The sequence below is a fragment of the Sturnus vulgaris genome, chromosome 5 (assembly GCF_052056855.1).
Source record: "Sturnus vulgaris isolate bStuVul1 chromosome 5, bStuVul1.hap1, whole genome shotgun sequence".
Lineage (NCBI taxonomy): Eukaryota > Metazoa > Chordata > Aves > Passeriformes > Sturnidae > Sturnus > Sturnus vulgaris.
Window position 1 is genome coordinate 46,503,547 of NC_142247.1, and position 253,825 is coordinate 46,757,371.

Sequence of the window (253,825 nt, forward strand, 5' to 3'; positions counted from 1 at the left end):
TCCAGGAAGACTGCAGCCACCATTTATACAGACTGCTACCAACACCCTTACTGACAGGGTGTCAGGTTGTATTCTGACTCTCTCAGTGGTTTTTCAGTCAGTAGGTAACCTCTGCAATATTATATGTTCATTGTGTGTCACTGTAGAAAAAAAACACCTTTGCAAGTAGTATATTTTTTAAGGGGAGACAAGCAGTTCATTACAAAGTTATCGTATTAAAGAGTTCAACTTTTTTTCTTATTCTTTCTCTCTCCAGAAATATGTTCTAGTTCAATGCATTTAAGTGGAGTTTGATTTTTTCTCTCCCAAATCTCTTTTTAAAATCTCAAATGCCAATATAACCCCACAATTTCTTCTCTTACCAGAAGTCCCCTTTGTGTAGGACATGGGGAATCTTTCTCAGGGCTAGCACAACAAACAGCTAGCCTTCTGCATCTCAGTTTCTTATTTTATTTCTGGATCATCTGCTCAGTGGCAGCATTTCAGCTGTTCGTGGAGTTTTCCAGCATCCCACAGCCTCCATTGGGTGTGCTGAGGCTTTTATTTCATGGTTGGTTTCCCTGCTATGCTGCCAATGACTGACAGCACACATATGCCCCCTTGAGAGCACGATGGACGATGGACAGTGTACAGTGCATGTGGCCTCTCCACACCACAAGTCACAGTCCTGACTGGGCTGTGGCAACCTACCTCACTGCAACTCTCCTCTCAGCACTGCACTCACATCCTTTTGCAGACAAATGTATCACTCTTGCTTATGGTGTACATGCTTCGCATCTACACCCACACTGTCCTCGCTCACATCCTTCACACGCATCTCACAAATTTACGAACACACCTTGCACATCTGTTCCCAGTCTTCTTCTTGGTGTGGTACCAGGCCTTTCTTTAACACCTCCACAAGAAAAAGTGAAAATGAAATGTCTCCTTCTAGTGTCTTTAGCATATTAGTGCAGTGGGACAGAGAAAATTAGTTTTTTTCTAATCATTCAACCTCTGGTAATGCATGACCCTAAGATAAAATTTTATTTAATCACAGCTAATTTTACTGTTGCTGTACCAGTTACAACAAAACAAATCAGGAAACTAGGTGTGATTGTTGGACGGTTTCACCATCTCCATTCACCAGTGGGTGGAGAAACTTGTCCAGTCCAGGGCAGCATCACCTTCACCAATAGATGAAGCAGGGCAGGGCACTATCTGGTACCATTTCTATGAAATGCCATGCTTTTCTGATCCTAAATGTCTGTGTGCAGCAGGGACGAGAGGCTGCCTACACAGGCAGGCATCTCCAGGCAGAGGAACGAAGCTACTTCCCTATTGTCCAGGGAAGTAATTGAGTCACCATCTCTGGAGGTATCAAAATATCTGTAGATGTGTCATTTAGGGACATGGTTTAGTGAGAACTTAGCAGTGCTAGGCTAAGAGTTGGCCTGAATGATCTCAGTGATCTCTTCCAATCTACATGATTATGTGATTATACTTCTGAAGGAGTCCAGATCCTCAAGTCCCAGTTGCTGAAGATGTTTTGGTTGCATTTTAATGGACACTGGCTCCAGTGCAGTTAAGCAGGCAACTATCTGAATGAATTTTATTCATCCCATCCTCACAAAATATCCTCCCATTTTTCCAGCAGTTCATGCTAGGGTTGCAGTACTGTGGGGCAGGCACTTCTGCCTGTGTCCCCGGGCTCTTTTCTACAGCCCAGAGGAAAGAGGGTGTATCACTGTTACAAACATACTGCTTTCAAAACAGCTAGCTGCTCATTGACACCTATAGATAGCCACCAGCTCTTCAGTGTCAATTTCATGTATTTCTGATGGTTTAATTCAAATTATTAGTAAGTCAGAATTAATATGAGAAGATATCTCCCACCTACTTAGTGGTGTGCTAAGGAGAGAAAGCTCCCCCATTTCAGTGATTCTGAAACCCTCTAACTCTCTTTCTAGCTTCTGTTTGAGTTTTGCTACCTGGACAAAAAAGGGGTGCATCTGAGATTTTGACTGATGTTAATACCCTATTTTGTGAGAAAAAGCATTATTTACCAGGACACCATAAATCTGGTACAACTTATTTGCTGGAATTCAAACTGACAGGTTCAGTAGCTAGCTGGAACTTCCCAGCTAGGCACATCCTGGATCAGAGGAAAACCCACAGATTGTGGAAAAGTGGTTGAAGTTATGATAATTGTCATAGTTCTGTATTTTCTACCAACAATGAAATCAGCTTATAACTCCTGAATGGAAATAATTATTCTGTATCACTCTCCATTGTTCTGCATCATTACCCAGAAACAGGGCTATTACATAAGATTAGGTTAACCCTAGATGAGAAGAGATACATTTTGTTTTTAAAATATATTAAAGAAAGAAGAAAGTAAATCCTTTCTGACCTGGAAAATTGCTATTGTGCACATGCATTAAAAAAGAAGACTTTTAAAAGAACATTACAGGCATAGCAAACAAAGTAAAATCCAAGTTAAGGCATGTGCTGTGTGCTCAGCTAAACCAGGGATAGCACATGAAATCTTTTCAAGAACACCAGAGGTGAACAGCTCTGCTCAGAATTAGCCACACCCATCAAGGGCTGATAGTCACCACTATCATCAGGAAAATTAATTCACAAACACCAGAGGTTTATGTCCAAAAAGGGGACAGAGGAGTCCTTTTTGCTTTATTCGAATAAAGGGAAAGGCCATGGGACATTCCCCTGGGATCTCTCAAATTTTGGGAGGATGCAGCCTTCTCCTTTTTATCCTATTTTCCCGGCCGCATTTCCCTCTCTCTTTCCCCATTCGCTGAGGTACTTGAGAGGCACAGACTTCCTGGAACGCCTGATACCTGAAATTCCCCTCTAATGTATAACCCTCTCTTTTAATTTTTAATTCTTATAGAATTAATAGTTTTCCCCCCGTTGCTTCTTTCATCTTTCGATATCCAATTTCATTTATCAGCAGCCTTACAGTTTGTTTATAAAGGCAAATAACTTTTTCCATTCATCAATCAGTGGAATCCATCCCATTGTTTCTTTTATCTCTCAGTGCTAGTCTTATCTACAAGCAGATCCACGGCCAAGGATAAAACCAGCCATGGCTACCCTGCCACTATGGGTTTCCCCATGCTAGACTGTCTGTTCCAGATTTGGTGGCAGTGCTCAACCTGCAGCAGTTTTGTGCCAGGTCAGCACCTGCACCAAAACACCTCAATAATACAGGAGTCAAAGTTCCGTTTTGCAGGACCACACCACTAGAATTTGGGGAGTTTGATTAATCTTTAAGTTTTTAGATAAGTTACCAGTAAATACCAGTAAAAACATACCATAGATTTTGCTGTGACACACAGTCATCTTAATACAGTCTTTAATATATTATAAAAAATGGACAAATCAGTCAAGGTGTCAGCTATTACGTATGCTTTGTTCCATAGAAGTGAAAGGATAACACAACAAATAGATAATTTTCCGCATCATTACCTCCCCATGTGACATACTTGCTGGGGTAGGGGCAGACATGGAGCTGTTTCTAGGCTATTCCATGTAATGCTTTTTTGATCTGCTCCAGTCATTGTTTTCAACTGTTTTATTTGTTGTTTACCTGAAAGGAAGCAGATTTTCCTTCTCCTGCTACAAAGTCATTCTGCTTCTTCTGCCAAACCTTTTTCATTGACTGGAGAGAAACCATGTAGCAAGAAGAAAAGGTTATTCCCCACCAGATAACGAGAAATATACTTCTCTTTCATAAAGTAGGAAAGCAGGAAGAAGTATGGCAGGTTCAGGGGCTGCCCACCCTGCCTGCATTGTGAGTATTGCAGATGGACTTTAGAGATGATGTCCTTTGGAGGTGAATCGCCCTATCCTGGCGTTATAATTTGATTGTTAAAATTATGAGATTACTCTGCTTGAATTAAGATGTAAACCGTATGCCAAAGTCAATAGCATGGATTTTATTTAAAAGTAAATGGATGGTGGAGAGAGAAGTAAGGGAAAGGCAAAGAGAGAAAAAGAGACAGAGAAACAAAGTAGAAAAATGATATCACCACCTCGTAGATTCTGACGGCATCCTATTGGTCTTCTCAATGGTTGCAGACTGTACACATTAAGTGGTGGGCGGAAGAATCCACAGAAGTCTCCTTTTTAGTGGGATTTATATTGTTCAAGGATTAGGTGGAAAGGCCCTTGGTACCTCCCCTGGATGATGTAATTCTGGATCAGGAACATTTCATGAGTCTTTGATACCTTCTAAGATTCTGCAGCTGTCTCTTAACACTAGTGGAATCAGTCATGGCCCCTTATGGTCCATCACCCTAGATAGCTCAGGCTACTTGTGAATGTCCTTGGTGCTCCCAGAAGGGTTTTCACAGCTGAGTCATTATGTAAGGGAGGACACTGGAATGATAAGAAGGACTATCCCACCTAGCAGGATCTGCCTCTTATCAGACTCTTCCCTTATCTGGAAACCCAGTTTGTAGCCTCAGGTGTGCCCGCCCTTCTACATCTGGGAGACCACTCTGTGCATCAGGAGCAAAGCACCCAGCTGATTGTTTGAGCCATGAGCACCCATCTCTTGCAGCACCTGTGCGGTTACTACAGGGGCTCAAATGTTAGCAATTCAATCTCTTACACTTCTGGATATATTCTCCTTTGACCTGGATAGCTGGACAATATTACCACCTTATCTTATCTCAAGGTCCTTTTGCAGTCCAAATCAGTAGGCATATTCAGGGAGGTAGATGAGCCACTGTTTCTTTGAAGTTTGCTACAGTGGCAGAAATCTTTTGGTGATCTTAGCAATGTTTAAGCTGTTAACCATTTCAGTCTCTGGCACCTGGGAGTCCCGCTGCTCTTCAGCCAGGCAGTATGGGCTCTCCCATAGTAGCATGGAGCATCCTGTGTGTGGCTAGGCCCCAGGACACATAGCAGGAATAGAGGGTTTGTCTGGTCAGTGAAGTACCCAAAGAGTGGGTCCCACACCTGGCAAGAGAACACATGCAGCCAAATTTGCACATGTTGCACTCAGCAAAGATGCTCTTCTAACACCTCCTTTCCTCCACTCCTTTGCCACCTCCACTGCCTGTGACTTTGTATAGTTACTTGGATGTTGAATTAGAAACATTTAAATATACTCTTTGATCCTCCACTGGAAATGGTAGCCTAACACATTTGGCAGATTGTGGGGACTGTACGCACAGGTCTGTAGAGCAAAATATATTTGCTTTTGTATAGAAACCCAGCTGTGCTCCACACGTGCCATGGCACATGCTGCATTGAAGTGTGATGACAATAAAAACTGGAAACACAAGACGCTTTCAAGGTCTGAAATTGAAGCAAAAGAAAAAAAGGCTGGGCTTAGAGCCTCTAGTGATCAGTACCGGGCCATGCTCTTAGCAGAATGCTGCCTTGTAACTGACAGCATTTGACAGACTTTGTAATTGCCTTCCAAGCCTGGTGGCTGCTGCTTTTGAAGAATTGGAAAACATAGCCATGTGGGAAAAACCGAGGGGGTGAAGTCTGTGCTCTCTGAGTTCACCTGCAGGCAACAGAATGGCAGCAGAGGTGATCTCTGAGGGAAGTGAAGCAGGGAAAAGAAGGCTGGGAACAGACAGCCAAAATCTGCAATCTACAGCTCCTTGGGAAGGTGCCCTGTTACATCAGTGCCCTACATCTCAATCAAGGGAAGGGTGTTTCTTGCTGGAGAAATGACTTCATTATGTGCCAGTGCCTTTTGGGTGAATGACTTTTAATGGAAGTCTGAGGGCTGGTTCTTCTGCTGAAGTTGTCTTCAAGCCCCTGGGAGCCTCGGCTGAGATGCAATTGCTGTGCCATCAACCATCATAAGCATGAGTAACTGGGCTTTGGTATTTCCTATCTTGCCTTATTTGGCATTCCACAGGTGTGTTTACTATTACCTCTCCCTCCTACTCTCTCTACATACATGCCTGTACATACCCTACAAGTATATGTAGAACAAAACATACTCATTTATGTACTGTACTTGGGATATTGTTGGTTTATTTCCCCAGATTAAAGGATTATGTGCTAAAGATGTCCATATATGCTTCAGTATTCATGCAATCCTTTAGCAATTATTTACTGTCAGTCTGACCAGTGTGGAATGGGTTTGATTTTCTGCTGTGAAAATTCAGTGTCACCAGCTTAAACTTGCTGTCCAGAGATCGAAGAACTAAATCGCTCATGTCAAGCAGCAGGAAGAACTAGCCTCTCTACTTACCAGGGCTTAAAGAAATGAGCTTTACTAGAAGAACTGAAACAAAGGAGGGAAAACCAATAAAGTATCAGCTTGGAAAATTTGGTGAATCTTCCCAGGCTCAGAGAAAACTAGGGAGAAAGTTGCTGTCCTGCACCTGAAATGTATGTGGATTCAGGGAAGATTACAGCATATTCCGAGAAAAGTAACCACTTTTATGGCTTGTCAGAAAGGCCTAAGATATCTATGCTGTTCTTCTTATTAGATTCAGCCTCACACTATCTTGCCAGATACTTGTTACTGTCAGTCTTTTTTTCACCACTTCTTCTTTACCACCACCTCACTGCCCAGAATATCCCCAAAGTATTCCCGTATTCTAGCTTTTTTAAGTAAGGAGAAGACACATGACAGTGCCTCTTAGATCACTCTCCCCCTTTCCTCATGCTCTCTTACTCAAATCTTACTTAGCCCAAATCTTATTCTTCTTCCTATGTCTGCTTGCCCCTGGGGCTTTTGGGACACAAGAACTCCATTTTTCGCAACTTTTAAATGAAATTTTTTGGTAACAAATAAAATTCCCTTGCTTAATTATAAGTGACAAAGAAATCCCAGCTGGTGCAGTCTGCTTCTTATGCTTCTCTGCTGCTGGCAGGGCTCTGTCTTGAGCTCTCATAGCTCAGCTATCCTTCTCCTTAATCCTGTCAACAGAAACAAGTTGAGTTTTTCCCCTTTTAAATCTCCCACTCCCCATTTTGAGGATATGCATATAAATATATATCTACAAACACATGTATGTGTGCAGGGAACCATTTGAGAAGGGAAGGCAAGAGAATCCTCCCACTGCCTTCCACTCTGTGGGTACACTGAATTCAGGGAAGAAGTTCACCATGTGAAGGACTCTAATAACAATTTTAAACAACTAAATGAGGAACAGTACAGAGAGCCTGTGTGACTGTTTAATGTTTTGATTGCATTATAAACTATATGCTCCCATTTCTTGGGGTGTCTTTGGGCAATCTCCACATTGGGAGGAGTCTCATTTTGAGGGCATGACCAAGCTGTCCTGTCTTTGAGGTTCGAGACCTGTCCAGAGAAATTCTGTCTGTCTCCAGGTTTGAAGACAACTCTGGCACCTGGAGAATTTCTAAGCTGTGTCCTTGTTAGTTGGCCTGTAGCAGAAATCACAAGGCTATGACAATTCTGATTCTTCAGAATAACACACAACCGATTTTTTTCCTTATATGTTTTCAGAATAGCTCGAGGTTATGTGCCCAGTTTCATTGTTTCCCTTACTTCTATAAAACAATATCAGTCTTAACTTGTCTGCATGTTGATAGAGGTGTTTTTTTGGGTTTTTTTTTATAATTAACAAGAACATTAAATCAAGACAGCACTTGCTTAATGTTTCAACACATTTTTTTCTGAAGTGATTGACTCAGCTTGTTTTCCTGGAAAAGGTGTTTTCTGGCCCTGTAATCCCCTAGGTATGTGTTTCACCTTCCAATACTGAACTGGTATGGACATATGGAAAGACAGTCTTATCTTCTCGAATAATACCTAATACTATTTCCAGAAAAAAAATTATTTAGCAAATCTCAAGCTATTAACGTTTTATGAGTAACTAACCCCTCAATATGCTGTTTTCATCCTTTTTCTCAGTACAGGAACAAAACGTCCCAGGCACTCCAATGCATTTGCCAAGTTTCTCAAGCACTGCATCATCATGGCTTCCATAGATGCTCATTATAATAACAAAAATCATGGTGTAGTGTTTGATATTTATGTGGATATTTAATGTATTTTTATAAACTTTCTTGCTCGTTCCCTCCCTTTTGGATTTTTACTTCAATGACAGGTATGAGCTGTATGCATAATACAGGGAATGTATTTAATACACAACAGTTGTTATCTCACATGCAAGTGGTTTCTATAAAGAAACCATCCATCACTGCTATATAATAAGCCACATCTTTTCCTGAATGGTCTGTCCTTGTGAACTGACATATGTGGGGATAAATAATATCTACTATTAAACAGCGAATGTGCTGTTGGAAGAGTTATTAATTTGAGATAAAACCATTAAAAGTGCCCAGATAACTTATGAGTCCAAAACCTATTTTCAAAAGGAGGTTAGATCTAAACCAGTGAAAAGATGTAGATGACTAACCAACATAAATAACCTAAACCCTAGTGTGGCTGCTCCAGATTATTTTAGCTCTTCAGTCCTTCTCCTATTGCAGACGAGTTGCACACTCATACTTCCATCACTGACATTCCCTGGCTTGTATATATCCATAGGGTCATCTCAGGATTTTTGAATCTAATTCCTACTTCCTGCACAGGTTAATCTCTGTGACATAACCTAGCTTTCCCACTGGAATAAGAGCCACTAGGATTGTCCAAGACCCATAATGTGCTTCACTACCCATCAAACCTACATGGCTCCTAATCAATCAGGAACTGGTGATTGATTCATGGCCATATGTCAAAGCCAAAATGTTTCATGAAAATACTTTAAATTCTGGAAACTTTTGCCATACCCAGGCTGGAGCTTTCTTGTCAGTCTCGCAGGCTGTGTTCTCCAGCAGCAGATGATGCCCAGCTCCAGATCAGGAGTTGCAGCTCCCAGGCCCTCCCTGCAGTGCAACAGGGTTGATGGCTGGTCTGGAGGCCCAAGAAAGAATGGGACTGAGGAGTTTCTATGCTCCACACATTGCAGCAACTGCCCAGGAAATGCTGAGAAGTCATGCCTGACACCATTGCACTTCAGATGTGGCAGCTACTTGAGAAGACCACTCTTCTCCTCCCCATGAGCACATCTGCTGCATTTGATTTTAGACAGGGAAAAAAAAATGTTTTGATCTTCCTAGAATAAAATATTTTCAGAATTTCATTTCCACAGGAAAGGTAAAACTTTTTTAGACTTTGTTCCAATCCAGAATGGAACAACAAACTGTCTGGAAATGTCAGCATTTCCACAGAAACAAAATGCCAAGTTTTGACTTGCACTTCCTTTTAAAAATCTCTTTTTAATCTGAGTCCCAGAACATGAATTGCTAAATATTGTGTGGAAACTGTGGTTTCAAAGCCCTTGTTTTTTATGAGGATATTTCAAATTTCAGTACCCACGTCCTTCGTCCTTCACTTGGAAGTCACTTCATCCATGTGTCTCCCCTCCATGATTGTGCATTACACTATTGTGTTGTGGGGTATTTGTATCCAAATGTGGTACTGTGACAAAAAATGCAATGCCAGACTCTCTGTTTAAACTAGAATTAAATTATAAGATACAAAGTGAACAATGTGTGATAAACACATAATAATATGCAAAGAGAAAGGATCTGTGTTTCTCTGAACATGACAGGGAATTGGCTACACTTTTCCTCCTAATATTGAATGATGATGGATGGTCATGTCCTTTTATATGCATGGGATTCTTAATTTCCCCTATTATGAAGTGTGGCTCCCTAGGTGTTGTGGCTACCTGATTCTCTCCTGCTTTTTCAGGGACTCTCACTTGCTCCTCATGATGCCACTTGGGCTGCATGGGACATTTTCTATCCACTTGCTACCTCTATGCACAAGTGAACCAATTAGCCTCCTCAGAGAAGGGTGGTGATGGGAAGTGAGAGTGACAGAAATCTGGAATTATTAATTGTTAATGCCATGAAAAAATACCAGTTTTCAAAAGCGTAGAAGGCTAGAAATAAACTAAGCATTACATCAAGCAACATCCTTCCCATTTCAGATATTTTGCATGCAATTTTCCACATCGTCCTTCAGGTGGCAAAAAGCCCTGACTTCTCTAGCCTTCACTCCCCATCACATGAAAAATGTCCTGCCCAGCCTTGCAGAGACTCCTCTGAGTAGTCACAGTGAGCTGCCTTCCCTGCTGGTAAGTGTGGACTCTAAACATCTCTTTTCCACCTCAGCTGTTCTCTTTACACTCCTGAATTCTTGTGTTGTGGTATGCAAGACAGGAACCTGGAGATATAACTGTAGAAAAATTTTATCCCATCTGAATCTACAAAATTTTTCTTCCTCCCTAATTTAGGAAACAGGGTATTCCAGTGGAGTATGTCTCACCTATTTATCATTTTTGTATTGATATAATCACATGCATTCATTAAAGAAGACACAAATTCTTTTGTAGACCTTCCTAACAGGCCTTAACTCACAACTTCCTGATACCTGCAAGTGAACAATCCTGCTAGCAATAAGAAATAATCTCCCAGGAGGACCTCTGATCCTAAAGCAAATGCTGTTTAATTCACCATTCATTAGGAGTGTATCTGGATTGATTTATTGAGCACTTCTGACCCCAAATCTTTTGAACAGCATTCCTTCACGATTAAATAGGGAATGGATTCAGGCAACACTTCTGGCAGCCAGAGTGCAAGAACGCAAGTGATTCCTGAAAACATTAATATCATGTAACTTAATGAAAATATATACATGTTGGCATGCACTTGGCCCAGACCAGGAGGGATATGTTTTCCACCCAAGGCTACGGTAACTTCTGTAGTAAATACAGCTAGAACAATGCACTAATTATACATTTGTGGTTGTTCCACCTTTGTGTATTTTAGAAATATGCAGTCATATCCAATATATAATAATAAAGATTAAAAAAAAAAAAAAAAGGCAGTATCTTTGGGTCCAAAGAAAATCAGTATGTTTGGTAAGTACCCAACAGTCTGCAGCAGCAGATAGTATTATACTCTCTAAGGAATCAGCTTCTCCTTTTTACTTAATATTCAAAGAGCAGAGAAATGGATAAAACTGTACCAAAAGTCTTTTATATGTGACTGGCTAGAGACAATTACTTTCTAGTTGACAAAACCAAACTTTCTTGCCAGTTGTACCCAAGTAATTACAAGCATGAAGAGAATCAGCTTCTGTTCTCTGAGCATATAAACAAAACACTTAGAACCTTGTAATAAGAGTCAAGACAGCAAAATACAACCTCCTGCTATTTGCCTCGCCATTCTCATTTGGCTACAAAACCAGGAAGAAGCATGGAATAGGCTGCTAGCTGTATGACTTGTTTGGCCAACAGAGGTATATGCAGCAAATATGGTATGTGCACTTCCCTCTCTCTTGGCTTCTCGTTAACAAGAGAGTGCAGAACCTGGCTTGTCTCCCCCACAGAGATTCCAGAGAATTTGTCAGAATATTTGCATCTACATAAATCACTAAGAATAACTGTTGCTTTAGGTTCCACTTGAATAGCAAGCAATGTCATCAGCTCTCATGAATTCATCAGAAGATTCCTAAGAAAGTGAGCTGTAATCTTCAATCAGATCTCCTGTTCACAGAAGAGTAAGTGGCTTTAGGGAAAAAGCCTAAGGAGAAATTTTTGAAATGTTTATCTCAACTGATTTTGGCACCTAAGTCTCCAAATCAGATTCTATTTCTGTTGGGTGTTCTTATCAGAGAGCAAGGGCTTCTTCAGAGAGTGAACTAGATGACAGAAGAGCTAACAGGGAGTGATTAAGGTCCTGAAGTTAGATGGTTGTTAGTTAGTTGTTGCATAAAGTTAGTAAGAATTGTGCAGAAAATACCTATGATGTTGAACATTGTCAATCACAATTTGTCATCAGTAAGGGTCTGACAACAGGATTTTCTGTGTGATGCAGAGAGGTTTCTGTGATCCTGCTTCATCTGAGATGTGCAGAACCACAAAAGGGGCACTGCTGGGTTAGCTCCTACAGCTGCTGCATAGGGTATCAGAAGGGTTGGAGAGCAGAACTCCTTGCTTCATGAGCACCCACAGGACTGGGAAGGGTGAGTTGGCAGGGAAGGTGTGCACATCTCACCAGGCTTCCCTACACAGAGGCTCCTGAAATGGGATTCTGCTGTCCTCATCAAAACAGCTCTTCCCAGGAACAGCTGACCTTTCTGCAGGTGGCTTCCCAGAGCAACCCTGGTATGGTGAAATTTGGCATAGTCCCAGCTGCTTGCTGAGTGCCATGAGGGTGCCATGAGGGCAGCCTCATCTAGTATGCTTGGCAGGCTCCCTCCTGAGATGTCAGCAGGAGCCTCAGCAGAGAGGAATGGAATCTACCCATCTCCAGGCACTGCCTAACAGGACTTTGCAGTGTAGGTGGGGGAGGGATCCTTCCCTCAGCAGCATCATCACACCCCAGAGCAACACAAGGCCGTTAATTACCTTGCACTGGTAACAAGTGACAGAAAAAGCTTTGTGTCTTATACTTGCTTACTGAAAACGCATGGAAAATTTGTTCACTCTTCTGAACATTTCCAAGGGGCCACACAAGTGGCGAGCCAAATAAAGCCAGACACAGCCAGATCTGCCTTTTGCCTGGGCCTTCTGGATAAAAAAGTTTGTGGTACATGAAAGAGCTCTTTGAAGTGACTGATGTGATGCTTGCAATGCTTTTGGGTGAGCGCAGAGAATACCAGGGCTGATGGTGTTAGGAGTCAGGGGGACTCTTCCTCTTTGCGCATGGAGAAGCTGAGGATATCTGAGAGCTCTTTCAAATACAGTACATGTCTGTATTCAAAGGACTGCATAAATTCAGATTCTGCTGAGAAAGCAGAAGGGTTCATTACACAGGCTGAGGGTAGAACAGCATTTGCTGCAGCTCTGTGTCCTGCCTTGCAGTGTGGTTGCGTCGCCAAGCCTACCTTTCCCTGGGTGGCTGCTACAAATTATTCTGATGGCAGGGTACTTTTCTGACTTTGGAACACGTTCCCCACAGATGGCAGTGAGTAGATTCATTTTTAACAAAAACAAAATTCGTGACCTAGAGTCTCCCAAATAAAACATACAACAACCTACCAATTAGGTGGGCTTTTTACAACAGTTCAAAGGGCTGCCAAATTACCTTTCTTCTTTTGATGCTGAAACAAATCAGTGTTTTTGATACAGAGTTTTCCATGTAGATTCACTCTAAGGTAATTAGAACCAGAGGGGAAAATAGCAAAATGAAAAACCAATAAAGAGAAAAAAAATCAGCTTCGTGTCACGTCCAGAGCAAAATTCACACCATAGGCTGAGGGTTTGTGAGTTGGTGGAACTTTCCCTGTGTTGAAGTATATTTAAGCACTAATTAGAAACCAAATGTTTAATGTCTTGGGGCAAAGGTGTAACAAAGAACAAAATGCAGTCTGGCTGCTCCCATTAGACCAAGAGGCATCCACATCAAAACCCTGCCCCAACTTAACCCCTCTAGATGCTGCTCTGTTCCCTCTAGGATAAGCCGGTAGAGAAGACCAGTGGCACTTTCTTCTGGGAAAGCAAATGGTGCAGAGGATTTCAGCTGGGTTGGCCTGTCAAGGTTCTGGCAAGGAAGTAGAATGGTGCTTGTGTAGGAAGATGGAGCAAAAAAAGACAAACAGTGAAGGTGCTACATGAGGTCATTTTTTCAGCCCCTTACCACTGTCATCTTCCTATTTTAAAAACAGAAAACTCTAGGGCATAAAGCAACCCAAAGACAAGTCCATTCTGTTCAGCTTGAAGTTCCTCCCTATTGAGAGGAATGTTGAATTTGTCTTTACAAATGAGTTGTGGATCAGCCTGTAGATAAGGCTAGCACTGAGAGATAAAAGAAACAATGGGATGGATTCCACTGATTGATGAATGGAAAGAGATATTTGCCTTTACAAACTGTAGGGCTGCTGATAAATGAAATTGGATATCGAAAGATGAAAGAAGCAACGGGGGGAAAACTATTAATTCTATAAGAATTAAAAATTAAAAGGGAGGGTTATACATTAGAGGGGAATTTCAGGTATCAGGCGTTCCGGGAAGTCTGTGCCTCTCAAGTACCTCAGCGAATGGGGAAAGAGAGAGGGAAATGCGGCCGGGAAAATAGGATAAAAAGGAGGCTACGTCCTCCAAAAATTTGAGAGATCCCAGGGGAATGTCCCATGGCCTCTCCCTTTATTCGAATAACTCAAAAAGGACTCCTCTGTCTCCTTTTTGGACATAAACCTCTGGTGTTTCTGGATTAATTTTCCTGACACTATTCATAAACTCATGAATAGTTCTCAAATATTCCAGTGTGATTAAAAAGAGGAAATTTAAATACTTTATAAGCTTTGGGTTATAGGATTAGGCCTGCAATAGTTTTACTTGGCTTTATAAGCCTGATCCTGTCCCAGTGAACATGATGGGAGGTGAGTTATCAAGCCACAGGGGGCAAGATAAAGCTCTATATGAGTTGCTATTTTTTCCTCTTAAAGTTAGTCTTATTGGGCCCAGCCCAACTTCAGCTGAAGTTAATGAAAAGACTCCTGCTGACTTTAATGGGAGTTGGATTGGCCCTATTGTCCTTTGTTGAGTGAAGTAATTTTAAAAGGTCAGAAGGTGAATTAAAAGAAAAAGAAACAGCTACATCGATTAAGCTTTATTCAAAGTGCTCACCTTATAGAGAAAAAGTGTTGTCTTAGCTGGTGAGAGTAGTTCAAACTACTCCTTGTAGACTCTGCAAGGATAACAAAGTATGGTTTTACTCAAAAAAACAACTGGAAATGAAAATTTCTGACTTCTAATCCCAGTGGCTTCTATCTGCTCAATTTGCAAATAAAACAGACACCAAAATTAGACCCTAACCTCAATGAAAGCAACCTTGTGCCAGTGCAGTTCCTCTGACTTTAATGGATTTCTTCTTGATTGACATGGGTGGGAGAGCTAAAATAAGATGTTCAGTTTCTAATTGCTACGGCCACACTTTGACTTGGTCTATGCACTCTTCTTTCAGGACAGTCACTCCTCCATCTACACCTGAAGCAACTTGGTAGTCAAAGTGACAGGGAAGAGAAGGAGGATTAGTTAATTAATCTGCTGACTGTGTAAAAAGGAGCACAGATGCAGTTGATTCTCCAAATGTTCCCTTGCCTCTGAAGGACAAAGAAGACAAAAAGGAAAGAAAAACTTAGTTATGCTTTTTGAACCTTCTGGGTTTTGACTTGCACTCTGTGTCTTCTCCAGCTCTTAAAAAAAAAAAAAAGCAGAGCACAGGTTCTATCCCCATAGTCAGCAGATAAAACTATCAAATGAAAAGTTATTATTTTTACACAATACTTTTTCATTATAAATTATAGACCAGTCTTCCCCAGAACAACTCTCATACACTAGTTGTAAGAAGATGCTGTTGGCAATCAGCTTCACAAAATTTTTCTTTTCCTGCTTACCCTTTTTATATGATGGATTTTAGGATCCAAGGGGCATAAAACATGTTACATTTCTTGGGAAATGCCTGAAGGAGTTTGGTTTTGATTTCTTTGCATTGTCTTTGCTAAATATTTCATGCTGTGAAATTCAGATAGCCTTCTCTGATACAGGAAGTAGCAACAGGAAAAATTAAAGTGTACACACCCTCCACACCCCACACCCCAATTTACTGCCATTTTATATATACAAAAATAATCTCTACAAACTGAGATGAAACAGAACCATCTTTCCAGCAGATGGTTAAAACTAAAGGGAGAGAAGGATGCCTTCATTGGGCTAATCCAAGAAAGGGAAAAGCCCTCTAAGCAGTTCCCTTTCCAGGCAGTTTAACTGTCCTGCTCTCAGCAAGTTCTGACCATCAATGAACTAACCCTTTACTCCAACTCACCTCCCACTGGGCAGGAATTCAATGCATGAGCAAAGGTCAGTGTTAATGTCATCCTGCTAAAGGCATCCAGCTTTCATTCACAAAACAAACCACTTTACTGGCGTCAGAGAGAAAAGGAAATAACCCAGGAGAAAAAATGAACAAAGATTTTCTATTAAGCGAGAAGCAGTTTACAATATAATACCAATTGCAAAAGGGTTGAATCAAACATTGATATATCTTTAAAGCAGCTTCTTAAGTGAGAATCAATGAAAGATTATTTTGCCCATGTCTAAGCTTAATGGCACAGTTACACAAATAAGATGAGAAACTACAGCTGCAGTGAACACTTGTGCTGCCTGCTGCAGTTTATAGAAGAAACATTTGGGATCTATCTGGCTAATCATGATACATTTTTCACGTGATCATCTGTTTATGCTTCTTTGGTTTATATGTCTTGGGACTGGGCTGTGTGCCAAGGGGCTGGGGTCTGCAGTCAGCAAACATCCCCTGGTCCCACGAGACCCTTGCAGGATCCTCAGTTGCAGCTGCTCCAGGTCCCCCTCACTCCTCCTGCCCGTTTTTGGGCATGCAGTGTGTTTGAAGCTTCACGGCTTAACCCCTCCCGTTCTTCCCACAGCCCCTCTTGCACCAGAGCCACAGACTGGGCAAGTATATGTAAGGACAATGTTATATTCTGTTTAGTGCACATTTTAACCAATAAGCTGTATGGTGCCCAGGGATAGCTCTATTGGGCCAGTGGTGGAGACACTTATTTCTGTACTTGTTTCCAAAAAAATTTTTTCTTATATGGTTTGTGTCACTTGGCCAGTGGCAACATGAGGAACTTGCCATGGCTAGCTGGGTGCCCTGGGCTGGCCACTGTCACTGTGTCCTCAAAGGCTCTGTACTGTTGTTCCTGCACCAGACCACCCCCTATTTCCATATGTGATTCCCACAGCTGTTTCACCAGGCAGAAACGTTCATCTTTCAGCCATGTGCATCCACAGAGGCTGTGCTTTCCACCCCAGCTTCTTGCATTGTGCCTTCCCATCTACAGCCCCACAGCCAGGTTGCACCCCAGGGTACAGTGCTAATTTCTACCCTCCCAGATCATAGCCAGTTGGACCAGGTTGTACCAGCCAGAGGCCAGCCCATGTCAAGTCACCGGTGGTGCTGCTCATGCCCATTGCAGCCCCCATAACCTCCCTACACTCGACTCGGGGGGTACTCCTCTCCAAAGCACAGGTGTGCCACAACACACTGCTACTCGACAGTCACATCATCAAAGCTGAAGGAAAAAAATCAGGGTGAAATCTGGGCTGAACAGCTCTTAAGATGCTGGGAAGAGGCTGTCTGCATGCGAGATCTGCTTCTCTCCCATGGATGAAACACAGCTAGTTCAGAAAATACTGAAGCAGACACACACCTCTGTAGCCATTGCAAAAGGAAAAAGTTGAAGGAACTGTAAAATAAGCCAGTGATGGCCTATGCCTCCAGCTCCAGGCTATAATAAATTTTAGGAGTGTTGATGCTGCTAGTGGGGCCTCCAGTTGTGATGAAGCAAAAATAGGGCTCTCTCAACATCACAGCACTACCCAGGCACTGGCAGCAGGCAGGAGGGCTCAGAGCAGCACTTGAAGACGGTTCTAGTTTTGGCAAAGAAGTAAGTTGCTTTAAGTCCCCACCCAGAGTGGCTGTACAGTAACAAGAAGGAAATGAAGAATGAACCTGGGTAAAGCCACAGACATACAGTTCCATAACAGTGACCCATGCTGTAGCTGGCTATTCTGCTGATGGTCACTGAAGTTACCCACATTCCTGATTAACAGGCAAATAAATTTTATCACTGTTCTCCATCAGTTATCATGCATCTGCTCTATAGAGGAGCACAGACCCCCTGGACAAGCAGTGTGAGGGCTGTGTGGGGTTGTGCCATGCATCCCTCCGAGGTGCTTGCCCCATCTCAGCCAGGCTGGGGGCTCATAGGGTTGCTGCCTCTCCCAAAGGAAACTTCAGCTTGATTTTGCCCTTCATCACAACAGAGGCTAGAGACTCTGTGGATCCTTACGCACGCACACATACTGTGACTTTGGGAGTCTGGCAAATAACAGCAGGGTCTGTTATGCCCTACCTGCTTTCACAGTACGTTAGGATTTTGTGGAATGGCCATTGCCTCTGTACTCAGAAGCCAAAGTAGTCTTATCTACTGGTGGGATCTGAGCCATAGCATGTGGAAAACTGCTCCTCCAAAAATCCCACCACTGGGGAAAAGACAGTTGAAGTCCCAGTACAAGCAGTCTGCTCATCTGGAAAGTGCCTGTACTTTTCAAATGCCTCACAGCTGAAAGCAGGTCCCACATGGCCTGGCATGATAAAAGACGAGCGTGTGGGACCCTGACTCACAGGGCTCTGCAATCTCCTTGGCTGCTGGAAGGGCAACCCTGCACACAGACTGTCATGCAAAGCTGAAGCATGTTAAACCCGTGGCTAAAAAGGGTGAGTGAGTGTTTCTTTGTGCAGTCTTTACCTCCCTGAAGATGTTTACTTTGCTCCTTGTGCTTCCCCTCTATTTCCTTCCTCTCTACTTTACATCACTAATATGTTAAGCACAGAGTAACAATGAAACAGAAGAAATGAAAATGCAGTCTCAGCAGCAATAGCTCTCAAGCTGCCCTGGAAGGAAAAGATCAAAGTAAGATGGGTGCCTGAGGGAAGGGAGCAATGCACTTGTCTGGCTGATGGGTCCTCACAGGGAAGCCCAAGTGCAATGTTCTCTTCCTTATTTACATCCCAGTGGCATAGCCCTTCAGTTAGTAGGAGTACCTTGAAGATAGAGGATTGCCATGCAATTGACCCTTCACAATCAAGTGCCAGCAATATTACTGGAATGTGTCCTTGCTACTGTGCAGTGTGGCCAAGGAATAAGAAAAGGAGGTAGAGAGAGTGGCAAAGGAAAGAAGTGAGGAAGGAGGTCCCTCTCTCAGTCTGGGATGTCCCAGTTCATATACTTCTGAAAAGAAATTATTTTTCATCATACCTAAAGTGGGTTACACAGTGTAAATTCTCCTCCTCATTGTTCATTAGCATCACTGAGTCTTTTAGACAGAGCCTGGAGGCCTTTTGCCTATGTTGATCATGTTATGTCCTGTGAAGGTCCTGGGGATGGCTGAATGAGAAGAGTTGGCTGCCAGAGAGGCTGGTACTTGCTGCACTGGCAATTTTTCTTTTCATCAGTCATTTTTAGGCAAGCCACGATGTTTCTTTCTCACAAAACTTGATCTAAAAGTACAGGCTTCTGATTGCTGAATATTCTGGGTGCTGAGGGAATTTCAAATTCCTTTAGTGGGACATATACTCTTTGTAGTATTTGAGACCCTCTGTAATACTTGAGTGGGTTCAAGTTTTTTTTTCATCTTTTTACAACAGCAATATAAGAAAGCACAAAGCTCACATATCTGATGATTGCACAAGTGGGATTTTTTGTGGGGAGGGAAATAATTTCAGTCTGATCTTTCTCCATTATTTTTATTCAACTCTATATTCCTCAGTTCAGCTCTACTTAAACACAAAGCAGAAATAATGAAGTCACCCTTGTGTGAGGAGCAGTGCTTGGAAGAGACAGTCTCTGGGAGACCACAGGTGCTGGTGGCCTTGTTTTAGAGGACAGCAACTGATATCCACCAGTGTCTGGAAACACCAGGCCCATTCACAAGAAATATAAATCTCATGTGAAATACGGGCTTCCATGGATCATCTAGTAAAGGTGAACTTTTTTATATCATATTTCACACTAGGAATAAAAACCAAACTGCACTGACAGGATGCATTGACAGTGCCTTTTCTACAGCAGATTTTTATGTGTTTTCCAGATTTTTATGTGTTTTTAATTCTCTTACTTCAGAGTCCCTCTCACTGTGGATTTATGACGTTTCCTGCCTCTCTTCTCCTCATCTGCTCTCCTACATCTCTTACTTGAACTACTTTAAAGTGACACATTGACACATATCCATGTGATGAAAGTGAGCACATAGCGCACATATACTCTGTAGCGTGGTTACCCTGGATCAGCCAACACCCCCAGCCAATGTCTGAGCACAAATGCAGTGGACAGGCAGAGGGACGTATACCTGGCAGGAAAAAGGCCAAAAACAGGGAGGCAGAAGGTCTTGGGCCTCCATGGAGTAGTCAAGCTATTGCTCCATTACAACCCTTTGGATGAGTCCCTAGGGCTATTGGGTGAGAAGTAAAACTCTTACTGCTGTCACAGGCCATGATGGCAGCATTTTGATGGTCCCCTCTGGAATACTTACCCTCTGGTAACTTCTGATACCTGACATAGATGTATTTATCTTCAAAACCCAAAGCCACCCCACCACCCACCATCTTTCACCTGTGACACTCACCCTCCACCCGCAATCTTCTTCCTCTTTCTTCTTCTAAGCCCAGGTAGCATCTGCTTGCTCAGCTTCAAGTATGTATTGGTTTGAAAGCAAAACCAGTGAGAGACTCCAAATCAGTAATACAATTTAATAGGAAAAAAGAGAAAAAGTAAAATACATGCAATAATACAAAAGAAAAACCACCGACAGAGTCAGAATACAACCTGACACCCTGTCAGTCAGGGTGTTGCTAGCAGTCCGTATAAATGGTGGCTGCAGTCTTCCTGGATGACAGATGTGGTTTAATTGAAGCAGTGCTCCTGTAGGAGGTGCAGTTTTCCTCTGAAGGTCCACTATGATGTGGAAAAGGTCCAACTTTCCTCTGGGACCCAGTGGAAAGGGCTGCCTTCGCATTCCAAACCGCAGTTTTTATCTAGGTAGGAAAGGCTTGGCTCCTCCCCCTAGCTGGAGCATCTCCCAATGGGATGATGTAATCTTATCAATCACACAATAGGACTTAATGGCCCATTAACAGAATATATCTTCTGGAGGAAGGATGGGTTGTGAAAAGATAACGATGATCATCCCCCTGATTTTGTTAAATGGCACATCAGCAGAGGATATCTCCCACAGAGATAAGGATCACCACCCCTCCCACATTTCAACAGATGGTGATAGAATACACATTTTTGCATTGTACCCCAGGACAAAGTAGCAGGCGTGCAAGGACAGCATCCAGAGCAAGGAGCCAAGAGTCTCCTGTGTGGCCATGCTTGTCTGAGGACTAAAGCAAGGATGGTGGGTTAAAGGTTCTCCTCTCTCTGACTGACCTCAGATCACTCATAACTGTTTTTGTGGCTTAGTTTCCTCCTACATAAATTAAACGAGTCTATCTGTTCCCTGTTGAGTTTTTTTTTTCTCCTTTCTATCTGTTTTCTTCCCCCATTCTTACAGATTCTGTTCAATGCCCAAGAGCATCTGTATTTGCTAATGTTTTCAATGAAATAATTTAGAACATGTTTTGAAGTTCTTCTGCTTCTCAATGCACTGCAACACATGGAAGTGTGAAATCCTAGAACGAGGTTCAGACCTGAAAGGAATAATGGCAAGGAGACCAGCTCCCGTTTAATGCCTTTATTGAGAAATCAGCTCTGGGTGGGAGCCCAACAGGTCACACACACCATTGCTGCTCCCAATGGACAATGCAGAGGAGGAGGAATTCAGCTTTGCTGTTCAGCAGAGCTGGGCCTTCTGTTCTCACAGGAGTCCCGCAGAAGACACTGGTTGGCTCATAGTCCAGGGGTGTCACGTCGATCAGGTGCTGTTCAAGTCCTGGTGGCAAGGCAGGAGGGTCCTGGTTGGCGATTTCATCTTCTTCACTGTTTTTCTTACTTGGGAGTACCATTTTTGGTTTTCGATGTTATATTGGCTCTTTGTTTTTAGGGATTTTTTTTTATTAGTTGTGTCCCATAAGTATTTGCGGTCTTCTCATTTGCTAGGCATAATTTTGGGAGCAGCAAAGGCGTTACTGATGGGGAGGGAAAGGGCACAATGGCAAGACAATTCCAGGCAGTGGGGATCAGAACAGAACAACTGCAACAATTAACATAAAAACAGGGTGTTTTCCACAGTTAACAGAACATTAACAGAACAATCAGGAGCTTGTTCATAACAAGACCCACGAATTAAGCCTATCAAATGCTACAAGAGATCACTGTCTCTCCCCACTGATGGTCATCCTTGTTCTCTGTCTAGACCAAGGAATCTCCTTCCTTTGGTCCTCACAAAGAAATACTTACCTATGGGGCAGCCTCCCAGCTCTCTGCAAAAAGTGAAATGATGAACACCCTGGTAAAAATACTGATCCTCAGCACCCTTTCCTGGGATATCTGTTCCAGGACAGCCTTTCCAATGGATGCTGTGAGCAGCAGGGATTACTTATCCTGCAGAAGCAGCAGCACATGGCAACTTGCTGCTTTTGCCTTCTGTTGGGCAGAGGTTTCTGGGGGATGTGCACGTTTAAGGGATGTATTAATTCAGCTTTAAAATGATCTGGCTGCTTTCTGCAGCTTTAGAGGCTGCGCATGGTCTGGCTGCATCATCATAGGGAGATTGCTTGTTCCTGGTCAGTGCAACCATAAGTTAGATCTCAGCTGTTCTCTGTATAAATGTGGACATCAATGCTATGTAATGTTATAGCTACTAAGACCCTTTTCTCTATCATTAGAGTAAAAAAGAGTATTTTCACTTGTAAAATAATTATGTGAAAATATATAGATCTGCCTTTTGATGTGCTTGCAAAAGCTCCTACAAGGAGGTGTTTTCAAGGATATTAAAATTTTTACGGTTAGCATGGATCTTAGAGCTTGCTGTCTATTGAGATTAGCAAGGGGGCAGTTTTTAAAGAGGCCTATGGAAAATCATTACAAACATTCACACCTGTGAGGCCATGCTCTTCCATAATTTTGCCAAACACCATGCATTTGGATTAGTTCAGCTATCTATCACCTGTAATAAAAAGATTAATTGAAAAAAAAGACAGTTCAAAGCAAGGCTTGCACAGAGTTTACCAGCATCTCATAGCATTCTGCGGTACTGAATCCGACAGAGTTACTCAGTGTTGCACAGAAAGGTTCTGTCTGTTAATTCCACTAAAACCTCCTGCCTGGAAATTTCACTGGATCCCTCTAGTTCTTCTGCTACAAGAAACAAAGTTCTCTATCCATCTTCTCAACATAATCTTACAGTATTCTGGTCATCTGCCAGGAAACTTTAGACACAGAAAAAGAAGCAAGGTATGAGACAGAAATAGGTAAAATCTTACTCTGACAGCTGCATAAGCGGGAAGCAGCCTGTTCATCCGAAAGTGTGAGAATGAAGCCTGCTGTATACGAGAAGTGGGCATTTGTGTTACTTCTTAGTTTAGACATGATCCCTCACAGGGTCACTGTTTGCCACCATTCCAACAGGTCTAAAGGGCTTCTGCAGCTGAGCTTCAGTCTTTGTCTTCTCTCATCATTTTCTATAGCATACTTAATGCTATAGAAAAAGCATTAATATAGCTGCCAAAAGACTAACGATAAACCTATTTTCAAAGGGACCTCAAAATCTGAGAGACTGACAGTTTGCATGAAATCTCTTAAGTGCATCGAGGTGGTTGTCAAAAAGGCCTCTTTGGGCAAAGGCCTTTTCCATAATTCCTAGCCAATTAAAGCTGGATACACACCCACTAAGTCTGAGGGACACACTTCTGAAGAATTTGCTGAAGTCAATAGCAGAATTTTTCCCAAGACAGCAGGAAGAGCAAAGTGTAGGGTCACACAGCATAAAGCACTATGAAGGGGTTTGCAGGATATGGCCCTCAGGCATGAGAAGTGATCTTTATGCCACGTGCAGCTGAAGAGTCTCAAACAAATGTGCTCATACAAATGGCATTGGGCTGCAGAAGCATGGAGGAACCATTTCTGCAATACATTGTCAGCTAGCAAGAAATTTTGCAGGAAAGAAAGCACACAGCAGCTCCTAGCTGCTGTAGACTGCAGGCATCAAACCTACAGGCAGCCTTGCTGACACTACATAATTGTCCACTGGTAGGGTAGCCTGAATGGCACTCTTTGAATCACAGTTTCAGGTCTCTGGCAAATGGAAAAGCAGACATCAATAGATGATGAATATAGTGGGAATTGTATTCTAATTGGAAATAAGATAGATATTACCTTGTACTGGATCAAATAACGGGAAGGATTAAAATGGCTGTGCTGAATAATTGAGATCCCAGTTGTATAATTTTTCCTATCATTTTAAAGTTATGCCAAGGAAACAGAAATATTCCACTAATAAAAAAGGTTGCTCATAAAAAGGAAAAATATCAAAGAGCCATCAGTGAGTAGGAACATTAGAGAGAGAAGAATTTTCCCACTCCTCACCCCCCTTTTGTATATCCAAGTGCTACTTTATAAGCTTTGATTCTTTTATAAAATTATAAACACAGAGAAATTCCTGAGAAGCAGCTAGTGTACTCACGTCAGACATATGGCGATGCTGAACATTTCCCTTACTTTTCCACCTATGCATTTGAGGTGCTGTGCAATTAGAAAGAATTGGCAATACTTCATCACAGTAACAGCTGCATCTAGGTGTAAACTGGCGATTCAAAGCAGGAATATTCATGGCGTTTAAGACAACTCCATCAGAAGGATCACTTTCTAAACCTAGGCATGAAAAAACAAATTTTACTTTCTACTGGGACTGTTTGTCCCCAGTGCCACACAAAGCAAGGAGCTGTAACCACAGGCACATTCAAAGTCTCTGTGTCATATTACTAGTAGCTTGAAATTCAGACTACAGCCTCTTTGAAAAGATAGTATTTTTCCAGAAATGTTTATTTTACATTTAGAGCTGTTATTGTTATTTCTTCTCAGTGGTGTAGAAGTCCAGTTGGAAGAGTTTTCTTTCCTCTGCATTGAAGCTGAAAATTCCTGGAAAGCCATGACAATATTCAGCATTCATGATTACACAGACAGACATATTTCATGAAAATTGCATAGGCTTTTAATACAGGATTATGAATGAGGTCTAATGTTAAAATTATATTAGATTGGATTTCAGAACGTATTTAACATATTTCCATACAGAAACCTTGGGATGTCTTTTCAATAACAGTGATTATTACAGGCAGGCTGTTTTTTAAGAAAACATTAGTTCAAGGTGGACAGGGCTTCCTGAAAAATGTTCTACATCTTTATGGCTGATGTTTTAGTTGTTTTGAATTAACTTTTTTCACAGCCAGAATGAAACGTTTCACCATATAATTCTTCATGCATGTCTTCAAACAAACCTGGAGCCTTTGCTGTGAATTTTCGAAGCTGTAATACAATCAGGCATGAAAACTCTTCGTGAGCTGAAGGTGAGCATTTTGCCCCAGGTTATCTGGTTTCTCTCAAAATATAAATATTCTTAGCTAATGTCTGTCTTTTAAAAATAGTGGCTGCCCAAGGTGATTCAAAGGCATCTCTAAGTACCGACCTGAGAACAATCCCAGGCTTACTCTTTAACAGACCTCCAACAGCTTACTGCCCAGCCCACAGATCTTGATACGGACAAGCAGCTTGATTGAGTGGAATGGAGCTCGGATTTATCTGTATATAAGGACAAACACATTGAAATTATGCATTGCCCAGGAGGCATTTGGAAATCAGAAGCCAGTGACTCATTGGGATCTGCCTGTGTGAGCAATTTCTCGACCTGCCCTCATAGCACTGGTCCCCTGGACCAGTGGCTCAGCTCTGCCATGTTGCCCACTTTTCCTTCCTTATAGAGTTCATACTCCTCCTATCTGGAACAGCAGTGGTTTTAAATGTCGTTAATTTGAATATATCTACTAGATTAGGCTCAAGGTAACTGGGTATGTCTTTGGTGGTTCATGTAGTTGCCTCTTGGGGTTGTAGTGCTTGCCTCTCCATATTCACTTGCTGCCATAAAGAGCACATGGACTACTGTGGTACACTACCTGCTATTTGTCTCTCTTTCACACTGGTGTCAATCAGACCTAAAGCTACAGAAAACACTTAGATTTTACCAGTGTGAGGCACTGAAAGGTTTTCCTTCAGTCATTAGCAAGTTTGATAGCTCTCATTAGTTTACTTTAGTCACTGGAGAAAAGAGATGTATGTTTCCTATACTGGTGGCATAAACACTCCCCTCACTTTTATACTGCTGGAAGAAATGTGTATTTTCAGGGCTAAAACAGTAATCCATTCACAGTGCATTTCGGAAACCAACCCTATTCTATTCAGCTTACTTAAATGGTCAAAACTGTGAAACTGGATGCCCCAGGTTCTACTGCTACACCTAACAGAGATTCTTTGAAGGGATGATTTGAAGACATTTGAAACAGGAAGCCGAGTGCCCTATTCTCACTGCTATTGTGAAACTTTAGGTGAGTCCACACAGATGTGGATTCTTATTGCAGTTTAACATTTCTAAATACCATGCTGCTTAAGAATAGGCTGAATCCTCTAAAATTGACTTATTTTTGCCCTCTAACTTGACCCGCGAAATGTATCTACTAATTAAGTATCACCAGGAAACAAATGTCTTCACAGAGGTAAAGTAGTTATCTATGACAATTGTGGTTTGTGGTGTAGAAGCTACAATGAAAAAACATCCACATCCAGAAAGACACATACATTTTTAAACAGTATATATGTACTCATGCATGGCCACTCAGTGAGGGATGGAAATGGCTGGAGACAGATGCTTTCTCCAGAGTGGATTTGGTAAGGTCTAGGAGACTGTGCCTTTTCAGCCAAGCTGTCCATAGATATGACAATTCCTGTACTCTTAGACAGAGCAGACTTTGCTGGTTAGCAAGGAGAAGCAAAGCTGTGCATCCCACTTGGTCAGCTCAGCCCTGCAATGCCATCCACAAGGGATTCAAAACTGTATCTAGAAGTGCCTCAATTTGTACTAATAGTAGGAACCTATCACAAATTCTTTTTCTTGCCACCCTGTCACAGAATGACACAGAGAGAGAGACACTCACACTCACTGGCTCCAAGGAATCAAGCAGGAAAAGAGGCACTTTATTTACATTTCATGTCTATTTATAGAATTCCAACAATGACCATGGATTGGCCAGTGAGGATAATACCTCCTGACCCCAGAGGTCCCATCAACAGTCTATCAATTCTCTCTTCCTCCAAAGAGGAAAGCAAAACATTCATTATTTCCAAGAAAGAATGTGAGAAACTGTAAAAAGAATCTGTCAACAATCAGAAGGGTGAAACAAGAGCAACATCTCACCCTTTTACCTCTTAAAAAAGAAAAAAAGAAAAATGTACAATGTAGAAAGGGAAAATGAACAATGATCAGTCTGCTCACCGTCTCATCAGAGTGATGACTCACGTCGTCTGCATCTGAATCCTCACTCGATGAGTCTTTGACTTGATGGCTTTCAGTTTGGTCACGACTTCCATCCTGCCTGTCAACAGCCAGATTCTGTCTCTGTGGTTGCAGGTCAGGACAGACACACCTCAAAGGTACCCAGCGCACCCCAGTATCTGTGGACACACATGGATACTCACGTCCTGAAGTGAGAAGGTCACAAGAACCTTCCCACTGTTTGGTGACTAGATTTCACACCCGAACTTTGGCTCGAGGCAGATGCGTCTCGTCCGAAGTCTGTAACGAGAAGTGGTAATTCAAAACAACATGATTATTTGAGTTCTGTAAGGTAATCGATGGTGTACAAAGCTTTTGCCAACCAACTGTGCAGGGTTTCACCCTGCATTCCCCGTTTTTGGTTTTCAAGAACCCACCTCAGAGTGCCATGAGCATGTTCTACAATGGCTTGACCAGTCGGGCAATGAGGGATACCAAACTTGTGTGACACACCCCACGACTGTAGGAACTTCCGCACCCGTTCCGATGTGTAAGCAGGACCACTGTTGGTTTTCATAGCAGAGGGTATGCCTAGAGAAGCTAAGGCCTGCCTCCAGTGGGCAATGACATCGCGTCTTTTCTCCACTGTGAGCAGAAGCCCACATCGCAGAGGAGAACGTGTCCACCATTACATGCACATACTTGAGCCGGCCAAACTCAGCAATCTGGGTGACATTGGTCTGCCAAAGCTCCAAGGCCCTATGGCCTCTGGGGTTTACCCTTGCCAGCAAAGGTGGAGCCAGCACAACAGTCGTCGCATGCCTCGACAATGTCACGAGCCTCAGTTTGCGACAGCTGATACTGCTTCTGCAATGTATGTGCGTTCTGATGGAAAAACCCATGCAATGCCTTGGCCTGCGTGAGTGTATCAGGTTGAGGTGCCACCCATGCTGGGTTGGCCAACTTGTCAGCCCTCGCATTACCTTCCACTATAAATCCTGGCAAATTAGCGTGACTCCTTACATGCAGAACATAGTACGGATGAACCCTGGCCTGAGTGGCACACCACAAAGTCTTCGGTAAATGAAACAAGGCAGGATTACTGACCTCCTTCAAAACTGAATGACCCAACTGCTGTGCAATGTCAACTACATAGGTGGAATTCGTGACCAAATTGAAAGGTTCCTGAGAAAATCTCTCAAACGCCATGACAGCAGCCCTCAATTCAGCCAACTGGGCTGAGCCAGCCTCATGACCTTCCAGAACCTACCACTCGGATCCATCCTGCCAAGTAACAATGGCCTTTCCTGGTCCTCCCAAGCCATCAGGGAAGACAGTGGGTCCTTGCACCGGCTTATGACTATGTCTGGGCCACAGCAAAAAGACCCACTCCGAAACGTGCAAGGGATCAGACCATTTGTCATCCCACTGGCCAGTGATACTGTACATTGTTGATCTAGAGTGATAATGAAAACAGTGACATCAATGGAAGGATCAACGAGATAAACTTGGCAAGCAGAAATCGCTTGCTGAACTTCCTCCAGTGCTTGTCGTGCCTCCGGAGTCAACGTGCGGGGTGGCTTCAAATCAGAGTCCCCCTTCAACAGATCAATTGAGATAATTGTGTCGTGGTCAGTCCCAAATATGGACATAACCAACTGATGACACCCATCAATTTTTGCACATCATTCAGTAACCTGATCGAACACTCGAATTGCACTTCTTGGTGCTCAATTGTTTTCTCCATGATTTTGACTCCTAAATATTTCCAAGAAGGTTGCTCTTCAACTTTGTCTGGAGTCACCTACAGCCCATGTGAATGCAAAGCATCGAACAGTTGAGGTTTTATTCTCAGCAGCTCATCCTGAGCGGACACTGCCACCAGGACATCACCCATGTAATGATAAATTTGGGCATCAGGGAACTGCTTGTGAACTCCAGATAAGGCATGGGCCACATACCGCTGGCAAATGGCTGGAGAGTTTTGCATGCCCTGGGGAAGAACCCTCCATTGGTATCTCTGTGTAGGTTCATCAGTGTTGAGAGCTGGCACTGTGAAAGTAAATTTTGGCCTATCATCAGGATGCAAAGGAATCAAAAAGAAACAATCTTTCAAGTCAACTATGAAAATTGGCCAGTCTGCGGGAAGCATGGTGGGTGACAGCATGCCAGGTTGCAGCGCCCCCATCTGTTCCATCACTGCATTGACCTTTCAGAGGTCTTGTAACAACCTCCATTTCCCAGATTTTTTCTTGATGCAGAAGACAGGAGTATTCCAGGAGCTCTCAGAGAGCTCCAAATGACCCTGGTCCAACTGTTCCTGCAACAGACCTTGAAGGGTGACTAATCTGTCATGAGGGAGGGGCCACTGGTTTTCCCAGATGGGGTCGTCCACCAGCCACCGTAAAGGAGGCATAGGACACTCCACGTGCTTCACCGCAGCGGCCCCCATTAAAAATCCATCCCAATGCACACCCCCATAAGGACAAAACATTCCTCCCCCAGAGGTTAACAGAAGTTGAAACAACGTGAGGCCGAATCGTGGCCGTTTGGCCCTCCTGGTTCATGATCGTCACAGACTGCTGGCTCATGTAGCATTGCTTCGTTCCACCCAGTCCCGAACAGGCGTCCCCACCGGATCCAAGGGCCATTCTGGGGGCCGGGCAACTAGAGAAAGAATTGTGATGTTCGCACCAGTGTCAAGAAGCCCGCGGAGATGGATCTCTGACGGTGTCCTACCAGGGAGGGACACGGTACACAGCATCTTGGGACGTTCTTCAGTCCGGACCACTGGCCAGTGAACTTCAGGTGGCCCAGTGGACCCAAAGCCACCATCTCCAGCAACCCTGCCAACATAAGACTTAAAAAGGACAAGTTGAGCAATCCATGTTCCTTCCAGAATCCCTGGTCTCCCGTTTGCTTTTGTGGGAGGCAGCGGCAGCGCAGCCAACCGGGCCGCCGCTGGGATCGCCCCAGCCCCGGCGGAGCCCGTGTGCGTCGGCACGGCACATGAAGCCGGCACGAGTTGGCATGGGCCCACCTCACATTCACCCCCCGCTGCGGCATGGCGGGGACAGAGCGCAGAGACAGCCGGCTCTTGGGGAGACGCATCCCCGCCCCACGTCTCGGCCACAGGGGCGGGCTCGGCCGACACCAATGGGGGGGGCATCCCAGAAAATGGAGGCAGCTGTGGGGGGCCACACCCACCCTGGCCAAGGGAAGGGTAGGGTACAGGAAGACTGACATCTGGGGAGCTGCGCCTCCGCCCCGCACCCTGGCCATGGGCTGCGCAGACGGTGGAGACTGCCCAGGTGGCGGAAGCACTCTGGGTAATGGAGGGGGGGGGCTGCGCAGGGCCAGTCGGGGCCGCGGCCACCCCCTCGTCACTCACGACAGCCCCCACCATTTCAGGCGGAGGCGGCACAGAGACGGGGAATCCAGGAATGCCCCAAGGAGGGCACTCCCCGCACCAAGCTGGCTCAAGGGAGGCACCACCCTCCCCGAGCGGGGTGGGGCCACCCGCCTCTCCACTTGGGCGGGATCTGACCCAAGATCCACCAACGCCCTGGCTCTGGCGGCTTCACGCGTCTGCGCATGCCCAGCAGCCTGCGTCACAGCAGGGCCGGCCGCTCAAAACCTGCCTGCGGCTAGAGCCGGCGCGGCTCGCGGCTGTCGTCCCATCGTGTCCAAGGGGTAACGGATGGATACTCCGCAGTTCAGACGCAGTCTCATGACCGACACTGAGTTCAGCAAAGGTGGTGGCTAGACCGGAGGCCCTTCGCATCCCCCAAGTGCCGGGAACGCACAGAGGGAGGGCGGTTGCCCCCCCCAACCGTCCCTGCCGCTTGGGGAGGGGCGGGACTGGCATCGCCGATTCCGCCGGGGCCTCGGGGCCCCACGGGGCTCTGCCCATCCCCCGGCCGCTGGAAAGCAGCTGGCCAAGGGCGGTCCCCCGGCCCCCAGCCTGGAGAGAGCAGGAAAGCTCCAGCTGGGGCAAAAACTCAAAACTCTCGTCAGACTCGCTGTCCGTCTCCAAAGCAGGAGACGGGATCTCGCCCTGAAGATCTTCTATGGACCCTCGGGGACGAAAAACATTGTCCAGAAGGCTATCAATCCTTTTTCAGGGCAGCAAAAACTGTACCCCATCTGCCCCATAGGCAGAGAGAATACTCCACAAATGGTCACCGAAGAGAGACCACGCCTCTCTAGAGAACGCATCCCCGGGCTTGGGAAGAAAACGTTGGCTCCGAGCCCACAAAAAGAGCGACTCAGGCTCCACCAGGGAGATGGAAGCCCGTCTGTTCAGGAGGTGCTCCCAGAGGCTAAGGACCAACGCGTCCTCCGGAGAAACCAAAGGAGCCTCCATGACTAAAAACCACTGAATCAGAGAAAAGGGAGAGAGAAAAAGATCTCACCCATGGTCTTTTCTTCACTTGAGGTCACCAGCTGTCACAGAATGACACAGAGAGAGAGACACTCACACTCACTGACTCCAAGGAATCAAGCAGGAAAAGAGGCACTTTATTTATATTTCATGTCTATTTATAGAATACCAACAATGACCATGGATTGGCCAGTGAGGATAATACCTCCTGACCCCAGAGGTCCCATCAACAGTCTATCAATTCTCTCTTCCTCCAAAGAGGAAAGCAAAACATTAATTATTTCCAAGAAAGAGTGTGAGAAACTGTAAAAAGAATCTGTCAGCAATCAGAAGGCTGAAACACAAGAGCAACACCACCCAATATCAACTTCTAAAGAATAATTCCTTCTCTTTTTCTACTGATGACTGAGAAGAAAATCTGACTTTTAGAAATCCCCATAGCCCGAATAGTTGAATCAACTGAAAGATGAAATAAAATACCCAAAGGAAAGTGGAAAACCGACCATCTCACTTTGCATCTGGTTGTAGGAAAAATACTGTTCCACTATGACCAAAACACTTTTAGATAAAACCTCCTACTGGGGATTGTCTTAGCCTTTCTGGAAATCACTTTCCACTGTAAACACTGACTGCATTCAACACAAAATATTTATTCCTCTCATCTGAGGATCTTCCACATACTTTGAGTTACTTCAGTTCACAAGCAAGAATACCAAATATCCATGTTGTATGTGCATCAGTCAGCTCTTGGATGTTCTCCCTTGATATCATGCTGTCAGTAAGGACGAGTGAAGCTGCCCTTTGCCCAGGCTTCTGTTTGGTTTAAAACACCAGCTTTGGTTGTTGCTAAAAGCACCTCCTACCGTGGATGTCCTTGTTTTCCAAAGTAAACAGTCCCTGGCGTCTTGTGACCTGAACAGCCCCAAGTGTCTGACCTTGAAAAACAAAAAAATATTTTATTTTAAAAGAAAAATCTGCAGCCTAAATTATTTGAGGCACTGCTTTCCTTCCTCAGCAGGATGCTGGGGTGTCCAGGCTGTGGTAGGGGCTGCTTATATGTGAAAGACATACATAGGAACGTATTTGCCTTCTAATGATATATTAGGCAATTGTTTTGAGTTGGCAGGCTACTAGCCAAACAAAGATAAAATTGTAATTTATCAACAGACAATGCTGAATTCATGGTCATTGGTGACTGCTGGGACTGGTGGTAACCCACAAAGCTGAAGTTGACAACATAAACACAACAAATTCCAGATACTGTTTGGAATTTTCTCAGCTTTGGGGGGGAAAAAAAAACTGTTTGGATTTTCTTCCCTAGAAATTGTTCAAACTAGGAAAAAGATAAAATGATCACCTTTCTCAAGATCCAGTATGACAGGGCTCAAGCAGTAAAAGTGTGTGAAAATACTGTGATTGCAACTGCCTTCTGCAGCATGTAAAGGAAGGCATGAAAACAGCCATGGGAGTGCATGCAGAGAGGCAGCCAGGGCACTGGCTTACTGAAGTGTCAGCAGTGCTGGGCTTTGGTGGTACAGACCTCTCTTTGGAAAATATGGTCCATGGCTTTTAGGACTTATATGTACTAGTTACTTCAGGGAATAGGATTGTCCAAAGGCCTTGTCTTCCTGTCAAAGATTTTAAGGATTCTTGAAAATATTTTATCTCAAGTATGTTGAGAAACCTTTCCGAGCAGTTCTTTCTATCACTTCAGACTTATAGAAGGTTTGTTTCACTAAAGTCAGTGATGTTAGACACATACCAGAATGACATTAAGAATTAGGACCTATTTTTACAGTGTTTCACAAGTCTGTGTTATTTTAATTGTCCTGAGTTAAATGTGATCTTAACAGAGCCATGAGGGAAATCCATGCAGATTAAGGTAAATCAGAGGTGCAAACAGCATGGGGCAAAATGCAAGTTCCTCTTTCCATTTTCCCATCCTCCATGTACCTTCCATCTCCTGCCTGACCTCTAGATGGAAACCAACTGTTCTGACAGCAAGGAATTCAATCTCCTCTCCAGTTGTAGCATCGTTGCCACAGTGTTTTCTGTAAACTAGTCCCAACACCAACTAATTTCACCAAGAAAAAAACCAGTGAGCAGCTAAGAAATCACCAGCGATTCTGGCTGTTGCAGACCTACAGCAAATGTGGAGTTCTGGTGGTGAAAGTATCTCCACACCATTATGGACCTTTGAAATTTCCCAGTCCCAGAGGTGTACTTTCATGGGAAGAAGAAGCTGTTTCATATCACACCAGATATTTTCTGCACTGCCCTGCAGTTATACCTGAGGATGTTCTCCAGATGTTTGTGTTTCTATGAAACACACAATAATAAAGTAAGCTAGACGAGACAATACTGGAAATGTAAGGACAAGGGCTTTAGGGCAGCCTGGAAAAACATGAACATTAACTAGCCCACACACGAAATCAACTTGTCCTCTTTAAGAGGCCAACAAAGATGTATTTTATTTGCTTTTCCAAAGAACTGCTACTTTTCCCAGCAGGTGGGCACATACAACTTGTCATGGTTCTTACACTGCCAACAAGACAATTGTTTGTATTTTGGGGAACAGATACTCCTTTCACTTGGGCATACAAAAAGTGAGAAGTATAAGGTCTAAGACAAGGTGCAGCCACAGTTTAGACAGTTTTTATTCCACCGTGAAAAGAAAAGAATAATGTGCCATTGTCTGGAACACTACAGAGAGCAAGGACTGAGAGTGCACTGGCTAAGACATCTGCAGAGTGAAATGTCTTAACTGTTTGCAAGCTGTCTAACAGGAGTAAAACAGGACTTTGAAAATGGAAGCCTGTTGTCTTTTCTTTTCTGGAACCGTTTCTCTTTCCTGCTGGCTATATTGGCTAAGCAAAATGTCTGAGAAGACTGGCTACAAGTCCTAGGAGATCTTTGGGGAAAGTTTCTGTATTTTTCCTGCTTAATTTGGGCTGCTCAAGTGAGTCTCAATCCCAAAAATACGTGGACATAATGGAGACCTTTTCGTTTAGTGCACTGGTAGCCTGTATACAGAGATTTCAGAGTGTCACTTGCTGACACTGCTTGGGGTTTGTCTATTCCAGCGATTTCACTGAAGCATGTTTGCAAGTATTATCTCACCTTTGTTTTTGGTTTTTTTTAAGTGAGTGTAAAAGGAAGACAGCTGTTGGCTGCTGTCATGACTTTAATCTGAAAAGCCTAGCCAGGCCTTGTGGTGTATGACTTCTCTTTACAACAAAGTGGGAGCAAGCCAGACTGGAATTCAGATCTTCACACATGCAGGATTAGATATTTTTGCAGGTTTATTGTGGGACCTGTAGGTGGCCTCATTTTAATAGTCAATAAAACAAGAAGTATTAGTCCACTTTCCCTATGTGCTAAGCAACATTTTGTCGTACTGAAGTTCAAAGCTGACAAATTTGCTTCTGGTGCCATTGAATACTCTGCCATTCATTCTATAAACAAGTGGATATAGAACACATTCATTGTAATGCAGAAAGTGCAAACATCTGTTTTGTTTTCATCCCTAAATTCCTTCAGGAATAGGAGAAGAGAGAGAATGATTTTGAAATGCTGAGTAAGGGTCAGAAAATAGCCTATGTTGTGTATTTCCCATTCTCTCCCAGACCCTGGGTAAAGGACAAAATGACTGCTGGCTATGCAGTGGCATTAACCACAGACATTTGGTAACAGGATGAACAATAAGAAAAAATGAATACGTATCACAAATTCTGTTAGAGAAGGTCTAACAGAAATTCGATTGGGTAAATGGACTGCAAAACGTGGTTAACTGAAATAAGATTGAGACCATTCAGTACAATTGAGTACCAACATTCGCATCCATTCCTCGGCATCATGTTTGGGACAATGCATTCTTTGCTGCCACCCCAACAGAAACCCTGACATATGATGTCTTATTTACAAGCTGTAGTCACTGTGGTAAGGCCTCGGTTTTAAGTACTTCATATCCACACATTGGGGTTTTGTTTTAGTGTATGAGACCTGATAGAACTTGTGAAAAAGGCTTATGATTCAAGTGCCTTTTCTATATGGAAGGAATAAAGCTACAACAATAGGAGAACCTCAAAGCAGATGGTTAACTGGCCTCATGCGGCTGATCCTGCCACCACTGCTTCTCCCACCCTGTGGCTGGGGCACCCTGGGAAACACCAGGAGCAGCTGGGAGAGTGTCTCTTACTAGAAATTTCTCTGGTTTTGAAGTGGTGAGGTACACGTGTGTTAAGAAAAATTGCATGCCATGCACTGCAAGACACAGCCTGCCTTGAGCTAGACTGGAGCCTAGAGCCATCCCCCATGTCTGCTGCCAGAGCAGCACCAGCAAAAGGACTGAATGCCTATGAAGATCTGCCTTAGCACAGCACCTCTGGGTGCTGACAGACTGGTGGGGTTGTGCTGGGAGCACAGGGCAAAGCCACCACGGGGCATCCAGCTCTGCATCTCTTTTTAGTGGGTACAAGTTAGTACCTCATTTAAGAAGTATCAAACTACTACAGATTTGAGGGGGAATTACAGTGGATAGGTGGGACACAGAGTCCCAAGGGATTAATTTTTGGACTAACAGGGATCATACTAAACTTGTAAACAAGTGTGCAGTGTATCATCTAAACACTTGGAAATGTTTGAGAACGATTAGCAAGGGATTTAATTTTGATGTAACTCTCTGGTTCCCACAAACATAAGCATCGAAGCCAGTTTAAAAACAGCCTGCAATTCCTACCCCTCCCTTAAACGTATTTTTTAAAACCCCCTGCAGGGCTGATTTAGCAAGCGCCAATAACCTGATGCCTGTGCAGTACTCTAAACCTGCATCCTTGGAGATGAAACTTTGGCAGAAACCAACTGGCCAGCTACATTTCTCCATTGCAGATGGAGCCTGGGCACTGCAGGGCTGCTATGACATGCTCGCCTGCAACTTACCACATCCCACACTGAATCTTTCGGAAGAGGCTAAAACTTCTGCTAAGTTAGAGCTGAGCCTTTCTCTAAATATTTCTTTGCTTTGCTGAGGACTGGCTGTGATAGTCTCTTGACAGCTGGTAGATGCAACAACACTTGGTACCCTGCAGTGCTGTGTTCCTGCCAGAAACCTGCTGGAGATAAGGCACTATAATATTCACAGTAAGTTAGGGGAAAGCAAAATAAAAGCAGTTCCCTAAGACATCTTGCAGCAAAGGATGCAGAAATGTAACATAAAAACAGATTAACAAGGAAGCAGAACAAAAGTATTTATAAAGAAATTTATTTTATATTTGTGTACAGCAAATATATGAAAACAAATTTGACTTGAAAAATGTATATTTGATTTTTTAAAAGTATTGAACCCTCTAATGGAAAGATTTTAGTTATTAAAAAGGTACAGAAGGCTAAAATTATATTCAAATAATATATGTGTGTGTACATATATATATAAAAACCGTGCAATTTTATATATATATATATAGTATATATAAATAATGTGTGACTTACATGATTTTTAAAGTATCTTATTTAAACATCTGAGTAAAATAGAGATACTAGAAAATATAGTTTGCCATTTCTACACAGTTTGCATTCAGTTTTTACAAGCATCTAGACAGTGCAAAATTTAAACATACAGGAGTATTCTATTATTCTATACATTGTGCTCAGCTCCAAAGTTTCCTCTCTCATGACCACCACCAGACTCAACCAAATTTGGAGGGTTCAATACTAGCCCTTACTAGCATCTTCTAAGAGCAATAAAAGGAAATCTGTCTTACCTTGCTCGCCGCTGTGGCATAGCTTGCATGAGAACAATGCATTTCCTATATTAAATGATCTAACTCCCAGAGATCACATACACATCACCATATTGATTCATTTCATTGCATTCCATATCCTGCAAAAATAAATCTCCTGTACGACAGCATACATTACTGTGTTCTGAAGCTTAAGTAATATATTTCTTTAACCTAAAGCAGGAATATACTGAAATTTGATAATACTTAAATCGAACAGCAATCTGGAATTAAACCACATATATGTACCACATTTTTATAGATGTTGCCTTTTTAATGTTTTTTCATGTCTTTCTAATGTTGCGTAAAAAAAGGCAATTATGACCATTCCATATGCTTTCACAGTAGCTGTATTTTAACTGGAGGATGTTTAAACTTTAGATAATATGTTTATTATCACTGACATAAAAACTCAGTCCTGCTTCCATAAAAATCAGTGGTTGCTTTGTTCCTACTAAAAATAAAATTGGATCCAAACATGTTAATCACCAAGTTTGCTAGTAGAAGTAAATATTGTATTCATTAAGTCTCTCAGTGTTTAAAGGCAAAGTGGTGTTAGCAAATACTGCACAGTATAGCTTAAAGAACCGTATTATGCACAATTCTAAGTGTTATTCAACAAAATCAAAAAGCAGCTGTGAAAAACATCGTATGGGACAGTGAATTTTGCTGCATGAAAATTTCTGGAACCGTCACAGGCTTTTTTTCAAATTGATTTCTAATACCAACACTGTCACTCACGTCCTACAATAATTTGCACAAGTTCTTGGATCTTGTATGCAGTATGCATCCAGACCAGCTAATCTCCCTCTTTCTACTGCATTCATTCCTAAACTTCTCTCTGTTTCTGAATGTTTCTCATGTTTCTGAATCTTTGTAGCAACCGACGAGATAAAGAGCCTAGTGTCATCCTTCATCTACTTCACTTTGCAAGTTTATCTCTGCACTTGCCCATATAATTACCCCCTGCAGATTTCAACTTTAATTCAGATTTGCATTACACTTGTTAAACAGGCCTCGCACTTGTTGGTAAACAGACAAAGCTTCATTAGCAGCCTGCAAAAGTGAGCCTTACTAGTTAAAACCTTGATTTAAATACCAAACAAAGGGGAAACACAGATGCTGAGACAATGTTTGCATCCTCTCAACCACACCCTTGAAATTTTGGCAGTAAATTAGCCAAAGATGGTTTCAACATCTCATCCATCTCTTTCAGTTGGGAAGGAACAGCCATAACTACAAGTTTTTGCAAGGTGCGGCTGATGCTGGGAGGTGGTTGAACACATATATCAACCAAAAAGGCTGCATGCCTCACAAGTCAGAACAAAGCAGAGATTGCTAGGAATTCAGGATTTTCTTATGCCCAGAAGTTTCCTACAGACTGGAGATAAACACAAGTCCCATTTCCCACGCAAAAACGAAGTGTGTAAACCTAGAGTAATACAGTATTAAGAAAAAACTAATAACAAATAATGTCAAAGCCTCTCTATTTAAAGATTCCCCAATACAATCTCAAAGAAAAGAAGAAAAAAGAAAACCTGTGGACTCAGTCAATAAATTTTGCAATCCAATTATACAGTAAATGCACTGGTAGGCAAGGCCTCAGTTCTGAAAAGGTGAGGAGGAAGAAGAATGGTGCAAAATGCTTTCATACATTTGAACATTCTTAGGATATAAGAGAGCAGACAACTTGAAAACTAGAAAACATTCCTTGTAAGCTGTGTGGGATCAATGCAGTTTTCTGCAGGCTTTGCTTCATCCTACAGCTCAGCTTTGCCTGTTTGGGCAGGACTGGCATTACCGCTGCCTTCTCCAGCATTGTTCTTGTCTGCTGGCTTGAAAGACAATGAAGCAGAGTTTGTGCAGTACCGTTTGCCAGTTGGGCGAGGTCCATCATCAAAAATATGCCCCAGGTGAGCACCACACTGAAACAAAACACAATAGAGTATCACTGTGTCTCTGTGCTGCTCATGGCATCACTGCAGTGTTAAGCAATGACTAGCAGCTGCTTCCAAGGAAGCACATTGGTGCCTACATTGCCCTTTCAAGTGGGATTTACAATCTACATTTATTTGCAGGAGTGATCCAGGAAGATGATCTTCTGAAATACCACAGGTGTAAGACTCCAAGCCCAAATTTCCTGGGTGTTTCCTGTCATACCACTGTGTTTGCTTGGTTGGACCACCATCTCTGAGGAGCTGCATATTTCTGTAATGATTTCATGGCGGGAGCACAGCTAAAAACATGGTGGTGAGGATAGCACTGCCCACGTTTCACTTACTGCTGTAGGGATATCTGTGTAAGAAAAGGACAGCCTCAGCTTTGGGCTCTCCTCAGTCTGCAACCATTTGCTACACCCTTTGGCAAAAAACCATTAAACCCTTTGGTGATCCTGGCAAGGACCTAAAGCACTAAAGATATTCTTTGGAGTGTGCTCTCACACTTCTTTTTTCTTTTTTTTTCTCTTTTCTTATAGCCTGACACTCTTCTGAGCATCAAGGTCCTTCTGGGTGAACTTCTTGTCCCTGGAGGGGATGGAGCTCAGCCTACTCACCTCATAATTATTTCTATAGTATATACAAGATAGGTACAGAAAAAGACCTGCAGTGCAGATATGTAAAATATTTCTTAATTCATAATCTTTGCCTGGCAGTAATAATAAATTATGTTGAATTTTGCTTTTTGTAAGAAATATGAAAGTACAAACAGTCTGTTGTCACTTTTGCTCTGTATGAATCAAATTCAAATACTTGCAGTGCTATTCAGGGTGAACATGACTGATCCTTGGCTGTAAGAAAGGTTCTTTGCTTTACAAGGACTGCTTTACAAGTACAGTATTTTGAAGAAGCTAACCCTGATGATCCTTATTCAAAAATTAAGATTACTATCACTGCACATTATGGCTGATGATTCATCTGGATAATAAGAACTTCTTGTAATTAGTCAATTGAATTCTGCAAGTTCATTTTTACAGCCTGCCATGAGAAGCAGAAAAATAAAACCTTGCACTGGAGAAATATTTATCTTGAACAGGAATGTCATGCTGCTTTACCAAAGAGCCTTGGCTTTTCAAGTCAATAGCAGATCTCAGTAAGAGGTGGAATGATGTAATTGAGATCACAGACCTGCTCGTGGGCTCACAGTCAGACAGCAAAAATTAAAGACTGCAAATTATTCTTAACATTTAATTAATTCATAGTATTCCAAACACATAGAGGTAATAGTGATTATTCCAAACTCTGAATGAATTAGTGATGGCAAATGTCTACCCTGCAGTTAATGTGTTGCTAATGTTCTCCTGCTATTATGGCCTTTAATTCACCAAAGCAGCAGGAAAAAGTCTGTAGAAGCAGGTATAGTCTCACCTCCAGGTTAAACTTTCTCAATAGACTAGGGGAGACTCTTACACCAGCTAGATGGGACAGAAACTCAGCTCATTTAATGATAGCTGAAACAATAATCTTCACTGCCTTCAGGAGCAGGGCAAGTAGACATACAAATCTTCAGTGCTCCCACCTCTTGGTTGCACCAACATGCAGACACATTCCACATTCCACATCCCACAGTAGGCTCCCTGCTCCTGAAGAAGTGTCACTGAGACAGCCATGGCAGTCCTGCAAGGATCACAATAACGACTGAGGGCTTCTAGCCCATGGTATCAGCAGAATGAGCTCCTACAGGCAATGGAAAATGGGATGCATGACTGGGTTAAGCAGCAGTTGCTCAGCCTTGTAAGGAAGGAAGATAAAATATGGGAAATAAGTAAAAGGAAGTTGAATGGGACATAGAGAAAACTAAGCTTTAAGTGTTCCTGAAAGACTGCTGTCTTGCCATCCTTTCCTCCATTATCCACTGCTTATTCTTTTTATCATTTTCCTTTATATTAGAGGCCTTTTTTAGGTTAGTGTGTGCAAAAAACCTGAGCTGCTTCTGAAAGTGAGGTATCTAACAATGAAGCATTTCACCTGACTATAACCATAACTTTGGGGGGGGGGGGGGGGGGAAGTAAGTGTCCAGAAAAAGTAATTTTCTAAATGCTCAGCACCCTAATTAAATCATCTCATCTTAATTAAGAGTGCTTCAAAACCTCCTGGCTGGAAGTGTTAAACAGATCTTTTCCAGACTAACATTTAACAAAAGATAAATAATTCCATCTCTACTGGACAGAAATAGAACAAGAGAAACTGCAGAGAGAAATGGTCTGTAGAAGTAATATATTCACACACAGACTACAAAGACTATCTATCAAAAAGGTTTTCCTCACAAAACCTGAGAAGCTGTGTGAGAGTCCAAGGTAGTCTCATTACACTTTTTTGTGATGGCAGAATCACTCCAGAATTGCAAAATTTGTTAACTTTTGAGATTACCCCTCACCAAAAATTTATGTGGCGATTGTCTGTACAGAGGACTCTATAACTCATCTGCCCTAAACAGAAATGTATTTCAGTCCTTTGTATCACAATATAAGAAACTTGCACTCAGCTGAGAGTAAAAAGGATGAATTGACTTTACTGTCCTCCCCACACATAACAGGTGCTGACCATTTTTCTAGAACATATATACATGCCTGCAGAGCTTCTGAAAAAGAAACAATTATCTGTTGCAGCCTTGCACATAAATATATTTGGCAGAATTAAATGGGACAGTGAAATGGTTAAAGCACTCCAAGTATGTGCTTGGGAGCAGGAAAGAGGGGGGTCACTGCTAACTGCCAGTATGCTTGGATCTCCCAAGCCTCCTGTTTCTAATATGCTGCTGGAAGGCATGGAAAGCAGCTTGCAGACAGTTGCTGCAATTGAGAGTGCAAGCTATTGGTGGGCAAACACTATTCTTGTGACTACGGAACTTTACTGATTTGTACAGGTAAATCTAGTAGGTAGGGAAACCACAGGGAAAAGGACTCTTGAACAGGACAGAGAAAAAAAAAAGAGATGCAACCAGTTTTACAGTATTCCTCAACTGCATTTGTATTAACTTCTACCTGTCACTAATGACTGACATTTTAAATACACCCAGGGTGTGTTCTAAAAACTGTGAAAATTATTTCTAGGATAACCCCATTGATGTATTTGATTAATAATACAGTGATTTTTCCTTTGTGTTTGCTTTCTATAATGAAGAACATTTAAAAAAGATTTCTCTTATTCTCTCAGACAGGTGGGAAGGATTTTTAAAGAAAAATCAACTACTTCATCTGCAAAGGATTAATAAGGTTTTGGGTGGGGGAAATGGTATTTCCCTTTGGTTCTATCAAGGTCTGTCATATCAATCCCACTGCTTTGCAAGTTGCAGTAAAACTGCATTTTTTTGCAGCTGCATGTGTGATTCACACTCCAGGGATAGATACACAATGGAAAAGTATTAGCTGTGCTGAGCACTGGCTGCAAAGATGCTCACCACTCCTCAAGCTATTTTCTTGTGTGACTTGATCATCTGTGGAGTTATTGCTCCAGGAAGTTGGAAGAGCTGGTAAGAAGTTGCTATTGGATTATACAGCAACCGTGGTCATATTTTTTCCTTCAAATTCAGATTTTAGTTTTGCTTTGATTTTATGGTGTCTGCATGTGACTGCTGCTAATATTGCTGGTCTCGGATCTGCTAACATTATTTTGTTTGGTAACAGGTAAATGACATTCCCAGATTCCTTGGCCTGACCACAGGCTTCCTTGGACTTTTCCAGGAGCTCTGGCCATCTCCTGAAGTGTGTCAGCAGATACAGGCTCAGCAGGTTGGCAGCAAGCAGATTTTAGCACTATTCAGGCCTACTAAGCAGAGCTAAAGAGACTGGACTGCATTTTTGATTATGCCAGTAACCACTGGTGAAGCATGATCTTCCCAATCTGCAGTCTCATTGCTACCTTGCTAATGAATTTAGGGAAATGAATATTCCCACAAAGTGTTGAATGGATCTTCTGCAGCATATCATCCATGTAAAAACTTCAGAATTATGTAGTACACATGACAAACTAGCAGACACGCTAATTTAGTCATTAACGTATTGGGCCAAATGCTCTACACAGGCTGAAGTTAATGGATACTCTTGAGAAGTTTCTCAACTCACTCTGAGCCTTATATAATGAGAACTAGTAAGGGTGTATATTGTCAGGGATAAAATCAGTTATCTCCCCAACAATGCCGGAAGAACAGCAAATTAGCACTGCCCAAACAAAGCTGCTGCTTCTCTTAGGAGGAGTTTGAGAATGTGGAGTTAGAGGACTGCAAGCTGCTGGCTACAGCTGCTGAACACCAATGCAGCAGCTTCTCCCTTTGCTAAGTAATAATTACGCCATTCCCTTCACAGAAAGGAGGGCAGCACAAAGGATGAGAGAAAGTAGAACAAGACAGATAACGGAAAATTTGAGCATGTTTTGAATGAGTACTGGCTTCATTATTATGGCAGATGGGAATATTTGAGGCAGCCATTAGGACTGTGCTGGAAATTAGTGTTAAGAATGAGTTAGCATGGATGCATAATAATGTAGAGTGATGGAATCAGCACACACACAGTTGCTCCACTGCTTTCGACTTCTCTCAATTGCTCACATGTGGAATCAGTCAGACAGGCTCAGACTCAAGAGCTCCTTTGAAGGGACCTTCTTCAGGAAGACTATTTTTTGTAAACTCAGCACTAAGTCCAACCATTTACATCTGCTCTGTTAAATCTCACGAGACAACAACGTGCATTCCAACAATCCCTTTGTGCCTTCAGCTCATTCCACCCAGCTTTTATACCTACAACCCACTGTGCTCTCTCACAATTATTACTATTTAATAGAACTGAAAGGTTTGCAAAACTCAAGGAAAGTACAGCACACTGTAATGGTTTTTGCAGCCTTTGCCATCGGAACAGTCTGTCTGTGCTATAAACTAACCTGACTGCAGGATATTTCAATCCGATGCATCCCATAGGAAAAATCATCGTTGAAGTTAATTGCATCAGGACTGATCACATCATAAAAGGAAGGCCAACCTGGAAAAGAGGAACAAGATAGGTAGAAAAAGAGGGTGTCTTTGTGGCAGATAGCATTGCAAAAAGCAGGACAGAATCACACTTTGAAAAATGTTTATCTCACTCCAGAGCATGGAAATAATGAAATGGAGATTTTTATATCCTAAATCACTTAGGTACTTTGGAAAACTTTCCCCCTCCAGGTACCGTTGTTTACTGGAAATGAGTAAGCTGCCACTAGCCGTGAAACGTCCATCTCTACAGGGATTCCTGCATTCTCCTACAAGCAGTGATAGCAGTTTAGCTCGGCGACAAAGGTTCCAGATAAGCCAATTCAGCTTTAACCACCAGTTAAAAAAACCCCACAAATTCCATCCTGAATATAAACAGCTAGGCTTTCTGGGACACAAATGCTTTTGCAATATAAAGGTACTTAAAAAATGAATTGGGAAATTGCAGTTTAGAGCCCCAAAACATGCCTTAAGTTTTGCCTTCACCAAGGAAAACCCAAAAGGATGTGTTCAGACACTGAACCATCACACATTAGAGGCAGTGAGATGATTATTATTGTGTCTCATGTCAAAACAGTAATGAGTGCTTCAGATCAGACATGGACAGGTGGAACCATAACTATGCCTATGTGGATGATCTGCATGTAGTCTGCATCCAGGATAAAACAACTGCACTCAGTACTGTACATGTTTGAAGCAGCTGATAGCTGAGCACTGAGCTGCATGACCTGACATCATTGTCAGGCATGTGTACATGATATGTGTACATGACCTTCCAGTAATGGCCACTTACCAAAATAATGACCTTCCACTCTATTCCACACTAAGTCTTCCCCTCTCCACAACACAGGTAAACAACAAGGCAGGTCTATGTGGTGATCCAGAAGATATCCATTACAAAATAAATTTCCAGCCACTCCTCAAAAGCCATCATAATGCTATATTTCCTGAAGCAGAGTTCCCACATTAAGCACCTGACAGGCCTTAAGGTCATGCCAGCATCTACCCGTGCTCATCTGAAATCTCACCAGCCATCTGTCCTTCTCATTCAGTCTCTTGCCAAATATAACGCAGAGGCAGCTCTTGATCTCTGCCTGTATTACACATATGCCCAAGAATAGAGAATTTCCTAGTTTCTTCTCCTAATATTTGTTGAGCATTTGCTACTGATGATTTCGTAAAATGACTTACAATATGCTATTAAGAAACACAGCAGCATCTGTGAATCACTGCATGCAGATGAATAAAGGATGTATACAGCTCTCCATACGAAAAGCAAGTAAAATTTTCTATACAGTAAAAAGTGATGTGGGAACTATCAACTTTTCTGAATGCAGGTAGAGAAAATGTATAAACTGGAAAAAGATCCATATCTCTTCAGTTGTATCCTAGATTATTAAATATGGAAGAAGATTTATTAGGATATAAGCATAACAGACATATTTTTTTAAGAAAAAGAAACGCTCAGAAATGTGTTTCTCTTCCTTTCCGGAACACAAATATAGTAGCATTTCTAAGCTACCTGAAGACACTGCAAGTCACAAGTCCTATGCTCCCAAGGTGCCTACTACCACCATAATTGCTTCCATTCCAGAACTTACTGCGGAAACAAGAAGAGTCATCCCCCTCTCCCCAATTATTACAAATTGAAGAGTTACAGATAGCAGGCAGGCCGAGGAGCAAACAGCAAACCCCCTGAACAGGAGCTCAAAACAATGCAGCAATGTTAACTGTAAAAAAACAATTTATAAATCCTTCCCCTCATGCAAAATGTTGCTGTCAAACAACTACCTTCACAAACAGAAAAGGAGTAAACATATGACAAGTTTCGTAAAAGGGGTTATCCTGTTGACAGAAAAATTAATGTTTACTTATTGGTGGCTTCTTTCCAACACCATTTGTCATCTTCTTAGCTGGGCCTCTGTGTAATGAAAATTGAGGCCTCACATAGAGCTAGTCAGAATATTTTAATGAAGCCTTTTTTGTTTTGTTTTTTTTTTAATCTAATAATTTTGCAAAGCAGACATACCAGTTTACCCTTGTGTGATGGCAGAGGAGTTTCAGAGAGGTCTTTGTAACAACCAACTATCTGATCATGTGAAAGCCTTTAGATAAGGCAAATTTCAGGGCTGCAGAAATTCTCAAAGAAAACCATCCCTCCTTCACTATAACAATGAGAGGGAAGCTTCAAAGACTGAAACACAGAGGTTGAAGCAATCTGTGTCTTGCTGAGAAAATTATCTGGTGAGAAGAGTTTGGAGGAGATGTGTTTATTTCAGCTTTGACATTAAGACAGACCATCCATACTTCTCTCTCCGGACTTCTCCTCTTGGTCTCCCCATTCACCAGAGAAAAATTATTTGCTTTGGATGCATTCCATGCACTTCTAAAAAAGAAGTTATCTGAAACCTATATAAGCAGGCAAGATTCTCCTAAAGTAGTCTTTGTACCCAACTGGAGTGACTTCAGATTAGACCGTCAGTTCATGCTACATGTGACACGTGTTCCAAAGGCTCCACCACTTCCACATATAGTCCCCATGAGACAGACTAGGAAACAGATCTCCAGAGTGTGTACTTTTACTCCCTGCCAAGGCATCTCTTCTCGAGTAACATGGCAGGCCAGGCACCAGCATTCCCAGGACAAACAACTAACTCTTTGAGGGTTAACTAAAAACTGAGCAAACCTTGGAACAGAAAAGATCCTGAAGGGCACAGTGAGACACACTGTCATTCTGGTGACCTTGAGAGGAAGATGAGAGAATTGCTCATTGAGTTGATGAGCCAGACTGACCAGAAAATCAATTCCCTTTTGGGGTCTCATTTCCTCTCCTGAGGTAGAGTGGAAAACCCATCTGATAGTTTGCTAAGCTTTCTCACACCATTTTGTGTACTTCAAAAACTGCCAGGAACAAGCTGTAGCAACAGTAGTCTGCTGCTTGCCTGCATATCAGGCACCTCCCAGTGGTGTAGAAAGGAAGCCTGAAACTCTCTTTCTATATAAGTGGTAAATGGCCCAGCAGTGGCCTCCACTTTGCAGGCCCCAGGCCACTTCACTTGTCTCCCTGGCTGCAGCCCCTCCACTCCTGCCTCCTTCGTGCTGTAAGGCTGAAAAATGCTTGGTTACCTTTACATTTTAGGCTAATCTAAGCTGTGCATTAAATCTTCAGCCCACTTTTGAAGGCTATCTGGCTACTTGTTAAGGGCATGCTCCTGTAGGGATAGGGGTGAAGATGACCATTTTGGATCTCTTGTGCTTCTGCTAAGCTGAGAAAAACAGAAACCCTTATCACTGCAGAGGCTGAGCACTCATGGAGACCCTTTGCAAACCCTGGTTCTGACACTCAACCCTCCTTGGGTGATAGCCTTCTGCCAAGTCTAGCCCATATCTGATGGGCAGCAGGAGCTGGGCCATCTTTTGAAGGATGGTAAAATATACCAGTCAGGAAGAAATAGCCTCTGGAAGAAAAGGCCAAAGGGTAATTGCAAGAGGGAAGATGAGGGTGGGAGGAGTTTCCCAGATGACTGAACAACTTCAAATGACATTCACACATTGTGTGTGAACAGTAGCTAAGATTTGTGAATACATTTATCTTTGAATGTAAAGTTTAGTTTGAGGGGCAGCATGACACAGTAATCACCAGCAGTTTTTATTGTGTTATGGACATTTTAAATGGGTTCATTCTTAGATTCACAGCCACTTTGCATCACAGTGGCAATATAAACAGGATTTAAAATAGGAGTCTGTGATGTTTGTGTTCACTTCAACAACCCTTTGCATGGAAGTCAGGCCACTGTGTCCTAAGGGCCAGTTTCTGGTAAGTTAATAAGCAAGACACAGAGATGACTAGTTTTTCAAATATACAGCAATTATCATTTCTTGGATCTAAAATACACTAAATAAAGCAATGAAACTTAATTCTGTCAAGTATTTAAGTGAAAAGCATGTGTAAACTGAACATTCTGACAAATCTTTTCCACTCCATCCTGCATGAGTAACAGAGAGGATTTGATGCTGCTGGGAGTCACACACAGAGTCATATCCTATTCTTTCTTTTTCTAGGACATCCCCCCAAATATTCTGTAAAAGCTGTGCAGCATTTCTAAAATTCACTTTACATGCCCTCACCAAAACGGAATTTTTTGTTTTTTATAATGGTTCCTATTCTGGAAAAGAGACAGTGCTTTATGTCTCTTTGTCAAATAATGCTTTCTTGCCTGGTACTGCCCTGGGCAGCAACACAGGAGGACAGGGAGGAAGAGAAATATTCCGTCTGGTAACCAATGCTGGATGCTACTTTTGCCACTCCAGGCAGAGGGTTTCAAATCATACAGAAGAGGCTTCTTCTTTCTCACCTTCAGACTTCCTTTTCCAGGTACCTGATTGAATCTGTATTTCTAATAAGCCACCCACAGCAGGCATCTATATAGGCAGCTGGCACAAGGTGGGTAGCAGGACAACACAGTTGCAAGCACACAGCAGTCCTAGACAGCTGACAAACTGAACAGTCAAACTGAGATGCCAAAGTAGTTATAATGCCAGAGGAAGGCAGCAAGTCCAAACAGTGTGCCCATAGTCTAGCCCCTGTTTTGCATTCTTAATATATATATGAAACCCCAACAGGAGTAGATTGTTTCTTTCACATTAATCTAGGAAGCTCTAAAGACCCTTATCTTGTGAGCTACTACAGGATTCTTTCCTGGGGCAACATTGACCACATGCAAAAAAAAGAAAGACATTTTGTTCTCATAAGCTTTTGGAAAGTAGTCCAGCTGCTGATCGATTGATCAATTTTAGAAGCATTTCAAACCTCCTTCTAGTTTTGCAAGTTTGCACGCATTTTATTGTAGTTAGATCTCCAATTTCCTAGTAGATGGATACAACCACTTAGACATGTTACCATTAGAATGTGCGTCTATAATTATTTGCAGAAGTGAAACGGCAGGTTGCTTTTGAAAATCAACCCTGCTAGACTATTTCCCCCCCTATCCTTAACTAATATGCCCTTTGACATTTTTTTGAACAGTACAACTGCAATCCCAAAGCATGTAATACTCTGACATAATTCCCATTTCATACACCTGCCTACTGGAGAGTTCCAGTTTTTCAATAACTGTGATGTCCATACTTGTTTTTCATTTTAGATCCCTAGGAGATTAAATTCAACCTGCATTTTATCATTCTTTGCTGTAATTATTCCAAGTATTTACTTCAGTGAGTTATTTACAGATGGAGAAGTAGGAGGAGATGGAAGATGTTAGAACTACCAAATGGCACCAGCTGGAAAAGAGGACCTTGACCTGAAAAATACCTTGTTTCTCTGATGTGCTGTATTTTTAGAATTCTGATTCCCTTTTAATCTAATGTGGATTAATGAAAGCCCAAAGGCTTTTTAAGGTAGAGTCTCATTATTTATCTTCACTAAGAAGCCATGTCTGTGTAAAAACATAAAGTGTATTAAAATGAAAAAAAAAGGTAATAAAGCTTCTGCTTTGAAACTGCTGTAAAGCTGAAGGGCTTTCACTTTTTTCTTTCTCAAAGGTTTATTGAAACAGAATCTGAAAGACATAGGCATCCACAGCTGTAACTTCTCACATAAAAGTTTAATGTAGAACTACAAAGTGACATGTTGATATTATGTAGGATGCCTGTACAGATATACGGGTTTTTTTTGGCCAGCACAGAACATACTGGGTTATTTTTCTTAATATTTCCATAATGATGAATGAATAACAAATATTCTTACTTACAATTATTTTACCATCAAGTAGCACTCCTTTCTGTGGAGGTTCATGTAATTTACCCAAATGTAGCTAGAAACAGAATCAGGCACTGAAACACTCTTGTTCACCAGCAAACAGCTTTACATTAGATATGTATTCCAACGGGAAAAAAATTCCTTTCCAGCACCATCCAGATATAAGAAGGACAACACAGTACTGTTTTTCAGCAGACTGTGCCAAAAGGCAAGGGTTGAAGAGAACAACACAAATACAAAATGAAACTTAATTTTGGAAGAAAAAGTAAAGAGAAGGCTTCTCTTTAATACTATCTGTCTCTAACAGCAAAGTTGGGCTATTGCAGCAGGCAAATACCATACTGGCAGAACAGTGTGGAAAGGGAATTTTTCAAAACAACTGAACTTCTAATAGCAGCTTTTATGAGACAATCGCCATCTCTTTTTTCCTTTATGTTTCTCACTTGGGAAATAAAAACAAGTGAAAGCCATGAATAAAGGTGGTATTTGTTTTTTCCTTTACAGCACTCTGAACATTCAAACAACTGACCATGAAACAGCATATATAATCCAGATTTATCTCCTTGTTAGTGGGAGGAGGTTATATTTGTTTAAAATTATTGCTAAGGGAGATCTGAAACTTAGTGTCTACAATTTGCTTTGACATCTGAATTTTCCAGAAGAGTGCCCCCGATGTCTCTTGAGCAATAAAAGCATGGGGCCTACTCTCTTGAGCAATTAATAACTCTATCACAATACTGCTCTTGCCCTAGCTGCTTCCTTTGTGTTCACTGTGGTCTAAAATACTGATAAATACAAGCTGGTTCATTTAGAGTTTTCATCTGTAATATTCTACATCTCGAATGTACAAGTTGTTGCTAAAATCTACAGGTAGGCAGGAGCTGGGATCTTCCTCATATCTTCTGACAAATGTTGAGTTACTAATGGTTTCTTTCTTGGTTCACGTTCAAGAAAACTACTGAACCTAACACACTTCCTCCCAAAGGAGGGGTTTCTCTCCCCATCTGAATAGTGTCTCTTGTTACTTTAAATCACAGCTAATATTTTTAAAAATATATCTTACACATAAGTCAGCTGTAGATCTTCAGCATCAAAGGAGCCAAACAGAACTGTGTGAAGCAGTGTAACCTTAAGCTATAATTTTAAAATGCCATCATGAAATCTCTGAAATAGTTTCTAAAATTTACTGTTGACCTAAAAACCTCAGTGCAAAGTATTCAACATCAAATAGTTGTTTTTGTTTTCCCTCCAAAAGTAGTATTGATAAAACAAATGTATATATTGCAAAATACCTTGAAATTTGTATACCAATGAGTTATGTGTGCAACTCACTAAAACAGCTAGAGATTTCATAGAGGATGAGTAAATCAGGATAGCAATAGAGCTAGCAGGCCTTAGATGGAAGTGATTTGATAAAATTGGAATTATAATGCAGTATGTTCACAGAGAAAGTTTAAAAAACCCAGCAAATGCAACCCTGTAATAATCAACATCTGGCACTGAAATGAACAGCAGTCACAGATGAAATACATATTTGAAAAATTTGTCATGGTGTCTTTCAAGTAATGAACATCCACAAATTGTTTGTTGAAATATTTTCCTTTTAGTATTGTTATACATGTCTGAGAAATAAAGTTTGTAAAGAACAGCCAGAAGCTAGCTACATGTTTAAAACCGGAACTACAGAGATTACTGAACTAATTTTAATTCCAAAAAAGCCTGTATCGTCTTCCTTTTGCAGCTATATTCCTTTTATGAACCTCCTTCACTAGTGCCTCCAGTATTGAGTGCACTAGGACCTTCCTCATTTCAGCTGGACAAATAGGTTCTCATCTCAACTGTAAAGTTATGAAAAAGGGAAAGAGTTACTACACTAATTAAATCAAACAAAACCCCCCAAAACACCAATTAAAAAAAGACAAAGACTCCCTTTCTTCTGTTTACTTTATTAAAGGAGATGTCTAGGAACATCTAGGAGGGAACTTGGTCACAAACTAAAACCAGACATAATTTTTCTTGGCCATGAAGGAAAGCTCTTGTCAGGATGGGGGCAAAAATCTGGAGCAGTTAGCTGATGGCAATGTCTGCCAAAGGTTTACGAAATAGAGCATTGAAAGCAGAGTGAAGACAGAGCTTCAAACCACCAGGTCTCTAAGGGCCATTTGGCCACAGGACAAGACTCTGCAGGAGAATATGGAAAGGGGGAGTATGGCTCCTTCTCATGCCACCATGGAGAGCAAAACCCTCCTCTTTGCCTAATATTACAGCTTATCCACAAAGCTAGTCCTTAAGATTGTTAACATTTCTAGACCAGGATTTTTATCACACTGCAGGAACATCTCACCATGAACTACATGCTCATCAAGCCCTGCAAGGAACCTAGCCTTGTAGCCCTGCCTCTCATGGGGAGTTCAAGATCTACTCACTACAGTTTTATGCAGACTTTTGAGGTACTTCTGCCACCCTAGGCCTCAGGGTAACTTTACATTATCCTCTGCCTAAGACTGCAACATAAAGCTGAACACTATAGCTACAGGCACTACATAAAATCCTAAAAGAATAAAAAAAATGAATGATTTTCAGGGTTAGATTGTTTGGAGTTGATGTTGATTTGGGGGGAGGTTTAAATCTTTTTAACAACCTCTAATGCAAACAAAAAAAGGTAGCTAATGATGTGTACTAGAAAATAAAGGCGTTTCTTCATAGAAAGCTCTGACAAAAACAATATACATGTGCAAACACACTCACATATGCTCCTTTTAAGTTTTCTGTAGAAAACTTCGTACTTTGAAAAAAAAAATAACCTGTAAGTATTGAAATGGAAAAGGTAATATTTCTGATTGTAATGTTCACCTTTTGTTTTCTGTTACAGTTTCTAGAGCAAAGCACACCCTTTCTCCTAAACACTACATTTTCTTTCAAGGTTTTAAAAGGAAACCATTTCACAGCCATACAATGTCGTCAGTAACATAGTCCATGGAAAGAAACAGCAAAGCAGTTAAGACCAATCTCATGAGGAGCTGTTCTCCTTTAATGCTTTGCTGAGGGAAGCCCAGCTTGCCTCCAGAATATCCCAAAGACTGAGCAAACATTAGCATGAATATGGCTTCTACACAGGTCAGCTCAGCACAGGTCTCTTATTCTCCTCTGTGCCTGTGCTATTCCTTTAATGACTGCATCTTTTATGTCTTCTTTTCCTTCTCCATTAGCCTTCTATTATATTTTTTACTCAAATAAGTAACTTAAACAAAACTAAAGTACCATACACAAACTGTTAAAGACAATGAAAGCAACTTCCAAGGTAAGCTATGAACGTTTGTAATTAGGCACAGTGCAAATGTTGACAGTGGAAGTTAATCATACTCACTACATGTTTTCACAGACAAATAATATTGGTTTATAAACATCCAACTCACTTGTTTTCTTTTATGATACTCTGGGTAAAGAAATATGTACAAAGGAGTAATTTGCTTGGAAAAGAAACATGTTGCAATAAACAAGAAGAGAAATAAAATGTTTAGAGAGAATCAGCAAAAGGAGATGGGACCCGATATAGAAGAAAACTGGAGAGGCAAGATGCTAACGAGTGGAGATGCAAATAGTGCCGCGCATTGAGGCATTCGCGTAACTCAGGGAAAACTCTCCGTACTCATGCGGATTTGCACCCCCCCCTCCATGGCGCTTCCCGCAACGCCAGACGAACTAGTAGCTTGCCATTCACAACATTAGTTACGGATGCTCTTTGGATACTCTTTTCTCTAACGCTGATGGCTGCTTAGCTTTTTCCTGGGCTTCCTGTTCTGGACCATCCTGATGTGCTAGTGTCAACAGGGGTAGAGCGCCCCACCGCCACTGCAGTGCACGGGCCATCGCCCAAGCCGTGTCCCCCTGCTCGCCGGTAGCCCTGCGCGCTGCTTTTCCCGCTGCCGCCGGGAGACCACCGGTGCTGCGACAGCACGGCTGGGGACAACCTCCAACCGCACGGAAGGGAAGACCCGGCCCAGTTCCGGCAGGGGCTGCGGGAGGCGGCCGCCCCCGGCCCGCCCGGCCGCTCCTCAGCGGCGGCTGCCGCTTCCAGGTGGGGGGAGCCCCGGAGGCTCGGTACAGGGCATGGGCTTGTTTTTGTTTCCACCTGCCACCCCGTAGGCGAATGTACTCGAGGGGAAGCAACCTCACGGCTAGACAGACAGACAGACAGACACGGGTCGGTGGTCGTACAGCCGTGTTTCAGTCAGTCACCGTGACCGGGGAGAGGAGACAGGACACGGACACCCCAAGGGGTGATCAGGTTTTTTTCTACTTTTCCCCTCAGACTTTGGAAGACAGGCAGGGTGCCATTCCGCCGTCTGTTTCCTCCTCGTCAGAGCCATTCACAGGTACTGCCAAGCCCTCTGACCCGGGGCACGGCAGGGCCGTCGTACCGTGCCGAGAAGGCAGCCAAAGCAGGCGAAGACCCTGTGCGAGCAGCCGAGTTGGCACTGCAAGCACTCGGTGGATTTCTGGAGCTCACATGTCACAAAGCAACCTTCAGTTCGCTGAACCCTTCAAAAGAAGCACACACCAGGGCTCCAGCCTAACCTAGCTCTCACCCTTCTCGGAAAGGACTAAAAAAAAGACAGGGAAGGGATCTAGAAAGGCATTTCTCATCAGCTGCTAAATGGCTCGATATACCTGTAACCTCAGCTTCTCTGCTTTATAGCAAGAGAGTGATCAAAACCTGATGGGACTGCTTGCAGGCTGCACTTCGAGCCACTGGGGTGCAGTTTTGGAATTGGACAAATACTCTGAAGTGGACACCTGGGAAGGGCATGGGCAGCAAGGGGAAATAGTGTCAGGAAAGGAAGAGTTTAAAAATACTAAGAAAAATTTCTGACTACAGTTTTAAGAGGTGAAGTGCTGGCACGGATCAGTTTTTCTTAAAAAGCAGGAATCGAACTCAGAGCTGGCTTCTGATCTGCTGTTTGAAGACCTCAAAATCAGAGCAATTTAGACAGCAATTTAGCAGCTTCTTCAAGGAGTCCAGCTAAAACTACAAGGACATAAAATTCCAGTCAGATACAGGAAATTCTTGGGGCAATTCAAGAATTTTATGAGTCAGAGGATAAAAATCCCTCTGAATACCTAACTAAACTAATCTAATGAAGTAGTCACCAGGAAAGAAGTGTGATGAATCTGCATGTCAGGAAGCACAAATTTAAACAAACAGGAAATTGAATAACCTGAAGCTGTTTTCATTTTTACTCCCTGTGCCCTGCTTCTATTATTTTTTAAAGGTGCAAACCGAGTTGATGGCTGCAGAAGCTGAGGGGACTTTTTCATTTTAGAGGAAGTCTTAATTTAAAATAAATAATTACCTGGCTTCCTTTTGAAAAGTTGTAAGTTGTTGATTTGTGATTCATTATTTGCACTATTGTAGACCCTTCAGGGCCAAATACCAGTTGCCACTGACCATTGCAAGGGAATGAAGGGAAAATCATTGATGTAAAGTCCATAACCTACCATTTAGCTTTTTCCCTGGCAAGCAGAAGTGAAGTTAAATGCTTCCTATTAGATATTTTACCCTTGCTAGTAACTAGAAGGTTCATTCCTAAATGATAGCTACAGCTGGTCCAGGTTCATATTGAGCTGCATGCTTAGATTTTGACATAGAAAAGCTGACAGAGAGGTTTCCAGAGACATCCTCATGCCTACAAAGGCCTAAACTTTAGGTAAATGAATTTTAAGACCATCTGTGTGAAGCAATACTGTAGAGAGTGTTACCTCCCCTGTGCTATGGAGCTACACATTGTCTTTATTGAAGAAAGAAGAGGTTTACAGTTGAATAGTATTGCATCCCAAATGCCTTTTGTCAGGAGGAGCTTTTTCAGTTTATAACATTTTCATTAAAAATTCTCTCATATAGGAAATGAAATAAATTTTAGCAAATTGCTTTTTGCAACAATCATGTTAGAATTCCTAAAATTACAAAGATTGACATTATTCTCATCATGTTGCCTGTATACTAAATTTGAGTTTGCATCTAAGCCCTTTTGTTCTCTCACATTTGCCTCAGCTTCACAGAAGTAAACCTACAGAGAAGCTGGATTTTTTTTACTTTACTAAAGAGGTCTGTGATTTCAAACCTCTTCATTCCAGAAAAGACAAAAAGGAAAATTTTGTCTAAACAAGCTTTCCTCTGAAATAAATCTTGGGTTGATTAAAATGTTCCATTATACAAAGAGTTCATTATATGAAAACAAAAATTCTATATTTTAATTTTAATTTTCCCCTTTCATTGTATATTTCATAATAAAATTGCAAATAAAAAGTTGTGCTAAATAATTTTGAGATGAAAAATGAAACCTTCTTCCTCAAAAGACAAGCCACTGGTCTCTCAGCTTCCACAGTCTGATGTGCTGCAGTAAACATGTTAGGCATAGGTTGAATTGACTGCAAACTGCTTTTATATACATTTGGAACACTTCTTAGTTTTCTATCTGAACTGCCTGTCTGGATCCTCCTATTTGGGGTTGATTCTGTACTTAGAATACTAATTGTTTACATTAAACAGACAAGAGAATGTGTGATGTATTTTAACTGTCAAGTGTTGTAAACAGCAGCAGCTGGAAGAGGAATGTTTAATTCACTCCATTACCCCAGGCCTTTTAGAATCTTGTATCAGCAGCTATATCTTAGTCTTGCAGGCAAAGAGAACAGGGAAGGGGTGGTAGCACTGCAAAGCTTATTCTACAGGGGAAAAAACCCAAAGGGCATTCAAAAGTCATAACATTGTCGTTAATATGTCAAAATAGAGTATCACTAAATCTACAACAGTATTGACTCTTCTGTGAAAGCTGTGCATGTTTTTGTGTGGAACAGTTCACATATTATGGCTTGTTTCTTGTGCTGGTTTACTCGCACTTAGCTGATGCCAGAGACATGATGCAGGTAGTGATGGGAGATACCACTCAAACTATTCACTGTGTGATAATCCTAAAAAAGTACTCTTAAATCTTTTGGACATGGGATCAGCGGCTTGTGAGAAGCTGTGAGTAAGAATAAGTTTCCACCCCTGCACAATTAATTCTGACAGGGCACCTCAGACGCGTGCTTGGGACAGTTCACCCACCATGACTGTTGCAGCATAAGCTTTTGCTAGGACCAGTGGATCCTGAAACAAGCGTAAGAGTTGTTACTTCAGAGAGATTAATAACAGCTTCGCTAAGTATCAAGATCAAGTTATTTTCAACATTTATGAAAACTTCAAATTTTCAAAAGCAGAAAAGCATCCAACCGCATTTATACTATTTTGTGTATTTCCTTGGGAAAACTTTCTAAGTAAAACAGCAAATTAGCTGCACATGGAAAAGTGATCCTTCTAGTGTCTGAAAACATTAGGTAAAGGGATGCAGGAGCTTGTGCAAACTGCTGTAGTGCAGGTTTTCTTGGTTTTTCAGGCCTGACTTCTGCCATGTGGTTTAGGGTACTTTTTTTTTTTTAATGTCACGTTTACAGAATGAATTTGGCATGCTCGGGAAAGGAACACTGCCTTTGTTCATCCATCAGTCTTTCACTTGTCCAATTGCCACTGCTGTATTAGTAGGAAAAACAGACCTAACGAGGTGTAAAATAATGCTCTACATTCAAAACCATTGCTGTAGCTCCTTTCACTTTAATATTTACTCCAAAAGTAAACTGCTGAAACCTTGCATAAATAGAGCCAAAAGAGGTTGCAAGGTATTCTAAACTTACCGAAGTGAAGTCGATTAACACCTCATACACACAGTTGTTTATTTGGTTCCCTACTACTGAAACTTCTGCCAGGAGAACTCTGCTATGAAGCAAGAGAGGAGATGCATGTAGGGCAGGCTTGACTGAAATAATTCTTAAGAAAACAGCAGTTAGGCAGCAGAAACATCATCCATACCAAGACAATAGGCAAAAATAGCTAAGTTGAAAAAGTGGCTGGAGGTAGACATTTTAATTTAATGCTTTTTACACCCTATGTGTACCACTTCTCCTTGTCAGCCCTTCTTCTTTGTTTCTTCTATTAATTACATTTTTCTTTCCTTCTTTCACTTAAAAAGGCAGCAAACTGGGTGTTTGAGCTTCCTCTCAGGTAATGTGTGCTTGCGAACAAGAAGTCAAGGAACTTGATTATCCTTTTGAAGGGGCTGTACAGAAACTTTGTTCAGGTTTGAGAGATGAGTTTGTGGTTCCTTCTTAAAGGGAAGTTTTATAAACACTCTCACCAGAGAAGGCAAAGTACAAAATCTTGACAAGGGATCAGTAGGAAATCTTCCATTTTAAAATGCTGATTTTTAAACAAAAGGAATACGAAACACTTACTTGCTGGAAGCAGATTTTTTCATATAGATGTCTTTCACCAAAGATGCACTCAACACAGAACAGTCAGTAACCTGCTACTCAGGAGGTCCCATGCAGTTGCATGGGAGTCTTCTGTTCTTAACAAGTTCAAATAGTCTGCATCCAAAGTGGGGAAGCTTTACAAGACAGAGTTAGATGTCATAGAGTGGCTGAATGATCTATCAGCTTCTTTCCCTTCTGTTTCCCCTGTCCTCAGTTGTCTTAGTGCTGCTGCTTTCTCACTGTTCACCAGCTCAGGTGCTTATCCATTTGAGAGGAGAAAGTTTAATTCACTAAACCAGAAGAAAATTATTAAACTTTTTTTCTGGGCTAACAAGATCAATCAGTTAACTAAGAGGTTAAACAAGCATTGGAGGCAACATGACGTGGAAGGTGAGAAAACAGGGCAAGGAGTGCAAGGATGACTTACTGTCATATCCCTGACTGATAAAAGCCCTACTGTTAGAATAAACTAAACCTCTGAACTCAGCTTTGACACTGCATCTGTGCACTAGTATCACAGAAACATGATTATAAGCTGACCACACAAGCAACAGATTTGACTAGAAGGCTGCTTGAGGTCAGTGCCTTTATAATTCAAATAAGCCTGTAATCCTTCAGTTCCAAAGATGTCCTCTGTCTCAGCATTACAGAAGGCAAACTATGTGAATTTAGAATTCAAATTACCTGGGCTATATCTTTTCACAGCAGGTGAGCAGGTAGCAGAGGATGCACTTTTCTGGAAAGGGACTGAAATACACTGTACTTTTCATTCTAACCTTTGACACCAAGCTACTCCAGTACTGATCCAACCTATTCAACAAGCACAGACTTTTTTTTTTTGGTAATAATTCATAACTCCCCACTAGTACAATCTCTGTTTGCTTAAGTTCTGAGTGGTCAAAGAAGATTTAGCAGCATTGCAACAATGGAAGTTGCAGGGACAGGGAAGGACTGAAATGCCAGAGGTTCCTGGGTCTTCCCTCTGTACCTTTCACATCTTCATGAGATTGCAACCAAAACAACATGCCTTCTGGCTGCAGGGCACTCTTAGCCTTAGAAAAAAATATCTGCTTTGAGTCACCTAGAAGGGACTGTTCTAAGCCTAAACGTCCACTGAAATGTAAAAGTTATCTAGTACCCTGATTGATTTGCAGTCACAAAAAAAATTTTTATGCGCTCTGTGACCTCTTCCTAGCTCCCCAGGAAATTGAGGCATATCCATGATTTTAAGTACTCATGCTGTAATTGTATCACTTCAGGTGTTCTCAATAGGATTCTTTCCTGTAAAGAAACTAAAGAGGTAAAATACTGTCCACATCGCTGCAGGAAAATAACGGAGCCAACAGCACTGTCAGTGGCTGACAAAAGACTTGGTTCCCATGCCGCAGGCAACAGCCCCCCACAAGCAACAGCCCATAAAGCAGCTCACTGAAAACCCAAATAAGCCTTGCAGCTTCTGGCTTTAGAGCCAGAACTAGAGGACCTGAGGACCTCTGACCTACATTCCAAAACGGACTTTATAAACGTACTTCCCTCCTTGCAGGCAGCTTAATGACCTGTACAGGCCATATCTGACATCAGCGTAAAAGCCTCACCTTCGCCCTGATTAAAACTTCTTGGCATGAAACAAGATGGTGCTTTAGTTGCACGAGGCAGCATCCCATTGGTGTATTTTTGAGGGAGGAGGTGGAATGAAGAGGAGGAACAAACCTCTAAAATACTTGCAAAACTTTGAATTGTTTTCTAGAAAGGCCTGAAACAAAGTGATCACCCTTTGGAGAGTTGTTTGTGCAATGACTGATCATCTCTATTGTTGGCATTCCCAGGGGTCACAGAGGGGTTCAATTGCATTGTACCAGGGGAGAACAGAAAAGAAAGGCTGTCACAGCTGGATGATTGCGCAATCTAGGAAACCAACCTGTGGGTGCCAGTTATTAAGCATCCAATTAAATGGGCCTGAGTTGATGGCAGGTTTGGGAATTTGGTTTTAGTTTCTTTCTACATAATGATAGTGTCTTAAACCAGAGTCTCTAAGTGTCTTGAAAACGTTCTGAAAAATTCTTAAATTTTGTAAAAAATTTTGACTGGAAAAGTTAGAGAATTTGGATAAAAATCAAACAGCTCAACTGTTTTTCACTCTTCATTTTGGAAGCATATAGTGCAAGTCTTTGTTTGAAATGTTTCCTATATCAACATATGTTAAAAAATCTGAATGGTATATACCCTGCCACAGTTCAATACATAGAAAAAAAACCAAAATATTTTCCTTCAGCTTGCCAACTTATAACAAACTTGCTTGGATACACAAGTCCCCAGACTTGTTTGCTTATACAAGTTTAGTCCCCAAATAAAAAATCTCACAGTTCTAGCTCTGGCTACCCCCCGCCGGGACTAACCTTAGCATCCTCTGTTTGAACATTTTACCTCTTTCTACAGAAAGAACATACAGCAAAGACTTTGCATCCATCTGAATATGTAAACTGGGTGAGCAGGACAAGCAATAATTTTATATGTAGCTTTATATAGCATATCTTTCTACTCTCCCTGTAGAAACAGTAGTAACAATCTTCTTTTCTGTGCTCATTCCATTGAACTATTTTTCTTTTTTTTTTTCTTCACTGATCTTTATTAGATTATTTAAATATTTGCATAAGCTTCAGTAAGTATCAGTTTGTTTCCTGAGAGGGTAACATTCTTCACTCTTGCTTTGAATATTTTTAAATACCTGCTATCACTGCTGTAACTCTAATTCCCCATCATTCATTAGTTCTAAAACAAACCTGCAAAAATAAACCATATCATTGAACTAACGAGATATGGGTAGTAAGTTTCTGTAAATACACCTGAATTAGAGGTAGAACGTCTGCATAACTTAGATAATCTTATTGCACCGAAGATGACACTGCATGCCTTTCATCCATTAATCTTCATGAATTCAATGAACACTCTGCCTTATTCTTTCAGCTTCTTTAACAGAGCACCTTTATGTTATTAAATTTGAAGTAACACAGTCCCATCCAAATGTTAAAGCAGAACTACAGGCTGTAACACATTTAATTACTTAGGCATTTTAGTATTACTGTCCATCTCCATCTGTGTGAGGTTTAACCCTGGCACTGGACCAGACAGTTTATGAAAACTAAAAAAAGAAAATGTAGGCAGAGGAGCGAAATAAATATACTGTTAGTGCCTGCAAAAATTATGAGAAACTCATTAAATCTCAATCATTTTGTGGATAAGTAGAAACATTCTCAGAGGCAAAGTGCCAGAAAAATCTCATGAGTTTGAGCTTCTGAAATTTCCCAATACCCCTTTTTGCTCTGTATGGTCCATCCCTGTCTTGATGATCTTAAGGCCATGGGCATTTGGATGAAGGTCCATGTCCTCACTCCCACCCAAATACAGTCAACCTGCCTTGCCACTCTGGGTGCCATACCAACAGGCACCCAAGTAAGTGACAACATAGGTCCCAAACTCAGACTTGTGTTTAGTCTTCACAGGAGGTTGGGAGGTGATCAGGTATCCTCTCCCTTCTCCCAGAAACAGGAGCCCAGGAAGGGGCATGTCCCACCAGGCAGTCTAACTGGTGTGTTACACACCCTGGCCAGGAGTCCATCCTTTGTGAAGAGACCTTCCTGGTGTGAGAAAGCAAAGGGAGCACACAAAATTATGTTAATGTATCATTAAATAAATTACTTTTACAGATACTAGAGCAAGGGAGTTAAGATTACAGTTCTGCTATGTATATTTCTTTGCTTTTTTAGGAGTGAGGCTTCCTTTTTGTATGGTCTGTACTGTGATGCCTAGAACCGAAGGAGTGAAAGCAGCTGCTGCCATAGATTTTAGCATTGTGCTGAGCTTCAATAGCAAAGTGCTGCCTTGTTAAATCATACTGCCACAACAATACAGATACAGATACAGATACAGATACAGATACAGATACAGATACAGATACAGATACGCCTGAGATATGTTGTCATTGTGGGGCCAGAGAAAAGTCACACATGCAGATAGTAAAGAAAATATAATGATTTTAGAAGAGAGCTCCTGCAGTTCTCTTCTCCACCAGTTAACAGGGGAAGTGATGACCAACGTAAATTCAGTTTGCCACAGTCTTAATGCTATCATAACCTAAAGTACAGTTCTGACAGCACTCTTTCAATCAGGTGTTTCTTACTATACCTGAAAGCAGGGAGTGCTTTCATTCCAGTGAAACACTGGAATGAATCTTCCTCTCTTGCATTTTAAAGTTGTTTCAAGAACCCTAATGCTCTCAACACAGTACTTTATGCAGCAGCAGATTTTTTTATTCACAAGCACATCTTTTGCCACTCTTCAACCTAAATATGTCTTAATTGGTTTCCAGATATTCTGTTGGTGCTGAGCATTGACATTTCAAATCCCACTCCTCTTTGATTCAGTATTCCTGGAACTCCATTTAAATCCCTTCAAGTGTGTGTAACAGGGAAAAAAATCACTGACTGAAGGGGAGATAATAGTATGGAAGTGAGTATATTAGTAATTTCAAAATCCATAAATCTTAAGGTAAACACTTTTAAAATGAGAATATAAACACAGGAATTATGTTCTTATTACCACCTCCTTGAAAAATAAGAGGCAAAACCAGAACGCTTCTAGTTTTAAATGTTAATTTTTCAAAAATACACTCTTCAGTTTTCATATCTGCCTTTATTGTGTCAGCTTTTCTTAGCTTGGTTAGAGCAGTTAACAGAATAAAATACTTTGACTTTCTAAAAGTTTCTCAAAAGTTTCTCAAGAGTGACTTAAAATCAGCAAAATCTCTTCCTACTGAGCTTTTTAAAAAATTTCACATGCTTTCTGAAACACGCCAAAGACCAGTTTAATATTTGGGCCCTGACTGAAGCTAGATTGAATATGATACATTTTTTATTCATTCTTATCATCCTTAAGCCATATCTCTTTGAGTTACATATTTCTCTTCCTGCCTGTGAACAGATAAAGAGTGGTGAATGATCAATGTGCAAAACATATTTTATCAGCTTTTTCACATGTGACAATTCTTACTCATAATTCAAGAAAAAGTGATAAAAATGGAGCTGTTCTCTGGGGTAACCATTACTGGAGACACATAAGCAGATTTGGGTCTGTTTAGGAAAGGTAAGATTAAAAAAAAGAAATGAAACTGCATACTAAGAGAAACGGAACTGAAATAAGCACAGCTAAACACATCTTCCTCATGAGTATACTCCACAAAAGCTTTGTGTACAAGAGGTTTACTGACACCCAGCAGAAGAACTTGGGAGGAGTTGTGTAGTTCTTCTCTTAAATCTGTGATTTTTATCCTACTGAGCCTCCACAGCATCAACCATAGAAAAGGACTTGGGGATCCCATCCACTCATCCTCAACTCTTGGTACATCCATTCCAGTGATAATCTATTATGACTTTAACCATCAAAGTTACCTGCCTAACTCTAAAATTGATGGGCACTCAAAAGGGTGATCCAGTGTACCCTGAAACAGACTTGTCCAGCAGAAGGGATGAACTCATCTGAGGACATTAATCTCTTCCAACTGACTCGAAATGAAGCTCATAGGGCTATGTTAAGGTAGATAGTCACAGTTAAGATGATCCCACTCCCCTGACATGGTAATAGCTTGCGTAAAATATCCCTCCAAATGAAACGCTACCATTTCACCACGGACGCACAGGGGTTGTGTGAAAGCCAGACACAGCCATAACCCAAAAGGGATATTATGCAGATAATGAAAACACCTCCATTGCTACAACTAGTAAAGAAGAGAACAGACTAGTGCTCAATTAGGCACTTCAGTTCTATTCACAACAATCAAATACTGTGAATATTGATTCTGTGATCTTGATAGGCACAGTGTTTGGATTGGAGTATACAGTATAAGATTGTTGAGAAACCTAGATCATGGCTGATTAAAAGATTGTGACCATTTTGTAAAGAGCTGCAAGCAGGCAAGACAACCATATACAAAACAATAAATGGTAATTCACCCTCAGTGGAAGGCAAGGTTGCTAAGACTCCTGATCCAATCACATAGGGCTATAATTCTTTCCTTTCAGAAATGCTTTCAGGCCTTGTAACCAAATTCACTGTTGTCTGGCATTAGACCTGATTATGATCCCCTTACTCACATAAAACTCAGTGCAAATTGTGTCTAACTTAAACCGGTAGCATTAGACCTCATTGGTGTTTTGACTTAGGACTTAATTCTAAGCAGATGGCCGCTCACATGTACAGTGGCAGTTGCACTGGTATGACACAAACTTGCCTACCATTACATCTTAAAGGCTGTAGTTGCCACTAAATTAAGTCAACAAAAGACAAGTTAATCTTCTTTGCTTCATACTCAGATCAACATTAAAGACTGTGATGGTGATCACTGAACATTCCAGTTTGATTAAAAGCAGCTTGCATTTTTCCCTTTACTTTTAGTACTACAAAACCTGAAATCAGTTTTGATAAGAGACTAAAATGTGAAATAGCAAAAGCTGACAGATCTTCCATATGGTTTCTTAATGGTCATAAATTTACAGCACTACATCAATGAAAGGAAAACATTAAATATTTTAATCTTTATCGAATCTTCTGTCATTAATAATTATCACATAGCTGGTTTGTACAGTCTCATTTTTTTCAAATAACAGATTTATTCCAGTTTCAAATAATACTGTATGATATCACTCTCATAATCTTGTACAAACAAGATGTTAATTTTTTTTTTCCTGTAACAAATCCAGAGGGAAGAAATAAAAATACCTTGCATCTCATTCAAATTCATAACCCCATAAACCATGCTAATCAAAACAGAAGATGTGCTATTTTGGACAACATTCATGCAGCCACAAAAGATCCTGTGCTTAATGAAACATTGCATAAAACTGAGACAGGAAAATGCATTGTATAGTAGTGAGAAAATAATGAGAACAAGAGATAACACATTGACCATAATGATCCTGTCCTGTTAAATTCATCAAGGTACACAGGCAAAAACCACCCCCATAGTCCTCTGCGTGGTGTGTGGCTGCAGCCTATCCCATAGATAAGCTGTTGAAGTCCAAAGAGCCATCTGACACATAGTGTATGGAGGCTCAAGCAGGACACCCACTGAACACCATGGTCTCACTCCCTCCTCTTTTCCAGAGGCTCATCAGGCTGGCAGTGTGGTGCTTGTCCCAATGGCTTTACACAGCTCTAGATTTCCTTTGTGCTCAGTTCTGGTCACAGCAGTGCCAAACACCTCCAGATTGACACAACTGAAATGATGCCAAGCTTCATAAGTGATACAAGAATAGGTAATAATCAGTTGCCACACATCAGCACATAGCTCCCTGGGATATACCAGTGAGATATGCCAGCCATCTAATACTCCAAGTCACATCACAGCATGGCCCTGAAACATTCATCAGATGGTTCAGTTTGCATCTGACTAAATGCTCATCTTGCTGCTGAACAAATATAACACACCATGGTCCCCAGCCATTGCATCCCCAACAATCTGCGTGAAGAGCTGTTAATGCCAAGAACAAAATAGCATTGACAAGTAACAAGATAATCTGAGCTGCTATTCTTTTTTTGCAGCAACTGTCTCCCACCATCTCTCTGTGCCAGCTCATGCACCTGTTCAAGCATCCAAGCTGGTGGTGGCCAGAGAGAAGGAAATAATTCCTCTTAGTTGAAAGAGAGCCTGAAGAGGTCATTTACCTCATCCAAAAAGCTCTGGAGCATCCCTGTTCTTCAGTATCTCAGTTTATTATGCCACTTTTCCCTGTTACAGATTCTGCAAGAGATTTTTTAATACTTTGAAATCAAATACTCTGATTGTAGAGTGACTGTTGAACTTGCCAATGTTATTTTTTTAAGAACACCAAATATCAATTTTCTTCCCTGTTTCTGAAACTACTTAGCCTTCCTAAGAAGAAATTAAGAACTGCTCTAACACAACTGGGGTGGAGAAGCTGACATCAATAAAATTTAGGAACTTATTTCTTCATCTGTATTTAAATCTTTGATGAGTTTGATCAATGGATGTTTTTACTAACTACCTTGCCTGCTTTGTCAACCTAAGGTTTCAGGCAAGTTATATTTCTTTTGTGCTTCCCTGCTAGTAAAGGTCGGTAGAAGTTACTCACTTTCAGAGGGCTCCTTATGCTCTTAATAGTTGTACTGATGACTTTTATACAATGGGACTGATGACAGGCTAGGGGAAATCAGGGCTGATATAGAGAGCTGATATGGAAAGCCCATTGCAGAACATCTGGAAATGTAGCCAGGAGGAATTTGTGAGAGGAAAAGATCCGATCACCCCCAACCTTATAATTTTGTTTACCTGTTCTCTAGCACCTGTGCTGAGTCATGTAGGCTTGCAAGTTAGTACATTGTAGTGGCCACATTAAAGGAAAGATACCAGTAAACATAAGAGGTGAGAAAGGAAAGGACGGGAACCTTGATGGGGATATAGGGGTGGCAACATTGTGCAATGCTGAAGATGTGGGGATACACTCATTCTGGTGGAAAATGCAATGTGCAGAGAGGAGAAATGACCTTCAGAGTCACTAGCTGACACTGTGAGTCCAGACAAGGCAGGCAAAAGAAATTCCACGAACTTTTGGGGGCTCCTTGACTTGCTTCGTATTTGACTGCTGGGACAGCATGAATCCAACAAAAGCTCATGTGTAGCTGTCCCTCAGGACAGCCTCTAGGTGCATGGGCATGGGTAATTGGAATGTTTCCAAAGTAGTGACACAAACAATGACATAAAATCACATACATTATCTTTACATTTCATTTGATATGTAGAAGCAGGGAGACAGAAGAACAGGTTTTGGAGATACGTCTCTTTTTTTGAGAGAAGTGTGAAGCTGGCATAGCGATGACGGACACAGCTGAAGGCACTGTGTGTCCTTGGGCACTCTTTTTCTTCAGTGCACAGATATGTTTCTACAGCATAGCGTTACCCTGACTGTCCCTTTTGCACCCTGTGCTCTCTGACTTTCTACATTCCATGGTCTGAGTGACAGATATACAAAAAAGACTCCACTGGAGTCCTTGCATATTGTCCATGAATTTTTAGTTTCTTTTTAACACAGAATAAAATGGACTTTTTTTGGTCCATGATTTCACTGCGAACACTCTAACTTGAATATCACGTCTCACCTCCACAGTGACATGCAAGATGCAGCAAATATTACAGGAGATGCCCCAAGAAAACTCCAGTCCTCCAGCAGGAAATTCACCATTACCATTCCCTGGTGATTAGGGGGCAAGCTGAGACAGTTGTTTGCATTTTCTTCGCTTATTTTTGTTATTCCTAAGGTGGGATTTAAACTGTTCAGCAACAGCTTTTGAGACCTACAGTTTCTTCCTGTTATGGAACAGCACCCTGAAGACCTATTTTACTCTAAATTTTTAACAGTGCAAAAATCTCTTTATCATTCATCAAATCAATTCCATTAATTATTCCAGTATAATTATTATATTCTTAAATTCTGATATCTTCTAACCAAGCACATAGCACAAAAAGCATTTTAGACTCTGACAAAATACTGATAATAAGAACAAAATTGCTTCACCTATGGTTTTTTGTGGTTTACTTTATTCTCTAATAAATTGTGAGGAAAAAAAATTTCCTACAACCATTTTTCCTTTTAGGTACTTTGTTAGAAAAAGAATCTATTTTAAGTACCAGTAGAATTCATCATATTATCACAGGAAAGAAAAGTTGTTTCATTTATAAGATCTTCTAACAGCATGAAGCTAACCCCATGGTCTCTGCGACAGAAATTTTGCCAGCTATAGACTTATAAGGAGTAGAGAAAAATAAGTTTCTCAGATCGAACTGTTAGTCATGATAAGAAGAATGTGTGTCCCCTACAGATGTTATAGTTATTTGTATGATAAAACCTGATCATCACAGTAAGAATTTTGCAGCCTTCTTTTAAGTTAATGCTCAAGTTCCAATTAATCTTCTTTTGACAGTGTTTGTCTAATATTTCAGTGTTGAACAACATTTCCAGGGTTAGGTTTGCAGTGAGCCTACTGGGTACTTTAAAAGATGTATTTTGTACTTGCTTCAAAAAGACTTCTTTTAATTCTTCAATGCTTCACAAATATTTATAGGAAAGACAAGTATAATAAGCACTGATAAATGTTTAAGAGCACATCTAGACTTGCAAGTTAACTGGAATTAACACTGGGGTTAATCTAGAGCAAGCAATAGTTGTGGAACAACTCCCTGGGGAAAAAATGTATTTTATAATAAAATTACCTCATTCTCACATTCAACACTTGGACTGTTTTGAGTAACATAAGATAAATGAGAACAAAGCATGTTTGTTCCAGTTGGTGGGATCATTACTTTACTTAGGAATGACAGTCTAAGGAATTCAAAATTAAATGAGGGGTGTGAAAATACCTTAAGGTGTCTCCAAGAAACTTGAGGTTGCATAAATACAGACTCAAATACCAGCAGCCATTTTAAACCAACACTACATTGACACTTTGAAAAGGCCTGTGTAATGCAGAACATGGTGCTTCATAGGGCACTGCACACCCCCATATAAAAGAAGGGCTTTTTTTGAGAGTGCCATTGCCAACACATCCTGAGTGAACACATCCTGTTTACTCAGAGGAAGCAGGACATCTGAGATTATTGTCTGGTTTGCAAAAGTTATAGCAAATTATTTGGTGGGGAAATAAAACCAGTGATATTTTATTTGGGTGGTAGATGTTGAGTTGATATTGCCAGTATCATCTCTTCTCTGTTCTTACATATTGGGAACAAAAGAGAAACTCGGAGTCCTTGTGCCATCTGACTGTCATGAAGAGCTTCTTGGTGGAAGAAATGAGTGCTCTCCCTATAAAGAGAAGGCAGCTGTACCTCTCACAAAGATAAGAGGATTTTCAGCCTTGGTGCTGCCTGGTTTTAATATCTACCCTTGGTTGTCAGCCAAAACCTGTGCCAAAACACACAGCACTGATGAGACCAAGGCATTAAACCTTAGTAATTCTAAGTTCCAAGTACAGTGTTTGGGGCAAAGATTAAAATGGGACCAGGAACCCAGGGCAGAAAGGCCTGGTGATGTACTAAGTGGGCCCACACCACAGCTGCAATAGTGCCAAACCTTTGCTGCTACCCTAGGAAAAGCCCTGCTTTTGCTGCCACGGGAGTGGCAGGCACAATAGTGAACCTAACAGGAGAACTGCTTCAAAAGAGAGTCAGAAAATTACTTGTAGCTTAAGATACCACGCAAATTGAAGCTCTGCAAGAGAGCATTTTCTCTTCAATAGAAAAACAAATGTGACATTCTGCCCCGCACCTTAGTTTTGGTGACTGCACAAAAATAAAGGGGGTAATGGCAGAAAATGTGTGAAGCTATCCCCCATGCAATCTCTCCACGTTTTGTCAAGATCCATAAATCAATCTTAGCATAGAGTTTAGTCAAGAAATATTTAAAGCAAGTAACCTCAAACTCACAGACTGAAATCATAACAGAAGCAAGATGATGAAAGAATACAAGATGTAGGCATTGGCTATTTAAATGCTTCCTGCTGTAGACTTCACTCCCATATAGTTCCAAGGATAAAAGCCAATGTGGAAAGAAAAAGTAACATAATGCCTCACATTTCAAACCCAAGTCATGCTGTAACTGGAATAAAAGGAAATGTACTATTCCATAAACACCCTTATTAATATATATTATAAAATTCATAACATTATAAGCAATTATATTCACTGCATTAAGCAAACTATATAGAAAATAACATTGGCCTAAAACCAGAATTGCCATAATAATATCCAGTTTCCTATTTGAAACAGACTTTTTCATCTTAACAAAAAATGTATTTTGAACTACCTTTTAAGGTGATGGACATTTCATCTAGCTTCAGGGCAATAGTCTATTCTTAATTTATTATTGTTTAACTTTAAGGAACAGCTAGGAATAGTTAACTGAATAAGTAACAGACTGGTATTAGGATATCTGTTTTTTCCTCCAGCTGCTCCCATGTTTGCTGTCTTGTGGTTTTTTGTCGTGTTAGATACACATTAACCTGGTAGACTGACCTTCACTTCTCTCCCAGTCTCTACAACACATTACAATTCTTTAAAAAGACATCTTGGGAGAGACTACCTTTTGGTAATTCTCCTCAACTGAGCTCTACAGACTGGTCTGGCCTGCATTGTACCTGCATCTGTCACGAAAATTTGATGACAAATCATCTGTTTCCTGATAGATAGGCTGCACTGACTTCAAATTCCCATGAAATGTTTTTGTCCGCCAGGAAGAAAAACATTCTCCTCTCTTGCAGTGATCATTTTCAATCTTCAATCCTCCATTTGACTGTATTGTCATTTATTTGTATTATAATTTTTCTGGATCAATTACCTGTTGCAAAATACATCTTCCTGATGATCTTTTGGGAAAATGTAAAGAGACCAGAACTAAAGAAAGGAATGAAAGCAAATGTTTCACAGTTAACAACAGTGTTTTCAGAGGGTGAGAAATGAAGATCCTTTTTAAGGCTGACCTACCCCAGTTTGTTTAAATCTAAACTGAACTTGAACTGATAAACTACTCTTTTGAGATTAACCTGAATAGTGTACATTCAGTAAAACACTGTAAATGTAAACATACCTGAATTGGAGTCAAACTTTGTTTCTGACCTGAAAAAAAAAAAAAATTCGTAAGTTACAAGAACTGCTTTATGCCATAAAAGCCATTTGTCAGACTGATCCCTCCAGCAAATACCATCTTTAACCAGACTGTCTAACTCTGTACATTAACATTTAGTTCATTCAAAGGCATTTGAACCCAAACAATAACTACTATCTTTACTGTTACCTTTCCAGTATTTTATTGTTTTCCATGCGGTAGAGTTACAAAAAAATATTTTAAAAGATAAATCACAAAATGAAGAAAATAAAACATAAATTTAAACCAGGATTAAATTATATACTGTGAATCATAGCATGCAGCTGTTTGTATGAATTAAATAGTTTTCATTAATTTTCATTTTTGAAAAGTCATTAAAAGAATTTAATTCATTCATGAATGTTTCCAATCTATTTTTGAATGCCATTAATGTCATTTGTATTGTATCCAATGATCTGTACTTAATTGTGTAACATCCTAGGAGGTTTTTGTTTGTGTGTGTCTTCAATTACTCATTCTGCACATAGGAGTAAGTGGTTTGATTTTCTTAAAAGTGGAAAGTGGGGGATGGGAGAGAGGAAGGGAGACAGACCTAAATTTTAACTTGTTTTAAAGTCTTTGCAAAAAGACAATAATGTGTGCATTATGCACCATTAGCTTTGGTCGTGCACTGAAGATTTTTCTCTCCCTAACAAGTAGTGTTTTCTTCTAAGGGCTTAGCACTTAGCAAATGAACCCTATAACCTGTATATTTAATAAAAGGAAGAAAAAAAATAGCCGTTGTGGGAACATCATGTTTCAGATATCGGTTAATAATACTTGTAAATGTAGAAGCCTTTGAAGGTCCCAATTCAACTGTGGGAAAACTTAAGTTGGGTAATTACTCAAGATGCTGCTGATGTGCTGTCACGCAGAATTAACCCTATGACTAGGGCTATCTACACAATCTGCTACACGACAGCATTGTCTATATTGAGGTCTCAAACCAATTAACAGGCATGTTCCAATCAGATTTATATCGCCCTCTAACAATCATTTGTACGCATGGTCATGGCTGTCACAGCAGGACACAAGGTCTGACCAGCAGAAGACCTGTTAAAGCATGTTATGTTGGCAGCAAAATGCATTTCCCCAGAAATTCTAAGGAGGAAGTACAATGTTGGATCCTTTTACATTGCATCAAGGAAGCGATATATTTTGGGAAGTTACAGTCCTTCTTTTTTCAGAAACAAATGGCTGAAGCTCAAAAACTCAGATCGCAGATTTATTTTCAACTTTTATTTTATAAGCTTGTACATGCCATTACATCTCTTTTACATGCACTCTATATTTTTATATAACATACATTGTAATTGTATACCAAATATCTATGCTACAGCAAATAAATATAAAATCAATCATAACTTTAAAAATTAACAGGTTCACAATATTAGTCATCAGAAAGGAAACAACTCTCTTCTCCCATCCTGCTCATTCTGCACCTTCTTCCAGTGCTCATAATATTTTGTCTTAAATATAACTCTCAGGAGATGGAAAGGTGACATGGAAAAGACATATCTTCATAATTAATATTTTTAAAGTACCACCAAAAGCACTGAACAAAGAAAGCATGTTGCTGACATACCTTCACAATTAGCAGCACCAGTAACTACCCAGGGCACCAGCCCATGCTTAGTTTGTCAGTATAATTCAATTGGTATTTCCATGGAGTTGCAATTAAAGCCACTTAGTGTTTTATTTACAATATTCTCCTCAAGCTGCTGTATACCTGTCAACACTATTCTCTCTTGCTCATCACTCTATCAGCGACATCTCACTACCTACATAGTCAGACACAATGTATGAATCTTACCCTCAACATCTGTTTATCTGCATGATCAACTTCTCGTTGCCTAAATTATAGATACTCCCTATGAGTTGGTCAAGCAGAGCTCTTGCTTCTCAGTCTGAATGGCTTGTTATGGACACATGCACTGCAACTTGTGGCTTCAACAAACTGGGCGAGAGGCCAAGGTGGCAGAGTGTGCATGGAGAGTAGGGTCACAAGGGTCACTTGCCACTGTAATGAGTACCAAAGCTCCAAACAGTCATGAATTACTGGACAACACATCAGAAAATTGATATGGTGGTCATAAATGAATCGAACTTTTTCTGGCAACAGCAGAACAGCTATGAAAGAAAACACAACATGGGAGGTAGTACTAGGAGCCATCAAGAGCAGGAGGGTCACCTGTGTTATATTGACCATTTCCCCTTGAGAAAACAATGTAAAATTTAGGACACGGTATTACAGAAACTGTTAGAGACTCTTAGTAAGGCACAAAAAAAGTGGAAGAAAATAATGAAGCATCTTTAGCACTGTAAATAAGCAACAAGTGGCAGATGTGAGAAAAGCAGATTTCTGCAAGAACACAGTCACCTTGGCTACTTGAAGAATGACAAAGCTTACAACAATTTTAATGGAAGTAGCATTTTTCCCTTCTTCCAGGATTAATATCTGCTTCTCAACAGCACATTAGACAAAAGTGTCAGAAACTAATTGCACATAGGCATTAAAAATGCTCAACTAAAATATGGTCATTAAATAGGATAACATTAAATGTACTGAAAGTACATTCCAAAAGGATGTTCTGCTACACACAAAAATATTCACACTGACTCCTTCATACTTTTAAAACTATATTAACTAGAAGGAAAAAACTCCTCAGTACATTGTTTGTTATCATAGTACATACTCTGATATTCGACCTAAGCACCCTACTAGACAAGATGCACTTTACAGAACCAGGTCCTGACTGTACAAATTGTCTTTTGCCATTTAGCACAACAAAAGGGGAACACCCCAACACCACGCCCCACCCTCCCACCCCCACCCCCAAAGGAACAGATAATAGTTTTCTGCATATTTTCTCTACTTCTATCTCCTATATATGAGTATTCTGAAAGCCAGGTAATCATTCATAAATATCTTTGGAAAGGAGTCTATATGAATAAAGGGAACAAGAGGGTATTTATAAAGTGCTTTTCATTTCCAACTTCAATATGGCTCAAATACACACAACACATGGTAATACAAATGTCAATTAGGCTCAGATACCAACACACCATATGAAAGGAAATAGTGAGCCACTGGAAAGATTTAGCTAAGCACAACTGTTGCAATACTTGTAAAGATCCCAGGAATAACTAAGTCAAACACAAACAATAGAATATATGATGTTCATTTTATCTGTACTGAAAAGAGGTGTAGGGTTTCAATCTGTTTCTTTTAAAAGACATCATATACCAGATCTTCAGACTACCAAGTACTAAGAAAAAAAGAGAAATGGAGTAATGATAATCATCATGTGTTCCTACAGTCTGAATTTTAAACTACTGCCTTCCTAAGTATGACTAAACTGCAGTTGTTCAGTGCTACATTTTACAGTGTCAACAGACACACTACAGCTGAAGTTAATGCAAATCTGCAATTTGCCAGGGAAGCAGGCCTTTGCCAAAGAGAGAGGAAAGAGGACTTACTGCAGAACCTCTGCTGTTGTGTTACAACTGCCTTTCCTTTTACCTTTCATAATGAAGTATTTAACAGGTTTGTATAGGTTTTGTTGAGGGAACATAGAGAACAGCCTTTGGAAGCTGAACAACTCTCTCAGAAAGTACTAAGTAAAAGAAAGTATTTGCATTTTAACATGGAGGAAGTAATTTATTCCTCTTGGTTTTTTTAGGCCTTTGTGAGTTTAGCAGTTTATACCAGGCTGTTCCTTTGCAAGGCTGTGCTTCAAGGGTGCTAAATGGAACATTGGTAGGGGCAGACATTTAATATACTACTACTCTCTGAAAAGGACTTTGATAAAGATCTGTTACAGTCTTAAAGACGATGCATCTTTGGTATATCTTCATTTTCAAATAATTTTATTGCATATTGGCATGGGCAGTTTGCTGAAGAGATGATGGTCTAGCAGGCTCCTGATGCAATCCAAGCCAACCCATGTCCTGGTCCAGGTGACTGGGCAGAATACAATCTCTCTCTTTCATATTTGCTTCCCAGTGGTACAGAAAATACCTAGCTACAGTATCAGTGCTCCTGCTACAGCACTGCTAGCAAGCTAAAGAAGGCCAGGACGGTAATGCTCAGTTGTGAACATATCCCTAGACACAGCACTGGCCCTTATCATGCTGATGAGAACTCTAGACAGGATCTAGGCAAGCTGCAGGGGAGGCTCAGGCCAGAGGCCATTCTCCAAAAGCAGAATGAACGCTGTTTCAGAGTAGAGGAATTCATGCTAAAACCACAAGCCATGTCTTGTCACTTGCCTTTAGGGCCAGAGAAGAGACTTCTGTCCATTTTATTTTTAAGTATAGACATAACCCTTCTTACAATGCAAGCCTTTACCTGGAAAGCAGTAACTGATCATAATCATGAGATGAAACTCCAAATAAGTCAAGCTTTCAGAAAGAAAAATGCAGCAGAATTCCAATGTAAAAATTAATACCTGATATAAGTACTTAGGCATTTATAAGACCCGCACCATCAGAGAATATGAGAAGTCCCCAAGTTTTAAGAACGAAGCAGAAAGAGCAAAGCTGGGCTTGCTGCTGCATTGTAGCCAGGGGGGAGATCCTGTGGTGTCTCAGGCAGCAAAACTACTCACAGATATTTCCCAGAGCTGGACATCCCTAATGCCTGTCTCTCTTCAACCCTAATGCTGATTCTTTGTTATAATATGTATTATTTGCAATAATATTATCTGCTATAATCTAGTAATACAGTTGAACTCTTGTTCAGGTCTCTCCTCAAAGAGAGATTGAATATATTATCTTTCCTGATTTTCTTATTGCTTTAAGGACTTAATATCTTTGAGGTTTAATAACTATTTCCCTGAAAAATTTGGGTGAAATTGGCAAATAGATTAAATTATACAGTTTTATTGTCACAAAAGGATTAACAGGGAGTCAGCATGTCAATAATAAATTATGCTGTATTAGTTCCTTAATAAGCCTGGTTAAAGAAAAAAAACCTCACTATTGATGTGATAATTTATGTTCTGCATATAGATGAAAAGCCAAATTCAAAATGAGCATTTTAACATCAAAGAATTATTTAGGTTGTACAATACCTTTAAGATCGTTGAGTCCTACCATTAATCAAGTGCTGCCAAGTCCACCACTAAACTGTGTTTCTAAGTGCCACATCTACATGTGTTTTATATACCTCCAGTGATGGATGAGTTCTGCCCAGAGAGACAGAATGTCTTTAAAGTGAGAGCTGTAAACAGATAAATATAGAAATATATACCTTCTGCAGTCATAATCCATAACAATCCACCCTACCTGATTTTTACTTGAGATACATATATACACATAGTAAAGCATAAAGTAGGTTAAAACCAGCTGAAAATTACTTTTTTCCAAGCAGAGTGAATGATGAACAGTCAATACAAAGTAGTGTAAATTTCAAAAAAGGGAAAAATATATCAGACTTAAAAGTTTACAAAGAATACATCGTATTTTTACACTGAAAACAGCAATGAAATTCATATTAGAATCAGTATCATACAAGGATGGTAGAATCAGAATCTACACAAGGATAATCTCCTGTACTCAGCACTGGGGAGGCTGCATCTCCTGTTCAGTTTTGGGCCCCTCACAAAGACATTAAAGTGCTGGAGTGTGCCCAGAGAAGGATAAGGATGCTGGTGGAGGATCTGGAGCACAAAAAGGATGCTCAGGGAAGACTCTACCACTCTACAACTACCTGAAAGGGCATAGCCAGGTGGGTGTTGAGCTCTTCTCCCAAGTAGCAAGCGATAGAATGAGAGGAAATGGCTTCAAGTTACACCAGAGGAGGTTTAGATTGGACATTAGTGAAATTTCTTCATGGAAAGCATTGTCAAGCACTGGAACAGACTGCCCAGGGAAGTGTTTGGGTCACCATGCCAGAAAGTATTTAAAAGATGTGTAGATGTGGCACTTGGAAACTTGGTTTAGTGGTAGGCTTGGCAGTGCTGGGTTGTAGGGATGCATATTGAGAAAGCAAGAAAATTACAGCCTGAAAAATATTCCAGGTCGGAGCTTCTCAGCTCTGTTCCCAGCCGATAAGCGGTCCAGCTCAAAGCTAGGGAGAATTTCTCCCAGGGTGATATCTTGGTCAAAATAAAAGGGAATTAATAACAAAAATAGAACACCTGTTGTGGTGTGTGACCAGGCCCTGGGAATGGGGTGTCTTCTCTCTGAACCAATCATCTTTTTTCTACTCTTGAAATTGCTAGTCATGCTATAAAACCAAGTGTGTTTCTGATCTTTCCTATCATGAAAGACGACCATGTAGCTGTGCATCTTATTTCCGCCGCACTTAAAGGGTTAAAATTCCTTTCCACGGCTACACTGGGTTAACAGTTGGACCCAATGATCGTAAAAGTATTTTCCAACCTAGACTATTTGTTGATTCCTACACTGGTGAGAACTAACTTACTTCAAACAAATGCTATTAAGTAGAAGCTGCTGGGTTTGGTCTTTTATGGAAACTAAGAGACAGTGAAGGCAGATGAAGCTGCTTAAGTAGTTCTCTTGGATCTTACTAGACAAACCATCTCATTGATGTCATATTGGCTCTCCTAGACAGATAACCAGTGCTGATTTTTCATATGTCTTCCTCAAAGAATATAAAGATCAGTAAGAAAGCTTAAAGACCATTCATTAAGCATGCAGCACTAGTGCGAGGAAATTCGTGGTAGAGATCTAGCCCGATGACTGAAATCTGTCCTTGTCTTTTGAACGCAAGAGTGGTACTATGTTAATGGTACAATAACATTGCCCAGCCACTCTATCATTTTCTTGATTGGATGAGAAAATCTCATCTCTTGAGAGATGTTGAGAAGACCTGACACAGCTCAACAAAGCTAAAATGAAAATACAACATGGACAAGGCTGTTGCTATGTCAGTTAGTACATGTTCAGAAGAGCCAATACTATTATCAAAAATTCCTTCCAGGAAGCAATAAAGGCAGCACTGGGTTTTCATGAAGACTTGGTAACTTAGTCTTTGGCCCTAAAATTTGGAAACTGACAAAACAATCTTATTTCTTGTCTTAAATGAAATAATTCTCCCAGGCTTCCCAGTTCCCATTTATACCACATCTTTCTCACAGTCCTGCATATGGTTAAGGATATGACCATGGTTTATCAAATATGGAGTAGATTCTCTCCTATGGCAGTAGCACGAGTCGTGGATTTCACTCAGGTCCATTTTAACCTCCTGTTTCCATGGCTGTGGAATGGTATTTTTGCATAATGTATAAGAAAATGTCTTGAAAAATTAAAGTAGACACAACCTTGCAAATGCAGTTGGCCCCTAGAAAACACTGAGGATTTGGGTGGCATAGGTGACTCTTTGTGAACTGATATAGAAAAACACAACTTTGCTGTGGAGACTGTCCAGCCATGATAAATGTGGCTGATAAGAAATTAACACAAGCAGGGATGGTTGATAAGTATAAGGACTTTTTCTTTGGCTTATTAGTTTTTTATCAGATCCAAGTTCTGCACTGAGACATGATCCAGCCACACCAGATGAGGTGTGAGAAAGCCATGAAAAAAACATCCTAGAGAAAGGTGGAGGCAGCAGGGCTCCTTCTTTTAGCATAAGTCTACAGCTAGATTGGAGTAAGTGTAACACAAAATTACTTAAGGACTGGCTTGCAGAAAAGGAGGTTCTTGAGATTAGTTTATTGGCTCTCTCATTTATTGCTTTCTTTAGGCAGCTGTACTGGGATATAGGAGACTGCTTGGCATGAAAGTTCAGAGATGGAATAATAAGATTCAATAGCATGATTATGCATTTTATGTGTGAGGCACCTTTGATTGTGGAAAAAGTTAAGGCATGTCCGCCATAAAGCTTGGGAGGTTTCTCATAACACTAGCATAAGTAGGTAGATGAAGAGATGTGACATTCCTAATTGTTTATCTTCCTTGTGATAGAGACAAAGTTCTATTTTAAAGACTTACCAAAAACAGGTCTTTCATCTGGAGTGTAAAATTCATGTGTTCCCTGGCCTCGTGTGTCACATGGTAATGAAACAACATAAATCAGAAATGTTAAAAGCTGAAGTTTGTTAATATTACTGCTGAAGCTCCAGTCTCTTTCCTAGTTAAACTGACAGGTCCATAGTCCAAATATATATATTTACCGATTACAACAACATAAAGACAAAAAAATGAATGGACATCAATGAGAAACAAATGTAAATGCAAGTTTCAGATGACTATTTGGAAATTACAAAAAAAAACCAAACCAACAAAAAAGATCACATGCTACCACAAAAATTACTTGCATTTTAAATGGGGCAATAGACATTCTTTGTATTGCACTCCCATCTACTCTTACTCCTAAGTAAATACTTCAGTGATTTACATTCTGTGAGGAAAACGTAATAAAAAGCATATATTTTGCATTCTCTTATGCATGTTTCCTTGTCACTTTTTTTAGTTGTCTTGGCTGAATCAGAAACCAAGATTCAGAAATCTATCTTCCCTGGCTGAGGAAGACATCATAAACTCATATTTTGAGGTCAATAAACAAAAGAAAATGGACTCCTACTGGCTTCTGCATTTTTCCCCACTGTTGGCAGTCACTTCAGAACAACTAGCTGAATTAGATGTAGTCAGAGGTAGCAAGAGCTCACTAAGCAACACAAAGACTTTGGGGAGACTGAGTTAAGGCCAGTGTAATCTCAGGACACAATAGGTCAGGTGTTTTCTGCAGGTGCCCACTGGCATGGGAATTATTAAAATTAAAAAATAGTTTCCCTCTTTCCCTCTCTCCTCCCATAAAAACCACAGGAGTCTCAAAGAGAATTTGAAAACAGAGACATTTCCATATAGCTCATTTTACAAAGAGAAATCCAACTCATTAACTCAAGACTATGCCAGAGCATACTATGCACTTGAGATAATCACACGAAGTCTCATATTGCAGTTTTTTCCTATAATAAAACTATTTTGAAGGTAACTGGAAACTAGTTCACATTCATTTATGTACACTACTGCTGTCCAAAACTCACCCTGCAAAGAAACCCTACTCTTTCTCCATCAGATGGTAGAAAGGAAGCTAGTCTTGAAGGTAGAAGGTGAAATCCTGACTCCATTGTACTCATTTGCTAAATATGAATTTGCTTCAACAGAGCCAGAATCTCCCCCCAAAAGATTTAACTCTAGTAAGCAGTGGAATGTCTAAGCTACAGAGTAGGAAAACAGGTTACGGAGACTTTGGATCCCTGCTTTGCACCCTCAAGCCAAAGACCATAGTAACACATGATATGAGACTATTGTCTTGGCTGTGTCTGCAACCATCAGATTTTTAACCCAAAAGATTCACATTATTACCAGTTTCTGCAGGTAATCCTTCTAACAGAGGAATCAAATATTACACAGATGAGATGCTTCTTTCATTTTAAAGTCTCTTGAGGACAATTATCACTACCATGTCTGGTGATTCTAGAGCTACATCAATTGTATTTTCCTTTAACCTATTACTGGCACAATGTTCTGTACTATTAACGCTATTCTGACCATCCTGCCTCGTGCTCTTGTATAGGTACCTCTTCAAGTGAGAGGAACTGAGTTAGGGTGAACTGAGGGGGAAAAAAAAGAAGAAAATTAAATTCTTCATCAGAATGAACACATGCAGCCAGAAATAAGGAAAAGCACATAAACAACAACTGAATCTGTGCAGAGCAATGAAATTCAGTCAGCACTGTTTCTAGCATCAAATTCATAATTCCTGCAATACTTCTAAAGAGTGTTTTTAAACCAGCTCTCCATGTGTGCCAATTGGAAATTCAGTAAGTAGTACAATTCTCCTCAGTTTTGTTTTCTAAACTGCTTGAATTTTAAAATAAAAAAGCATCTACTTTTTTCTTCATCAACAGCTAAAATGCTGTATGTAAAATCAGTGTCACCACCTGGTATCTCTTAAAGCTACCTGTAAGTAATTCTAACAGTCAAACCTCAGTATCTGTTGACACAGTGAAAGACTGTTAAAATTACTTGGCATAGCTGCATATAGAAAAAAAATTATATTACTAATTTTTTTTCCTGTCATATTTCCTCTTTTACCTGAATGTTGTCTTCCTATCTTATTTATCTTAATTTTTTTATATTTTCTATAAGATTAATTTTACTACAGCATTATTTACATTACTTCTCTTGTATTCCTTAAAAGATTGAATGACTTCACCGTTCTGTGATTCTATGAAATGACCATATACAGTTATGTATGAAATATATACAAGATTACACATGACCTTAGAGATAGAAATCTCAAAACTATATTTGGCATACTCACTTGAATAAAGGAGTTCCACAAACAACACATTTGTATATTCCTTGAGCTTTATGGTGTGTGTACTCCCCCTCAAAGGCACTGGGAAAACAACAACACCACATTTTAAAATTAAATAAAGGAATTTGGGGTTTTTAAAATTATTAAAGTAGCTGAGTCTTTAGAAAAATGTTATAGAAGAACCCCACAATTTCTAAGTTGGTATCTGTTTTTTATTAAAGGTAGCAAGTAAAGCAGGCACAGGAAAAGGGGAATGGCCTCGGATGTTACACATCATGCAAAAGGAAGCAAACTGTCGGACAGTTTAAAGGCTGGAACAACAACAACAACAAAAAAGGGTAAAACAGGAGTCTTCCCCTATCTGGCAAGTGAAATGTTAAGTTTTTGTTAACAGAGACTGTTTGGCATCTAGCTCAACCTGCCGCACCTTGCTGTGTCCACGTCTGGGCCGTGGGCAGGGCTGGCGGCTGCAGTGGAGCGAGGTGTGAGGCCACCTGGTCACTACAGAGCCGTGGCACTGGGTCAGGCCAACACCAGCTGTCCAGGCGGCAGAGACATTGTAGCTGAAAATGAAATAATTGGTCCAGGATTTCAAGCTGTGCAAGCCTTATATTTTCAGCTGAAAAGCAATATTCCAGCTTTAAGGGAATATTTTTCTAAGTTAACAATCTAAAAGGCTAGGAGGTCATTCACCTAATACAAATCAGCTGTGCTAGCCCAACAAAAAGCCTATGTGCTCAGCAGCTTGTTTTTATTATCCTTTCACCCTTTTTATGAGGTCCAATTTTTTTTATAAACAGGATTTTAAAGAATGACCTAATCTCCCATTGTTTGTGTGCATTAAATCATGTTGTTGGTCCTGTACACAAGAGCATGGAGGGCTGGGGGGAAGGTAAGACAGGCCTCCCAGCAAAGGCCACCGTCCCGTGCCCCACCAGGGCTGTGGCAGGATGGAGAGGGCTGGGGTGGAGAGGGGGACTGTTCCCACCAGCTTCTCTGGCTCATTTAGCCACCAAACCCAGTGCTGTCAGGAAGAAGTTTGCCTATTAACCAGGACCCCACGTGCAGCAGGGAGCCCTTTCAGCTCATGAATGAAAACAACCAGTTACATCATTAGTACGTTTAGAGCAGAGGTAAAGTCAGGGCCTTATGCCAAGCTCAGTGGAATAAATTAGACAACAAAAATGGCTGGGCCTTGGTGAGTTACCTTTGGCTGGAATCAGCTGAGAGACTTCATTCACTAAAAACAATCTTGGAAGCCAGGTTTTTTTTTTTTCCTCCAGGACTTAAGGCTGGGTTCCAGTGACTAAAGCCATGTGAGGGCAGTTATTGAAAATTTTTGACATTCCAACCACAAATGAACCAATAAATACCTTTTCCACATGTGCTTCAAAAAGAAATTGGAGTGGGGTGGAAAAGAACTAAATTATGCTACCTTCTTTCTGCAGCCAAAATGTCTGTACTTACAATGACCACCTTCAAAACTCCAGCCTCCTGGCACAGGGCCATTTCCCTCGTGGTTCTGCTTACTGCAACGTCTTCCAAAAAAAGTATACCTAAACCACTATTACTTCCACACTTTTTGTAGTAAACTAAAAACAGACTCTAAATATGAGCCTGGTGACTTTATAAGATGTGCAGTGTTCATTAAAAGAAAAAGTCACACAAGATCCTTGGCCCTGGCCCCCTGTTGCAGATACTTGTCTTTGCAGTAGTGTTAATTTGTAGGTGTTAGTAAACAAGTGTAGAAATCCTGGAAGAAAAAACATAACCAAAAAAACTTGGTAGGGAAGGTGAGGAAACAGCAGTAAGAGGAGGGGTGGAAAAGTTTCCTTCATCCTGCCTTACCTTTCGGTCCCCTTCTCCTGAGTGACATGGTACTGCAGGGGTGTCAGCCGCTTCCTCAGCTCCTCCTGGGAAAAGACCACCTTACAGTCCTTTTTATCCCTACATGACCCTGAAAAAGGAGAGGATATGGGAGAAGGAGCCTTTTTAGCTTAAATCCTGAATAATTGCTTTGGCAGACAGCCATAGTATAGCTTCTGCATTCACTTGTCAATGACCCAACTGGTCCCTAATGCACAAAGGCTCAGCTGAACTGCAGCTGATTATTTCTTCAAATGTAAGTATAGAAAATAATTTTTATAGGGAGCCAGGTGATTCCACTGGAGCAGTGACAATGTGCTACAGCCAAAGCCCTTTGGTGTGTTATACACTAAGTTGTTGCACACACAATCATTCACAAGAAAGTACTATTTTTTGAACATTAAAAAAAACCCTGCAAAAATCCCAACTGCAGCTGAAACATTCTTTACAAGACATCTATATTGGAGACTTACGGTAATGGGCATATGATGTTTAGCCACAACATCTGGCAATTTCTGTACCCTTAAAAGTAGCTGAAAAACAGTTCTAACCTTCAGTATTACAGTAAAGTTGATTTAACTTCTAGTTGCATCCTCATCCTTTATAACAATAGCCTTTTTTTTTCACTGTTGAAGCACTAGAATAGGAGTCCTAAGGAGTAAATAATTTCTTTATACACAAAACTGTACAAGGTTCAACAATAAACTTGTAAAATTTGTTGCAAAGGAGGGTTGCTGATGAAATTACCCTCCTCTGAAAATCTACTCCTAACACTTTGCTTAGTTCACACAGAAGATCCAAGGAGTATATAAGGATTACTGTAAAAAAATCGGCATTTGTATAGTGCAAAAAATTCACATTGGGAAAGCAAAAAACAAGAATAAGGTTACTTTTGGGAATGAAAATTCCCAAAGTAGTAATATAAATTGCAAAATATTCAGGTAACTTTGATAATCATTGGCAAAAATTAGCTTACAAAATGGAGTAGGGAAAAAGCACTCTAATTATAACAGTAATTAAAATATGGTACATTAAGAAATAAACACTCCCGACAAAAGTATTTTTTGCTAGTAATGTATATATACACTTATAAAAAGACCAATTGTGTTCTCAAAGTAGAGGCAACAGAGCTACCCATCTGTATGTCATTTAGTACAGGAGAGGCAATGGCAGGTTTAAATTACATGGTATTGGATTGCAATTTCCTAACATTGGATGCTTTTCTGCTTTTTTTCTTGAGTCATTACTAAGGAGCATTCATAAAAAGTAGCTTAGAGCACAGATGCTTGCAAATCATTTAAGAAAAGATGTTTCTTTCTTCGTCTCCCTCTTCTCAATTTTTTAACATGTGGGGGTGGGTGAATAGGGGAGAGAGAAAAAAAATAATGCTGTTGGTCACTACCGACTAACCCTAGGAAGTATTTTCAGGAAGAAAAAAGTAAAATTGAAAACATCTGATTGAAGTAAATAGTGCAAACGTAAAAACCTTCACTAGTGAAAGAAAAGTATTGAAAAAGCGACTTTATTTCATAGATTAGAAATTACTTTTGATCTAAACATTCTTAAAAACAGATTGTTTTCCACTCTGACCCATCTCATTAGCTGTGCTGCAGAGCCTTCGTTTTAATGGCAAGCTTTGAAAGAGCGCTGCTGTATGCCTTTGTTAGCTTCAATCTTATTTAGGAGAGGGATAAAGATTTCATTCCAGGTCTCTTTGTTTGTCTTTCAAGAACCACTAAAGCAGTATTCACACAAATTTTGCAGGAATGTGCCCTGTGCCATAGCTTACAAATTATTTGGTTTTGGTGCACTTAAAGGTCACCTTCCAAATTAACAAAATTTTCCTACATCCTGGCTTTTCAACCTTAAATGTAAATATTGTTTCCTAACTGTAAGTGAGGTTTGTTCTTTATAACATTTGGTTGCTTATTTAAGGATGTCAAACTTTGGAGGTTTTTATTCTCCAAACGTGCAGATCTCTAGGACTAATAAGTCTTTCAAAGTATAGCTAACAGGGAAAGGAAGCATATGCATTATATAAATAGCTATTGTTGTCTTGCATTACACAGCTCAGAAAGAAACTGTTTGAGAGACAGTCTTTTCTCTGTAATTTCAGTTTTAAAAAGTAGTCTAGAGAGCAACAAAGAATCTTACAAACCAACATCTCTTCACTTTTAAAAATATCTACCTATAATTAAAAAAGAAATTTGCTACTTAACTGCTGCTGCTGCAAAAAAGGAAAACTAAGCATAACTTCATTTTGAAAAAAGTGAAAATACCAAGTGTTTCTAAAAATGATCAGTATGCCCCCTTTACTTAAATAATTTTTCATCTCTTTTACAAATTTAATGTTCTCCAATCTATGGTTTCACTATATGCATAAGAAAATTTCTAGTTGCCACATGATCCACAACAATGATCAGATGTAGGAAGCATGTTAAAAAAAGATCTTTTGCAGGCCTTGTTTTAATAATTAACCATATGTTTTATAATACAAACTATTACCTGTGGTTACTGCGCTGCAAAGAGAGAGAAAGGATAGTAACACACATGGACCTCTTTTGGGGAAAAAAGACCAACTTTATTGTACGGACATCCCGTATTTAAAGTGTGTTACATGCAGCTAGGACAGGACAGTAGTTCACTGGACAATTGGGAAAAACATCCTTGGCACAGTACCTCAGGATGTATCCCATGGGAAAGACACCAGGTGTTAATCTTTATTATGAATTCCACTCTGTTTTTCACCATATTATCACCTTGGGAGACTTCCTCCCTAACTGAAGCTGTAGTCAGCTTGTCAGCCTGGGAATGGACCTGAGAGTCAGGAGAAATCCAGGCCTGAAAAGAATTTCCAAGCTGTAATTCCCTAGCTCTCTAAATGTGTGTGTCCACAATTATCCTATATGTCTGCAGGGGAATTTTGCAAAACTGCACTGGGGTAAAACGCAACTGACCTCAAAAAAGGATTCTTCAAGTTTGTAATTTGAGTATTGATCAACAAAAAGTTGCACTACAAATTATAAAGGAAATCTCTTGGTCCAGCCCTCAGCATTCCAGAATGGCCCTATTCAATTAATTGTACTCATTATTTAACTGCTGGCTACATAGCTCAGTAAATGGATCACTATTTCCCTACTGCCATAGAGGCAAGGAGGTAAAGCAAGACTCATCCCTGACTACAGAGGATACATGTCATCTGAAATGAGGATAGCCTACAAGCTTCTATAAAAATGCACTGAATACTAGAAATTACTGGATGAGATTCTAGGAATACATTCCTTCAGTTAGGAAAAAAAATCAGCTGCAAGAGGGACAGAAGTGCACAATTTTCAGTAAAAGAGTGTCTGCTTCTGGTTTTGCAGCTGTTCCCTTATGACATGAGATGAGTATCACATTCAAGCCAACTGTTTGTGTCTTGGGAGGGGACAACATAAAGCTACACAAAGATATGCCCAATATGAGAAAAACTGCCGCTAGTAACGAAGCTGTTATCAAGCTCATTATTAAACCAGAGAACAAATGGGCAGGCTGACCATCTTCCTCAGTCTGGTTCTCCATAGATAGGATGAGGTTTGGGCTGTGGAAAGGGTATATACAGGCAAAAAAATGCTTCAGCAGCTCAGCCATAAAGGCACGCTCACAGTTCACTGGCAAATCATACAGTTTGAGGCAAACGAGAGAAAAGGTCATCAGTTCTACAAACAGCATTGTATCAGTGTGGTTACTGATTAAAGGTGAGGCTAAATTAAATGCAGTATAAGAATAAGAGAGACTGGATTCATAGGATTTATATTAGCACTTTTGTTCTTTGGAGGTGGTGTTCTCAGCAATGACTTTTAGAAAAGCCCAGGACAGCTATGTTCTGAACTCCAGTCTTCACCCCTTTGGCAACAGCTACAACAGTGCTAAAGCCACTTACTATCCTGGAGCAGGATGGAAAGTTTTGTGAGGAAAAGACCAGCCTCACAAATTAATTTAAAAAAAAAAAAAAGAGCTGAGGAGGGTGCAACAAATATCAACAGAAACCCTTCTTGGAGCCTTCACAGTATTCTCATGTTTAGAAACAGTTTTTTTCTGAAAACCAAATGCATGCTGCCATTTTACTATTCACCTGCAGACTATGGGCATTTCAGAGTTCAGCTCTGAAGTCTGCTGTACAAATTAAGTGAACAGAAAGTATTTTCTGGTTAATGACCTGATAATGAAGACATTAAGGATCTCACCTCACACATAAGTTCCAACTGACCTTTTCAAACCTGTGGTTCATAACATTCCTTCCCTATAAGCAATCACAAGAAAACTAGCAACAACCAGAGATATGTTCAGACAGACAGACACAAGTTAGCAGACCATTACTCCTCACCACTCAGCCCCTCATCTGTTCCAGCGTATCAGAGGGTGGTGATTAGTGTCTGATATGCCCTGAAACACAGTGGCATGTTGCCTGATAGCTTTTCTATATCAAACAGTCATTTGAACAATTCTAACATTTTTTCTCTTAGGTTTTGTTGCTTCCTATCACTGAAATTAACTCCATATTTCAACTGCATGGAAGACACAACACACATTTTCCCTCTTCTACCTATGCTTATATTCCACAAGCATTAATGGACATTACAGTTATGCACTGAGCACATACCACTTAGACTTCCTGAACTAAATACAGCAAGACCAAATGTTCCAGCAGAGCACAGCCATATAATAAATCAGGCTCCTAGTCTTCAGTACTATTTCTTTTAATATAACTAAGCAGTTTTTTGGGGGCCTCCCAGTACATATTATTTTTCATCTCCCACCCCAGCCCCAATGCTGCAGTGTGACCTGGGTAGGCAGGCTGTTGAGAATATGCATAGCTACTTAAGGGTCTACAAATGTACATCAGATTACAGGATCTTGCTCTAAAGTATACATCTCTCTGCTTCGCAAAGTCTGTCCCTTTATGAGTGGGTCAGACCTTGGTAGATTGATGGTAAATTACCTCAAACTGATATTAAGAGGAATTCCACAAAGTTAAAAAAATATTTGCATACATTTCTTTTAATAAATATCCTTACATATGCTATTGCTAACAGTATTATTAGAAGTGGAATCTGTCATTTATTATTACTTCAGATTTCATTTACACAGTTTATGCCTCTTGTTGCCAGTTTTGCCTCACTGTCTGATTAAGAAAAGGCAAACTCACAACTCTCTGTCACGTATTTTAATTTCTATTTAATTTGTTCTCTGCAGCCTCTAGTCTTCAGTCTTGGGAGAATGCTGCAGTGTTCTCTCACCGCAAAGAAGCCAGGAACTGCTATGTAGTTTAAAAAATAATAACTTTTGAAAATGGTTTCATTGCAAACAGTTCTATTGGCTTGTGCTTGGAAAACATAGTTTTATAAAACCTGTATTTGACATGATAGTTCTTTTTATAATCCACTCATGAGCCATTTCAAATTACCTTAGCCTGCTGGTGACTAGGATAGATGTTCCAAAAGAAACTGAAACTTCAGTTTCAGAACTCCCTCTGAAATACTGGGAGGTCAGGTTTAAGTAAAATTCAAACTTCATAATTAAAAAAACCCTGTAAATGTTTTACACATTGAAAAACAGATCTGCGGCCTCTTTTCTTTCTTGCTGTAGGTAGCTAATTCTCACTTGCTGTTGGAATACCATTTGCAGTTTCATGCAAGCATTAGAAGTAATGGAGCAAAGACCATTTCCACTCTATTGTGTGTTGAACATCCAAACGCATGGTACCAGGACAGCAGTTTGAATTTTGGGTCAAATTCCAGGTTCTATCTTAAAAGAACATCACCCAAAAACTAACTGTCTTAAAAAAAAAATATTTACTTAACACCCAGGAGGGTCAGATGGCCACATGGGAAGGGCAAGCCCCTTCTCTGCAAATTTGCAAACTTTCCATATAATCAAGTAACAGCGCTGTCACGTTTATTTTTTCACCTGGCCATCAGCACAGCTCTTGTTTAATTAAAAAAAAAAAAAATCACCCCCAAACTGCCAGCTAATGCATCTCTATGCACTTGTTTTGTCTCCACAGAAAGTGGTACTGGGACCCCACCAGGCCCATATAGGCAGCATCTGTTGTTTCCACAGATCTGCAAACCTGCTTGCAGCAAGTTACATGGCTAAGGCAGGCATGCAAGCCAGAGACATTCCCTGGAAAAGAAATCTGAAGCTGCCTCTCCTCCCTGTGAATGTAAAAAACATTTAACAAAAGACTGAAGTATTTTGCATAGTGGGAAAGAGGGAAAGAAAATCAGCTCCTTTTGTCCTCTCCAGGCATGTCTACTTTACTTCCATATCTGACATCAATGAAATAAATGTCATTATCAGACACAATCTTGGTCTCACAACCTTTCCAAATTACAACAACTGAGAGGAGTCCACCACCACCCTGCACTAGCTGGTGGAGATGAAGGCAGCTTCCTCTGGAGCATTCTGAGCTGTTATCTTCACTAGCATTGCTGCAACAACAGCATGTGGCTGCTCAGCAGAGGCTGGTGAATAGAAGAACCTTCAATTAAGTGGAGCAAAAGCTCATTATGTTACAAACCGTCACATTTGTTATCGTTTCTGCTGAGATGGCCAAAGAGAGTGCACAGGGAAGCTGACCTATTTGCCTTATTCTTGGATGCAAATCAGGCAAGACAAGATCAAGATCTATTGGTACAGCAGTGGAGGGGGAAATATTTATAATGATGAATTTCTCTTCCTCTCGCCCCTAACAGAAAATGAGACTTTTGTTTTGCTGATATTATCCTAGCACCTTTCACAGACACTACATTTTTTTAAATTAAAACCAAGAAAGACAGAGACACTGAGCACTCTTTATCTGGTCAGTAGATTTCAGACAGAATCAATTAAAGGGTGCCCAACACATGGAAAGGCATTTTATTAAGAGTGGGATTAAGATTAATTTAGTAAGAGTGCTTTATGCTATCTTTTACATTTAAAATATTTCAGCAAGTCATCAAAATAAGTTTATTCACATAGCTTTAGTAAAAGTCTAACTCTGCAGCAGAAACAATTAAAAAGTCAGCAGCATTTTCCAGCAGTGGTGTATAGCTTATTTTGGCATTCAGGCTGTTGCTAAATGCTCCTGCTGCTTCCTCCACAATAGTGATGTGTGGCCTGTGAAATGAGCACTGAATTTCAAGACTCAAGGTGCCACAATCTGTACTTGGGATGGGGGTGGAGGAAAGGAGAGGGCTGGGGGAAGGTCTTTCCTCTCCTCCAATTCTCTGTAAAAGCCCAGATCTAAACCCCTGCAAAACTTATCTGTCCCCAACTGTGGAGGGTAAGGAATACTTTTGCAAAAGCACTGCCTGCTCTGTGGCCTTTCTTCCCACTTCTCCAAACATGAGGGACATACCCAGCATGAAGAGAAGAACTGCTGGGACACTGCTCCAGTTCATGCTCTGCTTTGACAACCACAGAAAACACTGTAGCCCTCTCCCCTCTCAATGTGCTTCAGGCGTAAATGTAGAGGAAGAGTCAAAAAGGTTTGTAACTGCCAACTTCATTCCCTAATGGGCCTTCTGGAATTCCTTATGTTTCATTAAAATTCAGCCATGCCTTATGGGTCAAGAAGATAGAGTCAAGCCCTGTAAACGGGCTTTAAGAGGATTCGGTCAAGCTTTTCCCTGCTCTGCTCTCCTTGGGACTCCCTGACCTGGGCCAGAGAGTTGATGAGGGGGTTCTTACCCACAGTGGACAAAGCTGCCAGCACCAGACCTGGGCTGCCAGCACCTCCCATCCCACAAGAACCTCTTCTCCAGACAGAGCAGAGGTCACCTTTGTACCCTAGCCATGCATCCCTTCCCAACACAGCTTCTTTTGAAGGAAATCACAAACTGAAATACATATTAAGCTTGTAACTAAGAAAATTTTCCTCTTCCCAGCATTCTCTGGGACACAACTCATCTCTACTAATTTACCCCCAGATCATGATCTGTGCTATAGCAACCTCTGGTTAACCTGGCAACTAAATTATGGTAATGTTTGAGCTTCTAGTGCCTGACTCCTAGTCCGTATTCTAGACACTTTCAAGGTTCCATCAAATTCCAAGCTCATACATTCCCTAAGTGATCATCTCCTCCATTGTTTCCCAACACACTCTTACTCACTTTAGGGCTCATATTCACTTCTTGCACATTTTCTTGCTTGTCCTCCCTCAGCTTAAGCAATATAGAAAATCTCCTTCCTTTCTGTGTGATGTCATCTCTCCTTTACATCAAATTCTCTGAAACCTTCATCATGTACTCCACAGTGAAAAGACAAAGCCAGGAGTTGCTTTTAGTTGAAGGAAAAATAGTGAAGACAGTCCTTAAAGAACTTCTTAGTCCTCCTGTTAGACACTCCAATAACTAAAATAAGTAACATTTCATGAGAAACGCAGAAACCCAGAAACACTGCTGAAAAATCATCTTTTCCATACCCAACTGAGCAGAAAACACACTAAGCCTGAGCTGCAGAAGGCTCAGGAATGGAACACAGGAAATTTATGAACTCCCAGGATTAAAACATTCCTGCAAGAACGGTGGAAATGGTTTGTGGTGGATCCTTTATGGGGGCAGGAAGGGAATGAAAACAACCTTAAAAGATCCATCAGGGAACACATTAAAGGACTGTCTTTGTGCATGATCTGGGACCACAAGAAATGTCTCATCATCCCAGTGTTTCTCAGTGCAAGAATCACTGAGGACCCTCCACCCAGGTGGAGCAGGGACGAGCACCGTCTGTCTCCTGAGTAGATTAGAGAGAGTACAAAACTCCACCAGAACAAAAACTTTAAAAGAGCAAAAAAACAGAGTACAAACTCTAGGGAACATTACAGAAGGCTTCTACTCTTCTTTATGATCCCAAGTCTGGCAAATATCAGGCACTCTTAAGAGTATTACACCCAAAGAATTATCGACTAATAAATTTAATCTTAAAATGAATTAAGTAAGGCATTCTAGATGGAATACTATTGTGCAAAAAGAAACATTTGTAAATACAGTACAACATCAAATATACTTCCATTAAGACAGCTATATGTAATTTTAAAACTCATTTAAAAGCCATTCCAAAAATAAGAAAACGTTATGCTCTATTATGATAACAGTGTCCTACTATCATATGACAAAAAGGCAAACATATACACGGACATTTATATAATGACACATGAATGGTTTCACATGCTATTTATTATTGTGACCACATAGTGCATATTTTCCACTTTTTTCAAGAGTCTTCCTAATAACTGCTGGGAGGCAGTAAACTAGGTACTTGTAAGACTGTGTTTTAAATATAAAAATCTGTTTCATCCAAATTGATATTTACATTTTTAAAAATTTATCTGGACACAAATACGTTTTAATTTTCACCCCCCCAGCCAGTTCTGAGGAACAAGTACATTCATCCGAGACCTTGTATGGCATACTTAAATCCAGAACAAAGTTTTATGTTCAAGATATAAACCCCAGAAAATAAGAATTTATAATGAAAACATTGACAGGCATTTAACCATATCAGTATGGATGGTTTATGCTATACAATATCAGTCTTACTTTTATTTTCTTTTAGACCATGTGAACAGACATCTGTAGTAGTACATCTCTAGTGATACACATTACGGAAAACTATGGGGAAGTTATAAAATATGTTATAGAAATTACATCTCTGAACATAGAAACAGACAATATGAAATGTTTAGTCATACTCAAGTCACACAATGTTTGACAGCAACTACCATATTTTGAAGCTACAAGACTAAGGTCTTTACTAGACTTTCGGTTGTTAAATCCATATCTGGCAAACAACATGCACACAGACATTTCATTAACATGAGCAGTTTGAGAGTTCAGAGGAACAAATGTATACAAATAGTTAATGTATGCAAATGTTTTCAAGATCTGTTCCTAGAAGTAGTTCTTTATGTTAACAGATTACTGCTAAAAATCCGATTTTGAGACCCAGTAATTTTCTGTTCACTATTCATTTCAATTTTATGAAAAGATATTATATTAAAATTTAGAATTGACAAAGATTTAATAAAATAATGAGAAACCATACTATAGATATTTACTTAATAAAGACTTACACCATATGCCCAACACCATGTTCATACGGATGTATTGTACTTTAAACTAATGCTAGAAAAGTACGGTTTCCTACTAGTAGTTATTTTAGTAATTAAACACTACACAACAATTTAATATTACCTAGGACTTTATTATATGGAAAAAAGCCCCAACCCTAAGTCTACCCCTGTAACTTCTTCATCATTACTTTTGCTTAATTTTACAAGCACCATAATTTTCTTTGATCTACAGGCGAGGAAAAGCCAAATTATCACATGCAAAAAATGTGATATAAGTAGCACAACACTCAAAGCGTTAAAGAAATAAAAGGTCTTTTTAAGAAATGAGAACCTATAATAATTAAAACACACAGCAAAGCAATATAAGCTATCTTTTTACATTATAGCTTGGTGGTCTGCTTCAGAAAACATGTACATGGAATCTTCATAATCATGACTTGTATCAGTTGCTTCTTAGTATGCATAAAGCAGATTAAGTAGTTTTTACACTAAAAGTTTGGTGGGTATTGTTGTGATTTTGAAGTAGGTTTTTTTAAAAGATTTAATTTCTGTGAATTAAATCCTGGCATGTCCTGAGTGCATCCTACATTTCCAAAGAAATTCAAAACATTCAACTCTAATAATGTAGGCTCAAGAAGTGACACTTCAGTGTCACACAACAAACACAATAGAGCTGTAGTCATCACTGACAATGAAGAAACCTTCAACCAGTGTGATGGTAGTTTGCCTACGGGCAAAGATTTTTCTTTTTTCCCAGTATTCTCGCTTTTCTTAAAGTACTTGTAAATGTTCCTAAGGTGGCAGGGTGTACTTTCTGTATGAATGAATTCTAGACGGGAAGCTTTTCATATAGCCCTGGGTGTGCAGAACAGCAAATGCCTAGTGCCATCTACTGGGAGCGTCTGCTCCTGCTCAGACTTGCCATCTTGTCTACAAAAAATGTCATGGACAAACGGTGCACTAGGTGTGCACAAATTGAAACGTTTATGCCAAACTTCAGACAAAAAAATATTTTAAAAATACAATTTGGAAGAACAGATCCGAACTCCAGGTGCTAATATACAAACAGAAAAAGAACAAGTAAAAACATTTCACCAGCACAAGTGAAACTCACAAGTAGTTACAAAATAGTAGTTCAAAGAAGGGACAGGTCATCTCTATTCTAAGATACCTCCCAATAGTATTTAATTAATTTAATGGAGGGGTGGGAGGAGAAAAAAAAATCCCTTGTTTCTGATCTACAGCTATAGATTAAATATAAATTACATATTGTATTGTGTTATTTTGTTCCTTACAGGAAGGACAGAGGTACCATTTCAAGCATAGAAATTGAAGCAATTCTTTCATTCTTTTCCTGCAAATATTTAACTGCATAGTATTTAAAACATTGTTTGAAAGCCCAGTTTACTACTCTGACAGCACTTTGCTTCCTTACTCTAAGTACGGATTTCAGACAGTTAAAAAGTCTCATTCAGTGTTGAATTTGCCATTGAATTAGAAGGTGGTCAAGCTCCACAGTGTCCCAGACTTGGTGGACACATGGCACAGTGATATGGTTACAGGACTGCAATTCACACAGAACTGGATGGTGGGAAAGTACTAGCTCAAAGTGTTATGTTATAAAAAATTCATGAGAACTTGGTGTTTGGGTGTTTTCTGTATATTCAGAAGCCAAAGTCACAAGGCATTGTGGCATTTAAGCAAATGTTGGCTCTACATTTCCTTCCCATGTTTTATTTGATACATGCTATGCCGTTTACTTGCAACTCCTTAAATAAACCACACACAAAAAAACAAACCAAAGGCAAAGCAAGTCTATGTTAATTTTTAAGCATCTGAGGAATTTAGATTACTCTTAAAATATGAGAGATATATGATCGTATATTATTGCACTGTTAGCAGATGAATTTGGGCTTATTATATAAAAATATCTCTATATATCTCTATAAAGTAGTCAGTCAGTGGAATTCAATCTATTAATGGTCCCACAGTTAGGGATCTAGGGGGTGGGAATAAACAGTAGTGTTAATTTTTTATTCCAAAATATGATTACTGGATTATGACAGAAAAACAGCTTGATGAAACAGCTAATGCAGTGCATTGGAAACAGGTACAGAACAACAAAACATCCCATGGGCTGTGTGTGTTCCTAGCTGATCAGCTTGCAGATCTCATTTTCAGAGTAGGAACAAAATGGCCAGAAGACTGAGTGCCCCTATGTTAAGGTAGACACCAGCAATATGAGCACACATCAAAAGGTGCATAATGAGGGCTAAGGAAATTTGCTTACCCTATATTTTTAGGATTTTAAATCTGGCTCAGCAGAAAATATAACAGGAAACCGAGGTCAAGCTGACACAATGTGGGTTATTCTCTCTCTTCCTCAATATGTGTTTGCAGTTCCTATCAAGGTTAACGGGAGTTTTGTGCACATGAGGGAGAAATGGAACGTAAATGCTGCAAAAATTGGACTGATTTAGTTCAGATAAACTCTAATAAGCTTTAGGACAATCCATCAGCTTGAAAACTGATGTCTTATCACTGAAAAAGAAATATTTAAAACACCACCTCCATGTGCTTGCTAAGTCCAGGTCTGGGAGAAACTGCTTGTAACATTCTGCACTCTTATGAACCAGTTGTGAATGTAGCACAAACACCCAAGCTGGCCCATTTTAGAGGCTTCAAACACAGATCAGCCAGGACTGTATCTTTTTTATTTGAGGATCCAGAAAATTTTTAGTAATGTTCAAAATTAACTCAGTACAGTGTATACTTTCTGTACACTGACATTGTTACATTGACATTACAGACTGTTGCCGTTTAAGTGAAACACAAAATACTTAGGAGGTTCAAGGTTTTCGTTATATAATCAATTCATAGAGATAGAGTCTTATGGCACCCTTCCCAGATCTAATGGACAAATCTGGACCTTACATGAAAAGTGCAGCTGCATGTGGGCATCAAATTGTGTGTTTCCACTTAGTTATGTAGAGAAGCGTCACGTAACTAAGGAATATGCTGTCAGAGGAATGAAAGAAGTTTTAAATTCTGCATACTTTTTCACACATAATTTTCAGTACAACATACTTGATTATAATAAAAATGTGAAAAAAACCACATGGAGTATAACTATAGTATACTGCTAAATATTTTGGAAAATATTTTTAACTATGCAATGATTTGATAGCAATCGACATATGAAATTCTTTTAGATATTATCTTTTAAAATTAGGAATGACATTTAATAAAATATTTTCAGTTTAATTATACAGTTTTTGCCAAGAATGAGGAAAAAATATAAAATTTAAGAGACAGTATTTTGGACAAGGAAGCATTCCAAGCTTCTTAAAATCTCAGATATGAAATCACTCACTCAACTCAGTGACTTTTACAAAAAAAAAAAGCGCAAATAAGCTTCTGCTTCAAAGGAAAATTTAAACATAACAACCCATAGCACATTGTTTCCTGCAGCAGAGACACCCATTTCTATAAGGGCCTTTATTATGCATGACACAACAAGCAGCACCCATTCAACCTGAGGGAAGCCCACAGGCTCCAAGGGCCACTGGCTGGCTCTTTGTCACCAAATGCAGCAGGTTGAATGCAGACATCACTGTGATATCCTCACCAACAAAACCAGAGGCAAAGAACAGGGGCAAGAGCTGAGTAGGGAAGAAAAAAAAAGAAAAAAAAAAGGATGAGAACAAATTAAAACATCAAAAATGTTAAGATACATTCATAGAAAAAAACAATACTTAAAATTTTATAAGACTACCACATGGGACTACAATTCTAAATGCACTTCTCTTAGCGCATTTAAGCCATTTTTGCTATCCCCACCCCCCAATATTTTGATACATATTACACAGTATTCAGTGAAACCATTTTATATGCTACAAAGTGAGAGGGACTGGACATTTTTATAGGGGACATTCACAACAGCTGCTTTAGATACCCAACTGAGAGCAACTTGGCCGAGTCACAAGTGCAGGGGTACTAAGGAAAAAAAAACTTAAAACCTTAGCTAGATAGTAGGAATTCTGTTTGGAACACCTGGAATGCTGGGCAAATCAAACATGCAGGCATTTTCAGTTTCTTTTATTTAAACCAAGATCACATTCCACAACATTTCTGAATGGTGAATGCTGGAAACCAGTAAAAAATTGTTCTTTTGACGACTTGTTTGAGGAATGTGACATTTCATTGCAATAAACTTGCCAGATATCTTAAAACCATGGCTTTTCAAGGGCAGGAAATAATTCATGTTGCAAACTGTCCACAAGATATATTTAAACAATCTTCCAGCCAGTTCAAATATAGCAGACAGAAAGATGGCAGTCATGAGATTTTATTTCAGAAGAGTTTAATGTACAAATACTAATTGTTCTGGTCACCCTGCAATGGGAAAGAGGAAACGCAGCTGCCTTACAGCCCAGCCGTGCACAGCCACAGCTCACTTCAGATGATTATGCGATGCGGGACTGGAGCCTATCCCCATCCCATCCCAACATCCCCAAAGTTGGGACAGAAACTCTCTGGGACTCTCGTGGAAGCAGGATCAGGCCCCAAGAAGCTGTGGAGCAGCAGGGCAGGTGGCTCAGCCTCCTCTCAGTCTCATTATTTGTCCATGGCAGCCCAGGAGCCGCCGGGGGCAGAGTCCTGCCATGGCCCACAGCAGAAGCTGTGCCAGCGCGGGACAAACTGACCACCGTCTCGGCCTGAAGAACAAGGCTCTGAGAGGAAGGACACTTACGGAACACCCCAAACAGGTGCAGACGCCCCATCCCTGACAGCATGCAATGTCAGGCTGGACGGGACTCTGAGCAACCAGATGTAGTTGAAGTTGTCCCTGCCCATTGCTGGGGATTGGATTAGGTGGCCTTTAAAGGTCTCTGCCGAGCCAAACTGTTCTGTGATAATTCTATGACTATAACAAGGACCCAGCCCCTAGCCGTACCCATTACCAAACCGGAGCGCATCGACAGAAACCTGCTCGCATGCACACGCCTTAACTCGGCCGTACCCAAACCAAATTCTCTGCGAGACCCCCGATACTTACGCGCTACCCGACGGCGGCGGGGTAGGGGGCCGGGCGGGCACTGCGGGGCAGGCAGCCCGTGAGCGTCATCACACACACAAAGTGCCTGTCAGAGCGGCAGCACATCCGCGTGAAAACCAGCGCGAACCCCTCCGGAGCAGACCGCCAGCAGACCAGAGGGCTGCGCGCAGCCCCGCCGCAACTCCGCCCTTGCCCCCCAGCCGGCACTGTCCCGCAGCCGGCACTGTCCCGCTGCCGGCACTGTCCCACAGCCGCCACTGTACCGCAGCCGCCACTGTCCCGCAGCCCCGCAGCCGGCACTGTCCCACAGCCAGCACTGTCCCGCTGCCCCGCGCTGAGGCGCTGCGCCGCGCTGAGGCCGGTGCCGCGCTGCGGCAGCAGCGGCATCGAGCTCCCCCTGCCGGCGGGCAGCCCGCCCCGGCCTTCTCGGATGGCGCCGCCTGGCGGCCGCTGCCCAGCACACTGCTACGAGGCGCTGCACAGACAGCCCAGACAGAAGCCTCCTCCCTGCCCTCCTCCTCCCTCACTCTCTTCTTCAACTGTAAAAAGCTTAAAAGAAATTATTTAAAATTCCAAAGAAGCATAAAATAGATCCTGGCCTCTTGAAAATGTCAAGTATTTCAGTGTTCACCAAAATGTCATTATTTACTCTCATTTATTCATAAAGACTTGGAGGATATGCAAGCCCTGAGAGGCCAATGAAATATCGCTGGGCATCCATGAAAGTACTTTATTGAAGTTAATCTAATTTATTCTTTTATTGCTGATGCTTTGATTGCTATTTCTATTTACTCCATACATTATAGCAATGCCCAGTAGTTCCAATGGGAGGAGATCTCCTGATGCCAGGTACTGTACGCACACAAACTCTGTTGCAGGAAGTTTACAGGCCCCCATAAAAATGGCTTCTGAAGAATCAGTAAAGAGAAGTGCAAAATGAAGCTCATTGCAATTAACGCGTTTGGTTTGAAGGTGCTTCACTCCACCTGCCAATTCCATGGGTATAAAGAGCAGATTTAGGGAGAATGACAGTAACATTGCGACAGGTTCATATCTGCCCTCTGCTCTTTCTGTGGTGCATGCAAGCTTGGCAACAGCCTTTAGTGGGCTCAGGTGCCTTGTTTCTGTCTCTGATTTACTTAAGAGCATGACAAGAAACATAGGAAGAAGTCCAGAGAAGAGCAATGTTATTAGTGAAGTGTCTAGAGCACAGGTCTGATGAGGAGTGGCTGAGGAAGCTGAGGTTGGTTAGCCTGGAGAAGAGGAGGCTCAGGAGTGATGTTATCAATCTGTTCATCTACCTGAAAGGTAGCCAGGTGGGGGTCAGTCTCTTCTCCCAGGCAACTAACAGTAGGATGAGAGGACATAGACTTAAGTCTTAGTCTTAATAATCAAGGGAGATTTAGGTTGGGCATTAAGAAGAATTTCTTCACAGAAGAGGTGATTAGACATTGCAATGGGCTGCCCAAGGAGGTGCCATGGTCCAGTTGACAAGGTGGTGCTCGGTCAAAGGTTGGATTCGATGATCTCAGAGGTCTTTTCCAACCTAAATCATTCTGTGAAAACACCATCCTGGGCTGGTTTAAATTCCCATGCTGTACACACCTAGCCCTCTATAGGTTAAGGAAAGCCCCCATGCTGGTGGTACCTTTCTGAGCCCCAAGGGAGCTCAGCTGTACTGGCACAGCACCCCACCTTGCCAGTGCTAGGGCCAGGTGGTCTGGGGACAGCAATCCTAACACAACTGTCACACACCTGACCTAGAGTGAGTACTGCAGCGCTGCACTTCCACCACACAGACTTACCACCCCCATATCTTTATTGCAGTACTGCAATATGCCACTTTCCTGTAAGGACAGATGCTACATGAAGAGGTCCGAGCAGAACAATTCAGGGAAGGGAATGATGCTTTTACACATCACTGTTTGGGTTTGTTTTGGTGGATTGCCCTTTTTAAAAAAACGTGCCGTTTGCTGTGCTGCCTTCAACAGCCTGGACACTATTGGCTCCTTCACAATTGTCCCTGGATGTTGTCAGACCTCTTGGAGCTCCTTCACTGCACTTCATTGTTTAACAGATTACAACATGGATCTTCCATCTGTCTGGCTCTCATAAGATGGACACTATGCTCAGCAATAACTTGTAAATCTTGTAAGTACAGATAATACAAATACAGCAGTAACTATGTGATTAGCTGGGTTTCAGAAGCAGTTTTCTAGGATACACATTTTAACTCCATTTAAACTTCCTTTTAGAAGCCTAATGTTGGCAAATATTAAGAAACTACCAGCTTTCAAGAGTTTCTATATTGTCCATTGTGGACAATCAGAAAACATAAGTTTGGCCCCAAAATTATTAGCTATAAAGTAACATAGATGGGCTGTTGAATTTGTCCTTTGGAAATTAAGAACTTTGTATGTACTCAGGTTATGTTTTTTCAACCTCTGTCTGCGACTAGAAAAATTTCTTTGGGTGAACAACAATTTGAGAGGTTAAATTCTGATATTACCACATCTTGTTTTTAAGAGCAGTAGGGGAAACATCAAGAGTCTCCGGAGCTCTTAACACTACTTGTTTAAATTTTTCCATATTCAGTGTTATTCCTGACAACTCAGGTCTAGAATTCCTAAGCTTACATGAGAATCCTAGCTCTCACAAGAAAAAATATGAAGTTTTAGTTCTTTACATGTAAATTAAAAAAACATACGCAAATTCTTAAGGGAAGGATCAGGGTTTTTTTCTTGTCCCAATAATAAGACCTTAGTAGTGTGAGGTTTCTACTTTTTTCCAATTTACCTTCCCCCAGTCCAAAGTCTCTGGCCTCACTTGGAGGGCAGGAAATAATTCAGAGATGGGCACACACTAGTCAGAGAGCCAGGCTCCCAGGCTCTTGTGAGGAATTCCTATGTCACTGGAAAAAGCAAAGAGCAAAAAAATTGCCACACTAAAGAAAGCCAAACAACTAGAAGTTAGAAAGAAGTAAAGGCCTGGGAGTCTACTGTACTCAAGTGTCAAATTAACAGTTTAATTTTCATCAGTATTTGTTTTTCAAAGTTTTTTTCAGTCCAGCAATGAGTTTGAAAACTTGCTTTGCAAAGGGTTTACTTATTTGACACAAAGCAAACTATAACCAAATGTTTCCCTGACAAAACTTAATGGAGTAATTTGTATATATATTTAGTTCAGTTTTAACATTTGGATATTTATATTTTTTTATTTGGCTGCTGTGAGCCAGAGTCAGCAGACAGGACACATCAACCCTCGGGAACTGCAGAAGCAAAAGGTGCGGCCTAAAGAGAGAACCATATGAGCAAGTGTTTAATTAGATCATGTCTTTCTGTGTCTAAACAATTATTTACTCCCTTGTCGTTTTCCCTCAACACATTCTGTGCTAACACCAAAGACCTTTGGTCTTTCGTGCTCTCCACACTGCACTTGGTGGCTTTAACAGACTTTACTCTTTGCAGGTAACGTCTCAGGTTTGTCATGGTGTACGCTACAGTGCGGACAAAGGCAATGTTGGATAGCTTGTAAGAGATGTTTAATAAACCATCATGAAGCTGTCAGCTGTAGCAGGAGACTGGAGTACAGGAAAACTTTTCAGCAGGGGCATGATGACTGCTGGTTATTTATCAGTGAAAGAAGGAGGGAAGAGTTCCAGTTCCTACTCCAATCCAAGATCTCTAATCATGAAACTAGCACCCTTTGCAGTGCACAAAGCATTCTCACTCTTACATACCACATTACCTGGGCTGTCCTAGCCTTCCAACAGCCTGAGAGAACCATGAGGAGGCAGCCTTCAGCCCTCAAAAAAACACACATCCTGTGAATATGCATTTGTGCTTTATAATTATATTTTTAGACAACTGCATGTTTCAGTGCACCATACTGTATTTGAAGTGATCAGCACTAAGTAGTAAAGGTAATTGAAAAAGACCTGGGAAAGGATAATTTAGATTAGATATTAGGAAGAAATTCTTCACAGTGAAAGTAGTGAGACACTGAAGCAGTTGCCCAGAGAAGTGGTGAATGTCCCATCCCTGTAAGTATTCGAGGTCAGGTTGAATGGGGCTCTGAACAACCTGAACTTAGTGGAAGGTGTCCCTGCCCACAACAGAGATTTTGGAACTAGATAATCTTTAAAGTCTCTTCCAATCCAAACCATTCCATGATTCTATGAAATTTACATTTAAAGAGAGATTTTAGGCTGTGGATTTGCATATGCTTGTACATCTATTGATAATGCAAACTAGGGGTCTTCAAAAGTTTGTGATTTGCTATTTGCTATTAAAATACCTTGCAAAAGCTCACTGTCTCATGAGAATAAAGTACTTTAGTCATTAACGGCTAGGATAACAATAAAGACAATTATAAATTTAAACTTCATAAAGACTTACTGAAGAGGAATAGATGTACTGTAGCATATAACTTGCATCCTCTCAGCATATGTTCCCCCCATACAATATTAGCTTCTCAATTACAGGCACAGAAATCTGAAGTATTAGACTTGAATTCCCACTTCACTTTTAAGACTCCCAGTTAAAGTATGTTCCCCTTAGCTGCTTGTGCTGGAATGTGCAAACCAAATGGCAATCCTATCTACTTTGAGGAAGTTTACGTTGTGCCCTGATAAAAAAGGTAATTACTGCCATACCTTGTAATATTTGAATGGAACACCATGAAACGTCAAGGTTAAACTTGAAGTTAGTACTGCCATTAGAAAGGAGCCTAAACAGTGAAGTTCAAAACCTTTTTGTTTTCTTAAGTTTTACATATTCCCTTATAATGGATTTTGTTCTTAAACCCTTCCCAGAGCAACTGAAACTTCCACTTAAAAAACCTTCCTGCAAAAAGCACAAAAGACATTTTCAAATACTAGTTTGGCTCACATATGCTTTAGGACACTATCAGATCCAGGTGTTTTAATGGCCCTTACTTAAAGGAATGATCATTTGCAAAGCAACTAGAGAAGTCACTAGTTGGGGAGTCTATTCAGTGTTCCATAACATGAACTGTAGCAGTTGTCCCTGCACCTGCAGAGCCAGCAGGGCTAGAGTTGGCAGACACCTGCCTGGGCACAATAAGCATGACACACACCACAGCTGCTCAAGCTCGAGGAGTGAACAAGGCCTTCCCCAGTCCCACGGCTTCTTTAGCTTCCTCACAATGCCCACAAGCCAATCCTCCTTTTCCTGCAAAATGAGGTTATACAGTCCAGTCTATTGATGTTCCTGAGGTATCCTTTTCATATTCTAGCTGGGAAGCTTCAGCAGCAATGCCTTCTGTAATCCTCCTGTTAATGGCGGGAGTAGGGAAGGAGGAAGAAAAAGCCAAAGGTTGAGATCAGACAAAAAACAGAGGAAAGCAGGAAAAGAGAATGAGCAGAAATGCTCATCTGCTCACACTGAGTCCTACTCTGTAATACACAATTGACAAGCACTGCCTGACAGACTAATACCCTTCATACTTTATACTTAGGCTGCATAAAGGTTTCTACTGAGGTGAACCAGAAATATTTTTAGGAGTTCAGCCTTTAGTCTGCCCAGACTTTGGTCCTCCATCTAAGAAAGATGAGATTCCCACAGCAGATTTTAGATTGTCATTCAGCCTAAAATTATATTTCCAATAAAATTATCATGAAAAATCTTGAAAAACAAACCAGATTCTTAAACCTCTGCACACAATTCAGCATAATCTCACTGATTCCAACTGCTGACAAAAAGATATGCTATGTGAGGAGGCACCATATATCTGTGCTTCCATTTGTATTAGAATGGTTCCCCAAAATAGAAAAATAATTTATACTTGTAAAAGAAAAACACTACATCTGAGCAGAAAACAAATACGTATATTTAATTTTCATCTAATTACCAAATTGAGCTAACATTATCTCAAGCATCAGTTGGCTAAAATAGAAAGCTCACTATCTCTTGCAGAAACAACCTTTTCCATATGCTGAACTGGCCACTGAATTGTTCCCCTCTCCTGCTAGCAAAAAAACAGCTTGGTAACAAGGAGGCTGGTGTGACTAAAGCCAGAGGGTGTGTCCAGTGGCCAAATTTAAAAAGCCTGAGAAGTGAGAAGATAATCAAAACAAATGAGTTTTTTAAGGCTGCACCCTCACAAAAAGCAACAAGGGGAAAGACATATTAATGCCTCCCTGTTCAGCAACTGGCTCCCATGGACGAGAAAACTGCTGGCTTAATTTCTCCTTATTTAAATACTAATATTTACACACAGAAGAGCAGTGATACTGATCCCCTCTAAACAACCAAAGGATTTGGCCTGTGAGGATGGATGGGGACATCCATGCTACAATAGAGCGTGAGCAGAGGAGGGAGGCAATTGTTTCTGCTTTAAGCAACACAGAAGAGGGTCCTTGCTCAAGGACCTTGGTCCTTAGGGAGGGTAGTAAAATGAAAGGAGTTTTCAAAGGACTTTTCACTAATGTAGAGACAAGACGGCACAAGCCTTGTGAACAACAGATGAAAAGGAAAAGGGAAACTGCAAAGAGACAAAAATGCAGCGACCCCAAGGAAGGGAAGAAACAAGACAAGTAAGAAGTCCCCAAGCCTGGGATGAAAGACGATTCTCGGCTAAGGGCAGAAACCAGTACGTCTCTCAGTCTTGCAAGTGCTCATACATCTGTCATTTGCAGATTGTTTCCCAATAGTTACGACTGGCAATACTTCCCAAAGTTAAGTAAATAAAGGTCAATTGGGATTCCCCCCCACTCCTGCTCCTCCCAGATATGATGCACTAAAATAGTGCTGAGCTGCACTTTCGTTTTCCCTGACTTGGTAGCCTGCCAACACACAGCACATTCCTTTTACGGCAGTGAGTTTATAACAACAACAGTCATAAACTATTCATAAATGGGTCTTCTCCGAGAATCACAATCCTTTCAATCATCTTTTCCATTCCAGATAGTCCTCTCCAGCACAGTGGTAAAGATTTAATTGCTTCTGGTCCTCAGATGATGAGATACAAGTGTTCTGGAACTAACCTTTTAATTTAACAATTCCTACTGGCAAGCCCAAAAGCTTTTTGTGATGCACACCAATAAAGGATTCATTATCAATACTAAAAGAAAAAAAAATTTAAAACTTCTTTGTTATTGCTGTGAATAGAACTATCCAAGGGGTACCCTAGCACCTGATGACATGAAACCCATTTTTGCCATCAGGTTGGTTTGATTAGGTATGTCTCCCTCTCTACCACTGTTTGCATTGTCAGGCTTTCTAATACACCAGAGATAACAAGCTTTCTATTCTATTTTTAATTTGGGACAAATCCCAGGCATCATGTTAAATACAGCTTCCTTTTACAGCAATGAACAGAAGCCCTTCAACAGAAATTTCTATTCTGCTTTTCTGAAATACCTTTGTACTAGCTTTTACTTAACAATGAGAAAAAAAAAATACTAATTTTGAAGATTAAGTAAATACATAATTTGAAATCGGCATTCTTTTAAATTGTGTTACACATTACTCTGTAACATTCAGCAGACTTTTTCCTCACCTTACCAAGATTATTTGCCTGGGCAACAACACACAATAGGTACATGACATGAGCAGTTTCTCATAAATGAAGCAAAGAGAAAGCCTCCAGCTAACTGGTAAGATTCAACAGGACTTCAAACCAACACAACAAAACAGTACACCCTTTTCAAAAGAGCATTGTCCCACTCATTTCACAATAAGATGCGTGCAAACCAGCCCTGCAGTGGTTTGTTTGCTGAGCATGCACTCCCAACCCGCATGGCACATACAGGATGCGGGAGGGATGAAGGAAGCTGCCATTTCTGCTGTATGGAGAAGTTTAATTCTCAAACATCACAGACCACGTAAGTTTGATGACTGTCCTTCATGAGGCATAGTAAGGAAATGTGGCAATGACACTTACTAGTCCACTGAAGGAGACAAAGTCCCTGAACACATCAGAGCCCGAAGAGTTGTGATTCCACACCTGGTTTTGCCCTTAATGAGTTCTCAGAGTAAAATCTGTACCAGGGAAGAAAAACTCCCAACACTCCCTGCCATGCACCCTGCTAGAAAAATTAACTTCCAGTGCAAAAGACACATTTGTCTTGTTTGTGTCATTTCATTCATTCTGCATTCTTCAGCACAAACCATTTGAAAGCTGAATTATCTCCCTGTATTTGTATTATTTCCTAATTGAGAAAATATAATTTTTAGATCATACTCTGAGCCAGATCTGAGTATTTTGTAAAAATGTTTTTAAGTAAAGGGTTTATAAAATTTAGTTATGATCTCTCTATCAGGTAGTATAAATTAATCTCAGAGCAATTTATGTGGTGATTTCTTTTTTTATCATCCCAGCTGCTAGAAAAGCGTTTCGAGTTAAAGACATCATAGCTGCCAATCTCTCCCCAGAAGTCTCCCTTACATGGAAATTTTCCACGTGGCTTTATAGCGGTCCTAACCACCAAGTGGTGCCAGCTCCCTTGGATACAATCACACACTGCACAGCCCCGTGAGTTGTCCTTCAAACAACATCCTCAGCACACACAGGTCTATGCATACACCAACAGAACAAAAGCATCCTTTAAAAATGTACCTTTGATCACACAGATTGTGTCACGATGGTATGCAGCCTTATGAATATACAAGAAAAGCTCAGCCTTTTATCCAAAAATATTTTTAAAAAAAATTATAGAACATAGGTCTTACATAGTACAAATAAAAAAAAAAAAAAAAAACAAAAAAAACCCCAAACAAACAAACAAAAAAAAAAAAACACAACAAAACACATAAAAGAATGTCTTGCACACTGCAATATGAACATTTATCATCCAAAAACCAAAGAATCTTTATGCAGCAGAAAAAACCCCAAACATCGAATACATAACAAAATAAAATAACCTCAAGGTTGTACTTTTATTTTTATCAATAGCAGTGAGAAGACACCACAGAAAGTAAGGAAAGAGTATAACTTAAGCTTTGAGTGAATACTGAATATCAATGACTGAAAAGTCAGAGAGCAAGGAAAACTATTTCTGTCCTAACAGCAATAAATTCGATTCAAATATAAGGACCATTTGATTTTAAACCACTACCCAAATTTTCTGCCATTTAATAACCAGGATTATATGTATATCTACCCGTATTTAGGTAATTACAGGGATAAAAATATTCATTCAAGACTTTCCTTCTTACAAGAGAAAATGTCATAGAGCCATAGAATCACAGAATGGCTTGGGTTGGATGGGATTTCAAAGATCATCAGGTTCCAACTCCTTGGCCATGGGCAGAGGCACCTTCCACTAGACCAGGTTGCTCAAAGGCCCATCCAGTCTGGCCTCAAACACTTCAGGGATGGGGCACCCACAGCTTCTCTGGGCAACTTATTCCAGTGCCTCACCATCCTCACAGTCAAGAATTTCTCTGTAATACCTAATCTAAACCTACTCTCAGTTAAAAGCCGCTCCCCCTTGTCCTGTCACTCCAGGTCCTTGTGAAAAGTTCCTCTCCAGCTCTCTCATAGCCCCATCAAGTACTGGAAGGGGCTCTAAGGTCTCTCCAGAGCCTTTTCTGAACAAACCCAGCTCTCTCAGCCTATCTTTATAGAAGAGGTGCTCCAGCCTCTGAATACCTTCCAAAGACAAAGGATCTGCACCTTTACACATCCTAAAGCTATTTTTCAAATCTTGAACAAAAGAAGTATTAATTCTAGCAAAACTTGCTTAAATTATTTCCCTTCTCTTCAATTCTCTTTGAAATGTCCAAAACACAAAGGTGTCTCTTCCACTTCTTTTAATTGATTGAAAATATTTATTTAAATTTACATTTTTGTCAATCCACATTTCCCAACCCAAAATGCATTCAAAAGGCAAAAATACTCATCCTATAGCCCTCCAGCTGGAGTTGCAATAATCATGCAAAGCCTTCTCTGCAAGGGGAAAAGCACTTATCTTTGGAAAAAAACCCCAGAAATATTTTCTCCTGCTCGGTTAAAGCAGGCTTACAGCAGTGCCAGACCTATCGCAGCAGCCACATAGGCATGCATGGAGCCCTGCCAGGCAGTGCTGGTGCAGCTGGGGTGGCACCAGCCACAGGGCAACAATGCAGCCACCAACTTCGTTCTCCTCTTCCCTCAACCTTCAGCTACTTTCAAGGCTTTGTAATGTAGCTTTCCTCTGGATCAATATTTTAAGATAATTGATGACATTTTCTTTGCATAATCTGCCCCTAAAAGTGACATCTGTTCCACTTCTTTCAGCAGAGGCAGCAGCAGGCACCTGCAGGCAACCCCGCCGCCACAGCCTGCTGTCAGGAACTTCATTAAGCATTGCCCCAAAATACAGTTTGTTTCTGTCCTACTTGGACTCATGCTCCAAAAAGAAAATCCTGCACTTAAACCATCAGGGCCCCTCTCCCATCTTGGCCCTGATATTTCACACCACTCTGAGACATTTACAAATTCCTCAGCAACTCAGCCATGTCCCCAGAGCATCCTCTGACCACAGCACAGGGCCCTTCTCCTGTAGTTCACTCCAGCACGTCTCAGTGAGAGCCTTCAGCGTACCAAATCAAGATAAAACAATGAAGGACATGCCAGCTATATGTCCACCTGAAGTATTTTTGAAATAATAATTACTGATTAGAATTCTGATGCATTTGCTCAGTATGTTATTTTTGTAGCCTTGCTATGTATGTACAGAAAGATTCACATTCTCTTACAGTTATCTATATGTTTGAAAATTCCACATAGTTGCTTGGCAAAATAAATAAAATTAATAAACCATAACCTATAATCAGTTAAGCCCATCTGCAAATTTCACACTTTGTAACCCAATACAAAGAAAAGAAAACCAACACATCAGATTATCAGGTTGGAAATAGGACTGTTTAAGAAACAGCAGAGGCAATTGACTGAAGTAGTTGCAGTGACTACTTTTAAACTTGAAGTCCGTTGTGCAGACCTTGCTCTGCACAAAAATTGTCACTGGAGCTGCCAAAGCTACTTTTTTTTTTAAAAGAGAAATCTTTATTAAAGTCTTTCAAGATGTCCATCTCATTCTTAGGAACTGCACGGCAGGTATTTAGCTGCATAAATATGAGATTATCAGAAATTAGGCATACTAATGTTGATCACTATATTCCAGGATGATGGAGCTGTCCTGTGTGCCTTTCTCTTTCCCTGAGGTTGTTCTTCCTCTTCTGATAGATTAGGAAATTTATCCTTAGCGTTTGGGAAACAAGGAGGGGAAATTGTTCAGAAAAGAGCACATACCTTGGAGGATTTTTGAAAGGTTTTTGCCTTTACAAAAATCTCAAGAGGAAGAGGGTAATATCCATTTTGAAAAAGGAAGAAAAGACTGACTGGTGAATTACATGGCCATAAATCTATCTTCAACACACAGAAAGCTTTTGAAACAAAATACTAAACAAACCATAAACAGGCAATGAAAATTAGAAAGCAGTAAGCCACTATGGTCGGCTTGCTAAAATCTAACCCCATAACTAACATACTTTCCTTCTTTCCTTGTACTCTATAGGCAGAAGGAAAGCAGCAAATCGAACAGACCTCAAATATAAAATAGTTTCAGACAAGGCAAACTGGAAAAGAACCCTTCTTTTGGATCAAGGTCCTATATCACAGGTGCAGAGCTGCTTGAATAAACACACTCTTTCAGAGCTTCTACTGATCAGGGACAAAACCCACCAAGTAGTCCTACTAAAACTGTTGAGACACCTAACTGCAAGGAATGTGAAACACCCTGAAAAGCTGAGCAGAACTCAAGATGGTTTTAATAGATTAGAGAAATGGTCAAATACCAGCAAGATAAAATTCAATACAGCCAAGTACAAAGAATCACATTTGGACTTCAAAAGAAATCTTCAAATGCACAAAACAATCAAAAGTAAGAGTGCCATACTAGCAGCAGTACAGCAGAAAAGGATGTCAAGGTTACAGTGACAGTAAATTGAGTCAACAGTGTGAAACTGTTAAAAATTAAAAAAAAAAAAAAAAAGAGGCAGATAACAATCTGGAGTTTGTTAAAAAGAGAAACATAATACATAACAGGAGGGACTGGGGAGGAAGTCTGCTCTGCTCTGCTCAATAGCAGTGAGGTATCAGTTGGAATATGCTTCTGTTTTGGGGTATAGGACAGAGGCAGTTGAGAAAAGCCCAGAGAAGTAAAAATAAAGAGTGGCTCAGAAAGCCAAATCCCTGCAAAAGTTTTTAGCATTTGGCTTGTTTACAAGAGTGACTGTGGAAATGGGATAATGCTCTGAGAATGTTCCTGTCATCTTAAACAGCATTACCTCACGAAGCTATTACACTGTCTTTATTGCTGCCATTATTGACTGTCATTAGAGCAAAATGTACTGGTCTGTAATTGATATGTAACTGAACAACATAAAAGGATTGTTTTTCCCCAGACAGTATTTCACATTTTAAGATTTCATGGGAAGAGCCCAGTCTTGCAAAATATCTATTGTACTCCTTCCCAGCATGGTTCAACAACTGCTAGAATAAATTGGTGCAAACCAGAACTCTCAAGTTCAGAGGCAAGTATCAATGCCGGGTAGCAGTTTAGATACCAGGAGCATATGGTGGGTCCTTTCCCCAGTGAGCCGCTAATTTGCTGCAAAATCTTTTCCCTTAAGTGAGCTTGCCTTCAATAAAAGCAGGAGTACACAGAACAAGCACGTACACAGATGTGATAAATGTGATTTGTGCTAACTAAATTGTAACTATATTAGCAAAATTGTACTCAAATCAATAGAAAATAATTGTTATAAAGCAAAAAGGAGATGAGTGAGACAAAGCAGATGAAATCCTCCAGATGTTAGAAAGGAGTCATAGAAGGATGTAGGTTTGACAAGCAGCGTCTAGAAATAGAAAGTTTTGACCTTGAAATGGGCCAAAATGGGATGATTCTAGGCATGAGGCTTAATTCTTACTATGGAAAACATCTGCTCAGTTACATAGGGCGCATGCGCTACCTGCAGGTCACACCTCGGTCATTGATGAAGACGACGAGCCTTCATGGGAAATAAAACCCTCAAAAGGATGAGAGACCCCTGACTACTAGTAGAGCATGTGCAACACAACATAGTGACGTAGACTTTAGGAATAGAAACTAGGAAGGGTTTTCTAGAAAATTCTGTATTAATATGTATTAGCATATAGTATATAAGTGGGATTGTTAGCCTTGATGGTTTGGTACTGGAGGAAGGGCAAGCCCCTCTTCGTACCCCTGGTCGCGGGGGGGGGCCCTTCCCAGTCAGTTTTGCTTATGCTTTATATGAAACTCAATTATACCAAATTACTTACTAAATTACTGCCAAATTTTGTATATACTCAAATATATGTATCTAATACTTTGATTGTATTCATTTATATAATTGTTACTATTAAAATTTTTCTGCTAAATTTAATCTTGATGTTTGATAAATTGGACAAAGAGAACATCATTCATGACAACAGACAATTTGATTTCTCTCATGAAAAGAGATGTTAAGAGGTGTGCTGTCAGCACAGTATATTTTTCCACCGTGTACACACAAGATCTGATGAAGCACTGATTTTAATTCTGGGAAAAAAAAAGGAAAAAAAATAAAGATAGAGTCTAAAAGTACATAGCAGTTAAATATTAAGGCTTTGACCAACAGGGCTGGTTTTCCTTTTCTGCAGCCATTGAAAACCAGAGATGATAACACTATAGAAAACCCAAATCATTTTATTTGTGGAGTTTCTGTATTTACATCTCAGGGCTGTAACTTCACATAGTTGACTGATTCACCTCTACTTTTCCACCTGTCCCTGAGCTGGCAGCCAAAGCATCTGCTCTTGTCTTATTCACATCTCTCTCTCACACTTGTATTTTGGCTACTCACAGTGCTGTCGGTGTGCAGGAGTAGAAGCCCAACCAATCTGATCTGCAAGCCTTGGTTTCAGCATTATGCAGACTGGATCAGTGCACTACTGAATCACTCATTAGTACAAATTCGACTTGAACTGAGTGTAAGCTCTCACTGTTCATCATCAGGACATATTAGGATGGATCTGCATTGGCTTTATATTTAATATCAAGCTTCCTCCCAGCAGCAGGATGGTGACAATCTGACCCAGGTGGCAAAGCCTGCTTGTATATTCAACCATTTTTCTTAGCCAACTCAGTAATTTTATATCAAGCCAATTCTTGCTCTTGGACCAGCTGCAGGAAAGCCAAGGCCAGACTCACTGTGCTGCATGAACTGAGAGAGACATCCATGAGGCTGCCACCCACCAACCCACCTTGAAGATCCTCGAAGTTGTTAAATCACACACACTCTCTGTGCAGGCAGCTGGAACAGCCTTGCCTGCAGATTTCTCTGAGAGCCACACACTGGGGAATGGAGATGAACAAGAACAGGGCAATCCCTCAGCCAGGAGGAACACTTAGTGACCTGTTTCCTTTTGGCAACGACTGGCACAGATCACTTCCTCAGGAAGCTGCTAAGGTTCCACGTGTTTAATTTTTTTTCCATTTTCATTGTGTGGTGAGAGTGAAAGTGGTGGCATTTCGCAGCTACATTCCATTAGTGCTATTGTTATTGCCTGGTAGTGGGATTTGTTTTCCATCAGGTGAAAAGCAAGGGCGTTGTCCTCTTTTGGAATATCACAGAGTTAGAGACCCGTGGGGAGATACGTCCAAATGCCATGCATGGCATTACTCTTAAAATTTATTGGATGAGGTAACACTTCCCAACAAAACAGTGTGTTAGCACACTATGCACATTTTGCTAAGCTGCTGTCCACAGTTCAAGGAAATCATCAATCCTGATGTCCAGATGCTACTGAAAGGAAAAAGCGAACTGGGGACCTCTGCAGAAGTTCTGTCCTTAAACTTTGTCTGTGCAACACTCAAAACCTCAATCATGTTTAAATCCAAAACTTTCTGGAAATAAAGAAGTACATATGCTATTAATTATATTACAAAGCAACGCTAAACTATAAGTCTATGAAGACAGTAAAACTGTGTTACCACCTTATAACTGTAAGTATTGTTCTTGCCTGTTTTGGGTTAGTATCATTCAATTCCTCAGATCTTAAAGCCTGTATTGCAAAAAGCCTCTTTATTCCCAGTTCCAGTTGCTAGATTGTGTGGTTTTCAGATAATGCTGAATCGAGGTTGCTAAATGAGAACCAGAAGGTTGGAGCTAAGCAGGTAAATTATAATTTCCAATTACCTCACCGTAAATGGGGTTCCCAAAGAATTCTTCTACCCTATTTTCATGCAAAAAATACGGATCAGAATCTTCACAGACTTAAGACACAAAACCCCCTGTTAAAATACACAATGACATTCTTCAATTTCAGGTAGAAGTTAATAATGCAGTATGTGTTTCCTTCCTTTTAAGTGGTTAGTTGAAAATTACTTTAAAAACACTGATAGTTGGTTATACATTCACAAATTGCCACAGAGAAGGACTTAAATCTTTAGTTTTGTAGGGTTGTTTTTTTTAAGCTAGTACATTTTAATACCTTACTGAGAACCAAAGATCCTTCTGAATGAAATGAAGACTCTGAAAAGATAACAATAAATCCTACCGAAGCAAGGTCAGTAAGGGAAGGGAAAGTTAACTTGTAGCCACTTTTTAATCTATGAGACATAAAAAAAAAAAAAAAAAAAGCCCCAAAAGCTCTCAAATTTTTTGTTGTTCTGATTAAAAGACCTCTGTCTTGTGTGGAGAAAGTAACCTTGAAATAACTCCATGTATGGACATGATTACTCCTGAGCAAGAAACACCGTATTTCTGTCTAGCCTTGTAGTTTGGTCCAAAATAAGCAAACCAACTTCAGAGTTACTCAGGGAAAGGTAAATCCACACCTGACCTTATTTGACAGTAATTCCTAATTACAACATCATAAACACACCAAGAATTTGAGGGTCCATTTTAGTGGGGGCCTTTTGGCTAAGGGACCCTTAAACTAGAGCCATCCAGCTATAATTAGGCCGATGTTTATCCCACTTTCCTATCAGTTAAAGCCTCCATAGCTTAAGTTCATACGTAGCCTGGGTGCTGCTCAAACTCCAGCTCTTGACAAAAAATAATAGGAAGGGAAAAAGCAGGTCATACTCCCTACCTATGACTAATATAATGCTGCATGTAGTTTAAGAGTTGCTCTGTAATGAGGACACACTCACTTGAATTACGCAGTTCAACAAAGCTATCTCTAAATTGGATGGCTTTACTGCATTGCTGACTTGTAGCAATGCCAGCCAGATGCAGACAGGCAGACTTCTTAGCCTTCTGTCTGAGAAGATAAAATTAAGAGTGTTCTCTTCTCTCCCCCTACTGACTCTTATTACCCCATCTTTTAAAGTAAATAACAAAAGAACCATTAACAATCCGCCTAATAGAGAAATTCCGTTTTCTAGCATTTCTAATGTAATAAATAGGCTGGATCTCCAATGATACAGAAACAAGTATCAGCTTACAAAGCTGACAAAACATGAGTAGGTAAGAAAGATATTTCCATATCTTCATAAATAACAGGGCAAAGGACCAATTATCTCCCTCACCGTACAAGCTGGCCCTTACCAAACAGCTGTAAGGAATTCTTATGGTATGTACAAATAAAAAATAAGAAATTCTTGCAGTATGTACTGCCATAAACATCCGAATTAACTAACCCCTCCGAGAGTATGTAACTGCTACCACTTGGAAAATTGAGCAAGGTCGTTCAGTCAAAAAACTTTATTTTTGTCTAGGATCAACTGCTTTATATGGCTTTGCTACCAAATATAGAAACATTACCCCCCATCTACAAAGGCCCTATTTTCAAAGATTGCTCTTTTGGAAGAAAAATAGAATTGTTTTTTCTTCCTAAAAGATCTTGCAAAATGCGTATTATTAAGATACAAGGTACATCAGATGGGAAAAGGACCAACCAACCGCATTCTGGACTGAACTATATATTGTTGAACTCCACTAATTCTACTGGTTTTAACAAGGCAGTGCAGAGTTTTAGGTTTTTAAAAAATCATTTTTTAATCTCAGAATTCTAGGATTACTTAGTAATTCTGGTTAAGCTGCTAACCATATTTAATTCCCTACATAAATTTTAAAAGATGGTTGAGAAATACTGTTCTAAAATAAGCCACATCTAAAGCAAGGCAGGCGATTCTTTTATAAACTATGAGCAAACGTCTGATTAAGATGACAAGCCACTGGAAACTACTCCCAGAATCAGACTCAACCAAATTTGGCAGACAAAGAATCATGACGAACTGCAAAGGCATGCAGCAACGTAACAGAAAGTTGGGAATCATCAGCAAATAAGACAGAAAGCACTTGTGTCTACTCAGCAAGGGCAAGAACATAAGCAGGACAAATTCTAAGCATTAAATTCTGGATTCAGATGTGCCATAGTGGCAGTGGAGATGGCTGTTCCATTTACAGGTGACTTGCCTTATATAAGCAAGCCGTACCAGTAAGGCAAAGTATCTGGCTATTGCAGATTTCTCATTCTGACTTCTATCTGTCCACAGAGCGCATCTTCAGAACCTTTTTAATAGTAACAACAGAGAAAGAGCTAAAAGCATGACATATTCTATACTTTCCTAAATGCTGTGTTTAGGCTCCGAACACTTACAGAGACTGCCTTACAGCATTTATCACTAGGTAACAGTTGACATCCGGCCTTATCTGCAGATAACTAGTGTTAGATTTGGCATTTTTAATACACAGCTATGCTTGTTTAAGATCACTGTGCTTTCAGACAGTCTTTGTGCTAAGAGGGTGATGACTGAAAATTCAGCTCAAGAGGAAAGACAGCATTTATAGCTAATTCGTCACTAAGCTTCCTTAGAAAAACTCCACTAAATTATGAGCTCATTTGTGGAGTTTAAGCTACTTTTTTGACCCAGCGCTGCACCATTTACCAAGCTGGGGGATCGTGGCTGAACTGAACTTATTATGCACTCGGTCAAGCGCGGTTTCCCTGCCCGAATCAGCTATTCCGCTGCACACCCCGTTTGAGCCAGGAGCTCCAGCTACAGCGCAGGACGCCCGGAGCCAGGAGCTGCGCCGCGCCAGGGTCCAGGCGCTGCGGCGGCCACAGCAACGGCACAGCCAGGATGAGGCCGGGATGGGGGGATGAGGAGCGCTCCTTGACACGGGGACCGACCAGAGCGACCCTCGACTCGAGCCCCGCTCTCGGCCGCCAGCAGGGCCCACGAGGTCCCCCTCAGTGCCGACCCGCTCCCCTCCGCTCCCGCCGCAGCCCTGGCAGGTGCGGCCCGGCCCGGCCCCCGCGCCGCCGGGGCCGCCCCTCCCCTCGCCCCCTCCGCAGTCCCCGACCCGCCCTCCCCGCAGCACGGCAGCGGGGGCCGGCGGTATGGATGCGGGGGCTGGGAGCAGCTCCTACCTGTGGTTCCTACCTGCGGCTCCTGCGGCGGCCGCCAGCGCCAGGCAGAGCGCGGGGAGCAGCGGCGGCGGCGCAGCACGCATGGGAGCGGCCCGAGGGAGCGAGCGAGCGGCCCCGGCCCCCCCCGCCCCGTGGGAGCGCAGTGACGGGCCCGCCGCTCGGGGAGCATGACGGGAAATTCCTGGGCACCGGAGGCCAAGGCCAAATATGAACATGGAGCCAGGAGACTCCCGCCGCACGCCCGGCACGACCGGGCAGCACGGGCAGGCGGCCGGGACCCTACCCCATCCCGCCGCCGCGACACGGCCATAGTACCCTGTCCTAAACGGTTAAAAGGTGCGCTTCGGGCAGGCCGACGAAGGGGCTCCTCGTCTTTTTATAGAGACGCTTCTGCAGTTCCAAGGAGAGCCCCGGCCGGAGTGCAGTAGCCGAGCGGAGACAGCCTTGCCGTGACCCTCAGCTGTCTGCGCGACGCCGGCCGTGAGCGGGGGCTGCGCTGTCAGCGCCGCAGCGGCTCCAGCCCACGGCTCTCACCCGGAGCCAGCTCCTGACTAGCACCGGCCGCGAAACTACAACAGCGCTCAATGCCCACGGTGCCCGGCTCACAAAAAGGAGAGAACATCGAGCAACTTTATCCTCCTGCTCCCCTTCCCTACGGGACACGTATATGTATGCGGGACAAATGAATGTAAAAAATGGACTTACATACCCTTCTTTGTTCCTCCTATCCGCCAAATCTTCAACCTGTCACTAAAACAGCATAAGATAATGACAGGAAAAAAAATCCAATCTCTTCTGTTAGTCTATCAAAAGCCCTTTGATGACTCTTTGTATCTCAAAATACAAGAAAGAAGCTGAAAGCACAAGGTTAAGGTTCTTCAGGTCTGTCCTTTAACAGGGGAGACAACATGGCATGTCCACGGCTTAGGAATCAAGGTATGTCTCTGCACTCCCTGTGTACAAAATCAAGACAAAAGTCAAGCTGACAGTTAAATGAAACGTGGCTCTGTGTGTCAGCTCATAGGAGCATCAGTTCACATCCTAACAAATACCAAAAAATTAGGTAGGTGGCTGTAACAAATGAATCTCTCCCTCTGCCCCCAGATGAGAAAAGAGACACCCAAATCTAGAAGGTGAGACACATGTAAAAACCCTAATAAACCTTTAATTCGAGTCTGGTTTGGTTTTTTGTCTGTTTTTACAGGATAGGATGACAAGTTACAACAAACATCTGATTTTTCTCAAATGTTCAGATATTATACATATTCCCCTGTCTTGCAGGAAGGGATATCAGTCAACTTAACAGTTTAAGGTAAAATAAGCTGCATAATAGTACATATTACAATTAAAATGTACAGTGTTTACAAGAAATATCTCTTAGAAGCAAGATAGACGCATTTGCATCGAGGCAACCTTTCAAAATGCCACATCTATTTTTACATTCACTCTTGCAACAGGTCACAAGATGGAGTCACTAAGGTCAGGTAAACAAATCACTAAGATGCACATCAAATACAACAAAATTAGTTTATATACATATATATAATACATCTACATGTATATTATACATATACATATATGTATATAATAAAACTCATCAAAAATCTACCAGACCTGGCACAATCCACTTACCCATCAAAAATATGTACTTGTCCTTGGTAAGTAGAATTCTGCATGGCTGATTATATATTATATATACTCATCCATTAGCATCTGAGACGTAAAACCGAAGATTTAAAATTTTTTGATTAACAAACTCTCCAATAATAAACATGGTGCCCACAAAAGCACAAAGGTAAGGCACAATAGGATTTCCTGTTGCAGAATAGTGTGCATCATGTTTACTTAACTGTAAGAAAAACGTGCATTATTTGTGCAAGTTCATGCTGCAAATCTATCATATGTACAAAGTAAAGTAAGTTTCAGTAAAATTTGTGGGACTGGTGTGCTTCCAGTCCCACCTCCTACAGGATATTCAGTTGGATGACTAGGTAAAATTGTTGTAGGAGTGGGGATTAGTAAAGCCAATAATCTTAGATTTGCAACTAAGCTTCTCAGCAACAATTTTGTACTTCTAGGTAAACATTAGTAAATTTACAAGCTTTACTGTCACCTGCACTAGTTTGCATGAGCCAAAATTGTTGCAAGGAGGTATGTACCTTTTAAAATTTTAACAGATAAATGGTTCATTAAAACATGTTACAATGTACTGGGAATGTCACTTAATCCAATGGTATTTTGTCACAGCCTCGATACTTGTATAATAAATACAGCTTTTCACAAAATATTTTTCCAGTATCTGCCAATTGCTTCTTTATTGCTAACAAATTTGAATTCATTACAATTGGAATCAGACCTTTCACACAAAATCAGTCAGATATTTTATATAAAACCTATAAAAGATATTTAACCTGTATCCAACACTTTTAGGTGTTTGGCCTCTTGTCATGGTACAGCCAAAACCATATAAAACAATAGGTTTTGAATAAAATAGGGAGCTTATTTGCTGCTTCAATGCAGACATCCTCACAGAACACAACCCTTTTTGCCACCACCAGCATTTACATTTATATACAAAACCCAGTACATCCACAATCAGTTCATCTTCCCTCACATTGATATGCAACCACTAATGCCAAATTCACTTTCCCCACACCCCAGCTGCAGAAAAAGATTCTTATACAGCAACAATAAACTTATATTGACTGATTTTTTTTTTTAACTTATTCACCATCAGGAACTGTAGGTTGCTTGTTACAAAATACCCACAAGATTATTTCACAGGAAACTATGGAAATACAGGAAGTCTTCTTTTCTCCATGCTTTTGTATTATCAAAAACACTTCTCGGTGCAAAAATACATCACCACATCTGCAAATGTATAATGAAATCAGTATTCCTCATGCAAAACTTAAACACATCGGTTTACTGTAGCCCCAGAAAACTTCATGAAGCAACTTTTTTTCTTTTTTGTCAGCTCAGTATTACTGCCTCATTGCTAAGTCCCTTTGGAAACAAGACTTCTGGAACGTTCAAACTTTTATTTAATTCTTTAAAGTATTACATACAAAAAGCACTAAAAAAGGAAGACGGCAGCCAAACAGGAACATTCCTGTTGCAAGTAACAGTCCTAGCAATTGCAGAACGTTTTCTCAGGAACTTCCCTGAGAATTAGTTGTGCCTGTCCGAAGACGCAGATGTGACATAGAGTTCATGTGTTTGTTTGATGGCTTCAGTGGAGTGTTACTAGTAAGAGCCTGGGGAAAGCGATGATGATACCGATCTAGTCGCAGGTATTTTACTGTTACCAGCTTTCCTATTAGGCAAAGAAATAGGAAAAGAGAAACCTTCTAGTTCAGTATTATTGCATTTTGCTTCAAGATGTAAAACACAAATATGTCATAACATCAAAATTAGTTAACCAGTTTTTTTACTACTCAATAATTTAGATAAAAAATATTTCACCATTTAAAAGAACTCCAACTGCACCCACAGGTAATTTCTACCCATTTTGTTACAAACTCTCACTCCTTACCGTCAAACCAAGAGCCATGTAATGCCTTGAAAGCCTTTCCAGCATACTCCGGGGAGAGACACTTGACATATACACAGCCCTAAGTAAGAGAGAGAGGAGTTTGGGGTTTTTGCAAGTCCAGCTGAAACGGATGAACAAAGTGCTAAGATGTTACTGGAAAGACACTCACCTCACGTGAATTTTTGTCTACAGCAATATGAACAATTCCATCATTATCACTGCATTTCTCCAAGATTGCTTCTTGAATTGCTAGATGCCAGTGATCACCTATTTCCCTAGGCAAACAATGAAAGATTTCATGGATTACATGGTTTTATAAACATTCACAACATTCTCATACTTCCTCACCGAGTCTGGTTTCTCTGTAACTTGACATAATTTTCTGGTAAATGCCTCTGGGACAGATTTAGTACTTTTCCTACTGAATACACTGTAAATTGGCTCCTACAGTCCACCTTAGAAAATTCAACCCTACAAATCAAAAGGAATAACCTCTATTTGAGGGGTGGGGTGTTGTCCTAAAATGGGCCTGTGCAAATGATGCTTAGACTGATAGTTAAAAAAACATGTTTCTGCCTTGCACGCACAACAAAGTCTGCTGCTGTGAGCACAAGTGAACAAGTTGGACAAGTTGTTCCCTTGATAGGAGTCCTCCCTGACTTCTGGCAGTAGAAAGATGATTATTTGCTGTGCTAACATTAATAAAAACAAATTAACTGGTATATTCCCAGATGGTTCAAGAAAAAAAGACCTGTTTCATGGGGCTGCTTCTAACAGCTACTGGTGTATCATTGTTAAGAATTCAGTAATTACTGTTACTATACAGTCACTTAAAGAGCAGCTAAAACTAGTTTAATTAAACATAGCTTGCACCCATAGCAAACGCCAAAACAACACTTGACAATCTAATCACAGACACTGGTACATTCTGTGTTTTAGGTGGTCAGTGAAAGGATTCATCCCTTTCAAGTCTGGAACAAAAACATAAGTCTCCTTCCTCTAATGACACAAACAGATTAATAATACAGTTTGTCTTGCTCTGAGGGTTTTAGATTTCTGTTTGCATTTTCTTTAAGATAATCCCAAGGATATGATATGAACTTTTTCTTGAAGCAACAGTCGTCTGAAAGACAGCTCACAGAAGAATGCACTAGGGAGTAAAATATGGAATTGGATGAAGTATCCCACTATGAACATAATCCAGCAGTCCAGTAATGGAGCTAAGTCAAATTCCAAAAGAAAAGGTCTACACAAAAAGTTAGCGTATTAGAAGTCGCAATGCTCAAAATAGCTGACTGGACATAGGCACTGAAGACAAGTGTCAAAACACAACAAAATGCAGGGGCTTTTTAATGCACCTGTTGGGCCAGTACTGAATTGGGTGGATTGGGTCAGTACTGAAAAACACTGAAGCTTACAGCAAAGATATAGGCTAAAAAGGGAGATTGTTCTGACAAAAATAACATCTCAGTAATTAGTTCCATTAAGAGTAGACATTTTGAAATACTAGCATTCTGAAACAGGAAAGTAGCCAATAAAACATACCAATAAATATTATAGTGAAGCTTCAGGAATGGACTTATTTCAGTACCACTCAGAATAACCAATACAGCTCACAAAGTCTTCTTTGAAGCAGGGACAATAAGTATATGCTGATATCACTTAAAATTCTCTGCAAATCTCTTGTTTTATTTAATCATCCTACAGAAGGATCAATTTGCTTCAAGACACCTACACATTTCAGTCTTGCTCACCTTACTGCAACCTGAAAATTATTATACAAGCCATCGAAGCTGGTGTCTTTGACCAGTCATTAAGTCTTAAGGCCACTGAGAAAAGGTTTTTAGAGTACTTCTCTATGCTAGGGGTAACACTGTCTTAGCTAAAATAACTAACAAGTTTTCAGTTAATAAAACAAAGAACTAAAGTAATTAAGTGTAGTTAGAAAAAAGGCTGAAGAAATACACCCAAACTTGGCAATCACTTGTGTCTATACTCTGATGTCCTCCCTTATTTCCTGTCTCAATCAACAGGCTTTATTTTCCACTCAACTTCTTATATTCTTCAGTCCCAAGTAGCATCTCACATTTACCCTGTATGACATAGCATCTGTGTTTTTCCCTTGTATAATCACATTAGGGAATAATTTACTTCTTAATAAGTTACTGGAGTCCCTGTATCACTTTACAGTGGACAAAGAGACTTCAAAGATTAGGCAGGATTATCTGGCATAACCTGTGTGATGGTTTTCAACTCCTACCATGATCTAGTCCAGAGCCAAAGAGATCACAACAGAATAGCAGAGCAGATAAAGATTTAAAAGACTACAAAAAAAATTCTTTTTCCTTAACTCCTGGTACACGAAACAAGGCTTGTTACTTATTCATACACAGTACATACTTTAGAATCATGAGAATTACATGAGCATTAGAAGCCAGTAAGCAGCACTAATTTGTTCCCACTACAAAAATCCATTTGCTTCAAAATTAGGCAGTCACAGTACCATAAAGTAATAAGTGATTTAAATTCAGCCTTTTAAATGCAAATTGTGCAAGCTCTGTAGCAGTCCAAATACTCCAGAATGTTTAACAATACTTTAAAAACTTCCAATCTTGTCAGGCCACAGGAGTCTCCTCTGTTAGTTGATACAACTGAACTTTTACAAATTTAATTAATGAAGAAATATCAGTCACTGCTCCAAAGAGTTTGGCTATATGCCACATTCTTCAAGAAGTGAGCCAAAGACACAGAGCAATACAATGAAGGACAAGATTTTTATGTCTTCTCTCAGATGTTAGGAGAAACATTTTTTTTACAACCTGTTTGGTTTTTTTAACATGTTCATGTTTCTTCACTTCTTCCAAAGCCCTCTCAGAGTTAAGAAATTGACTCTTCCAAGAGAATGCAGAAATATAAATAGATAACTGGTTTTACTTACATAACTGGATCAAACATATTGCGAATCTTTAGACATGGCGTCAAGCTGTTTGGTGGTGAATTTCTTCTGTCTAGATGAAATGCTAAAAAGAAAAAGAAATACTAATTATTGACAGGCATAATATTATTGAGTTAAGAAATGTCAACTTCATACATTAATACCTTTCTAGTTTTACTCAGAACAAAGTTTCCTACATATATGAAAGACTTCAAGCAAATTAAGTTTTGCAGAGTCTTCTACCGCACTGAAGAAAACACACCATATTTAGCTCAATTTTTTTATATTTAAAACTTCTACACTTAAGGCACTCTCTTATATCCAGGCCACATGGAAGGAATTCACGATATTTTAAGAAATAACATATACTTGAAAAGAAAGGATTTGCACTACATCTCCATGAAAAGACAGAGAAACATAACGTCTGGAGTAAATTTTTGGAATTAGAAGTTAACCATACAGTTCTAACTGCCTGATGAATTTTCATTTCTTCCACTTCTGGGGAAATTTGCTGCCCATCTGGCTAATAAATAGGGAGACCTTAAGATGGATGTTGCATTGCATCTGTAGCGCAGTAACATGTCAAGAATGCTCTACAAGGACAGGGCTTTTGTAGCCCTAAATGATCACACATGATCAGAAGCTTCTAAAAATCTGAAATGAAACATATCCTAGGATAAAAAAGATATAAGAAGAAAAATGAAAATCAAAATGCAGAGAGTAACTCAAAGCTGAACAGTGCCATGAAATACATTCTGAAATCATAAAATAAATATTAACTTCTCTAAAGTTCACAAGTTCTACTTGTGGGAGTCACAAGAGAAGACTGCCATGAGAAAAGGAATCAAGGAGCACTTCAGATCCAGATAAGGCAGCTCCATGCCTTGAGAAGGGCCAACAAAGCAGCAACAGAAATGAAAAGGTAAAACAGCTAGTAAAAACAGCTAGCAAAGCAGCTTTCAAGGCTTGAAGGGAGTTTTACTTTGAAGACTGAGATAAGTAGATTCAAGAATTTAAACATAAGATTAAAAATTTCAACAAGAAAAAATTATGTTCCAAACTGCTGCTAATACTTCTCCTTTGCAATCCCTACTTTAGAAAAATTTGACATACGCAAGATTCCAGTGGTCAGAAAGTCTCTGTTTTGGGCAGATGTCTGTGCTTCTTACTGCTAATCTTTTAAAATCTTGAATGTACATCCAAAATACATGAACATTGCTGCTCTTCTGTATGCCACCCAAGCAAAAACCATGTCACACAAACACAATTAAGTTATGTGGAAGACACTGCTTGTGAAAGACAAGCACTAGCCAAGAGAAAATTCACTGCCTAGAGATACAGCATAGAAAATCCACTTCTTATGTAAATTCCCAAGACAAATAAAATACAATTACCAACTAGAAATTAGAAAAGGTAGCCTCCAATTCTAATATCAAACCTACTGCAAGTTCCCTAAATAACTAAAAACGTTCTTATTAAGAATACACACGCACAGAGAGTGCAAGTCACCAACACCTGTAACAACTGCCTGTTTTTCTCTTGGGAACAGATTTCTAGATATGCTGGTGATACTGCATCTATCTCTGAGCTGTTTATAGTTTAAGGACAAGTCCTTTTTCAATAGTGCATCGTTTTGTAAAGTTCTTTTGCCCCTTATTAAAAATTATACATAGGGTGTACAATAAAACTTTACAGAACTAAGCAACATTGAAAAATACATGGACTGACCTTACTCATGGAGGCTGGCTCCAGCAGATCAAGGGTGGGGTGAAAGGTCACCAGCATATTGTACACTGAGGCACCACACCATACTGGAGAAGGTGATCTGGGCTGGCCTAGTCATGGACCAGGACCTGAAAAGGTGTAGGGTTGAGGAAATTACGTGATGATTGTTTATAACTAGGTTTAACCAGCACATGGTTTTAATCCAAGGATAAAGAATGGTGAGATTATTTGCAGAGATCCTAGACCCAGAGGATCAACATTTCTGCAAGCTGCTAATGAACTAAGAAAAAAATCCATACTGATATTTATGGAAGCAGCCACACCACTGAGCTATCCAAAAGTAACTAAGTGGGAAATTCACCCTTTAGTGTAGTTACCTATATAAACCAAGCTTTGCCCGTTCCAGTTTCTAATAATTTTTGAAAGATCTCAGCCAGAGCCTACCACAAGACTAAATTTCTTCTAACTTAATGTTATATCCTACTGGTAGAGAAGTGTGCCCAGGGCAGTGCAGCATATGAAAATAAAGATGAACTCTGTCTTTTCTCAAAAAAAATTCTCAGAATCACAGCAAATTGAAAGTAATTTTTGAAACTCAGATGGCACTTTTCATATACAAGGGAAAGAATTACCATGGAAATCAGCAAGGTGTGAAAATAATGCTAGAACAATAATAAGCCTTAATATGTATACCAGAAATGGGACAGGTAAGTTAATGCTACAGAGCAAAGCTGACAATAGCATAGTTAACTGATGTCTCTTGAACTTCATTACACATCTGTAACAACTGATTCTCCCTCTCCCCCAAAAGAGAAGGTTTCTGTGACAAAGCTGTTCAGAATACAGTACCGATTATTTGAAAAGTTATATTGGTGTGGAGCATACAAAATATTCGTGATAAGGGCATAAGCAGACATTCTTGCAGAACAACAGTCTAAGATACACACTTGTTAACTAAGCATCTCATACCTTTTTCTACACTGGTCTAAGGAGCAATGCTTACAAGAACAAAGACAAAAAGGAGAGAACGAGATGAAATAGGAAAGCAGAGGGACAACTTTGTGCAGTAAGCCACTAGCAGGAAAATATTTATGACTTTCATAAATTCCTGATGGGAATTACTGAGCACTTTCAAGAAAAGGAAGCTACCTTTTATTTCATTCATAATGTACTTTGTTTTACTACCTTAAACTGAATATCACTGTATCATTCCAGATTCGAAGAGCAGCAGCAGCAAAACACGTGTGCTTTTGTCTACCCCTTTATCACTGTTTGTGATGGAAGAAGTGTCTCTTGCATTGCCTTCGCTGAAGAGATTGTAATGCAGCTTTCTATGCCCCTCGAATTACTAATAAACTATTGTTAAAGGAATTCCCAAGTATCATCACCATGGGTTACAAGAAAGCCCAAAGGACCTTTAGATGTGAATTTGATGAAACTGGTAAGGCTGAAGACTTGTATCAAATATAGGTAATCATGTTTTTTAAAAGCAGTTTTTTTCAATGTTAAGCCACAGATCATTGCAATTTATTAGGTATTAACCTTTCTTTTCAGAGGCAAGAAGAAAAAGAGAAAACATTTACCTGAAAATATTGAAATTATGTCCTTTCACACAACATGAGGTTCTTTAATACACGTGGAAGATACTGAAATATCTTACCAAAGACAAGCATATGGTTGAATCAAGGTTTAATATAGTTAATTCAGCTATAGAAGACAAACACAGGATGGATATGGAGTATTGCAATCAGCACGAATTCCAGTTTTTTTGCAATAGTTAAGAGTTTAATTGTGGTTTGGGGTTTTTTTTTGTTTGTTTTCGTTCAGAGAAAGGATTAAGTTTTCACAAGCCAGGGAGGAGGGGTGTCATTCACAAAAGGTAACAGATACCTTCCATGCTGCAGGATGAAATATCACCCTAGATGTGGTACTTCAGAGAACCTCGTTATCTCATTTCCAGAGCTGTCAAGGAGCTTTAGCTTCTACTGTTAGCTTAGGTACACTGCAGCCCTGCCTACCTAGTTTTCTTCAGAGCTCCAGTTATCAAAAGTGTGATAGGACAATTGTATCTGTTCTTTCAAAAGCAAACTGAACACACTAGAATTGTGGGGTTCTCTCCACCAATTTAATTAAATCATTTGACATGATGAAGATTGTTGCTCAGTTGACTATTCTCTTGTACATTGTTTTCAAAACATTGCATTTGTCCATCCTACAATGAGCTTACCTACCCTTTTCTTTTTAACAAATAAATCTACTGTATCCTATAGGTAATATTTCAAAGGGACGGCAGCAGAATTTATTCTGATCCAGAAGAAAAAAACCAAACCAAACTGTCAAAACATAGGCTGCATCCTGAAAGACTGGACAAAATGTCACAGTGATGCTTTAACATGCTGCTAACAGACAACAAACATTAGATCTCATGCAAGCTACAGGTTCCACAGTTCAAATGCACACTATCATTCATGGATATCCTTGTATACACCGGCAGGCTTTTCTGGAAAGGGTTTTTTCTTCAATTGCACATGCTCAGGTGCTGTTCTCTGCTACAGAGCATTACCAGATGTCAGATGGTAAAAAAATTGCAAGCTTGAAATTTATTCACAAGGTTCAGGCCCAAGAATTCATTAAGATTTTCTGTATGCTGAGTCTGTTCAGGACACAGCAGTCTTGAAGAATATTTAGATTTATCAACTTCTACAGTCAAACATCAGAACTGGAGTATGAACACATAAATGTAGAATTCCTAACATCAGGAAAGAAATAGCTGCACAAAAAGCATGAGATTTATGCAACGGAACTATTTCCAACAGTCATCTGAACACAAGGAGTGCAAAATAGAAAGGGCCTTTGCATGTGAAAATTGCCTTTGCCTGCTGACTGTCAAGAGCCCAAATAACCCATTGTCATTTCAGCCACCCCATTTCCACACCCTTCTGTTAGAGCAATCTCAGTTCTTCAGAGGTCTTTGCTAAACTTCAAAAATAACAAGGAAATTATGAAAATTACAATTAAAAGGACTGAAACAGAATGGATTTCAATACATCCTATTCAATAGAAAACAGGGAGCCTTAAGTACATACTCTAAGGAACATACATATAAAAGCCACAGCTGAGAGATTAAGTTACTCTGTCCACATTTGCAATATGCTGAAGTAGGTATCAGATGCTTAAACTGGACGGAAACTACACCAGCTCACTTTCTAGGAAGTTTTGGAGACTACCGTTCTGTTTACAGTCTTGAATGTATATTACAGGTAGCAAAACACCACCTGAGCTATTGCACACCGAGGCACCTCCAGATAAGGAGATCCAATTCGATTTCTAATACAGGACAGAATGTCATGGAGTGATTTATACTCCAATTAAACAGGACAAGAAATACTGAGAGCAAATGAGTAGTAAATTAGAACCAGAGTATGATGTTTCCCAGCCTGCATTGAGCAATACACTGTGTAGAAGATTCAGATTTATAATACATGTATATAGCTTGCAAAAGGTGTATTCAATTTAAGTGTTTGCAATTCAGTCATGAACTACAGAGATGCAACAGAAACAGCTGTTGACAAAACCCATCATTTCTGTATTGCAACTAAAGCACTTGCATCCCTAATGCACAATGTCCTGGAAAGAAAAGGTTCCACAACTCTTGGAATAAAGTTCATATACACACCCTAATAATAAAAACTTTGAGAAATTGAGCAATCAAGTTTCTTGTTGTTGTTGAGAAATCAATCAGTTGTCACAGCAGAATGTCACATTACTACTACTGCAAAACACAGAACCTCAAGCCTGCAGTAGCATTCACACGGTATTTTTTAAAAAGCAGCCCTCATTTCCAATGAATTATTTAAAATGAGAAATGAAATACTAAAACCAGTAGTATAAGTTTGAGACGTATATAATGATATTACTGACTTTCACACTCAGCCAGAGATCGAAATGACCACATTTTTAATTGCCATCCAGAATTTTCAAGTCCTATATTTTCAATTTTTTATTGACCAAAAAAATCAATCCAAAACCTGAAGCTTAACATGAAGAAAGGTAGAAAGAAAACAAACCAGGAAAATGTGACCACTGCAGACATACAATTGTAAACCTACTAAATTCTTGCCACTTGGTTTCATGATAAAACTGAAAAGTGACAGACCACTGCAAAATCTGTGTATGACAAATGGCCTTCTCTATTAAAGCAAATGCTTACACCACAGAGTCTGGAAAACAAATGCAGTGTAGAAAAACATTTATGACAGAGCTAGAACATCTAACACTACTAGATGTTCCAAATGCACGTTCTCCTAATTGAGGAGTCCTTTGTCCCTGCAGTTTCCATTTTAAAATAAACATCTCTTCCTCCTAACTTTGCCTTTAGGCACCTTAGTGACAACTTAACAGTAGGACACTTAAGTCTGCAAGGTCCAATTTACCTGCTGTCAGATACAATCAATTGCATTACTTCCAGTAAGTGCAAGGCATGTCAGAATTCGACCAACTAAAGAGTTGGTTTTTCGGTTTTTTTTGATTCATGAAAAGGAAGAAGTAATTCCGTTTGGCTAAATACCCACTGTGTATTTCTGCAGTAGCTGTAAGAGAAAAGCTCATTTTCCTTGAAAACAAGACAGACAATGCACCAAAAAATAAGTCCATAGAACAAGATAATATAGAAATAGCATTGACAGTTCATAACAATCCTTAAATGCATAAGAGAAAACAAGCCTTTCACGTTCAAGCATGAGAGTGCCATTTCTAAGTCAGATGCAGAAATTAAGATAATTATATTTGCAAAATATATCTTCAATACCTTGGCCTTGCCACACTTTAGATGGTATTACTAAAATTTTGTCACACACTGCAGAAGGTTGCATCCACTTCCAAACCAAGAACTCTGCTCCACCTACTCTTCGTGTCTCTGTACAAACTCTAGATTCATTTGCTGCAAGAAAGTCAACTGCTCTGTTCCAGACTTTATTCATCTTCCTCCTTAAAAATTGAAGCAAGAATTACAAAGTTAGCATTACCATAACCTGCATAGTTGTCATCCACCATGTAAGAGAAATCCAATGCTTTTCCTCCCACCTGTATCAATAGGAAGCTCCAAAATATTACACTGCGCAATCTATTAAGAAATTAAGTTATTCCTATCTGAAATTAATTTAATTGACCAATTTATTTTTACTGGCTTTCCCTCCTTTCAATACTTCTAGCGAGAACGTACCTGTCCTGAGGTGGTATTAGAGAATCACGCACATGTAAAATTGGCATGTAAGGCTGCAACTCTTTATTTTCTGCACATGCCTCGCTGTGGCGTCTTAGAACATCTGAGGACACCATAAAAAGAAACCAAACTGGTAACTATGTAGTTCATGAAAACATTAAGAAAAGTACCACTTCTGGCAATTAAAAGCTACTGTGAACACCTCCCAGTTTCAGTGGTTAGGTTTTTCTGGCATTTTGAAACATTGTTTTCTCCAAACCATTCAAAAGGTAAATTAACCAAACAGTGTATCTATGTATCCCAGATAACTTTGAAGTAAAGGTTCTTACAGTTACTCTTGATTGGTACTTTTTAAGTGTTAGCAAAGATGGCCATCTCTGAAAATAAAGTATTTTCCTTGCACTTCAACAAAACTTGATTTGCAGACAAAAAAGGTAGTAGGCACATTGTTAAAATCAAACAGTTCTGATTTCTATACCATCTCTGTATTTATGGTGACTACCATAAATGAAAGTAATACAACTTAAGTAAGAGCTTAAAATCTACAAACACAACCTACTGCAAACACTCTGGCTTCAAATAGAAAGAAGAGATTTCAGAGCTCAGTTATGCACACTATTTCAGCAATGTAATTTCTGCCCAAATTAATTAAAAGGCTGCCTTTTCTATGAAAAAACACTAAAGATGGCATTGAGAGCTACCACACATTTTTGGAGTGGATATTTTAACTGAAGTTAGCTGAAAAAACAGATACAGAAAGCAAACTGTCACCATATTTCAGTAAACAAATATTGCATTTATATTTGTATTCAATAGTAGGACAAAATACTACCAAGTCAATGGCAACTTTATAGGCATGTTGATGCAGTTCACAAATTACAAGCTTTAAGTCAAAAGCTGTGATTAGGTTTAAAGGATCAGGTATTTTTAAAAAAACAGAGAAACAAAACACATGGATTACACTGAACCAAGAACTCTAACAGCATGACGACTAGTAAACAGGAAGAAACATAACTGAATTAATGCCAGTATTTTGAGAGCTTATACAAAGCTGCTACAGATAGATCAGACACAAATGAGAAAGCCATACCTATGATTTTCACCACCATATCATACATCTGCTTTGTTTCTTCTTCTTCTTTTGCCCAACGGTATTTCATGTAGTGTAAGACTCCCCAAACCATTGCTATACCTGCATTAACATGCATAATACTCTTTAAACAATATTAGAGCATTTGATATTTAAGAGAGTTTACAGGGTTACAGTACACTGAACTACCTAATAAGCACTGTACATTCCAAAACTAGCAAAATACACTGTACTTGCTGTCTGGATTTCATACTATTTCACAGAAACACAAACTCTTTCACTTGAAAGAGCACTTACTTCTGGAAAAAACATTTCACTGTTTTAAGAACAGCTCAATATCCCAGATCATCTTTTCTGCAGTTGAGTTTTAAATTTCCTGGAACAACAGTGAAATATCCTCAAAATTAAGGCTATCATCTTTTTACTGAACAGTTCAACATGGAACTTTTGAAAGCCACAAGATTGCTCTGGCAGGGAAAAAGATTTCCCAAAGAATGAATACATTCAGCTGACTATAGAAGCAGATGATAACAACTACTGTGGAAATACACTGGTGCAACAGAAATGGAAATCAAACTTCCCAATTTGATCAAGATATCAATAGAAACTCTAAGTTTTATGGTGGAATAAAAACTCTCTCTAAGCTTGTTTTTACCCATGCACTTAGATAAATATGAGTTACAACAAAAAAAAGGTTGACTGTTTTATTAACTTACCCCAAAGCAATATCGATAATCTGTGAGTTACATTAACAAATGCACGGCGAAAACGACACCTGAAAGACATCTTTGGACTAGTGGATTGCAGATACTTCACATTTGTCACGTTAGTGACATCCATCTCATTAGGGTCATTGCTGAGACACCTATTCAAAAGTATACAGTACTAATAAGAAAGGATACACTCACTTAGGAAAAATTAAGTTAAGAAATAAACACCACTTACTTTATGCCAACATCTTCCCCACTATTCAAGATCCATTGTAAAGATGTGTTAAGTACACTTTCATATTCTGGATCTAAATTCTGTCAAAATACAATATTAATTAGTAATTTAATAAACAACTGGGGAGTTATCATGCCAAAAAAACCCTGAGATACTGCACAGATTAGTAATCAAAACTATATTGTTTCATTCCTGATTCTTCAGATTTTGAGTAGGTGTTCAATGCATAAAGTAAATTTATTTATGCTAAAAGCAGTTCTCAGACTCACCAGCATCCCTCAAACTAAGGACTATTTGAAAAGCCAAGCCATATTCACTGCTGTAGTCTCAACTATAACCTAGCGCAAGAAAAAAATATTCAGCCACTAGGCGGCGATCACTGGAAATCTACTCCGAGCGAAACTCCAACTAAATCAGAACTCCGGGGGAAATGCCTCCTATAATAAAAGCAGTTCCATGCTCCGTTCTCGTTCAAGAAGCTTAAGTAAATATAGTTTTAACAGATATTTTGAAAAAATCCTTTATTTGTAGATTAAGAACTGGCATCACTACATAGACATTGACTTTTTTTAAAATTATTTGATACCAACTCTAATAGGATAATATTCACTGCTATCTAAGCCTAAGGCTTTCTCCATAGCTCATCTTGCATGTTCTTTTACAGAAAGGGAAAACTGAAAATGGAAGTTACTGTTGCACTTGAAATTGTACTCTCCAAGAAGTTTTACTTCATCTTTCCTCTGAACCTCACATTGGCTTAGAATTCAAGCATAAGTAATTAAGGAAAGAGAGTAATGGTTTTATTTTACCTTTGAGATTAAAGTATTGAAAATTTTATCACTGAACACAGAAATTCTGCACAGCAACTGTATGGTTAAATAAGACTTTCTACAAAGCACCAATTTGAGCTTCCTAGCAGAGCAAGAACAGCTATGGTAACAGTAAACAGTTATATCATTCTTTCAGCATAACAGATAGGCAAGACAATCAGCTCTAGGGCATCACCTTAATTTTTTCCACAGTGCACTGATTTCAAGAGATATAGATTATTATTGCTAAACCACAAACCAGCATTAGCAGTTTCTCCAGGATGCTCTAAAGCATTGCTCCTTTTTGTCTACTATGTACAAGTCTGCCAAAATGCAAAATTTCTACACATTTATATATTAAATACATTAGAGTTTAACTCCTCTCCACCCAATCAAAGAAATGTTACACGCTCTGCCTCTTAAAAGTTTCAAGTAGTTTTCTACTGAAGGGTACACCAATGTGGGCTAAAATAAACCCTACAGCTGTCAAGACAAGGCAAGAGTCATCTTTTGTTTGGGGAATGAGGCAGGGGAATGACAGAGAGTGGGATCTCACAATACTGCACAGTGATCCAATTAACAAAAAGGCCCTTTTTTGATCATTTGTATTTAAAGCACCAATGAATAGCCTCTCCAAACAGCTGCTGCCTGTCAGGCTGCTTGCACAGCTCTACACATCAACCTTTCTCCACAAAGAAAGGAAAACAGTATCCTTTTCTTCTGAGTCTCAAAACCCAATAAATACAGTGATATCTGGAGAAGCTTCTAGATATTTAAGTTTTATAAATTTATTATTTTCATGTTGATCAACTATTTCCATCAATCCAAATCATCTCCTGGTGTTTTAATGAAAGAGAAAAAACCCTGCATGGCATTGAAGCACTACTAGCTACACTTTCACTGCAATTTAGTCAGTTTCTTTTACCCTTCCTCTCCAAAAATGCTCACTCCATTCCCAAATAAAAATCATATGTGGCATGTATTAAAGTCATTAGTTCTGATCATTTCCAAATAATATTCAATACTAAGTCAAATTTTAGTCAATACAGTAGACATGAAAACAGGCCTTACAAATTGCAACTTATACAAATCTTCTATACAATCAATGAAAAATAACTCATTTGCTTACTTTTAAATATGCAGCTGCCTCCTGGATGGTAAGGTTTCTTTGAATAGAGCTGCCACATTCATGTTCCCCTGGTAAAATGAAGACTTTTATTTTTGTATATTTATTACTGCATTATATAAAATAACATTACCTAAACACCAGCTTATAGTTAACAAAATTTACACAAGCAGCAATAGCAGTACAGTAATCCTCATAGGTTTCACTAAAAATATGGAAAAAATCTCTGGACAAATTTCTCCATGAAAACAAGTTAAAAAACCCCAATGATTTTCAAATCTAATAAAAAAATATGTACAAATCACAGCAATACAATCTCATGTGCTGCTCAGAAAGTGTATTTCGGTATTTACAGCAAAAGCAGAATAGTAGGTAGCATGAAGAACTATTAGAAGGACATTACCATAAAAGTTACTGTACCCTAACTCAGCTTCCAGGTATCTTTTCTTTAACTCTTAAACCTGTATTATCTTTTACAGAGGCTAATTTCCAGTTGCGATACATCTATAGTATTCCAGGCACTATGAAGTTACTGCATTTTAGATTGGCCTAAGGTATTCTGGTAACTCATTGCTTTCCTGAACATGCACAAAATCCCACTATGGCTTGAAATGGGCGCTTTTATAATTTCCTAGTGGTTTTGGAATGTGTGCAGAAGTAGCCAGAAAATAAGGTATTCATATGCATAGTCAGTTCTCAGAGCAATGTGCCCTGGTTTTCTCTGCTAAACTAAAGGCACATGGTTCATGCTACAAAAAAAAGAGTAGTAAAAGTAGTGACAGTCATATCAGCACAAAGCCATACAGAAAAGGAAAAGGTCTAACATCACTTTTTCCCCCTGGTATTTCTTTAAAAAAACCCTAAATCTTGGCACCTGTAACTATTCTTTCACTTTGCCAAAACAATAAAATAGGAAACAACAAAACCAGTCTTTCATTGGCTCAGTGTTACGCCTGCCTTACCTTCTTGAATCTATGCCAAGTTGTACTATTCCCAAGCTATAGCAAGGCTAAGAAAATTTAAGATACTTGTTCTTCTATAAAACGTAAACCTTCACTTATATTGGAATATACTTTAAAAAGACCAGTTTCAAGTATTAGTTGCCTACACAAACAGGAACATTCAAGGCAATGGGAGCAAAAGTTAGGAAACACTAGCAAGTTACAGAGCACTTTCATGCCTCATTCAGTTAAGTTCCAAAGAAACACATGTTTCTATGAAGCCAAAGTCCTTCTCAGACTGCTGAAGTTTTGTTTACTACACTTCAACAGATTTTAGAGAATTTGGCCTAGCAAGCACATTACCGTAACAGGGATACTTACTGTTGGGATACTGTTGATAGAGAACAGTGTTTTTAAGAGTGCTCATATGCTAACTGGCCTAGAAGTGCTGCTGGAACTAAGCCTGTGTGCATGCATGTATTTTCAATCAAGTGCTGAGCAGAAAACTTTACAAGCTGTTTCACTTGAAAATTAGAAAACAAGGTCTAAGACTTTCAAAGTCCCTGAATCTACTGTAATAGCAAAACTAGACAGATCACTGCTGAAAATGTACACCACTTTCATAAAAACCCACTCCAATTTTAGAACTCAGAACCTGAATTGAAGCTATGGGCTTTTCTTGTATATAATTTAGGCTTTGGTTTTTTACAGCATACACTGTACAGCCTGTAAATTTACATGTGTAATCATCAGTGACTTCATGTTTCAAGATTTGCAGACTTGGAATAACTATACATCATACTCATACAGTCTCTGGTGTGAATATTGTTTTAAATCTAGAACTGATGGAATAAATACAACAACCCCAAAACATGTATCTGTAAAAGCCGTATGTACAATTTACATCTGATATTAAGTTGTATGATAAGAGCAAGTCTGACAGGTATTCCTACATTTAAGCCTTTTCTCTTGTTTGGTAAGACCTGAAGTCTTTCTGGGGTCTTTTTAATATAGAGAAAGCATGTAAGTCTACTTTGAACAAAACAGCTTGTGAGCGAAGGGGGATGAGACCCTTCTGCTAAGAAGCTTTTCTTTGGTTGTTTTTTTAATTATCTAGATAAACAGAAAAGCCCTGTTATGAAATAAATGAGAGAGAATAAAAAGGGTGAGGTTAATACCCAGACAAGAAAGCAAACCGAACACACAAGCAGGAGACAGATTGTGAAAAACATGAATTCTTAAAAAGAAGTTTCAGGGTTCAAGTTGGATATTTCACCTTTTGAGAACACAGCATTACCTTTCACAACAGGACAAAAGCTCCCTTAGGTAGGGGACTACTGAATTACTTTAGTAGTTTTAAATGCTAATCTTATTTGCCTTCTTCCAAGAATGACGTTTATGTAGCACCCAGCCAGCACACTGACTTAACAGCTTCTGGTCTCATCTCCAGAAACCAGCAGTTTCCTCTCAGCCCTGCTGCTGAAATTTTTTTCAAACTGTATTCCCTCTGAACAAGTTTAACAGTTAAAAACACCTTTGCTGCCTGGGTTCTGACAATGTTTACGGCCCATCAGTTCAAACTTCCCTCAAGCAATACTGGGGCAGGGGGGAGAGGAATAAAAATCACTTTCATGTTGTCTCCCACTCTCAAAAGAAGTAAGCTAATTAGAGTTATGGAGTTTCAGTCTTGTACAAAAAGCTATTGGAGACACAGTTTCTTGTTCCAACACATCTTTTGCTGAGAACCCTTTAACAGCTTTCTTCTGAGAAACTCATGAATTTGGAAGCTTGCAGAAAGTTAGGCATTTCACATGTCAGACAACCATCTGTTTTACTGCAACAGTAGGATATTCCTATATGCCATTTCAGTCACTGCGGTAGCTAATAGCTCTGCAAATGAAGGCTTACTTTGATTAACTTTGGTGCAATCATTAACCACTTGGCCTGGAAACCCACTTTCCACAGCCTGAGCCAAAAGTGTTTCCCAACTGTTCCATTTGAGGCCTTATATTCAGGAATAAAACTGAAGCACAGACAAAAAAAACTTTACACAAGTCTGCTGCTAGATACATCTAAGGTATTTGTAAAAACTGTCCCTCTGTTATAATGTCTGCTGTGAGCTTACAGAAAGCATGGATCTTTGAGCTTACAACTTTCTTGGGCACCAATCACTGATTTCAAGAGCAATCAAAGAACCTTTCTATCTGCTTTTGTAGGAAGGCAAAAAGTAGCACATCTCAGCAAGGATCACAAAACTACACTTTAGGTTATGTTAATGTATTTGGGCAAGTCACTTAAGAAGTAAAATTCTTCTAGAAATACTACCAAAAAGCAACAAAAGCTTCAGTTCTAAGGAAATATTTATTATGTGTCAACTGCTTTTAATACAGAAACCAAGTCAGATCTTCTTTCCCATGCAGGCTAGAATATTTAAAACTGAGTTTCATTTAGGCATTTAACTTATGAGCTGTAGCATATACAGGCAACAGAAATATTAAAAATTTTGAAGTATTTGCTTTACACCGCAAATAATTTTCTCATTTGGCAGCAAAACACAGTGGAAATCTAATATTTCAAGGAAGATGCAGATTTAGCACAGATCTAACTTATAGCTTGATGTGATATAGCCACCAACACAAACTGCAAGACATATCTATACAAGACATTTGTTTAGTAGGTCTCATGTTTTCAGGTTACTTGCAGAACACTAAAGTGGTGAGCTCAAGGAGCTCAAGAAAAACAGAAGCAGACCAAGAGCAAGTAAGAATGCACAATCTCCCAAAGGCAAATTCAATAGCTCAGTAACACTGCAGAACACCAGAATTTGCTAAATAGCGGTTCAATCACTGGCTGGAAACAGCACAGTATCAATTACCTGAAAAAAACAAAGATCAAGGAGAGTGACAGAACAGAGCCTGTGACAGCCATCAGATACAGTAGCTGACACTTGAAATTAATATTAAGTAACATTAGGTATTTTGCCAGGATTTTCTTCCAGCTATGGATTTATCAGGAAGCCTTATTACATATGAAAGCCTAATTCACCCTTGCATCTCAAGGACCTGCGAAGAGAAGGAAACTATCTAAATCCAGTAGACAGTCACATTGAAGAAGGCCAGGCAAAAGAAATTTTTTTCATCTAAAAAATCATTTATATACAAGAAAGGGTCATACCCATGGGTAGCTGGTTGCTTCTTGTGAACACAGTTAGATTTATTCATTTTGCAAGTCTGACTGAAAATGGATGTGATCTATCCCTCCAATGAAGTACCTCTATATAGGCATCATACAGTCACCCCAAGACACTCTAATTTTTAAAAAGCAGATAGTTTGGTTTAGCAGAAAGTGTTGAGTACTGAAATATATACTGTTTATAAAAAGCTGGTGTTTTGAAGAATGGCTAAGCCATTCAAGACAAGAGCATAGGAACATAAACTTCAGCTCAAGGGAGAAGCACTAGCTGAGCATCTGAGTTTCCTGTGAGGCAAAAATTACTCACTGTAGGCTTGGCAGACTAGTAATTCTGAGAATAGTGATGCATTAAAGGCAACCTATTTTTATATTGGATAATTAAATAATTTGACATCGTACTGGAGCACACAGTCCAGAATAGGAATCTACAGATGGAACATGGTATGTTAAGTCAAAATTAAGGAACTGTTACTCTGACATTTTCTTCCTTAAAAAACTTTAATGTCCTACCTTCTAAAATAAAGGCCCCATCACTGGCTCTCCATTTGAAGTTGACAAGGTAAGAAACTAGATCAGTAAGAACATTAAGTCTGTTTTATTAAATAGAGCTATAAATCAAGTTTTGAGGGGACCATCTTTACAGTAGTCAGAATGTTGAATAAAGCTTAACAGAACAGACTACTTCAAGTTTCCAGCCTGCCTTTTTAATATTAATGGTCATGACTATGAATCATTTGTTCATGTTAAGTATGAAACGAGAAAAACTTTTCCAAATATGTGGCAGAGACCTGAAAAGCACCACTTTGAGTAAATCTGTATTCCTTAGCTTCTCCTTTGAAGTGATGCATTGTGCACAAGATCAACACTCCTAAATCCTGCATCTCCTTTGCAGCTTTCTCTGTTTTATGCCTTTTAAACTGCTTCCAGACATTGTGCCAGGTCTACATTAATATGGTATTCAAAAATGGATAGCAGTCATCTTCCCCTTGTATCTTAAGAAACTTGGCATTGAGGAGAATTTCGGTCTAAGATGGCTTAGGGCCTTCTTCAGACTGTATGAAAGCTATTCTGCTGAGCAACCAAGTAATCTCACATTATAGCTCCAGTCTGGAGTATCACCTAACCAGAAAGGATAGTTGTATTTTTCGATAGGAAGCATTTGAAGATCCTTCTGTCCAGAAATAGACTAATAGAGAATAATGCATCTTTGAGACCTGGTGAAGCAAGTAGCTGTCTTGGAGCATACAAATTCTTCCTCATAAGGCAGTCAAGTAAAGATTTATGTATGTCTTTGTGCACTGAAATAAGCCCCAGCTAATAAAGAAAACTCCATTTCTTTCATGGATGTAGAAATTATGTGCCAAATCTTTTTATCCAGGCACCTTGTTTACTGTATGACCCCTGGAGAGCCAGATGATACACTGAACAAATAGCAAGCTGTTACACTCTTTAAAAGACAGAGGGAAGCAGCATGACAATGATCTAAGCAACGAAAAGCAACAATTACCTTGAATGCTCAGCTATAGTACGGTCTATGTCAGAAGACAATGATTAAGAGACTGGAGCATCTCTCTTATGAGGAAGACAGAGGGAGCTGGACCTGCTCAGCCACAAGAAGAGACAACTGGGAGGGGATCTCATCAATGTCTATAATTATCTGAAGGGAGGATGTCAAGAGGATGGATCCAGGCTCTTCTTGGTGGTACTCAGTAATAGGGCAAGAGGCAATGGGCAGAGACTGATGCACAGGAAGTTCCACCTAAACATGAGGAAGAATTCTTTACTGTGTGGGTAACTGAGCACTGGACCAGATTGTCCAGAAAGCATGTGGAATCTCTCTTGCTGGAGATGCTCAAGAACTGTTTGGATGCAATCCTATGCATGTGCTCTGGGATGACCATGCTTGACAAGGAGGTTGGCCCAAATGACCCACTGTGATTCCTTCCAACTTGACCCATTCTGTGATTCTCTGATGTAAACAAACCAAAATGTGTGGGGCTTGTCCAAACACCTATTTTATTCACAGCAGACACTCTAAATGCTGTGGAAACATATGTTCCTGCAGGAAGATAGATTACTATTGCAATTTAAAGGGTATTACAGAGCTGTTCAAATTTCTCACATATTTTCTATACTGCCTTAACATATTACATTGCTGGTTTCATATCTGACACAGAGTTGTTTCCACATTTTTTCATGTTTGTGAAATGTCTGTAGCACCTGATAATAACAAAAAAGCCTTCTTGGCAAAACTTTCTGATGCAAAACAAATAGTTGGCACAAAGACCAGTAAGACCTCCTGAACACATTATTGGTTAAATATGCAAGGTTGATAAAAACAGCTGAATAGTCATACCACAGACTCAGCGTTAACTCTCTTTCACCAGATGCCAAAATTACAATCACAGCCTTAACTTCCCCATTTCCTGATTGTGATGTGTAAGTATGTGTGCAGTTTAAAACTATGTTCCTTACAACTCTAGATAAGCGACCCTATTTTTAACTTTGGATATTCAATAATACTATCCCTAAACAACAAAACATTACTATATGCAGCACTTTTCATTACTATATAACTCACATGGTTAAGCTGGATATTTTGCCTAACAAGGCAGTCTTGTTCAACCACTACTGTTCACTTTATTAGTAACCATTTTATCTCTATTATAAAATATTTTGATTTTCACCACAGTGAATTAACGATCTTCAGGAAACCCACACAGTCCTCCTCACATATAGCAAATTTAATTTAAGCCTTTTAACAAAATCAGATTAATAAAGTATTAAGACATTGGGCCAAAAAGCACTCAGGATCACAATATTCAACAGCCTATCTCATTAGCAAACATTGCAACAAAAGGTGCTACACTGGTGGGAAAAGACAGCGTAAGTGAACCTGAAACAGGATTTCAAGTTTCCCAATATGGAACTCTAAATGGCTATCAGGAATCCAGTTATTTCAAATCGCTATCTGAGCATGGACTTTGTCGTAGTTGTTGCCATAACATTACATCACAATGTTTTTTAAGTGTTACCTGCTACTTGTGCCAATTTATCATGAAGTGCATACAAGCTCTTCATCATGAGACTTAATTCATCTTCCTAGAATGAGAAAAACATATTTATGTTAAAGCAAGCAGTAATACAGACGTGCTTTTTTCCATTTATCTCCAAAATCTCTATATACCATAAGGAAAAAAAAACCAGGTTTACACATACCTTGTAGAAAGCTGTAACATCTCACAGATCAACAATGATGCAGGCAATAGATTTTGAATACAAGTATTCACTACCTTGAATTTTCAGATCTTGACTGAAGGTAAACTAGATGGCAGCTTGGACTCTGACAGATCTGCCAGTTACAGCCAACAGACTCTCAGTAGTATTTTGATACTACTGAGAGACTAGCAAAATGACTCAAAGGAAGTCTGTTTTGTTTGGAGTGGTTTTTGACAGCTACTACGTAGAAGTTTTATTCTTTATAAATGTGCACTGACATTTTATACAAGCCACGCTATCATCTGGTCATACTCGGGCATAAAATTCAGACTGCAGTAATTTAATTAAAGAAACAACCAACCAACCAAACCACCCCCACCAAAAAAAAGCCAAAACAAAGCATACCAGAATGCCATGGATTATTTTGTTGATACTTCCTGCATACACCATAATACAAAAAGGCCTAATTCCCAAAACAAACATGAATATGAGATGTCATATAATTGCTACTTACAGGGGAGTTAAACTTTTCAATATACTGAGCAATTTTATTTAAATATAACCAGGATCATTTTATATTAGAAGTAATTATTCAAAATGTAAAGACAACATATATACATAGACAATTACATACACTAAAGGCTATTCTGAAATGTTGAAGTTTTATGAAATGGCTAAGACTAGAGCCTTCATTCAAAAAAATATTCAAAAAAGTAATTTTCCAGTTTGTACATATGCTGATTATACTCATTTTGAATAAAACCTAACTATATTAGGCCTAATTCCCTGAAGCACCAATACTATTGATATAATTTTAAAATGTGAATAGTCCAATTTTTTTCTGTAAGAAAATTACTACTAGAAAAGCAATATACTTCTTTCACAATGGACAAATTATTTCCCAACACCACTATCAACAATTACCAGTGTCATCTCTCCCTATTCTGGTACTACAAAACTGTCACAGAGATTAAATTGATGTAGTTGATACTCCTCAGGAAACTAACCAATCTTATTAACTCATTTCCTGGCCAGAAAACACTGTGAACAGCAGAAGAGGAAAATCAGTCCTCCAGCAACATACACACCACCAGGAGTACTTCAAGTTCCTTTTATTTGACAGTAGGTACACCCACAACTTCAGTAATAGCTACATTGAGATGAACATGAGAAATATTACTGTGAGCACCTTTTTTCTTCTAATTAACGGTTGGACCACAAAAAAGAATGAACTGAACAGTATAACCTTTGTAGCTAACAAACACTCAAGCATGCAGTAGGATTACTATGGAACGGTGCAGTAGAAAAAGGAGAAAGTAACATATAGGACAGATTCTCAGGCTGAGTCCAGTTCACAAAATGCATTCTCCCTGCACTAGTAAAGTCATCTTGAAAGAATCCCCAGAATCTACCTCAAGAAATGTAATTAGTTCAAGAGATTCACAAACATTTTCTATCCAAGAAACCACCCAAGGCCACCTGATTAACACCCAATTATTCATTTTTAGAGAGTTCAATCCTAGACACAAAACCCCACCAATCCACCAAAGAAGAAAATCAAATCCCAGACAGTAAACTAAAAAAATGCCTCCCCGCCTCCCAAATCCTCCACTATTATGCTGCAATACTTGCTTATATATGCCTAGCAAAAGTAGATCACTATGTTTACCATTCAAGTCAGAAGAGAGAATCACCTGAATGCATGCTGCACAACTAAGAATAATACAGATAGATTCTATGGTGACATCTCAAAAATGGTTAGCCTGACACTTTAGACAAAAAAGTGAATATAGGAACAAGTAACAGAATGGAATCAAAGTGAAAAGGACAAATTTAAAAATCCATTTTTGAAGGACTTTAACCCTTGCTCTTCCATAGCACTAAATAAGATCCTGGGGTTTCATGTAAATAATCCCTTACCAGCTTTGCTTTCAAGGTTGAGAAGCCAAATGGTAACAGTAAGTGAAAAACTGTTTAAATTTAATCTCAAAATTTACAACACTCTTCTCTTTTTACAACACAGATTATGTACTATTTTCATTGTATATGAAGCAACCAGCATGCCACAGCCAAATCTTGTAATCCTATTTATATTACCCAAGATTAAAAAAAAATTTAAAACATCAGTTACAAGAAGTGCATTTATTTCCTGCAAATTATACTAAAATTGCATCTTTCTGAACAGATCTATATTGTTTTTATACAATCGTGTGACAAATTAAAATCTCAATGTTAAGTGGTTTTACTTACTTGTATTTTTTGGAGTTCTTCTCTAAAGGGATCCTTGACTGTCAAAAAAGAAAAAAAAAAAAAAGAAAGAAAGAGAGAAAACAATTAATTTACTCCAGGGTCTGAAAATACTAAAATGGTGAACCACCACTGTAGCTTTATGACAACACTGAAATAGTTAAGATAAAAATAAGGTCCATAATAAGACAAATAACAAAGAGACATATAAACAAAGCTGTGCTGGCCATTTGCTGAACTGTTGCTTTAATAACTCAATTGCATTGAACAAATTTGAAAGTTTTACATTTGCGTGCATAATTCAAATAAAAAAAAAACAACACTTTTTTACAAACCTTTTACTAGCTTTTTTACTAGTGGTTTTACTAACCACGAATATATACAACAAAGCTCCACAACTCAGCATTTTCTTTTAACAAGAGTGAAACGACACACTGAGAGCCCATGCATTCTCATGCATACAAGTATCCACAAAACATCAAGAATTGCCCACTCAAGAGTAGACTGATTGACAATATCTTGATTTCTGAACCACAACCATGTTCAAACTGTTTAGTTAATTTAGTTACAAATGAAAAATATAAGAAAAATACAAAGGTTGACATATTAGATCAAATTCATGGCAAGATTTCTCATTTAGGAGAAATGGAGGATAAAAAAGAAACTAAGGACCAATTTATATAACAGGGGTCCCAACCTTAGTCAATCGTAAGTGAATATGGATAAGAAACAAAAAAAAAAATTCTAAGAACAAACCTAATTATTTGTAAAAGAATGCGATTTTTATTAACTGCATGAACTTCAGCAGCACTCTTGTCAGCAGACAAATGTAGATCCACTACATCTCAGGTTTGAAAGGAAGTTTGAAGTAGAAACCATTACCCCTTCTCTGCTTCTACACGTAGTAATGGTAAGATTCATATTCCTTCAGTTACAACCAACAAATGATGTATAAAACAGTGGGACAATGAAAATGCTTTCTAAATGAAGAAGGCTTGACTCTCTGCAACTTAGCAAACAAGTTGGTCCATGTGCCTGAGCTCAGAAAAGAATTAAGCATCTTATCTATCCAATAAGGCCTTCTCTGGCTTCTTCTGATACAGCAAATGGGAAAAAAAGCCCACCCAAACACAGGGACTGGTTTTCACAGGCATCCAAATACTGTATTCAGACATAAGATTAATTAAAGCTGACAGAAGCATATGTTGAAGACTCTTGCAAACCAAGCCCTACAGCACTTCACAGTTTCATTCTATAGGTCCAAATTCACAGCCGTTGCTTACTGGATTATCAAGCTACCAACTTCAAAAAGTTTTATGTATTTCATTCATTAACTGAATCGAACACACCCAGCACACTAAACGTTCAATCTAATATAGGAAAAAACACCTAGCTTGTTCTTTAGTTATCCAGACAAGGATAATTACAGACTCCAGGGTCAATCTTTTTGAGCATACATGAAATCTCAATTGAGCAGTGGTTTTAGATTGGAAGGGGGTACAAACACAAGACACAGGAGTACGTAGATTTCATTATACCTGACTAACGAACTTTAGCACTGATGAAAGTCATGAAACAAACACATATGCAACATTTTCATGCCTGTAAAGATGCAAACTAAAAACTTTCAGCTGAAATTCTGGATATACTAGGGTAGTCTAGCAATTAAGTGGAGGCAATCGTGGTGGTTAGACTTTTCTAGCATTACAATGCCAGTGTAAAATCAATCTCACATTTGGGCAACTTCATAGTTACATAAATTAACGCCTTGAATTTATTAAGCAAGACAGATGAGATTTCAATGCTCTCGTCTCCTTCACAAATACATAGTGGTTACAATGACCAAGAATACCAAACACCTCTTCAAAATTGCCGACCACAAAAATGTAACAATCTTTAAAACTCCTTATTTTAACTCACACAATAGCATTTCCATGAAATCCCTCTGAAGTTAGTGATTGTTATAGTTAACCAAAAACTGAAGTATATTTTATGTATGATGCTATTTAGTTTAGCATGACTGGTGCCTTAAGAGGCAAGTATGCAAAATGCAATGAAGCTATTTATCAGCTGCACATACAATTACAACTGTTAATCAATCTGCATTTATTTACCACATAACCTCAATTCACTTGAGTTTATAAGGCCACTCCTTAACTTCTTCAGTAATTCCTCTTTTGAATACACCCTTCTTTCTTTTGTCCAGAACCTAAGCTCTTAGTAAATTCTCCCACATGCTCCAGTCACAGATTGAAAGTTTTCACCTACTCCAACACGCCTAAGGTATTTCAATACATTACATCAGCATTCTTGGTTCAAAAGCTTTCTTGACGGTTCTTAGAATATGTAACTATCTTTGTAAGAGTGACAATTCTTATTCTACCAAACTAAACATTAAATTAAGAATTAATTGTTAATATAAGATTTTTATCTGAACATATACTTCCAAGGCTCCTCCTCAAAAAGGGCTTGAGACCTCTACCCTGCAACAATTGCCAGCCTTGGAAACAGTCTATCAAGCTCTTATTCTAACAGAGTTCAAAGAACAACTTACCATCTACTTATGCTACGAAGTTAAAACACGTAGGCTTGTACCAGAGGAGAATAACAAGACTATTCGCCCTTCACTATTCATGCCTTCACTTCTTTCCTCACTCTTCCACATTTGGGAGCCCTCTTCCCCCTTTCCATAAAAGTCACCTCTGAAGCCCTCTGCAGCTCTATGTTCCTCCTAACATTTCAAGGTGACATTTTTAACAGAACTGTTGTAATGCTATCATCTATTTCTGAACGTACAGATAATTTGATTTCATAGATGAAAAAGCAAAATTCCAATGCAACTTCAAAGATCTGTAAAGCCGCAGCTGCAGAAGCAAGAATGTTCCTCCCTGCAAAGTACTTTTCTCCACCTCATCCACTAAGCTACAAGCAGACTAATCCCAAAACAGAAGTAGCAACATTTCCAAAATCTGTCTTACAAAGATGTGTTCTGTAAGCAGATAACCTAATGTTTTCCATCACATTTTTTCCCTCTTAAAACAAATACATTAACTGGGTAACGCATTAGCTCTGGTACTGCTACCAGAGTAATTAACAATATTAGAAGCACTGCTATCAGAAATCAGCCTTTAGCCCAGCCTTTTTTTACATAATCTCAAAAACAAGTTTTCAGTAATTTTACAACCCAATTATCTTCAATGTCAGCTAACAGATCTGTAACTTTTTCTAAGTCTAAGGATCAAGGTGTGACTTCATCCAGTGACATACTGTGTATATGTCAAGAATAATTCCAAAACATTGTCTCTCAGAACTCCTAAACCTTAAAGGGCCAGAAAAATACCAAACAAGTTACTGCACAAAATGTTATTCCAGAACTCCATATTTCAAACTTCTTAAATAAAATAATCCTGCCTTTACTTTCCTGTCTGCAATTATTCAATGCTCAAAACACACAAGCAGTTTTACACAACCTTCCAGCTCCATATTTCTCTAATTCAGGTAGAAACCACTTCAAACTAGTAGGCTAAATTTCTCTGCTTTGATATTAAGATATCAAATCATACAGCAATTCCTTCACTACAGATCATCTTTGTGTGCTTTGGAAATGTTTTTTCTAATTCTAAATGAGTCCCCCATTATAGTTTAAATAGTCCTTGGCCCTGTCAGTTTTGAAGAGCAGCATAATTTGCCACAAGGATTAGCAAACTCTACAAATTGCTGAACCTTTCCTTAACATCTAGACACTTTTTCAACTGGCTCAGTTTAAAGTGCTTTTATTGATAATTTTTCCAGCCAATATAATTTTAATTCATTCTGTTTGTAAGTGATGTAACGACTGATGACATAACCAACAATTTCATGTTGTTCGCTTATTTTGACAAAGCCCTCCTCCAAAAGAACTAAAACAATCATATTTGTGATACACACTTCAGAAACATTTTCTATCAGCACTGAAAATAAGAGTCTTCATTATTTTAGGTAAAAGGGTATGACCTAGCAGAATTTCTCTTTGGAGTTTTTCACTACTTAACAAAAAATAAAAAGCCCAACAAATTACAGCAAAATATCCCTCTTCTCTGTTTAGCTGTATCATGCTTCCTAGAAAATCTACTCCTGCCTACTCAAATGCAGGTAAGAATAGACATGAACGTTGAAAGGCGTTCCTGCAAGTCATGCCAATTTCATCCATTTTTAAGAAGAGACACAAGTGTTTTGGGAAAGCTTCTCACCAGATTATTCAGTTTCACTAGAATAATAACACCAGTTTCATTCTAGTACTCATATCAGTGATCAAAAAAACCTAGAAATCATAAAAGCTATCAGTTCTTAAGAATATTTAAGGAAATATTTTTAGTAACAGTATTTGCACACGTGGTCTTTCGCATTATATTACAAAACATAGAAGAAACAGCTATCTCTGTTCTATCAGGGAAAATGGCCCCAAAGTGTACTTGTCATGCACTGTAAAAATTAGATTAAAATCACATTCCTTACACACACATACACACAGTATTCACTACAGGTTAGTGTGTATACATACAAAATTAAAAGCCCACCACAGTAAGACTGCTCTTATAAGCAAACGCAAAACATTACCAGGAGAAACATTAGACTTCAGACACGTATCAGTACTTTACAATGGGTAGAGAATGCAAATAGGCTTCTGAAAGAGCTCTTCTGCCTTCTTCCACACCTCTCCCAAATATTTTAGCTCCTTACATTTTATAAGGTCAAAAAATACCCATCACTTCAACAAATGAACAAATTCAGAAAAAGGGGAAACTGCATCTTGAAAGCATGGCAACACAACATGTTTTATGTTAAACTAGGAAGTGTTCTGCTTTCCTCAAACTCCAAAGTTCAAAGAGGAAAGCAAACTAATAAAGCAAGTGTTACTGAAACACAGAAGGTTTAAGAGTCAATGGGAAGCTGCAATTAAATACTGAATCTACTGTCGCTCTGCCAAGGGGCCCAGTCTTGATAAAAATATCCTGTGATTTTGTACAAGCAGTAACGATTTCCATCTTGAAGAGTTTCCAGCATAGAAACACCCAGTTATAACCTCTTCTTCCAGACTTCAATTACAAAGTACTAGTAATAGTATGAACAGTTTACAACACCCAAAGGTAACATGCAAAGGGAGAACAATGACAATAAAATTCTTAAAAGGCCATTGATCATGAGCACAAAGTCAAGATACAGATCAAATAGGAATTTTTTATTTTAAAAACTGGGGTTCTGTGCCTCCGTCCTTTTAACCATTCAGAACACAGTGCTTGCTGCACTAAGAGCAGCAGAACTGCTGAACAATATGTTTACAAAGCCTTAACACAATAGTAGAACTCTGAAAATAGGTGCTCTATGCAGTACATACAGAAGTAATTGGTAGCAGATCTCTTGGCATGACAAAGATGAGCTTTCACTGAGGAAGCAGCAGTCAGTTTACCACAAGTATCCATACTAGTTAAGAGAAGAAGGAAAACTGTTCATCACATACTGTGGAAATTTGAAGAGCTCAAAATCAAGATGAGCTCGGCAGTAATACACAGCAAAACACACTTGACTGGACATGCATAACAGCAGACAATATTGAGTTACTTGCATTTTCATTCCACTGGAATAAGACTCTGAAGAGCTGGCTAACCTCCCAAGCTGCCTACCATTGCAACTGCATTTGTTCAATGATTTGTTTGATTAATCTACCTAGTCAAATAAAAATTATCTGAAGGGAACAACTGGACTAACATACCATTATCCTTTACTCAGAGAAGAGTCTGCTTGAACTAATGTTATCATCATTGTTTAGTTATTAAATAGGTTATACCCATTAGTTAAAAGGTTACATCATCAGCTTGTGGATTAAGGTGATGAATCTTCTAGCAGTACTGTGTGTACTTCTGACCTTGGTGGATCGAGAGAGGAGAAAAAAAAACAAAAAAAACCAAAACCCTTCTTGGCAAGAAACTCACCTGCCATGCAGAAACAGGAAAAAAAGAAGACAGAAAGGAAGTACAAATGAGTCTTAGCAAGATCTAAAACACTAGGGGCCATAAAACCATACCACTCCTTTGGCACTTAAGAACTCTGTAGTATGTAGGTCATTTCATAGTAGAACAAAGCTCAGTGCTTGAATTATGAAAAGAAAGTTTACAGAACATGATCCTAACTCTATTTCCTCAAATCATGTATCTCATGCTCAAGGGAGCTGGCCATATAGTTAGTCTGATCCCAAGGCTTGTGTAAGTAGCTCGGTACATTCCCATTTTCTGAATAGCAAAGGATATCACATGCTAACTCATTCTCTTACAGAAGAAAAAGGCAGACCCTATTTGGCCTTAGGTCCTCAATTACCAGGACAGCTCCTTCCCAGGGCTGCTACTTTCGTGTCATTTCCCTCCAGTCTGCTCACCCTCAAAAGCAACCACTTTAATACCACGCATCCTACATAGCAGAATAAAACAAGTCTGGATTTAACATCTCATGGTTTTCCTCCTGCCTCCACTTCATGTGCATTTGTACTCAATTTGCACATTTTTGTTGTCAGTTCAATAAGCAGCATCTTCAGCTGAAGGTCAAGAGAAAAAAAAAAGTGTTTAAAGTTATAAATAAAAAGCCACTGCACTGTACAATTCCGCAGTACGCCAACACACCCACGCTCAATGTAAACAATTGAAACACAGTCTATAGTGTTTCTTCAAGGAGGACCACCTCTGATGGAATTAAAACTTAACAGGCATTGATTATAATACACCTGGAATCACCAAATCGAACTGTGCATACGTACCTGCCCATTCTAAATGAGTGAGCTCTTAGCAGTACTCAACTGGTATTGAGTATTGGTATTTCTCCTCCTTCAAAGGTCACTGTATAAACAGTACAGCCGTATAGCTTTTAGATGTTCTCAACACTCCCTTTTTAGTTTTCTTCTGAGTTGATATAAAAATGAACATGCATTTATTATTATATGTGAAAGAAAGTACCCAAACATGAACATACCCTTTAAACACAGCTCAGATTCCCTATTTCCCATAGTGCCTTACAAACACCTTTATCCACATCTGCTTCTACAAAAGCAGATGTAAAAGCACAAGTACTTCTCACGCTTACAGATAAGAGAAACAAAACCCAAAAATAAATTATGAAACACACACATCCCCCAAAAAAACCCGCAAACCAACCAACCAAATAAAAAAAACTTTTCAGCTTTTTTTAAAAAGACATTATGCCTTTCTCCTCTCCACATTTTCTTGGGTCATACATGGGGTGTACACCAATACAAAAACAGACTAGATTGAACCTAATATGATATTCTCCTTTGCAAGACACCACCATGGAATTTCATAAATCATTTTCTCTTCTTCACAAAGTAACAGTAAATTATTTCCAAGGAATTTGCAAAGAGAAAACAGTACAAACAACACTGCCAGACTGGCCTTTCCCCATAATTAGGTTTGAACTGAACGCCTTTTAGGCGTCTGTCACACGTGCACCACCCAGTCTGTCACTCAACAAAATCATCTTTGGTCACCTAAGGCATGACAACTGAAAAAGAATAGCACTCTAAACTTTAAATATAGCCAGAGAATAATAGAAATTCCTTAACAGATAACGTTATACCATTTCCCAGAAAATATACTGGGAATTAAAAAAAAAAAAAACAAACACCAATTCACCTCACAACAAACCCAAGCATTATTTTAGGCAACAGAAACAAGACAAAACTCAAACCAGAACAAAAAAGTAATCATGTATCTACATTCTGAGATATGAAACCCATCCTTCACAGTAAATCTTCCATTGCTCAGTATCTACTGAAGAGGTTTTCACATTAGTTCTATAGCTAGACTTCTGTTCTCTGTGACCAACAACATATTCAGATAAAAATGTGTTTGATGAAGTCATGAGATACAGGGGTGCATGGGATATGAGGGGCTTCTGCTGTGCAGGTTGATGATGCTGAAAAAACACTGGGATAAATACTAGTAAATGAAATGTTGTAGAATGTTTTATTGCACAACTACATAGTGAGATGATGAGTATTGAGGGTAGAGATAGTTATGGTAAGTGGCTTTGATACGCTGCCTATTGAAAAGATCCTAAAGCTAACAAAAGGCTAAGGTTTCTCCAATTCAGAGATTTAACTGACCAAAGAAACACTCTTCTGTGGACAAAATAAAACTAAGATCTAGACGTGGCCTTGAAATCTAGTGTTAGGAAAAATACTACTTTCATCCATCTCATGCCCAATAGTCCTCTTGTGATAAGTTTTGTTCAGCGGACACCCAGAAAGGACAGGCTGATGCTGCATTTACCCAAGACACTGTAAGACCAAGTATAAACACTTCTTGTAGATTTTAAAAAATGGAAGGTTAAGGGGATGTGACCATGTATTAAGACTTAAGTGAATAAAGATAGTATGAAAGAAGTCTTAGCATGTATATAAAACATTATTGTGTAACAACTCATCTTTAAATTTTTATTTAAGTAAATGGTCTTCTCTGAAACAAAGCAAAAGTAGCCGAGGAGCTGCTCTACAACCCCTCATTTATGAATAGACTCATTTCTTGCTTACCTAGCAGAGGCTTACCAGAATTCAATGGATTTTAGAGAATACTTCGTAAGTTTTAGTGCCTCTTAACTCAATGTTAAGACATCTCTTTTTAAGCCCCTACTCTTCTCCCCACATTAAACAGCCGTTTTAATAAATTCAGTCTGTCATTTAAAGCAGCTGAAGGAATTGAAAACTCTAAATAGGCAGTGTTACTCAAGATACCTTTATGTTAAATAATTCTCAGTAAGCAGAAAATTTGGTATTTTCCTCTGCAAAATGCCAGCCATAACAGCACATCTCCTCCAGCAAGCTATGCCCAACAGGCACCACATTTGCCTGTTTCACTGTTAACATATATACTCTCACACTCCACAGCAGAACGTAAACAGAAGCAGAACAGAAAAACAGCACTAAATAACATTGTAGGAAGTACAGCACAGTAGAACTCAACACTGGACATTATCAATTCTAGCAAGCGTCTTAACACAGAAAGAACCTGCATGAGATCAGCTTTAAGATGTGCAGTGGTTCTTCAATGTATCCCTGCACAGATCAGTTCTTTCAGTGATCATTACCACTGCCCCTTTTGACAAGTTTTTCTGTATCAGAATGACTTAGTGGGCAGAAGGTTACTTTGATCAAGACTTGAGCTACACCATGTCTTATTTACTATAATCACAGAAAAGGCACTGCTACCTTCTTCCACAAATCTATATCTACCACAAGAAACAGAAGGAGCCAAGAAGAGACAAGTCAAAGATAGTACTAATGAAGTTCTCAACAATCATGGGCGTCTCCAAAAAAAAACCAACAACTTTCCTTTTTAATAAATCCTTGATTTCACAGTCCACTGACCAGTAAACTTATTTCTCTCAATCTAATACAAATCACAACAGACAACTAATTTTAGCAGAGAATACAAGCACAAGAACTATGAAAGTGAAAGGAATATATGCCTCATGATTACAACACTCCGTGATTCTCATTGGAATAGCATGTTCATCAACAAAAAAACACTGTACTTGCTTAATGTATTTGCCTAAGCTTTTTAGTGAAGCAACTTTCGCAAGCAGCAGTTCTAGCCTGTTCAAAAGTTCATACTATTACTGAAGCACAGATCTAGAAGCATGACAGGGATCAGGTTGGTACAACTCTACAACTCCTGACAGCTTAGTTGGGTAAGCAAGCTTGCAAACTTTAGGTTGCAAGCCAGTTTGCAACCTACTACTCTCAGATGAAAAACAGATCTCAAAAGGATTTAAATGTACATGATTTTTAAAAACACAATTGCTTCCCAGAGATAGGAGGACTGCAGGCCTGATTCTTCTCTAGTACTGGGATAATTATAGAATACGAAACAGTGCAAAGTAGGGCTCCTAAAATGAGAAATTTAAGTCTTTGTGTATCATGGGCTCTTCTTTAAAGTATTTCCACCACATCCATTATCACTCTATGCATCTGTCCTAAGCAGAAAGATATGCATTGCACTTGAAGGGTATTAGAGTTGACAGGGGCTCTTAACAAATGAAACAAGTCTGCTTTTTGCTTTCCTACACATTTCTAGTCTCTAATGCTTTTCAAAATGGAAAAGTTGCAACCAGATCTGTTTTCTGGATCACCTTTAATTTTCTCACATCAGGAATTGCAGTGTAGAATGCAGTGCAAACTTTTGATTACTTTTTGATATCTAATGAAAACAGACTGACTCCTGTCAGCTTTTTAGCATCCCTGCTCCTCAGGCAAGCAATTCTAGTTCAGATTTTCCATTATTTACTTCAAAATGAAGCACAGCCTCCAACAGCAACTTTGAAAAAATGTCACAATAAGAATCTACAGTAATGGCGGAAGGAAGGTTTTGTGCACATCTGCAAACAGCAGACATTTAAGCACATGAATGGAAAGCAGTTATAAATATTCTGAACGAAGTATTAATTACCACTACCCCCTCAAAAACAGGAATTTTGAATTTCCATAATTTTTGTTTTGAGCACTATTAAGCAATTTTCATATTTATACTTTATACTCCAGATCTATTACAAGAATAAATTGACTGTTTATAATCCTTTAGGAAGGACTTGAAGCTGTCAGCTGAGCTATTTTATACTATATAGTAATTACTTGGACTTTCCTATATGAAAGTCACTATAACAATAATTCAGACTTTCCTAGATAAAAGGCCAAATTATTCCTCATTTTAAAGAATAATTTCTGACATACCATAAGGAAGACAAGAGTTTAAACTTGCCAAGAATCCTAAGGAAATTTAACTATTCTGCCTGGCTTTACCTTAAGAAGGCAGCCTAGGGATTCTTTTTGCTTGATCTACTGATCTTGATCCAAAACTCATCAAACCACAGAACTGAGATTGCTACAACAGAGATTAGTCTTTAAGAAAAACACCAGGATTTTATTTTATATCACCTAGTTGAAAAATACTTGCTAACTAGGATTTAAAGCAATATGCAGAAAGTGAAACAGCAATATGCTAATATTTCAATAGAATTTGTTACATTGTCAAACACAAGTCATAGTATCCCTTGCAAAGCACAAGCAGTGTTAACAGGCAGACAACACAGGAACTCTGCAAACCTTTCAATTTTTCTCCATCCCTTTACTATGTCTTTTTCTATAAATACTTCTTATCCACAACTAATTTTCTTCCATTAAAGCCAACACTGTCAAGAATATAGACTCTTCTGAGAAGGTGATCTTAGAAGGCAAGTAAATTTGTAACAGTTATCTGTGAAATACCACAGCACTTCAAAAGTAATTTCCAGACCTGAGAGCATAGCAGTTATCTTGTCTTTTATACAGCAAGTCTGGCTTCTTAGCAATTAAATTCCCTGCATAAAATTCCATATAAGTTTTAACACCTGAGAGATTTACACATCAAGAACAAAGGAACATTAATAAAATTGAATGAAACGCTTAGAATTATGACTTGCAAAAGCTTACACCTGCAATATATACAACTGCTAAATCTCCCTGAATTAACACTTCAAAAACACAAATTGTAGCAAATATAGTAAGGATTATTGTCCTAGCAGTTGTTTTGTAGCAAGTATCATAGAAAGACCAGAATTACTAGCAATAGATGTCACTTTTAAAAACCTCTTCTTATAAGAAAATAAGATTTTAAACAAGACATATCTGAATCTTTCAAGATTAGTTTTTTTGTTGTGGTGGTTTTGTTCTGTTTTTTTTTTTCTTTTGTCACATCAACTGCTTCCCAAAGTACTGGAGTAGAAATGGTAAAAGTAACTTACATACAACCTATTTCAGATTACAGATTTCAACAGCATCTGTACTAGCGCCCATATTTTTCAGAAAGAAAGTGAACCAGATCTGAAAGCAACATCAACGATCTGATGTTACAGTTATCAACCTTTCGTGAAAAATAACTTTAGAATTAACTTCCAGGAACAGACACTGGAGATGCTCAGAGTAACATCACAAAACCACAGAATTTGGAAGAGATACGCACACAGCTCTTCAGGATCTGAAGAACCTAGGAAGTAGACTCAAGTCTACCATTTTCCTGACAAAACACTATGCTGGTTTGACAAGAAGCTGATATAACCCCATGGTATTTTGAAGGCAGAGATTGAAATTGAAACAAAACATGCTTTACAGCCAGGGCAAAATGAATGACGTTACCAGCACCAAGCCGAAGCTGATCATTTTCAAATGCAGCACTGGCAGAGATAGCAAGCACAGCATGCACTTAGACGTATTAGTTGGTCTTTTATGTGAGCTTGAAGAGCAATTTATTTCAATGGGTTTACAATAAACCCCACAGACATTTATCTATATTTTAGACAGCAAAATGCATAAAAACCTTACTTCAAGTGACCTTTACAGCTTAGATACAGAAGAATTAGCCCAGTCATGATTTGTCTTTGAGTATTTTATGCTACATGTGGAAAAACTAAAGCACTTCATAGCTATTTCACAACTCTGAATAAGAAATTATTTGAATACTATGCATAGTGTGACAAGTCTCTTCTGAAATTTTCTGCTCACCCCTTCTCATTTATATTACTACACTTGGCCTAAATTCAACTCCAACACCTGGTTTTAAGACTCCTTCTCATTAGAGACAACTCCTCTGTTCTTAGATTACGGCCTGACAAATATTTAAGTGTTGATATTGAGTGTACTTCGTGATAAATATTTTTCAATGTCACAAATATAACTATCACCTTCTTTTGACTGCATTTAATTTTAGGAAATTAACTACTACGAAAACCAACATTAAACTCACTGTGCTTAATTCCCTGCAAATTTAAAATAAGAAGCCATCAAGTATAAAAATAACTGCCTTTATTGCTTTATCACAGTTAGCATGATAATTAGAGAGATGCATATACTGCAACTCTGCTGAACCCTAAGAGTTTTTATGACACAGATTGGAGTTTAAAATAATGGATTTTTTCCACAATCAAATCACTCTAATCCAACAGAACTTTACCTAAAAGACAGTAAAATCGCAATATCCAATCACCTAAATGAAAAAGTTATTTTTGAGATATACTATTGTTTTTTAATTAAAAAGTATTAATCATTTCTGCTTCTATAAAAAAAACAGACAATACACCCATATAAGCAAAAGAGTCAAAGGATTCACTTGGATGATGTTTAAGCTTAGGAAGCATATAATAGAAGACAGGGTTCTCCCCCTTTTCAGTAGAAATCAGTCTTTATTAGCCTGTTCTTGCCTGTTCTACAGACCCACCATGTTTTTGTTCCACATACTGATTTGAGAATAATTTAGTAAGCACATGCTAAACATATAGGCAAAGTAATTTCCTGCTCATTCCCACATTACTTAAAAGAAGTGGCCTGCTCCTCTTCCTATCAAATAAGCTAGCCACAAAACCTGCTGTTTGCTTCTGCTAAAGGACACTATTCCCCCTATTCCCATTTGTCATGTTGCAGCAAAGCCTGGGGCTGTGAGGAAGTAGGACAGATGAAATATGAGTGCCATTGCCAAAACAATTCTTCAGGAAACCCACTTTCAAGAGCTCCACTGAAAAGACAGCAAGTAAGAACAGGCCAAGAACTGGTTTACTTGAACTACTAAGCAACACAACTACCAGAGCACTGACTGGGCAGCATAAACTAAGCAAGATCCTCTAAGAAGACTCTTCCTGTCCAACAGTTCCAGCTGGGTTAACTTTTTAAGAGCAATATACTCAGCACAGTCATCCCACATGCTCTATAGGAAAGTTCACACATTCAAAAACAAATTTTCTTTCAATACAAAAAAAAAATCCACTCTGAACAATAAGAACTATTGCTACCTGCATTGCTGAAACACTCAGCTTTTATCAAACAGGATAACAAAACAGTTTTAATTCAACTACTGAATTTGGCAGCTTACCCCAGCAGGCTGACAGATCTTCTCCCGCTAAAATCATCATATTTCAAGACTAAAAGAGGCATATAATACATTCTAGTACAATAATACAGCTTAACCATACATAAGAAAATGTAAGCATGTCTCTACCAGTTATGGCCAGAAGCTAACCAGAGTATGAGCCGTCCCAACCGTCACACTATAGTGTATCTAATTATAGCCCATCTGCATACGTTCACAGCCTGCCCAACAAACAAGACTGAACAGTACTTTAGAGCCACGTGGACCATTGCAATGAAACCACTGCAAATCCCCAAGTCCTTGGTGCTACTGTCCTTCCTCAACACCAAATGTTCTACTCACCCCCTCCCCACCAAAGAGTGCAAAACAGAATTAAAAATTATTCTGCTACCCTAATGTAATGAACAGCTTTTGAAAGGGAATAGAAAAAAAGCCAGCCCACACTGCTGCCCTGTGACATCTAGTAGATCCCAAGATAAGTCAGATCATTCCTTACAAGCCACTGTATACGTGTCCACAATTGAGTATATAAATCCTCTACTCTCTATACAAAAAATGTACACACTTCCATACACCTCACACACTATCCTCAATCATTTCAAGAAAAATTCAAGTTGCCAAGAACCTTCTAACGTTCTTGCATTCCAAAACCAGATTTTTGCATAATTTCTCACCAGAAGCAATGAAAAATCAAGACAGCAACAGCATGATTTTTCTTTCTAATGTTAAAATCTCCACTGTACATTTCAGAACAGCCAAGAACTGAATTAGCATGAATCACCACCCTTAGGTGGTATATTTCCATTTTTGTATTCTTCATTAATAGAAAATTGTCGTTTTAAAATCTATTCCAAGAAGTTACTTCCACATGCTAAAGAAGTTCCCAAATAATTCAGTATTTAAAAAAATTTGAATGCTCTGAAATTCAGACTAAAGCACAGCAATATTTCATGTATAAACGTCATCAAATTAAATTTAGAAGGAAGTATTTATTAAAAAACAATACACAACAGGTCAAGCATTCACTGCACAAAGTCTGTCATAGTGTGGAACATCATCTCAACTCAGGATCCTTGCCACGCCTCAGCACACATGAACGAAAGCAACCTGCTTTATTACCAAACAACTACAGTCAAATCTTAGCCCTGCAGGAATCCCAGGTATCTAATTGTGCACGCTTACTCCTGTGAGAACGACATAAAGCCTTACCTCGTCAATTCTCTATTAACCAAACTCCTGCTAAATTGAACAAAACCCATAGAACTGTTTTGGGAAGAAGACTTGCTAGAAAACAAGGTAACAATAGATTATAGCAGGAGATGCTGGGATTTAAGTTTATCCTCAAATGTCTTGCAAGCTTATTATACCAGCTTGCAAATAACATACATAAGGAAATACAATTTCGCTGTGCAACATTCTCTAAAGAGATTATACTAAGGTGGAGCTCAGAACTATTCAGTAAGGGATATCGGGGAATGCAAAGGCATATTAACAGTTGTTACATCCACTTGCAGAAACTGCTCTTACCCTTCACCTAATACTTACTGTTGGCTCCCACATCCTCAGCTATTCCAGAACCTCTCATTCTCAGGTATGTGAATCCAAGTATCAAAAAGAACAAGCATGCAGCAGTTAAGAGGAACATGGACAGGTAATGTGCACTGAAGCCTCCAGTGGTGGATACCTCCTCTCTTTTGAACTGTTGGAGAAGCTCCTCCTCGGGCTCAGAGAGATTTTTCTTGTAGGTGTTTTTCAGGTACGTATGATTTGAACCCGTATGATTGGAGTGGTTGAGTCTAAGAGAGGAGGTGGTTCCACCCGGGGGAAGGCTATTAGTAGATGAATAGATCCTGGAATCAACATTACAGCTACCAGGAGCACCGCTGAGAACATGATTATTGGTCGCTTTCCTAATGGTGCCTGGAGGGTCAGTGATTTTGCCGCTGTCCACGTCCGTGAGCGGTGGTGGCAGCAACAATACTGATGGGGATTTCCTGGAGAGGCCAATGCGGTATCTGGGGCTGGGAGGACTAGAATCCAGTTTTTCACATCCTTCTCCTATTCCCCCCACCACCGCCGCCGCCGCCGCCGCCTCCTGATTTCTGTCCCTGTCTAGACTGCCGGCAGCAGCCGCCCCCGCCGCCTTGTCTTTCGTTACGAGCACACCAGCACCGCAGCCTCCACCAGCCCTTTCTTGGCCCGTCTCCATCACGCCAGCGCCAGTTGCAGCGCATTTGCTTGTTATGAATGGAGCAGGCGACTTGCTGAGGCTCCGTCTGGGCCGGCGAACTGCAGACTCCTCCTTCGGTCCCTGCTGTTTGGCCCTCGCCCCCGCCGCCGCCTCCTCCTCCTCCGAGTCGGAGTACTTGTCCCTGCTGCCACCGTAGGAGAGAAGCCGGTTCCCGTTCACGGTCCGGTTCTTCCACTGCTGCTGCTCGCTCTCCTCCTCCTTCTCCTCCTCCTCCTCCTCCTCGTCTTCGTCTTCCTCCTCCTCACCATCACCGAGCTCCCTCACACCCTGAGTCGCTGCCAGTCTCCCGGCCGCCGCCCCCCACCAGGCGATGGGTTTCCGCCGGGCCGCCTCCTCCGGGGGGGAGCTGCTGCTCACGCCGCAGGCGCCGTGAGGGGCGAAGGGCCTGAGACTACGGAAGAGGGGCGCAGCGCGCTCCCTCCTGCCGCCGGTCTGGCTCCGGGGACTGCTCTCCACGTCCGACTCGTCCGAGCTGAAGCCCAGCAGCACTTTGGTGCCCCCGGCGGGGGGTGCGGGGCGGCCTCGGCCACCTCCGGCGGCAGCACCGAGGAGAAAAGGGTGCTCGGCGCCGGCCACCCGCGCTCCCGGGGCAGCTCGCCCGGGGCCGCCGCCTCCGGCCGGCGCCGCTCCGGCTCCCGTATTATTGTTGTTGCTGTTCCGGGTCTTGTTAGCGCCGCCGCCGCGGGCCCCGGCCCGTTCATCATCGCGCAGCTTCTTCAGCTTCTTCAGGTAGACGGGCCGGGTGCTCTCGGTGACCGGCCCCGGGGAGAAGCCGAAGCGCCTCAGCTCCGAGAAGAGCTCCTCGTCCGTGAGCTGCGCGGCCGTCGCCATTTTCCGCTCGCCCGCCGCCGCGGCGCTTCCGACCCACGCGCCGCACCGCGCCGCGCTCTCCGCCGGAACTGACGCGCCGCACTCGGCTGTGGCCGAGACCCGTCCGTCACCCTGTGACGCCGCCCGCCGGGAACGCGGCCGAGCGGGGGGATGAGCGGGGCGGGGCCGCCCGGCGCCGGCGGCCCTTCCCGGCCGCACACGCTCGGTCATGGCCGTCGCGCGGGGCTGGAGTCGCTGCTGCCGCCCCGACGAGAGATGGGGTCGAGAATCGCCCTGTTCGCCGCCGAGCTCGTGGAGGGGGTCCTGGGTGGGAGTCGTGCCGTGCGGGCGGCGGATGGAAGCAGGGAGGGCACCGCCGAACGGGCGGCCCCCGGCACCGCGCGGGGAGTCTGCGGGAGGCGCTCTCGGCGGCGGCGGGGAAGAGGCGGGGAGGGGGGCGCCGAGTCCGGGGGCATGGGAGGCTGTGGCGGCTTTCGTAGCTGGAAGAGTCGCGTTGGTCGGAAACAAGATATATGAGGCACACTTGTGAACAGACAAAGCCGCGGCTGCTGCGGAGCGTCGGAGGGTTCCGGAATGTGCTGCAGTGAGAAGCATCAAACTATACACAACCTCCGTTAACGCCATTCCCGTGTGTCAAATTTAGCCCAAAGATGTCTGGAGAAATGGGAAGGGGCTGCTGCCTACCTCGTGCAAAGAGGCCATGTGCTGCCACATTACAGTCCCTTGGTAAGTGTCCCACTGGTTCGAAAGTGTGTGATGACCTGCTGTGTGCACTTCTTGTTGCTAAAAGTGAACCATCCTATTTCATGACTCTGAGACTTCAAAAAGGCAACAGAATCCCCTCCTGTAGTTAATACATCAATGTTTATATAACTTAAATTGATCCATAGCATATCCTAAATTGAGTGGTCATCCCTGATCAGGTCATATAATTCCTGCTCACTTTATGATGTCTGTATTCCTGGGCATTGGACATTTTGATGAAGCTGTTGGAGGCATTGCTGCTGACTCTGTAAGTTGAAAAAAATAATCCACAAAGAAGAACTCTAAATCCTAAAGACTGGCATGAAAAACTATTTATTTTTGAAAGGACAGTTTATTTACATATGCGCTTTATGCTTAAATTCACTTTCTGTATTCAGTTCTCTTCTCAGGAACTGGAATACGTACATTTATTTTAAAACCTGAACCTGAGCCATTCAGTTCCCCTGGAACTGAGCTTAAAGAAAATGTTAGCTATCAGAAAACCAGAGATTTCATGACAAATTGTGACAAAGAAGTAATAGAATTTAAGAAAATGCCAACAGTAAATACAAAGGCTTTAGGAATAAAGCAAAGAAGTGATAGTGACTAAAAGCTGATGATTATTATGACAGTTAATTTTTACCTTCCAGCCTCTTCTTTTCAGGAAGCAAACGTAGTTACAGAGGGGCAGATGGATGAAATCATGAATGCAGATGAATGGTTGAGGGGATCATCCTGAAGCTATTCAGAGAGAATAGAAAAATCTCATTAGTAGGACATTATCAAAATGCTCACCCACCTGTTGGTCCCTGAAACTTTCTTGCCCTTTTATTTTATGTCTCAGAGTAATTATTGCTAAAGGCTACTGCATGTTGTAATCAACACTTCTATGAAGGTGGGAAATCAGTTCTGTTTCATTCTCTAAAGCATTGTACAGTTACGTCTAGAGCCTTCTGTTTAAATTTGAAAAGGAAAAAGTGAAGCTGAACTTGGTAGTCAGGCAGAGTACTTTATTATTGGTTCACTACCCTTAACATACAAAAACTCTGGCTGGGTAAAGCACGTATTTGCCATGTGGAATTGGCAGAAGTACTTCTACATATATAATGACGTCCCAGCACAGTTATGGCCAAAAGTTGTAGCAATACACTACTCTGGCTTTTGAGAATCCATTTTCCTATTGTTAGGTGTTCCTTGCGAGTATCTAAGGAACGATAAGAACTGGAGTTGCATGCTTAATCACAGAAGAATACTGGGAAGGGATCCTGCCTTTTTGAAATCAGCAGAACCCTGAAAACCTGGAGATGACTGATTCCGTACATTCTTGTACCTTTCTCACATAAGGAGATACCTGTTAACACCATAGAGGATGTAGACATGTTAACTACACCTGATGAGATTTTTTTTTTTTTTTTTTTTGCGATGACCTAAACAACCTTAAACATGGCTGTGTGTTACTGTAGCCTGAAATCTTGATAGTGTTTGGCAACAAAGTGATGAGCAGCATAGAGGGAGCTGTAAAGAGCTCACTGTTTGTAACTACATCCTTGACTTTGATCCAAGGCTAATGTCTTTAAAATTTGAGATTATTTAATTTAATAATGCTTAAAAGAAGAGCCATCATGTGCAGAAAGAAAATATAAAGTTTACATTTTACATTTTTGTACAAGGGAAATTGTGTGTAATGCATTTTCCTGTGCCACAAAACTCTAATTTCAGTTTGTTCAATAACTAAGCAGAATATAAAGTCATAGAGTTGACAAAAATAACCAAATCAAGAAGTCAGAATAGAGCCACCATTCTGTTTTCACCATGTCATTAGACTGCTGCAAAACATTAAATTCAGTGTGTTCCAAACAGTTATTGGTATTGTCTAGGCCTGTTTAGCTCTTGGTGATCTGACCCATTTTCCTTGCTCTTTTGTACCTGGCTCTGTGCAAACACAAGAGAAGATACTCCCTTCCTCTTGAATACCCACTTCCCTCCATTACCTCTCACCTGAAGTCCAGGCAAGGTACATAAGCAGGAAGCCAGTAGCCCTTACAAAATTCTGTTTCTAGAGAAAGCACTTGTACATCTCAACAGCACAGACTGCCACAAGTCTCTCCATCTCTCCTACTCTCAGCTTCTTATTGAGTATTGAATCAATATTGTTGTGTCATCCTGGCACATTTTAAAGATTTCCATAGGCTATGTTATTTCCACTGTTGATGACTCCACTCACAGAACATATCTCACAAAGAGGAAGGAAGAAATTCAATACAAACTACTCACAGACAATGGGAAAAATGTACCACTGGCCCTAAGACTGCCATTTCCATCTCAAAGTACATGCTACATTTCTAGAACTTCATTTTCTCCTGTAAAAGTCTAGTACATCTAGGGAACATTAACAACAACCAATATTTGGCCTGTACAAGCGTCTCCATCTAAAAGCAGCTTGATCCTGTCTCACACATCATGGGAGTCTCTAACACACCCCACACGCTCTAGTTTTCTTAACACATGTGAATGTCATCATTGCATTCAGTTTCCTTCTGTGCTTAATTCTTTACGGTCCTTACAGGCCAGAAATCTCTCTTTCCCCTTCAATGTCAGACTTTGTATGAAAGCTAGATCCTTCATCTCCACGGCATACCATGTGGCATCCTGTACAAAGGTTTAATTAGTCAGTCCAGAGACACATCTGACACAATTTGTTATTGTACGTGAAAAAAAGATGGCCTTCACCTTGCTGAACTTGCATTAGAACTGCAGTCCTTTTACTGTAAACTGTTGGAGCAGCTCCAATATAACTTCTGAGAAATCCTCACAGCAGCAAAACCCTAGTCCTCTCCCTGCACAGCCAGACATGAGCAATGATTTCTGCCAGTTCTCTCCATGCCTCTACGATGAGTTGGCCTAGAGTGGAAAATCTCCCTTTTCTCATGGAAAAGAAGTATAAAAAGGGAAAAAACCCAAATAGAAATGAAACAGAGAGACACAACACTTCAAAAAGAAGTAAGAAAGTTAAAGGGAAGAGAAGAAAGAAGAGGGAATAGTGGAAGTAGTAATACTGAACAAATTAAAAGCTGATTAAAATACTGAAATGTCTGCTTTGTACCCCATGAGACTTTGTAGGACAGTGGAGAGGTATTTTTACAAGGAAACCTAGAGGAAATGTTTGGAGGAGCTCTATGTGCAAATGGGTAGGGCAAGGGAAGAAGTGGTTTTCTTCATTCATACACACTGAGTGGGGAACTCTAGGTGGAGGAGTGCATTCCCCTCTCATCCACACCCTGAGTTCATCGGGAGTGCAAACAGTTGTTCTCCAGATGTCTATGAAAAAGGAAAATAGTATTTGCAAATCTGAAGAACTGGGGGCCCATAACACACAGGTGTTGTACCCTTTGAGCAATAGAACAGGGGCTCTTGTAACTCACTATTTTCTATCATCTACAGACACAGGTTTTCGCTGGTTAGAATTAGTCTTTGTGAAAACTTTTGGGCAAAAATAAACACAGCATGAAAAATAAAACATTACCTAGGTTTTGTTCAGTATGCTGAACAAAGAATTCTCCCTTTCAAAGTACCCGATAGAAAGGCTGGACCATCTCTGTAATATGTCTGATGTATTAGTGGAAGGTTTTCATCCAATTGTGATCATTAAAAATACAAGCTTAAATTAAGCATGCATTTCAGTGTTAGGAGAATAAAGGACCCCAAAGGTCTTACTTAAGGTCATAAAGAAGACTGTGGCAGAGCTGTAAACTGAGTTAATGTCATGAGGGCACCAGGCAGGAAATGAAGAGCCTTGTTCTTTGCCCTTGGATCTGCCACCAACTTGCTGCGTGGCAAATTACTTCCTCTTCAGGAGACTCAGTTTCTCCTATAGGCAAATTGAAATAGTGATTCATCTTTGTAGAAGTACTTCAAGAATGATGATGGAAAATGTTATAGAAAAGTGAAGTAGGAATTCCATTCCAGTACTCTCCCCAGCCTATTGTTTGTCCTCTTGCTGAATTTTTTGAAGAGTGATGTCTTTGTTACTGTGAATAGTATTTTGTCTGCAAAATTACATAGCAAAAGCAGAATTAAATGCTGGATGACTTCTATTACGTGCTATAAACAAACAGAAGATGTGCTAAAAGAAAGTCATCTGTGTGTCAGAGTCAGCCAAGCAAAAAACGAAATGCCAATTCAGTACTCAGTTTGGAGGAAAAAGCAGTAGTGACTAAGTAATTTTAAAATTTCTCATACTACAAGAGAAACAAGGTGGGCCTGTATTATTAGACCCTTAAAGGTATCCTGAAACAGGTATGGATTTTAAAAAAATGAATGAAAATATGTTAGACTATAAAAGGAAGGTTATAAAGTCAACAACTTTATTTACAGCAAAGAAACGAAAATATATAGCATTTAAGGAACAACAAGAACAACAAGAGGAGTACAGGCCTTACCTTGTGATTGGTACCCAGGGAAACTGAATTAACCCTGCAACAAGTTTCAAGAAATAAAATGGGAAAGACAGGTAAACCAAAGTTTGCAAATGAGTCTTTTGTAATGTATTCCTTATCATCCAAGCGTCCAAATTGAGTTGAACTTAAGACCAGCTTTCAGAAATGTTAATTATTCCCAAATCTAAATGAAATTAATTGGAAAACCATCTAGAAAAATACAGGAGTGAAATTTTGCCAGCTAAGATTTTTAATAGCTATTATTATTTACTTGAGAGTTTTCAATATCATACATATGCATATTTGCAACTTAGTGTACATCTGCCTTTCGTTATAAACCATATGAAGAGGCCAGCAGTATCTTATATTGACCAAGATGGTACCTTCATATTAATGCTTAAATCTACATTTTACATATGCAACTGAATGTACATAATATAAAAATTATATTTTGATTTTATTTATAAAATATTTTAAACCCTTTGACATTGAGAATATTGTTCAATCTCAGTAAATCCAATATCCAATAGATCTTAATACACGATTTTGTTTATGGCCTTTCCCAGGCAAGTTTTTCATGTTCCTTTATCCTCAGCTCTAGGACAATATCCCGTCCATTCCTAGGATGCTGATATTTGAGTAAGTGTCTGGATCTATTTTTATCATATGAAAGAATATAAAGATATGTATGAAGCTGAATTGTTCTATGAAAACACTAACTGCTTTAATTGTTTCCGTATAGTTTGCACGGTGATATGACATTTATTTTATATCAATGCCTTGTAATTTCAGTTTCTTTAATAATATTTATTTGCTTTCCATGGCTTTTTTACTAACTCTTTGGATCATTTCTTACTTAAATTATCATTTACAGAAGCCATTCTTTGAACCTATTACTTACTCCTTGTTCCTTCCCTGAGGAAACATTTTACTATGCACAGTTCAGCGATTTTTATATCATTCATTTATATCATTCATTTATATCATTCATTTACATCATTCATCTTGATATTGTGTTGGCTGTACAAGTTCTCTCATTCATTTTGTGAACTGTGCTTCGAAGTCAGGACGCTTTTAAATCTATCTGCAGTTGTCATTAGGATTTTCTGAAGAACTTAATGCCAGGCAAAATTTTCTAAATACATCTCATAGATAATATATACATTTTAGCGCTGTCATTATCCATCTGCTGCTCTCAGATTTCATGTTTTACTTTCAGCTTTTCCATAATCTCACATTATTTCTTCTCTTTTTGATAACTGATAATGTTGTAGTGCTGTTACATAATGAACGGATTGCTGAGGGTACATAGAAATTCAGCTACTTCCTCACTCTCTCCACTGAATCTCTTCCTTCTATGAGTTTCTGTATTGTATTTGTTTGTATTAGCATACCCACTATGCTTTGTCTGTTTGTCCTCAGTACTACATGAACTATGCACTTCAAGAACATGCTATGTTTAAAGGAGTACTTTAACCTATTAATAAATATGCTACAAGATGGCTGTTCTCACTCTGTTTCAGGTACTCTGCAGTTTGGAACTTAAAAGGCTTGTTCTCTCCAAACTAACACTTCTGTGAAAATATTTCTGGTCCTGGCTATTGCAAAAACTCTAATCTCCAGCAATTAATATGACAAAGAAAAATCTCAGTGGTGAGCTCTCTAAGCAGTATGGTCCACTTGTATGTCACTATTTGCCATAGATGCATCTCAGAAGTCCTCTGGAATGCGTACTGCTTTCAGATAAAAAGCAGCAACAACCTTCTACAGAGATGCAGAACTCTTGTTTTCTCAGAATATCCTATTTTAATTAGATGATTTCCAAACATGTCATTACATAAATATGAAAGACATTTATTGCAATTAAAAAGGCTTGTAATTATTGTGTTTAATGCCAGACATGTCATATGCCCTTGCTGATTCGATGTTTTCATAGTTTTTGACTTTGCCCGCACCCCAACCTTCTACATCTGTTACTGTTTTTATTCTCTTAGGTTTCTTCCCTGAACGCTGGGCATTACATCCCTTGGCATTCAGTTCCTCAATTCCCTGACCTGTCATTAAAAAAAGGACAGACCTCAGTCCATATGTTTTGATTCTCAGTATCCAGTGCCATGTGAAACCTACCTCTTAGTCTGTCTGCCCTGTGCCAAGACAGCAGAAGATTTTATTGAAAGTTGAAAGTCAGCAAAAGATTTTATTTCCTAATATGTGGTAAATTAGGCTTAGCAAGTGTGAAAAGCATTAACGGAAAACAGTGCCACTTGAATGACCAGGAAGCAGAGAAATAAAAACTTATGTGGTAGAAAATAATTTGCTGGGAAAGGAGTATTTCACAATTAGAGAATGTAAAAGGCCCTAGTTATAAGTTCTTTATTATCATGGTGTAGTCTTCTGGTATTTCAGATCACCTCAGTGCATAAAGTTTCTTCTTTTTTTATCAATTCTTTATCACTCAATATACTGCACTTATTTCTAAAGGATGTTATGTTACACAGCTTTTCTTGTATTGAGATGCATCATTATACCTTTGCCTGCTTCCTGTGTAAGCAGAACTGCCACATGTCCCATCTGCTAACACATGGATTTTGGAATGAAGCACTTCTTTCAGGTTTCCCATGTGTTTCTTTGTCTGCATTGTAAAGAAAGCAACAAAACTAAGGGATTCAAGGAGTTTTGCTCCAAGGGGAAAAGTATTACTTTTGCTGTAGAAAAAAATGGCCAATAGGCTGTGTGTTTGAAAAAAAAAATGGACAGGAAAAGAAAGGCTGACAAATGATTGGATCCCCACAGTTCCATAATTGCCATATCTCGGACACCACCTAAAATACACACACACAAAATGTGGGGTACAGATGGTCTAACTCCAAATATGATCCACTCAATGTCCTATCATATCCCCAGATGCTATCAGAAGAGCTGTGGGGTGCAGTGGCACTGGCAGTCCAGAGTGACACTTCAGCAGCAGCTGTACAGTTGTTCCAGAAATATGGGGGACTTTAGGATGCATATTGAGACAGAAATTCTGGCCCTGTTAGGTCAATGGCAGTTTTGTCACTGCCTTTATTTAGACTAGGATGGCATCCTGCTTGCCTGACTCATGTTCTACCAAAACTGTGAACTGAATATCAGGCAGTGCCCTACCCATCTTTGCTCTTTTGTTTTCTTGCCTGTTCCAGCACAAGGAATGCTCGAACACCTATCTTTAGCACAGTTCAAAATATTTTATAACTTCTCATACCTGCTCTGGGTAGTGTACAAAGGCAGGGGGAGAACATAGTTGAATAGCTGTGCTTCAAAAATTACATTATTTTTTGATTACTTTGTTCTCCCATGCAGTTTAATGCCAGAGAGGAACATTTGGCTCAAAGTGATTCTTTTCCACTTTACAATTCACATATTCTTTACCATATGTGAGCCATTATTTCATGCTATGTCATGTATAATCACTCCTATGTCTATTCTTCCTTACGACAGAATGGACAATATACATTTTGTCTTTCTGCTCCTGAGGCACTGCCACTCTGATGGTCTTTTTGGACATTGACTATGGTTTTCCAAGAATGTTCCTTAAAGACGTTGAGGTGCTTTTTTGTTGTTATTTACAGGATAAATTGTAATAATATCTTTAGTTTTAACCTTGATTCTGGAAGTGCCTGAGGTTTTCTTGCTAGGCAAGTCACAGACCACTTGATCAGTTATCAAAGAAGCTTTCATGATCCCATTGTTGCAGAATTTGAGCTTTGGATCTGCAGTGTATGACAAAAGCGCCAAAAGCTTTGTGGGCAGCCACATTCAGCAACAAATCATACTGCTGTCATACATTTAATTGCTTTTCAGTGAGTAATATTTATACAATCTGCCCATTATCTCCTCCAGTAGATGTTGACATTAAACCCACTGGAGCTGAAGCTGCAGGTAAGTAAATTTGATAAAAGAGATTGCTTCGTTTGCTATAATAGTAAAAAAAAAATCGTGAAGGATTAATTGCTTAGCTCTGTTACTCATACTCCCTGTAATTTCTAAGACAGAAACTTAATTGCATCCACTTTTCTCTCCTTTCATTTTATTTTTTACTTTGCTAAAATCTTCTTTCTCTCAGCCAGATGCTGGACCCAAGACAAGGCTGCCTTTTCTGGGTAATGCTACATCCTTACTCAAACAACTCAGGACAAAATAACTTAGTGAGTCTACAGTGTTCTCTTCATTCACTAAAAAGTACTAAAGAAGTTCCATGAAGGCAAACAATAAAAGGAAACTCGTAGAAATGGTTTTGTATAAACATATTTCAGTATAAACTTTCCATTTTAATTATTTCTGAGACTAATTCACAACTAAATGCTTTAATGAAAACTTGGCTAAATTTTTTAATCCAATTGCGAATCTTATTAATAAGAAAGGTACAATTAATTGTGTTAATACTACTGTAAGTATTTAGTATGTTTTTCAGTGCTTTAAGGACATAGAATTTGCATTGCAAATACATTTTTTCAGTGAAAAATTCAACTATCAAGATTCAAGAGAAGAGAAACAATTAAAAATAAACTTGCATAGAAATAATTTATAGAAAAGCAATAAACAAAAGAAGTCTACTTTTCTTTCTTTAAAATTGCTTTAGTCTGATAATTTAGAAACAAGTATTCACATCTCCTAGTGATACACAAAATCAGTTTCAGAAATGGACCTTGCAACCTGAAGAAAAGGTGGAAGTCATGTGACCAGGACAAAGAGAATCACCAGGTGAGAGAGCTCGGAACTGATGCCTTCAGGATGATATCAACGATTAGTTTGGAGATTAATTAATAAAAATAGTTAGTGTGCACTGTTCCTTTTAAAACGTACATAATTGAGGTCTGAATTTACTACAGTCTATTAAAGTAATGGAAATTGCAATAAAATCAATTAAATTAAAGTAGTGCAATTTACTGGTGAAGTTTAAAAGGCTAGATCTGCTTTTTGTAGAAGCAGGGAAATGTCACACAAGTTTTATATAAAAGAAAACCCCAAACCACTGAAAATTCAATTATTCGAAAACTTTAAAAACCTCTGTGATAACATAAGCAAATTCTGGGATTCTACAGACAAGATCAAAGATCTGATGCCAGGCATGCTGAAATGAAGAACAAAATAGGTGACCAGCTGGGAAAATGAATGTAATAACTTGCCTATTGCCACTCAAGAATATGACAGAAGCAAGGACAAGGACGTCTTTCTCTAACTTCTCTAGCAATTTGATAATTTTTATTTCTGCAAGCTTTCATTTGCTACACTTTTCAGCCTCAGTAAAGAATGGGACAATAGCTATAAAAATAATTGTCTTCTTCAGTACCCAACCGGGTTTGAAGCCAGACTAACTCCATGTTCTCCAGTGGATGACCCAGGACTATTGTAGGAAAAGAAATGAAAGAGATAATGAAACATGTCGTAAGTGATATCAAATAGAAGACTTATGCCTCTAGAGTGTGTGTTGTTACAGCCTTCAGTATTACTTTGACATAGTTTTTAAAACTACAATAAAGACTATGTTCTAAAATAAATAATTGGAATGTTATATTCAGAATAATTGAACGTGCAGTCTTTAATTTCCCATTTGAAATTTCAGGAACTTCAATTTACTCCAATTTCAGCAAAACTGATTTTTCTAATAAAACTAGTTCTGTGGGGTTTTCTCCTGACAGCTCTTAATGACAGTTGTTTTGGAATAAGCAGGAAGAATTTAAAGGAATCTAATTCCCAATGCATAAGCTTTGTGTCTGCAGAGACTGGCAGGAATTTTATGATTCACTTCAGTGAATAAACCCAACGAAGGCTGAGCACTTCTGAAAATCCTGCTGCAAGAAGATTCTTGTTTATTTAAATTGTGCAAGTGTTAGTTATTATCTACCAATGTTCACCACATAGAAACAAACCAATAAAATATGTATTTGCTATTTCTGTACACCTGAGGTGAAGCAGCATCTATAACCTTTGGAATGAAAATTATTGCCTCGAGCCATATTTGTGCCCAGTACTATTATTATTTATGTCTTTTTCTCCCTCTTTCTATATTATTCATAGCTGATGATCAAAGGGCATCAGGCTCTGACATCCACATCCTTCTCTGGATATGTCATCATTCAAACCATCCATTCATTAATTAATTCCAAGGCTGTCATCAGGGGGATGCTGTCAGTTGCAATGAATATCAGACCAGGCCACAAATGCACTATATATGCATTCTTATGAAAGGTAGTGGAACTTGAAGCTATATTCATGACACAGTTCTGTTTTCTTATATGTTTTCCATTTCATTAAACAAAGAACCACAAAATAGTTGCTTTCCTGAGTATATTCCAATCCTTTCTCCATAATGCTCTCAACTCACTTAAAAAGAGACTATTCTTCCCTGAAATATGTCATGTAATTTAGGAGAGACATTTTAAAAAGGGATCAAGAACTGTACCAAGCTAATACCTAGATCTTCATATTGAATGCAAGCAGGCAGCATGAGCACAAGTTTAGCAAACCTTACCCTCAGTGAATCTCATTGTGCTACAATAGTACAGCAGAGAGAAACTGGGGAGAACAGACACTGTAGTTCAACAGGCCAGTCTCAGCACTCAGAGGATTCACCTAAGCCTTGGCAGATGCTGGAGGAGAGACACACTGTTAAAACACCCACAGAGTGTCTCTGGGCTTGGATAGTCTGTTGGTTCAAACACATATCCATCACACTGTACTTCAGTCACTAGGTGCCAGCTAATTTCTGTAGAAATTTGCATTTTTTGCTCAGGAGTGTTTAAATTGTACCATCACAGTTTTGGAAATTATGTTCTAGTGTTATTACTTGGCAATTAAATTATCTTAAGAAAGCCCCTTTACATGATAAATAACAATGTAAATCATTGCATTAGAATATTAAATATTCTTACCTATCTTGAGGACCCGTTTTAACCTTGCTAAAAGTTTTGTTTCAGATATTATTTTTCCCCCACTTCATTTCTCTTTTGTAGTACTGTTAAAATTTCTCGTGTGTTTTCAAGCTAAGATGATTCAATCACATTTGAAAGGTGGGATATTTACCCAGTTGCTCAGGAGGTCGCTGATAGCTTGTGCTGGGAGACGAGGCGCTGCCGGAGCAGGGCGGGGCGGGGCGGGGCGGGGCGGGGCGGGGCAGAGGAGCTGCGGCGCTGCGGCCGCACCCGGGGCCTGCAGCGGCGGCGGCGGCCGGCAGAGGGCGACCCCATCCCGGCAGTCTCCGGTCCGCAGGGAAAGCCGTGGCCAGGCGCTTCCAGCGGGAGAGAGCGGCCCCATCCCGGGCCACCGTACCCACAGCCCTCCTTCCAACCGCATGCAGCCAGACGCGTGGAGCACAGCGGAGTGTGCAAGATAAAGAAAGTATTTTGCACAAAATAAATGAGAATCATAGAAACGCAGAACCTCAGAATGGTTTGGGCTGGAAGGAAGCTTGAGTGATCATCTCAAATTTCAGCTCATCTATGACTAGATTGTGCAAAGACCCATCCATCCTGGTCTCTAACACTTCCAGGAATGGGGTATCCACAACTTCTCTGGGTAACCTGTGCCAGTGCCTCAACACCTTCACAGTAAAGAATTCCTTTCTGATCCTTCAGATCCAAACTTACCCACTTTGGTTTGGAAGCCGTTCTCTACTCACTTTGAGATTGGAGCCATTCCCCTTTTGTCATATCACTACAAGCCCCTCTAGAATTTCCCTCTCCAGCTCTTTTCTAGGCTCACTCTAGGTACTGGAAGGATGCTCTAAGGTCTCTCTGGAGCCTTGACCAGGATGAATAACTCAAACTCTCTCAGCCTGTCTTCAAAAGAGAGGTGCTCCAGCCATTTCATCATCTTCATGGCCCTGCTCTGGACTCGATCCAACAGGTCTACATCCTTCCATTGTTGGGGTCCTCAGAACTGGATGCAGTGCTCCAAGTGGGGTCTCACAAGAGCAGAGTAGAAGGGGATAAACACCTCCCTTGACCTGTTTCTCACACTATTGAATAACCAAAAAATAGCAAATAATCACCAGAGGCATTTCTGTTAGGTTATATACACTGACTCCAGTTTTTGGAGCCTAAGGCTTTTCATCTAGGCAAGTTACTAGGGAACACCACTCAACTACATCTATCTGGAAAAGAAAGACCAACTTCATGTTGTTGTCCATGACACAGAGAATTCCAGTCCTGGCAGATAGCACTGAGGTAGCTTTAGAAGTCACACTAACAGGTTGAGATGGAGCGCCAGCAGCATCTAAAGCAGTAACCACAGGGAGAAAATACACTCCAACTCCTTCCAGACCATTGCAGACAGAAACTTGGGGTTTTACACAGACTTCGTCTATCCTGCTAAGTTTTGGCTTTTTGGATTATTTTCTTTATTTTGTTTTGGGTTTTTTGTTTTGCTTTTGTTTTGTTTTGGTTTTGGTTTTTTGTTGGTTTTATTTTGGGAGGTTTTTTTAGGCTTTTCTAATAGAAGAATCTAGAAAAATTAGAAACAATATTTTTTTATTCCTTTAGAAGGCGTGATTCTATTTAAATAATTTTTTTAATACAAAAGTCTTTCAAGGTTTACTAAGTTTCTATATTGAGCCAGCTCCAGTTTTGTGTAAATGGCAACATTTCAGTGTTTTTCAGTCTCCACTGTTCTCAAGACCTTCGGACAAAAGCCAGGTGAGAACCCTTTTTTCCTTTAGCACACTGCCTCATTTTCTGCGTCGTTCCCTGGTGCTGGGAAGCGTGCCCCTGTGCCACTGTCCGGCTGATGGCTCGCTTGAGAGCCTGACCTGTCCAGCTTCGTGGGTCCCCGCTGAAGCCACGACCGCACTGCACCCACCTGCCGTTTGGGCGATGCTCCCCCCATCTCTGACTCAAACCCCACGTGTGCCAGGGGCATGGCTACGAACAAACGTTGTGCTTCGAACTTTCTTCACGCAGACACAAGTATCTCCAGCGACCCATTTGTGACCGTGGTGGTGCCACCTTGACGGCCGGAGTGTCAGGGTGCCCCTACGGGAGAGTGAACGCGGGGAGGGAGGTGAGACGCGCGGCAGGGCGGCGACCGTGGCGTGTCACTGTTACCCTGACAGAACGGCTGTGGGTCACGGTCCCGGCTCTCGGCTCTGCTCTTGCAGGAGTGGGCGGCCACCCGCGGTCCCGGGCGCGGAGGGCTGACCGCCCTCCGCGGCGGGGGAAGGACCGTGCGAGCACCACGTTCCCGGCCGCCCGCGGCGCCGCCCGCCGCCCTCCCCGTGCCCGCCCCGCTGCCACCGCCCTGCCGCCGCCACCCCGGAGCAGAGAGAGGGTGGGCGGGCGCGGCCGGAGTGGTGGCGGAGCCGGCGAGCCCCGGGCGGGCGGTGCGGGAGGATGGCCCTGGCGGTGCGGGTGTGCTGTGCCGCGCTGCTCTGCGGAGCCCTCAGTCTCTGCAGCCTGCGGGCTGCTCCGCGCCAGCCCGACGCCTTCTACTTGTGGATCGACTCCCAGCAAGCGCGGGTGCTCATCGGTAAGTGCGGCCGCTGCCCCCGAGCCCCGGGCAGGAGCCCAAAACGAGCTCAGCCCGGCCCGGCCCGGCGAGGCTGCCGCACATTGCGCCCCTTTGCCTACCGCAGGCTTCGAGGAGGACATTCTGATCGTGTCAGAGGGGAAGATGGCCCCCTTCACCCACGACTTTAGGAAAGCCCAGCAGAGGATGCCCGCCATCCCCGTCGGCATCCGCGCCATGAACTTCACTTGGCAGGCAACGGGACGGGTATGTGCCGGGATGGGGCCGCGGCAAGGGACGGGGGAGTCTCTGTAAACCCGGGCAGGTGGTTCGGCCTTGGAGTAGTTGAGGAAACCCTCTCCGAGGCCTGCTGGGGCAGCCCTGGGTGTGCGCGAGTCCAAGACGCGTTGCGATGGCTGGGAAGGCGCGTTGCGTAAGGTGCGTGGGAGCGCCGGGCGCCTCGGGCTCCGGAGAACCCGCAGGCTGGTGAGACACAACTCACCAGGAATGCCCCAGTCGCCTGTACTTGCTGTAAAATTTTGTACCGGACGGTAGTTACATGGATGCAGTTTTCTTTCGACTTTCTATAGCTTATGGACATACACTACAGGCTCTTCATTGACTCTATGTACTGAATGTGCAGGTTCAATTTGTAGTTCTAGTAAATAACAGCTCTCTTCTGTAGACTTAATTTTACCAAGTTAAATTGCAAAACCACATAAATCTGCAGTTTATGTATCCTCTTGGATTCTTTCGCTGAAAATGTAAGAATCTGTGACATATTTTTGTGAAGAAACATGTATGATTTGACACACTGACAACATATGTTGAATTTGCATAAAGCTGAAACTTGTTAGTGTACATAACCATGGATACAGAAAAAACATGGTGGCATAAAATACTGGATGAAATTATTTCATTTTTACAACGCTGAACATTGACTATACGATAAAGAACTTGGTAGAGATGAAACAGTATTTACATTTAAATAGTGAACATTGATTGTATACTTCAGCTAATTGCAGCTTCAGAAATTTGGTTGTGGTTTTGGTTTGAAAGTACTCTATCTACAGGACTTGTTTGGCTTCAAGGTGTTGGCTGAAGCCCTTGCAATTTTTGCTGTCCTCACAAAGACTTTGGGTTTAGGAAGTGCTTCCCCTCCTCCTCCAGAGAGGAAGGTGAATAGACAAAACTTACAAAGGCTAAGTGACTTGCTCTAGGTATTTGGCATTCCCATCAAGCTTTACAGAGAAAACAAATTTGTACGCCAAGGGTTGGCACTTAAATACCTAGAAATAATTAGTGTCTTTTGGGACTGTATTTCCTACTCCATTTCTCTGCCAGATTCAGTTGCTGTTGATGATAAAACTCTTTTGAATGGGTGATGATGTTAGGCTGAACACTATCCTTCTCTTGTATTTCCTTCTTGTGCTCTCCTCTCCCTTCTTTGCTGCCTACAGGTCAGTCATTAGGAAAAGGTATTTCCAACACTGATTTCAGTGAGAAGAGTCACAGGCTAAAAGACAGTATAGGAAAATGTTCTGCTTGATGCAGCTTGCAGGACGAAATCCTTTCTGAGCAGCTGCAAAGGTCTTTAACTCATTAGTCCTTCTGCTCTTTCTAAATCACTGAATTCCTCTTAGACAAAGCATAATTAGTAAGTGAAATACCTAAATGGTTAAAAAATTCTGTTTCTCCAGAATTTCCAATATTTTATATGGGGAAGAAATGAGTACATTTTTCCATTTTTCTGGTGTTCTATTTTGATTTTAAGTATACATGTTTTTAGAAGTTTCCATTAACACATCCAGGGAAGTGCTAAAAACTTGGTACCTTTATTCTGTACTTTTCTGGGAATTTCCTAAGTCAGGGAAGGAAAAATGAGAAGTGGAAGGGAGGAGAAGAGAAGGAGCGGAAGAGAAGAGAAGAGAAGAGAAGAGAAGAGAAGAGAAGAGAAGAGAAGAGAAGAGAAGAGAAGAGAAGAGAAGAGAAGAGAAGAGGCAAAGAGAAGCAAGAAAGGAGGAAGGAAAAGAAATGGAACTTAGTACTTTCTGGAAGAAGAAGGGCATTTGAAATGCTGAAGTACTAGACTGCTTTTTGCAAAATAGCTGTTAACTAGCATACTGTTGCCTCCCATTTGGTAAAACTGAAATAATTCTTCTGTGACGCTTGTGCCTTATAGACCTCTTCACTCTGTATCCCACTTGAAATCTGAAGATGTTTCTCTGGGACCCAAGGTTTGGGGGGCTCTCAGTAATATATGCCTCACCTCTAGGAGTAGCTAGACTCTTTTTGGGTCTACAGCTGTAAGGTTTCTCTTGAGTAGGTGCAGGAGATTTGTCTATGGCATTATGTGGTTCCTAGTCCTGATATCAACAAGACGGGGGAGTGAGAGGTAGGTAGGTGTCTGGCAGACAGACAAGGTCAACCCACCACACCTGGGATCCCCAGCAGGGCACCTTAGCACGTATAAATATCCTGTGGGTAGATCCCATCTACCTGCTCCTGGGATAAATGATGATCCGAGTTTGAGGTGAGGAAATGCTCTAACCCAGGGAGTGGCAATGCTCCTCAGTCCTGTGTGGCTGAATATTCTAAATCAAAAATGTCTTGTGAAAGGCACATTTTAAGGACCAGAACTTCTGTATTCTGTGTAAACAGAAGTGCTTGAAACTCACTACATTTAGATGTTATGCTTCTGATGCAGTGGCCTTTGTGTCCTGAATACATTTTATGTGAAAAAGATTTTCTTTGATAAGCAAACAAAATAATTTTCACTAGAAAGCAATAACTAAAGAAAAGCATTAGTTGCTTTTAATTCCTAGTCCATTACTTCTAATTAGTTATTAGAAGTGACAGAGCAGAAGCCTGGTTGATTTAATAGATAGGATGTGAAAAAAAGAAACCAAAAAGCAAGTTGGAATTTTTGTTGTGTAGCATTCTCTGATCTGATCCACAGAAATAGTCAATCTGGGCCACAATCTGCTTTCTTCCTTTCAGATATAGGAGAACTATTTTTGGTCAGATGAATTATTGTAGCAGCTCACTTCCCCCTCCCCACTGTTACGAGTACCCCATAGCTCCTCTCCTGGTGCATGGTTGAATGCATATCCATGATGTGACATCTGAAATAAGTCTCCAAGAGTTATTGATAACTTCGAGTAAATCAAAAAGATGCCCACCTCTGAGAAAGAGGGAATGTATGTCTTCAGTGCATTTTCATGATTTCTAGCATCATTTCTATATTGTAAAGTGAAGGTTAGAAATGCTGTATAGTTAACACCTCCTGGAGGCTAGTTCCAATCTCAGCAATGTCAATATCAGCTCTGAATGGCTCATTGAGTTCTCTGAAATTGTCTTAAAAGTGCTGAGATGTAGCCTGACCATAAAGATAAAATGGAATATCCAGTTGTTCTAGGATCCTTGCTCATGGGAAAGCTGAAAGACCACCAATTTTAAGGGATCAGTAGTGCAATAAGGTGCTCTAGTCAAAGATGGTTATTTCCTTCATAAACTGAAAGAAACCAAAAAATATTGAATTTCAAAACCTAATTCTTCAAAGGAAAATTTTCTTCAGAAAATCTGCTGAATTTTTTGTAAGTATCTTATTTGCAAGCAGTCATTACAGTGCTGCTTTTCAGCTTAAAAAATGTCTAATATGTCTAATACGCAAAATTTAGATTTTTTTCAGTAAAAATATGGCTCTTCTCAAAGTTTGGTCAAGGCAATTGCATCAACTCACACTCTTGTGATTTTCAGTGGTACCTTCACTGCACTTTCATGTCACCAAACCAGGGAAATACTTTGTTTTCTGACCTCTGTACCAAAATTTCCATGTGGAATGTGAAGATGCTTACATAGTGTGAGCATGATTTTTGGACAGGGGGTTCTCATATCAAGAGCACAGCTCCAAACCTTTAATATTTAGATTCTGCTCAGCTGTGGTATTTTGCATCTCAGTGTTGTAGACATGCCACTAAGGATCAAAGTCATACTGTAGAGATCCCACTTTCTTAGTAAAGCAGGCATGTGCCAGCCATCTGTTCCATCTCCTGATAGAAAACAGCAGTAGAGTTTCTCAAAGTTTTGCCAAGAAGAAAAGGAGGGATTTATTGCTCAGCAGAGATGAGTTACAAGGCACCTTGTGGTGTAAGCTGCATCTGGTTTCCACAGTAATTTACATGGTATGTGTGTAAACTACACGATTATTCTTTTTACACAGCAGTGCAAACCTGTGTTAAGTAAACAGTTCTTCAAGATTTTCATTGTTTATAATTTCTATAAATAATTCTTTTTTTAACAAAAAAAAACTGAAGTCATAAAATATTTTCACTGCTTTTACAGTAGTGGCTACAATGTACAATATAACTGTTGTTACACTGGAACTAAGAAGGACACCCCAAGTTTCAAGACTGTATTTTGTGAAAATGTACAGATTTCACTCCCTGTGTTACTAACAATTTTTCTGAAATAGAAAATCCAGACTTTCCTCTTGTGTTGCTTTCCTGTTTGTGGAAGTGAAAGCGTTTTCTGGCAATATCATTTCCTTTTACAGACAGTTTCACATGTATGTTCTTAGTGGTCTAAAGTTAATACCATTAACAAGTAATGCTGTAGAGAAAGAACAAACAAAAATGAGAATAACTGAACTAACTGGAAGAATTTTTCATGTATCTAACATCTTCTCTCGCTTTCACACTTTCCAAAGAGGTTTTTTTTGGGTAGCTACAACTATTATTGACTTGATTCTAGCCAAGTGGATTATGTACGTACAAAACAAATGTAAGAAACCACGCTCTTCCTAGGGCCTGCAGATATGTGAGGAACATAGTGTGTCCCAGAGTTTTCAAAACTGATATGTAGTAGATATTTGCATCACTTTGAACAGAATTTCAAGAGCTGAATACCTTAGCTCAGAACAATGAGTTCCTGATTATTATTTTTAAAGCTTTCAAGAAAATGCATCTCAATATCTCTTCTTTTTGCCTTCCTGCAGGTTTACACTTGGCTTGTTAGGGTTTGTTCTTCTTTTATTTGTCCTTTTCTGTACAAACTCCACCATCTGAAAGATTCTGCTTTACTTGTGCTAGTCTCTTTTACCATGTTGGATTTTTTTTGTTTTGCTGGGAGGCTTTTGTTTCCTTGTTTGCTTTTTGACGGTTTATTTGTGGCCAAGCTCTTTACTGTATCAAACTGTAGCCCAGGCACGGTGGAAATGTAATACTCACCTGGACTGGCTGGCAGGGCTGTGCCTGATGCAGCCCAGGCCTTTAGCACTGCCTCCCACCAGCTGCAGAAGTGAGCAAGTGGCACTTAAGTAAGCAAGGTGCATTGCTCCAGCTGGAGAGCAGTTGCTAGTGGTCCACCTCAGAGGTCATACAGTGAAGCAGCAACCCAAAATATGCCTAAAAAAAAGTGATATAAATAAAGCATAGACACTGACACTGTTGTACAGAGGCACTAGGAGGCTTTACTCAGCTATGATATCTGAAGTCCACCACAGTATGTGGAACCTTAGTCTGTTCATAAAATACCTTAGCAATGGCTTGTGAAGGTTTGGGGTGGATTTTTTTTTCCCCCAGCTATACAACAAGAAAACCCCTGCGTTTTTTTGCATCTAGAATGAAAGTTTACTTTGTTTTCCAGCCAGCTGGTGGAGTCCGTCTTTTTTTGGCCATTCAAGGAAAAATAGGCAGTTACCTTTGAGCTGCTTCAGCACTTGCTGTCATCAATGCTAAATACTTCAATAAATAGCTTGAAGGCCAAGCACTGCTTTCAGAGCTGGTCCCACAAATCCTCTGAAGTTGTGCCTTTGCCTGGATAAAAAGCTAGCTAAACCCAGGTGATCCTAAAGGAAATAAATATGCCTGATGTCAAACCTGGCAATCTCCCAACCTCAGGTTTTGGCCCATCACTAGGCAAAATAAACGCCCCAAACAGCAGCCCCCTAAAGAGAAGATCTGTCTCTGGCTCTGAACACTGAAACACAGAAACCAGCAGCAAGAACCAGAGAGCCAGCCTTTGCAATGACGGCTGTCCAGAGGGCTCTTGGACCATCCTGAGAACAGAGCTTTCAGTATGGTGATTATGAACCTAGTTTTCCTCAGAACACATGGAAGATATGGACAAATCACAACTTGTTGATGAGCAGAAGTTAAGCTCTCCCTGCAACATTTTCTACTTGCCCTCAACTTGCAAATGTGTGAATATTGATGTAGTCAATGGGAGTCTGAGACTTAAAACCTCATAGGCAAATAATCAAGTCCACTGAACACCTTCAGTAAGGAGTACAAGTACCAACTTCAACCTGTGCTTTTAAACTGCCGCAAACACTGGTCTCGTTTTGCCAAGTCTGAGCCTTAGCCAGTTCTCTTTCTTGCAGAGGTTTTAGGAAATAAATGGAGCTGTTGAAACAGAGTCTATTTGAGTAACCAGGTTGAAACAAATTTATTTTCCCATTGTGAAGCCATAGATACATAAAGTTTCTGCAAGCAGCTCTGTGGCTGCAATATTCTGGAGACTGTCAAGGAGAACAGGCAGGTTGCACAGCAGAGCACACAGTCAGCGAGGAAGAAAAGGCAAAATACAGTTATCTGGGTCTGTAATCACAAGCAACAGATGATATGCATAGATATATTAAGAGCTGGAAATTAATTTGCCAGCAGAGCATGTTGGCAGTTACCTTGATTGATATTTGTTTGCTTTTTTTTGTGTGTTTGTTTGTGCTGGCTTTTCTTTCTTACCTCCTTCCTTCCAGTTTTGCACAAGGACCTCTATTTATATTGCATAGGCATGATCAGATTTCTGTATTGGAAAGGGAGGGGAGCTGAAAGCTTGTAACCCAATACGTTGATTCCCTCTGATCAGACCTGTGACTTGTTGGTATTAGATACAGGGTGGAGCAGCTTATACTCATCCTTAAAGGCAAAAATTAGAAGCCTTCATCACATCAAGAACCATGGATTTCACATTTTTACTTGATTTAACTGCAACATTCCTTTGATGGGATAAAGTCTTCACCTTATCCACTGATAGTGTTCACATTTGAATTGTATCAGTGTGAATACACTGCTTAGTTAATAGTCCCTTTTTAGTTGTCTTGCCAAATATTCACAGTAAAGTAAGCTTCATAATTTTTTATAGTATCATGATGCCACTATTACTTTCATTCTATGATTCTATAATCACCTGACACTAGAATTAGAAGATGTAAAACCTTTTGACATGCATATCATATTTCTGTAATACATTTATTCATCCAAAAGTAAGGGCTTTCTCATAGTGTAAAATGCAAACAGCATAAATTCATTAAATTATAGTAATTAAGAAATACTTTAAAGGACAAGGAATCTGAGACTTTCCAAGAAGGAGAAAGGGTGACCTGGGGATAAAAAGCTCACAATCTCTGCAAATTCTTGTAGAATCTCTTGCTTTTCCACCTGTTCCCAAACCAAACAACTCTGACAGAAACTTCTGTCTTTAGGTTTATATATATGTTCCTGTCCCTGATATCAAAGACTGAAGTAAGTATGGTGAGGTCTTTCCCCCTTCCTGATTTAGAGTGGGTAATGGATCATGCCGAGGTTCTTCAGCCATTTCTGTGCCCTGCAGTGATGTAGAGAGCAGACCTGACCACTCAACAAGGTTTGTGGGACATTGTTCCCCTCCAGTGTATTTTTTCTTTCTGAAAGTACTGTGGACCCCATTCAGCCCAGTTCTATTCACTTCATTTGTGTTTGGGGTATTTGGGGAATCTCCAGCAGCCTACGATTCTAGCAGAAATTAGGCATTGTCAACACATCTGGAATTCTTTGAGTGGAAAAAATGACAATTTGGTCCCAGTCTACAAGAGCAGACTAGATTTACCATAGATATTCATCAAGGAATAAATTACGTCTCTGATCTTAGCAAAACTCTTGAATCCCAAATGGGACAGTTGTCTTACAGCAGAGTGCAGACTTTTGCTGTTATTAGACTCCTGCTTGTTTTTCATCACAAGTAAATTTGGGCTTGGGGAGGCCCACACATTCATTTCTGAGGTTGCTGTCCCTCTTGCATTTTTTGTAAGAAAAATGAGGTTAGGCTCTCTGCAAAAGATTTTTCTGGGGAACTTTCATCTGCTAGTCCTTCCTGTCAGGATTTAGACTGACACATTATCCAGAATTTAAAAAAACACAATGGAAGGATGCAGCTTTCCCAAAACCAACTTCCTGCCTTTCTTAATAGGACTTATTCCTGCAAGTATGTTTAAAAGGTTTATCTGGAAGCTCAGCTTGATCCTGTGTCAATTCACCGGAGTCTAGGCTTTGTGAAGATGCCTATGCTGCAGATAGACTCCACCTGCACCCAGGGAGGGAAAGAAAGGTGTTTCAAGACAGCAGGTAAATCAGATTCTAGCTGGACTGAACTTTCTTTTGCAGGTGTTGGTCTCTGCCCTTTGATTTGAGTGTACGGGAAGTCAAGGATGAGCTATTTTTGAACAAGATACTTCATTTAAATACTGGGAACTACACTGCACCTTAGCTTTAAAGACTAGACCTGTGAGCCTGGTACTGTAACCCAGGGATGAAGCTGTGCTGACTCTGCCTGCAGAAACAGCCCAGAAGACAGAAAAGCTGTTTGTAGAACCTGTTCAGTTTCCCATCAGAAACTGGAGATAGGATTGCACTTCCTTGCTTTACTCTGAAGAGAAGTCCATCTTGTTTTGAATAATTCAGGATATAGTTATGGAGAACAGAACGATGTGGAGGGCTCTAGAGTACATGGAAATATGACAGCAAGATACATCCACTTAGCAGAGTCTTCATTCAGTAGAAAAATCAGTGTGATTTTAGGTTCAACAGCAAACACACAAGTTCCTTTTCAGATACGCTTACCAAACTCTTAGTAGTGAATTTAGTTCTTCTGTCATGGTAGTATCTAGAATTTGTTTTGATCAATGACAGCTAGTGAAACAAGAAAAAAAATTACTCTGAATTTTCACAAAAAAGGAATTTGAAAATCCATGCAGTAGGTATTAAAAGAGAACTGTGTTAATGACTAGTCAGGATGGAGTTGAATTTTTGCAACTTTTCGAATTTTAAGCGCTCATCTTCCTGTAAAATAAGGCTGAAGACCAGTATCTGCTGAGCAATAAATAAAGAGACTCTCAGTCAGAGGTGCTGCAAACTTTCTATCACATGGGTACACAAAACCGGAAGTGTCCCTCTTTGAAACCTTTGGAGGACTCCAGTCTGACAGAAGCTGCTGTGAGATTTCATAACTTTTGAGAAAGTTCACTGCTTACGTTTTGAAGAGAGATATTTATATTTATTGTACAGGAGTGCCAATTAAAGCAAATATTGAAACACATGGACTCAATCAAGGCCAATTATGTGACCTTTGCTGTTTGCCACGCTTTTAACTTGTGTAAGTAATTGATTACACTTTCATGAGATCATAATCAGAAGAATGGTGTGCTGTAGGAGCTTTATCCTCAGCTTCAAAGCTATTCTGTGAGGCTTAAGAACAAAGGGTTGGAAATTTGAAGCCAAATTGAATCTGTATGCATTATCCATGTTTACTACCATTCAAGAGGTGGATTAGCTTATTCTTCATCTGTGAGCTTTCCCACATCACATCACATCACATCACATCATTAGCCACCATCTCTGAGGTTTACATTTGTGCTTTTAGAACTATTCTGTTTAACTAAATCTAGTGTCTGTTCAGATCCCCATCATAACTAACCTAAATACTTGTTAGTGCAATCACTCCCCTAATTGTAAAGGTTTTATTGAAATTATTTTATGTTCTCTGTGAAGAGTTTTCAGGGTAATTATTAATTATCAATAAATCTATCCAAAGCCTGAAACTGTACATAGACTATAATCTAAAGATGCCCTCCCAGGATCAGCCAAACAAGATATTCACTTACTTTTCAAGTTGTGAGGGGGAGAAAATAACCCTGTGGGTTTTTCTCAGTGTAGTTAGAGCCACATAGAAGTGTTGCAGGTGGCACTGGCAGACCTGCAAAGACTTGTTTTCGTAGGAAGTAACCTGATGAGACAGCATTTTGTATTTTTTTCTCAAAGAGAAATAATAATTTTCTTCTTTTTTATTTGATTTGGGAGATGGGTATTTTGAATGTCCGTGATCATGCAATGTCCACCAGAAAAAACACTAATCTTCTCCTGGGTGAGCAAAGAATGCATTTGCCCTTGTGGTGCTGGAATAGGAATTAGCTTTTCAGAATAGCCTTTATCAATTTTTCAGGATACCAGAGCAATATGTTTTGTTGAAGATTCAAAGATAGCAAAGGTTCATGTGTCTTTTACTTACTTTAAATCTGAACTCTTAATGATATTTCTCCTTTTGGTATACTGTTTGCTTCTCTCCCCGTCCCCAAAGCAGAATTATCTAATTTTCATCTGTAAGACAGAAGAAAAAACAGTTTAAAGGAAGCTCATGCACCAGGCCTGATTCATGCAGAAAAATACCATTCCTTACTAGAAATTTTCAGGATGTAATTAACTGTGCATATTTGTCAAAACCTTAGTGGTTTTGTCTTATTTCAGCTTAACTTTTTTTTTCAAAAGTAACACTAGTGAAGCTATACTAAAATGCATTACACAAAATATGTCAAACAAAAAAAGGTCTAAATATGGGAAGTTGGGCTATTTTGCTTTCTTTGTTTCCAAATAAAGCAAGATAGAGGAAAGAGAAACTCCCAGACTTTTGTCGTTGAGGAGCTGTAAATTTGTTGTGACTGTTTTAAAAAAATCGTGCATGCCACATGGCTTTGTCTCTGTGTGCTTGTGCTTAACCTGGAGGTTGCTGTGTCTCTGCACACATTCTGCTCTCCAGGGCTCTAGCCTGGTGGAATGGCCTCACTGTCCCCACTGCAGGTACCTGCTACATCAAGGGGTTGCCTCTGATCTAAACCAAAACCCTATTGTCATTAGCAGGCTAATGATGGACAGGAATGTATGCTAGGCTTTTATTTGTCCCTCTATCTCAGAAGCCTGCTCTTTTGGCACGATGATGACGTTCAGAGTTAATGCTCTGCTGGTATACTTGGATTTTTCTTTTTCACCTCTGCTTGTCTCAAACCCCAGTCTTTCTAGCAAGCCGTTCTGCTTCTAGTCTGAGATTGGTTTCAAATAACTGCTTCAATTGCTAGAGTGCCTTCAGAGCGAGAAAATATTTGCTCAAAATGGCTGAGTAGCTGCCCTGTTTCCCATGTGTCCCAAAGAGCAGACAACTGCCAGAAACTATGCTAAATATAATCTAAATCTATTATGTTATGATCTCACTAAGCTTCTTGACAGTGTTTTTTTCATATTACTTATCTTTATAGAAATTATTTTCTCATTATTTGGAGGAAAAGCTGGTGTATTCTGCAAAGATTTCAGTCCATCTCCCTACTGCAAAGCATTCTTGGAAGCCTGTAATGCCATCTTCAAAATCTGAGGCTTTTTTTAGAAGTAAACAATAAATCTCACTTTCCCAATTTCATAAATCATTCTCTTGGAGGACCTGATCTGCCATCCACAGCTGAATGCCACAGGAACATTAAGCACCAGTTAGTCATCTTCTATTGGCAAAATCAGGGAGTTTTATACCATTCTTCTAAAACCGTTAAAACCACAAGTCGTTATTGTTGAAAGTTTCATGCAGGGATACACTCTATTGTTAAATAGTCTTCCTTCTTGAGCATGGATTTTCTTCAGTCTGCCACAATTTCTTTAATGTGAGGAAAGCAGGCATAGAATAGGCTCTACGGATTTGTGAGCATTTCATCACAGCATTGTCTAATTACTACTGTCACATAATGTATTTTTCTTTGAGGTTGCCCATTTCTCTGAGTTCTACTTTATGTCCTTTTTTTCTTAGTTATTTGAAACACCAGATATCTATTCCTCCTTTTGTGTGCATCTCTGGTTTTTTAACCCTGCTGCTTCAGTCTATTCCCATACCCTTAGCAGCTGATACCGAAAGATGGTCAGGTTATCCTGTCTTCTGTGTAAACTGATTTTCTCAGAGCAGGTTTCAGTTGTTGAGCATGCCTCCCATTTTAGGTCTACCTCTTGAGGCTGACAGCAAGTTTCTGAGTGTTACACTGAGGTGTGAATAATGGTTTACCCACTCTGTGACAGGACCAATTAATGGGTTCTGTCCCTAGCACAAAAATAGGCAGTCTGTAGGCAGGCACTTTATTATGTGCATATCTAAGGAAGCCCCATTATGTTGCTCATTGCAACAGTGTCTAGACTGCACTGCAGTAACAAAATGTTCACATATATGTACATATTCCTACTCCGGCCAGACTCTTTCAATAGCCTAGTATGCACAGTACAGATAATCTTTGTCGGAGTTCGTCTCACTTTGCTTCATGCTTCATCTTAGAACACAGACGAACTTTTCTGACCTAATGCAGTTAATATCTTGGAGAAGCAATGGTCCATGCTGTAAACACCTAACAAACACATACACTATCTCACTTTATTTATGGCATATGCAGCTGTGAGCATCTGCTATGGATAACACAGAGTAGAATCTTACAGTGTGTGCATAGCCAGAAATATTCATGGGTCTGGGATAAAAAGGAACCTCTTTGATGTGTTTCTTTCTTTAAAATTGGCATTAAGATATATTTGTCATTTAATTGATAACAGAACATTCAGCATTGATCTCTTTAAAATAATGAGAAGAAAATATAGTTAATTTCTTACATCTACTTCCAAAGCTAACATATATTTCCTTAATTAGAAAGGGTGCAGATTTCATTACGTTATGAACCATGGCATACAACATGCTTTGCTTTGCTTTAGGTACTACAATCTTATGTGTATCATGTAAAATGAAGAAAACATAGAGCATATTATCGTGAATTCTTTGATTAAACACAAAAGAAAAAACAGGCAGAAACAACTTGGCATCTGAAAGATAAGAGAACTTGAATGCAATAGATCTTGAACCAAGGAAGGGAGATCTGTTGGAATTCTAACTGTATATCATTTAAAACCAAACTGCTGACAGATGTTTGCTACAATACTTGTTAGAGGGCTTCATTATTTTTATACCCTTTTAAATTCCTCTGATTTATAGAAAACAGCCATTCAATTCCATAAAAGTTAATCCCGACCAAGGAATTACTTGCCTAAAGTGAAATTTCTCTGCTGAGGGCTATACCCACACGGGGAACTGTTAAAGGGCAGCTGCTTGGGGCTACCTGCTGCCTGAAAGCACCAATTCCCTAAACTGTTCACACAAGGTCTACAGGGGTCCTTGCCTCGGTTTCTGAGGATCTCAAACAAAGATTTTCCACAGAAGTAAAGCATACTCTTCCTTGGGTGCTTCCTGAAGTCAAGCCAAAAGTCCTTTGTCCATGTAAAATGTGCACTTGTCAATGATCAGCAATTTCATGCAAACCGCATTTTCTTCACCACCTTTGACAACACTGTTCCTCTAAGATGTAGCTTCACCACCAAATTTAGACTTTACATACCAGAGTTCATAGGCTGGCTTAAAAAAAAAAAAAAACAACAAAACAAAATATGAGAGTGCCTTTATAATGGAAAAGGGATTACAGATTATGGATTTTTTTTCCCTTTATCTGCCAGCAATATCCAAGCAAATTTTGTTTTCACTATCAGGGCACTCACAATGACCACTTACAGTGTAAATTGTGGTAGTCACTAGACTATTTTAATTGCACAGACCTATATCTTCAATTAACCATCATCACTAAATTTTATGGTAGGCTGGAGCATGGTAAATATTTGCTGAGTGCATGTTTGCTTTTCAGCCATGATGATTAATGCAGGTTAATTGGCAATCAACTCCAATTACAGCAGGACAATACTGGAGACTTGATGTAGGGTTTATGTCAAGACAGATTTTCTCCAAATAGATAGGATTTATGGCAGTCAAATCATGTTTTGGATTCATAGATTTGAGGAGTTAAACTACTCTACTGTGCAGCCTGTTCAGACTGGGATTTTTATATATAACTTTTATGTCAAAATTTAACCAACTCAATCCAGCACACACAGTTTGCAAACATACTCTGCAGCACGTGCCTTTGAAGTTATGCTAGCTGGATCTACCTGAGGTATTTCAGCCCTTAGATACTATCATTTCAAGGAGTTCCGTTTCTGTCAACTCAGCAGATTTACAAACCTTTGCAGAGAAATGGTGAGAGCAGTTAACTCTCCAGTGCAATATGCGGCTTTCCTTCTGAGCAGCCTGTTCCTTGTGCAATATCTCTCCCCATCTTTTTAAAGTGCCATCAGAACATGCTCCTGCCTCAGTCACTGACCGCTGCTACACCTCTACCCTGGCTAGAGGAATTACTTCTTTGAGCACCAGTGGGTATTGTGGCTCATGCAGCAATAGGTCCCTTTTTCCTCAGGGAACTTTCCTTTTGTCTTTACGCTTAGGCTTAGAAAATTTGCTATAGAAAATGAGATTCCAGTCCTTTTCTTACAAATTGGGAATCTGGCTCACAAGATGACCTTTTGCAACAGTGTGTCTGGAATGGAAATAGGGGAGTGGAGCTATTTGGTCTAGTTACCAGTTGTTGTTTACTAGAATAGTAAGAACATAATGTTTTAATATCCCAGGTCATAACTCATTATGACCTGGTTTAGATACAACCAAACATCAAAGCTAACCAATGAGAAACAGACAGTGGAGCCTTGACTCATTCACTGCACTGTTCTATAGATGTGTGGAGACATACAATTATTTTTCTGAGCCAAAGTTTTATTTAAAAACAAAAATGTTCACAATCTGACTTCGTGGCTTGTTTTCATATTTTGGCATGGTATATTGTATTGGAAAAAAATGTTTTTACTTAAAAGCATGAATGGTACCCCAGACTCCATTTCTCATCTCTGGTTTTACTGCCTCTCTCCATGTCCTCTCTCTCTCGCACATTTACTCCATGTAAACTTTTCCCCACTTAAAACTTCTCATTGTTTCCTGCCCTGTTGTTTTTCAAGTCCTCCTCTGAGATCTCTGTGCCTACACAATGTCCTCTGAAGATTTTCCATGTAGAGTGTAGCCACTCATGCTATCTCCTCTATGTTTTGGGATCTCCTTGCTGTCCCTACAGAGCAAGTGGATGTGCTGCCAGGGTGGATCAGGAATTTCATAACAACCTTTCTACCCAGGTCATGAGTGCTGTTCTGGTGTCATCAGGAGCTAAAGGGAAATGGTCTCTCACACCCTGCCAGGGCTTCTGCTCAAGTTAGCAGAGCACAGAATCATGGAAGGGCTGAGGCTGATCTAAGACCAGACAGTCTGACCTCAATATGATCTAGTCCATCCCTCTGTTCAAGCAGTGTCATCTAGAGACACTTGTTCAGGACTGTGTTGAGTTGGGTTTTGACCATCTTCACAAAGGGAGGCTCTTCTTGCCTCTTTGGACAACCTGTACCAGTGCTCAGACACTCACACATTAAAAAAGTGTTTCCTCAGTTTCCAACAGAGTATTGTGCCTATTGCCTACTGTCACCGGTCATCACCAAGCAGAGCCTGGGTCCATCTTCTTTACATCCCACTATCAGCTATTTGTACTCTGATTAGATGCCCCATCAGCCTTCTCCAGCTCTCTCAGCCTCTCCCTGTACATCAGACACTCCAGTCCCTTGATCGTCTTTGTGGCCTCACTCCACCAAGTCCATGTCCTTCTTATACTAGGGAACCAGGATATTAAAGGAGAAAAAGGACATTATTCTGGCTAAGGACATGGACAGGCATCTTATAGACATAAACTAGCTATCATTTATCAGCCCATATTTTGGCTTTAATCTCTCTTTGCTGCAGTGCACCTTTTATCTAAAAGGTAGACAGAACGCTACTGTCTACTGCCAGTGAGCAGATGGAAACACACTTTCGCCAGTGCCCATACTAAGGTCTCAAGCACTTATCTGAGACCAGTAGATGGAATTACCTGTAATCCCTTCTATGCTTCATGGTAAATGAGATGCCACAATTTAACATAAAAATTTCATTTCCACTTGCTCTGCACACCAGCAGTTGTGCTATTGACAGTAGTGGAAGCCTCTAGTGACTGGCTAAGGTGCATACATCTCAGGTGTACGTGATGAGTACAGCCGCGCTGCAGATAGGCAGGTCATCCAGGCTCACCAGTCAGTTCCAGGAGGATTCTGCCCAAAAACCAGCTTTAAGAACGAGTTAGTGTTCTGACATTTTTGTTGTCTACCAGATGAATAGTGTGGGTTGTAGAAAACATTTTCTCTGTATAATATTTGTCCACTATGTGCATGCCATTTTCCTTGTTGAAATGCTGCATCCCGATTACTGTATGGTTGCTTGCAATCTATGAAATAAGAGGAAATTATCTGAAAATTATGTTTAGATGAAGAAGCACTCAGGGAAATTATAGAAACTAATCCAGTGAATGGTATCATGAACAGTATAGTATTTTTCTACGATAGTTGATGTGCTCAATAGTTTGTTTCTGTGAATACAATTAAAATAAATATAGATTTTTCATTTATTTTATCATAGGCTGAATACTACTATGAATTCCTGTCTTTGCACTCTTTGGAGAAAGGCATAATGGCTGATCCAATTATAAATATCCCTCTGCTTGGAACAGTTCCTCATAAAGCATCAGGTTTGTACTGTTGATATTATAAATTTTGTTTCTGTAAAAAATATTCTACAGATAGTAAAGTCAAAATATTTCATTATGAATTGTAGTTCTGAAGTTTATTGACTAAAGCAATGCTTGCCACAGTGCTTGGCACTGAACAGTTTGTAATTCTCTTGCCTAAGTACAGCAGCATATTTTATCTGAGCCAAGACATATTAAGCTTTTATGTGTAGATAAATCAGGAGAAATTTGTGCAAAATTGTTGCATAAAATTCATGAATGCTATTATCTAAGTTGTACAACTTTTGGAAAACAAATTCTTTGATCACTGTTGGAAAAGTAATCAAATTATTCTGTTTCTCAGAGGTTGCAGTTTGTGGATGTTTTGTTTCCATTTGGGGTCATCATGCATTCAGCACCAAGACACAAGTTCTAGTTTAGGATATTATCATTTATCATTTGTCCCTTAGTTGTGCATTCTTAATCCTTCACTGGGATTTACAGCTCCACAGCAGAGGCTGAACCCAAGCTAATGCAAGTGCTCCAGAAATATCTTGGTGCGTAGTGAGCTGATTTGAGTAAAAAAGCCTTCCATGAAACATTATTGAATCTGGTTAGCTCTGAAGTGGATGAATAACCGTTTATGTCATATGTTTCAGGGTTCATATGTGATAGCCTCTGGTAGGAAGGCAGAAATGCACATCTTGATGACAGCAGTGTCTTAATGATCACCGTTTCCTAAATTGCCTTAGTCAACCTGTGGGATAAATGTGGGAAATAAATGGGTAATAAAACAGAATGATTGGACTGCAAATGAAACACTGATATACAAGTGTTCATCTTCGATGAGTCTTTATTCCTTCTCTCTTTTTCAGTGGATAAATTCTGAAAGTTTGTGTATAATAGTCTCCATTTTCAGCTTGCAGTAGGTTGGCATTGAAGTCATGTTTCAGCTTTTTGCCATGACACCTGGAATTTAGCTTTCCATTCAGTGTGGATTGAAGGAGTGGTATTAAAAATAGATTTGGGTGAAAGATGCTGTGATATTTGTATCACAACTGCTGCAATTGAGTTGGTTCCAAGCCCAATAAATGTCAAATAAAGATACTTAAAAGCAACTTAAAAGTCATAAAGGCCAAGTTCTTGTTAGGCATTATTTCCATCACCATATAAAGCACATGAGATACATATGTGAAAAGCACTCTCTGCTGCACTCAGCACTCTCTAATATAAGCTAGCTTCTCCTTTAATTTTCATCTGGAAAGGCTAGACCAAAATTACCCCTTTCTGAGTGTCTTTAGGAAAACTTAATCTGCAAGTGCAGGGAGGCTGGAGATGAGAGCTCATAGTTGCAGCAGAAGGTCTGTTAACCATCATGATAGGAGGTCTTATTAAAGCCAGAAGGGACTTACCCTGTTGGCAGCATTGGTACCTCAGTTCCAGGACCAAGAGGGGCATGTCCATGGTGTTCCCTTACATGGATCATGTGCAGGGCACGACTGCACTGGGTGGATATATAAGCAGTATTTAAGTCCTGTTTGGTGTTCCAGTGCTCAGTACCCTTACAGTATTTGAAGCAGGTACACGGTTAATGGTGGGACACTACTACAATGATAGGATTTTTACACTGCCTCTTAGCTGGCCAAAATTAACTAAGTAGTCCTAAGTAAATACATGCTATAAAGATAGTAATTGTTTGCTGCTTTGTAAATGTTGGCAAATGTTGCTGCTTAAATGTTGGCAAAACAGAGTTGCCAAATCTAGTCAAGTTTGCCCGGATCTACTGCATTACCAGAGCATTTTTCTATACATACAGATGTCAGTAGAAATTCAACCACAAGCTTGTTTTTAGTAACAAATCAACAGTTCGTATTTTTTGAAAAAGTGTTTTAGCCCAAAGACAATTAATTGCCCTTGAAGACAATTAAGGAGAAATAAAAGGGGAAAGACAACTATAGTAAAATATGAGTGTGGGAAACAAGAATGAGGATTAACCTTATTCAGAGGTAATTGAACCCAGTGATTTTATAAAAAATCAGTGGACTCTTGAAACTCCTTTGAGGATATTTGTCTCCAAATAAGGCATATGAATGGCTTTAGTGCTGTAGGGCCTCTCTAGTCTGTATTTGCCTTATGACCAATGGTGGCCATACAAAGACCTGTGGAAGAGCAAAAGGAGGACAAGCATATGTGGTATTTCTCTTTCTCCTCTCAGCTTTTACTGCCTTCACCTTGGAGGATTGCCTGTGTCTTAAGTGATTTGTCTATTTTAAAAGCCCACGTGGGTTATAGATCTCTCTTTCCAGTACTTCTCCAGGCTCTCCTTGAGTCCATATCGTCTTCTGTTATCTCAAATCACTTTGGCAAGGAATTCACTGCCATCCATTGCATGAAGATGCCTCTCCTGTTGTTTCAAGTGTGGCTGCAACAGCTTCATCTGATGGACACTGTTCCTTGCACTGGTAGAGACAGTAGTCAATCTATACTGTTCATCCTATCCATGATTTTGTACACATCTATTATATATCCCCTGATTTTTTTTTCTCTTTGCCAGACTGAAGAGTAACAACCTACTCAATCGCTCCTCATGGTGCAGCCTTGTCCTTCTCTTAGCTTTATCTAATTCGGTACATCCTGAGATGAGATACCAAACTCTTGGATTTAAGTGAGATTTAAATCACCTAGGTTCCTTAGATTTATTAGAAAACCCGTTCCCAAGACTCAGAATTGTTAACTGATTCAGTGCTCACAACATGGATATAGTTACACCTGGTAAGATGTTAAGAAGGCTGTAGAAGATGCTTTTCAGTGGGAGCTTAAAGCTGACTGCTCAGCTTGTGAAAAAGATATTTGGGAGGAGTGTGGATGCCTGCCCGATGACAAGAAGCTGGCTGCTCATTTCTGCCTGCAGGGGAAAGCCTATGAAGGTCCAGTGGTTCAGTCTGAGGTTAGCAAGTTCAAAACAAAGTGAGTCGTTTTTGTGGCAGTGATTAACATCTTGAACACTACACTCAGAGAGGTAAACACAGCTATAGGTCTGTGCCCAGAAGCAATGTAGTGGCCTGTGACTGAGAAAGAGCTGGCCCCGAGTGACCCGAGCTGGCCCCTCCTGTCCCTGTCTGACTCAGGCAGTGCAGTGCCCGTGCAGGCTGGCGTGACCAAGCTGCTGTGTCAGCGCTACTTCGTGCATTTCCTGAAGCCCCCACAGTCCACCAGCCAGGACTTCTCCCGCTGACCACTGCTGGTGTTGAGACATTAAAATATAGGTACTGAGCATCCAAAGAGGCTGGAAATCTCTCCAAGCTCAGTGACAGAAATCAGTGTCTTCTCTGAGCGCAGCACCATCTCTGCTCTGTCTGCCGTTCTGGTAGAGATTGACAGTGAGCTACAGGGCTGTGTATGGGCTCCCACTCCTCTCCAGACCTTTTATGCCAGCTTCTATTGAGATTTGGCATTCAGAGATGTCCCTTAAGCAGTCCCACCCAAGACTAACGGTGATTTTTGTTGTTGGCATATGCGCTTAGTGGGTAAGGTAATTGCTTACAAACTTGAAGGGCTTGCAAATATACAGGAGCTACTCTCAGTCTGCTTCTACTGAAGACAATTTAGAGAACCTCACTTTCCTGAGCAGAGGGAAAAGGCATAACCTCCCAGACAAAAGGTATTAAACCTGCATCCTGTGCATCCTAGAAGAGCATTCTAATTACTACCTAAAATAAAATTAGGTTTAAGTCACTAGGTTTCCTTAGGTTCCTTTTCAAATTAAATTTTCTTTGCTCCTATTGGAGCCCTCTGCTCTGCAGCCCTGGATACAAGTGCTCCAGAAGATACAGAAATGTTTATGTGCAGGAGAACCTGTTTTCTGGCCTGGTGGTGGGAGGATGGTTAACAGAAAGAAGCCCTCACCTATGATTTCCTCTCCTTGTTTTGCTAGCCAGTGATGGATGAATGCAAACTGCATCCTGAATTTGGGAAGCAGGACTAGAGCTGAGGTTTGCCCTAGTGTGGCCCTGGTCAGCACTGTGGTGGGCCACAGGAGCTCATGGCTGTGTTTTTTGATGCAAGGGACTTCTCTCTGTGCTTTGGTTTGATTGTAGTGCTATTAGTGGGTACTTAGCATTATTCAAGCAGGCATAAAAAATGCAAAGATTCAGGAGAAGATTAGGGGCTTTATTATATAACCACCACAGAGTTCAGCCAAGATCCGGTGGTTTTTGCTCACAGAAGGGTGAGCAAAAGCTCCATATCTGTGTGCATAGCTGTTCAGACACATGGTAAGTCCAAAAATTTGGATGCTTCCAGAGTAAGCAGTGCTGGAATAAAAGGTTTATGGTCTATGGCCTTGGACTCTGGGCATGCATTGCTGGGTATTTCTCTAGGCATTTAAACCACAGCCAGATCTCAGAGGAGTTCAGAGTTTGCTACCAATTCAATGAAATTTAGATACTGCTATAGTGCTGTCATTAACAGTCTGCCAAATCTTCCTCCCCATTGCAATTTATTCAACTAAAACACATCCCAATTCAAGCACTGATTTCCTGCACTTATGCTATAAGAATGTTACTACAGTTTAAGAAGGTCACAGCATTTAAAATGTATTTTTAAATAATCAACTGTAAGAGTTTCCATCTTGCCACATGGTTCAATGGTTTTGATCTTTTCAAAGGTTGGTGCAAAAGCCCTACGACTGTGTAATTGCTTTAGAATGAGAACTGCAAGCAATCTTTCCATCTGTAGGACTTACTAGAGGCAGAATGTGTTTCAGCCATAAAATATTCTGTATTTTACCAAGTGTCCTGGGGTACAATGCAAAAATGTGTATTCTATCACCATCTGTTAAAATGTGGGAGGGGTGGTGATCCTTATCTCTGTGGGAGATATCCCCTGCTGATGTGCCATCTGATAAGATCGGGGGATGATCATCGTTATCTACTCACAACCCATCCTTCCTCCAGAAGATATATTCCGTTAATGGGCCATTAAGTCCTATTGTGTGACTGATAAGATTACATCATCCCATTGGGAGATGCCCCAACCAGGGGCAGGAGCCAAGCCTTTCCTACCTAGATAAAAAAACTGGGGTTTGGGACCCGAGGGTAGACCTTTCTACTGGATCCCAGAGGAAAGTCGGACCTTTTCCACATCATCGCTGGATCTTTGGAGGAAAACTGCACCTTCTACAGGAGCACTGCTTCAACAGAACCACCTCCGTCATCCAGGAGGACTGCAGCCACCATTTATACGGACTGCTACCAACACCCTGACTGACAGGGTGTCAGGTTGTATTTCTGACTGTGTTGGTGGTTGTTTCTTTTATATTATTGCATGTGTTTTATTTTTTTCTCTTTTCTCCTATTAAATTGTATTACTGACTTGGAGTCTCGCACTGGTTTTACTTTCAAACCAACACACCAAGGCACCAAATAACAAAAATGGCCAAATTATGGCTTGCAAAATTTTTCTAACAAACAATCTAAACCAACCCAAATGTGGGGCTTTTAGCCCTGTATTTCGTTTGGAAATCTAAGGCTAGCTTCAGAAGAAAGGAATAAACAATTTCTATTAATTGGATTTGACTTATAAAGCAGGTAAGAGGAGCCAATTTTGAAGAAAAGAGATAAAATCATTTCATCTGAAGATTATTTAAGATCTCTTGTGACAATCACAGCAGAGAATTCCATAGCTCTGAGGTACTGGGCTTACTTCATCGTTAAAATACTCCGGATTTACTGGCCTTAATTAGTTGCTTAAAGTCTTTGTATTTCAAAAGTCTTTGAATACTTTTCCTGGAAAGGCAGTGTCCAAATGTCACTATGCTTAACCGATTCTGTCAGAGTGAGGTGTCTATGTAGTCTTTTTAAAAACCACCCATGATCATACTTTTCAAGTGTACTATTTTGTCAGCACTTTATGGAGTAAGTTTTGGTTAGATCAGTATCTTGTTTAGGTATTAATTGCAACATCCAAACCAGAAAAACTTATCTAAAGTAACTTTTTTCCCAAAATATATGTTTTTATGGAAGTCATATGACAGCATAGAAAATTTAGACTCAGAAGTGAGCAGTTCAGCTCAGAAAATTAAAAGTAGGCTTCCAGCTTGTTTTGATATGTCCTTAGGTACCGCCACATGAGTAATTTCCTCATCTGCAAGAAAAGTATGGTTATGTTAAGATCACTGTCTGTGCTATAGGCTCTTGGGCTTATTTCAGCAAACGAGCACAAGCTGTTCTCCTGTGCTGCTGTATTTCTAACCCTGGAGCCACCTCTGAATAAAGGAATCTATGTGTCTCTGTGTTATAAGTCTTCATCAATGGCATTCCTCCAAAGCTTAAATACATCTATAGTGTTGGGGTTTTTTAAGTATTTCAGTGTATGCTTTTATATGTATATGTATATGTATATGGGCATGTAAATATAAATATTATTGGTATTATTATCCTTTTAGTTGTTCAGATTGGATTTCCTTGCCTTGGAAAACAAGATGGCGTCGCTGCATTTGAAGTGAACGTGATCATAATGAATTCAGAAGGCAATATTATTCTCCAGACCCCTCAGAACGCCATCTTCTTTAAAACCTGTCAGCAAGGTAACACTGAAGAAAACATGCTGGAATGCTGTTAGACCAGGTCACCTGCCTTATGTTTCATTTAGGATAAGAGCTAGAGAGGGTGGAAATAAAGCAGTCACACGATGTGTATCAATCATGGTGAATTCCAGGCTTTCTGGCTCTGTGGCAAATGATTTGAGGTGCTTGGGGGAGAGCTAGTTCTGTGAAAGCAGGCTGAGGTTAACACTTCCAGAAATGGCACATCATCTGGGGAACTGACCTTCTGGGAACTATAGTGGGGACAAGTTAATTAATGCTGTCAGTGCCTTAGTTCCAGCTTGGTGTCTTCAGTTCCCTAAATCTCAAACTTACACATCCAAACTGAATACAAAAATCTTAAATCAGAAAATTTCTGCAAAGCTTGGCTTTACCTTCTCTGTAGCTCAGTACCTTCTACAACCTCTTGGCTTTTGATACAGGTAAACGGTGGTAGTTGGTGTTCAGTACTTCCAGCTATCAGGCAGTAAGCACACAGAGGATGCGTTGGTAGAAGAAGAGTGCCATGAAGTTATTGCAGTGTTTGCTTGGAAAGAAGAGCACTTGTTCAATCAACTGATCTATGAACCATAAGCACTATTTAATAAGACTTTCTGAATTAATTTGATACACCACAAATAACTGTAATTATCACTTTAAGCTGAGGCTATGGAAGTTGAAAAGTCAGTGTCTATGATAAGATAATTATCCTATATCATGTGTAATTGTATCAAATTAACCCCATGACAGGGCTGATGTACAAAGAACAAGATTTTTGTTTTCCTACTAAATCTTTGTTCACAGTCCCATATTTTCTTCTCTGCACTATTTTCTCTGAGATAATTGGCTGTGGTGTGGCTTCAAAGAGTGAGCAGTGGGAGCAAGACCTGTTTAGTCTTTGAAACCTCACTACACCCAAATAGCAAAGCTGCTTGTCTCCTTTGAAGCCTTGCTGCTGCCAATTAGCCCAGGGAAAATGGAGGAGGGGGAAAAGTAGGCAGAGAAACAAGAGGAAAAATGGAGGCTTAAAGGACACAAAATCAGATCTCATGTATGAAGTTGTGTGTCCGGTGTAAATACAACACAAAGCTTTTCCTATCTTTTTATTTTCAGTTCAGCTCAAAGATACTGAACTCAATAAACTTTGGAAATAGCATTTGGGTATTCTAATAGGGACAGCTGATTTATAGATCTGTATTTTGGAAAATAGTGACTTAAAGAGGAAGGGCTCCAAACTCAATTTAGTAGTAGCATTCATCCAAGGTATAATTTCTGTGTTATTATTTGTTGTTCCCATTTTTATACAAGTTGTAATATCTAGCAATTTAATAGTATTGTATCACACAACCTTTCAAGGAACCTGGGATTGATTATTGTCCCAGTCCTTTGTTCCTGGAGCCAGCTGAGAGACACAGAAAAGATTTTCCTAACTGTAGAGACATACAAAGGGGGAGCTTTCTCACGTAATTTCTTCCAGCCCATACTGGAATAACTCCCATTCCTGCCCTTTGTCTAGTAAGGTGGACACAGCAATGTTTTGGGACAGATGCAGAGAAGGATAAGAATGTCTTTAGCAGTTTGTGTTAAAGTAGGTATGAGTCTCCTTCCTCTGAAAGATATCAGACATGGTAAAGAGCTCCTGTCAGGGCCCCTAGTCACTGTTTCCAGTTCTCCTTGGCCATACAGAAAGGCCCCAGCTGAGGAGGTGAGGGGAGCAAGGGAGAAATTTTGTGGATAAGAGAGGATTTTTTGTGGCTAAGAGGTGATCACAAAGAAAAAATATATATGTTCCTATTTTTCTTCTTGAAATGGTATGTATTTAAGGATGCATTTTTTGGTAATGAATAGCAGCTCTGCATTTGAGTACAAGAGAGAAGCATTTCCTGAAAGAGTCCTAGAATACTGTGTTAGAACACAGTATGACCAAAAAACCTTTTCTACAATTATTATGACTGCAAACAGCTTTACTTTTAAGGCATATCATTTTACCTCAGAGGTTTTGAACCTTCTCACTTGGAATGTCGCACAACAGAGCATCAAGATGAGGAGATTGTGCCTACCACTGATCCCTACTGATGTTAAGTTTTTCTAATGGGAATAGGCAGTCTCTCCTGCCTGCCCTATTCTCTGTGAGGGATCTGGGAAGGTATTTTTGAGTAATTGTTTTTCTACTCAGCGGCCCTTTTTGAAGGTGTTCCATAGGGCTTAATTTAGTTTGCCTTCTTGTTTGATGGACTCTGGTGTTTTGAGGATGGTGGTGGCACCCAGAAGTATCTCTCATCCTTGTATAATCCTGTCAGTGTTGCCAAATTCTTTTACATATTTGATCAATAATTGAGATATGAATGAGAGTTGATGATGATACGGAACTGTTGTGCAGGAGTGCTTTCATCTTCCTTTCTGGCCTTCTTTCATTTAGCCTTTATTCTCACTATTTCATATGAACACAGATTTCATCATTGTCACCTCAGGAGTAACAGATATGGTAATTAATGCAATGCAACTTGCAATGACGTCTACTTCAGGCTGCAGAAATCGAAACTGGTCCTGCACACTAAGGGTAGATCTAACCAGCCATGCAAGTTCTGCACTAAGTTGCCTGCTCATTTCCACACAGAAAAGGAAGTGCTAGACTGAGCAGAGCATCCTCATTGCTCATGCACTTACAGAACAGTAGAGCAATGAAAATGCAGAGTCCGTCAACAAGTGCATCACCCATGTGAACGCATGATAGAACTTTCATTTGTAGACTACTAAAAGAGAAACTAATTTATCTTGAAAAAATCTTAGCTGAATTTCCATTTCTTCAGTGTTTGTCTGCCAGCAAATATTTTAGCTGCTATGTCAAAGAAATATATTGATCCTACTAAGATCTGGCTGGCAGCTGAAGTATAAGCATTTAAATTAAGATTGATGTTATATTTTATGAAGCAGAATGTCCAGGAGGATGCAGAAATGGAGGAGTTTGCAACGAAAGACATGTCTGTGAATGTCCTGATGGATTTTACGGGCCTCATTGTGAGAAAGGTAATTTAATAAAAAAATCTCAACTGTTTCCTTTACCACAATCTCAAGAAAACTGTATCTCCTGCACAAAAATTAAGAATGGACTATTCTTAAGATTTCATATATTTTGAACTCAAACACATAAGAGAATTGTTATTGTCATCCATGGTCTGGTAGAAATATGAATTGCTTACATGAAAAATATTTTCTCTTTCACAAATTGCTTTTAACAATAACTGATGCAATAGCTAAGTGATCCTTAATCACAGGGAATCCATCTGGCAAGAAGATTAAATAAAATTCTTCTGCTAATAAGGACTGGCTGGGAAACAAAACACAGTGCTTTAGATGCTCTGCATTTGTTTATTTGCAGATAGGATCAGATTTGTAAGCAGGCTGAAAACAAAAACGGGAAGATAAAGGGAAGATTCTCTTTCTCTTCCATGAGTGGATAATAGCCCAAAATAATATTTCCAAGAGTCAAGAACTGGGAAATTGTTGTGACTTGGCAAGGAAACTTTTTCCTTTCTCTTCCTTCCTTTTCCCAGTGGCAGTTCCTCCCCAGGGTGACTGGAGATGCCCATCCCCATGGGCATCCTACTCCAATACAATCATTCACTCCCAGATACTCTGGCTGCACCAAAAATATTAAATACAAAGGATCGAGGACTGTGCTCTGGTGTGGAGAGCAACTGGCACAGCTTGCATTCATATGTTTAATAAACTCTTACCTTCGAACAAACCCATTACAAACTCACTCCTGGGAGGAGCCTACGGTCACTACTCAAACCAGGACAGTGGCCAGGAGGATTTTCTGGTCAGTCAGGACAAAGTCGAGCCACCAACAAATTCACAAGATGATTTCACAAGGCCATGTGGCCCCATGTCTGGGTGCTGTTTAACTCACTAGCATGGACCCAACTTCACTGCATGTACCAATTGTGGGCAACGACAGAGAGAAGCATTGCCCCCTAACATGCCTCCCTGAAGAGCCTTTTGGGGTGGCCGCAAGTCAGAGAGGGCTTGGAAGAGCACATGGGCTCCAGAGAAGATTCACTGGGAGCATGCAGAACAATTAGGCTGTGCAGAAGGCTTTCCTAGCCAAAATTACGTAGCCATGCTTATGCTCAGGTGTGCAGGAATAGGGAAGGGTCATTGTAAAGCCTGCCTGGGAACCTCACTGAGTTACTGACCCCTCTGAGATAGTTCTGCCTGCACAGCTGAGGAACTAGAATATGGTTATAGAGAGGACTTGTCTGGGGGCATTTTAAACATCCAGAGTGTGTAGGTGCATGTGGGTACTTTGCTCTCCCCTGTCCGATATTAAACTACATGAGAGGTAATTTCTGCTTACATATGGAATCAGATTTGAACTTGAATTAGCCTACAGTTTTTAGTAGCACTATACAGAAATTGCCCAATACAAACCAAAGATGTAATAGATTTAACCCCCTACCAGAGGCACTTCGCAAAGGTGACTTGAACAATAAGGAGAAGTAGCTTAAGGAGTCAATGTGCTGTGTATTTAAATACCAGTTGCTATCCCACCAGCTATGCTTTTTCTGCTCTTCCCACTCCTCAGCGCTGTGTGTTCCTCGCTGCATGAACGGTGGGCTCTGCATCACACCCGGCCTCTGCATCTGCCCCCCGGGGTTCTACGGCATCAACTGTGGCAAAGGTAAACGCCAGCTAAATACCCCGGGCTCTGCAAGCAGCAGCCTCTCCTTATTCACCTCAGGCAGTTTCCCTCTAGGAGTGCATTTTGGAAAGTCAGGCAAACGATAAGTAAATAAGTTTTTAAAATACTGTGATTCTTAAAATAGATGCTGTAGCAGAGCCTGGCAGCGGTTGGAAGAATATAGGGATTTGCAGGTATCCATACACCCCAGCTCTGTGAAGGGTACTTCGAATAGTCACTTCAGTTGATCCACTGAAAACTGTGGATCTTAACACAAAAATCACTTATATTTCTGGGGGGAGAAAAAAATTTACAAAAAAACCCCAGTCTATTTGAGCTCTAGTTTCCTGTAGTAAAGTTAATTTTACTAATTATTTAGTATATTAATGTGCTGCATCTGGACACATGAAAAAATATGCAAGCTCTTCATGTTTTGTTGCTGCATCAGGGCTCATGAAGGGTAAAAACCAACAATCAGTTGATCAGAACAATAATTCAGAGCAGTCTAAGCTACCATGTAGAAAAAAAACAAGTAGTTTCCTACAGGAATATAACTGGCCTGTTCATGGCTGAACAGAACATCGTGTTGCATTTGTCATTGCAGCTCTATATGAAGTAAAGATTGAATGCTAAAGGTCCTAGAGGACTTTTTAGCAAAGTGGTGGGAACCTTCCTATTATTTTGCACAAACTGTTGATGTCAATGCCCTCATGTCTTGTATTTAGTCTTTGAACAAACTTGTACCACATTTAGAAAATGCTTCAAATGTGTGCTTTAATTAAATGCTCCCAATGTCATGAAGGATTAATGTGAATTCCGCCTGTTTGGTGAAAAGTCAGATCTAACACAATGTAAGTCATTTGGCTGCTGAAAGTCAGAGCATTTGCATCTATGTCACTACACAGAAAAATTCACAGAGGTTTCTTTTTAGTCAAAGGATTGCTTAAGAACTGTAGTGAGGTATCCTGTTGTAGAAGTAGCTTCCAGTCCTAGGCTGTGTTCCTTTTATCCTTTTGCTGGCAGTTTCAATTGCAATAGTGCCTTAATCCTTCAATGAGCTTTATGTGTGGGGTCTGATAAAGATGAAGCACAGTCTGTCCTCAGAGAGCTCACTGGTGTATTGTTCACTTGTCTCATTCTATATTGCCTTGTGTGTGTGCCCATGTAAAGCATTATGTAGGAATAACTGCATTTCAGTCTTTGTAAACCAGATGAAAAGGGGTTAATCTTGCTTTTACAACTTACTTAATGTTTATTTATGATTAACAGCAGAGAACATTAAGTCCAAGTTAGTCCTAGTTCATATTAATGACTTAGTTCATTCCTCTTTTATTTGTTTCAGCGAACTGTACAACAACCTGTTTCAATGGAGGGACGTGTTTCTACCTGGGAAAATGTATTTGTCCTTCAGGCTATGAAGGAGACCAGTGTGAAATTAGTGAGTAGCATCTCTGTGTGCTTGCTTTCATGTACGTCAGCTTCTTCTAGTGTCAGTGCCTGAATTATAACTTGTGTCCTGCCTCTGGTGGGCACAGAGCAAGGGTCTCACAAAGCAGTTTGGGACCCTCAGAGCCAAACACCACATGCCTCCAAACACGTTTCCTACTTAGAAGTTTGATTCATTGCCGACCCATCTCACCCCCTGCCCTGTTCTGTTTTCACTAATAACCAGGCTTGGTAGCAATCTTCAAGCCTTGAGTATGCAAGCAATACCCTGTATGCAAGGTATGCAATACCCAGACAGATGTGCTGCCATGCCAAGCCTGTGGAGTGCATCTATTTTCAAGCATTATGGCAAATAACACTTGGGCACAGCAGATTAAGTTTGAGCTGACATCTCTGAAAGGGCTACTATAATTTGGGAATTAAAAGGTTTGGGCAAAAGGAGGACTGAACTGTAAGAGCTGAGAGATTTCATGTAACATGTAAAGTTCCAGACCTCATTCTTCCTGGACTTAGAACCTTGAACAGGACACTGTGCAGGAAAGCTTTCCCTGCTGTAGATAATCCCACCAATATTCCCCAGCACCTTCACAGGAGCATGGAGAGCAGTATTTGGCCTAGGATATGTAAATGCTGATTTTTTAATATACATCAGTAGAAACAAGCTCTTCTCACAATTAGGAAATGTTTATCACTTTGGAAACACATGGAAATAAGCTCTTAACTTGCTATCAGCCAATACAAAACAAGTGAATTACTGTGCAAAGAAAGTACACAGATACAGTAAGACCTATGTTTTGTTCAGTCTTTATATGTAGATTAACAATAGGTGTATGTAAATGTTTCACCTTGTAATGCTCTATGCATTACAAGGCATTTTGCAGCTCCTTTTTACATCATTAAAAATTTAAGGAAAAAGAATCAGCAAGGCTTTATTGTTTTTAAGTTAATAAAGATTGCCGATTTATATAAATTCAGATCATATGCCACAAGAACAACAGTGTGGGGTTTCAGTGGATTTACCTTTGCTTACATCAAATTCTAATTTGACTATTTGGCAGAACTCTACTTCTTTTTCTTCAGTCCCCAAAAAGTCAACATTGTTGACATTTTTCAAATGAAGATTAAAGTTTAGTTCAAAGAGAGAAGCATGTATTTTATATGTGGTGATGTTTCTTTGAGAATTCTTAGAACTGGTATTACAGCATGTATAATTAAGGGCAGTCCATTTAATTGATCTGTCTGGGGAGCTGAAGCTCATATTTGTCTACTGCTGCTTGGATTAAGTGCAACTGTTTTGACTTCCTGAAAAGGCTTACCTGTGAAACTCAAATCAATTAAAATACAGGCAGTAAACTAGTAAACTAGTTTTTGTACAAAAGAAAAAAAAAGCAAATTCAGGATCATGGTATGCTAAGACCTAAACTGGGACAATGTCAATGAGAGCAAAGAAAGCTGTGCACTTACTCAGGCTCTTGTAAATCCAGGACTTCAATTACTGGACTGTGACTGACAGCTGTGATCACTTCTGGGCACTGCACCCGCACAGCAGTAGAAGATTGCAAGAAATCTTGAAAAGACTTTGGAACACCGAAGCACAAACATAGCTCATTCCATTTTCTAAGATCCAGGACCAACTACATTCAGTCATGGGATTCTTAAAATAATGAGGGGGGAAAACCTTTCAACAGGCAAAAAGCCATCATCTGAAAATTGCAAGGTTTTGTGGTTTGGGTTTTTTTTGACACTGGGTATAGGTTTTCAGTGCTTCTGTAATAATTGAATCCCTCTATAAGACTCCTGGGAAGTGTACTGAACCCAGTCTACAACACTAACAAGCATTCACATTCTTCCAGATTTTTTTCTAGTTATAGGTATGCATTGTCTCTAATTAGTGTTTCACTTTGAATCCAGATAATTTTATTTTGTTTTGGATTCCTCCCCTACTTGTCACCAGCTGTGTTGTTGCTTTTTCCATTTCTCAGTCAATAAAAGAGAGTGTTATTACTCTTTCCTTCATTCTGTGACAATATCTTAGTCCAAAGTTAATTGAACTGTACTGAGCCAAACGCTTGCCTGTTGCAACTTGTCACTCTTGACCCATATCCTCCAGATTTACTTAAGGACAGATTTACTTAAAGAACTAGGAAATTTCATTTATTTCTTTAGCATTGCTCTTTCCAGTTGTTAATTACTTGGGATGCAAATGTGTGCAAATTAGAATGCCTAAAGTTTCCCTCTCCAGAGGCTCCTGTAGAGAAATTGTGCTTTTACAGAAACTCTCCTTAATATAGTTTGTCCCATCAGCTACTTATGAAGCTTGTTTCAGGGTTATTAAAATAATTATGTACAATAGGAACAAGTGTTTCCTTTATATTGACAATACACATGTGTATCATTAAGGTGTGCAGGGGTCGAGGGCTAAGCAGGCGCTTCCTGTGATGTTGAGCTCCCAAGAGGGCAGTCCGTGATCATGAAATGAGGTTTTCAGCACAGCAAGCCAGTATTGATGCTTAAATTATGACAGACACGTCTCAGGTAATACTTTTCTTAAAAAAAAAGAAGGGAAAAGGAAAAGGAAAGGAAGCAGTTTACTGTCCCAGGTTCCAGTTTTTGTTTGCTCACAGATTGAGGTAAATATTAGTGTTAAATCTAGGAAGTGTGCCTGTTTTTTTCTCTTTTCTGAAAAGTCTAGGAAGCGTAGTGGCATTAGAAAAGATTTTTTGTTTTGGACAACAGCGAGAAAAGCTGCACTGGTACATATAGGCACCAACGTGGCAGGAAAGTGAGGGCTCAGTTCCTGCTGGCCCAAGAGTGCCCAGGGAGGTGACAGTGAGTCTCTCTCAACCTGGGAGTGACTGAGCTCATGGGTGCTGTGCTTCCTTTTCTAGAGATGAGTGAAGATTTAATTAGTTCAGTAGTGCAGACAAATTCTAACAAGGTACAGGCCGTCTGATGATGGGACATTGGATGTTAAGTTTGAGGAAGGTCCCTGGTATTCATGCCCAGCATGAAAGACAGAAATTGAATGTGGTTCTCCTCCACCTGCGGGGGCCTCCTCAGTCCCAGGCAATTAGGGTAAAACAAGACTTCCTACAACAACACCACCGGACCCCGCCTATGGCAAAGTCTGTTTGTGAAGGAAAGTAATTTCCAGACCAAGAGCCTGAAAAAATATCTGCCAGTTCCACTTACTGTTAGCAAAGTTTCTCTGTTCTTTGCAAACAGGAAAGAAGGGCATTTTTAATATGCCCTTAGTTTCTGAGCTGCCGTATGGAACATCCCTCATTGCACCATCCACAGCATCCCAGTGCTCCCTACCCTGTGCTGATGGGCCCAGCCAATCCATTTACTGTCTGCAAGTAGCAGCCATACCTGTCATCTCCTGAGTATTTTACTGCTCTCACATGTCATTAGATGGTTTTCTGCTGGGGCCCCTCAGGTTTGGATCCCACTCTTTGGAGCTGCATAGTCTGAGCAGTGCTGCCTCCCCTGTGAAGGGTGAGGAGAGCAAGAGTCAATACTAACCAGTCATGTGGGGAATTCTGCAGAGTCAGAGTGGCACAAACCTGAGCAAAAGCTGCAAGATCACACAGGCTTTGGCCATGCCAAATTATTGTCCTATTTTCAAAGGAGAAAAGTGCTTATAAATGGGGAGCACAGACTTGCATCAGAGTCTTTCCTGATGGATCTATAGTGCACACTGTAACATCTGATGAGTTTTTCAGGTACAAGGCAAGCTTGTCAGGTGCTTATTCTCAGTAGGCACAGGGGACTAAGACCATTGTTTCTATGTTTTCAATTTCTAGGTAAATGCCATCAACCCTGTCGAAATGGAGGCAAATGTACTGGTAAGAATAAATGCAAGTGCTCCAAAGGCTACCAGGGAGACCTATGTTCAAAGCGTAAGTACCAAAGCCACTCCATCAGTCCTTGTGGGAACATCGAGCTCACTGTGCATTATCTTTTTTACATAACGTCAGTACTAATTGTTTGTTGTCAAAGTAGTTCAAGTTATTTTGCTTTCTGAACATACAACATACACCAGACTTAAATTACAAAATTAAATTACAAAACCAGAACTATTTTTTAACAGAAGTGTCCCCACAGTCTCTTCTCTACTCAAGCTTCTATGAAACAGCAGTGTGTCAGCTCAGCAATAGCAGTTTAGTAATAGAGAAATGCTTAATAAGATGTCAATACTTTGCCATGTTGAAATACAGTGAGAACACTTTGTGATTGGGGTGCTGGGGACTACTCTCCTTCTCTCACTGATTCTGGTGGATGCTCAGCTCTGCTGTACAACTTGATTTTCTTGCCAGAGGCTGAGCCAGACCATGCAGGTAAAGTGATGAGTGTGGACTGTTTCAGGGCTCTGACTGCACTTTACTCTGAAAGCCTCAGCCTGTGCCAGGACCAACCCATCATGTGAAACATCAAGGAAAGCAAATATGTGACTTTCTCTGGATGAAATGCCAAGAGGCCAGGTGTATGTGTTCACTTTTTTACAGCTGTCTGCGAACCCAGCTGTGGCCTCTATGGCACCTGTGTGGAGCCCAACAAATGCCAGTGCAAAGAAGGCTGGCACGGGAGACACTGCAGTAAAAGTAAGTGAGAAACAAGAGAGAAGCAAGTAAGAGTCATATCTCAGATGTTACACACCCAATGCTATACAGAAATGACTGCCTCAAGAGCCTTTCCAGCATCATTAATGACACCACACTCCTTTTTCTCTAATCTTTAATCCAAGCAATAAAACAAAGGTTTTCAATACTCCATAATTGTACCTACTTTAAAAAAACTCATAATAATTTGAAAGTGTTTTATCAAGATCATCTTTGTACTAGAAATTCCAGAATCTGGTATCCATAAGAGGAGAACCTTACTTGTCGTCTAGCCATAGTATGGAAGGGATCCAATTCCTTCAATACTCCTCGGTAACAGCAGCTAGTTTTGAAGTGCTGAGTAGGTACTTTTAAAAGTAAAACTGACAGGTTTTAAAACTGATTGAAACTTAGAAAAATAAAATGTCAGTAAAATTTTGGGGAAAACTTGAAGAATTATACAAGATCTGTTCTTAGCAACTTCATGGTTTTCTTTTCCTCTTCCCACCTGCATTCCACAGCATAAAAAAGACATTGCCCCAGAGCAAAGTTAAAATTCTCAAAATTAATTTCTGTTGTGATTTTTGGTCCACTTACCATCTATTGTAGCAACTGGTCATTACACTGGGCTTAAAATGGTACTGTATAATTCTTTGAAATACAATTGGATATATCCAGTAAGAACTTCAGATTTAATTTTATGTTTCATGTGCAACAGTACTGTAACAGCAGATCTTCAATATACAATCTTTATATACTCCCAAAACATACTAATGTTTATCAATGTTGGCTACCAATTCACATGTTGTGTTTTTTGTATCAATAAATTAAAAAGTTGGAAAATTTTGCAACTACAAAACCAATCTGCCATAAGGAATGTGAACCTTACATTGCAGCATCAACTGAATGTTCACTTTTATTAAAACCTGTTGATGCATATGATTTTTGTCACATCAAAATGTGTTAGAATAAATACAGTATTTTCATTAAAAACTGAGTGCTATCCAACTAAGATGGATTTTGCTGTGAAAATATGATTTGCTGTGAAAATTTGGAATCTGCTTTTCTGTTGTTACCTAGCGGACTTGTGTTTAAGTATTCATGCTATTCTCTGAAGGGGAAATACTGTAAATGAGTTATGGTTGGAAAAAAGATATAAGGAAATTAACCAATACGAGCTACAGTTCATAAGTTTGAACTTTTTCTTCCTATCATACTCTTCCTATAAGGAACTCAGATAGCAAATTAAAACAAATACATACCTTAGGTGACCATCACCAAAGAAGTTAATTACCTTTACAACAAAGCCAAAGCTCATACCTGGCTTGTGATGAGAAGTCAATAGTCTCGCATTATTGTAAACTCCAAGGTCCTTCATTACTTGGAGTTTGGGTGAAGTCCTGCTGTGTTTAGTACTTCAAAAGTCTCTTTGTATTCAGCAAAGAAACTGTGAAATGGACATTTGGGCAAAATTCACCCCCATTTTAAGTGTCCATTAATGTCTGTGCATTGCAATTCACTCTTTTCAACTGTAACCAAGATCACCAAATCTTGAGAGATTTATAGTTAACTTGAGAGACGTGTTTCATGTTCTGTCGAATGAATGGCTCTTTGGTAAAGCTGTTTTCTTGAAAAATAAGTGGTTTTAAAAATTGAACAGAGGACTCAGTTTTTCAAAATCATTTCCATGAGCTTTAAGTAATGAGATGGGTAAACAAACCCATAAAGAATTACAACATAATACTTTGGATTCAATTTTTATTTTTCACTTTCGTTTTCTACAACAAAGCAGCTCTAGTAAGCCTGTTTCATGTGGCTTTTTTTTCCCCCAGGTGTTTATGGTCACTGGTGTTCTTTTTCTTTGCATTTATCCATAAACCAAAGCCCAGCTCAAGTAGCTGGTGCAGATTCTCCTCAAGGGGTTTCTTGGACCCCACTCTAAAGCCTTTCACTGGCAGATCATCAAGACTGAAACACAGCTGAGTGACAGCCTGGCTGTACTGAGGTCCCTGAGCTCCCTGGCCAGGCCAAGCATCTTTCTGTCTGGCAGGACTTCATTCGACCTGAGGGGCAACACAGGCATGAGTACTTTTGAAAGGAAAGGAAAAGCATTTGTTCAAATGGGCAAGACAGTTTTCATTTGAAATATTAGCTGTGGATTGCAAGCCCACTTCTGTGAATTCTTCTTTCCTGAACTGGCTCATTTTGCAGGGTATGGAGCCAGCGGTGTGAGCACCCTGAGGCCAGCAGGCAGCAAGCACAGGCAGCGCACGCCTTCACCGAAAAGGGGCGAGGAGAAGCACGTTCCACCCGAATCCAATTATATCTGGTGAACTCCAACATCTGAAATGGTTCATGTTACACAAAGTTCACAGCCTTCATTAACCTCTCATGGGTTGAATGTTAAAATACTGTTCTTTACAGTTAAGATTACCAGCTGGAATTTTATTAGCTTCATTATAAACCACTGAGCTGACACTTACTATTCCTTTTAAGTTTTATAAAACTTCTGTAGCATGATTATATAGGCTTCTTCTTTCAGTGCTTTGGATGGTGTTTTGTACTATACTTCAGTTACATTTAAACTTCCTTTTTGGGTTATATAGCTGCAAATATTTTCCAAAAATTAAGTAACAATATTCAAGCAGAAAACCCTGCAGATGCTAACCTTGAATTATTTCAATAACTGCAGATGTAATTTGCCTAAAACAAAAGAAAGGTGCATTTTGCAAATTTTTACAAATCGTGTATTTAGATTTTCCCTAGAAAAAAACAAACAAATAAGTAAATAAGTTGCCTAATTTAAAAACTGAATAACTCAATTCCATGTTATTTTTGGCTTTACAGTTTTGTATATTAAAAAGAAACTGCAGTGGTGCCATTTAACCACCATAATATATTGTAAACAAAGTAAAACTATAATGTATGAAGTTTATGCATCAGCTTGAAACAATATAGTATATTGTAAACAGAACAGCTCTTATGTAATAAACTTTTTATACTGAAGGTTATGTGTAAAATAAAGATGCTGCTTTAGTTTTTTGAGTACTGCTCTGTGTGGCCTCCTGCGATCTCATCAGCACTTGGTTGGTACGATGGCTTTTCTAGAGCACCCTCATAAAACAGTGGCACTGTGGTTTCCCTGTATCTGCTTTTAGCCCTCCCAGTTCTTAAAAATACTTCAGAAGAGCAACTTCTTGTGCGTTTGCCAAAGAGGGGATAACATGGAAGCCACGTGTTTCACTCCCTGTGCTTGTCCCCCGCCACATCCTCCTCTCCACCAGCACCACCAGTCAGCCATGTAGTGTGCCCAGTTTGTGGCACCTCAGGTACTCAGAATATTCTTCTCACAGCTTCTGTCAGAGCAGGTGATAGTCCAGCCCTGGCCACGTTTCCTGTTCAAGAGTGGTGGTCCTGTGTCGTGTTGTGATCAGCCGGTAGAAGGTTTGGGTGCTGCTTCTTGCGACAATCAAGGGCTATATATGTAATGTGATGTGATGTGGCTTGGAAGCAGGGAACATGGTTTCTATCTGCACTGAAGAACAGCAAACTTCCAACAAATTATTACTGACCCTTGCTATACTGTATTTCTGGCAATCTGGGATTATCTGGGAGACGAATAAAAAAATAAATAGCATATAATTGGAAGCATTAGAGCTGGGCTTCTTCCTTTACCAAGTCCAGAAAGAGGAAATGTGGGCAGGAAAGGTGCTCAGCCTCTGCCCACAGTCAGTGCTGTTCTAAATGCACCCTATTCAGATTTTAAAAGGATGGAAAAGAGACAGCATGAGGCAGAGGAGAAAACACTTAGGTGATGAAAACCTGAGGGAAGCTGTTCGTGAAGGAAATATTTTTCTGGATATTTTTCTTAAAAGTGATGAAAGGAGGCGATTAATATTAGATTGAGATTAAATGTGTAACTGCCCTGTACGTCTAGGGATGTCTCAGGAGCTGTGTACAGTCATGAATGTCACATTTGCATGCTTTTTGTTCTTTCTGTAGCAAAGATTAAGTTTGTCACACAACACAGTAAAAAGTACAGAAAATTCTTATTTAAAATTCCTCAGGTATTTTGGCTGAACTATTTTCTACTCCTGTCAATTTCTTAGAAAGTACTTCCTTAAAAATAGCAAGTGTATTCTTTTATAAAGAGTGAGATTTTTGCTACTTGCCCTAAAGACACTTAATGCTGCTGTTTTGTTTTCAGAGTTTCACCTCTGATTTTTGGAAATACCATTAATCACAAGAAGAATATAATCAGAAAGGTTACAAAAGTGAAAAATAGTCTTCAAATGCACACTGTACCACAACTCTTTTCTTAAATAACATCGTCTACACAAAATTTCCAAGGCTTTGCCAGTCTAAGCACAAAGTTTACTGTGTAAGAGACAGTCCTTGATGTCAGAGTTTTAAGTTAAAACTCTGTGATAACTGGGAATGCTAAAAGAAGGCATGAATTTTCCAGAAAAAGTCCAGTTGGAAGTTGGAAGCAATTTTGCCATTCGAAAATAAACTACAGAATTTATCATACTGTCACTGGACAGGACATACATATGAGGGGGAAAAAAAGTGCCAGAGAAGAAAATTATTTTAGAATATCAGGAAAAAAGTCAAAACACCAATCCACTACAATAGGTCAGGCAGAAACTGCCTTTTCAATGATATTTGGAAAGTTTGTAGTTAGCCAGAGCAAGATGCCAAGCATTACATTTGTGAGCAACCATAAAATGTGAAATCACTATAGCTCTACCGAGGAAATCTCAATTTGAGCAATGGACAAAATTATAGCTTTACAAAGGGCTTCTAATTGTGCTTGATAATTTGGGTATCCAATGCTGGCATCCTGCTATGTCCAGGTGTGCACAGCAGTTCAAAGGACAAACACACAAGGCACACAAGGAAAGCAGGAACAGACATCCTAGGGGCAAACTGCCTTTTTTGTACTGCTAGCATTACTGATCTGATGCACATGCTTTTGGGGGTTGATTTTGATTTTGTTTTGGTTTTGGTTTTGGGTTTTTTTTGGAATTTGCATTTTAGGTTGGCTCTGTCTATGCTGCTGGATTTCAAACATATCTTTTTCAGTGCCTCTTCACATCTTCACCTGACTGTTGGGGAGCTGGAGAGAATTGTGGCCTTTTCTTGTTCATGCTGTGCATGAATTGGCACATTTTCTGTTCGTACTGCCTGCAAAGCAGAGGTACCAGGGGACTTCAGGGCCCACCACCACTGCACACACTGGGTGCTGCTCACAGGGTCGTTCTGACCAGGAGACAGCACTGGCTACTGGGACTCAGCACACTTTCTCTGTGTGGTATGACTTTTCCAGTTGTTCTTCTTCCAGCTTCAGCTGCATTTCTAGGAGTATTTAGGAAAAAAATTATAAAGGAAAAAATTCAAAATTGTTCCAGATGACTCGCTGCCTGCAAGATTCAAACTCCAAAAGCCAGACTCAAAGCTTTGGGCAGACATTCTGCTAGTGATTCCAAAATGTCAGCTTTGTTTCTGCAGGACAGATTTGTTACCTTTCCTCTCCCTTCTCTACATCACTTGTTCTGCTGGGATTGCCTACTGCAGAAAAAATTCCTTCTTACAGATACTGAAGGGAGATCTGGCAGCAGCAGAGAGGGAGCTGCCTGAAATGGACTGAAGTTATGTCAGGATTCCCCTGGTGCCTGCACTGCCCACAGGATGGCATTGGGGCAGGAGGAATGTGTGAGTAGATGTTGAGGCATCACTCAAGAGGCATGGCTTCATGGCAACTCTAGGTCTTGTAGTCGTTTCAGCTCTAGCCTAGAGGAACTGCATCAGTTGAAAGTGCTCTCATCCATTAGAGGGATTAAATCCTGTAATCCACAAACCTTTCAGTGTGACTTTGTGTTCAGTGAGGTGACAAGGTGCTATGATTAGTCGGGACGTTGCCAAACCTTAAGACCTTGATTAAACCAGTGACACCCTCTCCACTAAAATGTGCCAGATGCTTAAAACAGAAAAGAATCTAGTTTAAAAAAAAATCTCAAGTGAAATGTGTCCCAGTTGCTGTTTGTTTTTTCTTGCATCTCTCTGACAGGATGGCTGCTGAGCCACAGACCAGTCCCTCTGTTGCTCCCAGCACACAGCTTTTGCTGGAGCACAGTTTACTGCACACTCCTTGGTGCTGGCTAGGGGCAGCAGCCCAGTCCAGCCATGCAAGTTCAACCACACTCAAGAACAGTGCAGAACTGAACTGGGTACGGAACAAACAGATTAGGAGAACAGCAAGGTTTGGAAAAGGCATGCATGCAGATCTGAGAAGACTTATTTCTTATCTCTGTGGCTTTCTGAAGTTCAATTTAAGTGAACCCTCACAATTTTAAGTTAAAAAAAGCTCCACTTTATATTTTTTACTTAGAATATTATATTCTATTATTCATATTAGTTGCAGAGATTGCATTTTTAATCCATTTCCACATAGCCCTTCAGAAGACAGGGCAGCCTCGTTGCAGAAATCTTTCCACAGAAATGTAAATTTTTTTGGAGGATTTAACACAGATACCCTGTCTGGACAAACCACAGCTCAAAAGTAGTTCAGATGCTTATGAGGGACACGTCCATAAGTACTTTCTAACACTTTGTTTCCTGGTGTGTGCTTGGGGATTTTTACAGCTGAGGAGCTGGCATTGGGGCACTGTGCAGGGTTTACAGAGCTAACTGTCTCTGACTGCTCTGAGTATTTGACTTTACAACCCTTAGTTATATATATATATATAACTTAATCAGCATGCTGCACTTGTACTGCATCCTTCCTGCCCAGACTTCCCAGCGAGTCTCACTCCTAGGCAAGGACCAGTGGGACTCCACAAATTCTCCAGCAGGCAGTGTTTGGAAAGGATGCCCCACAGTATTTATACATTGTGCATCAAATTTCTGTGCTATCCATCCATCATCTCTAGCTTGCAGGAGCCTTGCCCAGTATGGTGCCTGCCGTGACCCTGGGTGGAATTTTCCCCAATCCTCCTACTACAAATTGCCAGATTTTGTTGGACAAATTTGGCTACTATGGAAGCTGCTTGAGTGCTAGACTCTGGCCTTCTTCAAGTTAGGGTAATCCAGCTGAAAGTCTGAGCAGTTAATTAAGGTAATGGCTTTTCTCAACATGCACAGTTCCACCTTTCATTGGCTGTTGTGGACGTCACCTATCCCTTGGTCTATCTGGAGAGTGATTGCCAAACATATACATATCCCAGATGGTGTCATTGTTAAAAAAGTTAAATGAATGTTCAACACAATCCACTCAGTGTTTTTTTCAGCCACTCCTACTGTGTAAAAGCATAGATTTCTCCCCTTTTGCAGCTACAGCAACAATAAAGGAATTGACTGTACTGCTTCACTGTATTTATTCTGTGTAAGACTAACTCAGTAGTGATAGTTCTACCTCCAAGGCTTATTCCTAAAAGTAATCAACTGTGTTTGAAATGCAGCTGAAATGTTAACCTAATTTGACAGTTGTGGGGTCCTGAGTGGTTTAGATGTTACAGCTTACAGCAATCCACTGAAAAATGGGATTTCTATGGAGAGGTGAGTTTGGAGTATCTATTCCTTTCCATGTGTCTTTGTGATCAGTTAGAGTAGGAACTTCCCCAACACCAGAAGACTCCACTAGTTGGTGTTTGAAAATGGCCAGCAACACCAGGTGAAGTGTGCATAGAGGCCCCCTGGAAGTACATCTTTGTTGCCACCAGGGAGCTGAAACATGGATCACTGAGAGCTTTGGTAGTTGTTTCTGAACATCTTTACAGTATACAATTTAGTAATGTAGAACCACAGAATGGTTTGCATTGGAAAAGACCTTAAATATCATCTAGTTTCAATTCCCCCATTTCACTAGACCGGGTTGTTCAGAGCCCCATCCAACCTGACCTGGAGCATTTCCAGGGGTGGGGCATCTACGGCTTCTCTGGGCAACCTTTTCCAGTGTCACACCATGCTCACAATCAAGAATTTCTTCCTTATGTCCACTCTAAACCTGCCCTCTTTAATTTTAAAACCATTGCCCCTGTCACTACAGGACCCAGTGGAAAATATTTCTCTCTTTCTTATAAGCCCCCTTTATACATGGAAAGGCTGCAATAAGGTCTTCTTGGAGTCTTTTCCAAGCTGAATAACTCCAGCTCTCTCAGCCTTTCATCAAATATTCTATTTCAGTTTTTCCTCTCTACTATGCTTCCTTTTTTTGGTTTGTCTTAAAACACAATAACATCAAATATACAAATGAGCAAACAAATAATCAAATAGACCCAAGGTATCTGAAATCCCCAATAATTTTATTTGTTTATGATACACCACTTCTGATCTTTTTAGAGGAACAATTTGATATTGCAGTAACACCACGTTTAACTCTGCACTTGTCCCTGGAAGTACAATAGTACTACAATGTTTTCAAGCACCTTGTGGACTATCCACAAAGAAGAGGAGCTGCCAAAATGTGGCCAGAAGAATGCCTTGGATGTGATATTTGTTTTTAGAGGACAATAAGAAAATAGTTTGTTGGTTAGTATTTTGGCTGAAATTAGTTTTGATCACTCAAATGAGTCTATTCTGCTTGAGACACAGCAATCTTCTCTGAAGCAAATAAATAACATGAACACTTAGGTTAAAAAAAAGTGAGCTGTTAAGTACAGAAAGCACCCAAAAAGTGCCATGAGGGTAGTTAGCTATTTAGGTTCCTGTTCATTTTTTAAGTTTATTATTTGACATATCATCATGCAACCGCTCTGACTGCACTGCAATGCTCTGTTGTCCATAACAAAGGTTGTTCTGGAAGAGTTTTTAGACAAAAGAAAAGATCTGCTGAACACATCTTGATCAAAAGAGGAATGCAAAACCCTGTGTTTCTTTCTAACTCTGCTTCCTCTCCTAGCAAAACGCATTCCTTTTGTATGTGTGCACTTCCAGAAAATAGGGAATAATTACATGGAAAAGTGGCTAACTGGGAGGTATGCTTTCTCTGTCATACCTAGCACAACAATTAAGGTCTTGAAAAGACAAGACAGTGAATGTCCCTTTGAAATTGGTGAGGGTGTGGAGGGGAGACTTTTAAAAACCTGGCAAGCAATTTACAGTAATTATAACTTCAATATTACTGCCACCTTCCCATCTGTTGTGTAACCCTCCACTCAGGTTTCCTCATCTTATAAACAGACAGTGATACAACACTGCTGCTTCATATCTGTGGAGTCACTAGAGATAAATGATTTTGCTGTGAAACTGGAGGGCAGCTATAAAGTCGCTGCCCCACTGCTTCGGATCTGAAAACACAGCTACATGGCACAAATGTAGTTTGGCTCTTTTACAGGATGTACTTGGAGCCTAGAAGTAACTTCTGCTGAATGTGTGGAGGTCTATTTGACTTTCAGGCTGTTCTGGGCCAGTGGTGTTAGCCAAGCCCTGGAGACTGTCCCAGACTCAGAGCCATCTCAAGCAGTTTGATCCTCCTTGCTTTTCCCCAGTTTAGCTGAGCTCTCCCAGCTGAGTTCCCATCAAAGTACAGAGAGGAGCAACAATCAGAAGCTGACAGTGGCTCTTTTCAAACAATGCTGAATCATAGCTCACAGGAAACGGCAAGAACAGACCTCGCAGTGAAGCTGATTGTCATTTTCTGTCACAGAACTGAAAACCTTTTTATTAAAGGTGTGTGGCACTAGTTCCAAGAAAAAAAACAGTCTCTGCTTCCAGTATCTATACTTCGAGAGATCACAGAAAATTTATGAGAATTCAGAAGAAAGTTGCAAGAGCTATTAAGAATTGTAGAAAAGTGTGTGAGACAGTGAGAGACTTCAAACATGTTTCAGGAGGACTGGTCAGGCTGCCCAAAACACTCCTTGCTGCTAGAAGAGAGGTCTTTTCTTCATCCCATACACTATCCTCACCAGAAAAATCGAGTTTTCTGCTGAATAAGTGAGGTTGAGCTCTGGTAGGTCAGCAGAAGGGATGAGATCTTCAAAATGTATCCCAGCCATTTCAGCTACCTACAAAACCAACTCACTTTCACAAAAATGCCTCCTGGGCCTGAAAAAATTCAATCTAGGGAATTTTCAGACATATGCCAGGATACATGTTATTAACAGGGATTAAGTAAGTGTTAGGTTTTATCTGGGACTGCAGCAGATTCTTCATTATCTGGTCTTAAAATCAGGACCTTCTAAAAGATATATTAGTAGCTAAAAAATAAGTTACAAGCTTCATAGAAATAGCAAGACAAGCTTTTTGTTCCTTCCACACTGTGGTCACCTTAGAGTTGGTCTAATAGTTTGGTCTGATCTTAAGCATATAAAGTGGTGAATAACCCCAAAACTGAAGCCAAATCCTAATGTAGGTATTTCATTTCTGAGTGCATCTACAATTTCACTCCAGAGGTGGAGGAAGCTGAGTAATAACTGGAATCACAACTAGGTGCTGTTCATACACTGATAATTTGGTCATATGCCATGACTTCAGCTTGTCAAGGACAAGGCAAGGAACTCGAGGCCATTTCAAACCCTAAAATCTATAATTAGAGTAGTGGCTTTTTTATTTCCTTCCTTGCTCCTGTAGTGTATTTTTCACTCTCCCATGGCAACTGTTTCTCCTCAGCCTGTTTCTATCTAAGAATTAGAAATTTAAAAAGCTATTGTGAAGGAGTTTTGAGAAACACGTCAAAAATTCATACCATTTAAAGAACAGGAACAGAGAAGAGTTCATAAGGGCACAGAACTGCAGTATGCTTGTGATATAGGCCTTCATAAAGGCAACTACTCACAAAAGCCCAACAGCAGAATGAACGTCTCTCTATAGTTCAGATGATGTATTTTCACAGATACAGTCACAGCTGTGATGACTTCACCTTTCTGAGTACCAAGTGTGGGTCACAGGAGGTTAGATGATTGCTCCTGTGTATCTTGGCACACTGGATTTTGTAGTCCTGGCCCAACTACACCTAGGACAAGTGTTGCCTTTATTTGCTGGCAGATCATTCAAGGGATCTTTTTGTGCAAGTGACAGATGAAAGGCATTAAACAGTACAGTAAATCATGTAACTGGAGCCTAGAATGTGTGAACACCAAACCACAAGCTCTGACAGAAGAAAATTTATTTTGTTTTTGAACAGTCTTAATATTAGTGGCCCAGTTTAACCACATATAACAAGCATAATCTGTTCAGTTTTCAACAAGGTCTTTAACCAGATATTGTATACCCCTGGGGTGGTTTCCTCTAATTGTTTGAGGTTCCTTACTTGAGAATTCTTTTGTTAAAATGAACTTTTTCATTTGCACAACCATCAGAGAGAAAGCCCTGGTTTGAGGGAATGTCAATGTACTGCAGCCAGCCTAGGTCTTGGGAAAAGGTGATGGATGGCACATCCAGCCATCTGTTTGCCCCTCAACCTGGACTCCCCAGGTCCTACTACTACAGGGGGAGATGCTGCACTCACAAATGACCTGTGCTGCTCAAAGGTATCATTTTCTGTCCAGGAAAGGTGCTCATGATCACCAGGCTTCCTTTCCTCCAGCCTTTCCCACTCCAGTCATCCCTCCATTTCTTGGCTGCAGCTTCTGAATAGGCAGAGCCTATTCACAGTCACCAGCCACCAAACCAACTTGTTGGTTTGTTGGGCTTTGCAACATTAGGAACCAACTCCGAACAACTAAACCCACAGGAACCATACATCCCCAAGACACCACCTGAGGAAAGGGTCTCATGAACACAAAAGTGACAACATGACCCTGCTTCCTGAGTCTTGGCTGTCACCTTCTCCTTCCCCACCTTCTCGCAGATGGACTGATTAGTACAGCACAGTGAGCAGGGGCCACAGTGTCACATAAACATTCATTTCAGCAGAGCCAGGGCACAGGTGTCCCTGCCATTCCACCCAGCAGCTAAACCACCAACAAGCAGATAGCCTGTCCCATTGTGCTGCCAATGATCACTGCACCCTGCCACCACCCTGCTGGCCTCTCCAGCACCCCCCACCGCTAGGAAAGATGCTCCAAATGTTGGAGAACAGGAGAGCAGAAGGACTCTGTGTGTGTGTATCTTTGGTACTACAAGGCACTGCCAAGCTGCTCCACCACCACTCTGGACTCCCACAATGGTGAAGTTTCAGCCTTTTCAACTTCCAGCAGTTTGGATGTCTCCTGTGTTTTAAGCTGTTGGAACCACATCAAACAACCCCGAGCAAAGAATGCCATTAAAGGACTTATTCAGCCTGGATATGAGTGCTGCTGATGGAAGAAAAGAGAACAACAAAGATTTCTCAGTCATCATTGTGACCTACCTATTTTAAAATATATTATAAAAAATAAATCTGTAACTAGAAATATAAATCCCAAAACAATAAGTAGGTTAAAACAGTATTGTAATGAACACTGTAAGAGTAATGCACCTGTGTAGAAAAGATTCTAACTTTTTCTGCTCAGGGAAGCTGATTTGTGATAACAATCATTTTCCTTAGTTCCTCTTCTTCTTTCCATATTTTATTCCAAATGCAGGGAAGAACAACAGTTTGATATATTTTCATCTTTATGTTATATTTAGTGCATTCAAAGGAGAGCAGAAGTCCAGTCCACAAGCACATTTTCACTAACCAAATCCACCCATTTTAAGAATTAGTTTGCAGCGAAGCCTTCCCTTTCCTCTTCCTGTCTAACCCCAGTTATATCTCTTTAAATTGGGCATTTCCATTGCCTTCTCATGCTGGTCTTTTAGAAGGAGAGGAGCCATCCAGGTGATCTGACCCCCTCTGTAGGCCTTTCCACAGTTATTGGTGCTGTCCCTGCTTTAGCAGTGTGTCCCATTACCAGGTTTAAGTGACACCCAGATTTTTCCCTCCCTTGCTTTTATTTTTTTCCTTCTTTGCTGTCATTACAATGAGTGCACCTAAGCAAAAGGTATAAAGAAGAAGGGACCATACTCTTCCATCAGGTGCACAGAAATACCAGAAGAAGCAACAGACATAAACCACAACAAGAGATATTCAACCCAGTTAGAAGGGCGGGAAAGGGGATTTATCATGGGTATGGTGTAACACTGGATCAAACGTTGAAGGAAAGTATGGAGTCTTGATCCTTGCAGGTGCTCACACTTGCCCAAACACAACATCTGTCACCTGATGCAATTCCCAGCTGGCCCTGCTCTGAACAGGGGTTTGGACCAGGTAATCTGAGGTGACTCCCAACCTGAATTGTGATTCTATAATGACCTTTATTGAAGACCACATACAGATACTTATGTCTGGGCTCTGTAATAAGATCACAGATAGGTACCTACTGTCTATGTGCTAGTTCCACATATCAAGTGGAGATGAGTTTGAGACAACTGAAAAAACCATCCATGTCAGGCAAGTCCAACAAGAACAATTCCCTTGGAATCCATTTTGTTTTTTAAAAAATACATCTCACTTGAGCTCAATTCTTGGGATGCATAAATATAACCGATAGTGCTCAACCCAAAGTGCTTTTTTCTGTAGTAGATATGAGGATGTCTAGAATTTGAAACAATGTAGGCCCTTGAATGTGCATATCCAAAAGACATCTTTTATTGGATACCTTTGCATTGATAAAGAGTATTGCAAGTTTAAGGCACAATTTGACTGCAATTGCCCTACTCTATGGTATTCATAATCTCACCTTTAGCAACCTCATTAATGACCTTCCTCACACACAGTCGTACTTTGCAAAGGCTGTAACCACTAGATCTCTAGTTTCCTCACAATCTGTTACCATCTTCCCTGCTGTACACTGGGTCAGAGCAGGAAAGAATTACAGTGGATACAGGCAAGACCAAGATAACAGAGTAGAGCTAAAACAATCACCTACCAAAATGCATAACATTTAATGTTATTTTTTTAAAAGGACAGGTGAAATGAAAGGCTGCTGTCTTGTGTTCTTTTCTCCTCAGAATAAAAAACAATGTCCAAGCAGGACTGTTCTTGGAAGGGGAAAAGCAGCAACTAATTAATGAGAAAGCAGACACAAACCTGAAATAAAACCCAAACCCTCCTGCCTCTCTCTCTGACTTGTGGCCACTTATCTCTTATGTCCCCATGTAACACACAGAGCACTCCTTGCAGTGCTTTCTTTTCACCTGGTGAGAGGCACAGCTCTGAAGTACCTAAAGTTTCAGTTAGTGTTTCATGCTAATTTGGAAATATGTCAGGGGATTTTGTATGTATAATATAAGTACTTCCCGCTGCAATTAGTTTCTGCTACTAGTAGAGAGACAGCGTCAATATTGCTTTTTTGCTAGAGTGCTGGTATAGTTTCAGTTCATCCCACAAATGTGGCATTGTCTCCTAAGATTACATTACTAATTGCAGCTAATAAACCCAAGCCCAGACGAATGCAACTTTGAACTGATTAGCACCCCCACGCAATCCCTCTGGCATGCAAATGGCAATTACAAAACATGGCTCAAATACAGCTTGAAAGCAAAGATGTAAGGCCAATTTACTTAGTGCCCCTAGACTAAACAAGGTCTTTATTACAGTGCCAGATTATGATTGACCAAGATTTACTCACAAAACATTTCCCACTGAGAGTGTGCAACAAACTGCAATTATTACTAGTCCAGCTGGTTTTAAAGAAAAAAAAGAAAAAAGGAAAAAAACCCACAACCAAAAAAATCCATCTTAACTTCAGTTTTGGCTGGGCTTCCTGACAGAGATCAGCTGCAAACTACAACAGCAGAGCAGGCTGAAGGGAGTGGGGGTACGAAAACCAGAATAATATGGGGGAGTGTCAAGAAGCAAGGAAGGAAAGAATGAGAGAGAGGAGAGAGAATATAATTGAATGGGACAGGGGAAAAGGAGAAAATAAGAGAGGTTAAAGGAATATGAGGACAAAGAAAACAAGCATGGAAAAGTAAAAAACAGATGTGAGAAAATGACGGAAATTGAGAAAGAAAGCAGGGTAGATGAGTAGAAAAAATAAAATAGGACTAGCCAGAGATGGTTCTCTTGAAAACTTGCCACAGACTGGATCACTAGGGCAAGAGCTGGACCACATGCTTTCAGCTTTTGGAAGGAGATGGTTTAGACGTCTTGTGCTTCAATCAAGCACATGAAATCTTCATTTCTCATCTTAAATTGCTACAGGCATGAATTCAAGTGCAGACCTCTCCTCAGCACAGCTAGAAGAGAACGTGCTTGCCACGTGGCACCTAGTCCTAGATGCTTTGTGTGTAAGCTCTGCCACGAAAACCTGACTGAAGAAAGACTTTGAGAAAAAACTAAATGCAGGAACAGTAATTTAGCAGTACTCTGTGACAACACTAGAGAGCAAGACAGACATATGCATGGGATTAACAGGCATGTGGCAGACAAAGTCTGTTAAAGGTAAAAAAATACTGAAAGAACTCCACCGCACAAAACCAGAGATAAGATTTCTAGCACTACAGAGTTACAAGGGAATCACAAGCCAAAACAGAAGGTTCCTTTTTATTGTCAGTGAGGAAGTAAGTCATCCCAGAACTTTGGTTGTTATATCAAAATAGAGCTGAGCTGGATTAGAAAAACTGATATTTAATTGCAAAAACAGCAAGCGATCTGAAGCCATTTTAAAAGTTTGCTCATTTGAAGAAACACCAGAACTGAATTTAGAAGATGAAAAAGTGGACCTGCTTTTTGAAAAAAGAAAAAAAAATGCACAAAACCAGAAAAATAAACAGTGACTATGTCAGAAAGACTGAAGTGAACAAAATAGGTAGAAATATTCTTTTTGTCTTAGCATGGAGAGTGCTGCAGCAGCCACACCTTACTATTTAGCTATGATTTACTCTCTTTTAATTCAAATCTAATTTCTATGACTTAACATCCACATTTAGACACTCAAAGTCTGCGACTTTCAAACAAAATGCAGCTTTAACCCATGCAAATAGATAAGTTAGTCAAACATAATTAAAAGGCACCTAAAATTCTCATTTGCATAAGAAAAATAATGCAGAAAGCATTGATTAAATTCAAGCCGAGCATAAACCATTTCAGTAGCAACTAAATGACATTTTTTAAGCAGGAGGTAGGACAAGATTTCACAGGAGTATAAAATCCTTCTGATGACTCATCCCAAGCCTACCTATTGAAAACCTGCATAAATATCCATGATAATTACTACAAAATCACTAAGACATGCTGGCATGTGGGACTAATTTGTTTTAAGAGAGATGAAAAATGTGAATTGTCTCTTCAAGCAAGAGACCAGGGCAGGAAACCCTAAGGGAAAGAGTTCAGATTCTTGTTTGTCTGCAATATTGTTTTCAAGTTAAATCAGTCAAGTAAAGGCCACAGAGCAGGTCTGACTATACAATAATCTGTCTCCTCTGAGTGCTTTGGAGGAGTAAGGAAGATTTCCAGCTATTTCAATCCTCACTCAGAACATCCTTTTCTTATAACTGTTAAAAAAACCACCCCACAAAAAACCAAAACAACAAACAGGAAATAATATGAACACCTTAATAACAGGATTCCTGAAGTCAAAGGTGTTTGTACATAAACTTATGTAGAATTTCCATGATCAAAGAAATTCCTACCTTTAAGTTATACTTTTATAGGACACGTTATAAGCACAGTTTGCTCTTTTATTAACTAGTTTTTAACGCATCTTTCATAGACAGAAGGTGCGTACATCAAACTTTGCCAGATGGGTCTAACCTATATAACTTAAACTCCCTCCCCTTCCCTTGCTGTTCTGAAAAGCCTTGCTAAAAAGAAGCAGCATGGGCTTTAAGCTTACTTTTTCCCTAAATAAGGGAAGATTCACCATAAGAGGCAGTGCTCTGAATTGAGTCCATTACAGCAAAATCAAAAAGATGTTATCATAAACATGTTTACTTTGCCACGCACTGAAATTTTAATAAGAACAGGATGGCTGTGGTGATAGCACTGAACTGAAGAGCACTGGGTTGAGCTCTCTGCTGTCATGGAAACTGGGATAGTGAGCTTAGGCAAGGAAATTAATAAATCTTCACCTGTAAAATGAATGTAGCTTTTGGCTTAGATTTGTCCTTTCAGCTCTTGAAAGAGCAAATCTTCAAAGACTGTGACATCCTGTGTGCCAACAGTCACAAAGTCCCCAGGTAGCTGGAAGGTCAGGGTTTGACTGAAAACTGTTTTCTGAAATAAGGCACCCAAAGACAGCGGGACTGTAAAGTCAACAATGAGCACTGCATTCTGTGGTTGCATTTCCCTGAGCCAAAAGCAAACGTTTCAGTAAAATATGCAATTAACAAGATGCTAAAATTGTTCTGTGGCTATGAAAGTACTCAGAAACATTCATTTCTAGCGCTTTATTGTTATGCCTGTAAATCTCCAGGAGCACTCAGATTCCCTCTCATCAGCACTGGCAAAGCAGTCAAGCTCTTGTCATTAGCTGCAGCTTTGCAGCTGCACAGAGCACTCAGATCCATCCAAAGCACAGGAAGTCTAAAAGGGGCAGAGGAGGGTGGTGGGTGCCCAGGCAGTGCAGGGGTGCCGCAGCACATGGAGCAGGTGCTGGTGGCTGCTCAGTGCCATACAGTCCTGGGACCAGAGATTACAGGACAAGACTCTCCATTTCAGCTGCTTAGGAAGGAGTTCACCAAGCATCCAAATTTGGCATTAAAAGCCAGATGCATCACAGAATTAGAGCATCATCTGAGAGATGAATATGGTGCTCGGCACTCAAGAGTGACAAGGTGCTTGGCCTATTCCTAACTGAGGGGATCCATGAAACTTTATGTATTCCTTCCTGAGCCTAAAACTGATTACCTCAGGACATGAGAAAGATGGTGATGCTTTACTGAACCCCAGGTAAATCATTGGATTGTTTCAGTGGACTTAGCCTGCATGCAGCGAGCTCTGAGGCTTGCAGCCACCCCAGCTGCAGAGTTCAGCAGGCAGCACTAGGTGTTCATGCTCTCTGTGGGGCAGCTGGTCTCCAGCTCAATGCTTGACACAGACACCTGTGGATGCCTTTTCCTGTGTCTTTTCTGAGAATTCCAATCCAATGAATGTTTCATATAAAATACGGAACTTGGATTAGGAAAAGTAAGCAAGCCCTGGGACTGCCTCCTCCCAGTGAAGGCCCACACACATTTTTGCTATATCATTGTTTCATGGAATTACTGTTATTACTCTTTTTGCAGATCTCTAACCATCACATTTTATAATAATGAGGAAAGACAGTAGCAAGCGTTTATTTGGAAACCACAGGGTTAAGCAGATCTGGCATCTCATCTGAAAGAAATTACTTTTTATCCTATAAGAATGAAATTATATCTCCAAACCCTAAGTAATGAGGAGTCTTATGTTTGCTAGCCAGCATGCTATTGTAGCTCTTCTTCTGAGAGTCCTGGACATCTTCTTAAATGTTTAGAACAAAACTTAGCTTTGTTCATGGCTGTAGTCATACACCCAGAGCTGCCTGGTGCCAGACTGTAACACCCAGCAGGTTCTCAGGGAATGATCTAAACGCAAAGTCCTGCTGAGCCACACATGATCTCCTTTTAAAACCCAGCTATTTTTCCAGCACGTAATTCATCTTTTACCACCCCTTTTTGTGTCTGTCTGGGGGCTCCTGAGAATAATGCTTTAAAAAGAGCAGAAGCTCCAAATTCCTCCAGGTCCCTGGGAATTTCTCCTGTAATTAAGTTCTTCCTCTAGGGTGAGAAGTCTCCTCTGCTCGTAAGTACATATGATAAAACATATGTTTATCATATCCTCTTAAATCACTTTTTCAGTGATCTTATCACAGAACATAAAGAAAATTATTTTTATCTCCCCTTTCTAAACTCAAATCTAGTAGAACATCATGCAAAATGAAGCTTTGCTAAAAAAGTGTGTGAAAAGGGTGTCTCTCTGAAGAAGAAAGCTTTGCATATGATGTTTTTATTCTATATATCCCCTACCCCTTCCCATCTATACCAATTATTCAGAAATATTAAAACTTTTACTTGATTGTCCCTGACTCCTGCTTGATATGGGCCCTGTCAGCTGTTTCCTGACAATTGCCTTGCAAAGGGCCACCTGGCCCAGCTGTGGCTAATGCACAATAACCAACCAAAGGAGCTCCTGCAGCTTGACATAAATTGTGACTGCTTTAGCCTACAACAGACCCAGTTACAAACGGTAGGGCTGTGTTTCCATCCTGGGGCAGTCCATTCCAGGCATACTCAGTACCCCTACAACTGAAAGCAAACTGCTCTATGCTGCCAGAGGGATCAAGAAGAACTCACTGGCAATATAAATGGTTGTGTGTTATTTGGCAGCCTTTGACTCCAGCTCGTTTCAGATTTCCAACATGTCTGGTACGGCAGCACTCACCACAGCATGACTTCATTCAGGCCACGATTGTCCACTGTTAGACTCCACTCTCTTAGACTTTTACACTGGCTGTATGGTGAAAAGGCCAAGGGGTGAGCAGATCCTGCTGATCACTCCTGGGCTGCCCAGTCACCAGATCAACATGTGGATGGAAACCAGAGAGTCTTAATTGGTGCCATGTTGCCATCAGTGCATTGTCATGGTAGCAATAGGAATCTGCTTTTCTTTAAACACAGCAACCAAACCTCAGACAGATGATCTGCGAGACCAGGCAAGCTAGACAGCTTTTTAATTGTCTCTGTACTCAAGGCATCATACTGTGCACCCACTGCTTCCCTCTTGGGTTTTTGAAATAACTCTCTCCTGAAGCAGCCTATGCCAATGATGCACAGAGACTCCAGACCAGTCAGAGTAGGATGCTTTTACCATTCATTCCCAGTTAAATTTACCTCAACCTAAAAGGTTGTCAGTTTTTGGGATCTACCTGTCACTCAAGAACTGCAGATGGATTCTGCCCCTTTATAGTCTGATGGCACTAGGGTATACTATGTGCGAATGTCCACTAGAGCTTTATACTCCTGTAGAAATGATGAGCTAGGCCATGTGAATCCCACAGTCCAGTAAACCCAGCTGTCCCTTTCCTCCACCTAGCCAAAGGCAGGGCCCCTCTATTCCTGGTTGGAGTCTTCATTACTCAATATTTGTAACTGCAAAACAGACAAAGAAGCCTCTTTGTCAGGGTCAGTGGTACAATCAGCTCTTCTACTCCACTCAACAGACACTGGAGCAGTAATTTTCCTGGACAGATGCTTTTGGAATGTTATTTTCCTTTCAATTCCTGTACCCAAGTTTCTAACCTCTCAGTAGGTTTACCATCCTACTTCCTCATGGTCACACCGGAAGAACCAGAGGGTCATACTTGGTGTGCAACACTGATACCCTTTCTCTTAAACAGACCAAGGCTGACTCTTCCTAGCTGAGGCCTTGGTAGGAGTGTGAGAGGATGACCCACATTCCTCAGCTTGCTCAGACACTTTTCTTGGTCAGTATGTCCACAGCTGAGACACAGCTCCATGTGGGAGGCGAAATAATCTTCATACTCTCAAAGCTGTCTGTCCAGTTCATATGTAGTCGGTGCTACTGTGTCTGCCCAGATGTTATCACCAGAGTATGGGTGACGGCATTGGTGCATTTTGTACAACTTTCACCACGCAGGCCACATGCCCCAGATTTCATCTGGGTCTTTGAATGCTTGTCATGCAGGTTATTATAGGCCACCTTCAACGTGGTTAATTCCCTCAGATACTGGATACTTCCCTCAATGTTGGTCCTTTTGCTTCGGGAATATGTGAATTCTTCCTTAAAGGGATATCTGTCCTTCACACTTCTTTGAACTTTTTGACAACAATTATGAGGGGGTTTTTGTCCACCTTAGCAAACCTAACATAGCTTTTTATAGCTGCAACTGCTGATTCAGCACAGAAGCTAAGCATTAGTATCTGGCACAGAGGCACTGGGAAAAGGAAGATGCACCCATTTGGTCTGTTTATTTTTGAAAGCTTCCTCATTATCGTTGTTCTTGTGGGTTCAAGCTCTGTAGGCCTGTCAAGAGACAAAGATGCCTTTCCTGGCTGCCGAAGCCAGTCTCCAGCATCTGTCCTGTCCAGAGGGAAAGAAAGCTATGTTAAAAGAAGAAAAAAATGCCACCACAATTGTTAGCTATTTGCTAGTATGTTTAGGCAGTGAGATCAGTGCGGTCAAGACAAAGAAAAGTTTGCTCAGTTCTGATTAAGAGAACTAAAAACTTCTGGCACCTAGGTTTTCATCTTACAGTAAATCAGAGCCTCTTATGAACAAAGCCCTTTTCATATTTTACAAACTATAAAACACTCCAGTGGGTGTTTACTTGCAAATGACAAAAGGAATAACATGCAGAGTTCACAGTACATTGAAAAACACTGGTCAGAAGTTAGTTTATATTTAAAAGTAGTTATTGTAAACTCGATTGTATAACATGATGATCTTTAACAGCAAACATCTGCTTATTCCTCACAGATATTCATTTTCCCACTTTTCTTCTAACAAAATGCTTTGAATATGGGGAACAAAAGTGTCTCCATGCCATATTCAATCTACATGCACATAAAGTCAATGTGTGAGCATTTTCCAGGGACATTGCAAGAAAATTCATGTGGTTTTACTACCAACAGTCTACCCCAGAGATGAGAGAGATGTCTGTCACACAGCATAGGTACACAGAGCTTCATTTTCATGTCTGTGTTTCAGAAGGCTTTTCTTCAAACTATTCCAAGTTGTCTGTAGCCTTTGGAATATTGTCTAGAAAAACTATGAGAAACATTTGCTTCTAGACCTTTAGGCTGAAAATCAACATTGGTTGCAAATGACCAGTCAGGACATGCACAGGAAGGATTGTCACTGAGTTGCATATCTGAAGACCAAAGGTTTAAATGTACATATTAGCAAATGCTCACGTCACCTTCTATGATGATGATGGTAGGTTCAAAACTATAATAAATCTGACAAGCTCCACTGAAACCTGGAAAATAGACCAAAGTCCAAGTAGGGCTCTTCCTTCCCATAATTAGGTCAAGATCCTGGAGCTATCTATCTGGTGAGTGTAATTGTGGTACCTTTAAATTAAAACCAAGCAAGCAAACAAAATACAAACAAACTGTAGGGAAATTGCTCTTTGTAAATTTTACTCAACCCCTTCATTGACCATTCCTGATGTCAGTGGGATGTATTTCAGCTGCATTAGGATTAATACAATAATTGGGATATAATTAGGACACTGTGCTGTGCAGAAGAGAAACCTGGAGCAGGTCAGCAGCAGCTGTGGGAGCTGGGAATGTAGTAAAAGCAACGTTTACTTGTTGAGGGGAAGAGGTACCTCATGTTACTCAAAAGCCATGTGAATGGATGAGTAGATGCCACAGTCAGGGGAGGCCCTTCCAACCCCCAGCCACAGGAATGGCTGCAGGCAGGGCTCTCCACAGCTCAGTGTCCTGTTCCAGGTTGGTTTGGGCACTTCGCTGTGACAAGAAAATAGCTGCATCCCTGCTGACCTTTCCCTGGGGAAAGGAAAGGAACAAGTGTGGCTGCCATCTCACTTGTTAGGCAATGAGTTAAATTTATGCTGGCTGCCACAAATTCCCTCTCTCATCAGTGGTGCCCGCAGTTGGAGTGACTGCTCTGTTTGGTTGTTGTTTTTCTATTTGTTTAGGATAGGGAGAATCACACTGTGGAAGTGCCTGTTTCTCTCCCTTAGTTAGAGATAGCATCCAGAACATTCTGTCAGCTACAAGCATCTGCACTGGTCAGATGAAATCCTTTTCAACCAAATGCTCAGGAAGGGCAAGTTCAGAGCATTTGGGTGACTTGGCTAGGAACCTAATCAGATCTTTCCAGCAGGTATGAATCATGGGGCTGGGGAGGGCTTGAATGTTTCTGGGAAACAACATGGTTTGTATTTTACTTAACAGAAGAGTCACTAAGCAATGTTTATTCTCTGGTCTGCATCATCAGAAATGTGTATTATGTCGTTCACTCTGACAATGCCATTTCTAATGGAGTCTGGTGGACTGATGCTGGCTGGATGCCAGGTGCCCCCCAAAGCCACTCTGTAACTCCCCTTTCTCAGCTGGGCAAGGGAGAGAAAATACAACAAAAAGTGGTGAGTCAAGGACAGGGAGAGATCACTTGCCTGTTACTGTCACAGGTAGCACAGATTCGACTTGGGGAAATCAGTTTACTTTATTACCAACCAGATCAGAGTAGGATAATGAGAAATAAAAGCAAAGCTTAAAATCACCTTCCCCCCATCCTTCTCTTCTTCCTGCCCTTAACTTCACTCCCCAATTTTCTACCTTCTCCACAGGGAGATGGGAAATAGGGGGCTGCAGTCCATTCATCACAGGTTGTCCCTGCCACTCTTCCTGCCTCAGGGCCAAGACTCCTCACATTCTTCCCCTGCTTCAGTGTGGGGTCCCTCCCACATGAGACAGTCCTCCATGAGCTCCTCCAACGTGAGTCCTTCCTACGGGCTGCAGTTCTTCACAAATTGCTACAGCATGGATCCCTTCCACAGACTGCAGTCCTCCAGTCACACACTATTCCAGCACAGTACCCCTGCAGGTTCACAATTCCTGCCAGGAAACCTGTTCCAGTGTGGACTCCACAGGTACTGTAAGTGCCCTGGCCAGCATGAGCTTCTCTTGGGGTCACAGCCTACTTTAGGCATCCACCTATTCTGGCCTGGGGTGTTCTTGGGGCTGATAATGGATCTCTGCCCCACTGTGCACTTCCATGTGCTGTAGTGGGACAGTCTGTCTCATCATGGGCTGCAGGGGAAGCTCAGCTCTAGCACCTGGAGCACAGCCTCCCCCCTGCCTCCTCACTGACCTTGGTGTCTGCAGAGCTCTCACATATTCTTGCTGTGCTCTTCTCTGTCTGCTCCTGAGCAGAGACTTTTCCCTCTTCCTAAATCTGTTATCCCAGAGATTCTTCCACCATCACTGTTGGGCTTAGCTTTGGCCAGTGTCAGGTCTGTCTTTGAGCCAGCTGGCATTGGCTCTGTGCTTCTGGCAGCTTCTCAAAGAAGCCACCTGTAGTCCTCTGTCTTCCAAAATCTTGCCATGCAGACCCAATACATGGAGATATGGAATGGCACAAGTAGTGGAAGAAGTGCAAAATTCAGGCAAAGGGACTGATGGGAGGCCAGGCTGGGAGCTGCTGGTGTGTGTGCTGGCTGAGAAGGCAGAGTACCCTGGAGCAGGGGGCTTCCACTTGATCCCAGCCATTTCTGCTTTCTAGAGAGAACCTCACCCAGAGCAATACAAATGTAAATTGGCAGTGTTCACTAAAGCGGCACAGGATGAAAACCCTGGACATTTCCAGAGTTGTTTCTCAGGGGATTCAATTTCTCCTAGCTCTAACATCGCATCAGAGAGAAATCTACCATAGCAGGGTCACAGGAGATGCAAACCTCATCTGTGCAGGTTTTTCAGATAGATTTCCTCTGAATAATGTCAACTGTGGTCTTGTAACTCCAACTCTTATCCACTCACAAGTATTTTTTACAGACTAATTGATAACGAAATGTATACAAGCTTGAGTACTGACAGGATATTCTTAATCTAATGACAGTGCCTACTAGTATCAGTGAAATTCAATGTCTATCAGTGAGACTAGACACTGCTAAACAGATGATGTAGTTAGTCTGAAATATCACTCTGCCATTCACATTAGTGTACTTGTGCCCAAGTCTTGTGCAGTCTTGACAGAGCGGTATCTGAGCCCACCCAAGGGGATCATTGTAGGTTGGTGATTTAAAAACTTGTAGTGCCCTGGCTGAGACTGAGATTGTGTTAAGTATGTGCAACCACATAGTCAAAAAAAATTGGTATCTGAAGTCCATGATGGTACACCTGGTAAAAAGTAAAACAGATTTCTTCTAACTCATGCACCCCACAGAAATCACATTATGGAGAAATATTTACACCTGAGGTATCTACCTAAACTGAAGTTAAGAAGTGTCTACACTTAGCAGTTTAAATGGACTTAGAAGATCCCTTCTCAGATGAAGGTGCATGACAATCCTGCAAAATCCTGCGTCTCTGCAGACTGAGCCATTTCATGTCCTCCTCCATGAGAATCCAGCTCATCAATCTTATTTTCCTGCTGCATTCTGATGTCTTCTTCTGTCAGCAGTCTACCAGTGTATGATCCTGACTGCTCTCCCTCTTTCCACAACATGCAGATTCAGGTAAAGTGTTAAATATAATTAGATTGCTGTCTTTGTTGAAACAAATTATTTTTTGCTACCTGTTACGGAAATATCCAATAGCTAAACATAGGTCAAAAGGTTGACAGACAACTTTTTTGTGAATAAAGAGATCCATAAATATATAAACAAAGAATGGGAAAAAATATATGATCACAGAAGTTAATTCTAAAAACATTTCTTGCTTGACTTCCTAGGTGACCACTAGATTGAAGAGTACATGTTGTAACATTTAGAAAACATACACTGCGGACAAAGAAGAGTTTTCATTTGTTTGTTCTGTCTGTTAAAATTGTACTGTGGATTCTGAATCATAAATCATGGAGTGGAGCTGGAGCTGCATCAGCTGTACTACACAACCTCCCTCCTGCACACCAAGTCAAAATGCAATCCATTTGTGTCCTGTGGTGAAGTTAATACGTCCACCTGCGTATCCTTCAGTGGGTAAATACAGAGCAGGAGAAATCAGGAGGAAACTTAAATGAGATCAAAAGATATGTTCAAAAGAAGGGCTGAAGCCATCTGGAATCCCTCAGAGCTGCCAGCTACACAAACGAGACCTGCTGGCATCCTAAGTGGAATTTCTTCCTTCTCTTTCTTCTGAAGCTGGAGGAAGTTCAAATGAACTCTGGGAGAACAGCTGGCACTTTCTTTGTAAGGAGGCTCATTGTTCAGAGAGGTGAGATCAGACGCATGTTTCAAGGACAACCAGATTTGGACCCTGAAACGTTGCTGCTTTTGTTTAGTGAACTCTTGGACACAGGGAAAAAAAAAACCAAAGCAAAAAAACAAAACCCAAAACCAAACCAAACCAAAAAACAAACAAAAAAAAACCCAAAACCAAAAACAATAACAAAACCAAAACAAAATAACAAAAAAAAACCCGAACAAAAAACCCCAAGAAAACACCCCCCCAAACAAACAAACAAAAAACCCCACAACCCCCCCAAAAACACCCAAAAACAAAAACAAAACAACAACAACCCCACAGTGTATTAATCTGTTTTTCCATTGTTCCATAATACACTTTGACTTGTCCTACATCTTTCTTTAACTGAAACAGAACAAATCTAGGAAGCCCACAGGAAAATTTTTTTGCTCTTTGTTTGGGAAGTCTCTTTATTTAAAAGAAACAAAATAAACAAAATACGTCCCAGGACTTTGATTTCAGAGAAACAAGTCTGGCTGCATAGTGAGTAAGAAAGCTGTGGATTGCCCTGCCATGATTGGAATTAATATGTGCAAATCCATGACAGAATGAACAGGATTAAACAACTAAAGTAAATAAATATGCATCTTTAGTCCTAAAGTCAAAACTTCAATTATAGGCAGCCTTGTACTTCAAACAAACATCCAACAAAATTTACATATCACAAAGGAACTCTGTGCTCCTCCTCCCTCCAGCTGTCAAAGCAGGGTTGGCAAAGGGAGATTAATGCAGCATATTGAACAGAATTCTGAAGTGGCTTCAGCTTTAAACTTTAGGTGAACTGAGTGTCTCAAACTCAATTGTATCTTGAACACTACATTCAGAAAGATGCATCTCTTGGGAACAGAATGTACTCTAGGAGGGCATTTTTTGTTTTGGGTGAGGAGCAGGACAGTTCACAAAAGTCTTGGGTAGAAAGGGGCAGTTGGCTCTTCCTGATGGACTGCCAAATGATGGCAAAAAGATTTTCAAGTGTGTTTGCCATTTCATTTAGCTACTGAGACACCCCAAATCTAAGAGAGATCTTAGGTACTTCTATACTTAATTTTGATTATATGTGAATATCTCTACATTTGCCCTAAAATTTGCCCCTCTTTCATGCTGGATGTGAGAGATACCCCCTCAACCTACAACATGCATCTTTTAGAGATAAGCCAGGCTGGCATATTCCTAGATTATGGCCACAAATGGCATAGCAGGGTCTGCGTCTGTTCAGCCTGTGCCTACAAGATCGACCACAGTGCTTGCTGATGGTGGTACATGGCTGATGCTGAATCCAAAACTGTGCTCCAAAAGGCACTGCAGAACACAAAAGTATTGTGACAGTGTGGGCAGCAGAACAGGTCCCAAAATATAGGCCTCCAGCCTATTCCTGTGGAGAATGTAAATGTAGTCTTTAGTCTGTATTTACTTTGGCCTCAGAATGTATAGGCTGATATTTGCATGGGATATTAGAAAATATTTTATTGTAACAGTGTTTTGAAGTGGGAACCACATTCTGAAAGAGTTCATAAAGCAAAGTAAAAAATTCTTTCATGTCTCCAGGAGAAGCTGAAGTGCATATAATTCTATCATAACTGAAGCTCACAATAACCTGCGTGTGCTGAGCAGTGTTTCATAGCCTAGCAATAAATAATTTCAGAAAACCAGGAATACACAATCAATTCCACACCATCTTAGAAAATGGCAGCCATCTTCTTCAGAAATCATTCTATAAATCCACATGGACTTTCAAAGAGATCCCAAACATACTTCAGCAGCAGACTGAATTAAAAAAAAAGCCTTCTTGCTGCTTTTATGTGCCTCCAATACTGCAGGATTCTTTCTGGTTTTAAACAGAAAATCTATATGCACCACTGGCATTAATTTGACTGCTCAGGAATTGTCTTGCTGAAAACAAAGAAGATTCCAGAAAAGCAAGTCCTTCAGCAAATTCTCTAGTTCCCACTTTTAAAAACATGGATAGTAAGAAGAAGGGATCACCCCCTTTGATGTTCTGTGACAGACAAAATAGTAAAAATTCAGAATCAAGAGGGGAAGAAACAGTGTTTGGGTTAATAAGCCAGGATCCCATGAAGCAGTGGGGCGCCTGCAGCAGGAGCAATCAGCCATACCTGCTTGGAAACTGTAACAGGCAAAATGCACTTGAGCACGGCTGAGGTGAGATGCTGTAGATGAAACCCAATGATGTGTGACATCAGTCGCACATCAACTCTTTAGAGCTCTTGTTGCAGACAGGTGGAGAAATTATAAAAGAAAAGTCTTTCGAATATGGATGAGGTCCTGCTACTTTAACAAAGCTAACAAGCAATTTGCAAGTTCCCATGTCAAGCTATTTTGAGAATAAGAGTTTGTTAACACATTGACCTATTCTGAGGGTGAAAAACAAATGGTACCTGCAATAACAAGGGATTTGTCCCATGAGAATCAGTAGAAAAAGAACATAAACTAACTAAAAATACAGAAGTTTGATAGATATGCAAAATACCATATATTGACCAATGAACTAAGTGTGAGTATATTGTTGATCAATCAAATATGACACAGTGCTTTCTGATAATGCAATAAAATATGACCTTTACAATAAAGATTTGTCTTTTCCTGCATGAAGAAAATGGAATCTCGGTTCATTTGTAACAGCTCTCTTGCTCACTGAGATGTACTTACTGACATGTAACTGTCCTATCTTTTTTGAAACTTTAATGTTTTTAACTTCAGTGTTTAATGTTAAGAAGGTTATAAATTTTTTGTTCTCTACATTTTGCTTTGAGAGGACAAGGTCCACTGGTAGCAGTTCAGGTTTCACCTCCAGGTAAAGGGTCCTCCCTTCCTGTATATAGATACATGCCTGTGAGCCCATTAGCCTTGTCTTCTTTAGGCTGGTTGACACCAGCCGGTAGCCAAATACCCACTTGCTCACTCCTTTCTCCCAAGGAATGGGGAGAAAAATCAGAGGAAGACAAGAAGACTCATAGATGGAGAAAAAGACAGTCTAGTGAGTGAAGCACAGGCTGCACGTGCCAGCAGAGCAGTAGCCTACAGAGGTTTGGATGATGATTGAGTCCCACCAGACTAACCTGCAGTGTTCGGGAAGGAGAAAATCAGAATTTCAAGGATCTCAAACTTCATATACGAGATTTTTCTTTGTTTCTGAGAATCATAAGCAATATCTGAGTTCAAGCATTACATCCAACATGGGGAGGATTTAAATTTTGCCCTCCTGTTTACACAAAGACCATTAGCAGAAGTAGAAGGTAGTGATAGCTTAGGAGCCAGTGGTCATGATTTCTTTACCTTTGTTCTGTGTTACTAGAATAGTCCAAGCTAAACACATCCTTGGGGCTTGAAAAGGGCCAACTTTCAGCCAATCTGAAAACAATTGGGTGAAGTCAGCTGGGAGATGACTCTAAAAGGAAAAATGTTAGTTAGGAGATATTTAAGAATATTTCACTAGATGCTAAGAAAGCCACAATACCACAATTGGAAAAGAAGGCTGTGATGGTTACAAAATAACATGACTTAATAGGAATGCAAAATAAACTAAAAGCATTACAAAGAAAGGGAAAGAAAGAAAGAAGACATGAATAAAAGAATGAATTGATAGCAATTAGTACAGTTTACAAATAAAAAGCTAATAAGAGAAACAAAGACACAGCCAGAACTTTACGGGTGGCATGTGTAAGAACAAAAGAGGACTTTGCTTAACAGGCCAAAACAAAGAAACCTGATGATGGTGCTGGTTTATTAGTGAAGGGAAGTGGTGATGCTGCTGTCACAGAGGACAGTGATTTATTTGGGAAGAGAGCCCATGGAGAGCAATTTTTTCCCAACCCTTTCACAAATACTTGAGCTTGAAGACTTATATCCTCCCATATCTAGACTTCCATCTTCCTATATCTTTTCTTGTCCCTTTTTTCCCTTTCTACACATAACCAGTCATGCTTGGTACTTTTCCACTTTCTACCTCACTCTCGTATCATATGTTGCTGACAGGAAGCTGGACACAAGACTAACTCCTTGCCATATTCATGCAGTCTCCATATAACTTTACTGCCTTTGGATGGCTGAGCTGAGTTCAGCCAGCACTCTTTTGATAGAAAACTAACCTTGACAAGTGTCTGCTTACACCATGTCTTGCTCAACTTAAGCTAGGAGAGCCACTAGAGCTCCGCAGATCCATTTGTGATTTCCCTGAGGGTATATATCCCAGCATATATACTTTGCTTTGGAGAAGGTACTGAAACGATTACTGACCCAGAGAGGCTAGAAGAAAACAGATCCTGACACCAATTTTTAGATCCCTTGGCTACAAGACCACTACGTTGCTCTTATATTACTAACAATTGGCTAAGGTGTCATACCAGTGCCAAGAGAATATGGAGGTGCATAAATGAACTGGAAACTGGACAAATTAGGTAGAAATGAAGGTGGAAACCACTCTCAAATGACTGTCCAGTACTGCAAGGTCCTGTACCCAGCCCTGCTCTAGTTAAAGTTTTTTTGGTGATGACCAAAAAAAAGAAAACGGGAGATGGAGAGCCTCAGAAACCACACTGAACAAAGGGCACCATCTGAGTCCCATGGGCAGTAGCTGGATGTTATCTCCTTTGTGAGTCGGTGTTGTGGGTACTGCTCCTTACCACAGAATCCTGTAGGAATCTTCCAAATCTCCTAAACCCCAAATTTCTAATTTCTGTGGCAAAGCACAATTCACAGAGCAGAGGAAGGGGAATAAGCCTATTTGGCTGACAAGACAGGACCTCCCCAGGACACATACACAGGGCTGGACCTCACACACCTTTCATGCTCCCTTGGCAGAAATCATGGGTTTGAGTATGGATCCTTGCACCTCATAAGACTCTCAGGCTCTCCTGCTGAAGCAGTTTCTATTTCCTTAAATTAATAAGTACTTTTCTGGACAGGATTAAAAATGTGTAAATTCAGAGATGAGCTGTGAGAATAACTAAAGGCTATTTGCAGTTAGATTAAGGCAAATTGTTTGTGCATACCGACTTAGGCACATCTGCTATTGGAAGGTGTTTCTCCTCCAAGATACTGTTAGGAATTTCCATTTAAATAAATTCAGAAAATAAGGCCCACAATTCTATTAAACATGACAGACATCATCTGAAGGGATTGACCATGCCTGGAAACCAGGCTTTGCAGAAGAACAGGTTTGGGTTTATCTCCCCCAGGGTTCTGCTGTGGTAGGAGGCCTTGTAAAGATGTTAAACAGAGAATCAGACAAGACTATCACAGTGGTCTATTCTGGTCTTATCACATACGGTGGAGCATAACAAGCAATTCACCTAGTGATACCTCTAACTTAAGTAAACCCCACAGTTTTTTTAACATTTCTGTAAATTTTTAGATTTGCAGGATCGTATCTAGTTTACACTCAGAAATATTCGCAGCTATTTCCAGCTTCTCCAGGCAAGTTCCTTTCCCCACGCCCTCTGGCTTCTTCACTTATTGTTCCAAGGTCAATGCATTTTCTTTATTAAGAAAGAACATTTTCAAATGTTCCACATTTGAAATGTGGAACAAGGAGATAAAAGAAAAAATATCCTTGGGTTTGGACTAAACTGAAGAGAAAATTGAGCAGAGTCTTGCCAGGAATATTGGACAATTTAAACAGGTTACTTAGCTGGAGGCTTCGGCTGCCAAAAAAGGTAGATAACAGGCTGGCTGTCTCCTTTTCAGTTGTCTAAGATGGACTTATAAATCATAGCATCATAAAGAAATAATTCCTGAAATTTTGATGGGAAGAAGGAAAAGAGCACTATAAAAACCTAGCCAAATTTTTACACTTTCACAAGAGCAAAAGTGTTCAAGGCAGTTAATCTGAATTAAACACCCAAAAGGAATATTGCTTTAAACTCACAAAAACACAGCCCGTGGGTGAAGTCCAAATCAGTTGTGCTGTGAACAGAGTCGCAAAACCCCAGAGAATGGTAGGTACCATCCCAGAAATACATGGACTATATAAACGCTGCTGACATGTAGCAGGGTCCTGGTAAAGACCCTTCTTTGAAAAGGGTCTTCTTGGACTGACAGTCACTAGGGGGTTTTTGGTGGAGAAGAATGATTTTTAATGGCATCCTACACTTTTGGCACCTTCACAGCTGTTGTTCATTCCAGTGGAAGTTTGGCCTCCTCTGAAATGAAAAATTTGTCTGTTTTTTAAAAGCTCAGAGATGGTGTGTAACAGGACTTGGTCAATAAACCACATAACTAAGCCTAACTTCTCCCTTTCCAGTGACAGATGGACTTATTAATGTGTAAATATCATGACTGCATAACAGCCCCAATGTTCATGAACATTTAACAAAGAGTAAAGGATACTTTATGCCATTGGCACAATTTCCATACTCTCAAGGACACTGAAAGCATAAAGCAAAATTCTCTTGGTAATTTCATATGACGATGCCTACTCATGTACCCTCCTTTTCTACTGTGCCTGCAACTCCCCTTGAAATCAACAGGGAATACCTACCTCATAAAAGGCATAGTAAAAATGTCCAGCCAAAATCTATATCCTTAGGTGGATAATTCACCAGATATAATTTTGCCCTTAAATCCCCAAATATCCTGGCTTACTATATCTACAACAGTTTTATGACAAGGAAGGATCTTCATTTCTTCCAAAGAAAAACTTTCAACTGAATTTTAAAGAAAAAGGGGAAAGATTACAAAGAAAAGCAGTATGGGGATGAGAAACTGACTAAAGCGAGGGAAATTAGTTAAAGCTAGAAAATAAATAAACTTGAAACATTCGATTTTTAGGCCATTCCACAAAATGTAGATGTCAAAGGGCAGGGATTTGAACAACAGATTGGTGTTAGGACATGCTCAGAAGAAGTTTATTCACATAAGATGCGGGAACATCCAGATACTGTGAAACAGGGCAAGATTATAACTAACATGCCAGAAGCATGACTGAATGCAGAACTCTCAGAGATACAGTACATATTACAATAAAATTACTATGGGTTTCTCAAAAGTAAATAAATATATATAAAATTGATTGTTTCAGCTTTAGTACCCAGGCAACAAAATGTGTAGTTAATCAGATACTGGAAGGAACAGAATCCCACAGTTATTACAAAATTGTAAAAGTGTATAAAAGACAGCCCCATTTATGGACACTAGAGGTTACGAGCTTGTAACCCAAGAGGAATCTTCTTTTTGTTGTGAATTGGTTGTTTTTGAAGAAAAGACACGGTTTTCATGGTTGTACTTGAGCCTGGAGATGACAGTGAAGGGATTCAACTTTTTGTTGGCTTTGGCTCACTGTGGTGTACTGAGCAAATTTTTTAACTTTACTCTGCCAGTGTCTTTTAAATGATAATCATTAGTAACTTCTATCTGTGCAAACTTCAGACTGTACTACAAATCATTTGGTTGTCATTTACGATCAGTATCAGGCTGGCTATAATGAAATGTCCCCTTTTTTATCCTTTTTGAAGCCATACTATTTGTATCTAAAGAAAGAACAGTAAGGATAGCAATCATAGTATACAGAGGTCTGTAGACTCTCCATCTGCCCAATTCATTCTTTCACAAAACAAAAGAAAAAATGACCAGTTAATTTTGTTGGTAGTGTTGTTGCTGTTTACCTTCAGAGTAGCTGAGGTATTACACTGGTTTAGCCATCTCTGAGCCAAGGTACCTGACATGGCTCAATAGGCAAACAAAACAGAAATGTGTGGGAAAAAATGGAATCATTTTATTTTGGTCTTACTTTTTTTTTCTATCAGTATTCAGGTTTATTTTCTTTCCTTTCCATTTCTACTACTGCCATCTTTCCTCATCTCCCCTACTCCATCCCAAGGCCAAGCCTTGCAGTGGCATTTCTCCTCTCCAGTGCCAGAGGTGTTCCTAGCAACCTGTTAATTAATTAGAAACCCTGTGCTGACAAATTCCCTGTTGGTGCCATTGTGAAATACTGAATAGCATCAGAAACTTCAGATGAACTGAGCATATAGTTGGATCAAAGTCAGAAAGCTTTCTGTTGAACCCAAGATGCCTGTGAGTGACCAAAAAAAACCCCAAAATAAACAAACAAACAAACAAACAAAAAGACAAAGAAAAAGGAGATATTGTTTTTCACTCAAGTCACAGCAAACTGTTAATTGATCTAGGGATTATTGCAGAAAGAAAGGGTAAAATCTAATGCAAAATGAGAGGTATATCCCTGTTCTTCTCAAACAAAAAGCCACTCCTCCATCTCTTCAGGCCTTCTCTATCCCGTAATGACTTTCTTATTTACCTAATCTGTGCACTGTAGTCTCATTTTACACTTCTCAGAGCACCTCAACCTGGCAGATCATTTCAATTCTTTGCTAGAAAACCAGCAAACACTAGAAAAGCACTAGTATTTTCTAGGAAGACCAAGATCTGCCTTAGGTTTCAGGTGAATCTGAGTAGCTATTCTGCAAGCTGCTCAAGTTTTTGTTGCATTGAGCCCTTTTCCTCCAGTTAGCAAATTCCAGGACCGTGCCTGTTCTGTGGGCAGCTTACTGCTCAGACAAACATATATTGTATGCCAAAAAGAGGGAAGGACAAATTCCCCTTCCCTTCTCTAACAGTCAAATTTAGGGTGAAGAAAACCACTCCCACACTTTACTTTACAAAAGTAAAATGCCAGAGGATTGGGGTGTTCCAAGCCAATTGAAGAGGGCTTTTTCAGTTATATAGAACATATGATTTGAGTTAGATCTCATAATGTAAACATTGCAAAAATAGTAACTGGAACTTACAATGTTTCATTAAAAATGCGAGTACGAAGTATTGTCAACACTATGAGATTTTTTATTCTTGCTTTATTTTACTTTAACTAAATCTAGGAAAATCTACCCAGAATGTTTCAATTGCTTTTCTTACAAAATATAAGTCCTCTCAGCTCTATACACCACTCTGTGGGACCAAATCAGCCTTATTTCCCTCAGTGTTACTCTTTTATACACATATAATGTTACTGATTTATGTAGCAGGAGGCAGTGCTCAAAATCCTACCGCCAGCTGCACTTCTTTTTTCCAAGTATTAAAACTCTGTACAGCCCTACAGAGACCTTCTCCCAAGCACAGCTTCCCTACATAGAGTTCTGTGACTGCCAGATAAAGGGATTTTGCTCATCAGCTTGGTTCTGGCTTTCCATTTAGCTCTGAACAACAGCAAACCACAGACCAACTTCTTCTAGACTTTCTGCTATTCAGCACTCTGGTCTCAGACTAAAACCTGACATGGTAAATCAGAGTGGCCTCGGAGTAGCTGCCACTGGGTGTCTGGGAGCTGGTTTGGGACACCCACTCTCCACGGGCTTTGTTAGTGATGGTGGCAGTTCCTGGCTGGACAGATGCCAGTGGGATGCTCCTTCCCCACAAAACCTCTTGCTTTCCTTGTAGTCCTGTTCAACCTCCTGCAGACACTGCTATGCTGTCTAGGTGATGGGTCTAAACCACTGCAGGATGTTGTGAGGCTAAAGCCAGGGAGGCAGGTTTCCTGTAGTTCAGCCTTAAAATCATAGTCCCTTGTGAGAATATACAGAAAATGCAGGAAAAGGAGGTGCTTGCCTGCAAGGGCAGCATTATCAACCTCAAGAGCAGCCCCCCATTTCCTCCAAAGAAAACAGTAACAGTGTAGATGCAAGCATCCCACAGACCACTTGACGTAGGTGAAGAGCTGCACAGAACCAGCAGCTCAGGCTGGAAACTTAGCTGGATTTAGAGGGACACTATGCCCAGGGAGGATGGGCAAGAGGCACCTTACTACGCATCTCCACTTCTTTCAGTAGGCCCAAGGACCTCACAAACACTAAGGGAAGATGGAGTCCATCCTTGCTTAGCTGAGACCACCACTTGAAGGCAAATAAAGACCTAAGCTGACACCCTCCTCCCATCCTGAGCTGCCTTGACTTCAAGGAAGGTCCCATGGTGCAAGCAAACTAAATATCTGCATCACGGCAACATTACAAACTATTACAATAGCCAAAAAGAGAGCCTGGCAATACCACCCAGACAACAGAGTTATATTACAACACTTATCCTGAGAGCAATAACTTCAGGATTAGTGCATATGAAGCATTCTCCACCTCAGCCCTTTTCTGCATGGGAGTAGTGAGCAAAACATCATGAAAAATACATTTCATCTGTAACCACCTGCACATGTGAATGGCAGAGCTTGAAAATCATGTGAGCATGTTCCGCCTGACAGAAGAGCAAGCAGGACTTATTCTCTGTTCTGGATAGAATTCAAAAGCTGGTGAATAATCAAGATGCAACTTATCAATTCTTTTTCCAATTAGTCAGTCCATTGTGCAAGAAAAGGAGAAGATAAAACAAGGAGTTCCTTTTTGTTTTCTACACATATCTCATGGCTGTTTTCATCATCATCAAAGTACCTTCCTCAAAGCTTTCTGTACTGTCCAACAGAACCTCAGAGTGCAACACACCTCTGAGAGAAAAAATAACTGTATTTCACTCACCATCCACAGTCAATTTCGACTGCAGCAAATTCCCAGTGCTTCCATCTTCTCTGAGCAGCAGTGAAATACGCATACAGTGAGAAATTTTAACCTGTAGATAGTTCTATAGCACTGTCAGCTGTGTAGTAATTTCCTCATAAGATTTGTATTTTACGGGAGCGATTTCAGCAAGGCAAAAATATAGTCTTGGATACATACATCAGCTGTTTTCTAAGAAAGGGAACCAGAGCACAAGTCACTGTATCAGAAAGGAAGGGAAATGCCATACCCACCCCAATCGTCTCCAGGCTGGAGCATTGCTCTCACTTTCCATCAAGCTTCTCTCATTTCTCATTCATCTCTTTCTCTGAGAATGATTGCCTTCAAGAGGCAGGTAATTTATTTGCTGCTGTCAACCTGAATAGCAACTACTTTCTCAATTTTGAAGGACAGCAACAATTTTTATGCTAGAATGCTAAGAAATCACACATTACACTTCCAAAATCACCCAGAATAATAATAAAAAAAAAGATAAAACAGCTTTGGGAGAACTTTTTTTCCTTCTGATGTAGAAAATTTCAGCAAAAAAGCCTTCTCAAACCTAAGAGATAAACAATGTCCTCTTCTGGTTTGGAGTTTGGAATGTCCTCTTCTGGTTTGGGGTTTGGGGTGTTTTTGTTGATGTAGCCTGATGTTAGCAGCTAAGGCTCCAAGAAATTTCCACCAACAGAGAAAAACTCCAGTGTTGATATCTAAAGAACAGGGCTTGTAACAGAAGGGAAAGACCAAAAAAAAACCCAAAACAAAACGAACAAAACAAAACCCCACAACAACAAGAAAAGAAAAACCCTACCCTACAAAACTCATGAGGAGAGAAGTAGACATGAAGAAAAAAAAATTAGACTTGTGGCTGGTTCATAATAGGAGTGTATATGTCAAAAATGGCCTTGTTGATCACCAGATACTGCGCTTAGGTCCTTCCAGTGTCCTGGAACAGAGATAAACCATTCAGTTCTTTTCTCCTGAAAGTCTAGAGACACATCACAGGTCTTGTGTATGAAGAAATATATGTGAAATTGAAAGCTGGAAAAATGAAATATTACATGCAGGTCAGGTACCATTGTGGGTCTTTTCTGCCTTTTTTTTTATCAGCTCTAGAAAATGCTTTTGATCTTTTCAGGGATGAAAGAAGGATGGAAAAAGGCAGGCAGGAAGGGAGACTAGATGAGGCAAGAAGGCAGGCAGACATGAGGAAAGGAAAGAGGGAAGGAATAGAAATTCTTCAGTCTGCCAGCTTCAACAGTAGCGGCACCAACCTGTGCCATGGAGACACTGTAGGAAGGCATAAGCCAAATCCAGAACATTTGTTTATAACATAAGTCCTTTCCTGGAGACCAGCAACAACTTCTGGGATCCGTCAGTATCAGCCCTAGTGGCACTGCACGGTAACCTGCTGGCACATGAACTTGGTAAAAATAATCACCTGCCTGCATAAACTGTGGAGTTGCAGCTTCTCTACAGTGAGGATGCTTCCAGCTCACTTTTTCCTGATACTGAACTCCAGCAAATACCAACCTTGATTGTGTTTATAGTGCTCTGGCCCCTCTAACACATCATCAAGTGTTGCATGTAGCTTCAGAAACCAGAGACTATCAGCTTCTCTGCAAGCTGCTGCCTGAGATGTTGTCACTCTCTACCAGAAAGGGGAATGGTGAGAGCAGGCTTACCATTACTTTAAATAGCAGTCAGTGCTCACCATGTAGACATGTAATACCTATGTACCATGTAACTTAGCAAATATAATAGCCAAATGCCTAATGCACTGTGTGTCCTTGAAGGAAAAAGGTACACAAAAATCTGTATATTCAAATGTCCTAGGGTGATGTTATGGTGTTTGTATCTCCAATCATGTGTTCTGATTATGTTTGGTATTATGTCCTGTGCTTCCAGGACTGACTCTGAAAGTGAAGCTTTGTTTTGTCTTGTTATCAGCCGGCTCACCTCCCCCATGGTCTATGTTTAGGAGAGGTTTTAGCTCGGCTTGCTTGCTTGCTTGCTTGCCTTGCTTGCTTGCCTGCTCGCTCGCTTCTGCCTCTTTTTCTTTCCTTCGCTTTGCCCTTGCTTTTTGCTTATTAGTTAGTTCAGCTAGGCAGTCCAACTTTTTCCCTGGACTGTTTTCTTTTCCACCCCGTCCCCTCCCTCTCCTGGATACCATCTGAACCTGTTCTGGACGGGGACCTGGGAAACCCCAAGAAACACCGGGAGTCTGCATTCTGTCACCTGCAGCAGTCATCCCCAGCGCCAGAGACTGATAACTGAGCGACCACTCGCCGGAGAGACTGAGTTTGTCATCCCTTCAGAACGGTGAAAGACTTTTTTTGTCAGCTGGTGGGTTTTTTTTCCCCTGTGCTGGGGAGTGTCTTGCTTGTTAAATAAACAGGTTTTTTCTCCCACTCTTCTCTGAGGAAATTCTTCCCGAACTCGGTGTGGGGGGGGAGGAGTTGTGGGGTTTGCTGTCTGGGGCTCCTTCTGGAGGTTTTCCCCCAAATTTGCCCAAAACCAGGACATCAAAATACAGATCCACTTCAGCTCAAAGGACAGACGGTATCTGAGCCAAAGGTGCTCATTTCTTACTCACTGGCAAATAGAATCATGAAAGCAAGTTGAGAACTGACACAGGAGATTTATTATGGGTTACCTTTAACATAGATTTTATATTTAAATTACAACATTGGTATCTTTCATCCTTTTTTTGTTAATCTAAAGAAATAAGCCTCAGGTTGAGACAATTCCCTGCACAGGGCTCAATCTTCTTTTTACATAATTGCTGTATAATGAAAAATCTAACCACACACAGGTCGTTGGGTCTAGATCTTCCTCATCAATATGAGAGGTCAGAACTCTAGGAGAGAACTTTTATACACTTGATAATTTGAAGCCTTTCCAGTAGACGCATAGACCCATCTATAGCTATTTTTTAAACAATGCAATTGTCTTCAACTTTAGAAAGGTCAATGCCTTCCTCCCCTTTCAGCCTTGTCAAGCCACAGCCCACAGGATTAAACCCATCCATCCTGTGTAGATGGCATAGAATCATGTTCTTGCATCTGGAACTCAACTTCATGTGTGTGGTGTTGCTACCTCAACAGTACATGCCCCATATACTCAAAACATGGTATACTCAACAGTAAAGATGCTGTTCATCAGGATGGGAACCACTGTTTGGAACTGTCCAGGCTCGAGGATTCTGGTCATGGACATCACTGACTGCATTAGAGAAAAACAAATTCTGAGATAAGTAATACCTTTCTTTTAAGTATATCTTGAAATGGAGATTAAAAGCAATTAATTGCTGAACTTCTCCAGACATTGCTGAACTAATCACATTTGTTCTGATCTAGAAATGACCACAACCTATTTAGGGACACCCTGATTTGATGCCCCAAATCAGTCTGTTTCTGGCTCTGCCCAGACACATCGAGATCTGCCTATGCAGAATTTTATTATCAGAAGGCAAGGAGGAGCTCTAGATGTACCAGACCAATCTCGGAGTTAATCAGAATCCATTTTTCAGCTTCACTGGATTGCTCTCATATGAATTAGCCAAGGGACACAGAGGTGACACAAGCAAAAGCAGAGTTCTAGGTGCTCTGGAAGTGCTGAAGTCAAACAGGGAAATTTTACAGAGCACCAAAGGCCACTGTTGCTGTGCAGCAGCTCGGCAAAGGCTGTGTTTCTTTTAAAGCATCTTAATAACATCTTGGTCTTACTTTAAGAGCCTAAGTCCTTAAATGGATATAGGATGCTTGTTTTTCAAATGATCTGCATTCAGCTGGTGCTTTTTCCTGGCAGTAAACATTCAGTGAGGCTGTGCCAAGCCTGTGTGTTTCTGCATGTGTCTGGTCACATAAATTTGCAGAGCAAACTGCTAAAAAATTGAATTGCAGATCTAAGGCTCATCTCATTTTGCTGGGAGTCTGATAGTGACTGTGTCTAGATCATGTCGGTACCTGGGAAGCCAGCATGTAATCACATAGTGGTTTGGTTTGGAAGAGATCTTTAAAAGCCATCTAGTCCAACCCCCTGCAATGAGCAGCTTCAAATAGACCAGATTGGTCAGGGCCCTGTCCAGCCTAATCCTCTTGGAGTCAGTACTGATTGCTGATGATGGCATGTGAACTTCATATTCCTGTTCTCAGCGAAGGCAAGCAATTCTTCAAGGCACAAGATCCACATCTGAAGACTTCAATGTGGTTTTTTTCCAAGGTCTGGAAGTTTAAAATAATCATGGGTTGAGCAGTAAGCTTTCCAGGGCAGGGCAGCAAGCTGGTATCTGAGAGTAGTTTATTAGTTCGCCTATATTTTGTTGGGGTTATTTTTCACGAAAGTTTGACAAAAAGGTTGTGGAGGCTGAAAGCCCCGCAGAGAAAGAGCCTGCCTCTCTCCCATGGAGGGAGTGCCCTTATGCACTCCCTTCTCATAATGGTTATAATGTTTTCCCTAGCATGCCTGTTTCATGTAAAATGTTTGTAGCCTTCTCCCTTTCCCCCCTTCTCCCCTGCCTCCGTGCCCTCAGATGATTCGTTAGTTGTTCTACCCCGACCCCTGGCTCTCCTATATCAACCCCGCTCCCTCTGCCCTTCGAGCCATTTCGTTCCTGGACCCTTCGAGAAGGAATAAACTCCGCCACACATGGCTTCCGTCCCTCTCTCCACCGTCGGCAAAGGCGGGACTCTCACAAAAGAGCTGCAATCACTCTCCTCCCGAGAGCGGGAAGGTGCCTGTGACCACCAGCACATCTTTCTAAGGACGCTTCTCTGGAAAGTCGCGGCACCAGCGCGCGCCCCGCGTCCACCGGCTCCTTCCCGCCGGTGCCGCGCCGCTCCGCCGCCGCCACAAAAGGTGGGGATTTTTCTTTTTTCCCTTTTTTGGAACAGCTCAGCTCCAGTATTTATGATGAAATACCTCAGCTGATCTGTGACTGGCAGGAACTGGTTGCCATTGCTGGTGTACTCATAAAACAAGTTTCAATAAGGCACTCGGTGAACCCACCAAGCTTCCTTCATCTGCCTGCATCTGGAATTCTGTTTGATGGCTCATTCACCAAAGAGAAAATTTATTCTACCTCTGACTGAGAAAGAGCCTTTAGAGCATTTTAGAATCTTGTTACGGGCACTCTTTCCAAAAACACCGTCAGGCTGTCTCTGTGCTTTGGTATCACTGTGCAAGGTTAGCAAACTTACTAAGTCAAATAGAGCAGAGAGATTGCAATGTGAAATCAAAGGTACTGGAAACTGCTTCACATCTGATGGAAAATGAATAAAAATTGGAAACACACAGTGAACTATGGTTGTATTTCTCTCCTCAGGAATTGCAGCAGTTGTGTTTGCTTGGAGCGCCAGTGGCATCTAGTGACCATACCTAGAAGAGTACTTCGAATGGATATGAGCACAGAAAGACACACAGCAGACTGAACCAGGGCACACATCTCTGACCTGCTGCTGGTGACGGCTGCAATCCTGGTCTAACCTCTAACAGCAGTATTGCATCTCTGTGGCCAGATACTGTAGCACTTTTACAGAAGATGCTTTCATGTCTTGCCAACTGCAATAGCGAAATCCTCCCCTACTCTGTCACACCAACCTGGAGGTTCAGCAGCAGTGTGGCACAACTTGCCTCTCACACAATAGAAGATAGAAGAAGCACCTCTTCAGCAGCAAACATTTTGTGGAACAAACACTTTCCAGTCTGGACGGAAATCAGCGACTCAGCACTGGCTAGTGGGTATAGAGAACATATCCAGCAACACCAAGTCACTTGGCCCTCTGCCAAGCAGACAATAGTCCTTTTGTTCCCTCTGAGAAAGGCCTCTTCTCCAAGAGCATTGGAGGCCAGACACTGGACAGTGTTGCTGCAACTGGGTGAAAAGTTTACTAGTGCAGGGGTAACAGTATAAAAATTATCGTACACAGTAACTTGGAGTTCAAAAGGGCACAATGTATGCCTAATGTAAGTGATTAGTAGTGTGGGAACAAGCGGAAGATGATCAGGTTTGTACTTCGATGCAGATAAAACAGAACAATAGACCTACATTTATTATAACAAACAAACAAAACAAAAAAAACCCAACAAAAAACAACGAAAAAAAAAAGGAAAGTGAAAAAAGAAACCCAGTTTCATTAAGAGATATCATTAGAAGTGTAAGAGAAGCTGCAATTATAAGTCACACTTGAGAAGAAAAATATACAATTTCTGACTCTTTTTTGGTGCCTGGAACTACAAGTTCATACATTGTAAGGTTCCACTCAGCTCTCCTCTCTCTGAGCACCTGTGACTGGTTGCTGGTGAGCTGTCAATCTTTGGCCTCTTAACATTGGACTATAATGCCTATAATGGGTGGTTGAGATGTGTCTGCACAGACTGCACCTGCCCTTCACTCTGGGTTTGTACCCAGGTGTCATCTACAGAAGCCACTGGAGCTGTTAGGAAAGGAAAGCAAGGTAGAGGGGCCATCATGGACAGTGAATGGCAGGAGCAGAGTAACACCACTGTTTTGTGGGCAAAAAAAGGGGCTGAAAAACTGGCTGGGAACTACTGCCCACGATTTCTTCATCACTGCACAGGCTGTGTGATGTACTGGATCTGGGGTTTTCAGCCATGTCTGACCCTCTGAGGGTCTGTGAGGCTTTCCAGTCCATTCCCACCTTCTGCCCCTTTGGAGGATGCCTCCAGCTAAGTCCTCTATCACCTCCCCTGCAAGGGGAGGCCGGTCAGCCTGGAAGGGAGGAATCACCATACAGCTGGAAGCTCAAGTGGAGCTCACAGAGACAATTCAGCACCCAGAAGGACAGCTTCTGCTTCAGGCTCATACTTCGTGTTGTTTATTATTCTTTTCATTCTTGGCCATGTCTCCACTATTATTATTCTTCTCATGTGAAGGAGGAAATTTTGCATAGGAACCTCTGTTTGTGGTCTCTGCTGTGCATACAACTGCCCAAGTCAGCATGCCTGTGGATGAGCCAGCCATCCATCTCACCTCTGTGTGATGTGCTCAACCCAGACAAAATTGAACGACTGTCCCAAGGGAAGGCTGTCTCTGGATGTACTGTTTCTACAGGACTCAATTCTTGGCCGTTTCCATCCATTGGTTGTCAGAGAAAAGCCACTGGGCTAAGCCAACCAGCATGGTTATTCTTATCTTCCTGAAAACTCTCATCAAATACCCAGACAATGAATAAAAGTACGGGTTGGGAGTTCACAAAGGCAAAATACAAGCCAAACAGAGAGGAATAGCTGCAAAACTATTGAGTCCTGAGATGCAGAAAGCACTTGTCTTTCCTGATACAGTGTTCAAAAAATGAGGAAAGGATCAAAAAATTTCCCCATGACACTAACAAATATAAAACATCAGAAAACCAACAAGTGAGAACAAAAAACCATATACATCTATGAGAGAAGACTCTTTTAGATGGCTCAGTGTGAAGCAAGCCATGGTGAACCTCATCAAAAGGCTCTCTACTGGCATCTCCCTCCTGTCAGGACTGGCTCCTGCCAGAGCAGGAGCAACCACTGGGCTACCAAGTAGGTGGACAACACCATTGCAGGATGTGCACCTTGCTGATATCAGGCAAGTCCGTGACCACTTTGAACACAGGAAGGACGAGAAGGAAGCAGCATGTCATGGATTTGCTGTTTACAACAAAAACAACAAAAAACCTAAAAAGCCACAGAGGCACCAAGGAGTTTGCTTTCCCTCAAAAGATTTTGTACCTTTTGCCTGGATGAGTTGTTCCTTCCCTTCTCCTAAACTCTCTATCCACATGTATCATCTCCAGTGCCAGCACTACACCTGCCTACTTATCTGTGGTAAACCAGTGTGGTTTGATACAGTTTTATCAGAAAAAGACTTGGAAGCATTTGTAGCTCTTTTTAAACCTGTGATGAGCCAGTAAGTGCTGTGTGCTGCTTGTTGGTCAAAGTACAGCGGAAATGGCATCCTGCAGGCTGGGAAGGCTGGGCCTGAGCATGCTCTGACACTGCAAACCACTTCTATGCCCTAAACTGTGTCAAATGTCTTGTATCAGCCCATCAGCTGCTGCAAGCCCTAAGGGCTCTTCAGTGGGAAAGGGTGTGCAGCAAAGACCCTTCACATACGCATTTTCCTGCACTGTGCTGGATTCATCCCTCCCACAAAGGAGCACACTTTCTCAAGGATGCTGCTAAGAGAGGCATTCAAAGGTGTCTGAGCAGCTTCTGGCTGCCTGAGAAAACCAGTCACCTCATCA

At 40.3% G+C, this 253,825-nt stretch overlaps 4 protein-coding genes and 1 long non-coding RNA gene across 19 annotated transcripts; 2 read left to right on the forward strand and 3 right to left on the reverse strand.

The window, feature by feature from the left end:
* Window positions 1-20,288: 20,288 nt before the first annotated feature.
* LOC148223693 (uncharacterized) lies at window positions 20,289-30,476 on the reverse strand. Its single transcript, XM_088165635.1, has 3 exons — window positions 29,730-30,476; window positions 28,997-29,087; window positions 20,289-27,335 (listed from the first exon to the last, which is right to left on the reverse strand). The coding sequence occupies exons 1-3, from the start codon at window positions 30,439-30,441 to the stop codon at window positions 27,284-27,286; spliced, it is 855 nt and encodes a 284-aa protein (XP_088021761.1). The 5' UTR covers window positions 30,442-30,476; the 3' UTR covers window positions 20,289-27,283.
* Window positions 30,477-36,663: 6,187 nt separating this feature from the next.
* On the reverse strand, window positions 36,664-117,400 carry MSRB3 (methionine sulfoxide reductase B3). 7 transcript variants are annotated; one of them, XM_088165638.1, is made up of 8 exons: window positions 117,382-117,400; window positions 96,759-96,885; window positions 83,113-83,221; window positions 81,268-81,345; window positions 70,911-70,939; window positions 44,069-44,166; window positions 40,713-40,810; window positions 36,664-39,121 (listed from the first exon to the last, which is right to left on the reverse strand). In XM_088165638.1, exons 2-8 carry the CDS (start codon window positions 96,832-96,834, stop codon window positions 38,863-38,865), a joined length of 747 nt encoding a protein of 248 aa, XP_088021764.1. In that variant the 5' UTR covers window positions 96,835-96,885; window positions 117,382-117,400; the 3' UTR covers window positions 36,664-38,862. The 7 variants fall into 7 exon arrangements, with proteins under 7 accessions (XP_088021764.1, XP_088021765.1, XP_088021763.1 ...); XM_088165639.1 differs by lacking the exon at window positions 117,382-117,400 and adding an exon at window positions 116,988-117,008; XM_088165637.1 differs by lacking the exon at window positions 117,382-117,400 and adding an exon at window positions 116,686-116,789.
* A 417-nt stretch (window positions 117,401-117,817) lies between these two features.
* On the reverse strand, window positions 117,818-160,685 carry LEMD3 (LEM domain containing 3). The gene is made up of 13 exons (XM_014888577.2): window positions 159,134-160,685; window positions 143,661-143,698; window positions 141,227-141,293; window positions 134,062-134,129; window positions 132,124-132,203; window positions 131,895-132,043; window positions 131,179-131,280; window positions 130,089-130,191; window positions 129,675-129,853; window positions 123,146-123,227; window positions 120,377-120,482; window positions 120,208-120,286; window positions 117,818-119,988 (listed from the first exon to the last, which is right to left on the reverse strand). The coding sequence occupies exons 1-13, from the start codon at window positions 160,668-160,670 to the stop codon at window positions 119,825-119,827; spliced, it is 2,754 nt and encodes a 917-aa protein (XP_014744063.1). The 5' UTR covers window positions 160,671-160,685; the 3' UTR covers window positions 117,818-119,824.
* Window positions 160,686-161,003: 318 nt separating this feature from the next.
* Window positions 161,004-171,788, forward strand: LOC148223694 (uncharacterized). 6 transcript variants are annotated; one of them, XR_015803989.1, is made up of 4 exons: window positions 161,086-161,396; window positions 165,789-165,924; window positions 166,446-166,489; window positions 167,374-171,788. It is a non-coding gene; the product is annotated as an uncharacterized LOC148223694 (long non-coding RNA). The 6 variants fall into 6 exon arrangements; XR_015803991.1 differs by lacking the exon at window positions 165,789-165,924 and having other exon boundaries at window positions 161,083-161,396; XR_015803987.1 differs by having other exon boundaries at window positions 166,446-171,788.
* Window positions 171,789-175,125: 3,337 nt separating this feature from the next.
* Window positions 175,126-212,301, forward strand: WIF1 (Wnt inhibitory factor 1). 4 transcript variants are annotated; one of them, XM_014888601.2, is made up of 10 exons: window positions 175,126-175,351; window positions 175,458-175,597; window positions 191,852-191,960; window positions 198,385-198,525; window positions 201,454-201,549; window positions 203,111-203,206; window positions 204,549-204,644; window positions 208,459-208,554; window positions 209,161-209,256; window positions 211,465-212,301. In XM_014888601.2, exons 1-10 carry the CDS (start codon window positions 175,216-175,218, stop codon window positions 211,584-211,586), a joined length of 1,128 nt encoding a protein of 375 aa, XP_014744087.1. In that variant the 5' UTR covers window positions 175,126-175,215; the 3' UTR covers window positions 211,587-212,301. The 4 variants fall into 4 exon arrangements, with proteins under 4 accessions (XP_014744087.1, XP_088021769.1, XP_088021770.1 ...); XM_088165643.1 differs by having other exon boundaries at window positions 175,127-175,351; window positions 201,457-201,549; XM_088165644.1 differs by lacking the exon at window positions 209,161-209,256 and having other exon boundaries at window positions 175,127-175,351.
* The last annotated feature ends 41,524 nt before the right edge of the window (window positions 212,302-253,825 follow it).

Coding starts and splice junctions, on each gene's coding strand:
- LOC148223693 (XM_088165635.1), bottom strand. CDS start 30,441: ATGGTGGGGGCTGTCGTGAGTGACGAGGGGGTGGCCGCGGCCCCGACT. Junction 29,088..29,729: donor CCGCGGGCTTCTTGACACTG/GTGCGAACATCA, acceptor TTACTTTCACAG/TGCCAGCTCTCAACACTGAT. Junction 27,336..28,996: donor TCTCCAGCCATTTGCCAGCG/GTATGTGGCCCA, acceptor TTCTCGTTACAG/ACTTCGGACGAGACGCATCT.
- MSRB3 (XM_088165638.1), bottom strand. CDS start 96,834: ATGTCTGCATTCAACCTGCTGCATTTGGTGACAAAGAGCCAGCCAGTG. Junction 83,222..96,758: donor AGCCTGTGGGCTTCCCTCAG/GTTGAATGGGTG, acceptor CTCCTTTTTCAG/GGTCATGTAGGGATAAAAAG. Junction 70,940..81,267: donor TGTGGAACTCCTTTATTCAA/GTGAGTATGCCA, acceptor TTTTTTTTTCAG/GTCAGAAACAAAGTTTGACT.
- LEMD3 (XM_014888577.2), bottom strand. CDS start 160,670: ATGGCGACGGCCGCGCAGCTCACGGACGAGGAGCTCTTCTCGGAGCTG. Junction 132,044..132,123: donor GGGGAAGATGTTGGCATAAA/GTAAGTGGTGTT, acceptor ACTTTTGAATAG/GTGTCTCAGCAATGACCCTA. Junction 123,228..129,674: donor TAAAGTGTGGCAAGGCCAAG/GTATTGAAGATA, acceptor TTTTCTTTTTAG/CATTTCATCTAGACAGAAGA.
- WIF1 (XM_014888601.2), top strand. CDS start 175,216: ATGGCCCTGGCGGTGCGGGTGTGCTGTGCCGCGCTGCTCTGCGGAGCC. Junction 175,352..175,457: donor GCAAGCGCGGGTGCTCATCG/GTAAGTGCGGCC, acceptor TGCCTACCGCAG/GCTTCGAGGAGGACATTCTG. Junction 209,257..211,464: donor CGGGAGACACTGCAGTAAAA/GTAAGTGAGAAA, acceptor CTCATTTTGCAG/GGTATGGAGCCAGCGGTGTG.